Source organism: Cydia fagiglandana, chromosome 14, assembly GCF_963556715.1.
Source record: "Cydia fagiglandana chromosome 14, ilCydFagi1.1, whole genome shotgun sequence".
Lineage (NCBI taxonomy): Eukaryota > Metazoa > Arthropoda > Insecta > Lepidoptera > Tortricidae > Cydia > Cydia fagiglandana.
In genome coordinates, this window is record NC_085945.1 from 7,774,064 (window position 1) to 7,981,857 (window position 207,794).

General features: G+C 39.0%; 6 protein-coding genes across 7 annotated transcripts; 4 read left to right on the forward strand and 2 right to left on the reverse strand.

The window, feature by feature from the left end:
* The first annotated feature begins 310 nt into the window (after window positions 1–310).
* On the forward strand, window positions 311–142,595 carry LOC134670678 (uncharacterized). Its single transcript, XM_063528494.1, has 69 exons — window positions 311–440; window positions 53,830–53,914; window positions 63,682–63,772; window positions 65,583–65,712; window positions 67,636–67,778; window positions 68,502–68,629; window positions 70,253–70,432; window positions 71,272–71,432; window positions 72,731–73,021; window positions 73,225–73,477; window positions 73,749–73,931; window positions 74,018–74,250; window positions 74,545–74,758; window positions 75,147–75,323; window positions 75,586–75,818; window positions 76,076–76,221; window positions 76,590–76,720; window positions 79,619–79,807; window positions 80,327–80,541; window positions 81,012–81,247; window positions 81,547–81,677; window positions 82,087–82,275; window positions 82,809–83,548; window positions 83,678–83,927; window positions 84,163–84,345; window positions 84,523–84,782; window positions 85,172–85,340; window positions 85,683–85,849; window positions 86,235–86,478; window positions 87,112–87,246; window positions 88,026–88,237; window positions 89,739–89,875; window positions 90,305–90,435; window positions 90,805–91,020; window positions 91,650–91,854; window positions 92,223–92,363; window positions 92,777–92,916; window positions 93,508–93,735; window positions 99,315–99,559; window positions 99,842–100,066; window positions 100,920–101,040; window positions 102,060–102,250; window positions 102,490–102,628; window positions 102,911–103,109; window positions 104,075–104,276; window positions 104,777–104,974; window positions 105,676–105,837; window positions 106,660–106,771; window positions 107,529–107,767; window positions 108,734–108,897; window positions 109,351–109,495; window positions 110,655–110,798; window positions 111,537–111,642; window positions 112,496–112,638; window positions 113,531–113,734; window positions 115,679–115,859; window positions 116,969–117,081; window positions 117,728–117,875; window positions 118,636–118,743; window positions 121,553–121,704; window positions 122,894–123,036; window positions 124,387–124,544; window positions 124,836–124,977; window positions 125,835–125,932; window positions 126,964–127,112; window positions 129,764–129,946; window positions 139,975–140,138; window positions 140,368–140,477; window positions 140,687–142,595. Exons 2-69 carry the CDS (start codon window positions 53,852–53,854, stop codon window positions 140,798–140,800), a joined length of 12,177 nt encoding a protein of 4,058 aa, XP_063384564.1. The 5' UTR covers window positions 311–440; window positions 53,830–53,851; the 3' UTR covers window positions 140,801–142,595.
* On the forward strand, window positions 131,522–138,560 carry LOC134670638 (uncharacterized). Its single transcript, XM_063528447.1, has 5 exons — window positions 131,522–131,844; window positions 132,210–132,284; window positions 133,050–133,139; window positions 135,371–136,032; window positions 136,829–138,560. The coding sequence occupies exons 1-5, from the start codon at window positions 131,741–131,743 to the stop codon at window positions 138,544–138,546; spliced, it is 2,649 nt and encodes an 882-aa protein (XP_063384517.1). The 5' UTR covers window positions 131,522–131,740; the 3' UTR covers window positions 138,547–138,560.
* On the reverse strand, window positions 141,174–167,288 carry LOC134670637 (uncharacterized). Its single transcript, XM_063528446.1, has 16 exons — window positions 166,738–167,288; window positions 165,809–166,289; window positions 162,256–162,405; window positions 161,864–162,031; window positions 160,601–160,770; window positions 157,464–157,559; window positions 156,572–156,677; window positions 155,951–156,018; window positions 155,433–155,587; window positions 153,530–153,624; window positions 152,822–152,882; window positions 151,932–152,061; window positions 148,628–148,754; window positions 146,049–146,159; window positions 144,987–145,160; window positions 141,174–144,021 (listed from the first exon to the last, which is right to left on the reverse strand). The coding sequence occupies exons 1-16, from the start codon at window positions 167,200–167,202 to the stop codon at window positions 143,849–143,851; spliced, it is 2,730 nt and encodes a 909-aa protein (XP_063384516.1). The 5' UTR covers window positions 167,203–167,288; the 3' UTR covers window positions 141,174–143,848.
* Window positions 167,289–167,724: 436 nt separating this feature from the next.
* Window positions 167,725–171,053, forward strand: LOC134670693 (ubiquitin-fold modifier 1). 2 transcript variants are annotated; one of them, XM_063528505.1, is made up of 4 exons: window positions 167,725–167,828; window positions 167,901–167,957; window positions 169,575–169,705; window positions 170,448–171,053. In XM_063528505.1, coding segments are annotated over exons 1-4 (264 nt in total). In that variant the 5' UTR covers window positions 167,725–167,826; the 3' UTR covers window positions 170,522–171,053. The 2 variants fall into 2 exon arrangements, with proteins under 2 accessions (XP_063384575.1, XP_063384574.1); XM_063528504.1 differs by lacking the exons at window positions 169,575–169,705; window positions 170,448–171,053 and adding an exon at window positions 168,070–169,086 and having other exon boundaries at window positions 167,745–167,828.
* A 9-nt stretch (window positions 171,054–171,062) lies between these two features.
* Window positions 171,063–184,045, reverse strand: LOC134670694 (GDP-Man:Man(3)GlcNAc(2)-PP-Dol alpha-1,2-mannosyltransferase). Its single transcript, XM_063528506.1, has 10 exons — window positions 183,925–184,045; window positions 183,449–183,676; window positions 182,468–182,587; window positions 182,209–182,321; window positions 181,227–181,444; window positions 180,207–180,329; window positions 179,549–179,710; window positions 178,929–179,127; window positions 178,234–178,429; window positions 171,063–172,070 (listed from the first exon to the last, which is right to left on the reverse strand). Exons 1-10 carry the CDS (start codon window positions 183,942–183,944, stop codon window positions 171,989–171,991), a joined length of 1,461 nt encoding a protein of 486 aa, XP_063384576.1. The 5' UTR covers window positions 183,945–184,045; the 3' UTR covers window positions 171,063–171,988.
* Window positions 184,046–195,082: 11,037 nt separating this feature from the next.
* LOC134670695 (trans-1,2-dihydrobenzene-1,2-diol dehydrogenase-like) lies at window positions 195,083–203,600 on the forward strand. The gene is made up of 5 exons (XM_063528507.1): window positions 195,083–195,290; window positions 196,875–197,166; window positions 201,409–201,655; window positions 202,169–202,322; window positions 203,316–203,600. The coding sequence occupies exons 1-5, from the start codon at window positions 195,083–195,085 to the stop codon at window positions 203,429–203,431; spliced, it is 1,017 nt and encodes a 338-aa protein (XP_063384577.1). The 3' UTR covers window positions 203,432–203,600.
* Window positions 203,601–207,794: the final 4,194 nt, after the last annotated feature.

Consider the following 207,794-nt stretch of genomic DNA (forward strand, 5'->3'; position numbering starts at 1 on the left):
TTTAACCAAGTCTTATAAGTATAGGATGGTCAAGCAAATCTTGTCAGTAGAAAAAGGCGCGAAATTAAAATTTTCTATGGGACGATATCCTTTCGCGCCTACATTTTTCAAATTTGCCGCCTTTTTCTACTGACAAGATCTGCTTGACGCAGTATAGTTATAGCGAACTTAGCACCCAGCGCGTTTTTTAAAGGAAATATTCTTAATTAAGATTGTTTATTCATTTTATGCATCAATAAATAAATAGCCGTACGTAGTATCGTACAACTCAGTCTACTCGCATCAAGACCAACCTGTTTAGTTGCCTGGTGGCTTGCGCAAACAGCGCACGCGCACGTTCACCGCACGAGTTGCGCGCGAGTGTCAGTGGTTCTGTTTTCGAGTGCATCTTGTGCTAAATATTCTGTGAAAAAGGGGTGCTTTTGAGGAGTTCTATTAGTGTAAGTTTTTTTGGGTGTTTTGATCCGAATGTTGTTGATCGAACGATCAATTTAAGTCATTTTAAAGGTCGATTAGCGTTTGATAGTAATAATTAATTTAGTGAATATATTTTTTGTTATTTATTTAGTTCATTATTTTTTATAAACAAATCCGTTTCGACAACGTTCATACGTTATAGTTTATAATAGGTATTTCGTAGGTACCGAAGATGTTATTGAGTTCATTTTGTTGTTTTTGTTTATGTTGTGATGTTTTGTTTTTCCTCGATTGTCATTGATATGTCTTTATAATGAACTTATGGGTAATATAAGTATTTATAATGAACTAATATGGGTAATGTATACCTAATACACGTATATTTTTCTAAGACAAAATCAAAATGTTTAAGAGTATACCTTCTTTGAAAAAGTATTTTGAAGTTTTTAGTGTTTATTTGAGTTGAGTTTTAATTTCTTTACCTAATTGTCTTTTAATTGAAAGACAAATCGTTGTTTCAATTATCTTGTTTGACATCGAGATTTATTTAATGCTTAGTTAAATTAAGTTAATTTAGTTACATTGAAATGATAAATTTTATATTTGCTGTAAGGTGTATTCGGGTAATACCGAATGTCGGATAATTCCGAAATTCACATGAAAATCACCCTAAATTCCATCATAATAAAAGTGTCTTTTCGGAATTATCCGACAGTTTTTGACATTCAGAACTACCCGAGTAAACCTTACCTTTTCGTTTGCCTACTGTTGTTTCAAAATTATTTCGTTATTCAATTTCAAAATACCCATAAATAATTTTTTACCCTATATTATCGATGTAACACCTATTTCTTCGGTGGTTTTTAATAATTCTAAATTTGAAACCTGATCAAGTAATTAGCAGCGCCGTCTGTTGATTTAAAATTATACCTATCTAAGGTCACTGGACATCGCTCTCATATCACTAAGCAAAAAATAAAAATCGTAACGAAATCAGTCAGGCCGTTTTGCAGATAGATGGAAATTATCCTTACTCAATATGTAAGGTAGGTACTAACGCTATATAGTAGCTCTGTATGTCTGTTACCTCTTCAGACTTTAACCGCTGAACCGATTAAGATGAAATGTGGTATGGAAATAGGGGACCAGGGAAGGACATAAGATAGTTTATATCGGTCAAACAGAAAACTGTGTTCGCGTCTTTTCTGTAGACATAAACAAAAGTTAAGGCCTAGCTAGGCCAGCTTATGGGCATGTAGGTTTTCACGTGGATAAGGGTTAAATAAGAAAATTAACCTTTATAGCCCTTAACTTTTGTGTACCCAGCAAACATTTTTGGTCGATATTCCGAAAAAGGCACCTATTTTAGGTCGCACAATTTAGGAGACCAAAATGAGGCACGTCGAATCGACGTCGTGGGCACGTCGAGTCGACATAAATGGGGAAAAAACGCACGTGCCGGCGACGTATTTATTGACGGTAAATTAGTGATTACAACCATTAGGTCAACACTAGGTCATGTTTCCGACGTGGATTCGACGTCGCCACGACGTGCCGCGTAGTGAAAATGTACTAATTTGGTATTCTTTACCACCTTTAGACGTGATGGCGACATATTTTTATCCATATAATTACTTACTCTGCGAGGCAATATTTAGATGAGACGTGATGAAGAGAAAAAGAGACACAAACATTACGCTTATATATTCTTTTCACTCAGAAACAAAATGTCTAACAAGAAAACAACTTTAAGTTGTGCAATGATAATGGCGGCCACTAAGTCATGTAAAATAATTTAGGCCGATTACGCTGATGAAGAACGATGAAAACTAGTGCACAGAAAATTTTTTCGTGCAGTATGTTAGGTTTACATACAAAACTATCGATGGGCTTTTGAAATATTTAAGTTTTCAACATTTTATAAAATCAAAATGCATATATTTGCTTGTAATTGAGTGTTGCAATTGAATATTTGTGTGTGTGAGTGTATTGACTTGATCAAAAATATTGTTTTATTTTGAATATTAGCACAATGAAGTACCGTGCGATCGCACCATTCAAGATATAACAACTTAAATTATGCAATTTCATATTTAGCATCTCGTTATAATGAAAGAAAATGGCGGCACAACCTTATGGTATTGATAGTACTTTACAAGTGATTTTAACTATATGGTCGCAATTTGGTATCTATTTTAAGTAACATTTACCTAAAATTAGTAGCTAAATCGACATAAAATCGACGACCTAAAGGTCTCCGTATAAGAAATAATTACGTCGCAAATACACCTAAAATATCTTATTAGTACATTTGACCTATTGGTCAGACTTTGCAGTTAATTTTACCTAATATTTCGACTTATTTTCAACCATTAAGTCCCTGACTTCATGGTCCCCGTATAAGAAATAATTACGTCGCATATACACCTAAAATGCCTTATTAGTACATTTGACCTATTGGTCAGGGTTCGAAGTTAATATTACCTAATATTTCGACAGATTTTCAACCATTAAGTCCCTGACTTCATGGTCTCCGTATAAGAAATAATTACGTCGCATATACACCTAAAAGGCCTTATTAGTATATTTGACCTATTGGTCAGGGTACGAAGTTAATTTTACCTAGTAATACGACTTATTTTCAACCATTAAGTCCGTGACTTCATAGTCCCCGTATAAGTAATAATTACGTCGCAAATACACCTAAAATACCTTATTAGTAGATTTGACCTATTGGTCAGGGTTTAAGGTTAATTTTACCTAATATTTTGCCTTATTTTCAACCCCTAAGTCCCTGACTTCATGGTGTATTTATGAAGTGAAATTTACGTTTTATTATCCCTATATTTTGACTTGGAAGTAAAAGTGTACAATACGTAAAATAATTGGTGACTTAGGACGTCATTTTCACTTAAATTGGTAAAATCTTCTTCGAGCCTAGGAAAAAATACTTAAAATGTTTGCTGGGTATGTCTACAGAAAAGACGCGAACACAGTTTTCTGTTTGACCCATATCGATCATCATCATGTATGCGTGGAATGCATACAAAGTCGACATTAACGCGCACCAATTAGTTAATTTTTGTTTTATCCCTTTTTAGGGTTCCGTACCACAAGGGTTAAAATCGGGACCCTATTATTTCAGAGTCCGCTTTCCATCTGTCTGTCACCAGGCTGTATCTCATGAACCGTGATAGCTAGGCCGTTGAGATTTTCAGAGATGATGTTCTGTTGCCGCTATAACAAGAAATACTTAAAACAGAATGCCTATAATAAATATTTAAATGGAGCTCCCTTACTAAAAACGTGTTTTTTTACCGTTTTTACGTAATGGTACGGCTACGGAACCTTCGTGCGCGAGTCCAACTCGCACTTGGCCGGTTTTATTTACTTAAACACAACTCAAATGGACAGATTAAAACAAACGATTAATTGAGGCTTGTAGCGCGTTTAATGAATAAGTTACTGCTTTTAATTTATTATAGTTCGTTTTTTTGCATTAGAAAGAACTTGAAAGAGGGTAAGCGATCTTGACATGTCTTTTAATTGAAAAACACTTTTTATAAATCAGTAACTATTACTTACTTATTACTATTATAAAAAAAATTAAATGATCGTATTAGATCCATAATTGTTACATATTTGCCGTAAATTATTTTTAAAATGTGTTTTTCCATTAAAAGACACATCAAGATAGTTTTCCTTATTTCTAATGCTAAAAAAAACTATAGGGGCAAAAATCTAGTCAGTGCTAGAAAGATGACGAGTAAAAAGAGGTAAAAAGTCATATTGTACTTAGTTGGTGGTTTTGCGTCGTTGTTTACAACATGATAATTGAAAGATTAAATAGTTATAAGAAGTGATGGCACAACACGTTTTTTATTAAATAACTGCGTAATATAGGTAACCAATGCGAAACGACGCTTAACAACCGCGATTACAAATGCGGAAGATCTTAGAAGCTTTTACTATCCGCTTCGGCAATTACTTTGGATTCTAAGACTGCATTATGGTAACTTCGACGAAGAGGTAATTTTGACTAGACTCTAGAGGGAAGAGAATTTTGACTAGAGGGATATTGTCAAAGTAAATTATGTAGTCCGTGGCCGGTAACAAGTGCTACTTCGGCCTGCTAAGATACTTTCGCTCGAAACTTCTTTCAAGCTTACTTTCAAGAAGCATAAAACTTCTTTTGTACAAAACCTTACTAAGGCCCATACTCACCTACGGTTCTGAATGTTGGGTGCTGAGCAAAAAAGACGAGAATTCCTTGTTGGTATTTGAGCGTAAAATACTAAGACGCATTTTCGGAGCTGTGATGGAGGATGAGATATGGCGATCGCGTTATAACCACGAGCTAAGTATACCAAATGTACAATGAGCCTAACGTCATTAAGACCGTAAAGATCGGACGCCTGCGATGGGCAGGGCACGTGATACGAAAGGACGAGGCCAGAGTACCCAAGCGCCTTCTAGAAGGCCGACAGGAGGGTCGCAGAGGTAAAGGCAGGCCCAAGCTCAGATGGTTGGATGGCGTATACCAGGACATCAGGAACTTAGGAGTGAAAAGTTGGAGAAGGAAGGCCACAAACAGATCGGACTGGAGAGACTTGCTTGACTAGGCTAAGGCCCACCCGCGGCTGTACAGTCAGCATCAGATATACCTGAGCGGGTAAGGTGTCCAAGAAAACATATACACTTCAATCGTCACAAAAATAAGGACATCTAAGTTGTCATTTTAGCATAGGCTTTCAGTTCGTCACATATATCTTAACTTCTGAGTTTTTCTTTAACACATACACCCTTATTTAATCACAATGACAATAACGGTTAGAAACTCAGTGGTAACTAAGCACTCAAATTCAAGCTGCTGTCATTAATACCTACACGCACTGCCAATCACGTACGTCAGCAGCCAGGGTGCCACCAGTTGCTAAGCAGTTGTTATTTCAATGGTAACTAAGCATCAACATTTTATCTGTTTAACTTTAAAAAAAATACTGTAGCAGCTACGAATTGACACCTCCTTTCTTAAAGAAGTATTTTATCGTCAAGTGTCAAACTTAGACAATAAATAAGTAGGTTTTACGAGAATGATAGGTTTTTTATTTTAACTGTCATAGGCGGACGTTCTTCCAAATCGTAGAGCATATTATATGTTAATATATTAATTTAGCCCGCTTATTGTACTAAAATATACTATATAGTACTAAAATACGATGCTCCGAATCGATCAAAGAACGAAGGAGAAAATAATAGAATTGAAACTTAACACGTTCTCTGTCCCAATCTGACATGTAAACCTTATGGCTTTGTAATAGAGGCTAGCCGTTAAAACCATCACTGCCATGCATATACACCTACGTAATATGCTAACTGTTGACCATAGGAATGACGAATTTTGTTTTTACAACTTAGCAGAGAGGATAGAGTATACGGAGTTATATACAGTATGTATCATAACGAACGGCCAAGAAAGAGACCCATTAATGTTTAGGTCATAATGAGCAACTTTTACGATGGGACCAACCCCGAAACCCCGTAAAAAAAAATACTCTCCCATAGAAAATTTCAACATCAGACCAGCAAAATGTATGAAACTTCCAAGTATTTTTCCGCGTTTTCGGGGTTGGTCCCATAGTAAAAGTTGTTCAGTATGACCTAAACATTAATGGGTCTCTTTCTTGGCCTTTCGTTCTGATACATACTGTTTATCTTTGAACTTATTGTTAGTATAACCAGTATAACCTAGCAGTAAACATCAAATGGCATTCCGCACAGGAGTAATCTAAGGAACGCTTACTGCGGGTTCAAACCTACAACGTCCTGTTAGAAAGTCGTACATACTCTACATGTGACATATCTTCAAAAAACATATAAACGTATGCGAAATTAATATAAAACCACAAATTAAGTAATAATAGAAATGAAACCCAAAAAACAAAAGCTGTAATCTCTAGGTGCATCCGACTGAGATTTGAACCCGCGGTCTCTGCTTTGAAAAGCAAACGCCTTAGTAACAAGACCACAACGTGCCTTGACAATTGGCTCTAAATTCGGCTTCAGGTAGCTTTCGCTATGTGTCACTCATTCGTTTTGATGATTCTATTAAATAAAAGAAATAGTTTGCAGTAAGCTGACTGACAGGCCTCTGTCAATGGTTGAAGGGCAAAACGTGAGATAGATGTATGTGATGACAAGACTGTACTGCTTTCGATGATTGTCAAAACGCTTTACCTGAAATTAGCATAGCTATTATTCATTCAATATACGACCATACATGTATGCTTTAAACGTCTATTTTTCCATATTGTTCAGATATATTTGACACGTTGACCGCTTAGATACCAATGGTTTTTTGACAGCTAAGGTATCAATGATTTATTGTAAGTGTAGAAATTAATGAATAGCGACTGTTAAGATATTTGTGACATGTTGAGCGCTCACAAGTAAATGCTACCATGACAGTCAACAACTTTTTGATAGTTTAAACGTTTACCTCTCTTTGAGCACCTGGAGTGTATAGCGACTTCTGCTGCTGACTGTACCTAGTGCCTCAGATGATGATGAAATTATGTAGTCAGTAGCTGTCAGTAGGTACGTTTACTGTCAATTTCGACACAAATGATTAACACTTTTAGAACGGCATATGACTTTGATCCTTATTTCTTCACTTCTTCACTCACACTTCACTTAAAATATCATAAAGTGTAATAAGGTAAACAATCTTGATGTACGTGTCTTTTAATTGAAAAACACATTTTAAATAAAAATAAGTTACGGCAAATACCTATGTAACAATTATGAATCTAATACGATCATTTATATTCTACTGCTTTCATAAGTAATAGTTACTGATTTTTAAAAAGCATTTTTCAATAAAAAGACATGTCAAGATCGCTTACCTTCTTTCAAGTTCTTTCTAATGCTAAAAAAACGAACTATAGTCGAGGATAGTCCAAAGGTATGGTCAGTGCCGGATTTACCACTAGGCTGAGTAGGCTGAAGCCTAGGGCGGCAGATTTTATGGGGCGGCAAATTTGGGTAAAAAAAATATTTTATGTGCTGTTCAGATAGGGTAGACCAAAATTTATTTGTAAAATTTAAATAACAAGCATAATTTGTCGATTTTGCTGCCCTCTGTCATGTCAAGACCTTTTTGAAGTACGAAACCCTAAACATGTACCTACCATTTTCTCGAAAAAATTTCGCGCTCGCTACGCTCGGGTTTTCATTTCAGTACCTACATTATTTGTGACCCATCTATCTACATTGTAAAGGGATGGTCGACGATTCTTGTATCTTCGTGGTATTATGGGTTCCGATTTTTTCCTTTTGAAGTACGGAACCCTAAAAATTTACCTAGATACCTACTATTTTCTCGAAAAAATTTCGCGCTCGCTACGCTCGCGTTTTCGTTTAACTAACTACATTTTACTGTGACCCATCTGGCCCCTGTTTCACCAACGTGACAGGTGCGACGAATTGTAAAATCACTGTTGCTGACGTCACAGGCATCCATGGGCTACGGTTACCGCTTACCATCGGGCGGGCCGTATTCCTGTTTGCCACCATCATTGTATTATTAAAAAAAACTTTATGATATCGGAAAAAAACAGATATTTCTCTTGCTAAGTTTATGACAATTGTCACAAGAAACACTACAATTGTCACGAAATTCCGACATATAACTCATTACCTGTCAAGAATTACCTACAATTCTTCTAAATCTTTGACAATTGTCAGAAACTTCGCAGGAGAAATATCTGTTTTATTCCGATATAATAAAGTATTTTAAATAATACAATGATGGTGGCAAACAGGAATACGGCCCGCCCGATGGTAAGTGGTAATCGTAGCCCATGGATGCCTGTGACGTCAGCAACAGTGATTTTACAATTCGTCGCACCTGTCACCGATGTGAAATTGGGGCCTGACCATATCATTGAATGATAGCACAGAATCTAGTAGAACGCCAGCGGTAATGTCCACGCTATCGGAGCAGCTTCCGTCTCCTATACGGTTCATATGCGTCTACCGGATAAAAAGCTAGCGATCCATTTTTATAGCATAGTCTTTCGAGCAGACTCAATGCCAGACCCGACCGAACTCCTTAGCTATATCCAGCCTGACTGCCAATGTCTCACCTTGATTCTCAATAGCCAAAACCCAGCGGTACCCACCGGTCACCGATCAGATCAGGCAAATATAAAGAGGTTGTATCGTCATTGAGTGACAAAAACTGCCCATATAAATCTGTATCTAGAATGTGAAATTTGTGACGTCACCTTATATGCATTTTAATATGGCTATGGTGTGTTACAGTACTATAAAAAAACGCCTCTGATAGGAAAGTACTTTAAAAAACCTATAAGCGAGGCAGATAGGGGCGGCAAAATCGGCATAGCCTACGGGCGGCAAATGTTTAAATCCGGCACTGGGTATGGTACCATCTTTACGAGCGATGGAGCCATATCTTTGGTCCACCGATGTACAGTTGAGCGCAACTTGCACCATTCCACTAACCCGGGTTTACCGGTTAACCTTGGAGTTACCAAGGTTAAGGCCACTTGCACCATCCCGCTAACCCGGGGTTAACTGGTTAAACCGTTAACTCAGTGTCAAATTGTACTGGTAACCATGGTAACTCCAGGTTCAACCGGTTAACCCCGGGTTAGTGGGATGGTGCAAGTGGCACTTACCAGTACAATTTGACATTGGGTTAACGGTTTAACCCCTTATCCCGGGGTTAGTGGGATGGTGCAAGGAGTCTTGCTGTTTGTACCCACAACCAGGGCCGGATTAAGCATGTCGGGGCCCCTAGGCAGTGCGAGGCTCGGGGCCCCCTACAGTCAATTCTGCACACAGCATATTCAGTACAGTGAAATAAGTGAGCGTTTTTAATTTCAATCTTCAGGCGTCGGCCGAGCCGATCGAAATCGAACGATGTTTTTTCACTCTTATTTATTGCGTGGACATAAAGCTTTATTCTATCGGTTTTTGCCGATTCCGCGTCGCGTCAAGTGTGGGGAGAACTCTTTAGGCTTAAGGCCAATTCCCAGTGGAATACCAAAGATATGTGAGCTTCAGCGTCACTTTCCTATCTACCTCTAATGGCAAATTTTAAACGAGGCTAAAGGCTAAGCTCAACTAGAGCCGCAAAGTAGATTTTCTCAAAAGTTAATATTTTGCGAGGCTGAACAGCAATTGTTCGACTATAAGACTAAATCAACCAAGTTAAAATCAACGTAATAATAAAGAACCAAAAATAAACGCGAGCGCAGCGAGCGCGATATTTTTTGTTAACAATATCGCAAATTGTAAAAGTATGTTCTTAAAAGGCCGGGTCTTTACCTACCTGGGGGCCGATTTTTGAATTTGGATCGCTCGATTTCGTCACTCGAAAATCGTTCGAAAACGGCGACCTGCTAATTTTTGAAATACGAGCGATAGAAATTCGGTACCTAGTGGCATTGACCACCGGTTCTATTGGTAGAATTTAAATGCCTAGTATTGGAGTTATTATTTATTTATTTAAACTTTATTGCACAAAGTATATACAAAAATGTACAAATGGCGGACTTAATGCCAAATGGCATTCTCTACCAGTCAACCATAGGGCCAAACAGACATCTACAATTGGTGCAGAGAGAGAAATATACTTATTCAGTGAATAAAAAAAAAGCAAACTATACATATAAACTACATAAATATATAATATTATTGAACGAAATACACGAAATCGAGCGGTCGAAATTCAAAAATCGGCCCCTTGGGCCTAAAAGTCCGAAGTGCGAAGCGAGGCGAGCTTTCATGCGAAGTTAAAGCCGTGCTTCATCAGGCTTCGAGATAAATAGTTGAGCACAGAGACGAACCAATGTCCATTGTATTAAAAAGCGAGACCGCAGGCCGAGGTTCGCACAGCGAGGCCAAAGGCTAAGCTGAAGTAGAGGAGATGTGGAACACAAACAAATGGTAAATTGAGGTAAAAAGTGAGGCTGAAGGTCGAGCATTTCTATGAAAAACTGGGGACACGTTCGTCTTCTTTGTTTTAATCAATAGTCCTCGAGATTCTGTGTCGAAATAACCAAAAGATGTTCGTTGTTCAAAAAAAATGGACCATTTTTCCTGAGAACCCCTATTATTACAACTTTACAACAGGTACGCAGAATACGCCCCGCAAACTGTAACTGTAACGAACCTACTGCTTCAATTTTATTGCAGTATTTCATTTATTTAAAGAATGGATCGTACAAAAGCAATAATAAAGCATACTCATTATTATAAGAATAAAAAATTTACTCATGAATTTTGACCCTATGGAACAAAATTTTATTTGGTGTGCGCTGAGCCGCCGGGGACCCTTGCCGAGGCGCGGGGCCCCCTAGCCGAGGCGGGGCCCCTAGGCAGTTGCCTACTTTGACTTAGGGTTAATCCGGCCCTGCCCACAACACAAGCACAGTATAATAAAGAGTACTAGACACAAGCCTTATTGATCTTACTTTGGGACTAGGTCGATTTATGTAAGATTGGACTCCTTATAATATTTCAATTTCAATGTTTATTATTTATTTATTTATACTGCTTAGGCCCACTTGCACCATTCCACTGATCCGGGGTTAACCGGTTAAACCTGGAATTACCATGGTTACTAGTACAATTTGACATTAGGTTATCAGTTTAACCACTTAACCCCGGGTTAGTAGGTTGGTGCAAGTGGGCCTGACTCGATAGTGTCGTGATGATGCCGTGATGGAACTTTTATTTTTGTTAGCCTGGTTAAGTGTCCCACTGCTGGAACTACAAACCGTTTATTATGATGACATATATTATATATAATAATATGAATAATGTTAATAGTCACTAAGTCGTTATAATTAAGTACTAATTTTATTACTTACGTAGGAAGACTTAACGTGAATAGAATACAAATCTAGAAATACACGTTTTTACCGCAGTTATCAGTTACCGCACTGGTTATTAAGGTACCTATAAATAAACATTTACCTACAAATATGTAGTACTTATACCAAATTTTCAACACACCAGCGCGTAAAGGGTGTCTTATTTATTCTCCAAAAACTGAGGGGCTACCGCGAAAACCGAATTTCGCAAATTGCGGGGATTTTTCTCTGTCACTCTAATTACGCCGTCATTGGAGAAAGATCCCCGCAATTTGCGAACCTCGATTTTCTCGGTTATAGCCCTGATGCGAAAGTTGCGTTGTATCCACAAGGGTGGCAAAATTAAAGTAATCTGATCTGATGTTTTGAGTTGTTTCTGGTTGTTTTTGACTTGGCTGGTAGAATTTACTTTTGAGTGGTGATTTTGAATCATAAATTGTTTAGTAACGTACATTTGAATTTAATTTGTAATTTTTACAGTTAGTATTTTTCTAGAGCTTGTTGTTTGATGTTGTTTCACTCGGAAGGAACGTTTTATTGTTCAACCCTACTCGTGGCTTGACACAGTTGACACCCTCGCAACGCTTAAGATTCCATATTTCAAAACACTCGCTAGCTCTTGGTTTGATGTCTTAACCTGACGCTTGCTGGTAAGATCACGAGGATAAAGAACGACACCTTGTAGAACAAATAACTGTTCCTAATATTATACCTAGTTATGATTACCATTTATAAATAACTTTTGCTAAATTTGGAACCATGACTTCATATACAGACATATAAAATATTTTAAGCTTATACCTAAACAAAGTAGCTAATTATGCTGTGGTGAGAATTTTGTTTCAAACATAATAGTAATGTAATAATGACCTTTTTTGCGGTAGCCGTGCAAAAAAAGACCTTTTATGCATTAATGTATAAAATTGTTGATGAATGATGTTGACCGTGACCTGAAGCTATACGTAGGTAATTTGAGAATACATAGATACATGTATGTATAAACAATAATATAATATTTAATGGTACCCACAAATTATCAGCATGATATAAAGAGTTAGATGTAGACAAAGTGGCCATATATATATCCCAAATCCCAACACATAACGAAGAAAGCAGTGGAAGGCCGCTTCTCTATACAAACGTAGGCTCCATTTTCCTCTCTGGATATTGATAATAAAAAAAAAACAAAAAAAATCAAACGAAGAGACACAGGTAATTAATACGTGTATTAGTACTTGTCTTTTCGTCCGACATACCTCAGTCACGTTATAATAAAGAGTATAATAAAGAGTACTAATAAAGTGCCTCAAGACGATGTGTGTTACCAGTGATGACTTATTACGGCTCCGAAACGTGGTCTTTCACAATCGGCCTCATCTCAAAACTCAAAAGTCGCTCAACGAGCTATGGAGAGGGCTATGCTCGGAGTTTCTCTACGTGATCGAATCAGAAATGAGGAGATCCGTAGACGAAGTAATGTCACCGACATAGCCCACCGGATTAGCAAGCTGAAGTGGCAATGGGCAGGCCACATTGCACGCAGAGAAGATGGCCGATGGGGTCGAAATGTGCTCGAGTGGAGACCACGGACTAGCAAGCGCAGCGTAATAGGTCGTCCACCCACAAGGTGGACAGACAACCTTGTTAAGGTCGCCGGAAGACGCTGGATGCGGGTCGCTTCCAACCGGCACGTATGGAGGTCCAAGGGGGAGGCCTATGTTCAGCAGTGGACGTCTTATGGCTGAGATGATGATGATGAGATGATGATCAAATCATGTAATTTTCTATAATCTGTTTTCTTAGTTATTAGAGAATACTTTTAGATAAGTACAAGTGATCTGCTACTTTTGTTGCTGACTGTACCTACCTATTTATTTTTAGTAAACAAAAGGGCATCGACAACCTCTTTTACTTACTTATTTCAATTCTCCGAGAACTCACCATGCAGAGATTGAAGATGACGCGATTAGTAAGAATTTAACATTAGTAACATTACTAAGGTTTAAAAGGTTTTATTTCCTGCATGACTGACAGCGCATTCCACATTTTGTATTTATTTATTTTTAAACCTTTGTAGGAGAAATAATACTTTTAATTGTTTGTATTGAGGAATGAAAACTCCAAGTAAGCTATAGGTATAGGTCGTATAGGTACCGTCACTATTAGATTATTTGTGTAGGTACATGTATTTGTATATGTTACCGGCAATCCGTATAATTCGTTATTGTGTACCTACAATACCTAGGCAATGGATAAAATACCTAAATCTAAAACGTTTAGGTGATGTAATCTACGAGTATCTATGAAATATTATTCTTTTTATACTTTTTCTAGGTACCTATTCTATGCAATATCCACAACGCAACGGCAATGTGTAATGGCTCCTCTACACGATGGGCCCACGCCGGCCACTCCAAGGGACGCATCAATGCGTTAGAGGGAGCAAGTGATGTTGCTATCTCATTCTACCGCATGGCTGCGTCCCTTGGAGTGGCCGGCGTTGGCCCATCGTGTAGAGGAGCCATAAAATAAGTCGGTTTTGCCGACACACGTTTTCTGTAGCGTCGTTCCGGTGTAGGATAAGTAGGATTCGGCAGATTCTCACGGTACCGCCGAAATACCTACCGCATTCTTCGGCCAGAAGTCCACATTCGCGATGGTGCCGGCACCGCACACGAGCTGAACATGACATATTATTTTAATTTATTTACCAATAACAAACAAAATGATAATAAAAACAACATTAAAATTAAAACTAAAATTTAGCAGGCCTTAAATTAACTTATAGGTAAAAAATGCTCCCCATTATGGTGCCCAGGAGGCTGGCAGCGTTTCCTTTTTGGATGGCCAGGCTTATTCTCTGGCCGAGGTAGCTGCCAGCCCTCTGGTCACCTGTGGTCGATGAGATGAGACGCTGGGACATTTCCTTAAATAAGGTCACGGTCCCAGGGAACTTAATTTGTATTATTTATTGTATTGTATTGTATTATGTACCTATTGTATTATGCAGCATCTTCAGTGGTATATTAAATTGCAGCATAACATAAATGCAAGTAACAATTCTAGATCCTCTGTATTAAATGTAATAATTACTAGGCAAAATAATGGCCTGGGTAAAACCTCGAGTGGACAGAAACATGTGAAACGGAGTAAAACTAAAAACAAACATTACTTACGTATATAACCAGTTTACACAAGTGCATTGTAAATTGATCCTCTAATACGTAGGTAAATAGAGTTTATATTATAAAGGCATACGCATCGGTAATTCCAGTTGTATAAATGTTGGCGGTTTTGACACCCTTTTTGGGCTTTCATTAAGGCCAATAGAACAATTGGATTCAATAATTATTTTACCTGATTATCATTGAAAGAAAACAATTTGAGGAAACCGGACTAATCCCAGTAAAAGCCTAGTTTCCCCGCTGAACTTAGCAATTGTTTTCATTTCATAAAACCGGGCAAGTGCGAGTCGGACTCGCGCACGAAGGGTTCCGTACCATAATGCAAAAAAAAACGGAAAAAAAATGCAAAAAAAAAACGGTCACCCATCCAAGTACTGACCACGCCCGACGTTGCTTAACTTTGGTCAAAAATCACGTTTGTTGTATGGGAGCCCCACATAAATCTTAATTATTGTTATAGCGGCAACAGAAATACATCATCTGTGAAAATTTCAACTGTCTAGCTATCACGGTTCGTGAGATACAGCCTGGCGACAGACGGACGGACGGACGGACGGACGGACAGCGAAGTCTTAGTAATAGGGTCCCGTTTTACCCTTTGGGTACGGAACCCTAAAAACTAGCGTCTGATGCCAATTCTTGAGATAAGTGCGGCTAAGCGGACCCCGGTAGGTACGTATATGATGGTCGTCCTTGTCTACGTGACAGCGTGATAAAACGGTGTCCGTCACTTTCTATCCCGCGGTTAAAAAGTGACAGTTATTTTATCAAGTGGATAAAGGCATCCATAATACGCCGGCAGGTTCCCATCAGCCGTGGCAAAAAGCCGGGACAACGCTAGGAAGAAGATTATGATGAGGTTGATAAGCAAACCCCGTTATCAATGTCGCAGTTCGTTAAAAATAAGGTTTGGCTAAAATACGTAGGTACCTACTCCAAATTCGCCATGTTAGTAAATAGTACCCCGACTTTAATTGCCAATTATTCCAATAAGACCTGTTGTCCCTTTAGGTTAAAAAGTCAAAGAAAATGTCAGTCAAGTCTGACGCTTTTGCTAAAACCTGCCCGGCAGTTCAAAATCAGGTTGTCAAAAACAGTCCTCTATCGCTATCAGCAGAGATCGGCGGGGGTGAGCTATTTACCTTATAATTTGACATGTCTTACGTCATATTATAAGGGAAATACCCCCGTCGATCTCAGGCTATCAGATATATCGGAGCCTTAGAGCATTTAATAACTGGAGTCGCCATTAAGAACTTACCCTTCTGCCGAAAACCTTGCACAATTGTGCAAACTTTTGTATGGACTGACATGGCTATTTGTACGTTACGTAGAAATCATGTAGAAATGGCAATACATTTGGCGTCCCCTCCCCCGCAAAAATCGGCAGACTGTTTTGTACAGAAAATGACAGCCATGACGTCTCCAGTTACTAAATGCTCTAAGGTCGGAGCGGTCAAAAATATCTGAACACGTACTGTAGCGCCTTGACAATAAAGGCGTGTTCAGATGTATGTGAGCACCTTGGCCGCTCCGATATATCTGATGGCGACCGTACAAGTAGAAAAAGGCCCAAGACAAAGACCGCCTGGCAGTTAGAAAAATAATGAAATCCAGCAGCGTCTTTGATTAGCATTCAATCTAGGCTGAATGAACTGACGTAAGGAGTTGCGCAAGAGTTGCGATACGGCGCGGTTGCACATAGTAGAAGAGCCGGCCGCAAATTTTCTAACCGACTTGATACCACGATGAAATGCACAATGGTTTCCCATAAAAGTGATGCTAAGCCCGAATTCGATAGTCTGCCACGGCGGAACTTGCCGAAAGTACGAAAAAGAAGGCCACTTCCGGTGCGAAAAAAGGGGACTGATTTAACCCATCTGATACCGAAATAATAGTTATGGCAGCAGTTAGAAATTTACATGTAGACACATAAAAGCGAAGTCTGCCAGTATTTTTTTTGCCGGAAGTGCTTGGCAGACGCTCTCAAAGGTGGCCAGCGGGACCCCTAATTTAACCCATCTGATACCACCATGAAACCAATTCCAGTCGGTAGGTATGAACCCTCATGTCAGGAATATATAAGTCTGCCAAGGCTTTTCCTGCCGAAACACCTTGGCAGACGAGATTATGTAAGCAAGGTCGGCATCGGTTACCCTACACTAACCCATCTGATACCACCATGAAACCAATTCCAGTCGGTAGGTACGAACCCCCATTTTAGGAATATATAAGTCTGCCAAGGTTTTTCCTGCCGAAACACCTTGGCAGACGAGATTATAAACAAGATGACCATCGGTTACCGTACACTAACCCATCTGATACCGCCATGAAACCAATTCCAGTCGGTAGGTATGAACCCTCATTTCAGGAATATATAAGTCTGCCAAGGCTTTTCCTGCCGTAACACCATGGCAGACGAGATTATGTAAGCAAGGTCGGCATCGGTTACCCTACACTAACCCATCTGATACCACCATGAAACCAATTCCAGTTGGTAGGTATGAACCCCCATTTTAGAAATATATAAGTCTGCCAAGGTTTTTCCTGCCGAAACACCTTGGCAGACGAGATTATAAGCAAGATGACCATCGGTTACCGTACAGTAACCCATCTGATACCACCATGAAACCAATTCTAGTCGGTAGGTATGAACCCTCATTTCAGGAATTTATAAGTCTGCCAAGGCCTTTCCTGCCGAAACACCTTGACAGACGAGATTATGTAAGCAGCATCCACATACGAGGGATCCGTATTTTGGGATTATACAGATTACGGACATTATTAATAGCTGTAGGCTTATTTATTACTTTATGCTTATACATATTTGTATATTATTATGTTATTAATAAAATATATTTATAATTTATTAAACCTTAACTTAATACATTGGGAATTCATTACCTGCTTACGGCAGTAGTAGGGATAAGTGGGTGAGTTCTGGCTCACTGAGCCAGGCCAACAGTCCCTCCCCCTTTTTTCCCTTGTTGAGGCCCTGCAACCTTGCCTTGAACCCAAACTAATGTCATTGTAGCTCGAATCTAACCTAATCTATTTTTATTGCTTTTAGAATATTTCAATTATCTACTTTTGCAAAGTTAAAGGTTGAAATCTCTATTTCGCAAAATGGAATTTTAATGTGACTTTAATGTATGTGCAGTCTACTTAGTAATTGGGTTTAAAGATATAAAAACACACATTTTATTTCCTATCCTAAGTATCCTATCCTAAGTTTATTCAAATAATATTCTGAACATATAGTAATTAGACTGGTCATATTTTTCATAAAATCGATTTCGACTGGCAAAGCATATAACTTTTTGGCAACCGGGTTTTTTAACCTAATTAGACCCCGCTGAATCCGGTTGCTCGATCGAAATCTTGACCGGAAGTGAGATATTTGACATTAAAGGTCCCTTTTTTTCGTTTTTCGTAAATAACTCTTAAACGGTGGCACATAGCAAAAAATGCTCTATTACATAAGTATTCTGCATAAAATTGCCTACAAGAAAGATCCAGTACAATTTTTCGCTAGGATCAATATTCAAAGAGATTTTAACGCGGGAAATTTAATTATAATCACTTCTAAGGTCCCGTTTTTTAGGTTTTCGTAAATAACTCATAAACGGTGGCCAATATCAAAAAATGTTGTTAGACGTTAATAATCTACACAAAATTTTGAACAAAAAAGATTCAGTATACTTTTCGCAGGGATCAATATTTAAAAAGATAATAAAGAGGGAAAGTTAATTATAATAAATTCTAAGGTTCCTTGCTTTTATTTTTTCGTTAATAATTTGAAAAGTATGACTCATAGCAAAAAAAAATCTTATACATAAATAATAAACGTAAAATTTCCTACAAGAAACAAGCAGAACACTTTTCGCTAAGATAAATATTTAAAAAGACAAAGCAGCGGGTAAGTTAATTATAATCAAATTTTAAAGTCCCTTTTTAGTTTTTTGTAAATAACTCGTAAACGGTGTCCCATAGCGAAATAGGTTTTTAAGAATAAATTATCTACATAAAATTTCCTCCAAAAAACATCTAGAACACTTTTCTCTAGGATCAATATTTCAAGCGATATTGAAGGAAGAAAGTTAATTACAATCAGTTCACAGGTCACTTTTTTTTAGTTTTTCGTAAATAACTCGTAAACGGTGGCCCGTTGCAAAACAATATTCTACATAAATATTAAACATAAAATTGTCCACAAAAAAGGTTCTGTACACTTTTTCGCTACGATCAATATTTAAAGAGATATTAAAGGGGGTAAGTTAATTATAATCAATTTCCAGGTCCCTATTTTTAGGATTTCGCAAATGACTCGTAAAATAAGGCTCATAGCAAAATAAGTTCTTAATGTTCTTGTAAATAAATAATCGATATAAAATTTTATATGGAACACTTTTCTCTTTTTAGGGTTCCGTACCTCAAAATGAATAAAAACCGGCCAAGCGCGAGTCGGACTCGCGTTGCAAGGGTTCCGTACATTACCCAATTTTTAACAGTGTATTTTATATATGTTAAACGCGAGTGAATTGCCTTTAAAAAACCTGTAGGGATCGGTTCAAAAACTAAGTAATGTCCGACTCGCGCTTGACTGCATAATTCTAATAGGTTTTCCTGTCATCTATAGATTCTATTTTGTATATCTTTTCAAAATTTTAGACCCAGTAGTATCGGAGATAAAGCCCCCTTCCCCAAAATAAAACATTAAAATACAAAAAAATACCACCCCCCCCCCTTTATCTCCGAAACTACAGGGTCTAAATTTTGAAAATAAAATAAAATAGTTCTTTCCCTATATAGACGTAAACCTAAAAATAGGGGCCTGGAAATTGATTATAATTAACTTACCCCCTTTAATACCTCTTTAAATATTGATCGTAGCGAAAAAGTGTACAGAACCTTTTTTGTGGACAATTTTATGTTTAATATTTATGTAGAATATTGTTTTGCAACGGGCCACCGTTTACGATTTATTTACGAAAAACTAAAAAAAAAGTGACCTGTGAACTGATTGTAATTAACTTTCTTCCTTTAATATCGCTTGAAATATTGATCCTAGAGAAAAGCGTTCTTTATGTTTTTTGGAGGAAATTTTATGTAGATAATTTATTCTTAAAAACCTATTTCGCTATGGGACACCGTTTACGAGTTATTTACAAAAAACTAAAAAGGGACTTTAAAATTGATTATAATTAACTTACCCGCTGCTTTGTCTTTTTAAATATTGATCCTAGCGAAAAGTGTACTGCATTATTCTTGTAGGAAATTTTACGTTTATTATTTATGTATAAGAATTTTTTTTGCTATGAGTCATACTTTTCAAATTATTAACGAAAAAATAAAAACAAGGAACCTTAGAATTTAGTATAATTAACTTTCCCTCTTTATTATCTTTTTAAATATTGATCCCTGCAAAAAGTGTACTCAATCTTTTTTGTTCAAAATTTTGTGTAGATTATTAACGTCTAACAACGTTTTTTGATATTGGCCACCGTTTATGAGTTATTTACGAAAACCTAAAAAACGGGACCTTAGAAGTGATTATAATTAAATTTCCCGCGTTAAAATCTCTTTTAATATTGATCCTAGCGAAAAATAGTACTGAATCTTTCTTGTAGGCAATTTTATGCATATTACTTATGTAATAGAAAATTTTTTGCTATGCACCACCGTTTAAGAGTTATTTACGAAAAACGAAAAAAAACGGACTTTTAATGTCAAATATCTCACTTCCGGTCAAGATTTCGATCGAGCAACCGGATCGGATTCAGCGGGGTCTAATTAGGTTAAAAAACCCGGTTTCCAAAAAGTAATATGATTTGCCAGTCGCATCAAGAAGGAGAGCGATTTTGAATTTTTTTGTCTAGTCTAAATATCATTACTTATTCTGTGTACAGTGGAGAAAACGAATGAAATCATGCAATTTGATTTTGCTATTTTTAAATAAAGAGTAAGTAAACAGTATTTTCCACAGTTGTTGGTAATGATACCATCTCTTACAATTTCTCTTCATGAACATTTTATGATACCAAACCTTCCAGTTTTCGCCCGAATTAATCAAAAAATTCACCAACTCCATGTACACCAACCAAATAGAAAACGGGTCCGTGTCCGAATTCGCGATCTCGAGTCCGGGTCCGCGTCCGGGTCCAGGTTCAGGTAGAAGTCGAATTCAAAATCTTGCTTGTTTTGACAGTGGGGTAACTTGCTTAACAATCAATTAGAAAAAGACAAGTCGTCGAGGAGTTCCGTTCTGATCACCATCAGCAATACCACTTCATCAAATGCCACTGTTCTTAATGTAAATCCTTGTTTGCCTGATGAAAATACAAGAGTCACTATACAATGCCATTAAGATTTGTAGAGTTCCCTCGATTCCTTATGGATCCCATCATCAGAACTTGAGCTTCACGAAAATATGACTTAAAAATCTAACGTGCTTAACAAACATAACGAAGAGGACAAATCCCCAAACATGAGCTATGCGTCGTTGAAGAGTTCCATTCTGATCATCATCAGCAGTTTCACTTCATCAAATGTCACAATTCTGAATGTAAATGCTTGGTTTGTTTAAAATACACCAGTATCACTATATGTTAGGGTGGTTCAAAAAACATTTTTTTTCCTAAGGGGCACCCCCTTATTTTGTTACACTTATTATGTTGATAAATTGAGATTATAGTTGAGATAAATTAAGAAACTTGGTGTATAAGTTTCTTAATTTATCTCAACTATACTTCGTTTTTTTTTAGCATTAGAAATTAGGTAAACAATCTTGATGTGTCTTTTAATTGAAAAACACATTTTAAAAATAAGTTACGGCAAATATGTAACAATTATTAATCTAGTACGATCATTTATATTCGTCTGCTTTCATAAGTAACAGTTTTTGAATTTTGAAAAGCGTTTTTCAATTAAAAGACATGCTAAGATCGCTTACCTTCTTGCAAGTTCTTTCTAATGCTAAAAAAACGAACTATACATTATACAAAGTGGTGCTTAACCACGTTGAAATTTTGTATGTCGTATGAAACCCAACAAAAAGAGTAATTATGATTCAGAATTTTATTTAAAATATCTGGTTTCACACTATTTGCACATGTGATGTATAAGTTTTGAAGTAGAAAAACATTTTCTTTCAAAATAATATCTTTTAAATCACACTTTCAAATAATGTGAAAACTACTACTTACATAAAAATCAAAAAAATAGTAACTTATTTATTTTTTTGATTTCATACCATTTGAAAAATTTCAGTGTTTGAGCACCCCCTTGTAGTTAAGATTGTAAGATGCTTGGCGTATTTTGTCAACATAATAAGTGTAACAAAATGAGGGGGTGCCGCTTCTTCTAGCTAGAGTTTGAATTTTTCCCATACAAACGTGAACCACCCTTACAAGATTTGAAGAGTGCCCTCGATTCCTCATAAATCTCACCATCAGAACTGGGTTTTGACAAAGACGGAACCAATCTGTATGTATATACTTACAAGTTACAACTCAACTAAAAAAATAATTTTCAAAATCGATCCCAAAATGACGGAGATATCAAACATTAAAAAACCGAATTAATACCTCCTTTTTAGGGTTCCGTAGCCAAATGGCAAAAAACGGAACCCTTATAGATTTGTCATGTCTGTCTGTCTGTCCGTCCGTATGTCACAGCCACTTTTTCCCGAAACTATAAGAACTGTTGAAACTTGGTAAGTAGATGTATTCTGTGAACCGCATTAAGATTTCAACACAAAAATAGAAAAAAAAGACAATAAATTTTGGGGGTCCCCCATACTTAGAACTGAAACTTAAAATGTCTTTTTCATTAAACCCATACGTGTGGGGTATCTATGGATAGGTCTTCAAAAATGATACAATACAATACAATACTTTTTATTGCACGCCTCACATACACTTAGTTTACAATAAATGGACAATAACATAAAAAAAGACAATAGAGGTAACAACAGGCGGTCTTATCGCTTATGATATTGAGGTTTCTAATATCATTTATTTCTAAACTGAATAGTTTGCGCGAGAGACACTTCCAAAGTGGTAAAATGTGTGCACCCTCCCCCTTTAACTTCTAAAATAAATTTAACTTCGCACTGAATGATGACATCGTACGGGGCTTAAAGCCCCCGTAACGCAGTGAACGTGTTAAAGTCACATTAAAATTCCATTTTGCGAAATAGAGATTTCAACCTTTAACTTTGCAAAAGTAGATAATTGAAATATTCTAAAAGCAATAAAAATTGATTAGGTTAGATTCGAGCTACAATGACATTAGTTTGGGTTCAAGGCAAGGTTGCAGGGCCTCAACAAGGGAAAAAAGGGGGAGGGACTGTTGGCCTGGCTCAGTGAGCCAGAACTCACCCACTTATCCCTACTACTGCCGTAAGCAGGTAATGAATTCCCAATATTAAGTTTAGGTTTAATAAATTATAAATATATTTTATTAATAACATAATAATATACAAATATGTATAAGCATAAAGTAATAAATAAGCCTACAGCTATTAATAATGTCCGTAATCTGTATAATCCCAAAATACGGATCCCTCGTATGTGGATGCTGCTTACATAATCTCGTCTGTCAAGGTGTTTCGGCAGGAAAGGCCTTGGCAGACTTATAAATTCCTGAAATGAGGGTTCATACCTACCGACTAGAATTGGTTTCATGGTGGTATCAGATGGGTTACTGTACGGTAACCGATGGTCATCTTGCTTATAATCTCGTCTGCCAAGGTGTTTCGGCAGGAAAAACCTTGGCAGACTTATATATGTCTAAAATGGGGGTTCATACCTACCAACTGGAATTGGTTTCATGGTGGTATCAGATGGGTTAGTGTAGGGTAACCGATGCCGACCTTGCTTACATAATCTCGTCTGCCATGGTGTTACGGCAGGAAAAGCCTTGGCAGACTTATATATTCCTGAAATGAGGGTTCATACCTACCGACTGGAATTGGTTTCATGGCGGTATCAGATGGGTTAGTGTACGGTAACCGATGGTCATCTTGTTTATAATCTCGTCTGCCAAGGTGTTTCGGCAGGAAAAACCTTGGCAGACTTATATATTCCTAAAATGGGGGTTCGTACCTACCGACTGGAATTGGTTTCATGGTGGTATCAGATGGGTTAGTGTAGGGTAACCGATGCCGACCTTGCTTACATAATCTCGTCTGCCAAGGTGTTTCGGCAGGAAAAGCCTTGGCAGACTTATATATTCCTGACATGAGGGTTCATACCTACCGACTGGAATTGGTTTCATGGTGGTATCAGATGGGTTAAATTAGGGGTCCCGCTGGCCACCTTTGAGAGCGTCTGCCAAGCACTTCCGGCAAAAAAAATACTGGCAGACTTCGCTTTTATGTGTCTACATGTAAATTTCTAACTGCTGCCATAACTATTATTTCGGTATCAGATGGGTTAAATCAGCCCCCTTTTTTCGCACCGGAAGTGGCCTTCTTTTTCGTACTTTCGGCAAGTTCCGCCGTGGCAGACTATCGAATTCGGACTTAGCATCACTTTTATGGGAAACCATTGTGCATTTCATCGTGGTATCAAGTCGGTTAGAAAATTTGCGGCCGGCTCTTCTACTAACACTGCCGCTGAGACTCGCGCTGCACGCTGTGGTGTCTGCCGCATCCTTCACTCGAACCCGCCGGCAAAAAGCCGCTCCTATAGTCGCACCAATAAAAGTCTGCAGCGGATATGATAGCCCACGCAGTGTAAGTGTTATTTATACGTCATAATTTCATAGAAGTTTGACGTTTAAAATGACACTTGCACTGCGTGGGCTATCAAAATCGCTGCAGACTTTTTACGGTCTAACTCTATACGATTAGGAATGAGCAACTTGTCGAACATTCTCAAAGAATCCGAATATTTCTGGAAACTTTCATGAGAAAAGTGTCCACTTAGAAAGTTCCCGTTCAGATTAGGGATACTCAAAGTTCTTAACGTTGACTGTTTCCTTAAAAGTTTACGTCACTCATTGGGGTCTGGGGTCTATTTTAAATGTAAGAAGGGTTGGCAATAAATGAGCAGAGGAAAATACCGAGAACATTTCATGGGAACATGTGGGGCAGGCCAATAGGCCAAAAATTTTTTTGCGTCACAATAGTTATTTGTACAACAAGAGATCAAAGTTTGATATTTCTTCGAGTGCTTATTTTGAGTCCCGTGCAAGCGAAAGATTCTATAATAGATTCACGAGCGTAGCGAGTGAATCTAATTTAGAATCTTGAGCGTAGTAAGGGATTCAAAAGCGCACGAGATGTAAATAACTTTGATCTCGTGTAGTACACAAAATTTTTCACCCTAAGCAGTGAGAACATACCTAGAGGGACAGAGATAATAGAACCCAAGTATATCGAACTTGTATTAGACCCCGCATGTTGAAATGACATTTGACTATAAAGGTCACTTGAATGACATTTTGTCTCACTCAGTGAGCAAAATGCGATTTTGCTCACTCATTTTGTTTCACTCAGTGAGCAAAACGCGATTTTGCTCACTGAGTGAGACAAAATGACTCAGTGAGCAAAATCGCATTTTGCTCACTGTTTTTAAGAAGCAAAGTACCCTTGTTCGAGCTGCTGAGGTGAAAATATTTTTCCTAATGAGCCTGTATCATTGGTCGCATTTTTATCACTTGTCATGTCGTGCGTCACTTTCGCACTTACATACTTGTTAGAATGTGACAGGCATGATGGCAGATGATAAAAAACCGACCTTATCTTAGCCCTTAGGGCCCTACAGAACACGCTACCGAATATGCCCTTAAACGGCTTAAACGGATCCCCAATTCACCACTATTTTTGTTACGCCTTGTATAAGCTTATTTCCATACTTTTGGCCTGTACTACGTACTACGTGTATATATGTGTCGTCCTACGCTAAAGTTGGGTTGTGGGTAAAGGTACCTTATGGTGGCTCCAATATTAATGCGGCGCTATGCGAAGTAAGCGCCAGCCGCCATAAGGTACCTTTTGCCTTGGAACGTCACATGTGAACACAACAATTCGTTCCACGCGTCCCGTACGAGGAACAATCGCCTGAATGTAAACGACACTCGGAGGCCAAACAGTCGGTAAGTGGAAAAAACTGTTTGTTTGTATTATGAAGTACACTCGCGAACAAACTCGCTAATATTACATATTGTTGGGAGGTTAGCGACTTGATTGTGAGTATGGTTCTTGCCTTTTTTAGGGTTCCCCTCAAAAGGGAAAGACCCTTATAGGATCACTCGTCCGTCTGTGTATTGCTCAGCCTATTACTCTGAAACGACTGGACCAATTAGGTTGAAATTTGGTACAAAGGTAAAAAGAAAGGATAATTAGGGTTCCGTACCCAAAGGGTAAAACGGGACCCTATTACTAAGACTTCGCTGTCCGTCCGTCCGTCTGTCACCAGGCTGTATCTCACGAACCGTGATAGCTAGACAGTTGAAATTTTCACAGATGATGTATTTCTGTTGCCGCTATAACAACAAATACTAAAAACAGAATAAAATAAAGATTTAAATGGGGCTCCCATACAACAAACGTGATTTATGACCAAAGTTAAGCAACGTCGGGAGGGGTCAGTACTTGGATGGGTGACCGTTTTTTTTTTGTTTGTTTTTTTTTTTCTTTATGGTACGGAACCCTTCGTGCGCGAGTCAGACTCGCACTTGCCCGGTTTTTTTTTATGACAATATCGAAAACGCACCTCGCCTAGGGGGCAACATTTAGAAGGTCCTTTTACGTAAATATTTTTAAGTTTTTCGTGGTTTCACATTATTTTTAATATCTCATTTAATTTAGTTTGTAATATTTTAAGTTTTTATTTTCTTAACCGTAATTTATTTGTGTTAATAAATGATGACGACAATTTTTTAACTAAAATAAAAACTTTTTACAAAAAAAAGTAAACAGACTTCAAAAAGGATGAAATAAATATTATCCTTTTTTAAGTCTATGCGTTACTTACCAACTGATATGTTTGAAAGTCGGTGCCAGGTCCAAATTTTGAAGCATACCATGATTTTGGTGCGATTCGATAAGGATGTACGTTGGATTGCCCTACACGACGACAATAACCGTACTTACTGTAGGTACAGTCCACGTTAAAAAAAAAATTACACTTTTCGCCTTATTACAAAGGAATAAGGTGCAAAAGTGTAACTGTAAACATATCTTTGACGTCGACTGTACCTAAGAACACACCTCAGAACACACGATCAAAACTTCTTGGCGCAGTCCGTACAGTCACCTGCAATAATATGTTACTCTTTGAAGGCCGCAAAAATATGTGACACGCTCTTATAGCTCTACAATTAAGACTGTGTCAGATATTTTTGCGGACTTTGTTGTGTAACATATTATTGCAGGTGACTGTACCATGTTTGTCGGCACCTTAGTGTAAATCCAATGCATATTTTGAAGTCGGTTAAAAATACTCAAGAACACTGCTTTCTGTACACGATTGTACTTCGGGACTGCATAATATCTCGTGGAATTACGTACGATTACGAGAATGCTTCCTGCGGACAGGTTAATGCAACAGTGACACAAGATCATCTCTAATCATCGCAATTGTCTTTTGTTAATCTCTCCTCTTAAGAGGAGAGACAAGCGGTTCTCCATACGTTTGTATACAAAGTGCGAAATATTGTAAATTCGCATCGCAACGAGTGGCGATAAATTAAGAGGAAAGCGGAAGGCCGCTTCGTAATAGTCCCCATTCTCTGAATATTGACATTATGGAAAATATTTTTGTACTTACTTAATTTTTTTGAAGAAAATATTTTTATTTTTAGGTTCAGGTGATACATTAAATTTGTATTTTATAAAATTAGATATTTATTTACTTTACTTACCAATGCCCCAACGTTACATTTTTCTCGATTTTTTGATGATTATAAGATTTAGGGAGGAAATGGGGACTTACGTTTTTATGGAGAACCGGTCGTCCACTTTTGTCTTACCATTATCACTAATTATTGTGATAATCAATAATTGGCCTATCATTGCAATTATTGTAAACAATATCGGTAAGGTTCATTTCTTGAGACTGCAATTTAATGCAACCTGCAATTAAATGCTAAGAGTAATTAACAGTTGAATTGATTGGACAATTTAGCACATTCAAGTATGACTCATGCTAGACCGGTCCGGGCGGGCCGGGCCGGGCCAGAGCTTCCACTTTGGAAGGCCGGAGCTTTTTAATAAGGTTTACTTGGGTAATTCCGAATGTTGAAAACTGTCGGATAATTCCGAAAAGAGACTTATTACGATGGAATTAAGGGTGATTTTCATCTGAATTTTGGAATTATCCGACATTCGGTATTACCCGAATACACCTTAAATCGTTTTGACAGTTATAAAAAAGAAACTGATTAGACTAGTAGGAAAATAGCCTATTGTTAATCTTGCCTAGGCCTAAATAATAATTATTCTGTACCTATCCTAATTCAATCTATGCATATGCCAAATCGTTAGTCATGCGGAGCGCGTCTCCCACATATTAAAATTGCATATGCATGTTGAAATAATTTCAATTATTGATATGTTTTCCGAGCAAAGATCGGAAAACATACAAAAACTCAAAAATGCGCGTTTTCCCAGAGATAGCTAGATCGACTTTTCGCCCCCTAAAACACCCATACAGCAAATTTCATCGAAATCGTTAGAGCCGTTTCCGAGATCCCCGAAATGTATAAATAAATTAATATAATTACCAGAATTGCTCGTAGGTATAAGATTATTGTTTTTTACTGGCTTGCTACTCACCATTGCAGAAGGTTAAACGAATTCATTTTTATATTCTAGGTTATTACATTAAACCTAAAGAACTTACACAGTTTTAACCCTTATTCCCTTGTATTAAGGTTGAAAATAACGTAATGTTCTAGTTTGACTTCTGGGTATCATTCTGACGTTAGTCGATGAGATGCATCTTGGGTATTTCCATCCACCAACCGCAAAACCAGTATAACGTTATTCCCGAGACCTTTAACAACTGTCTACTATCAGAGATCACATTATTCTGGTTTCTCTGAAGCTGAGGGAAGGGAGCAGTTAGACCTTATCTTGGTAATTACAGGCATTGTCCGAGAACTGGTTTTCTGACGCAAGTGCGGTATTTTGATATGAAAATATACTTATGTGCAGTCGCCATCTGATATATCAGAGCCAGTACCGTGTTTACCATAAGGGCACACGGGGCCCGTGCCCAGGGCCCCCATCCTCAGGGGGCTCCGAAGGACAGACAGTAATCAGTATATTTGATGACCCATAATAATTTTCAATTCAATTTCAATTTATTTATTTAAAAACAAAATGCAACTTTACAGGACTAGCCTAAGTCATTACATTTCTTACACCTAAGTTCAAAATACAGAATAATAATAACATAAAAAATAACAATAATAAAAGTATGGAAAAATTACATAAGGTCATCATATCATAAAATTGGTATACATACATTAAATCCTTAGGTCAGTGACTCGCATAATTTCAAACACTCTCTCTCAATAACCGTCCAGCCGTCCGCAACACAAACAAATCGCAGGAGTGTTGCACAGCACCGAGCTTATTGAGCGTGTTCAACGCTCGGCAAACGGGCGAGTTGCGTCGCGAGACCGTGCATAATAAATAGAAGATCATAGTAGAAACATGTTAGTTTAATTCGCTTTCATTTTCTAAAAGGGCCCCAAATTCTTATGTGCCCAAGGGCCCCATTATGATGGGTGGGATGGGATGGGTTAAAGACGGCCCTGATATTCAGAGCGACGCCTATTGTCAAGGCGTTCGGGTGCGTGCTCAGATATTTTTAGCACCTTGGTCGATGGCGACTATACTCAGGGGTGATCGTGGCTAATATGATATTATAACCATACGTCGGACTATAGGGGGCAGTTTGAGGGCAAGGTAAGGTTTACAAAAAAATCTTAACTTACGAGTATTATAATGTACCTAGTATTTGTAACATAGCCGTGTTCATAGAACTTGACATGCCCAGTTAACTCATTTGTTTTGTTCCTTTCTCACAGCTGCAATTGTCTGAGTGACGGATAAAGCCAAACGAACTTTTTCGCCATTTTGACTTATGTGTAGTCCAAGTACGTTTATAAATAACGCAATTAGTTGCTATGATATTTGGAATTTCACATTATAAATACTAGGTACCTACCAAATCTAAGTACAAATAATCGAAAGTGAATTGATTGATTTGCGATCCTTACATATCATTCTGACATGCCACGAAAATGCCCGCTGGAGTCCGACGTATGATTATAACTATATGATAGTTCAGGGTTCAGCAAATGCGGCTCTTTCGATGTAAGATGGCGGTTCTTCAAGCCACCCAAAACAACATTTGCGACTTTTGCTTCCTAGAACTGGGGATTTCCACTGCGGTTGGCTCTTCTAAAAAGTTTGCCGACCCCTGTAACGGAATGTCCTATACGGACACATATTGGGCCAACATTAGGGCCGATACAGACGAACTGCAACCTGACTGCAATTTTTATGGGAACTGCACGCCGACTGCATGCCAAATGCAACGTCAGCGTTCAGTTTCCATACATGTTGCAGTCGGGTACCGGCACTTAGGTTGGGCTACGTTGGCCAAATATGTGTACTCATAATTATGAAGCATCGACAGAATCGTTGTCAAAGGTCAAAGTAAACAAACAGGTTCAAACCAATAGATTGCGGATAAAGTTACCTCATATTTGTTAACCGGTGTTATTCAATAAAAGTGGCCAATCCAGTACAGCGGGTCACCGGCGCACGTCACGCACGTCACCGTCATATGTTTAACACCTATGCCGTGTTTTTATGCCCGAGCTTCGAAAATAACATATTACCTATCATTATATTCATTATGTTACAGTGAGCCAGTTTTGTTCTAAAAATAATAGACCGGTCATGTAAATTAAGTTAATATTTGGGGCATTATCTATGAAATGGGACCTTATTGTAGATGGCGCTTACGCCGCACAGCGTCGCGCGGCACTGTAGATATTCCTAAACAATGTCGTAAACGCCATCAACAATAAGGTAGGTAAGGTAGGTAGGTCATAGATTACGTCACATTTAATATTTGGGAACAAAGTTTTTAACTTCTTAACTTCTTATTCTCATAAAGTTGATGTTTAAATCGCGGGTAGGTACTCGTACCTAAGCGTCATAAAGTTGATTTTTATGCTCTAGTGAGTCTAGTGCGTGAGTCTATTGCGACTTGCGACTCTTTTTGACTTTCCAGAGTTATTGAGATAAAAGGTAAAAATCCGCGCTACGGCTATTTCTTCCCCGACCCTCTTTTAAGTACCTACCTATGCCCCCTTTTGCACTAAAGTTGATTGGATAAGGTGGATGTCGTGCAAACTGCGAACTTTGATCATTTCGTGCACAAAATTACTTTTAGCACATAGCTTAGTCCGTGACACTATAAAAACCAGTTTATCTACTAGTTTGACGTATTCCCCATGCTTTATCATCTATCCTTTTTCTTCTCCTCAGACTAATAGAGACAGATTCACAAACGATAGACTCGACACTCTCGACAGTTCGAGATGGTGGCTTACCTTGGTTCAGTTATTTCTAGTTTGCTAATCAAGTAAATAAAAACAGTGGACCGTAAGTAAATAAAACCGGGCAAGTGCGAGTCGGACTCGCGCACGAAGGGTTCGGTACCATAAAGCAAAAAAAAACGGAAAAAAATGCAAAAAGAAAACGGTCACCCATCCAAGTACTGACCACGCCCGACGTTGCTTAACTTTGGTCAAAAATCACGTTTGCTGTATTGGAGCCCCACTTAAATCTTTATTTTATTCTGTTTTTAGTATTTGTTGTTATAGCGGCAACAGAAATACATCATCTGTGAAAATTTCAACTGTCTAGCTAAGCTATCACGGTTCTTGAGATACAGCCTGGTGACAGACAGACGGACGGACGGACGGACGGACGGACAGCGAAGTCTTAGTAATAGGGTCCCGTTTCACCCTTTGGGTACGGAACCCTAACAACGATATTTTACGTTATTTGGCACTACGTTAGCTACGCGTTCGACGCGGGTCGCTCGCTCGCTCGACGACAGTTCGGAACATGAAATTATTGTTTTATAACGTGACACTGTTTTTCGGGACGATATTCACTTCGTCGGGAATCGGGAACACATGCTAAAAATCGGGAGAATCCCGCCATCGGGCAACCCTAAGTGGAGGGGAAATATATTTGTGCGTTGCATTATTTTGTGCAGTGTAGATAAATTTGCATTGTGAACCATTTGTGATACCTACTTATAGGTGATTTTTTATTATTATTAATTAGGTATTTGTGATACAATTTTGATCCACAAAGTGTTGGTGTCCAGGCTTCTCAGCAAACATACAAAGTTACGGATATATAAAACCGTTATACGGCCTATCCTAATGTATGGCTGTGAGGCCTGGTCCCTAACACTAAAAGAAGAAGGTCAGCTCCTGGTAGCAGAGAGAAAAGTTTTTCGCAAGATCCTGGGACCTATTCAGAGAGATGACGGCACCTGGAGGATCCGGAAAAATGCCGAGATCGAGGAGTTAGTGGCCGAACCCAATATCATCGGCGAAACGAAAGCGCACAGACTTCGCTGGTTCGGTCACCTACTCAGAATGGGAGAGGATCGGGCTGTCAAGAAGGCGTTCTTGGGACGACCGACTGGTAGCCGTCCAGTGGGTCGGCCCAGGTATCGCTGGGAAGATAGTGTGGCGGCGGATCTGCTTCAGCTTCGCGTCAGTAACTGGCAGGAAGTTGCGCAGGATCGGGACAGGTGGCACGCTCTCGTTTCGGAGGCCAAGATTCTCTTTGGATCGCTGAGCCAAAATAGTTAGTTAGTTAGTTTAGTTATTTTGATTATAAATCGTAAAATGAGATTCTCCAGATCAAACACTCGAATGTAAACTGTATCTTAGTCTGTGACATAGACAAAAAAATACATGGAGTGCTATGGTCTGTAATGTATACTTTATGGGCATTAGTGCCTGATAATGATTTTTGATTTGTATAATGTATACATAGGTACTTACATAATTTCATACTGCACGCATATTAGCATAATTTGCATACAGTCATCTCCGTGACCGGATGGCAAACGTACACTCAGTCTGGTTATCGATGTGAAAAATTATGCCCAATTTGTCGTTGGGGACCTAAGCAACATTTAACCGACCAATGTTAGGCCTTCTGTCTTGGCATTAAGGTGTATGAATTATCAGTTAACGGTGTGGACTAGAGATGGGCTGGATATTCGGCATAATGGGCTAGTTTTCCAATATTTTTATTCGGCCGAAAAATCCGGTTAAAGTACAATTATTCAGCAAATCTTTTTATTATGTTTGTCTTAAAAGCTCCTCTAGAATTTTTCAAATACTCTCTTCCATCACGTTACGTTACGTTTTTAGGGTTCCGTACCCAAAGGGTAAAACGGGACCCTATTACTAAGACTTCGCTGTCCGTCCGTCCGTCCGTCCGTCCGTCTGTCCGTCTGTCTGTCACCAGGCTGTATCTCACGAACCGTGATAGATAGACAGTTGAAATTTTCACAGATGATGTATTTCTGTTGCCGCTATAACAACAAATACTAAAAACAGAATAAAATAAAGATTTAAGTGGGGCTCCCATACAGCAAACGTGATTTTTGACCAAAGTTAAGCAACGTCGGGCGTGGTCAGTACTTGGATGGGTGACCGTTTTCTTTTTGCATTTTTTTCCGTTTTTTTTTTTGCTTTATGGTACGGAACCCTTCGTGCGCGAGTCCGACTCGCACTTGCCCGGTTTTTCCGTTGTTATTAAAACACATGATGAGACATGTTAAATCCATAGGATGTTTTGATTATTTGGTGAGCATTGAAAATTTGTTTGAGTCCCGTGACTTTTGACCAGAGGCGGTAGTACGGTCGCATTTCATCGCTTGTCACCATGCCTGTCACGTTCTAACAAGTATGTAAGTGCGAAAGTGACGGGCATAGTGACAGGCGATAAAAATGGAACCATGCTGCGCATGCTGTTTGGTTCTAGAGAATTCCCTAATTCTAGTTCCCTAGTTATAGGGAGGCAATTGCATAGGAAGCTATTCTTCTTTTTAGTTGCTAAAGTATTTTGAATGGTTTATTAGAATGATTCAGATGAATCGGAAATTCGGTTCGGTAAAGATCTGATCTGACCGAACATTCGGCCGTGTATTCGTATTCGGCAAACTCCATATTCGGCGCATCTCTAGTGTGGACTATGAACGCACTGAACGCACGTATTTTGACCGCCATGGTCGTTGGGCATAGTAATCAAATGTTTAAGCAGATGAAAGGCTACATTATGTCTCATTGTTACTACTATGTCGTTGATGAGAAATAAGTCGCTGAAATAATTATACATAGTAACTTGGCTACATTTGAAAACGCAGAAGCATAGATCAAAGCGTTCCGTATTCAAAAAACCATCCAAGAGCATGTCAGGCCAGTCCAGGCCATGCTCAGTGTAGGGTTCCATAGTTACCCGTCAAAATAGATTTTTGCAAAAATTCGAAAACGGATTAACCGATCAGGTTCGCCAGGGATGCCAACTTAGTGGTTTTACCACTACATTAAGGGGAAAATAAACCAGCTAGGGGTTTTTTAGGGGCTAAATATTTTTAGTGGTTTTTTTAGGGTTTTTTTTTTAGAGTAGAAAGTTTTCTACCTACAAGATTTTCTTGACCATCTATGTACAACGTTCAAATGTATGATCAGTAAAATGTTGAACCGGTTGAAAATAATAATAATGTTCTAAATTTGGAAAATCTATAATAATTTCTTTTATTTTTTATTTAGTGGGTTTTCCAAAACAATAGTACAGTTTTAGGGGTTTTTAAGTTAAGCTCAGGGGTAAAAAAAAATTGGAGTTGGCAACCCTGAGGTTCGCTAAAGTTTTCCTTGAAAGTCTTCACTAAGCTTTACTTTCACGGTTAATTCCATATTTTTTGGACCCGTGGTTCAATAGTTAGAGGGGTGGCATAAAAAAGAACCAATTTAATTTTAATTAGCTTAATTATCATGTTAATCGTTAAATCATTGTGATGTAATTTAATCCTTTATGTTAATACAAAAGAGCTTCCTAATCGCACGAACTTGAACTCATAAAATACAAAGTAGGAAGACGAAATTTAAATAAATTCACACATTACTGCAATAATAGGTTTTACGTCCTTGGAACACGGTTTATTTACGTGTCATAGTGATGAGTTCGAACGTGACATCCGCAATTATAAAAATGTGGCGCTAAGCGATATAGCGGTAATCGAGGTCGTGCCACAGAATAAATAATAGTACTAGGTACAGAACACTCACTCTCTAATAAAACGCGGCTGTCACGATCAGCACAGATATGGCCGCTAGGTGGCGACAGCGCCACGCGCGCCTTATGGCAAACCCCAAAATTGGGGTCGAACGGATGTACTTTTAGCTACCTGTAGCAAAGCGACGGAATCGCGGAGTGAGACACGCCTGGTCGTGTATCGAGGGCATTAAATGTAGAACTATATGGCTATACAAACAGAGATAGTTGTTAAAATTGTATGAACTAATTCGATGACGGCTGTGCACACTTGTCGCAACCTCTCGCCGAAGGTCTCGGCAAAAATCCGACCCAATCGGAGAATGGCGAGGCAAGACGAGCAGGGAGCAGTAATGTATGTAAATACACACTCGTTCTCGGCCTGTCTTCTGGCAGCAAAGCAACTTTGAAGTCATCAACTTTGATTTTATAAAAAAAACTATATCATCCTTGACATAAAATTTTGATCTCTCTGGTACCTAATAAATAGAGTTTCAAGGTAGGCATAGGCATAATCTTACGTAAGAACTATCTCTAGAAAAAAAAAAGACATGCTTCACCCCCCTCTCTCCCTAAATCGTCTTACGTAATAAATGAATGGCGCCAAGTCATCTTATATCTGAGTTTGTGGTATTTGAACCAGCACTTATACTTATTTATAGAATACAATACATATAAGTATACCTATTAACTACCAAGTTGGCACTAATTAGAACAACAAAGTAAACATTTTTTTCGAACAACTACGTGTTTCCTTGGCAATTAAGTTATCTCAACGCCACAAAATACGTGTTATTATGCAGAATTAATACAAGGAATTTTATTTTTACGAGACTAAGGAGATAATTAGTCGGGAAATCTTGAATAACGATATTACAATAGCATCCTTGTTATCTTTAAGTAGGTAATTGTTAGAGATGCACCGGATATTCGGTTACTATCCGGTATCCGGCCTATACGGCCATAATTTTAATATCCGGCCGGATACCGGATAGTAACCTACTATCCGGCCGGATACCGGATAGTAACATTGCTTAATTTCGGAGTAAACAAATTGGATTTAAGAAACATTCTTGATCATAATCGTGTTTGTTTATTATATTTTATTTTTAACATTCCACTGACTTGCACGCGCACTCATTTTGAACCTAGAAATGTGTCCGCGCGAACGTGCACTAGGAAACAGGTCAAACCTGCAGAATGCGCACTTGTAAAATTGAAATGCAGGTATAGTTCCGATGGCCGAATATTCGGCCGATGGTTAGGCCGAATATCCGGTATCCGGTATCCGGCCAAACAACTATCCGTTGCATCTCTAGTTATTGTAAGCACCTTAACAAAGACCGTAATAATATGATGAATAAATTATTTTTGCGTCATTATAAGATTAATAATATTGAAGTCCCTCTTTAAAGTGTCATTCTATAGAACTTGCTATGTAAACAAAAGTCACTAGTAAATTCATATTTTTTTGACAGTTTCAATATGGCGGTTTGTTTACATAGTTAGCAAGTTCCATAGAATGACACTTTACTCCGTAACGGGTCACGTAGTAGGTACAGTCGCCATCAGATATATTGGAGCGGCCAAGGTGTTCACAAATATCTGAGCACGCCTCTATTGTAAAGGCGTTAGAGTGCGTGTTCAGATATTGTGAACACCTTGGCCGCTCCGATATATCTGATGGCGACTGTACCTATGGGTGGCCGTCGTTTTTGCATACATGTCTCATGACAAGCGTTGGAGTAAAAGGCTCTATTACATAGTAAGTAATTGAACAAAGCCTACCCAGATAACTCAATTCGGCCTCTCATTGTTTTGCCGCGAGTGTGTCGCGTGCGTTCACACATCGCGAGGAATGCGTTTGTATGGGGACAACGTTGCTGGGAAACTCTCACTTTTATTAGCAAAGGTTAGTCACACGATGCGGTGATGGAGGACAGATACAGTAGTTAGTAGGTACAGTCAACAACAGACCTATGAATACAGGCAAAGTGTCAAAAATATGTATACAGTACTTTATTGCCCGTACATTAAGGTCGTGTATACATATTTAGGACCCGGGTATGTCCTTAAACTACGTCCAAGACCACCGGTGGACGGGCAGCAGCGTCCCTCAAATTCGGTGTACTCGACTGCGATCGCCAACCCGCCTGCCAAGCGTGGCGATTATGGCATACACCCCCCATCATGCAGAATGGAGGTCCAAGGGGGGAGGCCTATGTTCAGCAGTGGACGTCGTATGGCTGAAATCAATACATATTTTTGGCACTTTGCCTGTATTCATAGCTCTGTTGTTGACTGTACCAATAGTACGCGCAGGAGGTCAGAGGATTAGCGCGAATATCAAAATGCGGAATTTCGTGTGTACGAGTATTTATTTACCATTTGCCTCCGCCGGGCACAGATGGGAATATGTGAATTCATATGAATAAGTCCCTCACTCACCAAGGTATACTTACCCTCCTATGTGGTGCACCATATATATATTTTTTTCAATTTGAACCTTTTTCTGTAAGTAAATCAGAACGACTTTGGTTTGTTTTAAAAAGCAATGAAACAAAAGAAATGCTACTTTATTTGATTCAGGAAAGGTTCGAATTAGGTTGCACGAATATGTACATTGTGTACTATCTCAGGAGGTTAAGTACTACTTAAGTCGGTCACCCCAGGTCTCAGGTTCAATTCCTGGCTCCGTTCGCTAGCCTACACCCTGTGGCGTAGCTAGGGGGCGGCGGCCGGGGCGGTCCGCCCCGGGTGTCACCCATTTAGGGGTGACACCCGAACGTGAACATCAGTAGTGCCACCTATAAAAATTCGTAAAAGGAAGCGATGGAGTAAATCCTGAGCTATTTAACAAAAATTACAATTACTCTTTTTAAATATATTTTACAATTTTGATTGAATTTTGGGGTGACACCCACAATTTCCGCACCGGGTGCCACCCATGCTGGCTACGCCACTGCCTACACCTTTAAATAAAATCATCCTTTGTCCATTCCAGTGTCATTTGCCGTGTATTTTGCATCCGCATAATAATTACCACCAACAATTAACTCCAAGTATTTCCAGAACGCCACGCGTCACAATTATATAGTTTAATCATTTATTTGTCTCGGCCGTCCTTCAAGAAATGTTACATTTAATGATCAGTTGCCTGTCTAATGGTCGTGTAATGACAGGGAGACCATCCGACTAAGTCTTTTGTCATTTCCTGTCAACACTGTCGCGATGTCGCATCGCGTGATAAAGCACGTCAATTACTGACTTGGATCTTGCATGAATCACTCAAACTGCATAGTTATGTAGCTACCATCGCTCTTACTGTTTTAGGCCCGATACGCACTAGAGTTTTAAAAGCAAAGACTGGAATCGAACCAGCGTCTTCACGCGATGAACGCCTTTTCCATTCTATCGCCCGGCCACGGCGACACCCGTCCCAAATTCTCTAGTAAGTATATGCAATCTTTGAAAGCAACCTTTGAGTCAATCAAACTTTTGCAATCTTTGAGTGACTCTTATAAAGTGCGAGAGTACGTACTGTGCACCTCCTATACGACTCCTTTACGGGATTAGGTTTAGGTAATCCATAAATTGTAAATACAGATGACAAATACAATGAAAGTATCAACGATGATCAACTCTGGCCAACGTGGGACCCGAACCCACATGGAATTGAGTAATTGCAACTGTGACAACGTCACTAGCGACATCTGCATTGATAGGTTTAGGTAGTTTATCATTCTCATGCACAGACAAAACATCCTCCAGGCTTAGCATAGTCGCGCTACCCCCTCTGCCACGCATACGGTAATTTTACTCCATGTTCGAGTCGAAAGTGTCTTTGTGTGACGTCCGTGTCTTTGAACGGACCAATCACGGCACGGGACTTCGCTCACCTCGTCCCGCGCACCCCCGCATTTTTGGCATCATCGGTTGCATGACAATTGCTCTAAACTCGGTCTAGAGGATTCCTAGTCTATGCTTATTGTGGGTCAAGTTAACCATCGAGTGAGAGCGCCACGAGTATACGGTGATATACTGTATTTCCATACGGTTGACCTTGTCGGCGATGGCGAGATAACTTGATGGACTCCTTTATGGAATAAATGACTTTTCTTTCTTTTTGAGAGCCTGGCCCTAAACAGAGACGAGTGGAAAAAGACGGAGAGGCCTTTGCCCAGCAGTGGGACACTGTGGGCTCTGAATATTAAATAAATAAAAAGTTTACAAGTATTATTAGAAGGCAAGGGGTCCTATAAATCAGCGGTCGGCAACATGCGGCCCGCGAACCTCCCTGGCTATTGACAAACGACAATGCATGTTCAAAGGCCTGTGCACACCGGCTTGCGTGTGCGTGACGTGCGCGTGTGCGTGCGCTAAAATGTTGGAGCCGCACACGCACACGTCACGCAAGCGGTGTGCCATCTCTCATAAGGATCTGTATACTACAACGTCGCACGCGCACGAACACGTCACACACACGCAGCCGGTATGCACAGGCCTTAAATCACAAATATTAACAAGGTGCGGCCCGCGTCAACTTCATTAACATACGTGGCCCTTGGCTGCTAAAAGGTTGCCAACCGCTACTGTAAAGTATTCACCTAATCTGTCAACCTGGTATGTTCCTTGTGTCCGTCATGTCATGTTATCCATTGTAGAAACCCCCATCGGCATCAAGGTGAAACATAATCGGCTGTTTCCAAACAATGCTTATCAAATTTCGGAAGCGGATATATGATTCACCGTATTTGAAACTGAATTGTAACAAATCGCGACACATTCATGTTCACGGCCATTCTCTGAAATGTCTGTGGTTGCGTCTAGTTGCTATGACTCTTTTCATACATTTTGTCTTCTTCGTGGTCGTGACCTCATGTCTGAGGGACGTGACTCCTGTGGGTTATTCTTCCTACCACTGCTTTCCAGGCCTCTCGATCTTCATACATACATACACTTTGTACATACTTTTTGTTTGTTTTTTGTTTTGTACTTTGTGCACTTTGTTTGTGTATGATACATTTTGTACCTATGGGTCGCGAAAATTAGGTAGACCGCAGACATTTTGAGAATGACCCTTCAATTCAAACCGTGTATTGTGAACATTTGGAGTATTTTTGATATTTCACTGATGATCAGATTACAATCGTATACCTTTAAACGAGCAATTATTGTATATTTATTTATTTATATATTTCGGGGATCTCAGAAACGGCTCTAACGATGAAATTTGCTATATGGGCGTTTTCGGGGGCGAAAAATCGATCTAGCTAGGTCTTATCTCTGGGAAAGCGCGCATTTTACTACGTCCAGGCCCGGGTATGTCCTTAAACCACGTCCAAGACCACCGGTGGACGGGCAGCAGCGTCCCTCAAATTCGGTGTAACTACTCGACTGCGATCGCCAACCCGCCTGCCAAGCGTGGCACATAGGTTGGAAATCGCGATTTAGGCCGCCAAAAGTCAACTTTCTAAAAGTCGGCTTATCGCAAAACTAATTAGTTCTCCAAAAACACCACACTATCACGGAATTAATCCCACCCCACCACCACCCTTATCAGTTACGTAGGTCATCTACCAGGTTCTCAAACCTCAGTCATCACAAACGTTGCACGCGCGATTCTTAGCACTGTTATCCGAAGCAAACATTTCTAAGCCAATATTTATTTTTGTGGAGTTTATTTGTCAGTGAAAGTGATGGATATCAAAAATTCAGGTAAATTTCTATTATTTTAAATTATTTTGAATTAGAAATATTTATTTTATGATATATATATAACCCACTAAACATGACCCTTTTCTTGATGAAAGTTTTGTTATTTTTTCATATTCAATTGTGAAAATACTATACTTCCGGGCACGTCCCAGTTATATTTTTTATGTCATTCTATAAATCAACTATATCTTTACCTTTTATGAAAAAATTGGAGGGCACTTTTGGGCACTTCGTAAAATATCGAGTTTCAAAAAAAAATTTCGGAAAAGGCAAATTATTACGTTATTGTGTTCATTAGCGTTAAAATGTATTTTCTGTTATTCTAGGTTCTAGGTTAAAAGTTGTGGCTTGAAAATACCTGTCTGATAAGTTATATGAACAGAATTTTCAGTCAATAACTGAAAAATTGGACTTTTTGGAAAATTATCTCCTTATGCGCTCAGGTGACGGAGATGAAGAAAAAAAGAACATGAAGCGTAAATTTTCACATTTTGAATCAGAATTTAAAAAGAGATGGATTAGATCACGTCGCATTGTGGAAAATTTTCTGATATCTAATGAATCTTGGTTGGAAGGAAGCTCCGCCGCTCCGCTCATACGCTCTGGAAACGGCAAAGCTTTATATAAATTTGTATGAGTGGCATCCGATGACACCGACAATGCACAAAATACTGATCCATGGCAGAATTACATATTATTGAAAACTTAATAGTTCCCTTAGGACATCTTTCGGAGGAAGCTGCAGAAGCCCGAAACAAACACTTTCGGCCATATCGTTTAAACTATGCCCGAAAGTTTTGCCTGGACATTTACCATAGGTTGGTTCTGACCTCCGATCCGCTTATCAGCAGTACCTACGAGAAAGATAACGAAACCTCGAGTTAAATTATTTCTGTCAGAAACTATGCAGCTATTGATTTCTGCTGAACCACATAAGGCGAGAGCGGAGAATGATCAATGCTATCCAAGCGATGCTGGATTTTTCTTTAAGATATGATGATGATTAAATGTGGCGAGGGTTTTATTTATTTATATTAATCTTTTTGGGTAAATGTATCAATCGTAATAATATTAGATAACAACCTTTGTATATTTCTATTAGTTTCTGTAATACATATGTTACTCTTATACCTAAATATAATATATATGTATATTTTATTATTTGTATGTTCAATGGAAGAAAATACATATTTATTTACTATATTATCTATCATTAATACTCGTTACCTATATTAAATAATCAAGCGAGGAGGATCAAAATCAACATTTTTTGGAAAAAAGGCCCAAAATTTAAAAATAATAATTGTAATTATCTAAAAATATGTTTTCTTAGTTCGAAATCGTATATAAAGCGCAAAAATGCAATAAAATATTTTTGGCGGCCTAAATCGTGATTTCCGACCTATGTGCGTGGTGATTATGGCATTCACCCCCCAAAAAAAGGGGAGGCCTATGTTCAGCAGTGAACGTCTTGTGGCTGAGATGATGATGATGATGATATGTTGTCTCCCAGATATTTTTATAAAATCGTTACTTTAATTTCACTTTCAACCCAAACAATATGTATTGTTTTCCCACAGCTCGGCGAACGCGTCAAATTTCGTTGACGCTAATCCATTCACTGTATTTACAAACTTACAAGTTCCGTTGATAGTATTAACTTTGTATGAGGATGTAGGAGGTTCCGAGTTTTTATAACTGCAATGTTAACTTGGTATTGTCGCGTCTCATGTACCTACAATGAACACATCAATATACTATCGGAAGTTCAATGAAACCTTAGACTGTGTTTCTAAGGATTACAAACATTGTAAGAATTTTAGCGAATTTGTATATCTAACAGATCGTTATATTTTGAGTTATTTCTTGTTCTTCTTCTTCCTCGCGTTATCCCGGCATTACGCCACGGCTCATGAGAGCCTGGGGTCCGCTTGACAACTAGTCCCATGATTTGACGTAGGCACTATAGTTTTTACGAAAGCGACTGCCATCTGACCTTCCAACCCAGAGGGTAAACTAGGCTTTATTGGGATTAGTCCAGTTTCCTCACGATGTTTAATTTCCTTCACCGAAAAGCGACTGGTAAATATCAAATGATATTTCGTACATAATATATTCCGAAAAACTCATTGGTACGAGCCGGGGTTTGAACCCGCGACCTCTAGATTGCAAGTCGCACGCTCTCACCGCTAGGCCACCAGCGCTTCTTTGAGTTATTTCTTGTTATCGTCAGCAATTTTTTTGTCACAATTTGCCTCACCTAAATATTGCCGCCTCAGGGCCGGCCCTACTAGGCCTTAGGGCAAATCCGCCACTGTAACCATGGTAACTCCAGGGGGCCGATATTTAAATTTCGGTCGTCCGATTTCGTCACTCGAAAATCGGTGGAAAACGACGAAATGCTAATTTTTGAAATACGAGCAAAAAAAATTGGGAATCTAGTGGTATTGACCACTCGTTTTCAATTCTATTAGTAGAATTTAAATGCCTAGTAGTGGAGATTTTTTTTTTTTAGTTAGCCTGTTGTGGTGTCCCTCTGATTTCCATGACTCGCATGACTCCCGTTGTAATGGCTTCTCCGGCCAGTAGAGATATTATTGAACGAAATACACGAAATCAAGGGGTCGAATTTCAATAAAAATCGGGCAAGTGCGAGTCGGACTCGCGCACGAAGGGTTCCGTACCATAAAGCAAAAAAAAACGGAACAAAATGCAAAAAGAAAACGGTCACCCATCCAAGTACTGACCACGCCCGACGTTGCTTAACTTTTAGCTCAATAGTGGGACCGGATTTTTGCACTAAAAGTTTTGATAATTCTAAAGTTGAAAAAGTGATACTTATCTGATATAGGACATATTTTTAAGCATATATGCTATATATGATGAAAAGTTAGAACGAGCGTTAGATATAAATTAGGTATTTATATATTTTTAGTAATGATTTTTTAATATTAAATTAAAGTGCAATGTTTAAGTTCCATTGTTTATAATATGTATGACGCTTTATAATGTAAAATTATTAGAAATTTTTTTAACGTGCTTCTTTGTCAAACTACAATTAGCTTATTATTTTGTCGATATTGAATTAAAGTTTAATAAATCCACAACAACATATCTAAATTTATAAGTTAATAGGCAAGCTAAAAAGCTAGAAGAATAAGATATATGCTTTAGAATTAATATACGTTTTTTGTCCTATAAGATCTAATATTGAATTAGAGTCTGTAAAAATAAGTCTATTACTATAAAATAATATACGCAGCCATATTATGGAAAGTAAGAAATTTCTGTGTGTAGCTTGCATTGTAATAGTAAAATCTAGTTAAAAAGGCGCGAAATTCATACATACGCCGCGCTGGTCCGTCAGTCGCCGGCGCGGCGCTCGAGAGCCTATCATAGCCTGCCTATACCTCGCCCCTCGCCCCACCTCCCGCTCAGTAACACTGTCTGTCTTTTCTTATCATTCATTTGTTTGTTTACCGTGCACATATATAAATTAGATGCGGACATTACGTGAAATTAAAATATCTTATTAAGTAAAAATACCTACAGCTGGTCAATCAGATCTTGTCAGTAGAAAGAGGCGGCAAATTTGAAAAATTTAGGTGCGAAGGGATATCGTTCCATAGAAAATTTGAATTTCGCGCCTTTTTTTAGTGACAAGATTTGCTTGACCAGCTATATTTCATTATCTTGACTAATATTGTAATAAAAATGTACAAGATATTCACAACTATTTTTTACTATACATAGTTTGTCAAAGGACTGTCTCATTTCAAACATAGACAGGGAGAATCATCATACTATCTTTGACTTACACTAGTACTAGCACCCAAAAGAAAAGGATGAATATAGTTTTTTGTTTTTATTTACTGACAAATTGGTTTGACCAACTATACCTATTTCTGGTTCCTATTGTCATGTCCTGTCCTATTCAACGTCAATATCATAATATGTATATTATAAACCAACTGATCAATATTACACGGTATACATCCTGAATATACAATAAGGTAAGTGGCCTCACTTACCTTATTGTATATTCCGTGTGGGCCGTATATGCCTATATACAGCCCACCTTAAATTAAAATGGTTTTTTTTTAATAAACAGGATATGAAGTATGAAAAACTCACTCAAATAGGTTTCTCATTTATTTAAGTTTCTTCATTATACCAAAATAGTTATAAAAATATCACGATACTCTTGGAAAATATACCTTTTATAAAAGTCCTATTATGGGCCTTATTGAACACTACCAGTGTATTACTTAATCCCGCAAAAAATAATCATTTTGACTGTAGGTAATAACAGATTTTATTGTTTTTAACTTAAGAGTTATACATATACAAATAACAATATTTGATACTTCATAACAGGAGGATTTATTTATAATAAGTGAAAATAATTATTTTGGGTCTTAATAACTAAAGATATAAAAATTGTCTAGTTTACGCGAAAATAGTAGGTAACTAAACATAAATCTTTATTAGTTACAGTAGTCTCATCTTTTAACATCTGGGGGCACGGCAGTGCCCCCGCCAAGACGAGAAAAGCGCAAGGGCACTATCTACCTTTTCTCGAAGCGCTTCGTCGTTTTTTGGAACCCTCATAACTTGGGGTTGGATTATACCAGTTAAACAAAGTTCTCGGACTTATTAAGCATATCAATTGCATAGCTCTTATACTTTAGATTTTATTCATATCTAAAAACTTCGATTTCGTCACTGACTCACTCACTTGATGATCATCAATACCGGGTACTTCCTGAAGTCCTCTAAGAAGCTGAAATTTGGTATGTAAGATAGTTTTAGTACACAAACAACAAATAAATTCAAAAAAAATTTATCCCTAAGGGGATGAAGATGGGGTTTAATTTTGTATGGGAAATCAATAATCGCTGAACCGATTTAGTTGAAATTTGGTATGTAGATAGGTATTGTTATGGGGAAGAATATAGAATAGATTTCAACCTCAAAGTTTACCCTTACGGGGTGAAGGCAGATTTCAACCCCAAAGTTTACCCTTACGGGGTGAAGGGTTATATGGGGAATCAGTACATTGTGTAACAGATGCCCCCAGATACTTATTTCAGGATTTTTAATAGTAAATCACCCCCAACCCTTTAAATTAGGGCAGTGTTTTTCAAAGTGTGGGTCGCGACCCCCAGGGGGGTCGCAGCACTTGTCCAGGGGGGTCGCGCGCGAAGCTCAGCGTTGAAAGAAACTTATGGAAAGCAGATTTCATTTTTTTTACTTAAAAATAATCCAATCTTTTAAAATTTAATGATCATTAATGTACATATCAATAAAACAAAACATTATTAGATAGGTAAACTGTATTTATTCAACAGTTAAATAAGTTAAGATCTGTTAGGCCAGTAAAATTAGATTTTTTCCAGCAGTTAATTCCCAGCAAGCTGGAAATCGTCTTAATACCTTCATTTGGTTCTAAATTAGTGTAATCCGAGTTTGCTCCATTCCAGGAGTCGTGGAAAAATTGCTGCCCTTTTTCAGTTTTTTGCTTGTAGTTCATAAACGGTACGTCCGACGGAAAATTTGCTCTAATCATGATAAAAATTTATATCTGAGGATCCGAAAAGTACCTTAATATGAATTAGTACCTAGTCAAACATTGTTAAAAGTGGCCGCCACTTTTAATTTGTTTTATTTTTGGTAAAATCGTGTTAAAATCCAATTATTTTTACCAGTGTCTGATCCACAACGACTTAGTAACATTAATTTTGACGGTGAGTTCCTTCTATTTGGAGTGGTTTTGTCAATCCAAGATAAAATGTATCTCCCAAGGCTTCCAAAATTTATCCACACCTGGGATGGAGCAAACTCAGATTATTCGCATTTACATAGGACCAAATGAAGATATTAAAATGATTTCCAGCTTGCTGGGAATTAATTCCATGCTTTTTTGGATCTCATGAAGCGTGATAGCTAGACAGATGATGTATTTCTGTTGCCGCTATAACAACAAAATACTAAAAACAGAATATATTTAATAATAGGCTCAACCTGGACCTATTGCACATCCAACAGTGGTCTGAGCAGTATGGCCTTTATGTGAACCCGTCTAAGTGCCAGGCCATCGTTATTGGCAGTTCTCGACAGGTCGCCAGACTGGACTTTGACACTATTGCACCAGTAAACTTTAACGGATCACCAATACAATTTAGTCACAGTGTTAAGGACCTAGGCATTATGCTCGACAGTTCGTTGGATTGGAAAGCGCAGGTTTCTGAGGTCAGCCGAAAAGTTATGGGTTCTCTTCATTCACTAAATAAGCTAAAGCACTTTTTGCCTATCAAGACTAAAATTCTCCTTATAAACACTCTAATTCTACCTATAATTGATTATGGTGATGTGTGTTATCCTGACCTAACTGAAGAACTTCTCAATAAGTTGGATCGCCTTCTCAATAACTGCATTCGTTTCATTTTTTGTCTGCGTAAATACGATCATGTCTCTGCATACCGCTCCCAGCTTGGCTGGCTTCCCATCCGTCAACGACGCAGTGTTCGCATGCTGTGCACTCTATACTCTGTCCTCAACGATCCACACTCTCCTGTATACCTCAGGTCCCTCTTTCAATACTACGGCGTTTCTCGCGACCGTCAGCTTCGCTCTTCTGGCAATATGTCCTTATCCATCCCTCCACATCGCACTGGCTTTATGTCAGATTCGTTCTGCGTGCAGGCAGCGCGCCTTTGGAACCGACTCCCCCTTAGTATTAAAAATGCCCCAAACAAGTTCGCTTTTAAGAAATCGTTACGTGCTTTCTTTGCTGGTAGAATGAAGGATTCCTAGTTTTAGTTATTTATAAGTTATATATTTTATTGTATATATTTAATGTTAGGTATATATATATATATATTTATATTTATATTTATATTATATGTATATTTATATTATATGTATCGTGTATATTTTGATGTACTTGCGTATGTATGTTAAAATTCTTTAAATTAGCGTTGCGTTCTTATATTAAATTTTGTTAGTAGTAGTAGCAGTTGCACCGCCCACAATCTCTCTGCTTTGCCTTAAGGTTGACTGGTAGAGAATGCTTTTGGCATTAAGTCCGCCTTTTGTACGATAAGTTTTCTTTTGTGCAATAAAGTTTAAATAAATAAATAAATAAATATTTAAGTAGCTCCCATAAAACAAATGTGATTTTTTTGCCAGTCCGACTCGCACTTGGCCGGCTTTTTTTTGTTTTGATATCGACCATTGATGGACTGTGCGGAAAGAGAAGAGCCGTAGAATGTATGGGATCCCATACATTTCACGACTGTTCTCTTTCCGCGCAGACTATATAGATAGAAAAACGTAGAAACGGGGCTAGGGGGTCGCGAAAAAAATTTTGTGGTCATAAAGGGCCGTGACACCAAAAAGTTTGAAAATCACTGAATTAGGGGATGGAAGATTGTCATAAACAACTTACAAAAAGAAGTGAAATCCCATCAAAAACATTTTGATGTACAATGTTGCCCAAACGAAACCATAAGGCTCGCACTGTCAAAAAGTTATCAGATCTCTTGCCAAGCTTCTAACTCTACAAGCCCTCTAACTTTACTAGCTCTACACCAAAAGTGTGTGGCTTGGCCGTTTCGTTTCTACAAGAACTATTGTATGTAAGTATAATACAAAAACCGCCCAAATGCGAGTCGCACTCGCGTTCCAAGGGTACATTGCACAATTTTTAACAATATATTTTTTTTAGAGAAAAGTGAGTAGTCTTTAAAAAACCCGTAGGTATCGGAAAACTAGGTACTTAAGTCCGACTCACGCTTGACTGCACATTTCTAATAGGTTTTCCTGTCATCTATAGGAAGAGAGCTAATATGTGTTTTTTTTTCATAATTTTAGACCCAGTAGTTTCGGAGATAAGGGGGGAGGGGGGAATGGTCATTTTTTGCGTATTTTCTTAAATAACTTCTAAACTATTTATTTTAAAATTACGAAAAAATATATCTGAGATTCTTACAATGAGCCCCTTCGTTTGATATATATATATATTTTAATTTATTGAACAATAAGCTAAATAAAGTACATTATTATTACAAGACCCATCGTGGGCAAAACCTTGAGGAGGTTTGTATGCCGATGGGGAGTTCGAGAAAATAACATGACAATATACATATCTATCTTATACTAATTAAAATTCTAACAAAATTCTCTTATATTAATTCATATTCTAATTCTGTTATATTAATTATAACAAGATATAGTTTTTTTTTCTTCTATTTATCATTCATCTCAAAAGTGACCCCTTTATTTGAATTTCTATTATTTACTTTACATGTATGTCCTTGGGCTAGATACTTACATGTGTATACCAAATTTCAACTTATTGGTGCAGTAGTTGCGGAGCAAATAGGCTGTGACAGACAGACAGCCAGACACACGAGTGATCCTAAGTATAAGGGTTCAGTATTTTTCCTTTTGAGGTACGGAACCCTAAAAATAATGAATTTAATAAATTTTTCACCTTATGCCCATGTGGCGGTAGCGAAACAGCCAAGCCACATATTTTGACTAAGGTGTAGAGTTAGTGAAGTTAGGGCTTGTAGAGTTTGAAGCTTGGCTCGACAAGAGATCTGACAACTTTTTGACAGTGCGAGTCTTATGGTTTCGTCTTAGCAACAAAATTTACATGAAAATGTGTTTGGTGGGATATTTTTTTACAGTAAAAATATTTATTCGTAACAGTAAGTATTATCTTTTAACATAATTTTTACAGTACATCTGGTGCTACATTACGACCGGTGCTATAATAAGCACGTTAAAACACTCCCTTTGACCGTGTTTTAAAATTCGTCACTCGTTGCAAAATATCTATTTTTCGCAATTCTATCGTAAAAGAAAAGAAAACTAACGAAGAGGTTTTACGCATACGAGGGCCGCACTGAAAGTTTTGCGTAACTTTTGAATAAAATCATTTATAACCATAATAATACATTTATTGCTTCTCAAAATGTTTCCCTTTACATTCTATGCACATATTCACTCGCTCAGACCATTTTTGGAAGCATGAGGCCCAATCACTTGACTGCATGTTTTCGACGTGGTGATGAAACGTAGTAACTGCCTTATCCGGGGTCTTAAATGTCAAACCCCAAATTAAATCCTTAATTTTGGGAAATAGATAGAAGTCACAGGGTGCAATGTCTGGATTATAATCCGTATAAGAGACATTTTCCACGTTTTCGTAATGAAAAAATGTTTTTGCCTTTATTGCGGTATCGGTGGACGCATTATTATGACGCAGGAGGATGCGGCTTCTCGGTCGTCTCTCGCGGTCTTTTTCAATGACTGCGGGCACACAAATGGTAGTGTACTACTCAGTATTTAACGTTCTTTTATTATTTAAAAGTACGGTACAAAAAAGTCGCGTTTAAAAAAAACAGACGATCAAAATGTTTGGCAACGCTTTTGGCTTGTTGAACTTCTATGGGCCTCCTGTCACCTTCGAAAGACCCATTGACTGGACTAATGCCTTTTTTCCGGATCGTAGCAGTAAATCCAGATTTCATCTCCTCTAACGATGTTATATACAGCATTTGAACTTTCTTGCTTGTACTTACGCAGCATTTCTCGGCACCAGTCAAAAAGTACTGGACTGAAGTTAATTCGTGAGGAATCCAAAGACAACAAGGCTTCCCGACTTTTAAATATTCTTGTAAAATCTTTTGTATTTGTCTCATACCTATCCCTAATTGTCCTCAAATTTCGTCATAGGTGATTCGTGGGTTTTCTTCAATGAGTCGTCTCACAGTAGCCACGTTTCCTTGAATGATCGCCGTGGACGGTCGACCTTCACGAAAATCATTATCTAGAATAATACTGTCTCTACTAAATTCACCATACCAACGCCTCACGATGCTCAGATGTGGTGCTTCAATCCCAAAAGCATTTTGAAGGCAAGCACTACACTCTTGCGGAGTAAGCGAACTTTTAAAATCATAACAAAATCATAGCTCTAAAAATATTTTCGCGTTAAAGCCACGTTCAACGCACTGACTTACTTTGACAAGCCATTAAAAACAAAAGACGATCGATTTGTCGCCAACATTTGTCACATTCCATAATCAAAAGCCTGTATTTTTTTTAAATATACAATTCATAATTTAAATGTTTACCAGTGGCCAGTAGTGCAAAACATTCAGTGTGGCCTATGTAGTAGGAGAGAGGAGGAGTTTGTTAAGAACTATAGACAATAGAAGAGGAAGGATGCTTGGGCACCTGATACGACACGACGAATTTATCAAAAATATCATAGAAGGGAAAGTTGAAGCAAACAGGAAGAGGGGAAGACCAAGGAGAGCGTACATGGATCAAATAAAGGAAAAGATCAAAGTCGTGTCGTATCGGGCTGTCAAAGAGAAGGCGGAGGACCGCCAAACATGGAAATTGCTCCACCGACAAGAGTCATACTCTTAAATATATGATGATGATCGTAAATACCTACCTATGTATTAACAAAAAAAAGTCACTTGTAATTAGTTACTGCCTTTAAAAAGTATAAGTGCCTCAATGTTATTAGACTTTTTGATTCTTTAAAACGTCTTTAGGTCAATAAAGCAAGTGAAAAATTATTAGAGTTAGACCAAGAAAAGTCTGCAGCAATTTTGACAGCCCACGCAGTGCAAGTGTTATTTATAAGTCATAATTTCATAGAAGTTTCTTCAAATCGACCTTATTAATGAGAGATTAAAAATATTGAAAATTATCTTAAAATATTTTAATCTAATATTTCATCTCATACGTTCAATAAGGCCCGGGACTAGACCTTTTTACCTGCACTGACAGTGGGCCTTCTTAGCAACAAGTACAAATTCAGAATAATTGGGAATAATAGGGAGCAACTGCTATTTTTGAATGCTGGGCCTTGTTACCCGCCGGGCCTCATATGCCTGCACCTCACCTACCTTATTTATTTGTTTTACGAAAAGTTGTTGATTAACCGCTCGTGCTAATATTGATACCCAAACAAGCGAAACATTTTTTTTTATTAAATAGGAGGCAAACGAGCAGACGGATCATCTGGTGGTTAGCGATTACCGCCGCCCATGGACACCCGCAACACCAGAAGGGTTGCAAGCGCGTTGCCGACCTTTAAGATGGGGGTCTTTGAAGGTTTGAAGGTCGTATTGGACAGTTCATTCCACAGTTTGGCTGTGCGAGGCAGGAAGCACATTCACAAATTCAAACATTCTAAAATTGAACCACGAGCGTAGTTAGTGGTTCGTAAAGTTGAACCTTGAGCGTAGTGAAGGTTTCAAGGGACGAAGGTTAAATAAAATTTTCACCACATCAGCTCGTAAAGGCCCTCTTGATTGTTCGTAACGGATAAGAAAAGTGGCATTTAATTTGATGCAAATTTTGAGTTGTTACCGTAGGTAAATTGGATCAGTTGGTTGGTAATATTGACTTTAAAATGATAAATATTGAATAACGTCAGTTTGAAATTGATTTTATGATAAAGTAAATATTATCGGAGATGATCGCTCTTAAAAAATATATGTCGCTAGTCATTTATAACCTAAAAGCGCCAAATTACGCAAAATTATATTGAAATGACACCTGTGTATTGAATTTGAAGAATACTTTAACAAGGGTAGTTATCTGTATGACAATGCACCTAAAATAATTTTCAAATGTATCTATTATTTCTATACTTAACACGATAACGAATTCTACGTAAACGAAACCGCGGGCAATCCCTAGTACATATAGAAATAAATAAGGGAAGGTAAGTTTCCATTAGTGTACTGTGTAAAATAACTATTTACCATTGATAATAATTTTATAAACGCTTTGCGTATTTTTAAGGGCACCGCGCTAACCGCTAGCCCGCGACCGTCGATCGCTGCCTCCTGCCACGGCGCACAGCGCGGCGCGCGCAAACGCCGTGCGTTTGAAATGTAACTTAATATAAGCTCGGAATGCATACTTACGTATCAGTATTTAGTGTCGCCGTGATTTTATATTTCTAATCTTTTGTGTGAGAAGTAAGATCTTTATTATGACCGTGTAATATTAACTCTACAAACTTTAATTCAATATTGGCTATACTGCTTAACGAGAAATCAATATCTAGACAAGCACATTGTCTACATTTCTAACTTTTTACATGTATACTAAGTTGATAGATAATATCGTAATTTTGCAATATCAGCTACTCTAATTCTGTATTTTCATAATAATTCCTGTTTTTACGTTCACCAGAAAGCAGCTGTTCCAGATTTCTAAAAACCGAATAGTGTGAATAAATTAAAGTGTTATTGAATATGTTAAAGTTTTTTGTAACTTTAATTTTATATTTACATAGTTATTTAGCAAAAATTGAAAATTTAAATATGGCCGAACGCTCCACCTAAAATTTTCTAACTTTTTACATGAATGTTATTTAACATGCTTACAATAACATATCAAAAAAGAAAAAACTTTAATGTTATCAAAACCCATTTTTGTTCCACCGCTGGTCTATTTGGTCAAAAATCACGTTTGCTGTATGGGAGCCCCACTTAAATCTTTATTTTATTCTGTTTTTAGTATTTGTTGTTATAGCGGCAACAGAAATACTTACATCATCTGTGAAAATTTCAACTGTCTAGCTATCACGGTTCGTGAGATACAGCCTGGTGACAGACGGACGGACGGACGGACGGACGGACGGACGGACAGCGCAGTCTTAGTAATAGGGTCCCGTTTTACCCTTTGGGTACGGAACCCTAAAAATCGGGGCGCAGGTTATACTCCATGGTGAATGGTGCAAGTCATGCGAGTGGCCCTAACTCAATAAGTACAGTCGGCTGAGAAAAATTAATTTTGCTCGGGGCAAAAGAAACAGTATCAGGACTCCCTAGTGCCCTAAGGGCCACTTGCACCATCCCACTAACTAGGGGTTAACCTGTTAAACCTGGACTTACCATGATTACCAATACAATTTCACACTGAGTTAACGGTTTAACCGGTTAACCCCGGGCACAGAATAAATAACAGAATAGTACTAGGTACAGAAGACTCACTCTCTAACAAAACGCGTCTGTCACGATCAGCACAGATATGGCCGCTAGGTGGCGACAGCGCCACGCGCGGCTAATGGCAAACCCCAAAATTGGGGTCGAACGGATGTACTTTTAGCTACCTGTAGCAAAGCGACGAAATCGCGGAGTGAGCCACGCCTGCCCCGGGTTAGTGGGATGGTGCAAGTGGCGCTAATTAACTTATATTTTTGTTGTTGCAGTGATGTCGGTCGCCGACACAAGATGGCGGCCCCGCAGCTGCGTCTGCTGCTGTGGAAGGACTACCTCGTGCGCAAGCGCAAACTGGTGAGTTTCGTCAGTGGGGAGACACTCCTGACTTCGGTCGAACTCGGCTCCGCTCGGCTCAGCATTGCTCCGAGCAATTTTTAGGGTTGGCACCACTTGACTTCCTTGTGCGTGCACGACCACAGATAAGATTAATCACTAGAATTTTGACAACCCTAAATAGCCGAAAGGGATAGTGCCATAAATTAGAAAGTGTAAGCATGATTCGACCCTGAATCGCTGTCAAACTTCGGGTTTGTATGAAGTGTCCTATACTATTATTTCTTCTGTGGTTTTGTTGTGTCATGAGGCCTAGAGGCCTCCCAACTTTGTCTGTCTATCGCTCTTCTATAATAGTGTGACAGTGACAGTTGCGTTTCGTTCGCTACTGAGCGTTAGCGGTTGGCATGTTGTCTACGGGCAAGACTCTGGACCGGACTTCATACAAAAAATACCGGTATTATTACGTTCTTTTACGGGTCAATCTAATAATACGAAGTCGTTACCTGAGGGCCTACCGCGAACCACGTTCGACGTGTTGTCTCCCTGTCACACTTACGTATAAATTTATAAGTGCGACAGAAAGGCAACGTCGAACGTGGTGTAGGCCCTCTGAATACATGATTCATTCCTAAGGAAAGAGCATCAAATTGTTAAAAGTATTGGGCTATTTTGGGATTAAAAAAGAAACCGGTTCCGAGCCCTGGTGTCACCTCCCGGCTTGCACTTGTGGTATTTCACTAATTCGTTAACTAATTACCTGTACGGGTACCATCAGTTTGGCATTAAATTAAGTTTGGTTATGTGTGTTTGTCACTTAAATAGTGACCAAGTATTTAAAACTAAACTTAAACTGCTGCTTATAGAAAAAGCATTCTACAGCATTGACGAATTTATAAATATTCGATGAGGTCATTGACTACTACACCATAATTAATTGTATTTAATGTTAATAATAATAACTACCTAATAATGTTAACAATAAGAAAAATGTTTTTGTTTAAAAAATTTTATGAAATAATTAATTTAATTAAAGAAAATATGTATGCTAGCATATATTTTTTGTAAATATGTATAAAATGTGACCTGTAAAATTTGCTTTTACCAATAAAGATCTGTACCTGTATTGACATAAACGCTATCGTGAACGTAATTTACTTTCTATACCTATACTTATCTCTTTCGCACTAATATGTCAGTACGAGCGAGACACATAGAAAGTAAATTACGTTCACGATAGCGTTTATGTCAATGCCAAACTGATGGTAGCCGTATTGTTACAGTTAATAATGGTCCATGATAGTGTCTATGACTATGAGCATGACTGTCGAAAAAGAAGATTATCTACCTCGAAACAGCTATATATTATCATGCTAAAGTTAGACCAATTTAACTCTATAATTCGGTGCAGAGTATCCTTGGACGGAGTCTAGTAGTCGAAGTGATTGTATGCACTAACCCTTTAACGGTCCAGATTATAAGAAATCCTCATTTCAAGTCTCATTGCCATCGTACACTCCAAACAATTCTGCTTAAGGAAAAAATACAAAAATCTCACGTTATAGGGTGGTCTTTTTAGGGTTCCGTACCCAAAGGGTAAAACGGGACCCTATTACTAAGACTTCGCTGTCCGTCCGTCCGTCCGTCCGTCCGTCCGTCTGTCACCAGGCTGTATCTCATGAACCGATTTCTGTTGCCGCTATAACAACAAATACTCAAAACAGAATAAAATAAAGATTTAAATGGGGCTCCCATACAACAAACGTGATTTTTGACCAAAGTTAAGCAACGTCGGGAGTGGTCAGTACTTGGATGGGTGACCGTTTTTTTTTTTGTTTTTTTTTCGTTTTTTTTGCATTATGGTACGAAACCCTTCCTGCGCGAGTCCGACTCGCACTTGCCCAGTTTTTTCCTTAGTATAATAATATTTTATTGTGCCTATAAAGGGTCAAAAGAAAATGAATTTTCAACAGCAACACATGTAATACCTTTTTCGTTCCCACACAAAATAATTTGGCCAAGTCCGAGATAGCTCGAGGCATTTAGTGTTCCGTACGGCTACCATCAGTTAGGCATTGACATAAACGATATCGTGAACGTAATTTACTTCCTATAGGTATATATATCTCTTTCGCACTAATATGTCAGTACGAGCGAGATGCATAGAAAGTAAATTACGTTCACGCCCACGGTAGCGTTTATGTCAATGCCAAACTGATGGTAGCCGTACCGCTCGCATCGTTACATTTTACAGAGGTTGTTTGCCTATTTTTAGGATACCGTATTCAACTACACACACAGAACAATAGTACAAAGTGTCTAAGTGCGAAGGCCGAAGGCCGAGCTTTAGCAAAATGTCATCGCTTTAGCACAGAGCAATAGTACAAGTGTCTAAATGTGAAGGCCAAAGGCCGACTTCCGTGTAGCCCGAAAGCCCGAAGCGTCCAGGATGTCAGTGCTTTAACACAGAACAATAGTACAAGTGTCTAAATGCGAAAGCCGAAGGCCGAGCTCCGCGTAGGGCCGAAGGCCCGAAGCGTCCAGGATGTTAGTACTTAAACACAGAACAATAGTATAAGTATCTAAATGCGAAGGCCGAAGGCCGAGCTCCGCGTAGGGCCGAAGGCCCGAAGAGTCCAGGCTGTCAGTTCTGTGTTTAACCACTGACATCTTGCAGGCTTCGGGCCTTCGGCCCTACGCGGAGCTTGGCCTCCGGCCTTCGCATTTAGACACTTGTATTAATTACCTGTGTTTAGAACTGACCTCCTGGATGCTTCGGGCTTTCGGGCCAATGCAACTTCAGCCTTTGGATCTTGCGACTTAGACACTTGTACTTAAAAATACTTGGAAAAGTTACGGGAGGCGCGCGTCTGTCGGACGCTTCGGATCTTCGAATCGCTCCTTCGGCCTTTGCATTTAGTTAGATTCTTGTACTATTGCTTAGTGTTTGAATACCGAAGTCGAGCATCTCGCGAATGCTTGATGTATTATAATAATTTAGAGTAAGGCCAAGCGCGCACCACGATTTTTGTCCTGCGATAATTTTGTCGCAGAAATGCAACGTATGTGTTTACTTATATATGTTAGTGCGCGCATATGCGACAAAAAAATCGCAGCGATTTTAAAATTGTGATTTGTCACATTTTTCCGCGATTGTTCGCGACGCGATTGTCGCAAAGTGAAATGCAGCATGCGGAGTTGTGGGGCCATACAACTCCGCGCGCACTATGATAATAAAATCGCACCCCGGCCGGATCTCAGTCGGCATTTCGCTCTCCAAACCCCAACATCTCGGCACCTGCATCTCCAATGGAGTCTCAAAATGAGACGCTAGATGTTGACCATTTAATTATGGAAATAGACGGGGATCACCTTTGTGTTATAAATGCTCAAAGTCATACAGCAATCGCATATTAAAGACACGTTTCATGACAAGCGACTGGTACGAAATCCATGTTGAGAATGAACAAATCGTCGACTTTTTCATCGCAGTGCGCGCAGTGAATTTTCTGCGATATATTACAGCGCGATTCTAAAATCGTGTCGCAAAAATTATATCGGGGTGCGCGCTTGGCCTATAATACCTTAAATGTATACTCCTTCAATTTGAATTTAGAACTCATTATTATTTTTTACTCGGAGTAATTAACAATGGAGCCGCCATTAACAAGCGTTCCCCTCTGTCGAAAATAGGCGGCCAATGGTCAACCACATGTCAACCGTATGTATGGACTGACGTTTATCTGACATGACGTACCTATACATTTGATGTGCCCCTCCCCCGCAAAAAACGGCAGACTATTTTGTACCGAAAATTTTAGACATGGCGTCTCCGTTGTTAATTACTCCGAGATTTTTTATTTGATTTTGTTTCTAGTTCTATGCCATATATATAGACTTTAATATTATTTAGAACTGCTAAAAAACAAGATCGGCTTACTTTAAATATTTCGTCAATTTTACCTTTGTTTCTAAAAACTGTGATATTTAACTGTCATATACTATTAATGTCTTCCAAAATTATTTTCTTGTAACAGGACTAGATATGAGCGCCGATAGGCATTTAGCCGGCGGCGGCGCGCCGGTCAAAATCGGTCGGCGGCGGCGGCGAATCGGCGGCGTGGCCTTGAAACACCTCTGATTAATGAAAAAGGAATCCAAACCAAAATTTTACCGTAAATACATGTTTTTGCTGTAAGGAAGTTATAAAATAAGTGCATTTTTCAATTTCAAGGATAATTTATTGAATAAAGGTACGAAAATGGTTTATACAGTACAAACGGTATCGCGCGGTATCGCGGTATCTTAATCTTGGCGAGACCCTGGCCGGAAGATCTTTGCGAGGTCCTTATCTTTTGTGCTAAGTAAAAAGTAGCAGATTGACTGTATCAGGGAAACGTCTTGTCGATAGTCCAAAGAGCCGAAGTGAGGATAATCAAGCTCCGTCAATAACCAATATCGACCCAACGAAACCGATTGATGTCAAAAAGTGAGGCCCAAGGTCGAGCTCTACCTAACACCGAAGACCTGATTCCGACGCCTTCCCATGCGAGGCCAGAGGCTGAGCTGCAGGTAAGCATACAGGCCGAATGCCTGGAGCGCCAATTGTGGCGCGCTTCTGTGCGAGGCCGAAGGTCAAGCTGCAAGAGAGCAGAGCTTGGAATTGAACTAGTGGTCCAGTGTAAGCAAGTCCGAAGACCGATAAAGACTGAGGCCATAGTATTAAAAACCTGGAGTTTTCCTGCAGGCGGAGTCGTGCCTGAAAGGCCGTGTTGCAGTGGAGCTAAGATCGGACAAAAACGAATGACCAAGTATTTTAAAAGAGCACCAAACGGGGCGGAAAACTTGCGAGGGTCAGGTAGCGGCTTACTTCTATGCGAGCGATGCGAGGCCATAGATTGAGCTGCAAGAGAGCAAAGCTTGAAATTTGAACAATGGCCAAGTTCCAATGAGAGCCGATTCCGTTTCCGACGCCCTTCCGTGCGTAGCCAACGGCCAGACCTTCGGACATAAAAACGCTGAAATCAACCCCCTTTTTACACCTTTTAAAGACATTCAACCATGATAGCAATGGTCAAATTCGCAGTAAATGATGGATGAGTTAACCAGGTGGCAAAATTGGCAATTTTGTTGCCCTAAGACTAGTAGCGCGGTTACTAGACAGAAAAGTTTGAATTTACCATTGATATTTTTGAATTATATAGACCTAAAATACATTTTGAATGTCTATAAACTATTCGGAGTGGCGCCGTTAAAGATCTAAACTAGATAAAAAATTATATTATCTGATTCTGAAAGTAGTAGTACCTAACAACTAACAAGGTCACGCCGATGCCACGCCGATAGCGCAGCGTCGGCGGCGGCGGCGCGTAAATTTTGTCGGCGGCGGCGGCGCGCCGGCGCGGCGCTCATATCTAAACAGGACTGAGGGGCTACCGCGAAAACCGAAATTCGCAATTTGCGGGGATCTTTCTCTTTTACTCCAATGAAGGCGTAATTAGAGTGACAGAGAAAAATGCTCGCAAATTGCGAACTTCTATTTTCGCGGTTATAGCCCTGAATCTTGTTGCTCACCGATCCGTTCAAAAATATACATAAGTACTGAATATAATTAATAGATATTATAATTATACAATTAATACAGAAATGTAATGGTAGGTACTTAATGAAAAGGAATATTGTGTATATTGTTTCGACGAATCAGATACTCTCAATAAAATCTATACATGAGGCCAAAGCTGTTCATAAATATTAAATGACTTTATTATCTCTATACGCCTTACTAACTCTATGTGTCCTATCGTGGAAAAAAAAAACACAACGACAGTCAAGAACGGAATTCTTAATTTGAATTTTTCAGTTTTTTGAGATGCCTATTCCATTGGTTGGAAAGCCCGTTCGAAATTGAAACTTATTTGCGATATAATAAGGTCGTATTTTGTAGATCTCTCTCATACTTATAGTAGGCTATTGAGATAAAATTAAATATCCCACAAAAATAAGCAAGCAGAATTAAACTTTGTGTCAAAGACATAAGTCATAAATTTCAATGCCAAAGTTTTAACTAAGGATGTTTCTCGCCTAATATGAATTGACCAGTGTAAGCATCAGTTAGCTAGCCCTAAGCAACCAAAGGTCAAGCTGCAGTTGAAAAACTAATAAAGATAAAGTTAAGCTGATAATTTTCCCGCCGTCTCCATGCTTCTTTAAGTTGGGTATTGACTGGTCAGCTGCCTGTTAGCTATAGTTTTCGCGAAAATCGCCAGGACAGAGGTGAAAATTTTTGTATGAAAACTTGCAACTTTAAATGCATTTTTTGACGAAACTATTGCAGTCTAAAATGAAGTCAAAATCAGTCCATCGACTCAATTTTTTGCAAGCTTTCTAATGGTACCCCACACTATTCTTACAAATGAAAAAAGTTTCAGCCTACCCCTCTCAACCCCCTAAATTTCCCCCTTTAATAAGAAATATGCAGTTTTGACTTATTTACAATATGAGTGGTGGTAATTGCTATAACTGTTCCAAATTTTAGGTATCTATGTCAAACGGTCTCTGAGAAAAACGTATTTAACTGATTTGCAAGACCGAAGTGATCCCATATAGTGTTCCGTAAACAAAGTTTTGTACGGAACACTAAACTTGCAACTTTAAATGCATTTTTTGACGAAACTATTGCAGTCTAAAATGAAGTCAAAATCAGTCCATCGACTCAATTTTTTGCAAGCTTTCTAATGGTACCCCACACTATTCTTACAAATGAAAAAAGTTTCAGCCTACCCCTCTCAACCCCCTAAATTTCCCCCTTTAATAAGAAATATGCAGTTTTGACTTATTTACAATATGAGTGGTGGTAATTGCTATAACTGTTCCAAATTTTAGGTATCTATGTCAAACGGTCTCTGAGAAAAACGTATTTAACTGATTTGCAAGACCGAAGTGATCCCATATAGTGTTCCGTAAACAAAGTTTTGTACGGAACACTAAAAAATATGTATATGAATATGTATGTAGAATTTAGACCATGCCAATGCAAAAAATATATATGTATCTACATGTGTATGTTACATAACAACAATAAACAATAACAATAACAATAAACGAATACCCTTGCCTAATATACTCAGGGTCAGGAACTTGACAGTTCACTGTCATGCTCACTGAAAAACAATTGCTGTCTGTTCTGTTTGTTTGTTTGAAATCGTCATGTTACAGTTGTAATCATGTCGGATTACACAGTTAGAGCATTACTTACAGCGTTAGTAAAATTCTACTTTATTCCGAGTACCTAGAGTTCATAGTTGTAATAGCATGACCATTTAAAGTTACTCGCTTAACGCGACATGAGGTCAGTGTGGCTAAATCAGTCTGCACTGCAAATTTACCAAATTTTACATGTTTCAATGTTCTCATTTACCATTTTACTGAATAGTTCAATAGGTATATTGTTGCATTTGTTGCATTTAAAACTAAGTATATATAGTATAGGTAATAATTGTAAGTTCGTCACAGAAACCCTCAGAACTGACCATAAAAAAAGAGTGGTGTAGTGTAGGTACTAAACTAACGTCGTTAAAAATGCAGACTCTGCAGGGAATTCCGTACACAAACAATCGTATTTTTAATGTCTCATAAGCGACAAAATAATTAAAATAATTGTGAAATCACCTGTAGATCAACCCGTTTCTATAGAAAATTTAAAATTGATTGTTCCGTACTATTCTCCACTTTAGTAGATTGAGCGTAAAGAAAATGGCGGAGCAGAGCGGTGTTTATTTCAATTTTGGAATTGGTTTGACTTAGGTACCTATATCGTCATGATACTCATGAATCTCATGATAATTGTCATGAATCTGCGTTTTCCCCTGGGGTAAGGAATTTTTTTATTTATATTTTTTTATTTTTGTATTCAAATAAGTTACACAGCATGACAGTATACACCAAGTCACTGCGGAACTACAAGTAAATTTAAATATGTATAAACAATATAACAAAAACATTGCGATACAAACATACTACATATAGGAATAGCAGGGTAAGGCATAATCGCCTTACCGATCTAGTTTACTCTGATAACTGATTATATAGTCAGGTTAATACGAATACCTAAGTGCGGCTGCGGGATAATTAAGTATGGCTGATACACTTATACCCATACCCTCATACCTATACCACACTTGTCCGAACTGACCTTGAATTAATGGATTAATTCCGTGACTGGGTTATATCCAGCTGACATTTTTAGGTTCAGATAGGTATAATTAGCTAGCATTCGTATTTATTTTTTGTATAAATAATTTAATAACCTCAGTCGTGAAGGTCTGAACGTCCATAGGTACATATACTTAAGGAAAATGCATTTGTTATTCGCAGAATTTAATTTATTCTGATGCAGTGTCTTATCGTTAATGATCTATGACGTACATTGCAGTAGGAAAGTATTGTTATCAGTTTTTTCTAAGTTTCCGTATATACGGGGTGTTTCTTCAACCTACATATATAGTCATATTCATTTATTGAAACTTTTTTGGACAAAAAAAAAAGATACCTTCAAACCTTCAAGAAAAGAGCGTACCTACTCCCATCTTAAATTCGACGGCGCACTTACAGCCCATCTGGTGTTGCAGGTGAGGTAATTGCTTACCAGCACACATTTCGCCTCCTCGTTTGCCTTCTATTATCATAAAAGAAGTTGAATAGGTTTATAGATCATACCGAGGAACTTTTATTATGGGTCACCCAAAATCTTTTTCGTGATTTTGGAGATGGTCTCATAGTAAAAGTGGCTCAATATTACCTAGATATTCACCTCGAAGTTGGCTAAGGGTAAAAAAACGATATTTATATTTACCTACATATATGCCTGTGGGCATTATGGCCGGCCGGACTTACAGTCTCGCATCTTCTCTGTCGTATCGCTCTTGACAGAGCGGTCGTGGTCACGTTGACGTGGACGTGGTTGTTGTGGTTGGAGTCTGATGGCTCTTCTACACGATGGGCCAACGCCGGCCACTCCAAGGGACGCAGCCATGCGGTAGAATGAGATAGCAATATCACTTGCTCCCTCTAACGCATAAATGCGTCCCTTGGAGGGGCCATGACGGTCACAAAAATAATCAGGCGGGCTGTCCACAAAATAAAAATAAAAATAAAAGAAGAACGAAATTACGCACACACTCGACAATCAAGTTGACCTTCACATATAAAGTTGTAGGTACCTCTCTATACCTACGTGTGATTCCCGGAAGCACTTCGCAAGACAAGTACCTATAAATAAATACCGAAACAACATGGCCTTTTACCTAAAGTCGAGAAGCTTATAAATAAACTGGAAATTTCATGTAGTAGTAACATTGATGTATATCTCTGGCCTTACGGGTAATAAGAATAGGGCCAGTACAGCGGTGTGACATTGCTGCAACGCGATTGGTTGATGAGTTCGCATTACGCGCACGATTGGTCGCACCTAGTTGCGTTACGCTGCACGATTGGCTTGAATTTGTGAGTGACACCGCTGAACTAGTACCGTTTTTAGTGCCCGTAAGGCCAGTCCTTAGATATAATACGTCAATGAGTAGTAATTAATTAATTTACATACGTAGGTACAACAAAAAATTGTGGAAAAAGTTGTTGACATACTTACGAATGTTTTATTTATAACTTTTTAGGAGGGCGATTCCCATTGAAAATAAGCTTGAAGTTTTGAGTCTTAGGCTACCTACTTACTATTGTGTGAACGCAATTATTATTTTCTAAAGGTTATTTTCTTAGTAAGATTTTTGTTTCAGATCACACTAGGCGGAGTGATATGGGCGACTACGGTAGTATTGAGCCTCTACATAGTCAGAACAAACGTCGACAACGTCGATTACAAAACATGTGAGTGTTCACAAAACAATGGAGAAAACTAGCGTCTCCCGAAGTCCCGAGCGTCGGCGCGGCGTCTAGACAACTCTATGGCTGCTGCTCGACGCAACTGCGTTGACATTTTCCAAAGCGCTGACTAGACGCCGACGCTAAATCGCTTTGATCTCGGACTGTCTAGAACACAAAATGACTAGTGTAATATTTTGCCTATATCTTTTTTAGTCTACATCGCAAACGATCTAGAACACAAAATGACCACATCTAGGTAGGTTAGGTTCGTTAGTTATCTTTTAATGGCCGAACGCCAAACCGCACAGAAATAGGAGCCCCGCGGTAGCGGGGCTTCGTCGACATCGCTAACGTAAAGATAAACCGACGAAATGTAGGTAAATAAAGGTCTAAATAATTGTAGTCATTTTGTGTTCCAGACCGTTTGCGATGTAGACTAAAAGGGATATAGGCAAAATATTACACTAGGTAGTCATTTTGTTTTCTAGACAGTCCGAGACCAACCCGCTAAATCCACCCTTATATCTTTAATAATATAAGGGTGGATTTAGCCCCGCTACCCTGCAGCCAGACCTGTAGACCTGCAGTTCGCAAATTTCATTAAAATATGTAGGTAGGTACTTGTACACTCAAGAAGATAAAATGCAACTTTGTTCGCTGATTTTAACGAATAAAGAGAGCGTTTCCTAGCCGTATCTCCCACAACCCACAATAAACGGTCAATAGCCGGCTTACATCACCAAAACAGAAAATATTTAATATATAATAAAAATAATACCAAACAATGTCCCCAGAGAAAATTAGTAGGTAATACACTATTCTAACGCCTTCGGAATCGAAATATTCCACGATAGATGTCCAGCAAGATACCTTGACTTCAATGTCATACTTAATTTAAGAACTGACCGGTTTTAAGGGCGTATCGCTCACTATACAGTTTGTATGAACTATCATTTTCTCACAACACAAGCCTTCTCGAGCTTACTGTGGGACTTGGTCAATCTGTGTAAGAATGTCCTATAATACAATACAATACAAATAGTATTTGTATTGTATTGCACACCTCAATAAAAGAAGACAATACAAATTAAAGCAAACAGAAATACAAGCAGAGGTAAACAACAGGCAGTCTTATCGCTAAAAAGCGATCTCTTCCAGACAACCTTTGGGTAGCGGAAATTGATAAATTTACATGTCAGTTTTTTTTTTTAGGAAATTATTTATTTACCAATAACAAATAAAGTGATTTATTATTTATCACAAACGGCTAAGATACCTACTATACATTTTCATAATAACACTGCATCTGCATTATGAAAATCGTTTCAGACTTATATTTTGGTCTAACTCGAGACATTTTTTTGGAAGTTAACACATGAATTTATTTAGAAATGTAAATGTAATAAAACAGAAAGAACATAAAAATTACCATTGGTCGTTTTTTTTACATTTCAGTGCCTTGTAATAGATATACCTAAACTAAAGAATAAAGACTTCCACTTTCACTTTCAAATATGATGGGATAATCAGACCAAAAAGGTGAACGCGAAGCGGCGGAGAATAGGGTAGAACTAGAGTGGCGCTCGCCTGTGTCAGAGACCAAGATCTTTTTTGGGTCACTGAGCCAGTGACGTATGTATGTGTAATCGGTATGTGTAATGTCATAATGTGTAGCCAGGCTAGCACCTGCTGAGTTGGGATCATTTCGTGACCGTGTTATTGTTTTACTTGTTGTTTTATTTGTTTTTTTTTTTGTCACGAATAAACGCTTTCTATTCTATTTTAATCGTATGACATTGTGATGTTGTGGCAGGTCAGTACGCGGCGCGCGCGCTGCCCAGCGCTGGGGTGCTGACCTTCCTGCAGTCCTTCATCTGCAGCGTTAACAACGAGTGTCAACCCATGGAACAGTATGAAGAAATACCCACATATGAGAACTCCACGTGAGTATGGACAGTTTTACAACATAAGGTGGTACTAGTGCTCGACATGCTAATGTTGTGTCAGGTCAGTACGCGGCGCGCGCGCTGACCAGCGCTGGGGTGCTGACCTTCCTGCAGTCCTTCATCTGCAGCGTGAACGAGTGTCTACCCATGGAACAGTATGAAGAAATACCCACATATGAGAACTCCACGTGAGTATGGATGGACAACTTTACAACATATTATAGTTCGTTTTTTTAGCATTAGAAAGAACTCCACAGAAGCAAGCGTGCAGTTTTTATCAAGCTCTTTAATTGTTAATAATTATTGAATTATCTAATGTAGCATGGTCAATACTTATAATTTACTTCAAATTATTACAGCCAAAAGTGTCGGATTTGGAACCACAAGCTTACTTCTGCGAAGTTCTTTCTAATGATAAAAAAACGGAGTATAGTTTCTGGTAGAATTGGGTTGGTATAGCGCGACATAAAATATTAGAAATAAAATAAAATGGAATTAAAAAACTCCACACTAAATTGTTGCCGTGTTATTGTGTTTAGCATTTTACGTTACGTTACAGTTACGTAGAAAGTGGCGCCCTCATTTATTCTCTACTATTTTATGTCACACTGTAGGTACTTAGAGTCAGACCAAGAAAAGTCTGTTTGCAGCGATTTTGATAGCCCACGCAGTGCAAACTGTTATTTATTCTTTTGATTGACAGAACTACGAGTTTTTCAAAGTACTTAGTCAGAGTCATGATTTGTTTGCCATAGTCAAGTACCTATCCACTTTAGTTTGCGAAAAGATGCGTTTCAACACGAGTTACAAATATTGTCTATGCAAATCACGATGTCATATTCCAGTGTATTCGTCAGCAAATAGCACTTGAGAAAACACATATTTGTTCGTACAACTATTCGTACTCAGGTACAACTAGCAATGCACCGAGGAGAAGTTTCTTAAGTTGCGAAACTTCTATGAAGAATATTCTCTGGAAATTTAATAAACAATCTAATCGTCTCAAGACCTTACGTAGACACATGCTATTTTAAATATTTCGCCTGCCCGCTTTACTGTTATGTGGCGTGTACACAAAACGTTAAAGTTCTCATGGGAACATTCTCACAGAGAACTTTCTAAGTTTCTTTCATGTAATTTCTCTGAAATTTTCGAGAACATTTCTGGAATTTAGGTTCAACTATTTGTACCTGAGCAAGTATGACGGTCATATTTGATGAAGGTACTACCATCATCGACACTTATACATACATATAATTGACCGTTCATATAAAGCCTTAGGTACTTATTGCAACATTTGTAACGACTAGATCTACTAATAGTACCTTAATTACTCAAGAATATTGCTTTTAATACATGTCGTAAAAACCCTTGCGCTATTATGTACATCCTGTACATCCCATAAAACATAAATGTGAAATGAGAGCCAAGATCAATATTAAGAACATGCGTCGTTGTTGACTTCGCTGTATAAGTACCTACACCACCGCCCACCAGAGTCCCTCAGGGACGACTCATATCGCCATGACTTTACTTCACCAGAAAATGGGTGCCAAGTTCTAGTTCGCTTGGGATGTAATTAAAGTTCAGGATTTGACTGAGCTAGTTTTTACGTACACCCTATATTATATTTGTCTATGTTACTTTTCTACAATTTTGTTCGTTTAATTTGTATGAAAAACAGGGAGTTAATAATTTTTTATATTTATATTTTTTATATTATAATTTTTTAAAGTTGTTGAACAAAAGTGTCACCGTTTGAGGAGTACAATCTATGTTTTAATTATTTGCTCATGTTACAGGCCACACCCGGTATAAAAACTAGCCAAGACAAATGTCGCGCCGTGTGCGACCTCCCTATGCTGCGCGTGAACGTCACATCAGAAATAAATATGTCTAATATTAAATACTTTGTTGCAGACTCACCAAGCTACAGCGTCAGTTCTCTCCGCTCCTATACAACGATTCGGTGCTAAACGTGGCCGCCACTGTCCCAGACGCGCTGAAACTGCTGGCCACCCTAGCCGACATCGTGGATGAACCCACCTTCGTCTCTATTACTAGTACGTTTAGGTTCACTTTCCTTTAGAATCGCCTGTAGAACGATTCGGTGCTAAATGTGGCCGCCACTGTCCCAGACGCGCTGAAACTGCTGGCAACCCTAGCCGACATCGTGGTTGAACCCACCTTCGTCTCTATTACTAGTACGTTTAGGTTCACTTTCCTTTAGACCGATCTACCAGCTGTAGTACGATTTATTATGTGGCCGCCTCTGTCCCTAATGCGTTGAAACTGGTGGCCACTAGTGGACACGGTAGATGAACCCACCTTCATCCCGATTTAAGGGTTCTTGACTACTAAACACCAATTTTTTTCGGCGAAAATAACGAAAAACTTATTTTCATGATTTGTCCTATGCCATCGGGCGCAGCATGTCTGGCCTATATATGACATTACAGACCGCGCGCTTTTATTAGCGGTGCAAGCGCCACATCTTTTCATTTTTGGCTTTTCTGGGCAGGTACAATGGATATCAGGTTTATTAGAAACATTTAAAATTCAAGAAAAGTAGAATCGTTTGACGTCTTGAAAAAAAAATCAAGCATGAAGTAAGTTAAACCAGACTGGTGCTCGACTGTGCTCGACGCGGTCCCTGTACATGTCATCTTAAAACTTAAGTCATTGTCAATAGAGGTGACAGCAAGGTGTCATCTATTGGGCATTAGCATGTCAAGACAAGACAAGGTCCACCGCTGTTCTAGTATATGTGAGTTTTTTGTTTTCAGAACATGGTCTGAGAGTCCGGGATCTATTCAACAGTCCCGCTAGAGTGAGGCGATATATAGCTTCAACATTCAACGTGAGTCAGGACGTCGCAGAAAGCATTATGGGATCGGAACTAAGCTTCCAAGGTGTAAGTTATTTTAAACAACTTCGTAATTATGGCCAAGGAGGGGACAGTGGCTAGGTAGAAAAAGGCCGGGTACAGTGGCTCACGCAACCTAATTTCAACACGAGAGAGGTGATATTTGGGCGACTGAGCCAGTGTTCGAGCTGAGTCACTGTTTCCGCCTTGACCCTAGGAGTATGTTTCACATTTCGGTGGAGCGTTTTGATTAAACCCACTTCAAAATTAAAGACAGACCCATAGCACAGTCTATCCAGTCGCTCGACGAGAGGGATGCCGGACGGGGGGATTCGCGCGCACCCGAGCTGCATACTCGTACATCGCTGTCATCACATTAATTGTTTGTTAGTAGCTCGGTACAACGTCAAAGGGCGTCGGACCACTGTTACTTTTTACACTAGTGTAGCCATAGAGTCTCCCGAGCGTCGGAGTCTGGTTAAAGGTAGACTTCCGAGCACAGCGGCTCCGGCGACACTAACGCAGCGACACTGACGCGGCGACGGAGCGACAGTATTACGTAGTATGGAAATGTATGAACTCACTTCCGAGCGCAGCGTCACTATCGCAGCGACAGTAGCGCCGCGTCAGTATCGCTCGGCGATAGCGGCCGTGGTACGTCTGCGCAAGCACTGTCGCGCAGTCGCTGCGATCGTACGTGGTTTTGAGGGTATGAGTGACATTCCATTTCCAACTGCAGCTGCAATACTGTTCATTTTACTATGGAAATTGACAATGACAGCGACGCGTTTCCATAGTAAAATGAACAGTATTGCAGCTGCAGTTGGAAATGGAATGTCACTTTATGTCAATATTTAAAATATCAAAAAAATTAATATTAAACCGACAAAAGCTCCTGAATTTGTCGTCGTTCTCGTTTAACTGCTTTTTTTTTTCAAGATGGTGTAAGTTCCTTCGTCTATTCTACTTTTGAAATTGAATTGGGTAGGCTTCGCTCCATACTGTGAAAGTCACGAAGTAAAAGATCGTGATCCTCCTATTTTTCCAAAAATATTTTCATAATTGATGGGTTTATCATAAGTATATCACGTCTGCACCGTATGGAATAACAGCTGCGACTGTCGCCAGAGTCGCGCCGCTCGGAAGTGAATCTGCGTCAGTTAACGCTGCGACACTGACGCAGCGGCTCTAACGCTGCGGCCGTTGCGTCAGAGCCGCTTTGCTCGGAAGTCCAGCTTAACTCTAAAAATGCCATCCTAACACTAGCGTCTTTTTTACGTCGGCGTCTAGTCGGCGCTATGGAGAATGGTGACGCTGTGCCCGCTGTGCAGTTGCTCCAATGTTGCGTCGAGCAGCAACTAATAAGTATAGGACCACCCTACACTAGCGTCTTCTTACCTAATACTAATAAATCAATTTCATTACATATCAAGCTTAATTAACTTAATGTACTTACATATGTTTGCAATAAGAAATCCACAACGCAGGCTTCGTCCGGTGCCTGCCTCTTCTGAGCTGACGCTGACGCTCAAAAGACGCTAGTCTTTCTAATAGGGAGAGGCTCTAGATTATGTTGAAATTTTTTTCAAACCAATTTGAATTTTGTGTGTGAAACGGCTTTGAGTGTTTTCATCATAATGTGCAATTTGCCAAAACTGTTTTCCTTTTCAGATAATGAAAGGCAATATAGACAGATGTAGTGCAACTTCTCTAGCGGAGACGCTGAAAATGGAAAATGCCGAACATTTGAGCGTTATAGTGGAGAAACTTTGTTCGCTAACAAATAGAGATATAAGGAAAATACTTTTAGATCTAATAGTAGAAGTCAATTTTGGGAAATATATAAATATGGTAAGTTGTGTGTGCTTTTTTCACGAAACATACTTGGCCCGATTTTTATTTTAGTTTTTTATAGATAAAATTTTGTAGGTAGGGTACATCGCCAATTACTAGCCACCCCCCAATTACTGGCCACTTAATTTGATTTCTATTTATAGGTGAACAAAGTTCATTTTAGTATATAAGGTACGAAAATCCAATTATTAGCCAGTTTTCAATTACTGGCCACCTATTCCAAAAATGAATTCTATTTACAGATAAATAAAACTCATTTTCAGTATAAGGAAAATGGCCAGTAACTGAAATTTATCCACAACCCACTCGTTCAATAACTGGCCGCCTCTTACAAAAATGAGTTCTATTCACCTATACACAGAATTCATTTTAGTATAGGTGGCCAGTAATTGAAAACTGGCTAATAATTGGCGATGTACCCTACCTACCTAAATTTAAACATTACTCACGCTAGACCGGGCCGTGTCCGGGCCGATGCGGCCGACATGTCATTTTCTATGACGGCTGATCGGTGATCACGTGGTGCTTTCTATAGAAAACGATTCGCCGGAAGTTTCGGCCCGGCCCCGGCCCGGTCTAGCGTGAGTCATCCTTTAATTTGACTAAGTACTACAACTAAATTAAGGTATGAATTATTTTATTAAAAACCTTTAGAATAAAACAGATTAAACATACAAATTATAAACTAAAATAAACCTAAGAATGAGTAAAACTAACTTAACAAATAAAATATTGCCCCCCACTCTGATTGTCTCCCGGACCAAATGTGCCATAAATACTGGCGGCATTACCCCGCTGAATGGCCAGTGATTGTAAATTAAGTGATTATTTAACAGATAGGCGACATGTATAAGAAGCTAAGCGGGGACGACCGGCTAACGCAACTGGGTTACATGTTGACTGCAGTATTACGGATGACAAATGTCAACAGCTTCCTGCCATCGGAGCTGACAGTCTTCTTCGGGAATGAGGAATTCAGCTACTTCAACTTGACATTGTAAGTAATTCTGAAAGGGAGTGCATTTTAGTACATTTAGGGCACAAATCACAGCTTACCTCTATCTCTCGTGTCGAATGCATGAAAATTCCTTCAAGTTTTATGTTGAACCACAGAATAAATAATAGTACTAGGTACAGAAGACTCACTCTCTAACAAAACGCGTCTGTTACGATCAGGACAGATATGGCCGCTAGGTGGCGACAGCGCCACGCGCGGCTTATGGCTAGCCACCAAAATTGGTGTGGAACGGATGTACTTTTAGCTACCTGTAGCAAAGCGACGAAATCGCGGAGTAAGCCACGCCTGGGGGCCGATTTTTGAATTTCGAGCGTTCGATTTCGTCACTCGAAAGTCGGTGGAAAACAGCGAAATGCTAAATTTTGAAATACCAGCGGTAGAAATTGGGAATCGAGTGGTATTGACCACTCGTTTTCAATTCTATTAGTAGAACTTAAATACCGGGTACTGAAGATATTATGGAACGAAATACACGAAATCGAGCGGTCGAAATTCAAAAATCGGCCCCTGGTTGGGCTTAATTTAAAAATTCTAGTGTTGCAGGTGTCCATGGGAAATAGTAGTTTTTTACCATCACGCGATTTGTGTATTCGTTTATTTCCTATATCATAAAAAAAACTGCTTTTAATAATATTCTAGGTTCTTTTATTCAATTAAAACCGGTTTTCTTTCCGATATTGATAGGTAATTTAATTGTTTATCCATAATACAGTACAATAGACAATATTCCGCCGTGGCACAATGGAGAAATAGCTAATAAACAATGATGAATAATTTCTGAATTACAAAATCAGGCGAACTATTAATAGTTTCTTAGCTATAAGATAATTATAGCATAGCGATCATTTATCACGTAAATGTTCGTTTTTAGATTCTAAGTAACCATTGTTCTGACAATTTTATCATCAGTCTGATTCACGGGTATTTAAAAGTACAAACATAGTTTGATAGTAGAAATAGATGGTTTTCTTTCAATCTAAAAAACCTATGAGTATAATCGGATACCTACTTAAAGGTAGAAAATCACTACAGCTTAAAAACAAAGTTCTCCGCCGCGTCTGTCTGTTTTTGTGTTTGTAGGTTTGTTCGCGATAAACTCAAAAACTACTGAACGGATTTTCATGTGGTTTTCAGCTATCAATACAGTGATTCTTGGGGAAGGTTTAAGTGTATAATTTGCTAACTCGTGCGAAGCGGGGGCGGGTCGCTAGTTAAATATAAAACCCATATTGTGTCAACACTGAGAATAATTTTAACAGCATTTATAATGATTTCAGTATTTCTAAGTTCATGGACCAATTTAAACCAACATTTGCGGACACACAAGCATACAAGACTGTAAGGGAACTCATCGACGCAGCTATAGTTGGTATCCAGTATTTGAACAAATTCGTGGCTTCCAAGGATTCCAACGGCACTGTAGAAGATATTTCAAGTTTATTACTGACGCATGTTGGCAACAAACTCGGTGGTAATAATGATTTTAAAGCAGTTTCTAAGGATGTCAATGAAGCTGTGCAGGATTTCGATGGGAATGGAAATGATTCGGGTTTCGATGTTTTTGATGTGTAAGTGAATTTTATTTTTTATGCTATAGATACATATTGTTATTGTTTTTACTTATATAACTCTAAATTAAGCAACCATTTTATATAAGTATGTAATATATATTTTGCTAATAAAATATCAGATGAATTTCTGCTATGATTACCTATAATTATTTCCAAAGTAATTAGCTACAAATATTTTAATTTATATTTTTATATTTTAGATTATCAAAACTCACAAATATAATATTTAAGTGGATTCCGGATGACCAAAAACAAGACGTTCTCTTCTATTCAACTTTGCTGACAAAACTAATTGAAGGAGCACACAAAGTCGTCTCCACCAACATGCATATAGAAGAGGTGGCCTACAATGCTTCCTTGCGGAACTCCGAGGGTTTTAAATTATTACTGGATATTCCAGCACCAATTGTAGTGAAGGGATTGGAAGCATTGGCTGATACGGAGAGGACTCAGGTAGGCCATTGTTATATGTGGCTGAAATCAGAAAATAGTGTGTTATAACGTAGTGCTACTTAATCAGATGTTTATTATAAGTCTCCTAAAAGGGAAATATAAATAATTATGAGTCTTAGTGACGTTAATAAAAGTATAATATAATGTGGAAGTTGGCTTAAATCATGAAATGTTAAATTAAATCCCGACATAGGTTCACATGTCTACCTTTGTACTAACTACGCATGCAGAGATAATCTTCTCTCTATATATGACTAAATTTTATCCACAGATCTTCACTTCTAAAATTAGTGTCCCTAGTCAGCTGTTTTGCGATAGACTAAAGCTGCAAAAATTCTTTGTGGTATCAAATGCGGACGCAGACATGCTGAAGGGTAAACTCTGTAGTGACGCTTGGAAAACCTATATTTCAGACCTAATACAATCTTTTGGTTTCTTTGACGTTAGGGATAATGTAAGTATAAGTTCTTTATAGTATGTGTTTGTTTTAAATAATTGGCTATACGCTTTTCTTACTTATAAAGGAAAAAAACATTTCAGATCAACAATATGGCATCGTTATTAATTCAGAAAACTGTAGGAAAAGACACAAGCAGTCAGCTTTACACAATAGATAGAGATTTTCAAGTTCTTAAGGATTTTTACAATACGTTGACTAGAATTAATGCTGAGGACAAAACTAAGGTTGATTGGAGGACACTGCTTGATGGTACTAAAAACGCAGACTTTTTGGAAACATTTCAGAATAAGACTAATTTGAGAAACCAGATATTGTAAGTTACATTTAAGAATATTGATCATTCCTTAATTTATTATTTACAACGCTTTTTAAAATAACACCTTTATAATACTCGTACTTATACCTATGATCCTACATTTTATGCATTGGTGTGTAAATGAAGACATAAGATTAATATTTTACTAGTTTTTACCAAAAAAAATTGGTAAACATTAAACAAATAGAAAAACTTTGTACTAAAGGCGAGTGCTTTATGTCGGTCATAAAATTAATCATGCTAGTTTCTAAGAAATAATTAAGTGAACTAAAACATAATATGTGTATTTAGAATAACCCTCCACGGTGCATTAGCAAAAGAGATAGTCAAGCAAAACACGATCTTGGATTTCAAGATAACTCCAGTTCTGATCGATGCGACAACTATGTTGATGGCTTTGAATACCCAGCTTGCGACCACACCGACAAACGTGACAGATGAGGTGAAGGAAATGTATCCTGACGTATTGAAGACTGTGCTATTGACTGCTTTGGATGAAGAAAAGGTAGGTTTGAAATTGTAAATGAACTTTAGTAAAACTGGGTTTAATCATTCAATTTTTATAAAAGAGAATGTAAGAGAATTTTTAACAAATTGAGTTGGTACAATTTTGTAAAATGTAGTATTGGTATCGGTAATGAGTTAATGACATTGACGATATCATAAGAAAAAGATGAATACCTACTGTTTCAACTATCGCAAGTAATAGGAACCACCAGTACCTACGATTAATTTAGCACATTTACATGAAGCTCTTTCGATTAGAGTTAATAGATGATGATCACACTATTAATCCGGAACTTATTATCGTTGATATCGGAAAATTATATTTTTCTTGAATGACTTGCTTGATCTCTACAAACATCGTGAAATATAAGAACCTTATTTTTCAGACATATAGATCTTTATCGACACATAGCGAAGACATTTTATGTCACGGAGTTGAAAAGGCATCTTCGTTTATATTAATTCCATCAGCAGCAGACAGCCTTCGTTTGATCTCCGCTTTATGTAAGATGTCTAGTGCAATTGAAAAAGGATTTCTAGGCAACTCATCAATTGGAAAAGCTGTAAGTTATTAAATTCCGGTATTGTATCCTCTAATTTTGTATGTGTATATTCTTTTTAGTATATTTTGTGTTCCTTGTCCAAGAGAGGATTCTATAAGAACTTAGGGTATAAGCAATTCTCCTGTTAAATAACTATATCTGATGCTAATCTGTATAATCTTACTACTAGATCAGTATGCGACTTCGTTTCATCAAATCATTCCAGTTCAACTACAAGATTGAATAACGTTATTAAGAATTGAGTCCATACATTTTGTTCCAGATAGAAAAGGTAAAGAACTCTAAACATAGCGCGCTAGACGAGGTAAAATGGACACAGCTCATAAACGGAGTCAAACAGTTGTATGCCACTCTAGACAGAGACTACACTTATCTATTTGAATTTAAAACCTTTGGGATGGATCAAGAGATGCAGAAAGAACTTCAAGCATTATTGGACGAAGCAAAGATTTTTTGGTTTGGAAAGGACAATATACAAAGAAGCTTGCATTTGAGGTATGTACAAAGGTCCAAATTAAGCAAAATCGCTCCATAATTATTATTCCTTGCACAAAGGTATTCAACCAAGTACCTTTTTGGCTATTATGCTTAATCTGTATTTTTTTATTAAACAATGATCATCATCATTAATTTTAAGAGCTTGGCGTATCTTCCAGCTTTCTCTATCTTATCTGACTTTTTGATACGACAAGATATACATATAAGGATTAATTCAAATCATTATAAATTACACTAGTTATAATTTGTTTCAGTCTTAAGTTTGGATTTCGCGTCTTAGACCTCCTGGATCGTGAAATCTTCAACCTCACCAGTGAGGGTTGGATGAAAGTGAAAGGCAGCTTCGGCATGCTTACTGGACCTCTGGCGGTGGCTGAAGACTTTATTAGACTCATTGCAGGTAAGGAACAATTAGGATAGCGCAAAGGTGTTGACTATTAGTACCATGACTACCCTGAGAGTGTCAGCTGCTGCGAGTGAAGCGGCAATATGTATATCGTTATCGGAACGGAAAGGTTGCACTTCGGTTTCATTTGACTAGTTTTGCGACTCGTGCCAAGTTCTTCAATTCATCTTTTAGCTTCAAAATGTCAGCTTTAAAGCTCTTACCTGCCGTATCTTCATTATGTACATCAACAATTTAACATGCATGCCCCCAACTTGTGTTCTCACAATCTTCGCCAGATCGTCGTTCATCGATCTGGTGGGGCATAATCTATCTCTAACTGTAATCTAATTGAACCATAAACAATTTCCACCTCTTTTCAGCTCTATCACGGAACGAATCTTATACCTCAGATTTACCTCCCACCACGGTGCAGGTTGTTCGCGGGCTGATACCTAATTTGCCTCATTTGATCGCCGATGCCTCTCGCATTCTTGCCAATGATAATACTGATGTGAGTATCTTTACTGTATTGTTTACTTGAGCAAATTACGTGTAACGAATTAGTCATCATCAGAGGACGTCCAAACAACAACAACAACAACACACACAACAACAACAACAACACAGATCAAATATCAAATATCAACATTTATTCAGCAAATAGGCCACAAGGGCACTTTTACACGTCAACATTGAATTTACATAAAAGCAAAAATAATAACATCAACAATTTTATAAATTAAAACTAACAATTCAATCTAACGTATTACAATTACTAAGAGATGTATATGGTCTCTTAATGTCGAATTACATACAAAATACAGATAAAAAAACACACACAAAAAATCTATAATATTTAGAGGTGTAAATGTCTCTAGGTGTCAGAACTATAAGATTATATAGTTTATCAAGTTATCCTTAGAGATGTATAGGGTCTCCAAGAGTCAATATCCTGTATAATTAATACATTCATTAAAAGAAAAGAAACATACGAGAACAGAATGAGGCGTCTCACTGTAATTAATTAATAAAAGTTACTAAGTATAATAGCTCGTGTTAGCTTAACAGACCAGTCTCCACAAACAGCACCCGTTCACGAGTATGACGCGTATCTCAGCCATCGCCTCCCTCAACCTTCATTCGGGAAAGTGGCGACCCGATCAACAACGCCACCGTAAGCAAAGACTTTTAAGCGAGCATGACATGTTCAAGCTACCGGCCTATATTAATATTAAAATAGTAATAACATGTAGCTGTAAGACACGGCATTTTGTGCTCATATGTTACATAAAAAGACAGTAATATAGCTTCACATAATTACTAGCCTAAGTTGACTTAGAGATGTAAAGGTCTCTAAGTGTCAGAAACATTAAAAATATAGGTAAGTATGTACAATCAAAAATAAAAATCAAATAAATAAATATGTACTTAGAGATGTATAAGGTCTCCAAGTGTCCAAAACTAAAATTAAATTAAACAATATAATCAAGCGAGAACATCATTGTCTCATGTGTCAATTCTACTGGACACTAGCATATTTAATTCAGTGTAAAAAAAAAACAATATTTATTTAATTCTTATTATACTAATGAAACCAATCAAGCTACCGGCTTAAAAGCATCTCTATCGTTTATAAAATCATTTACAGTGTAGTACGCCTTACATAACAAGGAGTGCTTAATGTGCGACTTAAATTTGTGAAGTGGTAAATTCACTACATCAGTGGGGACTTTGTTATAAAAACGTGTACAGTTCCCGACGAAAGACGTACTAACCTTACGGAGGCGGTGGGCGGGCACGGCAAGTTTATGTTTGTTTCTAGTGTTATAGTTATGGATATCACTGTTAACCTTGAATTCGTGGATGTTTTTCCGAACATACATAATATTCTCTAGTATGTATTGAGATGCAACGGTAAGAATGTTAACTTCTTTGAATTTCTCTCTTAGGGATACTCGAGCGCCCAGTCCATAGATGGAACGTACAGCTCGTTTTTGCAGCACAAATATTGTCTGAATATCTGCCGCTTTTCCCCACAACAGAATTCCATAAGACATAACACTATGGAAGTAACTATAGTATACCAGCCTGGCCGTCTCTACGTTTGTCAGCTGTTTGATTCTCCTCACTGCATAGGCTGCTGAACTAAGTTTTCCGGCTAGAGTGCCTATATGTGCATGCCATTGCAGTTTGGAGTCTAAAGTGACTCCCAGGAAAACAGTTCGGTCCTCAAATTCCAGCGTATCACCTTTTATTTTAATCTTGCCGTTATTTACCTGCTTGACGTTAGGTAGCGTAAACTTGATGCATTTGGTTTTCTTGGCGTTCAAAAGCAAATTGTTTGCCGTAAACCAGTTTACAATGGTAGATAGCGCGTCATTAATGCTCTCGAAGCTATTTTCCTTTCTGTCCACTTTAAATATAAGGGAAGTGTCATCTGCAAATAACACTATATCATGTCTATCTTGCACAACTTTTGGTAAGTCATTAATGTATACCAAAAACAGGAAGGGACCAAGAATTGAACCTTGAGGCACTCCGAGGGCTACCGGGGACCCCGCCGATTGAGTTCCATTAATAACTACTCGCTGAGTTCTATCCGAAAGGTACGATGAGACCAGGTCAAGGGCACTAGCTTTTATCCCATAGCGGCTTAATTTTCTCTTTAAATTTTCGTGATCAACGCAATCAAATGCCTTTGACAGATCACAGAAAATTCCAACAGCATCTTGAGCTTTTTCCCAAGCATCAAAGATGTGTTTTAGAAGTACCGCACCGGCGTCAGTAGTTGATCGACCTTTGGTGAAACCAAATTGATTGCTATCAAGCAGTTTGTTTCTGTTGAAATGTGACAATAGTTGATTCAGAATAAGTTTCTCGAACACTTTGCTTAATGCCGGTAGTATTGAAATCGGTCTAAAGTTCGTGGGATCTGTTCTCGTTCCTGATTTAAACAGAGGGATAATTTTGCTATGTTTCATAATATCTGGAAAAATTCCAGCATCAATGCATCTGTTGAAAATCTCAGCTAAGTATGGTGTAATTGACTCAATGATGGAATCTAATACTTTGACAGACAGGCCCCAAAGATCTTCTGTTTTCTTTAAATTTAAAGACCTAAAAGTCTTAAGAACTATATTCGATGAGACATACGAAAATTTGAAGATTTCTGTACATTCTGCCACATTTGTCTTCAAAATTTCTTCAGCGACGTCTGGCGATGAATTAAGGGATCTTGTTGTTTCTACCGGGATCAACACAACAACAACCACAAGGTGGACTGACGACCTGGTAAAGGTCGCGGGAGTCCGCTGGATGCGGGTGGCGCAAGACCGGTCATTGTGGCACTCTTTGGGGGAGGCCTATGTCCAGCAACAAATTAGTGTTTTATATAAATACCGTATTCCAGATAGGACCGATAATAGCAGCACTCAACGCGGATCCGCCATGGCCTTGCTCCAACAGCCTGACCAATCTGCTGGACCTCACGGACAGCTCGAAGGAAGCCGTGGAGGCGCTGGAGACAGTGCTGTGTTTGGATAGTAGCTTCCAGCTGGAGTGGATCGAGTATCTGAATGAGAAGCACTTGACGAATCTTGTAAGTTACTTGTTAAATGAAGGATGCTCTTATGTAAGATTTTTGCATCATCAACATCATCAATCGAAAGGAATCCATTTTGCTTTTTGGAATGTACTAAGGGACATACATTTCACGACTTTTCTCTTTCCGCACAGACTATAGATACATTACAACCTCAAAGATCTTTACAGCAACCGATCATGCGTTCATCCAACGATTGCCAAGTATCTCGACCAGATCTGTCTATTTTGTTAAGAGATTTCCTTTCTCCTTGTACGTGTTTAAATTCCCCTTCTCTCTACTTTCACTCTCTATATACTACTTTCCCCTATTCTCTACTATTTTCTACAACTGTTTTGACCCAGTGCCTATTGGCACTGACCCAAGGCACTGACGCGCCCCTCACCCTCTCTCATTATCTGGCAACTCATTGATAATTCTTTGATATTGTTTGATAAACTACTAGAGAACCTTTTTTTCCAAGCAAGTCTAAGTTCAGTTGCTGGTAATGTACACATATTCCTTCTTATCTTCCAGAGTATACAAACTTGGAATAACACAGCACCATCTCAGCATATATTTCTGGAGTTCTCCTCAACATTCGATTCTGTGATAAAAGACACAGCAGCCCTCAAGAAGGTTCTAGATGAAATAGCTGACGATTCTTCTGACATAACAGAAAGACCTGTAACGTTTGTTTCGGCTTGGAGATACGCACAGCAGACGTTGAGGGGAAAAGATGTTGTGATACGGTAAGTTGAGACCTAGGTATGTTTTTTTTTGTATATATTTTATGGGTAAATGTTTTCAATCATGGGTTGGTAAGGGTTGTGGAGGGTACAGTTTTTAGGGGACGTCAAAGCGCATGTGAAACCCTTGAATCCCTGATGTCCATATACAACGGTAACCACATATCTTAGACGACCTGTACGGCTCTTTGGTACCAACGTAATACTACGTAACCGACCACCATATTAACTAAAAACACACAAACATAAATAACTTGTTGATATTTTGTTAGTTTCGTACCTATATAAACTTCGTGTTGTGGTATTTAGATATTTAAATATTTAAATTAGTTTCGGATCCATCAAAATCAGTGATTGCAAGAATCTAGTTACCTAAGGAATTTGGAACCTAAATGTTACTTAAACTACAAAGTACATTATAGCGCTTATATGTTGTTATTTATTTACTAATCCTCTCATATCTGTTGGTCCAGGAATTTCTTCTCAAAATTGGACTTCGTCTTAGACTCAATTATTACACCAGCCGCCCATGACAACGTGTCTTTGAACAGCCTATGGGAAAACTACGTAAAATGTTCAGGAGCTACATTCATAGAGGATGACTGCTGGCTGCTCTTGAGAAGTGCTGTAAAGAACTCGCTCAGGTTCTTGTCTGTTCTGGTTAAAAACATGGCTGAAGATCTTCATACTTATTTCTATGAAATTAATGGTAAGAATAATAAAGGATGACTCACGTTAGACCGGGCCGTGTTCGACCCGGAGCTTCCGGCGCATCGTTTTGTATGGAAAGCATCAAGTGATCGCCTGTCATGTCATATAAAAGTAAGCGCCGGAAGCTCCGGCCCGGTCTAACGTGAGTCGTCCATTAGTGTCATATTTGTCCAACTTGCTGTCACATATTAGTCTTGATTATAAGAAATTATCTTAAAGGCAATTACCTATCTTGATCTCGCGGACTTCGTCGTATTTTGCAGAACATATTGAGCATAAATACCTACTTGGTTTCAGAGCCGGACGCTAACCTGCTTCAAATAATGGGCTTCACAAAGAAAACTGGTCTTTACATGCTGTATGATAAGATGACTGATTTCATCGGAGTATTGCTCAACTCTTACTGGGATTATGGTTTCATGAACCAAGTGAGTATATCCACGTATAAAAATGGCTAACAATTATCATTCTTAACTTTTCGATTTACACCATATTTAGCAGCTCTCTCAATCCTAATCCTATGGATAGTCACTCCAAATCCACTTTACCATATTAGTTATATTTTTGACCTTAAGATCAACTTCACTTACGCCATTCTCGTGCATGCTGAACTCTAGAATTTCTTCGATTTTGTCGGAGTACGTAAGCCATTACGGTCTTTCCCCTCCAACTTTTATATTCAACCTCTACAACCAACACTCTCCTTAATCAGTTCATCGCTGATCCATCCTCTTTACTTCCTCAGGCCCATTAGGTACTTCTAATTAAATCATCTCCAGACTCCCTTTTTTTTATATAGCTTGCAGTATTCATCTGAACCTCCTTCTTACCAAACAGATACGCAGAGCATCCCAATCTCAGTTCTGGGACTGCGACGCCCTGGTGTCGGCGTTAACCCCGCCTCCCGGCAGCGCCATTGACGCCGCTAGCATCCGCAGAGTCCAGCCGTACATCTGCCCGTCGCTGTTGTACTGGATCTCGCTGCCGAGGGGCGATAACACATTGCTCGATATCGTGGCGAAACCGGTGAGTGATATTTCAGACATATTTGCCTTCGTAGATACTTCCTTTCGTAGGTTTTTAGAAAGTTCTACTTATATAGTTGCGATAGCTCATTATTCATTAATTGCCATGTTGAAAGATGTTTTTAACAAAAAAAAAGATTGCGAGGTATGTACCGTTTATCTTAAAACAGTTAAAAAAGTACTACGCTAATCTACCGAGCCCAAACTCAAAAGGTTAATTTAATTTATTACAGTGTTTCCGGCCCCCCTTTTCTGTTTTTCATCAGTTCAGCTTGATATTAAACGTGCTATAAGTGGAAAAATTTTGAATCCTAACCGACTGTTGCATAAAGTTGTATAATTTTTATGATTCAGTTCTAAGCCTTTATTACCTACTACAAATGTTAAAATTTTAACTTACTTAATATTTAAATATCGGTGGTAAATGTTACGTTGTACCTTTAACCACACAAAATAAAAAACCTATTTTCCATATTAAACAGGTATTTGATTGTGTTACCTATGTTAATGACTATGATTCTTTTTTTGTTTTAGCAATACTACTTCTTCACTGTAAATTCCAGTAATTTGATAAGTAATTTCGAAGATGCTTTCGACAAAGTAAACAATTTGACAACTCTACTAAAAGATATCGCTAACAAAAATGTCGCTATTCTATCTGAAGAAGACTTTAAACTTAGCACAATGAAAAGCAAATTTGAGGCTAACTTTAATTCAATTTTAACGTATACTGTCAATAAAACAGATACATCATATAAATTATTCAATGAAATAAATACGAAACAATTTGCAGCTACTGCTTATTTAGTCAGAATAGTAGCTATCGTAAACAAACTTCACACTGCTATAGAAAGCCTAAAAGTTGATGACATTGCTACAGAGTTAACAGAAGATGACGTAAAAATATTAGAAAATGATTTAACTACCATACAGAAAATATTTAAAAGAAGGCCAACAGAGGCTGTCGCATTGCATTTTGATTTAATTACGAATGTTTTATGGCAAAATAATGATAACTACACGTTAATCAATGGTATAACAGAAATGTGTAATGACTTGAAAAATAATGATACAGAGAAAGATATTTTACTTGACATGCAGAGGACTAAAGTGTTGTTATGTGCTAAGAATTTCCGAGTGGTTTATGATGCAGTTGAAGATACTGTGAAAGAAGACTATGAAGTCACACGAGGTAGTTTATATAATTTCCTGGACGTGTTGCAACAAGATGTATTAGGTAATTTAACAGATATAGGGGAATTTCTTAAACAAAGGTATTGCGTTTTGTTATAACTTGGTTTGTTTCTTTTACATTCGATTTTCTTAATTTTTCCCATCATTTTTATAATGTTTTTGTCCAATAGATATTTGAACCTTATCCAGAATCCAATTTCTCGTTACAGAACTCAAATCATCAACTATTTGAAACACTCAATAAAATATTCCTACGACCTGGGAATCCCAGTATACCTCAAATACATACATTCTGCTCTTCAGCATCAAAATGTAATCCTTAGTTTCATCTCTGGCGGTAATTGGTGGAAAGACTTGAGGAATATCTACAATGGACAGTACGCTACAGGATTTTTTGACAAATTAGAAAACAGCTTTGATATCGTCGATGACGTGGTCACTAATCTTGATCAAATACATGTGAGTCTTCTTATCATGTTTAAATACACCATGTTAACACTTAAGTTAGTTTCGGCTTTACTTTTTCTCCTTAGTCTTAGATGAATCTATAGTTTTTTTACATTCATTTATTTAAATATTTTAGAAACCAAGTTTTTATTTTCCTTGGTAGTAAGTTTAATAAGTGGTGGATTGGTCAATCATTTAATAGCTTGGTCAATGTAACCAACTCTTCATTCACATTGTATCTTTTTAGTTCGTCCGCCTCCTTCGAGACATTAACGTAAACAACACAGATGCTCTCTGCCTCCCCAACATTACCCTGTCCGACTATATCCCTGACAAAACCGGAATAATTTCCGATCTAAAGAACCAGCTGTGCATGGAAGAGAAAACAGAATTGTTCAAGGAGCTACCACTGCTTGTAATAGCATCTCAGGTAATTAATTCAGAGACTTAAACATAATTATTATGATCATTGTCATCGACAATACCTTCATTATAATTATAATTACATGTACCACAATCAATGAATCTTGGTGATCAAGGCGTTCTTTTTTTAAACTGGTTATATAAAATCTTTATCAACGTTAATCTTGTATTTTCAATTTTTCAGGGTTACGACATGGATCTTAAACTGCCTAAAGAAATCAACTATACCTCCCTAAACGTAGACTTAGCGAACTTCGAATCCAAATTCAACTTAGTGAAAACCGGCCCCCAAACTCCGTTGAGACCCGATTGGGTAACGGAGGAGAAGCTAGCTCACGTGAGGGAGGTAGCAATGAGCTTGCTGTCTCAGGAGTCGGTAACGAAGATGTCTTTTGGATTCCTGACCAATATTGTTGATGCTGCTACACTATTCCTGAACACCAGGTTTGCGATATTTATTGTGATGATTTTTCTCTTATTACTAGTACATCAAATCTCTAAAACTTCCTTGTATTCTAGAGGAAATTAATTTACCTACCATTCATTCAAGTTAACGTTAACCTTTGTTGCGTCATCATTTAGCCGATTACTGAATAGAATCAGGCGTTACTTTGCGGAAATCCATATTAATCAAAACCAAAATATTAGGTACTTTGCTTATCCGCGAAAAGATAACTTGCTAGTCAATCAGTGCTAACCCGTAAGTAACAGGTTAGCACTGATTGACTAGCACGTTATCTTTTCGCGGATTAGCAAAGTAGTATTTTGGTTTTGATTTCGCCGATTTCTTAATTTATGGACTATATGTAGGTATGGGTGTTTTGTTGTTTTAGCAAATGTACCATCTGCTCTCCATTGACGACATGGTTCAAGCAATTAAATCTTCAGCTTTTCAAAAAACAGGAGTACGACAACTTACTGTGTCATTTGCACGAAATGAGCATGGACGATATATACCAGACTTTGAAGAACAACTTCCATTGGGACATGGCACTCAGAGAGGTAGGTTGAGAGTATTGTCAAGTACCTGGTCATCGGGACATCTTGATAATTTTATTTACAAACAATAATTTATGTCCCATGTGATCCGAGACATTTCTTACTTTACTGCCCTAAGTATGTAATACACTATTTAGATTTTGCTGTCAATAATTAGCTCAACTTTAATAAATAAATGCCCATTACCTAATACATATATACATTCTATTGTCGTTGAGAATGAAATAGTGACTTTTGCCTTTTAAGCTGGAGATAGAGATCTTTATTTTCATCTAAGTTGGTAGGTACATAAGCTATGTGTAGTAATTGTCTAAATTAACTATCTTGAATCTTCTCTGCATATAGCTGATGTCAACACGGAACTATACTAAATATGAGCTTAACAAGGCAGTAAATGAATTTCTGGAACACGTAGAGTTACACTTACTCGAAGATTTGTCCAACCATTCGCCTAAACTATCCGACTGCCTTGCGAGAAACGTCAGTCGTAACGCGTTTGGAAACGCCACCATGTAAGTAGTCAATAGTTATTAAATCTTTTACTTTTCTCCACGGTCTTCTCCCATCCTTTCGAGGCAGCCAAGAATTCGCGCGGGACCGGGCAAAATGGCGTGCTCTTGTGTCGGAGGCTAAGACTCATTTTGGGTCATCGCGCCAACCAAGTTAGTAAGTTCTTCTCTTCACAGTATTTGTTATTTCGTTTATTTTCCGTTTGTTTCATAGCCTCTATCAATTGGTTTGGTGACATTTTTTCTATCAACATGATATATGTAGGTAATTATCCTATTTGATCTTTCCAAACATAAATGCTGTCGTGTAATCCTTGTAACTTTTACGAGAGCACCGGAAACTGTATTTTTTTATGGAAATGGAAATTAATTTTTAACTAAAATTCAGGTTCGCACAAGTATTAGCACAAACCTTAAAACTGCTTCGAGCACAGCTGCCTCATATAAAAGAAATAGACGGAATCAGTGACACACCTTTCATGAAGAATCTGCTATCCGATGTGGCCCATAACCTGGACGTAATGGCGCCTTTGAAGATGTATTTGAACAAGGATAATGCGTTGGCCGAGAAGTTAAAGACGATTGAAGGGGGGCCAATAGACGTTGATGATATAGTAATTAATTTGCGGAGAGTAAGTAATTCTAACGGTTGTCCGAAAACTTTGCGCATGGTTATTTTTAAGAGCCAACAGGAGTGGTAATTTCTCCATACAAACGTACTCGACTGTTTCCTCCGTGGATTTTGATGCTAGAGCAATGATTTTTTCAACACAGATTAATATTGTCAATATCTGTGTTGGACCGTTTTGCTTTTTTTCATATTTTTGTTTTTTAAGGCGCTAGAGCCCTTCAAAATGGCCTAATTGACTATGCCGCAATGGGAGGCGTAGTATTCAAAACTGATATCAATTAGCCAAAAAAGGAAAACGGTCCGACACAGATAATTTCATAATCATTTAGATTTCCAAGTTTGGTTAGGATTGGTTAAGTTTTGGAGGAGGAAACAGTCGAGTACGAAACCTCCATTTTTGAAATTTTTACGCGGGATTTTTCGCTTTGTAAGGACAAAGACATCGCACTAGTTTTAGGAGCTGCTTCCGTTAGCGAGACGGTTATACTTACCTAAAATATTTAAAACTCAGCTCCTGTTTCGTCTTAATTAAGCTATAATTACGAAGTTAACTGATCGAGGAATAACGATAAAGTTTGATATTCTTTTCTGGATATGTATATCTCTGAAACTACAAAAAATAACTATATTCCAGATCAATCAATGCAAGGAATTCAGCGATTGTGTGAAAATACAAAACGGCAATGGCGGCGTCTATGAAAATATAAGTGGTAATGAAATCATCGAAGTTATTAATAATAACCTGAACAAAACTTTGGTCGAAAAGCAGGTGGGTGAATATAAATGGTCTTTATTATATGTACTTATTTTAGTAAATTATTAAAAATTGAAGAACTTGTCAAGGTAGTATTTTATCAAATTCTGGTTGAGTTTGGATTGGAGGTACAGTCGCCATCAGATATATCTGAGCGGCCAAGGCGCTCACAAATATCTGAACACGCCTCTATTGTCAAAGGGTTAAAGTAAGTGTTCAGATATTTTTGAGCACCTCGGCCGCTCTGTTATATCTGATGGCGACTGTACAGGCGGCTGCAGACGAAATTCTATGCTGCCTGTACATGTGCACAAATATAGTGTTCCTTGAGCCTTTATTGGATGAGAAGAGAGAAAGAACCCAATGTTACATGTTCCTTTACATATGATTCCTACAACCTCAAAACCATTCACGTAGAAATGGTATTTGCCTCCTTGATGCTCAATTCTGGTAAGGAAATTATTTAAAAGCAGGGTCAAACGTTGTTACCCTAGATAACGGTCTACATAAGGGACTGACTGGGCCACTTGCACTTAAGCGCTTAAACCGTTAACTTAGGGTCGGTTGCACCAAACCGTTCGTATCGTTAAAGAGTTCGCTAAATTTTTATGTATGGAAAGTTTCATAGTAAAGCATCGGGGCGCGCCGGCTGACGTTGATCAGTCTGTCAAATGTGGTTGGTGCAACTGGCCCTTAGTATCAAATTGTACCATGGTAACTCAAGTATTAACCGGTTAACCCGGGGTTAGTGGAATGGTGCAAGTGGCGCCTAGAATTATTTCTTGAACTTCCAGCTACCAACCTTACAGTCTGCCGAATTCTGGCGTCTCTCCTTCGTCACGTCCATAGTGGAACACGTGGAACAGCTGATAGGCCACTTGGCCCGTCTCCTCGGCGTTGCCAGTGGCATGGACGTCCAGGCCCTGGTGGAGGGGAGGCTGGCGGCCATGTTGGATTTCGTTATGAGGCTGCTCACTGATGAGATTCTGGATAGTGTCGTATACAGGTACATTTTGTCTATTTCGCTATCGATACATGACGAAAAACTTGTTTTGCAGTATTAGGTAAGATTATAATAAGCTCTTCTCTTCTGTGTCGTGGGTCATGACCATCAGGAGTGCAGTTTTTCACCACCGCTCTCCAAAGCCCCGTTTTGGGCTAACTTTATTGCCCCTATAATAAGCTGCCCTATTATTAATAAGCTACCTATACCCTTATTGTAAATTGTACAACGGACTTAATCACGTTTTTTAAGTTTTAAGATTTACCTCCGACGTTTCGAGGACGGCGTTGTCCCCGTGGTCTCGGGGGTTAAGTCCCGTTGTACAATTTAACAATGGGTAAAAATCGTGAAAGTTTAAATCCCCTACATTCGTATACCCTGTCTCTTGAATTATCAATCTCAGGGGATCCTATCTCATCGCATAATAATTGATTGTCATAATGTAATGTTACGCATAAATCTCTTTTCGTATATTTTTTCTCCAGCTGAAACAGAAAGTATTTTCGAAAATATTTTGCATAGGTAGGTTGTGTATAATAGGGTAGGTTAGGTTAGGTTTGTGTTATAATTTTTCAGAAATGTTAATATTTCCAGCACAATAACAATTATGCGAAGTGAGTTTTATGCGTAACATTACATTAGGACAATCAATTATTATGTCAACATCAACATCAACATCAACATTTATTCAGCAAATAGGCCACAAGGGCACTTTTACACGTCAACATTGAATTTACATAAAAGCAAAAATAATAACATCAACAATTTTATAAAATAAAACTAACAATTCAATCTAACGTATTACAATTACTAAGAGATGTATATGGTCTCTTAATGTCGAATTACATACAAAATACAGATAAAAAAACACACACAAAAAAAATCTATAATATTTAGAGGTGTAAATGTCTCTAGGTGTCAGAACTATAAGATTATATAGTTTATCAAGTTATCCTTAGAGATGTATAAGGTCTCCAAGAGTCAATATCCTGTATAATTAATACATTCATTAAAAGAAAAGAAACATACGAGAACAGAATGAGGCGTCTCACTGTAATTAATTAATAAAAGTTACTAAGTATAATAGCTCGTGTTAGCTTAACAGACCAGTCTCCACAAACAGCACCCGTTCACGAGTATGACGCGTATCTCAGCCATCGCCTCCCTCAACCTTCATTCGGGAAAGTGGCGACCCGATCAACAACGCCACCGTAAGCAAAGACTTTTAAGCGAGCATGACATGTTCAAGCTACCGGCCTATATTAATATTAAAATAGTAATAACATGTAGTATGCGACTCAATATGGATCCCAATTTCAGCCTAAAGTCTAAATACATGTGCAAGATAAAACAAGATAAACCTTTACTAACATTTAATAAAACATACACATAATAAAACATTTTGTGTCACCTATAAATAACTTTGTTGATTCAGTTGACTCTGTTTACGTCTGTTCGCGATGAATACATGGCTAAAGAAGTAATAAAATTTTTTTTTTTTCAGTTTAAAAAGTATAATAAAAGAGCTCCAGCCAATCTTGAAAGAGTCGTCTTTGGAAGCAGATGTAACATTTCTAACTAATGGGTTGAGAGTAATGCAAGACTTCAAAAACTATTTCTTAGAAAAAGAAGAACTTAGAGGTAAGAAACTTGGAAAAGATTTTCAATTTTGTGACCTCTTTAAAACCGGCCTAGTGCGAGTCGGACTCACGCACGAAGGGTTCCGTACCATTACGCAAAAAGCGGCAAAAAAATCACGTTTGTTGTATGGGAGCCCCACTTAATATTTATTATATTCTGTTTTTAGTATTTGTTGTTATAGCGGCAACAGAAATACATCATCTGTGAAAATTTCAACTGCCTAGCTATCACGGTTCGTGAGATACAGCCTGGTGACAGACAGAGAGACGAACGGACGGACGGAGTCTTAGTAATAGGGTTCCGTTTTTACCCTTTGGGTAGTACAGAATCCTAAAAATGAAAAAAGTTACCATCATGCAGAGTGCCATCTAGAGTAAGTTACATCAGTTATATGCTTTCTACAAACCGTCAATTTGAATATTTTTCTAGTGGAAGTGTCAGAATTGTTTTCTTCGCCGGAGCGGTTAGAGTCAGCTCTCAGTGCACTTGGCATAAACAACACCAACTTCTGGTCGATCGCAGCGCCCAGGGTCCACGCGGGATACATCAACCTTAAACCGGTATGTTTTTTAAATAGTTAAATCGAAAAAGATCAAAATATAGAGACGCCAATTTAAAGTCCGACCAGCAAAAAGGACCATCCAGCAAATGGTTGGAATAGTGCGGAAAAAACACGTGAAAAATCGTCAAAAATCGGGTATCGTCTTGGGTCGTCCCATTCGTTTTTCGTCAAGTTCTTAAATTAGTCCTATTTTGCTTTCGTCACTCATGCTACATTCGTCACAATCGTCAGTGGCTTTCAATGTAGAATGAGTGACGAAAGCAGAATAGGACAAATTTAAGAAAAACGAATGGGACGACCCAAGACGATACCAAAAATCGATGACGTAATTTATAGACAGCCCCTAAGTGCATTTGCAATATTACAGATCATAACCCCAAAACCCGACTACCAAATCGGCAGCTTCGTCTGCCAGACAGAGAACATGTCCCAAGCCATCATCCCAGCGAACGTGGACGTAGTGACTTTGGACGACGTGTACGGTGCTATTATAGAACAGTTCTGCAACATTGAAGACGAGCAGGCGAAGCAAATCGTGCCTGCGCTGATGGAAAACGTCAACTTTAGTTATATTTTGGATAAGGTGCGTAAAAACAATTTGAGGATTTTTTGTTCAGGCATCACTCCGGGCAATCCGTTAGCTCCCACTTTCATGACAATGATAACATAAAAACTGCTGAACTGCTGAACGTTAGATACCTGTTATCCCAAAGCATTTAACATTTTTCTGTCCCTGGGTTATAGCCGAACTGCCAGTCGGTAAGTTAATTAAATATCTGTAAAGTAAAGAACTACTAGGTATGTATTGTCGATAACTATTTTACAAGTTTTTTTATTAACTTGCAATGTGCGGGTTAAATCTTGCAAGTCGAATTTGACGCACTTCCGGGTTTCCGATGAAGATTAAAATGTGCGTACATAGTATGTAAGTCGGCTGACAATACAATATTATGGTACCATCGAGTTGATCTGATGATGGAGACAGGAGGTGGCCAAAGGAACTATGTGATAAAACAAAGCAACCTAATTGTGTTTGGGGTTTTTAGAATTGTCTCGATGAGTATTAGTTGCCTGTGGAAAGAAAAGTACAGTCAGCAATAAAAACTAGTACCAAAAAGGAATTTTTTGCCAAAAACTTATCCACAATGACAATTATTTAAGTCTTACAAATGTACGGTAGAATTTCTCATAAAAAGCCTAATTCCTTCGCAGATATTATCAATCCTCCTCGTCCAACTGTACTCGGCATCCAACCTGACCACCGACGAGGGGACCACAGTCCTGGAGAGCTACCCACAGATGGCGTCACTCCTGCCTATCATCCAGGACAATGTGGGGAACCTCAGCGAGGTGCTGGCGAACGAACCAATCTTCCAGAAGCTAGCTGATTTTACGTCTGTCGGCAATCTGTTCTCTTGTAAGTATGAAGGCGTGATTATATCACTACACCTTATAAAACAAAGTCCCCCGCCGTGTCTGTCTATTTTTAAGTTTGTATGTTTGTTCGCGATAAACTCAAAAACCACTGAACGGATTTTCATGCGGTTTTCACTTATCAAAACCCAGTCCTAACCTAGTCAAAGCTAGGGTCAGTATATTTTTGTATAAAGTAAGGATGCTAACGATTTCGTACATCGACCCGCCAGTTCCTATCTTTGTCGCACGCGCATAATTATGTCGCTGTCCCGCTCGCACAGTGTCATCGACCGCCGGCATCATGGGCGGGAAGAAGTGTCATCATATGGGATCAAGTTATGCTGTGAACTGATTTCGTTTTTGTTTCAGCATCGAGTTTCTTAGCGTCTGCCGGTAATATGCTATGCGGTACGCCTATGCAGGTGCCAGACAATCGCTTTTACAAAGCCATTGTTGAGACTACTGACTTCTCTAAGGAACCGGATCCAATGCAGTTGGAGGTGTTACCAAGTGAGCTAAGATCTTTATTATCAGCATGTGGCGTTGTAGTATACAGATCCTTATGAGAGACGGCACACCGCTTGCGTGATGTGTGCGTGTGCGGTTCTAACATTTTAGCGCACGCGCACGTCACGCACACGCAAGCCGGTGTGCACAGGCCTTTCTCATCATGTGAGTTTTTTTAGAGGGCACGCGAAAAGAAAACTATATAGTTCCGTTTGTTTAAATGGTTTAAATAGTCTAATTTAGAAAATTAACCCGTTTATCATTTGTCATCATGGCCATCTCTTTCTAATAAGTAGCTATGTAAGTAAAGTGCAAGAGTGACATACGATACGATAGATAGATCAGATTAATACTTGCAAACATTTTACCCGTACGCCTTTGACCTTCGTTTAATATAATGTATACTATGTTTACAGCCGATTTCTGCCGCACTATTTACAAGGAAATACTAAACATGTATGGCGGCAAAATTGTATGGAGTTATATAAAACCGATCATCATGGGAAAGATATTATACACTCCTGTGAATCCAGCGGTTGAGAAAATTATCAAACAGGTAAGACAAAAAAACATTTTTAGAGAGAAAAGTCTCCAACAAGGTTTTGATAGCACGTGCAGTGCATGTGTTATTTTAAACGTAAAACTTCTATGAAATTATGACTTATAAATAACACTTGCACTGCGTGTGCTATCAAAATTGTTGCAGACTTGTCAGCTTGGTTAACTCTAAGAGATTTAACCCTTTACTTATGGGTGACGAACGGAGACGTCAAAGCTAAACCTGGACACGATACTGACGTTATCTCTCTAATCCATTCTATATCACGTCAGGCGTGGCTCATTCCGCGATTTCGTCGCTTTGCTATAGGTAGCTAAAAGTAGATCCATTCGACCCCAATTTTGGGGTTTGCCATAAGCGGCGCGTGGCGCTGTCGCCATCTAGCGGCTATATCTGTGCTGATCGTGACAGACGCGTTTTGTTAGAGAGTGAGTCTTCTGTACCTAGTACTATTATTTATGTGATCTCGTGATCAATTGTTTGTTAGTTGAATTGCCAAACCTTTTTTTTAATAGGTAGTAGACCTATATCTAATCTAGCCATGTTTTTTTGACAACGCTTCTTTAGATTATTCCCTTAACATTTCAGGCAAACTCGACCTACTCTCACATGCAAAAACTAGTCGGTTTAGTCCACTCATTCGCCAACGCATTCTCGTCCATCGACAAGTTATCCCAGCACCGAGACGGCATCACAGTTCTAAGAAGGCTCATAGCATCACCGGCGTTCGGACAGCTGAGAAACAACCTTATAGGCGATGCCCCTGTACCTGATGTAGATGTAGATGGACTGTTTGACGAATTCGGAGATTTAAAGGTAAATGAATACATCATCAGCAGCTTAGTCCACTCATTTGCGAACGCATTCTGGTCTATTGATAAGCTATCCCAGCACCGAGACGGCATCACAGTTCTAAGAAGGCTCATAGCATCACCGGCGTTCGGACAGCTGAGAAACAACCTTATAGGCGACGCCCCTGTGCCTGATGTGGATGTAGATGGACTGTTTGACGAATTCGGAAATTTAAAGGTAAATTAATACATCGTCAGCAGCTTAGTCCACTCATTTGCGAACGCATTCTGGTCCATTGACAAGCTATCCCAGCACCGAGATAGCATCACAGTTCTAAGAAGGCTTATAGCATCACCAGCGTTCGGACAGCTGAGAAACAACCTTATAGGCGACGCCCCTGTACCTGATGTGGATGTAGATGGACTGTTTGACGAATTCGGAGATTTAAAGGTAAATTAATACATCATCAGCAGCTTAGTCCACTCATTTGCGAACGCATTCTGGTCTATTGATAAGCTATCCCAGCATCGAGACGGCATCACAGTTCTAAGAAGGCTCATAGCATCACCGGTGTTCGGACAGCTGAGGAACAACCTTATAGGCGACGCCGTTGTGCCTGATGTGGATGTAGATGGACTGTTTGACGAATTCGGAGATTTAAAGGTAAATTAATACATCATCAGCAGCCTAGTCCACTCATTTGCGAACGCATCCTGGTCTATTGACAAAAGTTATCCCAGCACCGAGATGGCATCACAGTTCTAAGAAGGCTTATAGCATCACCAGCGTTTGGACGGCTGAGAAACAACCTTATAGGCGACGCCGTTGTGCCTGATGTGGATGTAGATGGACTGTTTGACGAATTCGGAGATTTAAAGGTAAATAAAAACATAATCAGCAGCTTAGTCCACTCATTTGCGAACGCATCCTGGTCTATTGACAAAAGTTATCCCAGCACCGAGACGGCATCACAGTTCTAAGAAGGCTTATAGCGTCACCAGCGTTCGGACAGCTGAGAAACAACCTTATAGGCGACGCCGTTGTGCCTGATGTGGATGTAGATGGACTGTTTGACGAATTCGGAGATTTAAAGGTAAATTAATACATCATCAGCGGCCTAGTCCACTCATTTGCCAACGCACTCTGGTCCACCGACCAGCTATCACAGCACCGCGACGGCATCACAGTTCTAAGAAGGCTCATAGCATCACCGGTGTTCGGACAGCTGAGAAACAACCTTATAGGCGACGCCCCTGTGCCTGATGTGGATGTAGATGGACTGTTTGATGAATTCGGAGATTTAAAGGTAAATGAATACATCATCAGCAGCCTAGTCCACTCATTTGCGAACGCATTCTGGTCTATTGATAAGCTATCCCAGCACCGAAACGGCATCACAGTTCTAAGAAGGCTCATAGCATCACCAGCGTTTGGACAGCTGAGAAACAACCTTATAGGCGACGCCGTTGTGCCTGATGTGGATGTAGATGGACTGTTTGATGAATTCGGAGATTTAAAGGTAAATACATCATCAGCAGCTTAGTCCACTCATTTGCGAACGCATTCTGGTCTATTGGTAAGCTATCCCAGCATGGAGACGGCATCACAGTTCTAAGAAGGCTTATAGCGTCACCAGCATTCGGATAGCTGAGAAACAACCTTATAGGCGACGCCCCTGTACCTGATGTGGATGTAGCCATACTGTTTGACGAATTCGGAGATTTAAAGGTAAATTAAAACATAATCAGTAGCCTTTTTTGGCTTTTGTACGTTACCTATAGGTAAAGGTACCTACTGCTGGGCACAGGCCTCCTCTCTTTGTACTAAAAGGGTTGGGCTATTCAAAGAATATCCCTATACACACACATATAGATTAAAGGATGATTTACGTTAGACCGGGCCGTGGCTGGGCTGGAGCTTCCGGAGCTTCGTTTTCTATGGAAAGCATCACGTGATCGCCTGTCATGTCATAGAAAAGTAAGCGCCGGAATCTCCGGTCCGGACACGGTGTGTGATCTAACGTGTGTCATCCTTTGGATTTAAGTGTATAATTACGGATTACATTTCTTCGATAAGTTTTTTTTTTGTTGTGGTGTCCCACTGCTGGGCAAAGGCCTCTCCCCCTGATTTCCATGACTCCCGTTGTAGTGCCTTCTCCGGCCAGCCACTGATGAAGGCGTCCAAGTCATCCCGCCATCTCCGTCTGGGCCTGCCACGTCCGCGCTTCTTTTGCGGCATCCACTTGGTGGCTATACTATCCCACCTATCCGGATGCATGCGGCAGACGTGACCCGCCCAGTCCCACTTCAGCCTGGCGGTCTTCTCCCCCACGTCAGCTATGCGTGTTTTGGAGCGCAATGTGGTGTTTCGGATGCGATCCGTCCTTTTGACACCTAGAATACTGCGCTCCATTGCTCGCTGGCAAACCTTCAATTTGGACTTCTGACCCTCAGTGAGCGACCATGTTTGGGCACCGTAGGTTAAGACAGGCAGAATACACATGTCAACGAGTTTACGCTTCAGGGTCATTCCAGGTGATTTCAACAAATCGAGTGTGCCGTGTGATTTTTGATTTGAATAAAAAAAATTGAGGATATACTTCATGGTGGCAGAAGTGCTGAACCACCACCAGTTTTTTTTTTTATCTTTTAATTTCCAAGTTTTGCCCATTCGAAGTTATCAGTGGGGTTAAATTCCTGCTTGTACAAAATCAGACCTAACTTTTTTTCTATAAAAGGTAACGAAATAATTATTACTTTTTTTGATTAGGTAAGAAATGTGGGTATTATACTGTATGACAAAATTTATCTGAATTAACTACAAAAAAAATGGTGACCACCCAAAGTGTATACCTAATTGGTCAATTATTGCAATTTTAAATCGGTTCTTGTGCCAATCCTGGTGCATATCAAATATTACTTTTTTCTGAAATATAAAGTACTTGCCGTGTTCATCTTGTAAAATTAATATAATTGTGTTAGATCAATTACTTCTAATAGAAAAATATAAGTGAAAATTGAGAAATTCGAAAAATGCTCGTGTTTGACTCTAAAAAAATCCATGTGGAAGAGAAAATAAAAATTTGATTTTAGTCAGCAAATATAGCTGATATCTTCGTTAATTAGATTTAGAAAAAAAAGTTTTGTTATTTTGCCTATTTATTATAATATGATTTTTTAAACTGCTCGTCTCATACATTTTCGTTCTTGTTGTATTTATGCAGATTAAAATACATATGACCTTAAACTTATAAATATGAATGAATTCGATGGCAAAATATAAATAAAATCCAGACGATTGAAATTTACTTTATATATTTATAAAAAAAAAATCATTTGCAAACCTTTGCTACTTCAAAATTTCTGAAGTTGAATAACGTCGCACTTTTAATTCATTTTGAGAAATGGGAACGAAGCTATGATAAGAACGTGTATTTTTTATGGTCCTTATATTTTTAAATCACTCTGATAGATGTACCTCAGCTTCTTCGACATCTGATTTTGAGACGAAAAAGAACTTGATCCCATGAATTTGAACAGTCAACTATTAATAACACAAGCACTTACTACAAAGAGTTTGCACCACTTCATTATCTCCTAGATAAATACGATTTCCTATAGAACTTCGATAAGGATTATTGGGCCGTTTACTTATGTTCGTAATTTAGCCATTTAACATGCAAATAAAGCTTGTTAACAAGTCAGGAGGCGTCGGTTATTCACTACACGGCTAAATTAAGAAACATTCGCAAGTGATTCACAATCCTTGTCAGGTAACAGTGCATTGTCGAATTTCTACCCTCATTAAATTTACAAATGAAATTATTGCCATGTCAAAAAAAATATTTGAACATAAAAAACGTAAATAATATCCGTATGACCAATTACCGTCCCATTTTTATTAATTTATAACATAAAACATTTTGTAAGTATCGATAGTTGTAAAAAGTAGCATGTTAAAAAAATCATATTTCAAAAAATAGGCAAAATAACAAAACTTCTTTTTCTAAATCTAATTAACGAAATTATCAGGTATATTTTCTGACTACAATCAAATTTTTATTTTCTCTTCCACATGGATTTTTTTAGAGTCAAACACGAGCATTTTTCGAATTTCTCAATTTTCACTTACATTTTTCTATTAGAAGTAATTGATCTAACACAATTATATTTATTTTACAAGATGAACACGGCAAGTACATTATATTTCAGAAAAAAGTAATATTTGATATGCACCAGGGTTGGCACAAGAACCATTTTAAAATTGCAATAATTGACCAATTAGGTGTACACTTCGGGTGGTCACCATTTTTTTTGTAGTTAATTCAGATAAATTTTGTCATACAGTATAATATCCACATTTCTTACCTAATCAAAAAAAGTAATAATTATTTCGTTACCTTTTATAGAAAAAAAGTTAGGTCTGATTTTGTACAAGCAAGAATTTGACCCCACTGCTAACTTCGAATGGGCAAAACTTGGAAATTAAAAGATAAAAAAAATAAACTGGTGGTGGTTCAGCACTTCTGCTACCATGAAATATATCCTCAATTTTTTTTATGCAAATCATAAATCATGCGGCACACTTTTTAATTCAAATTTGTTGAAATCACATGGAATGACCCTTCAGTGACATAGGTAGGTCGCCCTTCATTAGCTCCTTCATGAACCAGTAGCTCTTCCAGGCATTTTGAACACGGCGCTTAACTTCCTTGTCTTGCCGGTCACTGAAAGAGACTAACTGGCCCAAGTATATATACTCGTTGACATATTGTATCGTCTACCTCGATCGTACGTTTCGTGCTATTAGTCATCACCTGAGTCTTTGCACGATTCATTTGAAGTCCAACTTGAAGGCTTGCGTTGCTCACATCTTGGAGCATTTGCTGAAGTTCTGTGGCAGAAGAGGCAAAGAGAACTATGTCGTCGGCAAAGCGAAGGTTTGACAACCTCCTGTTGCCGACGACTATACCATTCTCCTCCCAAGAGACCGCCAGGCTCCTGAAAACTTATTCGAGCGTGCTCGTAAAAAGTTTTGGAGATAACGGGTCCCCTTGCTTGACACCTCGCTGTACCCGAAACGTTGGTCCGGAAGACTGGAGTTTAATGTCTGCTGTGCTGTTCTTATATATGGTTTTGATAAGATTAATGTAGGTCTGTTCGATGTTTTGGTTGTGTAGTGCGGTTATTATGGAGGAGTGGGTGATGCTATCGAAAGCTTTAGTATAATCAACAAATGCCAAGTATAAAGGGAGTTTAAATTCAGATATGTTTAAGTATGTTGATATCTTTACGATGTTTACTGCACCAAAAAAAAAACATGTCCTGGATTTGGATAATTCACAAATAACACTTCTCGCGTACCTACAGTTTAGTTTGGTCAACAGTCGGAAGTCAGGGTCACTAAAGAACATTCAAGGTGAATCATAATTTCTTCTTCTTACTTTTTAGTGTATCGCACAAAACTTTGTTCGCGGTACACTTATGGGATCACTTCGGTCTTGCAAATCAGTTAAAATTTTCGTACTTACTATCATCCCGGGGAAACAGTTGCCTACTACTAGGTACTTTTATTCTACCTCTACCAACCAAAACATGTTTCAGAATGTAGGCAGCATCCTCCGCAAAGGGTCAGACTTACTCCATTGCATCAACATGGACCGCTTCCGACCCGTGCCCGACGAGAAGGAACTGACCCACGAGGCCGTCAGACTTACGAGAGTCAACGAGTTCTCCGCTGGCCTGGTGTTCTTGAATGTGGACGAGGAGGCCGGGAGGCCAGTCAATGTGGAGTACAAGATCCGTATGGATATAGAGAGCGTGCCGACTACTACGAGATTACGGAATCAGTAAGTCTTTCGTTCTCAATTTGAGCTTGTTTCAAGATTCTATTCACTGTATTGTGGCGATCAAAATCAAACGTCAGCGAAGTCACCGAAGCGCCATGTTTATCAATTATCTCTGCACTGACCAGCGGCAGTGAAACCCTGGTGTGGCTCATGCTTTATTATTCCTCCTACGTACGACCTACACGAAGGTCAAATCTTTAGCTCTAAAAGTCCTACTGAACTTGATACCATATCCTCTTGAAACTTTACTAAACAGATGAATAATTCCTCTTTTTGCACCAGATTCTGGACTCCCGGCCCCGAAGACAGTTTCCTCGAGAACATGCGCTACTTCCGCGGCTTCGTCCAGATCCAGGACCTGATCGACAGCTCCATCATCACACTGGCCGCCAATTCTTCTAGAAGCGTCCAGAACAAGGTTCAGAAGCGCGACGTTGCTTCTAGACCGGTCGAGAAGTGGGCGGTGTACACGCAGCAGACTCCGTATCCGTGTTATAGGAAGGACTAGTGAGTGCGAACTATTTTTTTTTTAATATTGTTAACTGTCGTATGTCACGACCGGTCTGGCCTAGTGAGTAGTGACCCTGCCTGCGAAGCCGATGGTCCCGGGTTCGAATCCCGGTAAGTGCATTTATTTGTGTGATGAACACAGATATTTGTTCCTGATTCATGGTTGTTTTCTATATATGTATATAAGTATATATTTATCTATATAAGTATGTTTATATCGTCGCCTAGTACCCATAGTACAAGTTATGCTTAGTTTGGGGCTAAGTCGATCTGTGTTTAAGATGTCCCCAATATAATAAATAAATATTTATGTAATTGACAGTTTGTCTGTATGAAATGTCTTTCTTTAAAATTATGTTAGACAGTTGTTAGGAGTAAATGATGATGGATTGAACCTTGAACCGTCTTAGTACTAAAAGAGACGGTCTTAATTTGTGAAATGAAGTGACTTTTGAAAATTGTATATTTATTCAATCTAAATGAAATAAAGAAATACAAACATAATAAAACTTATTACCTACTAAATAATTAACCTATAGGTAAAAAAAATGGCCTAAATCGCCGCCAACGGGCATGGTGCCGAGTCCAGAAGGCTGGCCGTATTTCCTCGCTGTATAGCTATAGTAATGCGCTGTGCGAAATACTGGCCAGCCCTCTGGTCGCCCGAAGTCTCTATTAGGCGCGTCGATAAATCTTTATATAGCCAAATGTTTTCTTTCATATTGAAGTGAAACTGATATATCGATATCGTATCGCTGTGACTTCTTATACGCATTGTTCGAATCGGGCCGCAACATTGGTGACAGGATATTGTAGGTAAGTGTCCTAAATAAATTTATTTTTCTCCTAGTTTCCAGTCGTCGCTGTACGAATCGCAAGCGCTGGTCGTGGCGTTTTTCTTCTCACTACTGTTCACTGTAGCGTCAGCCGTGCGGTTCATAGTCTCTGACAAAGAATCTGGGAACACTATGGTGAGTTCTACGTTTAATCAAAGAGAATAGATAGTATAGAGGGCTATTGCCAAAGTAAATTTTGTAGTCACGGTACATTTACTGCCCTCTATCGACACACGATTAAAACTTAAAATAAAATTGAAAATTTATAAATTAATCAAAATATGTTTACGGAGAAATGTTTTTTAATTTTTATTGTTCCATACTGATCCATGTTCTTTCACTGATATGTGTTAAAATTGTTAAATATCAAACGGTGTCGTCAACGTCATCTAGCCGAGAATAGGCCAAAGGTAATGGCGCCATCTATTCGAGAATGACTTTTTCTTGATTTCCGAGGCACGTTTTTTTCTTAGACTTTATTTATCTTATACGGAGTTATATATATATATATATATATATATATATATATAACTCCGTATAAGATAAATAAAGTCTAAGAAAAAAACGTGCCTCGGAAATCAAGAAAAAGTCATTCTCGAATAGATGGCGCCATTACCTTTGGCCTATTCTCGGCTAGATTTAATCTAATTTAATCTAAGACTACAGGTCGGTCGGACCAAACCGTTTGTCACCGTTAAAATGTTCGTTAAATTTTTAGGGTTCCGTACCCAAAGGATAAAAACGGGACCCTATTACTAAGACTCCACTGTCCGTCTGTCTGTCCATCATCAGGCTGTATCTCATGAACCGTGATAGCTAGTCAGTTGAAATTTTCACAGATGATGTATTTCTGTTGCTGCTGTAACATACACACAACACAACACACAACAACAAATACAAATACTAAGAACAGAATAAAATAAATATTTAAATACCATACAACAAACGTGATTTTTTTGACGTTTTTTGCATAATGGTACGGAACCCTTCGTGAGCGAGTCCGACTTGCACTTGCTTGGTTTTTTTATGGGAACACATTTACCTGCTGATTGACGGTGATCAATTCGTCCTTTGTAAATCATACAAGTGGCCTTTAGTTAGTAAAGCTATGATATCTACCGATTTATTTATATTTCAACCTTACAATTCCTTAGCTCATGTCCGTAATGGGCGTGAACCTGGCGTACCACACGCTGTCCTGGTTTCTGGCGTCACTAGTAGAGCTGGTCGTGACGGCGGCGTGCGTCACGCTCGCGCTCACGGCCAGCGGCGTGCTGCCGCGCACTGACGTCACGCTACTGTTCACGTTGCTCCTCATATACGGTTACTCCGTGCTTATGTTCTGGTGAGTTATATTTAGACATCACGTAAAGAAATTTAAGAAATGCATTTCTACTACGGGCATGTTTAAAAAGTTTGCTAATTACGAGTTATAATTTGGTGCTATGGAACTGTTTGCATAACTACTAAGAGCGTCATTTTTTACTGATAAAATCTCAAGGATGATGGTCTCCAAAATGCAAATTAGTGCTAACATGAATTGCTTATTTCGATTTCAAGACAAGCTTTTACTTATTGTTTCAGTTATGCGATGTCAAAGCTATTTTCCACAGCGAGCTCAGCGGCAGTGACAGCGGCTCTGGCTTACCTGGTCACTTTCATGCCCTACGTGCTCATACTGTCTCTGGAAGCACTATTGTCGCTCAGCGCTAGGCTGTGTGCTGTGAGTATCTATGTCACCGTAAAAGAATACAATAACATAACAATAGTGTATTTTCAAACAAATGTAGTTACACAGCGAGCACAGAAATTTCCGAAGCAACTTGCGTAAGATTATCCATAGGCGTACCCACGGTGGGGCAAGGTGGGGCAGTTGCTCCACCCTGGTCTGTGGTCTGACGAACCAAGCGGACAGCAATACCTTTTTCTGTCCTTCTCAGCAATCAGCAGAAAGTGTCCTGAACTTTTTCAGGACAATAAAAGTAATCGGTTGATTTGTTTCCAGTGCCTCTCGATGTCGACAGCGTTTTCCTACGCCCTACTCTTCATAGCGCGCTTAGAAGCCGTAGGCGTCGGTGCGCACTGGTCTGACCTCTGGTCTTCGCAGCCAGGCGACGGCATGAGCATTGGACTGGCTGCCATAATGATGCTTGTGGACGGGCTGATTTATCTGGCTATTGGATGGACGATTGACAGATATTTTGGTAAGTAGTTTTATAATTTACTTCCTATAGCGCATTTGGTGCTACAGACCACCAAATTTTCTAAAGACATACCATAGTCGCGCTACCCCCTCTGCCACGCATAGGGTAGTTTTATTCGATCTTAAAATAATGGTGGTCTGTGATCACATTGGTACCTATGACCTCTGCGCTCCCAACCAGGCAATGATGGTTGTGGAGGGACGGCTGGTATACTGTGACTTTCCATAACAGAAGGTTCCTTTTATGCTTCAAGTGCAATAATGTTATTCCCTCCTTCCTGTCCTTCCTGTTCCTGTGTTCTTGCTATTCCTTTCTGTCCTCATAAATGACCTCATTTATCTGATATTCTAACAGAAATTCTTATAGAAAGTCCTTATTACTCATGAAGCATAAGGACCCTTATCTGATGGAAAGCCACTTATAATCTAGGTGCTACTTGGTGGTCACTTCTTGGTGGTACTTGACTTGAGCGAAGGTCAAGGCTGTCAGCACCTCTGCTTTTTTGGCATCTATAACCCGAGGAGCCTCAAGAAGAACTCCCGTGTATTTAGGTACAGGGTAACTTAGTTAGTGTCCTTCAGGCAGACTTTTGGTCTTGCTAACCCTTCCAACCGCAACCTTGTACACTCATTTTAAGAATCCCCTAAGGAAATGTTTCTCGAGAAATTTATGAATTGTTTATCGAAGTTTTTTGAACTAAGGCTGAAGTTTTAAGCTTGTTATATCTTATACCTTTAAACGAGCAATTCTTGTATATATACTCGTACCTATTTATTTCTATATATATTTCGGGGATCTCGAAAACGGCTCTAACGATTTCGATGTATTTTGCTATATGGGGGTTTTGGGGGCGAAAAATCGATTTAGCTAAGGTTTTTTCTCTGGGAAAACGCGCATTTTTGAGTTTTTATTTGTTTTACGAGCTAGTCGGTCTCCCAGATATTATAAACCTTAACCAATTGCAGGTTTAAAAACCCTCAGCAGCAGCATCACCTACACGACAACGACCAGCGAGAAAGGTGGCGTGAGCATCGTCAACGTGACCAAGATATACGGCGAACGATCACGCCGACCCAAGCTGGCGCTCGATAATGTATCAATAGAGCTACACAAGGGTCAGGTCACTACGCTGCTGGGACATAATGGTGCTGGGAAGACTACGCTCACGTAAGTCAACTTTCGTTTCCATAGACTTTTTGGCATTGAATTAGATTATAATACTAATTATAAAACGCAATCATTCCATTGATTAACAGTAAATTTGTTGTGAGCTGTGGTGTGAGCTACGCCTTACCCTCACACGTGTATACCGCTCCCCTATATGAGCTGCCACTTATGTTATTTTAGGCAATATAGATCTATACTCCGAGCAAGTAGTATCATTTCAACGTCCCACCTCACATAGCGACCCTGCCAGTGCGGCCTTCCCACACTTCTAAAGAGTTTGACTTTTTTCAGAACATCACTCATGGGTCTTACAACTTTAGAACATTTAATGGTTATCCTTTCATTGGTGTATTCATTCGTATTGTTAGTATTGTTTTTATTTGCCACCGCTGGCTAAGGGAACCTATAATTTAAATTTATCATAGTGTAAATATCTAAGATAAAGAGAATGCAAAGAAACCAAAGTATAGAATAATACGTTACTTGTGTATTTTTTCCAGAAATATCTTAACAGGTATGCTAAAGCCGACCAGAGGGCACGTGACCATCCGATCCGAGCTGGCGGGCGGGACCCGGTTCGGCGTGTGTCCTCAACGGGACGTATTGTTCCCGTGCCTGTCCGCCCGAGAGCATATAACATTGTACGCGCAACTCAAGACAGGGAAACCGCTGCGGGATGTCCAGGATGAAATAAACAGGTATTATGTTTACATATGAATACGTACAAGCAGATGAATATACGGAGGGAAGTACGAGAAGAGGAAAACCGAGGAAAAGGTGGATGGACTGTGTGAGAGATGATATGAAACGAAGTGAATGATTAAATGACGGGCGACAGAGAAGTGTGAAAGAAAAAGATATTATGCTGCGCCGACGCCAAGTGAATGGGACGAGGGCAAGAGAATGATGAGATGTATACAAGCGAACTGACTTACTGGTGACGCGCGACGACCTGAAGTGAACTTTGGCCTCCACCATAGACCGCCATGTTTTTCAGTCCAAAACCGTTTCTGTCCAATTGACGGCGCCGAGTTTGCTAAGGTATTTTTGCACCTCTTCTCTCCAGCGGTACCTAGGACGTTCAGACGAACAGAAAACAATAAAAACACACCAAAGACATGACCAAACGTGACGAAATCTATGCTAGACGTAAATATGGATGCGGTCTTTAGATGTAAAAGGTTTTACATGCGTTTTTTGTTCTGTTAATCCATTTTCGCATTAAAAATACAAATAATTTAAATATTTAGTGCCATTACTCGTAATAAGTCTATGGTGCACTATATTTTGATTATATTTGGACATGTAATATTATCTTTCTACATGGCCTTTAGTGATATAGCTCCAAAAAATTCTCGATACCTTATGTATTATGTGTCACATTTTTTCGTTGCTACAGCATGCTCCAAGTGTTGTCTCTGGGCCCTCACGCCGACCATCCAGCGAGCAAGTTGTCTGGCGGCACGCGGCGGCGCGTGTGCGTGGCGTTGGCGTTCGTGGGGCAGCCGGACTTGGTGTCGCTGGACGAACCGGCGGCTGGCGTCGACCCTGCTGCGAGGAGGTAAGAGAGACCACCCAGCGAGCAAGTTGTCTGGCGGCACGCGGCGGCGCGTGTGCGTGACGTTGGCGTTCGTGGGGCAGCCGGACTTGGTGTCGCTCGACGAACCGGTGGCTGGCGTCGACCCTGCTGCGAGGAGGTAAGAGAGACCACCCAGCTAGCAAGTTGTCTGGCGGCACGCGGCGGCGCGTGTGCGTGGCGTTGGCTTTCGTGGGGCAGCCGGACTTGGTGTCGCTGGACGAACCGGCGGCTGGCGTCGACCCTGCTGCTAGAAGGTAAGACCATAAAGTAATTTTGTACTGTGCAAACCACAACATGGTTATGGTTTTGTACAAACCATATAAAAAGACCGTTTGAAGCCCTATGCTTCTGAGGTCAAAGATATGGTTGTATTCGGAAGAATCCATGAACCTTGGCGTGCACGTTGCGGTTACTGGTGGAACATATTTCGACCCTGCCTTTATCCTAACTCTTGTTCTCATGCCAAATATCACGATTTTTTTCCGGATGAGAACGATTGAAGTTAACCAAAACCAAAAGAGTTTTATTCATTCTTTTGATTCTTGGTTGCTTCAATATTTACTAGTTACTACCATTGCAAAAGTATCCAAAATTGAGAGTTTCTAAAATCGGTTTCCGATTCCTAAAAGTTAACAAATTGAGCTATCTATTATAGCTTCTGAATTACCCTCTCTACTCCATTTGCATTGGAAACCCTATAAATGTAATCCATTTGGATTACATTTATAGGGATTTATAGGGAAGCCTTATAAATGTAATTAATAACACCCTGTAGGTAAATGTGATAGTAATTGTTTGACGCAGGGATATCTGGTCAATGATCTTGAAGCTCAAAGAGGACAGGACAGTTCTGCTGACCACTCATCATCTGGACGAAGCCGAGTTCCTGAGCGACCAGGTCGTCATCATGCATAAGGTACACAAACAATCATTACATACAGAATAACTGACATACAGAAATAGTGCATGTTAGTATTTGTCATGCTGCTTCAGTCAACCTCAGTACTTTTTTTACCGAGACTGACTGAAATAGCAAGATGTTCGTATGTTTCTGTTTAAATACGAAGGAAAATAATTATGCACTACATCTGTACCTACCACCGGTATGTAAGTGACCGGTCGTTTACAGATGACACGGTGCTCACATGGAGTGTAAAATAGCGTAAAATAAAACTGAGAGTTAATACCTACACCGTGATGTTTCGTTCAGTACCTACTGCAAAGATGTATCCTACACTATTTTATACTATAATACCTACATGTCCATCCCTGGAACTCAACCATCGTGGGTACTTTTAATTTACAGCCCTTAAGTAGGTAGGTAGGTAGGTTAGGTAGGTAGGTAGGTAGGAAGACGCTGGATGCGGGTCGCTTCCAACCGGCACGTATGGAGATCCAAGGGGGAGACCTATGTTCAGCAGTGGACGTCTTATGGCTGAGATGATGATGATGATGATGATGAAGTAGGTACCTATAGGTCATAAGCATGGGCGCAATTGAAATAAGCATCACGCTCCCATATAGACAGGTAGTTATAGACAGTGCAATTTGTCTTGAATACTACCATCTAGCAGTTGAAGTGAGTGAGTGATGACCATGATTTGTGGGCTTACATAATACCTACAGACAGGCCTTTGACTCTCTGGCATCAATAACTGATTCCTCTTTACCAGGGTCAAATCCACACCATGGGCTCCCCAATCGAGATCAAACGCAGCCTCGGCAACGGTTACAAGCTGACCGTAACGTACCCCCACGACGAGGAATGGAGGGAGGAAGACTTGGAAGAGAAGACCAAGAGACTGCTGGCTACAGTGAGGGATGTGGTCAGGAACGCGCAGATTGTGGACGTAGACGGACTGGAGGTGGAGATTGTGCTGCCGTTCTTTGATGCGAATGGGTTGAATAACGAGTAAGTCTGTTTCTTTTTTCATTGCTCTTGCTCTGAAAGTGGGCCATTGTCCATCGTAACAAACCTCTACGATGAGGGATCGAGGGAGGAAGACTTGGAGGAGAAGACCAAGATACTGCTGGCTACAGTGAGGGATGTGGTCAGGAACGCGCAGATTGTGGATGTGGACGGACTTGAGGTGGAGATTGTGCTGCCGTTCTTTGATGCTAATGGGTTGAATAACGAGTAAGTTTGTTTCTTTTTTCATTTCTCTTGCTTTGAAAGTGGGCCATTGTCCACCGTAACAAACCTCTACGACGAGGGATGGAGGGAGGAAGACTTGGAAGAGAAGACCAAGAGACTGCTGGCTACAGTGAGGGATGTGGTCAGGAACGCGCAGATTATGGATGTGGACGGACTGGAGGTGGAGATTGTGCTGCCGTTCTTTGATGCTAATGGGCTGAATAACGAGTAAGTTTGTTGTTTTTATCATTTCTCTTGCTCTGAAAGTGGGCCATTGTCCACCGTAACAAACCACGACGAGGAATGGAGGGAGGAAGACATGGAGGAGAAGACCAAGAGACTGCTGGCTATAGTGAGGGATGTGGTCAGGAACGCGCAGATTGTGGATGTGGACGGACTGAAGGTGGAGATTGTGTTCTCGTTCTTTGATGCTAATGGGTTGAATAACGAGTAAGTTTGTTTCTTTTTTCATTTCTCTTGCTCTGAAAGTGGGCCATTGTCCACCGTAACAAACCTCTACGACGAGGGATGGAGGGGGGAAGACTTGGAGAAGACCAAGAGTCTCCTGGCTACAGTGAGGGATGTGGTCAGAACTGGAGGTGGAGATAAGAGGTGAGAGTTTTCTCAGGATGGATTCGAGGTTTCTAAACAGAAAAGATGTTTATTACCTATAAATAGTATTACTTAGCTACTGCAAGCATTTATTCTTTGACATTACCATATTATTATTATTTTTTGGTACAGCTTCCACAAAGTGTGCATTACGCTGGAATCCCGTCAGTCTGAGCTGGGTTTCTCAGCCTTCACTATGGACTGCAGTTCCCTGGAGCAGGTGTTCTTCAACATCACGTCGCAGGCCGACGCGCCGCAGACGGACTACGGGACCGCGTCGTCTTTCGATTCTGGAGGTATGTCTTATAGGGACCGTGCGCGTTGGAGGGTCTGCCATCTTGTTGCTCTAATCGGAAACATATGTGCTCATGTTCATTGCCAAAGCAAGTGCTACCATCTACCGTTCTCGTCGGTACGTTTCCTCGTGCATAGTAAGTTCTGCCATCTTGTGGGCTACATCGGAAGCATAAACGACACATTTGCGCCACGCGCCAAAGATCTGACGGCTCCTATGTTTGGAATTGAGTGGTTTTGACGACTCCTTTTCAATTATATTAGTAGAATTTAAATGCCACGTACTGGAGATATTATTGTATTAAATACACGAAATCGACCTGTCGAAATTCAAAATTCCGCCCCCTGGTTCGATTCCACTCCGGGGCACTGGAGGCCTTGGTCACTTTTTCTTTGTATAGGACATTTATTTCAGTTTGAAAACGTATTAGTTATTTTGGCAATGACATTTTCAGACAGTCCATCGAAGAGTGCGTCGAGCGCCAGCATCAAAACAGATCGGGCGCCGCTGGTGGACGGTTCGGGCGCGCTCACTGCGGGAGTCGCGCGTCAACTGCGAGCCATGTTGCGTGCGCGGTGGCTCCATTATACCAGGAACAGGTAACACGTCCGTCACATCACTTCTTCTTCTTCTTCCTGGCGTTATCCCGGCATTTTGCTACGGCTCATGGGAGCCTGGGTTCCGCTTGACACCTAATCCCATGATTTGACGTAGGCACTAGTTTTTACGAAAGCGACTGCCATCTGACTTTCCAACCCAGAGGGGAAACTAGGCCTTATCGGGATTAGTCCTGTTTCCTCACGATGTTTTCCTTCACCGAAAAGCGACTGGCAAATATCAAATGATATTTCGTACATAAGTTCCGAAAAACTCATTGGTACGAGCCGGGGTTTGAACCCGCGACCTCCGAATCGAAGTCGCACGCTCTTACCGCTAGGCCACCAGCGCTTGTCCGTCACATCACTGGTGAACGAATTAGGCCCCATAAACAAAATGCCATTGTAAATTTTGTGGTCATAGTAAATTTACTGCCATCTTTCGACACAAGATGAATACTTTAAGAACGCCATATGACTTTGACCAAAAAGAATAGATAGTATAGAGGGGTCCTGTCATAGTAAATTTTGTAGTCACAGTAAATTTACTGCCATCTATCGACACATGATTAAAACTCATAACGAAAACGTATAAAATTATTGAAAAAATATATATGGATAAATGATTTTATTATTTTTATATCATTTTGATCCATGTTCATTCACTGATATCTATATGTTCAAATTGTTAAATATCAAACTGTCGTCACGCCATCTAGCCGAGCATAGGCTAAAGGTGTGTGCGGCATCTATCCGAGAATGACTTTTTCTTAATTTCCGAGGCACGTTTTTTCCTTAGACTTTATTCATCTTATACGAAGTTACATATGGTCAAAAACATGTTATTTCACTGACATGTGTTAAAATTGTGATGGCTCATCTACACGATGGGCCAACGCCGGCCACTCCAGGGGACGCATTTATGCGTTAGAGGGAGCAAGTGATATTGCTGTCTCATTCTACCGCATGGCTGCGTCCCTTGGAGTGGCCGGCGTTGGCCCATCGTGTAGAGGAGCCATAAGAGCGTCGTTAATTAACTCTCAGGTGGCCGAGGTGGCCTATTTTAGTAGAAATTGTATGACCGCATTCACTGCTTGTAAGCGCCCCTCCGAAAATCTGTGGCTGGCCAAGATGATATAAAATGATATTTAATTTCCCACAGTTGGCTGTTGTTCCTCCTGCTGGTGCTGCCATCTCTGTTCGTGATCATCGCCATGGGTTTCTCCATGATCCGGCCGCCAGCGGACAACGAAATTCCTCTAAGGCTGCACCCTGACTTGTACCCTGATGCTACCCAGTTTCTAGTGTAAGCTTAACTGTTTTTCCTTAGGGTGGTATCCCATCTGTCCAATATATTGGTCCAATGTCATTGCGTCTCACTCTCTCATTAAACAAAATGTGAGACAAAATACACATTGGTTACAGTACCTAATTGAAGAATAGTTTACTATATGTCGACTAATAGTGGAATTTATAGAGTTGATGTTGAATCCGCATCTATAGTCCGTTTTTTTAGCATTAGAAAGAACTTCGCAGAAGTAAGCTTGTGGTTCCAAATCCGGCACTTTTAGCGGTAATAATTTGAAGTAAATTATATGTATTGACCATGCTACATTAGATAATTCAATAATTATTAACAATTAAAGAGCCTGATAAAAACTGCACGCTTGCTTCTGTGGAGTTCTTTCTAATGCTAAAAAAACGAACTATATGTACCGAGCCTAAAATTATTTTGGATTCGACAAATTTTCCGTAGAGTTCAGATCCGAATGGCGGACTCTAGTAGAGAAGGGTTAGTTTAAAATTTATTCTCTCAGGCACAGAATAAATAACAGTACGAGGTACAGAAGGTTCACTCTCTAACAAAACTCGTTTATGACCGCAAGATGGCGCAAGCGCGAGCAGGCGTCCGTTCCGTAGCGGTGCGCGGCAACTACTATGGCTAGACACCAAAATTGGTGTGGGCCGCATGTACTTGTAGCGTCGCGCAGAGTGAGCCACGCCTGTCTCAGACTGTAAATCAAAGACTAGATGTTTTTTTCAGACCGCGTCCCGCGATGTATTCAAAGGACATGGATCCATCGTTTGCACAACGAGTACTGGACGAGTTACGCTATCAGAAAGACAATACCAGGAATTGGACTGATCAGGTATGGAACTTCAAACTTAAAGCAATTTTGAAGTTCAAACTTAAACTTAAAGCAAAAACGGGACTTCAAACTTAAAGCAAGTTTGAAGCAACAGGAATTGGACTGATCAGGTTTGGAACTTCAAACTTGCTTTATTTGAAACTTTATTGCACAGGAAAAAATGTACAGTGATAAAAGGCGGACTTAATGCCACACGGCATTCTCTATGTGTCATTCTGCATTTTCTATAAAATAGTCATTCAAGTGGATATATTTTTATACAACTTGATCAATTAGCATCTAAAACTATAATTTTTGTCAATGGCAAACAATTATAAGGCCCGTCTGAGGGTAACAGGTTACTGTAGCCTATGGGTACCTTCAACTCTATAGGTGACACGTGCGCATTGCTGCCCCTGTAGAAATCAGTATACTTCTCTATTGAAAAACTCCATACCTACTGTAATCCCTCGAGAAAACTGTTCAATGCGCGATCATTTAGTCAAAACCTTCGGGCGACATACGTCATTTTTCAATCATTGAAAACGGTTGTTTTTATCACCTATAATTTAATTGACATTCGCCTACAATAACATGTTACACAACGAAGGCCGCAAAAATATTTTTGCGACCTTCGAAGAGAAACATATTATTGCAGGTGACCGGACATAATGGGATTGGCCGGTCGAAGTTTTTAGCAGATGGCGCCGTCATAGCTTGCCCTGTCAACCCCTAGAATTGTGTCAAATTTTTGTTTTTTTAATACCCTGGATGCCAGCTTTTTAAGCCAAATCTCATAGAAAAAGGGGCAAGCTATGATGGCGCCATCTATGTAAACCTTTGACAGTTGCCAACCCCTTTGAGTTGGTTCCAGGATTCACCCGAATGTAGATGCGAGGTACGCCAAGTGTGCAACATTACCGAGAGGCCGACTCTACCGGCCGTGATGCTCCTGCCTGACGCTGACACACTCAACCATTGGTTAATTGATTCACAAGAAATATATATTGAGAAACGGTGAGTGTAAAATAAAATAATCCAATATTTGATGGATAGGGAAACAGGAGTATCCTTTCTTACTTTATATTTTATACACTATCTAGCGACCCGCCCCAGCTTCGCACGGATGAAAAAAACCATCAAATGAACATTTAACATTATTTACAATAGTATGGTTTTAAAACCATACTGTTGTAAAATATGGAAGCGCTGGTGGCCTAGCGGTAAGAGCGTGCGACTTGCAATCTGGAGGTCGCGGGTTCAAACCCCGGCTCGTACCAATGAGTTTTTCGGAACTTATGTACGAAATATCATTTGATATTTGCTAGTCGCTTTTCGGTGAAGGAAAACATCGTGAGGAAACCGGACTAATCCCAATAAGGCCTAGTTTACCCTCTGGGTTGGAAGGTCAGATGACAGTCGCTTTCGTAAAACTAGTGCCTACGTCAAATCATGGGATTAGTTGTCAAGCGGACCCCAGGCTCCCATGAGCCGTGGCAGAATGCCGGGATAACGCGAGGAAGAAGACTGTTGTAAAATATGCTAAAACATGTACGCAGGGTTATCTTCTATTTAGTTCTTTCTAAATATATAATTATTCACAGCCCACTGCGTCCCACTGCTAGGCAAAGGCCTCCTCCCTCTTCTTCCACTCGTCTTTGTATATCTGGCCAGCCTCTCAAGAAGGAGTCCAAGTTATGAAGAGCCGCCGGCTCCCCGGTTAGACTCGTGGGCCCACGAAAACCAACCAAATATCTTCTTCTTCTACCTAGCGTTATCCCGGCCGCGGCCTTTGCCAGGGTCCGCTTTCCTACTTGCTTTCCTCCACTTTGCGCGATCCTGGGCGTCGTCTCGTGTGAGCCCGAGCGTGAAAACCAACCAAATATATAAACTATAATTGTTTTACCAGCTACGGTGGCTACTCGTCAGCCCTCAAGAACAACGTGAGCCACCTGGTGGCGTGGTACAACAACAAGGGCCACCACGCGCTGCCGAGCTTCGTGAACGGCCTCCACGCGGCCTCGCTGCGCGCCGTGGCGGGCCCGCGCGCTGGCCTCGTCGCCTACTCGCACCCGCTCAAGATATCGCACGAGCAGCTTAGCAAGTCCACTTTGTAAGTAGCGAGACTCTTGTGATTGCATAAAACTATGTCAAACCTTCATTTAAGCGCTACTTGCACCGTCCCACTAACCCGGGGTTAAGCGGTTAAACCGTTAACCAAGTGTCAAATTGTATTGGTAACCTTGGTAACTCTAGGTTTAACCGGTTAACCCTCAGTTAGTAGAATGGTGCAAGTGGCTCTAAGTGTTACAATATAATAGTAGTGATGGTCTACTTACTTCAAATCGGCATGTCTATCAATATGCCTACCACAATATGTAAAGATGTAGTGCATAATTATTTGCCATCGTATTTTCACGGAAACGTACGAACGTGTCTTGCTATTTCAGTCAGTCTCGGTACAAAAAGTACCAACGTTTACTGAAGTAGCATGACAAACACGAACATTTCCGTCAAAATATGATGAAAAACAATTTAGGTCAGTAAATGAATGCTCAAAAAACGTTGTAGAGGGAAATGCTAGGAACACAATTTTTGACTCCGTAACTTTGTTTAGACTAGTTAGGAGGTGAACATATCAAAAGTCCCCGGCTGTAGCCCCGGTGCTGCGGGGAGAGGGGGGTAAGAAGGTCGAATTTTTCGGTTTTTCATTGATATCTTGGAAACTTTGCATCTTAGCGACATGACAAACCGAAAGCTCATAAAATTAGTCACAAGTTTTATCTAGTCAAGTTTTTCGATATCTTGAATAGTTTTTGAGATACCCGCTCTTGAAAGTTTATTTAGAGATTTTAATTTTATCTTGATATCTACATCAGTGATGCTGTTAGGCCATGTTTGGTATCATTTTCGTATAAATCGGGGGTGCTGAATTCATTTATGGTATCACATTGACACTATTCCGAAGTAAAACCAAAATTAAAAAAAATATATTTTTAAAAATCCCTCTTCACGCTTAAACCACTGAACCAATTTCGTTGAAATTTTGTATAGAAATAGTTTCAGTCTCGACACAGGACATAGGATGGTTTTTATAACCAAAAGCATCTTTTGAGGATGTGAAAAGTGGGGTGGAAGTTTGTATGAGGAGTCAATAACCGCTGAACCGGTTTAGGTGAAATTTAGGATGGTATACATCTGTGATTTAGATGAAAATGATACCTAACATGACTTTAAACTTTACCTGAAGCAGTATTTACCTCAGGAATTCAGTTTCGTCGACGAAGTTGAATTCCCCCCATACTCCATTTCACAACTTTAAAGGATGATTATTGAGATAAAAAGTATCTTATGTCCTGTCTTGGGACTCGAAATATCTGTATACCAAATTACAATTAAATTGGTTGAGCGGTTTAAGCGTGAAGAGGAATTTAAAAAAAAGGTATTTGTTTAAAGTTTATGTTTTTTCTAAGGAATGGTGTCAATGTGATACCAAAAATGAATTCAGCACCCCCGATTTATACGAAAATGATACCAAACACGGCCTAGCAGCTTCACTAATGTAGATATCAAGATAAAATTGAAAGCCCTAAATAAACTTTCAAGAGCGAATATCTCAAAAACTATTCTAGATATCGAAAAACTTGACTGAATAAAACTTGTAACAAATTTTATCAGCTTTTGGTTTGTCTCAGTAGTCATGTCGCTAAGACGCAAAGTTTCCAAGATATAAGTGAAAAACCGAAAAATTAGACCTTCTTTCCCCCCTCTCCCCCCCAGCACCGGGGCTACGGCCGGGGACTTTTGATATGTTCACCTCCTAACTAGTCCAAACAAAGTTACGGATTCAAAAATTGTGTTCCTAGCATTTCCCTCTATAACTTCTTATTTCTTGGCCTAATTATGTACTACATCTGTATAATAATTTTAAAATTGAAATTGAATTTTTAGCAAATTTTGGACCAAAGTAGGCAGATTTCACGGTATTTTCTTTCTTTTTCATACTTTCTATTACCGTCACTTGGCAGACAGCTGTTTCAACTGTTTTTTTCTTTAGATTACAACACGTCGCCGACGCGGGCATATCCGGCATGCTGCTAGTGGCGTACAGCTTGGTGACAGCGGGCGCGGCCGTGTACCTCGTCAGCAACCGGAGCAGTCAGCAGAAACGGCTGCAGCTGCTGACTGGCGTCAGCCCCGCCGCGTACTGGGCGGCCGCGCTGTTGTGGGACATGGCTGTGAGTCAATGATTATTACAACACGTAGCCGACGCGGGCAGATCCGGCATGCTGCTAGTGGCGTACAGCTTGGTGACAGCAGGCGCGGCCGTGTACCTCGTCAGCAACCGGAGCAGTCAGCAGAAACGGCTGCAGCTGCTGACCGGCGTCAGCCCCGCGGCGTACTGGGCGGCCGCGCTGTTGTGGGACATGGCTGTGAGTCAATGATTATTACAACACGTAGCCGACGCGGGCATATCCGGCATGCTGCTAGTGGCGTACAGCTTGGTGACAGCGGGCGCGGCCGTGTACCTCGTCAGCAGCCGCAGCAGTCAGCAGAAACGGCTGCAGCTGCTGACCGGCGTCAGCCCCGCCGCGTACTGGGCGGCCGCGCTCACGTGGGACATGGCTGTGAGTCAATGATTATTATTTTCATATTAAAATACTTAAAAACACATTATAAAAAACCTAACCTATTTATATAAAAATACTTAAAAACACATTATAAAAAACCTAACCTAGGGTGCCGCCAGCAGCGGGGCAAGGCCTGAGCTACCGGTGGTCAGGGCTGCAGAGAGAGAAAGCGGCGGACTATCCGCGCCGTGTTGTTATTATTGTTGTTATTCAGAGCCCACTGAATCCCACTGCTGAGCAAAGGCCTCCCCCCTCTTCTTTCACACGTCTCTGTTTGGTGCTATATCTGGCCGGCCTCTCAAAAAGGAGTCCAAGTTATCCCGCCATCGCCGACGAGGCCTGCCGGCTCTCCGGTTAGACTCGTGGGGCTCCCACTCTGTGGTTAACTTGGCCCACAAGTCGTCCGACATTCGGCAGACATGACCAGCCCAGTCCCATTTTAAGTTAGCCGCTTTCCGAGCTAAGATATTATTCGAGTCTTAAGCGCAGCGTGGTGTTTCGGACTCGATCCCTTAATTTTACACCTAATATGCTACGCCCCATTGCTCTCATTCATTCCATTTCTTTGTTGATATACTAAAGAAAAATCTTTTTTTTTATTATTATGAATGGGCTTACTCATGGCCACAGACTAGCCGAGGCGTAGACGTGGCCTACGATGGAGCGAGCTCGCCCAGAAGGTATCTGTCATAAAATGTATGAAATATAATTTCCAGATCATGGTGGTGAACATAATAATATCAGTGTGCGTGCTCGAAGCGTTTGGATTCCCTGTGTTCGTGGCCCGGAGTAACCTGCCCGCCATCTGCTTACTACTGCTTCTATTTGGGTAAGTCTTTGGCAAAATCAAATTATCGCTTAAACCTTTAACCGCCAGAGTCTGATATATAAGACATTACATATCCAGCTCATTCCGCCACAGTCTGATAAGTAAGACAAAGATCTGATTTGGTTTTTACAGCACATTTATAACTCCCGTAACTGTGCCAACCTTACTCTGCGTGGTACAATTACTGTCGGTGGCGACACGAGCATGCTCGATCAAAAATTGCTGGTGGTTAAAAGGTTTAGCAATTTATTTATTTACATCTTCACAGTACATATGGTGCTATTTTACCGCACTAATGTGATAATTATTACATTACGTAACTATGTCGAATATTTAAAGGACCATATGTATTGCAAAACGTTGTACGATACTTGTGCGAATGGGTAATTCGTAACTCGTATCGATTTAGAACACTCCCTTCGGTCGTGTTTAATTTTATCGCCACTAATTGCGAATTTCCTACTTTACGCACTTGTATCGTAACTATTACAATACAAACTCACAATCCCTGAATAAACTCGGAAACATTAAGTGACTTTTGATTGTCATTATTTTTGCTTGTATGTAAATTCAATGTTGACGTGTCAAACTGCCCTTGTAGCCTATTTGCTGAATAAATGTTGATGTTTGATGTTTGACTTGTCAGGTACTCGTGCGGCAGCCTGGTCCACCTGCTTGAGAAGCTGTTCACGGATCCCAGCCTCGCGAACATGGTCATCTTCTGCGCCAACGTGTTCCTCGGCCTCTCCGGCATCACTATATTACTCATTATGGACATCATCTCTGAGTCACAGGTTTGTTACTTTGTCCTTTTGACAACCAACAGTTTTTAGGGTTCCATACCCAAAGGGTAAAAACGGGACCCTATTACTAAGACTCCACTGTCCGTATGTCTGTCTGTCTGTCCGTCTGTCACCAGGCTATATCTCATGAACCGTGATAGCTAGACAGTTGAAATTTTCACAGATAATGTAGGTATTTCTGTTGGCTCTATAACAATAAATACTAAAAAGTACGGAACCCTCAGTGGGCGAGTCCGACTAGCACTTATCCGGTTTTTACATAATACGCAATAGTAAACTGTATTAGAAAGTATTAAGGTTAATTTTATACTGTCCGGCATCACGATATTCATCATTATGGACATCATCTCTGAATCACAGGTTTGTTACTTTGTCCTTTTGACCACATACATATTTAACACGCAATAGTAAACTGTATTAGAAAGTATTAAGGTTAATTTTATACTGTCCGGCATCACGATATTCATCATTATGGATATCATCTCTGAATAGCAGGTTTGTCAGCATTGTTTATTAAAATAAATGAATAACCAACACCGTTTGATAATGCCAATTATAATAAGAAAGCAAATACCTTTTCTATTAGTCACTAAGCGCCACTTGCACCAACCCACTAACCCGGGGTTAACCGGTTAAACCTGGAGTTACCAAGGTTACTAGTACAATTTGACACTAGATTAACAGCTTAACCGGTTAACCCCGGGTTAGTGGGATGGTGCAAGTGGGCCTAAGTGGTGGTGCTTGTTGACAGGCGACGGACGACGCGCGGTGGGTGCTGCACAAGGTGTTCATGTTGTGCCCGCAGTTCATCCTGGCCGACGCTTTGCTCGAGATCGCGAAGAACACGGTGCAGGCACAGGTAAACTATACTAGTCAAACCGGCTCGACACTCATGCGCGAATCGCGCCGCAAAGCTGCGAACGCGAGTGTGGAGTTGAGTTCGCAGATATGCGCTCCATTCGCGCACGAGTGTGGAGCGGGCTTTAGTTTAAGTTTTGTGACATTTACAAAGACCTGCAAACAATACAGGCTGATTTTAGGGCTTTAACAAATCCACATTTTTCTGTACAGCTCTTATATTAAGCGCAATTTGAAATAACAATTAAAAAGCTCTTTAAACGAAATTATCTTATGGAGTAAAGTCTCTTTAAATGGATGGAAATATTTAGGTATCACTTAAAAAATATTTATGATCATCCGCTCTATCCCACCCGCAAAAAGCTGGACGTAAGTTTTGATTTTTTGATGTCTTGATCCTGTACAAAATTATTAATAACATCATCGATGCCCCTTCGTTAATACACTCTCTTTCTTTTAGAGTACCCCGGCGTTGTGAGCGAGCTTGTAGAAAAAAACCCCTCTTTCATATCCCCCGTAGTCGTACTTCATATGCAAAACATGGTTTCAACACTTACCTAATTTCAAACGATTATCTTTACAATGTATTTCATATTTCATATTTCATATTTATTTATTCATTAAATATATACAGCAAACTTTTCACTATATCAAATTATACATTTTAATAGAAACCAGCGTTTAAAGACATAGTGTGCAGTAACAGCCCAAAAAGACCGGGGCCTGTGCTAGGGCTAGTTACAATATATGTGACACAAGTTTAGAGAGCGATCGGATTTTGAATAAACAGTTTTCCTATACCTAATATAAAACTTACAAGTCAACGAAACGAAAAAAGCTTAACTAAACATGCATTACTGGCTAATTTTTGTAGGTACGTGTATAACGTACTAAGTACGTATATTGGGTTATATAATTAAGTAAGTATATATTTATATAGATAATATATATGTTATTTGTTATATAGTACACGTACATATATATATTATATGGAAGAATAGAGACATATGACACGGAGTTACGAAGCAATCTATTTATTGAGGAAAAAATTTTATGTAGAAGTTTTTAAATTCTGTTAAGGAAAAACTCAGGAGAAACACTTTGGTTTTTTTATTTAACCTAGTTATGTAATTTTGATTATTTTGAGTAGACACGCTTGAATGGCTCGACTGCAGTATATCCTGTAGGTCACCTGGTAGTTTGTCATAAAGCCTAGGTCCAATGTATGAGTAGTGCTTCCTAGCTGCAGCGCTGTTCCTAATCGGTATCCTATATTTACTTCTAGTGTTTCGAAGATTTGCTGGGTTAACATTTGGTACCATATCATCTATATGTCTGCCTATATATATTATTACTTGCCAGATGTATAGTTGCCTTGGTGTTAGCACATTACTTAACTTATAAATTGCTTCAGTAGAAAAACGCCTTGGTTTTCTTTTGATAATTTTTAGAATCAGTTTCTGTGCAATTTCAATATTTACTATATTCTTTGCGCTACAGGCACCCCAGGATACGATTCCATACAATAGTATAGTCTGGGTTAAGGCATGATACACAGTTTCAAGTGTTCTCTGGTCAATTATATTTCGAAGTTCTAGAAATATATACGCGGTTTGTCTAATTTTATTAGCAATATGCTTGCAGTGTAGATCCCATTTTAAGTTCTCATCAATTTCAACACCTAGGTATTTTGTTGAGTGTACCTGATCTATTGTAGTGCATGTACAGGCAACGTCGGGAGTGGGACGACATTTATGAATTTTCAAGCTGATATTTTGCTTAGGTTGTCCTGTCTTGGTTAGCGAGAAGCAAATGTAGTTAGTTTTTGAAATGTTTAGACTCAACAAATTTCTCTCATACCAATTTTGTGCTATTGTTAAGCCCTCTGATGCTCTAAGACCTACTTCATCCCAAGATTTACCCACAAAACTTATTACTGTGTCGTCAGCAAAGCAAATACATTGGCATGTGTCAGATTGTAGTATGGAACAGAAGTCGTTTAGGTAAATACTAAATAATATTGGGCCTAATACACTGCCTTGTGGCACGCCAAAGTCGATACTTTTGATTTCGCTGACAGTATTATCAATCTTTACAACTTGACTTCTATCAGACAAGTAACTTTCAAACCAGTGCAGCATCCTACCATCGATTCCATAGGCTTTTAGCTTTTTCAAGAGTATTTTATGCGAAATGGTATCAAATGCTTTTGCCAGATCCACAAAGATTGAAAGTACTTTACACTTTTTATCAGTATGGTCTACTACAAATTTTGTTAATTCAGCAACTGCATCACTGGTACTATGTCCTTTTCTAAAGCCGTGCTGATGCTTAAAGAGTATATTATTTTTATCTAGATAAGGGCATAACCTCGCCTTAACAATTTTTTCTAAAATTTTTGAGTATTCAACAGGCATTATAATTGTTATTACATCTACATAACTTCCAAATTTTCTGGCACTGTTCATTAATACACCGTTTAAGTATGTTTGATTTACATAGATAATTCATAATTCTTATGTACTTTCATATTTTAATGTTTAGGTTTACACAATTTAATTAAGGAAACTGTAAGTCTACAATATTACTAAATGCAATTGTATCCAATGTAGCAATACGAGACTGTTTGTTTCTAAATAAATAAAATAAATAAGTAGGAAACAGCTGTTAGCCGTAGACTGCCCATGATTATATACAAAATATACTGGATCATATGACTTGTTATATATTTTTATTGAAGTTTAATGCCAAATTGGTAAATCCAGCCAGTTTTGTAAGTCCGCCTGTGCTAATAATTGTGATCACTGCAGGTGTTGGAGCGGTTTGGCATGGACACGTACAAGGACCCGTTATCGAGCGAGCTGCTAGTGTATCACTACGTGGCGTCCGCGCTGGTCGGGACCCTCCTATTACTGCTCAACCTGGCCATCGAGTACGACTGCTTCGAGGGAATCTTGGACAGGTAACCTTACAACCTTTTATCCTATTTGAACAGCCTGTCTGATCGTCTGTCTGTTGTGAACTGATGTGATTTTGTCCTCTAGTTATCATGTCTAATTTTGAATTAAAATGTCCGTAGTTCCAAATATGTATGTCAGTCAGTCAGTCTCTCAGTTGGTCTATGTCAGGTCGCCACGGAGGTCGGAAGCCACGACACTTTGAGTTAAAATGTACACAGTTTGAATGGACGGGTCTGAAAGGGTTACAATAATAATAGGTGTTTCTTCTTCATCTTAACAGCTTTTTATTTCATTTGCTCGATAAAGCCCTTTCGATCAATGTCAACTTCGCTTATATCATAGCTTGGATGAGCTATGATGATGTTAAACCGGTATTTGCGCGATTAGCGAAAGCATCCAACTCACCGAGGGTAGATGGCGTAAAAATATTCAATTGCTTGAGCCCGGAAATTAAAGAGGCAACTTCTTATGAGATGTTTGTCAGTAATCTCAAAAAATATTTAATTGATAAGGCCTATTATAGTGTTAATGAATTTTATGGACATTGATTATATAATTAATTTAAGAATTTATTTTGAGGGTATTTTGTATCGTGTAATATTTTTCCTTTAAATTATTTGACGTGTGTGTAGTTTAGGGTTATTTAGTTTTAGATGTGTGTGTATGTTTTTATTTTTGTATTTTGTTGACATGTACGTTTTGCACCGTATTAAACGAATTGAATTGAAATGAGTAGGGTGACAAGACGGCTTTATACATGTTTTCGGACTCTTTCCTTTTTTACTAAATACGTCATCAATAACTACGAGTATTTTGTACGCCCGTAATCGTCCTGCGTGGCGTGGCCAGTGGCGTAGCTAGGCATGGCCGAAGTGGGCCCTCGCCCACGGCCCCGCAGAAGCCAACCCTTATCTTGGGAAAGTTGGGAATACATGTTGAAAGAAAAAAAACTCGCAGTTGTGACTTCGCCCACGGCTAGATTAGTTCACGGTACGCCACTGCTGCTAAACAATAAAATAGATAGTCCTATAGATGGCGCTTAATTTGTTTTACTCGGATGACGATGGTTCGTGTGAAATTTTCTGATGAGCCATCTTTACTTCTGAAGTCTTTGGTTTACAATAATATGTGACTGAATTATACTTTAATAAAATTTTAATTTGTTCAAAATAAATGGAATAATTGTTCCAGATTCCGTAGCAAAGCACTAGCAGTGGACAACAACGAAATGGAAGCGGCCGACGTAGTCGCGGAGAGGAGGCGCGTGGCCGAGGCCATACAGGCCGCGAGCGCGCGGGTCGTGCGGCTGCCCACCATCGGGAACATTAACGCCGGTAAGTTCTACCATTCCCTACGTGGGTAACTGTAAACTGTTTCACCAACTGTGACAATTGTCACCTATATTTCATTTTTTTAGCATTAGAAATAAGCTAAACAATCTTGATGTGTCTTTTAATTGATAAACACATTTTAAAAATAAGTTACGGCAAATATGTAACAAATATAAATCTAATAGGGTACATCGCCAATTACTAGCCACCCCCCAATTACTGGCCACTTAATTTGATTTCTATTTATAGGTGAACAAAGTTCATTTTAGTATATAAGGTACGAAAATCCAATTATTAGCCAGTTTTCAATTACTGGCCACCTATTCCAAAAATGAATTCTATTTACAGATAAATAAAACTCATTTTCAGTATAAGGAAAATGGCCAGTAACTGAAATTTATCCACAACCCACTCGTTCAATAACTGGCCGCCTCTTACAAAAATGAGTTCTATTCACCTATACACAGAATTCATTTTAGTATAGGTGGCCAGTAATTGAAAACTGGCTAATAATTGGCGATGTACCCTACGATAATTTATATTCTTCTACTTTCATAAGTAATATAGTTACTGATTTTTAAAAGCGTTTTTCAATTAAAAGACTTGTCAAAATCGCTTACCTTTTTTCAAGTTTATTCTAATGCTAAAAAAAACGAACTATAAAGCGGGATTTAAATTACGAAATTATTTGCATGCATGTTGAAATCAATTTCACGAAAGTAGTTTCGATATATTTTTAATTAATTTAATTTATTTATCGCAAAAAAGAACTTACAGGGTATTTACATGTTTATATTCCGCCAAACTGAGGACATTTTGTTATATGTGTTTTGGAATATGCGTTAGTAATTTCGTGAAATAATTAGCGTCGTGAAATTCGCAGTATCGCAGTGACCATGGCCCTATCAGCATCGAAGCTACACGTCCGCACAGCGCAGACACTTTCGCGACACTAAGTTTTCACGTCGCATTTACACTACAAAATTAGTTGCATTACCCTACTTTCACCCAAAAATCGAGCAGGGCACAAATTGATTTGCTTTCATGAAATTAATGCATGCATTACGAAAATATTAAATTACACGTAAGTAAAACTGTAGGTAAAATTAATGTCATGTAATTAATTTTACGCCACTAATTTCGTTATGTCTGATTTCGTTAGGGCTGATTTAGACCGCGCGCGAACTCGCATGCGATTTTAGTTACATTGCGGACTGTTGGTTACGTCCAATTCAACCGACCGATCAAAACCCGCAATGTAATGAAACTCGCATGCAAGTTCTCGCTTCGTGTAAATCGGGCTTAGCAATAACATATTACAACCGTATTTCTTATTTCTTTTATTCCTCGCAGGTTTTATAGACACGGAAGGCAAGAAGGACTCAGTGAAACGAATGGTGTCGACGACGGCGGACGTGGCGCAGTGCGTGACGCTGAGCAAACAGTACCACGCCCTTGGCGGACCGAGGGTCGCTGTCAGCCAACTTACCCTGGGCATTCCGCCGGGACAGGTATGGAACCCCCACATTGTCTAGTGGTTCTGTGATTTAATAAAGAAAATCCAAAAAACTGTATCGACCGAACTTCAAACTTATAATGTACCTACTGTTTGCTCACAAAATTATAAAATTATGCTTAATTAAATTGGCGACCTTCACATTGGATTCTCACACACCCCTCCAGTGAGCGAGTGGGATATCGCTATATACGTGTATAGCTGTGTATTGCTCACACCGGAGCGATGTACGACCGAGGGTTGCCACTGTCACAACTGTCATAATACTAGTCACCCTATCTTACAGTGTACGGCGCTATTAGGGGAGAACGGGGCGGGCAAGTCCACGACATTCGCGATGCTCACGGGGGAGGTGCGGCCCACCAGCGGCCAGATATATTTGAATGAGGTGACCGTCTCGCCGCGGCAGCTCTGCAGCGGGTTGATCAGTAAGCTCACATTATTTTATCTTCACACGCTTCATAGCTATAGTTCGTTTTTTTTAGCATTAGAAAGAACTTGCAAGAAGGTAAGCGATCTTGAAATGTCTTTTAATTGAAAAAGGCTTTTTAAAAACCAAAAACTATTACTTATGAAAGCAGAAGAATATAAATGATCGTTTTAGATTCATAATTATTACATATTTGCCGTAACTTATTTTTAAAATGTGTTTTTCAATTAAAAGACACATCAAGATAGGTCCCAGGTTCGAATCCTGGTAAGGGCACTTATATGTGTGTTTACCACAAATATTTGTTCCTGAGCTATGGACGTTTTCTATGTATATAAGTATTTATATTTATCGATGTCTAGTACCCACAACACAAGCCTTATCGAGCTTACCGTGGGACTAGATTGATCTGTGTAAAATTGTCCTATAATATTTATTTATTTTATTTATACTTATTCTTCAACGGCTACCTATAGAAGTACAGTCAATATCAAATATATTGTAATAGCTACAAAAGTGGTCAAATAGTCCGTTATATTTAGTATTGTGTGATGAACTATTTGGCCACTTTGGTCGCTACAATATATTTAACGCTGACTGTATGTAGACTAAAAAAGGATAAACAGAAGAAAATAGAGTTGGAAGTTTTTAAGTCGCGTATGGAAGCCAGCAGTGATTATTTTATAATGCTTGTTTTAGTATGTTATTTGCGGGTTAAATAGTACTGCTTTGTGTCGTCTCCTCTGGCTGTCACTGTCGACGTCGTGCCACAATAATCTCACAGATGGCGTTAGGGAGCTACAACGCAATTAGTTTGAAACCTACATCGCGCTTACGGAGTTTCAAATGTTGCAGGTTACTGTCCACAAAATGACGCCCTCGACCCGCTCCTGACGGTACGGGAGACGCTCAGCTTCTACTGTGAGCTGCGGAGCATAGAGAAAGAAGATGAGGTAATACCACAGAATAAATAATACTGCCGTACAGAAAGGAAACTTCCTACAAAACCGAAGTTTAACAGCGGTCAAATCATGCTGCTTTCTAATATATGGCACTATCCCTTTCGGCTATTTAGGGCTGTCAATATCAAGCCATTATCTTATCTGTGGTCACAAAGGGACGTCAAGTTGTGTCAACCGTAATAATTGCTCGGGGCAATGCTGAGCCGAGCGGAGCCGAGTTTGGCCGAAGTTCTTTTGGTTTTCCAACCGACCTGTCAGGCCGAAACGCCAGGAACAGAAAGTACCTAGCTTCTGCGAGAGATCTTTTATTCCATTTTTTAAGACAGTGAATTTTTACACTTAATTTGGCTACGGAAAGTCGTGAGTTGAAACCTCCTCGGCGCTCAACAGTATCAATTGATTTTGGTTAAGAAAAATATACAAAAAGAGCGTGCGTAATCTTAAGATTGTGTACAGTATTTTGCACACCGCCCAATTAAGTGTTTTTATTTACAATTTTCTGAGTAAACGCATTCTCTTTAAGGGCCTGTGTGTATAATCGTAGTAGCAAGCAATCTAATATGGAAAGTGGGTTTAAATTTAGACATAATGGGTCGAACTTCTTTAAACTTATAAATATATCAAATATTTAGTTACACAAACGGATCTAACGCGATACAATTTCATTTTTTTTAGCTTAAATTCCGACGTTTCAACTGAGTTTCACCACCTGTGGTCATGGAAAGACTCAGCTTATGTGTAATTAAATATATGCACAAAACGCGAGAGTTTAAAGTGTTATAAATATCAGTGTGAATTGTACCAGTATATTCGGGCGTTTTGTTTCATTTCCTCCTGGCAGGGTCGCCATGTACGGACGGCGTTAATCAAACAACAGCTCCGATGAAGATTATGATTTATTCTGATCTAATTGGTCAAGATACATGTTTTTATATGCAATGCTTACGTACTAATTATATACTACACCACAAATTTAAGTTGTCTATCGTACATGTACTTCTAATATGATATTGCATGTACAGGTTATAAAGCGGACAGTGGACATGTTCGACTTGTCCAAGTACGTCGAAGTGCGTACGGGCGCGCTCAGCGGCGGCAACAAGAGGAAGCTGTGTGCCGCCATCGCTTTCATGGGCAGGACCCCGCTGGTGTTACTGGACGAGCCTACCAGGTCAGTACTAGCTCTTTGTAGAAAATTTACAGTGTATACCTGGCCTTGTACGAATTTTTCTCATAAACATTTAGGTACGACCATACACGAAACGCTGCGTGCGAATTGGGTGCTAATGAATCAATTCTCTAGCGCAAGCAAAATTCGTACGTTAAATACAAAAATCGGACAAGTGCGAGTCGGACTCGCCCATTGAGGGTTCCGTACTTTTTAGTATTTGTTGTTATAGCGGCAACAGAAACATATAATTTGTGAAAATTTCAACTGTCTTGCTATCACGGTTCATGAGAAGCCTGATGACAGACAGACGGACAGTGGTGTCTTATAGTCCGTTTTTTTTAGCATTAGAAAGAACTTCGCAGAATTAAGCTTGTGGTTCCAAATCGGGCACTTTTAGCGGTAATAATTTGAAGTAAATTATATGTATTCACTATGCTACATTAGATAATTCAGTAATTATTAACAAATAACGAGCCTGATAAAAACTGCACGCTTGCTTCTGTGGAGTTCTTTCTAATGCTAAAAAAAACGAACTATAGTAATAGGGTTCCGTTTTTACCCTTTGGGTACGGCGGTCTAAAAAGGCATGTTACACTTTATTAACTTAAACTAATTATGTCAATATATTCCTATTCTTCCGAGACTTATTCCGCCGCGAGTATTTTACCTACTGCTAACAACGATAGCCTCCTAAGGCCCGGCCATACAAATGAAAAATCCAAAGTTTGCCACTGAAATTTGAACCTGCAGGGAATAGAGTCGAGTTTGTTTTGTTTGAAAATTGAACGAAACAAAACAACTGCAACTCTACGAGTATTCCTATTTTAATTATAGTTTGTAACAATACTAATTCTCACGACGCGTGGGCTTGAATACTTTCTCGCTCGCACAGTACTGCGTCACACCGGCCAGCCACCGAGGAGCACCGAGCGCGCACGACGATCGCCGACCGGGCGGTATAAAAGCCGCAGCCCGCGCCGCATCAGAGACTTAGCTAGCGACTGCCTTAGCGATAGGTACACCTCTGTCCTTTGGCTAGTCTCAAGTCTCGGTCGGGAGTTCGATAGCCACTTGCAGTCTTCTCCCTGACCTCCCTAGACTTAGCTAGTGGCAGCCTTAGCGATAGGTACACCTCTGTCCTTTGGCGAGTCATAATGAGTCTGGAGTTCGATAGCCCACCTGCAGTCTTCTCCAAGACTTACCTAGGTCCCTTGGCGATAGGTTCATAGACTGTCCCTTGGTTTTAACATTATTGTGAGCTGTCACGCTCAACAATGACAACTACCCACTCTTTTAAAGAAGAAGTTGCATCTACCCTACATAATTTTTCTAAACTACCCTACGTGTAAAATGGGACTGTACAAAATAAATAAGGAGGCAAACGACGAATCATCTAAAGAAGGTAGTAACAACACAACAAGAAGTCATAGTAGCAACAGAAAATCCACAGTAACACCAATACAGTTGATGTATGCTATTCAGACCAGCTTCACTCCAGGGGGAGGGTTCCGTCGAACACCCTCTCAGGCAGTAACTGTAAGGATAGTGCCAACTTGGCGAAAACTGAAGGAGACATCGTTCTACACAAGTCCTGGTACCTACTCTCTCTTCAGACATACGTGTGCCAGAGGGAGAGACTATAACAATACAGATCCTGGTACTCTCACGGGACGTTACCGAGCACCAGAGGGAGAGAATGTAACAATACTGATCCTGGTACTCTCACGGGACGTTACCGAGTACCAGAGGGGGAGAATGTAACAATACTAATTCTCACGACGCGTGGGCTTGAATACTTTCTCGCTCGCACAGTACTGCGTCACACCGGCCAGCCACCGAGGAGCACCGAGCGCGCACGACGATCGCCGACCGGGCGGTATAAAAGCCGCAGCCCGCGCCGCATCAGATTCTAGCTAGCGACTGCCTTAGCGATAGGTACACCTCTGTCCTTTGGCTAGTCTCAAGTCTCGGTCGGGAGTTCGATAGCCACTTGCAGTCTTCTCCCTGACCTCCCTAGGTTTAGCTAGTGCCTTGGCGATAGGTTCCCGACTGTCCCTTGGCAATTGCATCGGTAACAGGCGTGCTCAACCTTGCCGTCGGTTATTCGATTTTAAGTTAGTTAGGAAGTAACCAGTTTTGTATGAACCCATAAATGTATGCACCTATATGTATAAGTTTTCATAGTCAATAAAAGTATCGTTGACATTGGCGTTTGAGTGAAACTCCCATCTACCCTACAAGTTTAAATTTTATCGAAATGATTAAGTACAGTCATCAGCAATAGAATCTTACACAATTAGGGCCGCAAAAATATATGACGCGCTCTTATTGCGCTCCAAATAAGAACGTGTCACATATTTTTGTGGCCCTAGTTGTGTAAGATACTATTGCTGATGACTGTACATACTGTGCAAGATTGCACAACCTTTTTATATAAATTTACCTTTTTTTTACGTATTTTTGTCTATGTTTTTGATACCTTTTGTCTATTTATTTTTGGCAGATAACATTTTGTTTTACTCGCAAATCCAGGGCCTTATTTTACAGTCGTCCATAAAAAGTACTATAGGTGAGACCTCGGGCCTTAGGAGGACAGGATGAGGATATTATAATGTTGGAGTTCCTTCTTTCACTCGTAACGTTCTGCGCAGCGGCATGGACCCCCTGTCGCGCGGCTGCGTGGCGCGCGGGGTGCGCGCGGCGCGGGCGGCGCGGCGCGGCGCGCTGCTGTCCACGCACGCGCTGCGCGACGCGCGCCGCCTCTGCGCGAGGGTCGCGCTCATGCGCAGGGGCAGGCTATGCGCGCTAGGGACCGTCGATGATTGTCTGCGAAGGTGAGTCTAAACTATGCGGACTCTTAGCGCCCCTTGCGCCATTCCATTAACCCGAGGTTAACCGGTTCTATGGAGTTACCATGGTTCCCGATACAATTTGACACTGGGTTGACGGTTTAGCCCCTTAACCCCGGGTTAGTTAGATGGTGCGAGTGGCGCTTAGGCTCACAGTTTTTTCAGGCAATTTCCGTAGTGATCGGTTTAAGATGTCTTCCGACCCCATCTGGCGTTAGATGTATAGTTTGTTTTTTTTAGCATTTAATAAGGTAAACAATTTTGATGTGTCTTTTAATTGAAAAACACATAATAAGTTACCGTAAATATGTAACAATTATGAATCCAATACGTTCATTTATATTCTTCTGCTTTCATAAGTAATAGTTATTGATTTTTAAAAAGCGTTCTTCAATTAAAAGACATGTCAGGATCGCTTACCTTCTTTGAATCTTTCTAATGCTAAAAAAAACGAACTGTAACTGTAGTAAGAAGTGTAGGTAAACAAAACAATCTCTAATTCGTTTTTTTTAGCATTAGAAACAACTTGCAGAAGGTAAGCGATCTTGACATGTATTTTAATTGAAAAACGCTTTTTAAAAATCAAAAACTATAAATAATGAAATCAGAAGAATATCGTATTAGAGTCAAAATTGTTACATATTTGCCGTAACTTATTTTTAAAATGTGTTTTTCAATTAAAAGACACATCAAGATTGTTTACCTTATTTATAATGCTAAAAAATGAACAATTCGGATGAGAGTAGATTGCTAAAAGTTTCTAAATATCAAAAGGGTCTGGCTGAAGTGTAGTTATACCTTTCTTAGGTGCGTTTATTTGTCTCTTTAGTTTAGGGCATTAAGGTGAAGGGGTGGGCAAAACCGGAAAAAAGAGGTGTCTTTGTCGAAATAGTTTGGTCGTATTATGGCATATGGTGGTCTGGAAAGTGATTATTCCTGTCGAAAATACACTCTAGTATTGGATAATGTAATCGTTATGTGTATGTCTGTTATAATGAAGTCTAGAAAGTACATTTAAAAACTAGTTTTAATAAATACTTATATGCATTTTATTCCATCCGGACAGAGTTTTACGACAGCAATTTTTTTTAACTTACTTGTTAGACCTTTGTCTATTTTCTGAAAGTGCAGTTTTCTTCAAAATAGTTGTATTTTTGGTTGTAGACCCAAAACCACCTAGTGCCTACGAAATCGTCGTACTTAATCGTCGGACTACGATTGCTCTGTATATTGCGCAGGCGCTTTTATAGCGTAAAGATAAAAATATTACACGAATATATACCATGACATAGAATAGAGTATACCCTTTTAAAGAAAAATCTAATATAATGCGTAAATTATTCTAAAAAAAAATAAAAAACGATCTAAATTAATTTAGTAAATAACGTGGATTTGAACATACTTTGTTTTTAAAATTATTAGATAAAGGTTTTGTACCGTTTAGCAAAGAAAGAAAGCGACGTTGCAAGTTCGTGCATTGTTCGAAATCGCCACGAGCCACGAGCGCTTTGCGCTGCTGCCAGACTGGTTCGTTGTTTGTTGTTTGGACATTTAGAAAACTTGTCAATCTTGCTTGCCATTGTGTTGTTTATAGCGTTCCGCGACGATTCTGTTCTGTCTGAGTTAGCGTGTATTCCTTATCGTTTTATTCCTGTTACTTGTTATCATTCGTTGTTATTGTTTTGTTTGTTATTGAACTTAGTGTTTTGTGTGGTACAAGTCGTTTCGTACTAATAACGTACGTGTGCGTACGTACTTTATGTTTGAAAATCCCTTAGAATGGGAAACAAGAAAGGACGAAAACCTAGTGCATCAGTGAGGTTGAAGCGGAAACGTATAAGCAAATATGCTCTGGAATGTCGTAACAACAAAGCCGCTGCACAGTAAGTACCTACCTACCTACAATAACAAACTTACCTCTCGTGACATAGATCCGTGCGTGAGAGTATTGTTTTTATTTTTATTATAAAGGTTACTTTCAATGATCAGACAGGCCGAATACTAGGGGTTTAGTCTAGCAGACCAATAAAAGCTTGCAGCGATTTTGATAGCCCACGCAGTGCAACTAGTGCAAGTGCTATTTATAATTATATTTTCATAGAAGTTTGACGTTTACTGATCAATAACTAGGTACAATAGAATAATTTCCTTATTTTATTATTATTGCCTAACAAAATAAGACTAATGATCTCGTTAATTGGATGGAATCTTTATAGTATAGCTCAAGTACACTGTATTTTTCTTCTAGGCCACCTGATCCACATGACCAAATTGACAGTGAAGTGTGTCATTCTGTTCAAGAAACCACAAATCAACCTGAACCGTAAGTATTATTAAATTTGGATGAGTAATAATAATAATATTAAGTAGGTACTTATGTTTAATTTTACCTCACAGCCAGGTTAGCCTGCATTTATGCTAGCTGGAACCAAACTGGTGGTACATACCCGCACCCGCAGATATTCATACCTTACCCACATGTCAATATTTAACAAATTCCTTCCAGCATGGTTACCATTGGAACCATATTAGTAAGCCTCTGGTATCTATTTTGTCTGTTTGTCTGTCCATGTGAACGAAAGCAGTATGTCATGAACTATAATATGTTGGTATTTGAAGTTTTCAATGCGTTTTTCTGTCGTTACTTAAAAATGGTAATAAATTGCATTAGGTACCATAGTGTCTGTAGTCAATAAGTCGGGCAGCAGCTCAAAATTTCTGTAAAGCAGATACAGATGGACTGCAACCTAACTGCAATTTGTGTATGATTTGCACGCCAACTGTGATGTCAGCATGCAGTTTCCATACAAGTTGCAGTTGGGTGCAGTCCGTCTGTACCGGCCTTAAGCTGCTCATTTTAAGTAATACAAATAAATCATTTTGTGAAATAGGTCCTGTGTCTGGTGTCCATGTCCCAATATATATCTGTAATTTAATTGAGTTGACTTGTTTTAAGCCGGAAATTGTAAATAAGTCAAAATACAAACATGTTTTTCAAACAGGTTTGCCATACATGGAGTCGGTCACATAATGGAGCATGATGGTTACTTGTTTAATTACAGCTTATTTATATTTTTCATTGTTGCAGATCTTCTGCTCATGGAGATAATTTGAGTGAAGACACTGAAGGCAATGATTTTATTATAACACCTGAAAATATACCTACTGGCCCTGAACAGTAAGTAAAGATTTTATTTTATATTTATTACATGGGTTGAAAACATTGACATATATCTAAAGATGGGCCTTACGGGCGTTAATTCGTGAGTGACACTGCTGAACTAGCATCATTCTTAGTGTAGTGCCTGTAAGGATCTATATATTTCAATGGTTCAATAGCACTGTTCAATAGTTATTTGTTTTACAGGGGGGCAAAGTTGTTGTTTAACCGCTCATGCTAATATTGATGCCCGAGCAAGCGAAAGATTCCAAAATTGGAAAAATGGAACCTTGAGCGTTGCGAGGGTTTCAAAGCACGAGGGTTAAACAAAGTGTGAAACACAAAATTTTTCACCACATCAAACTGAAGCAATTATTAAACGTAAAATATCAAACAAAATCAAACCAAATCCAAATTAATGTTATTAAATGTTTATCATCCAAAATCATCATTTAAAAGTCAATTCTACCAGCAAACCGCTACCGCTTCCAGGACCAGAGGCGACACGACCTAGATCTGCCGAAACATAGATTAAGAAAATCTGCTCTCTACTTACACATACTTAGGACCTAAACTTTATAATAAGATCCCAAGGAGTATAAAAAAACGTTCACACCAACTTAGGATTTATATTAAAACTGAAGTCGTTTTTAATCCAAAAGGCCTATTATTCCGTTGCTGAATTCTTGGATGAATAGCTCGACGATAAATATTATTTTTAATTTTTTATGACATTCTGAGAATTTTATTGTTGTATTTTTATTCTTTAACCGACTTCCAAATCTCAAAGAAGGAAGTTATCAATTCGGTTGTATGTTTTTTTTTATGTTTGTTACTCCATATCTCCGTCATTACTGGACCGATTTTGAAAATTCTTTTTTTGACTGTATGTATATGCATACAGATTGGTCCCGTTTTTGTCAAAACCCAGTTCTGATGATGGGATCCATGAGGAATCGAGGGAACTCCTCAAATCTTAAAGGCATACATATTGTGATTTTTAGGTTTTTATCAACAAATAAAGGATATACATCCAAAAAAGTGACATTTGATGAAGTGGAACTGCTGATGATGATCAGAACGGAACTCTTCAACGACGCATAGCTCGCGTTTGGCGATTTGTCGTCTTCGTTATGTTTATTAAGCAAGTTAAGTTTTTGAGACACATTTTTGTCAAGCTCGAGTTCTGATGATGGTATCCATGAGGAATCGAGGGAACTCCTCAAATCTTAAAGGCATATATGCGTATAGAGATTTTTGTATTTACATCAGAAAATCAAGCATTTTAATTAAAAACTGTCGCATTTGATGAAGTGGAACTGCTGATGATGGCCAGAATAGAACTCTTCAACAAAGCAAGTTAAGTTTTTAAGCCACATTTTTGTCAAGCTCGAGTTCTGATGATGGGATCCATAAAGAATCAAGGGAACTCCTCAAATATTAAACGCATACGTATAGATTTTTTTGTATTTTTTATGAATATGAACAAACATAAGAAAACAACTCAAAATTTGCATTTGATTACAATGATTACTTTGCCTCACATGTGAATAAAATGCAACTTTGCTATCAGTTTTTGAAGTGCAAAGTAAGCCTTTCCGAGCTGGTGTGGTGAAAAATAAGTGAATAATTGTATCCCAACAATTGGCTATCGTTTTAACTCGCCGACAAAAGAATTGAGTTAATAGTTCGTTTTTTTTTTAGCATTAGAAATAAGGTAAACAATCTTGATGTGTTTTTTAATTGAAAAACACATTTTTAAAATAAGTTACGGCAAATATGTAACAATTATGAATCTAATACGATCATTAATATTCTTCTGCTTTCATAAGTAATAGTTACTGATTTTTAAAAAGCGTTTTTCAATTAAAAGACATATCAAGATCGCTTACCTTCTTGCAAGTTTTTTCTAATGCTAAAAAAACGAACTATATATTGGTGCCAAGTTCTGTGCTGTGTATAAAATCCTGTAATTAAGGAACTTGGCTTTGATTTTGTAGCCTAATGAAAAAAGGGAACCTATTTCTTACAAACTACTTAATACATTTTTCTTCCTCACTCTGTATAAGATAAGGTGGGTGAGAACCTTTAAGTTTTTGTGATCTCTAAGATGTGCTTATGACTCCCTTCTCCCAGTGAAGCGATATACATGTGAAACTGTATTTATGAAATATTTCTAAAAGTTTATTTTTAAAAGGTAGTTTTAATTAATTTGTTGTTATTTTATTAATAATTTTCTATAATTTCAGTGGCCACGAAACAAAATATGGCAGGAGGATTGTCAATGTGGCCCAGTTCTTTGACAAGTTACAAGAAATATCTGCACATGGCCCTCTCAATTGCGGATTACAATCAGTTCAGATCATATCAGAAACACGAACTGGTCTTATCTCACTTTACACATTAGAGTGCAAAATGTGCAATATGAGGTTTCATATTCACAATGACAATGCTGCTGATACATTGGACTTGAACATTAGCGCAGTGGCAGGCACAGTAGCAATTGGGTGTGGCTACACTCAACTCACTGATTTAACAGCTGCTATTGGCATACCTCCAATGTCAAAAAATATATTTTCTGCCAGAATGGCGGTTGTACACAAAAAGTGGGAAGAAGAATTGTATAAATCAATGACCCAGGCTGCTGAAGAAGAACGCGAATTAGCTATAAAAGAGGGAAGAGTCAATTCTGAAGGCATTGCTATCATAGATGTGATAGCTGATGGATGTTATTCCAAAAGGTCCTATAGAAAGAATTATTCTGCTTTATCAGGTGCAGCTGCTATTATTGGCAAAAGGACTAATAAAATATTGTATGTAGCAATAAAAAACAAGTATTGCTCAATTTGCTCTGTAGCACAGAGTAGAAACATAGATGCAAAGGAACACAATTGTTTCAAGAATTACTCAGGTAAATATAAAGCCCACGTGGGCAGCGTATGCAATGCATTATGGAATCTGGACTCTGAAAGTTGTGTTGTGTTGCGTATGACAAATATGTTTCTAAGCATATAAATATCAGGATTGAGATTTCATAATGCTTACCCTGTTAATGGTTACCCAGGGTCACTTTAAAAACATGATTTATAGTAGGAACCTATCTAAATATATAATAAATAATAAAAATAAAAATAAAATAAAGCCCCTTCTGTAATGGATAACTTACTAAGCTAAAAGTATAAAGTGTTGCCAAGGTGTGTTTGTGTACGTACTTAGACAAGGGCCAGAACAGAAAAACATCAATAAATAGTTCATTGACCCTATTTCTTTTTTTCGTTCCTACTGATATTATAGGTACCATGTTGTTTATCTAAAATTTTAAAATATGCTAATAGTATAAGGAAACCTACGGGTATCTATTGTTTCCCAAATAGTTTTAAGTCATAATGTATTGTTTGTCCGAATTTTCGTTAGTCATAATTGGTTTTTCTCAGAAACGCGTAACTTTTCAGGATTACCATAAAACAAACCTAACCTAACCTATCTATAGAATAACCTTAGGAAAATCCTGAAAAGTTAACGGTTTCAGTTTTATGACTAACGATAATATGAAAAATAATACATTATGACTTAAAACTTTATGGGAAACAAAGGGACCCCGGAAACCTACACATAATACGGTTACAATTATTCTCTAAATGTGTATCTATTTACTATTATGTAATCATCTAATTTTGTTTTACCTACATATTATGCATTTGTTTCAGGGCCCTCTACTGGAATGGAGTCAGAGATTTTAGTAGAAGGTTTCAAAAGGAGCATTGATATGCATAACCTCATATATGGAAGGTTGATATCGGATGGGGATGCTAATACTTATGCAAAAATATTGCAGACAAGACCATACAAGAACCACACAGTGGAAAAAATTGAATGCCGGAATCATTTACTGCGCAATATGTGTAATAAACTTGCTGCTCTGCAAACGGACACAAAGTATCTCCTGAAATTCAGGAGATATGTGATCAAAGACAGAATTAAGTCAATCAGAAGAGTCATCGTCAAAGCTATAAAAGAACATAAAGGTACAAATAATGTTGATCGTCTTTATCGAGACATTGTTACAGCACCCGATCATGCTTTTGGCATTCATACAAAATGCAAACCATACTTCTGCAGCCAAAATAATGAAGATCAAAAAATAGACCAGGACTTTTTCAGCAATAGTATTTGGCAGCAGATAAAATCAATTATCAGCCAATTTGCTGTCCATACGAGGAGTTTAATTTTTGATGTTGACAGCAACGCTGTTGAGAGATATCACAGCATTGTGGCAAAATTAGTAGGAGGAAAGCGGATTAATTTTACACAAAGATACCAATATCAAATGAGATGCAATGTAGCAGCGTTAACGTTTAATACGCAAAAACCTTTATCCGTGCTGCACAAAGCAATTGTAGGACGAAGCCCTCGTAACGAAATTGCGAGAAATGAAAAAAACAAAGCAAAAAGTCGTTTGCTAACAGCGAAATACCCGAGAAAGAAGAGGAGGTTATTTCAAAAAGAGGATACAAGAAATTATGGCCCGGATTGCTCAAAGCCTGATATCGACGATGACATGATGATTAAAGCCAAACAAGACTTTTTGAAAAATCTTGAAAAATCCAGCGCTGAACGAGAGAGAATATGTCGAGATACTATTCTACAAGCAGGCAGTAGCGAATGGCTTGAGTTGCGACGAAATATATTGACCGCATCTAATTTTGGCCGCGTAGTCAAGAGAAGGAAAAATATTAGCTGCCAAAATATTGTGAAAGATATTTTGTACAAAAAATCCATTGAACATGTGTCTTCTATAAAACACGGAAAAGACCATGAAGCAGACGCTTTGCAACAATTAGCGCATCAAGAAGGAGTCAAAATAGAGCCATGTGGACTGTACATTGACTCCGTAGTCCCATATTTTGGAGCAACGCCAGACGGATTGATTTCAGATCAAAAAATGATAGTCGAGATAAAATGCCCAAAATCGGCCTACAATATAGGATTAGAAAAGGCGATCGAAGAAAAAAAAATCCCGTTTTATAAAATGAATAAAGATGGTGTACCACAAATAAACAAAGAACACAATTGGTATTACCAAATTCAAGGCCAACTCCATGTTACTCAAATGCAAAAATGTCTGTTCGCAATTTGGTTAGGGGCAAACTTCCCGGTGAAAACCGAAACAATATTAAGGGACGACAAATTCTGGAAGGAAAAAATGGAAAGGCAGCTAACAGAATTTTATTTAGATTGTCTTCTGCCCGAAATTATTGACCCCAGGCACACACGGAAAATGCCGATTAGAGACCCCGCCTACATAACAGAAGCCATTAATGAGAAAGAGAGGAAGAAAACCTCTGCGCCACCAAGAAAAAGAAAACTAGCTGAAAACAGTGAAAACATACCACCGCCCCCCAGCCGTCGTAGTCGCAATAAATAAACGATAAAAACTGTTTTATTTGTATTATTCCAAATATAACATTATAGTGTTCAAAATTACACGAAGAAAACCGAGATCTTGGTTTTTATTTTAATTCTACTAGGTAATGCAAAAATTGCTTTTATGTCTATGTGTAATTCTGAACACTAGGAACTTTTTTATTTTATTAATTACCTTTCCATGGCCAGTGGTGAATTTGCAGTCTTGGCTGCCCTAGGCCTCAGGCTCTGAAGTAAATAGTCACGCTTTGGGATTGTTGAACCATTTAGACTCCTCACTAAATTGCTTATTCAATACGTACGCTATGGAATGTCCAATTTAGCTAGAGCCCTAAATGGATCAACAATCACGGAGCGTGACTGTACTAGCCACCTCTTTCTCAGCACCTACCAATCCTACCATATTATTATAAACTGGCCACCCTAGGCCCGGGCTTTAGGGCAAATCCGCCACTGTACATGCCTGATATAGGGGATAAATGGGGATATTATTATTCTCATCGGTCACTTATACCTACATAGGACCGAAAAAAATATGGGCTCTGAAGGGACTCTACCTTGAAACGTTGAGATAGCTTGCTCAAATTAAAGTTCGTTTTTTTTAGCATTAGAAAGAACTTGCAAGAAGGTAAGCGATCTTGACAAGTCTTTTAATTGACAAACGCTTTTTAAAAATCAGTAAATATTACTTATGAAAGCAGAAGAATATTAATGATCGTATTAGATTCGTAATTATTACATATTTGCCGTAACTTATTTTTAAAATGTGTTTTTCAATTAAAAGACGCATCAAGATTGTTTACCTTATTTCTAATGCTAAAAAAAACGAGGTATAGGTACAAGTAGAAAAAAACTGAATGCAGTTTTACTATAGATACATATAGCAAAATTAAAAGAATGTTTCCTTTTTACGTAAAATAAGCTAAGTATTATATTTATTTGGTATTATAAAGATTTAAAAGGTAGTTCCAGGGCCCATAGAATTTTTCTATTATGTATAGAGTTGACCTAGGGAAGTCTGCAACGATTTCGATAGCATGCAGAGCAAGTGTTATTTTATACGTCATAATTTATTTCATAAAAGTTTGACGTTTAAAATAACACTTGCACTGCGCGTCCTATAGAAATCGATGCAAACTTATCTTGGTCTAACTCAAGTTGTTAGATCAGCAGTTGATGTGGAACAGAAACTTTATTTCACTTGTCTTGTCATTTATTTATATTATTTTACCTGTATAAGCGCCATCTGTTCGTTAAGCCGCGCGACTGTTCAACGATAGTCGCAATAGCGCTATGGATCTTAACTCTTGAATAAATACAGAGATGGCGCGCAAATCAAAACCAATCGATACAGACATCCAAGGGCACTTGCTTTACTATACACCTCCGCCTCTGTCTAATAACTAAAACTTGGGGTAAATATACACAGATTCGGCGGTGGCTACGCGATATCATGTCGAGTGGGTCGCCGCGAGGACGCGACGCAGAGGAGTCCGCGCGAGGCCTGGCGCCGCGTGCTGGCGAGTGTGCCTCGCGCCGTGCCCCGGGACCTCAGCAGGGGCCGGATGCACTTCGTCATACCCGCTGTTATAGGTACGCACCTCGTACACCTACGGTATATTATCCAAAGAACTCACGCGACGCCTATTAAGGCGTTATCGAGTAGGTGTACAATATATTCCGTACGCCATCCAGACGACGGAGTATTAAAACGGCTACAAACGTGTTGCAGATTAAAGACGCAGAGATTTATTCGCAGAAGCAGTTGGGAAGAGCAACATCCAGGCAAATATACCATAACTAAACTCATTTTGATTTTCAGATGATAAGCAAGAGGCGACTCGTCTGAGCAGCATATTTAGACTCATGGCCGAGCTGCAGAGCGAATGCGACGTCGAAGATTACACCATCAACCAAAGCTCTCTTGAAGAGGTAGGGTTAAGTGTTAAAATTATATGCATATTTCGTGACAGATATTCGGCTCCAGTATTCTTAATTTTCGGAAGCAGAGTAGATAACTAACTTTTGGTTTTGTTTTGCCATTAACTCATTTCTTCACTTCCGCAAACAAATCCACCAATGTAGTACTACTAGATTTATTTGTGAGTGGTGACTGGTTCAATTATTATATTTCGTTGCAGATGTTCCTAAGTTTCTCAGACAATCCCCAGGATGAAGTGTTCTGGGAGCCCCTCCCCTCCCCGCGGCCGCCGCGCCGGGACAGCGGACAACTCGACAGTATTACGTCACTATAAATATTACATTTTAGGTTTTATTCTCTTCGTAAAGTTAATGTACACTGGCGTTCAAAAGTGCATGGATAGAGGCCAACCGTAATGCCTTGACGTTACGGTTGAAACGTGTCCATGCACTTTTGAACGCCAGTGTACCATCACGCTCCGCAATTGTTGAGCCATTTAAGCCTTTATAAGGCAGAGGGAATATATTTCCCATCTGATTTTGCACTTTATTTCAAAGTAATAGGGTTCAATTTTGCATAATTTCTGGCACCCTTATGCCTTATAAAGGGTTAAGGGCCTAGGTAAATTGGTTGTTCAATACTTCCGCTATGGAATGTCCAGTTTAGCTATTTTAGCTAGCGTCCGTTAAATACTTCTGCTGTGCGGATATGATGGTCGTTCTTGTCTACGTGACAGCGTGATAAAACGGTGTCCGTCACTTTCTCTCCCACGGTGTTAGAAAGTGACAGTTATTTTATCACGTGGATAAAGATGGATAAAGCTATCCATAATACGCCGGCTGATCACTGTATGAATGTGTAAGGGCCATCATATTATTATAACAAGATTTAGATACAGAGACGTCCTTTACATTATATTTAAACTGAAAATTGCTGGACAATTGTAATTATGTAAAGAGATTATTTGTTATCTTGCCTATTTGTTTGTGTTAATGTTACCAGTTTTTGACAGACATATGTTTAATTAAAATGCTATAGGTTACCTTTTTTAAGTTTACAACCTGTATTAGGTATAGGAATACACACAGGTTCGGGACATAGTTCAAAATGCAATTGACAAATAAAATAATCATTAGGTAATATTGTAGATATATGTAAGATAATTTGCAATGTAGGTATGATTTGTGATATGTAACTGTTGCTCATAAAATGACATTACCAAGTAATACGTAAATTATGTGCAATTATATATTTGAAGCGTATAGTAAAAACAAAATACGTAGTTATAATGGATAGGATATTTAATGATAATCTCCTAAAATGTTACCTATATGTTTCAGAATTAGAACTTATTGTTATATGAAGTGATTTTGACAAATAATTGAGTAATCGTAGTAACATAATGTGTCTGAACTTTTAAGTACTAAAAAACATTTCAAATTATATATTTTGCTGTTATTATCTTGAAATGTACAGAATTTAATTTTGATTTTCTTTATCGGCTCGATATTGCGTCGGCTGTCGTACATAATATTCTACAATCTATTTTGAATCTTTATTGAGTAACTAAGGATACTAAATTCAAAAACAATTGCTTCTGGGTCTCTGGAGGTATACCTAAATGTTACTTCATATTTTTCGATATAATTACTACTACTATAGTAGTATTACCATAATATACTAGTTATTTGTATAAAGTACTTCATTCCACAGAATTTAAAGATAAGTAGACAGACAAGCAGAAATAGGGTTAAGTGCAAGTGTACTTTAATAAGGTATTTTAACTGTACATAAGATGCGCGACTTAATATTAAGTATAAAGCAGTGGTTCTTAACCTTTTCAGTCCGGTCACCCCTATGACTAACTAGGGAACCTGATTTTACCCCTCCTCCCAATGGTAATAAAAAATAAAACGTGTACGTTTGTTGTATTGTTATATTAGGTTAGCTTATTACCCCCGTAAAATACCAGTTTTACCCCCACGGGGGTAATTACCCCCAGGTTAAGAACCACTGGTATAAAGTAACTATTTAGTTATTTTCCTATTGTGTCATGCTCTTTACTGTTCGAGCTGTGATATTTTAAAAGTGTTTAAGTAAATAAATATTTTATTAATGGTGTAAGGAAACTCGTGTTTTTAATTTGCGTCCATTTATTGAATATTAATATATTTATTATAATTATGTATACAATAACATCAATATAAATCACATTTAATAGTTATAGTTCGGAATTGTTTCATATAAATATGAGATCCAAATTAAATACTAGTATAGGTTTATTACAGATATTTGTAACAATTTTAGTTTTTTGTTATTTTATAGAAAATAGTAAAATTTAAGTAAGTTAAGATACAAATAGCCTAATTTTGTGCCAGATCTTGAAAAAGTCCTTAATTTATATAAATAATTTTCTTTTTAATTCACAACATAAAGAATACAAAAATAAGTAGATCGATACAGATCAATAAGTGATTTGTGCCATCACTAGGCCACTGCCAATCACAGTCGGTCGTATTCCAACAATGCTTATAAGATGTCACAGCAATTCGATACCGATCTGTCGATAGCGATCGCTGTCTTACAAGCATTGTTGGAACACGGCAAAATGTAAATTAAAATTCATTTCATTCACCATAATGGCAGCCGTTCACGGTAGCCTGTACGGCTAAGATATATTTTAATAATTTAAATATAGATTACATTGTAAAGCTTGAAATTCCTTTGACAATAGTACAGATAAATAAACGCAAATGTCACTATCGCACTAATATGGAAGAGTGATAGGGGGCTATTCATAAATTAAAAATTACGTCAAATTACGGGGGGGGGGGGTCTGGACGACGGATGGTGGTAGCATGACGTAGGAGAAACTGGGTCATTCGAAGCATGATTTTTTGATGATTTGAGGGGGAGGGGGTCAAAAATCGTTGACGTAATTTATGGACAGCCCCTAGAGGGCCTAGAGAGACATATAACTTTTCGCTGTCGAAGCGATAGCGATTGTAACCTTGGCTAGGCCAGCAGATCAGAAGTCATTCCAATACATTTTAAGTCGTCGGCATAGCTTTTTGTTAAACTTTATATTATAATTGAGTTATAAGAAGCAGGCAAGCGGTTTTTCTTGCACACGCTCTCTTTATTATACTATCTTTGTTACACTCGTTGTTGAACATAAGCTTATCTCCTTCTTTTTCGGTGTAAATACTGTTATAGCTTGCCTTTCCGCGACTAAAGAACAACTGTACAATTTGTACAATTTAAACGCCCATTACCTATCTGGAGTTATCATAAATATCATAATAGAGGCGTAATCACAATATTTCGTGTTTAGTGCTGAATGGGTGATTAATATCCAATTCTCCAATTGTTCACAAAATTTTCAATTGGCATCAAAAGAAGGGTTCCTAAGGCCGGCAGACTTCTTGAAATGCACCGCGACGAGGTCCAGTACTCGGAAAATCACGTCTTTGTTCACCTCCTTGTGGCCGAAACTCGATATGGAGAGCTTGACGGCGTCCGACAGGGCCTCTTCGCCGAATATGGACCCGAGAACTGGAACAAACAAATCAGATTAATAGAAAATCGGCCAAGTGCGAGTCGGACTCGCCCACCGAGGGTTCCGTACTTTTTAGTATTTGTTGTTATAGCGGCAACAGGAATACATCATCTGTGAAAATTTCAACTGTCTAGCTATCACGGTTCGTGAGATACAGCCTGGTGACAGACGGACGAACGGACGGACGGACAGCGGGGTCTTAGTAATAGGGTCCCGTTTTAGCCTTTGGGTACGGAACCCTAAAAATAAAGATATTATTGGCTATATATGAAGTTGTGTGGTGGGGGAAATACAAGCGTCACCAACTCCCACCCAAGTCCCATAGTAAGCTCAATAAGGCTTGTGTTGTGGGTACTACACGACGATATACATATTATACTATGTATATACATAGAAAACATCCACAACTCAGGAACAAATTGTGATGAACACACAAATAACGCCCTTACCAGGATTCGAACCCGGGACCACCTGCTTCGTAGGCAGGGTCACTACCGACTAGGCTAGAGGGCCGTTAATACATACGAGTACATATACAAATTATTTTAATCGAGTTACGCTATTTTAAACGCTCGACATGTTTCGAGTTTCGATCCGTTCCGAGGATCCTCAATCGGAGCTACGTCTGTAGCGAGTGCGCGACGGTTACTCGTTATAGACATTGTGTGTGCATGCGTGTGATTATTCGACTAAAATTACGTGAGTAACCCGTTTAAAATAACTTTATTTGACCGAGCGTCATCGAAGATCGCCGTTTCAGCTTGAACAAAAATGCTTTTGCACATTCTGATGTTCTCCTCTACAGGTCGCATTTCTGTTAGGTTGGTGTTCCATCTGTCCAGTATCTTGGTCCAATGAGTATTTGCGTCACACATGAGAGAGTGAGATGCAATGCACATTGGAAAAGTGGAATTATACCACCCTAATGCATAGGCATTTATTTGGTGTAGAAGCAACTCACCCGGTATTTTGGACATGACGACCTGACAGGTATAGTCGAGGTTGTAAGGCCTGAGGTGTGCCCGCGGGAGGTCATTGCCCTCGTCGGCCATTTTCCCAAACACCACGAACACTTGTTGTCTCAGCCACGACGCGAGCTCTTCTAACCACGCCTCGATCAGGGACTCTGCTACGTCTGGTGAAAAGTTTTTGAAATTAGAAACTTTAGACGAACATTTTTACCTGTGACAGCAGCTGTAAGTACCTATTAAATGTAGATATACTTATAGGCCCCGTGCATGAACTATAGGAGGCAGCATAGGAGCCGTAAATGTGTTTTATGCTTCTGATATAGCCCACAAGATGGCAGAATTATGCTATGCACAAAGAAACGTGCCGACGAGAACGGTAGATGGTAGAGGTACATGTGCACATATGTTTCCGATTCAGTCCACAAGATGGCAGACCCTCCAACGCCTCCAACCCTCGAATATTTTTCAGATGGGTAGGATGACTGGTGTCATGTCCATATAATTTATAACCTAAAAACGCCAAATGCCAGAAAATTTTATTGAAATGACAGCTGTCATTCTATCCATCGAATTTGGAAAATATTATACTAGAATATATACAGGCTGGGTCAAAAATAACTGCATGCGCGTTGCCAGGAAGGTTTTGGGATTAGACCTACTGAGCAACTTTTACTATGGGACCATCCCAAATATCGCGAGATAAAAAAATGGCTGTTACATACATTTTGGCTAGCCCTGTAGTAAAAATTCTTTTTCGCGATTTCGGAGTTAGTCCCATAGTAAAAGTCGATTAGTATAATCCCAAAACTTTCCTGGCAACGCGAATGCAGTTATTTTTAGCCACCATGCATAGAATAATAACCACTCAACCTAATTGTGTTTGGGTTTGTTAGAATTTCCTCGATGAGTATTAGTTGCCGTTAGCGATAAAAGCTTGAATTAGAAATGTTTTTTTTTGGCAAAAAGCTTATCGGTATCAAGGTCTGTATAACTTAATGCTCCAATGATGTTTCTCCATGTCAATGTATAGCTGTAATGATGTTAGTTCATACCGGCGAGCAGCAGCGTGGCGAGGCGGTGCGCCGCGTGGCTGCTGCCGAGCCCGGCCGCGCTCGCCAGCTGCGCCAGCGCCATGCCGCCGCCGTATACCACGCACCAATCCTCTAGCAAACAACATTTAAAAAAATAAAAATTTAGAAGAATATATAGGGACATTCTTACACAAATTGACTAAGTCCCACGGTAAGCTTAAGCTTGTGCTGTGGGTACTCAGACAACGATATATATAATATACAAATACTTAAATACATAGAAAACAACCATTACTCAGGAACACATATCTGTGCTCATCACTCATCACACAAATAAATGCCCTTACCGGGATTCGAACCCAGGACCATCGGCTTCGCAGGCAAGGTCACTACCCGCTAGGCCAGACCGGTCGTCGAACAGACATACCTATTTAAATAAATAATGGAAACTAGCGAATGTTAAGAAAGGGGGCCAGCTGCTTATTAATTTCTTTTAGTATATATCTTGTTTGTAAACAAATAAATAAATAATGACTCACTGTATATATCTTGTTTGTAAATAAATAAATAATGAAAAGCATACATCCATACTAATATTATAAAGGCGAAAGTGTGTCTATGTGTCTCTTACCTCTTCACGCTTAAGCCGCTGAAGATATGTAACTAGTTTACAAGATATATATAGTTTAAATCCCGGGTAAGGACATAGAATAATTTTTATGTCGGAAATAATTCTGTGGAATTGAAAGAGTTAATGAATTGCCTAATAATTGAAGTAAGCAATGCGCGAATTGAATGATTGCTATTTAGTACAGTCATTATAGATTTTGACCCGTGAATAATTAGTTCTTGGATTTTTTTTTCGTAGGTCCCTCGGGGGGGTCACTGGGAGTGTAAATTCAAAAAGTAGGCTGAATCAGGCTCCTGCGTATATTCGAAAAATGTTTTTTTTCCAAAAAAAACGGTTTTTCTTCAATAACTCGGCCATTCTTGATTTTACAGTAAAACCGTAAGGACAAAAATTGTAGGGAATTTGATTCTCTACAAGTTAGTCCAGTCATTATATCCAAAAAACCGACCCTTCCCGTGAATAATCAGTTCTTGGATTTTTTTTTCGTACGTCCCTCGGGGGAATCACTGGGAGTGTAAATTCAAAAAGTAGACTGAATCAGGGTCCTGTGTATATTCGAAAAACGGTTTTTCTTGAATAACTCGGTCATTTTTGATTTTACAGTAAAACCGTAAGGACAAAAATTTTAGAAAATTTGATTCTCTACAAGTTTGGTCCTCACAATTTTTCTTCTAGGATCGATAGTTTGGAAATAAAATTTGAAAAAAGCGACAAATTCAAATTATTTTCTACATCTCGTTTATTTTCAACTTTACGACATAAATGAAGAGGACTAAACTTGTAGAGAATCAAATTCTGAACAATTTTGGTTCCCACTTTCTTTCCCCCAAAATCAATATTTTAGAAATTAAACCTGAAAAACGCGACAAATTCAAAATATTATCATTATCTCCTATGTTCCACGCTTTACGGCATAAATGAAGGGAAACAAAGTTGTAGAGAATCAAATTCTGAAACAATTTTATCCTCACGGTTTTACTGTAAAATCAAAAATGACCGAGTTATTCAAGAAAAACCGGTTTTCGAATATACACAGGACCCTGATTCAGTCTACTTTTTGAATTTACACTCCCAGTGATTCCCCCGACGGACGTACGAAGAAAAATCCAAGAACTGATTATTCACGGGAAGGGACGGTTTTTTGGATATAATGACTGGACTAACTTGTAGAGAATCAAATTTCCTACAGTTTTGGTCCTTACGGTTTTACTGTAAAATCAAAAATGGCCGAGTTATTGAAGAAAAACCGTTTTTTTGGAAAAAAAACCATTTTTCGAATATACGCAGGAGCCTGATTCAGCCTACTTTTTGAATTTACACTACCAGTGACCCCCCCGAGGGACCTACGAAAAAAAAATCCAAGAACTAATTATTCACGGGTAGGGTCGGTTTTTTGGATATAATGACTGTACTAGCATTACCCAGACGCTGTATCTACTTTAGCTGCTGTCACTAATTCCACGCAGACGAAGTCGGGGGCAAGAGCTAGTATATTTATTAATAGTGTAGTCGTTCCAGTTAGTAGACATAGACATAGAACAATTTTATTCAACATCACATGAAATGACAGAGTTAACAAATAGTGTAACACATTTTACAGATAAATCTTAAATTTACACTTAAAAACTAAGAAATTGAGTTACACATCTAAGGGAGAAATATTCATGAGTGTTCAATAGGAGCTTGCCTCAGCATAATGTTGCAGTGTATTAACTACAACGCTGGTTTTCAGGCAGGAGTAGTAGACCCAGAACAAAATGGAAGGATGTAGTGCTAAAGGACATGAGTGAGTGCAAGTTATCCGAGGACGATGTCGTGGACAGGGCGAAGTGGAGAAGGTTACGCAGGAAAGCTGGCCCCACTACCATGTGGGATGGATAGCTATGAAGAGAGATAGAGGGAGAGAGAGAGAGAGAGAGAGAGAGAGAGAGAGAGAGAGAGAGAGAGAATAGTGCAGTAGTTCCGTTACCGAAGTCCTCGGGCACGATGTGTTGTCGGGTGTCGGGCGGCGCGAGCTGCTCCAGCGAGTCGAGCGCCGCGTCCACGTGCGAGTACGCGCGCCGCGACCCCACCAGCCGCGCCACCGCCCCGCCCACCTGCACGCGACACAACTATACGGTCACTCGCCACGAACTGGCCACCGGTTAGTAACTGGCCACTTGTTAGTAACTGGCCGCCTGTTAGTAACTGACCACCTGTTGGTAACTGGCCACCTGTTAGTAACTGGCCGCCTGTTACAAACTGGCCACCTATTAGTAACTGGCCACTTGTTAGTAACTGGCCACCTGTTAGTAACTGGCCACTTGTTAGTAACTGGCCACCTGTTAGTAACTGGCCACTTATAAGTAACTGGCCATCTGTTACAAACTGGCCACCTGTTAGTAACTGGCAACTTGTTAGTAACTGGCCACTTGTTAGTACTAGTCACTGCTAGTACCTGGCCACCCTACATAAAAAATGAATTCTATTCGCCTGTAAACAGAATTGATTTTAGTATAAGTTGACTAGTTATTGAAGAGTGACCAGTTATTGGAACCTTATACTAAAATGAATGCTGTTTATAGGTGAATACAATCCATTTTTAGTTAAGGGTGGCCAGTTATTGGCCGGGGGCCAGTTACTAGCGAAAAACCCTACTACTTTATTTTATTAAATATTTTGATACAGACGGCGCCCAGTAGGTCGACCCATGTAGGCCCTTTTGGCTGTGTTTTGGCGTCCTGTTGGTCGTCCTAAATACCGTTGGGCAGATAGAGTGGAGGCAGATCTCCGTGAGCTTGGCGTCGGCGAAAGCTGGCGGGATACCGCTCTGGACCGATCAAAGTGGCGTGTTCTTGTGCTGGAGGCCAAGACTCATTTTGGGTCACCGCGCCAACCAAGTAAGTAAGTATTTTGATACAGATGTAATGCATAATTATATTCCATGGTAAATTTAAAAGTGGATAATTACTGTCTTGGGTGAGACTTGAGATGAGGTCTTGGTGGCTCAGATGGCAGGCGTCGGAGTATCGATCCAGAGGCCGTGAGTTCAAGTCTCACCCAAGACAGTAATTTTTCCACTTTTAAATTTATTCTAAGTTTAATAGCATCGTTCGCAGACGTTTCTGCTTGTTAAAAATTAAAATATTCCATGGTATTTTCACGGAAACTTACGAACGTGTCTTGCTATTTCAGTCAGTCTCGGTACAAAAACTACTAAGGTTGACTGAAGTAGCATGACAAATACGAATGTTTCCGAATAAATACGATGGAAAACAATTATGCACTACATTTGTAGAACAGTATAGTAAACAAACCGATTACATACTAGGACACAAATTAAAATAAGTCATTATGTCGTCTTCAATTTCCGCGATAGTTACTGATGTAATCATTATGCCTATATTTCATACAAATAAGTCATTATAGACCGGGAGATAGTGACACATTTTACTGGGTCATTTGTACCAGTATGGCGGTTCGTCAGGGGTCTAAGCATGTAATGAAGGAAAGAAAAATGATGGTCATAGCGCTGGTACCGGCGGCCCAATCGCGTGGGCGTTAGTCGAACGTGTCGGGTAAAATACGAGTGTCGAACGATTTGTACCACAAAAATCCTCGTATTATTCGATAGTCCATAAAAAAGAAGTAGACGGTAGCGTAATGCCATACTTCTCCGGTGTGGCTTACAGCCCGCCATACTGAGGCGAACACGTTAATTAAAAAAAAACAATTCAATCATTTGTGCCAAGCTAATTTTTGCACAGGTGATCATCGTCGAGCAGCCATTCATGAACGTCACCATGCCATACTTTTCGGATGGTTCCAAATGGCCGCCATACCGCCGCAAAGGAGTTAATTTTTTTTTTATAGCTAAACGATTTGTACCAGTATTGCATTTAAATTTTTGGAAAGTATTTGATAAAATGTGACCGTTATTATAATTGCCATACTTATAGTAGGGGGAAAAAGTACTGCCATACTTGAAAAACTTATTTAACCGACACGTTTCAAAAATACGACTATGTATACGTAAAATAATTTTTTACAGCATGGCATCATCATATTCTGTTTGTTTGGATACAATTATACCTAAAAAAAAATATTTCAGTTTATAACTACGGGGCGGACGACTGTGAGACTTAAGCCAAGACTTAAAACAAAAAACAATTTTTTGACGATTTGTACCAGTATGGCATTTGGATTTTTGGAAATTGTATGATGCAATGTGACCATTATTATATTTGCCATACTTCTAATAGGGGGAAAAAGGGGCACCATACTTGAAATAAAAAAAAAAATATTGTACACATTTGCCACCTCCTACAGGTATGGCATTATGAGATTTCCATTTATGATCACACAGAAAGTCTTGAAAAAAAATTACAAGATGGTACAAATCGTTTAGCTATAAAAAAAAATCAACTCCTTTGCGGCGGTATGGCGGCCATTTGGAACCATCCGAAAAGTATGGCATGGTGATGTCCATGAATGGCTGCTCGACGATGATCACCTGTGCAAGAATTAGCTTGGCACAAATGATTGAATTGTTTTTTTTTTAATTAACGTGTTCGCCTCAGTATGGCGGGCTGTAAGCCACACCGGAGAAGTATGGCATTACGCTACCGTCTACTTCTTTTTTATGGACTATCGAATAATACGAGGATTTTTGTGGTACAAATCGTTCGACACTCGTATTTTACCCGACACGTTCCACTAACGCCCACGCGATTGGGCCGCCGGTACCAGCGCTATGACCATCATTTTTCTTTCCTTCATTACATGCTTAGACCCCTGACGAACCGCCATACTGGTACAAATGACCCAGTAAAATGTGTCACTATCTCCCGGTCTGCCTTATTAATGAATAACTTCACTCGAGTCGAGAGCACTCTGATCATCGTTTATTTTTTCGAATTGTCAAAATGATTTTACTACTATGGAATTTATATGAAACACTAGCATGTGACGTCACGATCAAATTACCTACTCTTTATAGTTTTACACAGGTTTTAAAATAGAAATTGTGTCTAACAATAACTGCTGTCTACGTTACTATATTAATCTTCTGGAGCTTTATTTCTTGCATGGTGTAAAATAATTTATTTTAAATACAGTCAAATACCCTATTGTACATTCGCCATCATATATATATGTGCGGCCAAGGTGCTCACAAATATATGAGCACGGCTCTATTGTCAGGGCGTTACAGTGCTTGTTCAGATATTGTGAACACCTTGGCCGCTCCGATATATCTGATAGCGACTGTACATAAATAAAGTCAGTGTGCTTACGCTGAGCTCGACAGAGGTGCAGACGTAGGTCCACTCCTGTAGAGGCTGCTGCGGGAGTATCTCGTCTCCTTCCGCGCCTACTGCAGTTTTTATGGAGTTGAACACGCCCGTCACCGTCCGTTGGAATAATCTGGAACAGAAATTCATTTTTAATGGCACGTATTTAACCGGTCAACTAATTAATCGAATTTGAGTAGTTTAAAAAAAATAGAAATGGGTACTAAAATCAATAGATTGTCACAGAGCCTTAAAATATATCAATATGAGACAACATTTTAATGCCGTTACAACTTTTGTTTATTTTTAAGCAGGTACCAAATATTTAGTTGGCAACTGAATTATTACATTGGAGACCATTTATGAAGCACATTTAAAAAAGAAAACGCCTATGTATTAAATAAAAAAATTAAATTCTTTTAAAGTATTTTGTTTGATGTAGTGACACGGTCAACCTAACACCGTGATAATTTAATAGTGTCATAATGATGTTGTCCCTATCACACAACTACCAGTGTAGGAGCACCAGTATAAATATTACCAAAGAGAATAGATAGTACAGAGGGCTATTGCCAAAGTAAATTTTGTAGTCACGGTACATTTACTGCCATCTATCGACACACGATTAAAACTTAAAATAAAATTGAAAATGTATAAATTAATCAAAATATGTTTACGGATAAATGATTTTTAATTTTTATTGTTCCATACTGACCCATGTTCTTTCACTGCGCTTTTTTTCAACGCCATCTAGCCGAGAATAGGCCAAAGGTATGGCGCCATCTATTCGAGAACGACTTTTTCTTGATTTCCGAGGCACGTTCTTTTCTTAGACTTTATTTATCTTATACAGAGTTATATATATCTCTGATATTACTAAGATAAGTACTCACTTGTCTAGTCTGTTGGAGGGCGTCGGTGACGAGCTCCTATCGGTCTGCATATCGTACTCGTCTGAAACAATACAATTGTCCCTATAAAAGTAACAAATTTTTAGTTTATTTATTACATCGATACAAGTTTCATGCTGTGGTAACATTTAATCAACAGAACTAGATAAAATCCCAAATGTAACAATTGTATTTTACATTCATAATATGTATGAACACAAAATAGAAATAAAAACATTTACAACATCTTAAAATAGGGTATTTGACATTTGTATGAATGGTATCAGTAGATCAGGTTTATTTAATTCGATTTACTGATAAATTTCAACATGTGTCAACAACTTTATTGTAGATTCTAAGGGTCAGGGTAATATTAATTCGCATAACGTAATACTCCTAATTCAAATTGGCATAACGTATGTTACGTATAATTTCTAAATAGCATAACTGAGTACACATAATGTTAATGCGCATGACGTTAATTGTCATAACGATTTATTATTTATTTAATCGTATGGCGATATCGTCACATAGGCAAAAATTGTATACACAGTATTTTTATTTATGGCAACATCCAAATTTTGCAACCACTGCACAACATCGGGCGTCAAGGATGACTTGGGATAAATATAATAAGCATAAAGTTACTTTGCATACTTATTAAATGGTATAAATATAAAAGGCAAATAGTAAGTAGTATGTATATGTTACCGGCTAGGGTGGCGGTGTCGACGGGCCGCGAGGAGTGGTGGCGCTGCGTGCGCCCGCGCGTCTCCTCCGCGCCCTCCCACACCACCTCGTCGCCGCTGCAACCAAACACTGTATTTAGGCCCACTTGCACCATTCCACTAACCCGGGGTTAACCGGTTAACCCTTAAGTTGCCATGGTTACCCATACAATTTGACACACGGTTAACGGTTTAACCGCTTAACCCCAGGTTAGTGGGATGGTGCAAGTGGGCCTTAGGGTCTCAACTCAACTCAATGGGGCAAGAAATTTAAATTATACATTACTACGGAGGCCGGGATGTAACGGGCTGCCGATCTAGTACATACCTATCCATACTAATATTGTGATAAGACTTCAATATAAGATTAAGTGCCAGTTGCACCAACCACATTTGACAGACTGATCAACGTCAGCCGGCGCGCCCCGGCGCTTTACTATGAAACTTTCCATACATAAAAATTTAGCGAACTCTTTAACGATACGAACAGTTTTTGCAACCGACCCTAAAACTAATTGCTATACCTACCCTGTCCGGGTTGATGTTCACATATGTGTACCTTGTATAGTTATAATGTGGTACATGATTGTAATGATTATGTAAATGATAACATGAATGAATTATTATAAATGCGAAAGTGTGTCTGTCTGTCTGTTACCTCTTCACGCTTAAACCACTGCACGGATTTAGTTTAAATTTGGCATAGAGATACTTTGAGTCCCGGGGAAGGACTGTTTTTTATGTCGGAAGTCATCCCTAAAGAGGGTGAAAAGGGGGATGGAAATGAGAAAATTTATGAATTGCCTGTTAATCGGTGTAAGCTATTTAGCATTTTATTCTCAAAATGATTTCCATTAGATTTTATCCAGACGCTATATTTACTCTAAGTTCTGGAACTAATTCCACGCGGACAAAGCTAGTAAACTATGGGTCGGTTGCACCAAACCGTCTGTCACCGTTAAAGCGTTCGCTAAATTATATTGCATGGAAAGTTTCATAGATCTCTGAAGCGTGACGTTGATCAGTTTGTTAACTGTGGTTGGTGCAACTCGTCCTATATCCCGGATATTACGAGTAAGCTAGTATCAACCGGTCCAGAGCGGTATCCCGCCAGCTTTCGCCGACGCCGAGCTCATGGAGATCGATTAAATCACGGTTGGGGGCCATTTTGGTACGTAAAAATAATAGAAATGTCTTGCATGCAGATGGTAGCCAAACACTTTGTCATAAAAGTCGAGATGGGTGTTGATATATAGGTTTTAGGGAGTGCCGATTTCGAAAATGATGACCATTTTGGAATCCAAAATGGCGGCCATGCACTATGCCATAAAAGTCGTCATGGGTGTCGTTTTATATCTGCCTCCACTCTACTCTATCTGCCCAACGGTATTTAGGGCGTGGCGTGCTCTTGTGTTGGAGGCCAAGACTCATTTTGGGTCACCGCGCCAACCAAGTAAGTAGTATCAACCAGTGCGCACCTCTGCCCGGAGCCGTTGTTCTCCGGGCTGCCCTGCCGCTGCAGCAGCGAGCGCAGCTTGGCGATGCTGGCGGACAGGTCGGCCGCCTCCTCGTACTCCGGCTCCGGAGAGTCCGTCGGCAAAGGGCCGTGGGATATTGGCTTCGGTCATCATCATCATCATCAAGCTACATTAGTCCACTGCTGGACATAGCCTTCGGTGGCTTGGCTTCGGTGCTGACGGCTAATTAAAAATCGATGTTCTTAGGGCCAGTTGCACCAAGTCGTCTGTCACCGATAAAGCGTTCGCTAAAGTATATTGTATGGGAAGTTTCATAGATAGGTGCGTGACGTTGATCAGTCTGTTAACTGTGGTTGGTGCAACTCACCCTATATCCCGGATATGAAGCTAGTATCAACCGGTGCGCACCTCTGTCCAGAGCCGTTGTTCTCCGGGCTGCCCTGCCGCTGCAGCAGCGAGCGCAGCTTGGCGATGCTGGCGGACAGGTCGGCCGCCTCCTCGTACTCCGGCTCCGGAGAGTCCGTCGGCAAAGGGGCGTGCGGTATTGGCTTCGGTGCTGACGGCTAATCAAACATTGATGAGCTTAGTTTCCAAATGTCTACGAACATTTTAATGATAAAGATAATTTATTTGTCAAACATGAGTAAAGTAATATAGAGATGTTCCTGTACAAAATTTTACGTGCCAGCTCCATATAAAAAAAGTATTTTGTTAAAAAAAATCGCTTCTGATACAAAAAACCCAAGCACAAAACAAAATTGACACAGTTGACGTTGTTTTATCACAGAGTTCCCATGGCCACCTCATGTCTCCATCATATTGCATTGGTTTATCTTAAGACCTCACACACGCACGCGCGCACGCACGCACGCACGCACACGCACGCGTATGTTAAATAATTAACTATATATGTAATAAATACGCACCACGCTGTCTTGCGACACCACACGATGTTGCTTTACCAACGAGGGAGCCACGGTTGCTCCATTGTCTTCTGCAACGTATAAATTAGCAAAAATGAATGTACGGATAACATTAGGATTGATATGTTGGCGAGTTACCACCATTACGTATAGTAAGCAAAACTATTAGCTTAGCACCCTGCTTACATATATGTATACAAATATATAGTTTTGCTGACTGTATATTATTATATTGGAATGAACAACAATAGTATGAAACAAGCCATCACAATTACGCATTTTTAAAAGAAAAAATCATGTTAATTTTGTGCCAAAATATTTAATTACGTCCAGTTTTTATGGTGTGTTTTAGAACTATGTTCGTGATTTTATTTTATCGAGCGGAAGTTCTTTATTCAGGTTTCCAATCAATGAAGTTACTAGAGAAAGGCCTCAAGATGGCTATTCACATTTTTCGGCAACCGTATTATCACTACACTCGTATGTTTGTGTGTTTGTATGTTCGCGATAAACTCAAAAACTACTGAACGTTTGTTAACCCGTGCGAAGCCGGGGCGGGGCGCTAGTGATCGCGAAAACTCTGCTGTCTGGATCTACTGCACCATAAAGGTTAAATGTACTGACCTCTTTGTATGACAGACGAAATGATAGGTTCCCTCTGGGCCAGCTTTCTGCTCTCTGTGGGCGAATTCCGCTCGCTCTTGTCCTTCAGATGTGATGGTGACTTGTCCTGGTGACATACGCAAACAGCATGGAACGGTGAATATTTGGGACTCAAATTTACAATTGTAATATCGCAATTACGGTCAGGTGGTGTAAAAGAAATATAGTTTATTTTGCTTGGTGCAAGCGAAACCGTATGATGAAAGTCCTTCCGTACGTATTTCACTAACTTTATTTATGCATTAATTTTATTATATTAACATTTAATTGGATGGTGTTTAGCAAAAATGTCAACTTTAAGCGTCAATTTTTTGAGTTGACATCTTATTGATAAATGAATGTGGGTTGACACATTATTGCTTATCAGCACCCAATTAGGTTTTAATATTTTTCTGTATCTCTGTATATTTTACCTACCTATACATGGGTTTGGCTTGTCCCATAGTTTCTCTTATACCACCTAAACTTTGGGCGTTCGCTAGCGTAAGCGGATGCACAGAGCGGGCGCACGCACGCGGGTGCCATTGTAGGTAAAATCCGTCGCACGCGTCCGCGCCAATTAGCAACCCTCATACTATTTTTCGTTAACCCGCTCCGTGCAACCGCGCCAGCTAGCGGACGCGGGGACGCCTCTATTGGTAATGAATGAATGAAAATCTTTATTTCAGGCAACTAGTGGCCCATACATAAATACCTTAAAACTAGCATACATATTATAAAAATATATTTTAAAACTAAACACTACAAATCACATTATGGCTGCGATGCATTACGCAACCCCGCAGTGTCAGGGAGCCGGCCGCGGAACCGCCGAAACTTGACACCCTTCGGCCAAAACTCCTCCTCGCCTTACCTGCGAATCGTCACTCAGGCCTGTGAACCGCAGCCCTTTCTTCAGCCCCGCGATCCCGAAGTCCAGCAGCCCCTCCATCATGCCCGCGGCCTCGTCCTGCGACACCAAACCTTATCACCCAACACATACGACTCATTTCACATTGACACCGACAGCGGACTTATTCATGCGCCCGAATGTGCTTGTATTCGCAGTGTTACTCGAAAAGTTATCCTTATCACCCAACACATACGACTCATTTCACATTGACACCGACAGCGGACTTATTCATGCGCCCAAATGTGTCTGTATTCGCAGTGTTACTAGAAAAGTTATCCTTATCACCCAACACTTAAGATTAATTTTGCATTACCAACAGCACAAAACACCACAACCAATCTAAAGGACCCTTAGCACAAGGAATTTCGTACATTAAAGAATAAGAATAAAGATCATTTATTTCAGTTAATAATGATCTTTATTCTTTCTTTATTCTAACATTGACCCGCCTATTCCTATCTCTATCGCACGCGCGTAAATATATTGTTGTCCCGCCCATGATGACGGCGTTCAATGACACTGTGAGAGCGGTATAGCAATATATATATGCGCGTGCGATAGTGCCAGGATCAGGTGACTCAATGTACGAAGTTCCACGTGCGAAGCGTCCTTCCTTTACTGTTAATTTTAATAGGTAATAACTCTGACAATCATTATTCACACATATTCATTGCCCACTACATAGTAATTAGTTTCTTTGTGATTTATTAGGAGTGGCCAATTACAATGCAGTGGCCAATAATTATAGCAGTGACCCTATACATTCATAGGTACATATAACTTGTGTATCGAGGACGTGCAACTACAATCTATCTCTCCATGCAAAATTATGCCAGTCGGACATAAGACATTCAAGGGACATTCAACAATTAGGGGTCAACCATTAATTACGTCACACGAATTTCTAGGTTTTTTGACCCCTCCCCCCTCCTTGACACACTTGGTCACATTTGGCAAACCCCTCCCCCCTAGTGTGACGTCACATTTTTTCTACGAAATCGCCAAATCGAATTAAGTAAGTACCTAAGTATTATTAATATTTTATCAAAATATTTTTGACGATATAAATATTAGTAATTTTATAACCTAAAACTGCTTAGAAAAGATAATTAAACGAATAAAAACGATTATCCTTTTAAGAACTTGTTATTTAAATGTACAGCGGATAAAATAATTAAAAAAAAATTCGGTTACTGATGAAGTTAAAGTGACGTCACAAAGTTTGTGTCTCCCCCCTCCCCCATGTCACAATATGTCACATTTTCTTGACCCCCTCCCTCCCCTTAAACGTGTGATGTAATTAATGGATGACCCCTTAGGGAAATACCGAGTGACCTGTAGCGAGCTTTAGATACCCCATCCACTGTATTTATCTCATTAACAGGCGTGTTATAGTTGCGCTAATCGCTCTTGACAAGACATGATAGCATGTCATATCATGCTCGATAAGTGGTTACGCCTGTTGCTGTTTCAAGGGAAAACTAAACTAATACTTAGTCGTAGAAAGTCAAAATCGCATCATTATTAAATCAATTTCATATTAGTATTAGACCCCAGGCTCCCATGAGCCGTGGCAAAATGCCGGGATAACGCGAGAAATATACTAGAGATATTTAATTAAAAAAAAATATTGTATTACATATTTTTCCATTTATGTGACTTTCCATTGGTCAATCTATTAGTTCAGTAGTCTGTGGTAATAGTATACACCAAAAAGCCATTGTGAAAGTAGTGCATTCAAATATATAATTATACTAAGTAACGCTATAGCTCTCAATACCTATGTATCTAAATACTTACCGTCATTCGGTGTGAATAGGGATGGTGGGGATGAATAGGGGTAAAACCTGGAATGAGATTAATTGATAATTTCTTAAAAACTACCTACACTGTTATGCGATTGAAAATATTAGTAGATTTTGAATGATACATGGTGTTGGTAGTTTTATCAAATTATCAGGTAATCCCTTACCAGGTTTAATCCCTATTCACCCCCGCCATCCATATTCACCCCGGTTGACGGTACAGACAGACGGACAGTTATTTAGATACCGATATGCACTTGCACGCTCACAGTAACTTTTCGGATTTAGCTTTAGGAAAGAAAAAGAGAGATCGGCCAATCGGATTTCTTATTTTAGAATCCGCCAAATCCTAAACCAGAGCAAGTGACGCCGCAACAGAAGACTGCGTCACGAAAATGATTTTTTAGTTTTAAGATTTTTATTATTGTATATATATATATATATATCATCATCATCATCATTTCAACCTATTTACGTCCCACTGCTGAGCACAGGCCTTCTCTCATGTGCGAGAGGGCTTGGGCTATAGTCCCCACGCTAACCCAATGCGGATTGGGGACTTCACATACACCTATGAATTTCTTCGCAGATGTATGCAGGTTTCCTCACGACGTTTTCCTTCACCGAAAAGCTAGTGGTAAATATCAAATGATATTTCGTACATAAGTTGCGAAAAACTCATTGGTACGAGCCAGGATTTGAACCCGCGTCCTCCGGATTGAAAGTCAGACGTCATATCCACTCGGCCACCACTGCTTGTATATATATATATATATATATGTTAGTTTGTAACTATGTATGGGCCTTAGTTGCCTGAAAATAAATGCCTTGATTGATTGATTGATTACACCCCTCTTATTGCGTCGCGTCGTGGGTTAAAAATTCTCAAGAGCTTCCATACAAAAGATAAATGTATATAGTCTATTTAGACTTCGAAGGTCAAAGCAACACGACTCCGCTGGCTTGGTCACCTGGAGAGGATGGGGGAGGATCGTGCTGTGAGAAGAGCGTATGTGGAGCACCCGGGCGGAAAACGTCCGTCTGGGCGTCCCAGATACCGCTGGAGTGACGAAGCCCAAAAAGACCTGTCCGCCCTCGGAATACCCAACTGGCGTGAAGTGGCGCAGAATAGGGCAGAATGGCGCTCTCTTGTGTCAGAGGCCAAGATCCTCTTTGGGTCACTGAGCCAGTGATGTATGTATGTATGTAGACTTCGAAGGTACATCTTGTATAAAATAAATCCGATCAACCGATCTCAAGCATAGAGAAGCGACAGAACGTGCGTGGACTAACATTGGGCCGGACATCTAGTGAGGGCATGGGGACCTGTAGGCCTCCTATCTTGGTCTTGGCCGAGTGCTGCAACTCCTTCAGCAGTTCCACGGGCTTCGGGCTGTGCTCTTTTTTAACTGGGCTGTCTTTTGGTGGGCTATCTCGATCCAGGTCTAGTGTTTCTTCTTCGCCTGAAAATAAGTTAGTTTTAGACATTGACGTATATCTCGTGACGGGCCTTACGGGCAATAAAAATCTAGTACCATTTTCATAGCCAGTCAATGCCAGCCAATCGTGCAGTCTAACGCAACTAGTTGCGACCAATCGGGCGCGTGATGCGAATTCGTCAACCAATCGCGTTGTAGCGGTGTCATACCACTGTACTAGCCCCATTCATGCCCTATTCTTATTGCCCGTAAGGCTAGTCCTGAGATATACGACGGCAAAATACGACCAGACAGAGCTATGCAACGATATCACGCTCGCACTGTGAAAACCAGGAACCGTTACCGGTATAGCTAAAAATCAAAATATCTCATAGCTTTCACATTATTTTTTTGGATATTATAGGATAGTATTTAGGTAAAGATAATTATTGATCAGATTAGCTAAATTAAGTGCATAAACAACAAAGATACCGAAATTGAATATGAATACCGGTTAATTTGTATGAAAAATTTACCGGTATTCGGTCCTTGGTGAAAACAACATCTGTGTGATAGTTGAACCGGCTAAAGTTACTAAAAAATGGAGTTTATAGAAGAATTTGAGTGAGTTTTACAAGACTGCACTCAAAAGCCTTAGTCTTTTATTTACGAGCTGTATGAACGCGACCGCTTGTATCAGTGGCTCCCACGATTACGACCAGTAGGTACTTGTATAAATATTGACTAAAACATACTATACTATTATAATACAAAATGATGTAATATACATACAACTAGTTTGTGCCAAATCGTAGCATTTAGCAACGTAGCAAGTAAAATTGGACCTATGTTGACGACCAGTCTGGCCTAGTGGGTAGTGACCCTGCCTGTGAACCCGATGGTCCTAGGTTCGAATCCCGGTAAGGGCATTTATATGTGTGATGAACACAAATATTTGTTCCTGAGTCATGGGTGTTTTCTATCTATATAAATATGTATATCGTCGCCTAGCACCCATATCACAAGCTTTGCTTAGTTTTGGGTTAGGTTGATCTGTGTAAGATGTCCCCCCATATTTATTTATTTATGTGTGACCTTGCGCGCTTTATAAACGCTTCGTAATGCGGTATTATCTTACCAAACCAAAGAGGCAGGTCCTTGCTAGTGGTGTCGGGGGGACTGTGGTCCACCGGCTCGGGGTCTGGCCACAGGCGGCCTACCACGCCGCCGTCCAAGCTCGCCAGCAGGTCCTGGCCCATGCTGATGCATTGGAGGTCCATGTCCGTGTCCCAGGTTTTTACGCTGCCTGTTGAACAAAATGAATTGTAAGCTTCAAGTGGAAAGGCAAAAGTGATATTTAAACTCGCTACTTTTTTATTGTATAAACGCTGTATAAATATTTCGTACGTAAGTGTGACAGGGAGGGAACACGTCGAACGTGGTTCGCGGTAGGCCCTCAGCATAGGACGAACGCCATGTCTTGTTACGGCGTACTAGATGTCCATGTGAATAATATATGTAGAGGTTTACCTTCCACAATACGGTCATAGATCTTGACCTCGCGCTGGCGGCCGCGGCGCTGGCGCAGTACCGGCGCGTCTGCTGCGGGCAGCATCGCAGCACCTTCTATCACTGCTTCTGTGTCTTGCACGAATGGTGTGCTGAGGTCTTCAGTAATATCTATGCACATGTGAATATAGAGATCAGTAAATAATTGACCTGTTGTAAACTGAAATAAATGTCATATACTAAGAAAAAGTAACCAAGGCCTCCAGTGCCCCAGGCTGAAATCGAACCAGCGTCCTGCCAGGCCTATGGAACTCTCCGCGCGAGCTCGAATTTATACCTACGAATCTGCTCCCGTTCACGGTAGAAAAGCAAGCCAGTTGGTTGCCACGCGCGCTCACGTACGCACGTCATCACCGCGCGCCGCACTGTCAATTTTTCGATAGTTACAAGCTACGTAGTAGGTACCTATAGTCCGTTTTTTTTAGCATTAGAAAGAACTTAGCAGAAGTAAGCTTGTGGTTCCAAATCCGGCACTTTTAGCGGTAATAATTTGAAGTAAAAAATATGTATTGACCATGCTTCATTAGATAATTCAATAATTATTAACAATTAAAGAGCCTGATAAAAACTGCACGCTTGCTTCTGTGGAGTTCTTTCTAATGCCAAAAAAAAACGAACTATACCTATTAATTTCTTTAATTAAACATGTAATGTTTATTATATATGATAAATATATAGTTTTAGATATCTATCTATTTGAAATAGGTAGCAAATTTTTAATTTATTTTGGTAAATGTTTATTTTAACGACAGTAAGTTAACTTATTTACACCGGAAAGTGCCTACTCATTTTTGCTCTGGTTAACTTATAATTAATTACCTGTATTCATGGTGTTTCTATTATTTATCTTTATTGTGTAACATTAATCTCTATCTGGTTTTAAATTACACGAAGTTTTAAAACTAATTCTTGGTGGGATTATTGCGCGGTTTATAAAACGACGTAAGCAGTGGTTACTGCAGGGACATATGACCTTTTAAAATGACTATTTCGCAAACACTAACGCATAATCGGAATATTAGGTATAATTTAAGATTTAGCTTTCCTTTTATTTCACTCCGCTGTTTAAGTATCTAGGTATTTATTTATCATTTCTAAGCGTCAGCAACCCTAGCGCCGTGCCGGTGCGCGCGGTGCGGGGAGCGGCGCCTTGAAGGTCACTCCATTGTATTTTTGTGTAGGTATCAAAATGGTAGGTATTTGCGTTTTGTTTGAGAAATAAGTATCTGTTCGTAAGAACTATTATATAATCTGTGGTCCTGCGTCGATTCCAGCCTGGGGCACTGGAGGCCTTGGTCACTTTTTCTTAGTATATGACATTTATTTCAGTTTATAATTTATATAGTAGTGTTTCTACTTGATAAAAACAAATTAAAATATTTTCTGAAAATAATTTAATTTGTTCAAATACTTCATAGAATTGACCTGTTGCATTCAAAGCGCCATACTAGTGCTGTAGTATAGCTTTACATATTGAATAATTTAAGTCAGAAGCTAAAATTAGTGTAGTTTTATGATATCCAGCAGCGCCATCTACAGTGTTGATTTAAATATGGAACTGTGGTGTTCCAAATATGTTTTTGATATGAATCGCTGTCATGTCGTTCTGTCTCACAATAAATAGTCTTCGGTTAACATGCACGTATTTTATTAATAATAGGTTATGGGCCCAGCACGCTTCTTTAATACATTCAGAAATGCTAATATATTCCGATTCACAACTGCTCAATGACACGCTATTCTGCTTTTTACTGCACCATGAAACTACACTGCCAGAAAAAGTGAAACAAAATCCTGAATAGGACCTCCTATCAAGAACATTACTGCCCCAGTCAGCGTCAACAAACCCGGTAAGCTTTGAATCAGACTCACTACTATACCTGAGGCAATAGTGTTTTGTAGTGTATAAATATGTAAATGCAAGAATGTAGTTATGTAAATTTTAACACATGAAAGATTCTTTACACTATTTTCTTTTACAATTATAGGTAACAGGGTCCCCAGTCAGGCCTATGGAACTCTCCGCGCGAGCTCGGATTTATACCTACGAATCTGCTCCCGTTCACGGTAGATAGGCAAGCCAGTTGGTTGCCACACGCGCTCACGTACGCACGTCACCGCGCGCCGCACTGTCAATTTTTACGATAGTTACAAGCTACGTAGTAGGTGCCTACCTTCTATTGAATTTCTTTAACTAAACATGTAGTGTTTATTATGTAAATAAATAAATAAATAATAATTATTTTAACGACAGTAAGTTAACTTACTTAACTTTACACCGGAAAGTGCCTACTCATTTTTGCTCTGGTTAACTTATAATTAATTACCTGTATTGATGGGGTTTCTATTATTTTTCTTTATAGTATAACATTAATCTCTATCTGGTTTTAAATTACACGAAGTTTTTAAACTAATTCTTGCTGGGATTATTGCGCGGCTTATAAAACGGCGTAAACACTGCGGTTACTGCAGGGACATATGACCTTTTAAAAAGACTATTTCGCAAACACTAACGCATAATTGGAATTGGAATATTAGGGTATAATTTAAGATTTAGCTTTCCTTTTATTTCACTCCGCTGTTTACGTAGGTATTTATTTATCATTTCTAAGCGTCAGCAACCCTAGGGTTGTGCCGGTGCGCGCGGTGCGGGGAGCGGCGCGTTGAAGGTCACTCCATTGTATTTTTGTGTAGGTATCAAAACGGTAGGTATTTGCGTTTTGTTTGAGAGATAAGTATCTGTTCGTAAGAACTATTATATAATCTGTGCCCCAGTGACAGATGTATTATTTCAAAATTTGATAAATACTAAAAATGTACTCTTATCTGCAGTGAAAGTTAATGATACCAATAAATTTAATTAGCCTCACAATTATATTAGGCTTATTAGAAGCTAATCGTAATTTACATTTGACCTAGTTCATAAGGTAATGAGAATAAGATTATGTTCATTAACAGTTTTAAAAATTCTATTACTATTTCTAGGAAAAAATGTGCTGGAGGAGTATGGAAGGCTTTAGTTGGAGAGACAGGATAACGAATGAGGAGATGCTAGAGCGAATGAAAGGAGAGCTATCCTGAAAACTATTGCAAATAGACGCGGAAAAAGGATTGGACATTTAATATGACACAACCTCTTCTTTGTGTCCAAGTGGGCAGCAATGGAGGAGGCCTTTACCCACTAGGGATTCATTAGTAAAACACATATTATAAGTCATAGTTTTACTTTTTAAATTTTTTTATGTAAACACTTTACAATGAATAAAGGGCTTTTTATTTTTATTTTATTTTATTTTATAACCTCTTCTTTAAAACTATCCCAGGATAAGACGTAAGCTTTTTTTAACAAGTGTAAGAAAAAATAGGGGTCAAGTTGAATCAAAAAGTCACAGAGCTGGCGCAAGATAGGAATTTAGGTGGAAAGCTGGAAGATACTCCACTGACAAGAGAATATCTCTTAAGTTAATAATGATGAGAAAAAATTATATATCGTTATAAATAAAATCAAACTTACCTCTTTGTAATATAGGTGCTGCACTATTAGTCGCAATTGTAGACAATACTGATTCAATCGTCGTCTCACTTTCCTTCTCCACTACCTCCGGCTCTTCTACTTTCTCAACCACTTCTTCAATCTCTGCTTTATCTATGATATTCAACAACTTATCATTGATCCAAACAGGATCTGCCAACGTACCATCAATAAATGTATCAAGCTTTTTTGACAAGATACGGACTAGTAATTCAGAATGTGGCGTGTCCCAAAGCTCCCACGGGACAAGATCTTTTAATATAATCCTTAGAATATTGGTGCAGTGTTCACCCGACTCCAGTTTCTTTTCAAATATCGGGTGAGTTTCCTTGTAAAGGGACTCTATAGAGCTTGTCGGTGATTTTTCATGTCTTTTCAGAGTTTTTCTGTACTCTCTTAAGTGGCTGGTTAATATTGAGCAGGTGTCTATAAATACGTCTTTGGTTTCAATTTTGTTGCAGATCTAAAAGTAAAGAAGTTTTAAACGGAGAGTGTAATCAATTTATCACTTAATATTTTAACTTCAAGACCACAGCTAGGCTTCATACTTTTAATGGACTGGATTGTCTGGATTTAGGCACTTTTTCCATGCTGAATTGCCAGACAGCCATAGTTTGGTGACCACTGTACAACTTTATGGTGTGGGATCTTCAAAGACTCAAATGGGGTGTCCCATAGTAATAAGCATTTTTAATTATTGTTACCAGACAAACTGTTTAAATGATTTACCATTTTTTTTTGATATCTTGTAAACTCAGTATTTTAATTTACAATTTTGCAACTATTGCTAAATAGAATCTCATTAAATTTTCGCAACATTATACCTCTACTTAGTCTAGTAAAGTTATTGGATAGGTACATATTACAACGCAATGTCAATACTATTAATGTTAGTAATATTTAGGACATACCTTGAAAGTTTTTTCAATCATTTGATCCAGCAAATGCTTGCAGGCAAACGGAAATCCAATTTCTTGTGAAATATACGGCTCATACCATGACGACACCAATTTCTTCTGCAGCACAGTCGAAATCACACTCAGCTCGTTCGTGTCATATTCCTTTCCTTCTTCAAAATCAGGAGATCTAACCCTCTTCTTGACTTGCGGTAAAAACCGTTTTAGAAATATAAACTGGGGATAATCCTTGAATAAACCTTCTAAGTCATATTTGATAGGCTTATTCATATGCAATAACCACTGGATAAACTTAAAACTAAACGATATTGAGAGGATAAATACTAAAATAATGTATAAGGGAAACCATATTCCGGTAATTGGGGATATGTTCGTCACGCAGTTGAGAAATATGCAAATAACACATACGCCACACGAAAAAAGAGTTACGCATTCTAACAAATTTCTTTTTAACAACATTTTAATTTAATATACACCGAAATTTGTAATAAGTAGAACGCAGAATAACTGGTTTGTTTATTGATTTTTGCGAAATCCTCGTACGTCAGAGGAATGTCAAGCATGTGTCAAATCTGTCAAACGCAACAGCTGACATTAACGGAGCTATTCGAGGTCAGTTTAAATTAGTTACGGCACTAAATTATTTTTTTTAAATTGAGGATTATATACTTGGTCAACCAGATCTTGTCAGTAGAAAAAGGCGGCAAATTTGAAAATTGTAGGCGCGAAGGGATATCATCTCATAGAAAATTTGAATTTCGCGCCTTTTTCTACTGACAAGATTTGCTTGACCGTCTATATATAATATATGATGCATTTCATAATAAATATTATAATCAGATGTTTCACATATCTAACTTTCTAGACAGGATCAGTAACGAAAGGTTTTATTTATACTTCAATAACAGCAACGCATCAAATTTTGTCAAACAGCTTTCTAAAAAAAAGTTGATCCGTTGACGTATGACGTTTTCTGTAAACGTCACTTGTCTTGCTTGTTTCACTGGTCTACCTCGAATCGAATCGTGTTTCCTAGATTCCTTGGACTCTTTTTAAATAAATTACATCAAAGCTTCTTTCAAGATGTATGTATATCAATCTATTCTTAACTTAGCTTACTTGTATAGGTCTGTCATTGACATTTTATTTGTTTTCAGGTCGAAAGTGACTTTTAAGATTACGCTGACTTCGGATCCGAAATTACCTTTTAAAGTGTAAGTTTTTACTCTAATTTTCAGAAGAGTTATGTCCTTGCTCATTTGCGAAGTAACTTCACGCAGTCAGTGCCTGGATTTACCTCAAAATAGTATCAATTTGTGTTAACAGATGCTGACGCTGCAGTGCTGAAGTTACTTCGCAAAGCTATGGACGTGGTCGCTAAGCAATTCATCGGCCTTTTCCAAGATTTTCTCCAACTCTGCCAACTCCACGACTGGCCTAACAATGACACATCTGAAATGGAAATTAAAAACGCATTCCTTGTAGCCCATCACATAGAAAAATGTCTAGATAAGTTTCAAAGAAGAAATATGATCTGTGACGTCTTGTCCATATTGAATAATGAACATGACATGTCAGCCATGGTGCTCAAAAACTGTTTTGCAGATCCACCAAAATACATATTGAAGAAAATTATAACTTCCAATACAAAAATAACACAAATGGATTTAGGTTTCAGAATATTTCTTCAAAATTTCTCAGAGGATAGGTTGGAGAAATGCTTGTCTGAGCTCATGTTAGAAGCCGCTTCTAAGGAGACACTTCTTAGAAACTTAACTGTAGAAATGTCTAGAGACAAAATAATGCAGTTCAAAAGTAATATTCTATTGAATGAACTTAACAACTGCGAAGACCCAAAGGAACCTATAATTACTATGCTAGATACTTGCTCTCAAGATACAGTTGATTTACTAGTCTTAAGTTTAATAAATAAGGAACTGAAGTATCATAGTGCTGTTAACAATATTATTAACACACTAATAACAATAATGTCAAAACGAAATCACAATTACAAGCAATTCTGGAAATGTTTGATCAAGGTGGATGAGAAACAATTTGTACAATTATGTTTAGATCATTCTGATTTGTGTAAAATGATTGTTAAAGCTCTGTTGGACTGTGGGAAATTGTTGAAAGAGAATATGTCATCAGAATTCTTTTACATAGATCTGACATATTCTGAGCTAGTGGGTGTAGTGCAGAGGTTGTGCAAAGATCAGTGTTTAAGATTAGAGTTTGAAGCAATAGTTAGGAGCAGTTCTGATGATTGGACGTTTTGGGAGAGTATGTTGCCATCATGATAAATTTTTCGTCTATTTTTTTAATACACATTTTTATAACACATACTTTTATTATTTATGCCTAACCTTATCCTCACTATATTATTCAGATAAGTCTATTTTACTTCACATTTAAATTAATTGCTATTTTTAGTGCGACATGAAATAGTAGAAATTAAATAAAATGGAACTAAATAATTTCCTAAATTGTTGCCATGTTTAAGCATTTTACGTCAAAAATGTGACAGTTACGTAGGAAGTGGTTGTCCTTCAATAATTTTCTACAATTTCTTGTCAAGTGCATGATGATAATGATCTCTATTTGCCTCTCTTCTACCTATCATATTTGCACATTTAAACTTAAGACTTGATGATGATGATGATGATCCTTCCGGCCGATTTCCACCAAGGCGACCACTTCGACTCCTAGACTTAAGAGCAATGCAGGATGTAAGTCTTTGGACGCGAAATGTTGTATTAATTTTGTAATAGAAAATGTAGCTCAACTGTATGCTCTTCTCCACTGTAGACTTGAAAATTGATTTTTTGCAGGTTGAGCGTACCGGAGGCGACGCCATTCACAGCCGTACTGAAGTTCGCGGCCGAAGAGTTCCGCGTGGAGCCGGCCACCAGCGCCATCATCACCGACGACGGCATCGGCATCAACCCCCAGCAGACCGCCGGTATGCATCCTTCCAGCTTCTAGCCCATTCATGATTGTAACCAGATCTTAGGGTGGTGGTAACTAATGGAAATAACCCAAAAGTACCGAGCTTGACTGAAGCACAGTATAATAAAGAGTACTGACGTACAGTATGGTATGGTGGTACTAACATACAAATGTTTACAAAACCTATCAGATCACACTGAAATCAACACAATATGTATATGAACAAAAAATCATGTTTTCAACTTACGCAGGTAATATTTTGGTGGCCTGAATTTCCTTACAAAAATTTTGTTACTTCGTTTATACTGATTCAAAATAGGAAACTTATTGTATAAATCGACTTTAGGTACCCACCTTACAGCATAATACGATTCTTATTTCTTCCAAATTCGCGCAATGAGTTTTGAGTCATTGATGTCATCGAACTTGACAACAAAATGGCGGGAACCCTAGCAAGTCCACAGAATAAATAATAGTACTAGGTACAGAAGACTCACTCTCTAACAAAACGCGTCTGTCACGATCAGCACAGATATGGCCGCTAAGTGGCGACAGCGCCACACGCGGCTTATGGCAAGCCCCAAAATTGGGGTCGAACGGATGGAGTTTTAGCTACCTGCAGATAAGCGACGAAATCACGGAGTGGGCCACGCAAAATGTAGGGGCGAAGGGATATCGTCTCACAGAAAATTCGAATATCGCGCCTTTTTCTACTGACAAGATTTGCTTGACCATGATGAATTTTTTTTTTACAGGTAACGTATTCCTGAAGCACGGCTCTGAGCTGCGACTGATCCCTCGGGATCGGGTGGGCCACATATCCACATAGACATTCCGCCATGAGGGTATTTCCCACCCGCTTCATACAACTGATTTACACTTTCTCTGTATCGTCATATGTAACTGATCATTTGTAAACCTTACTGCAACGAAATAAGGTATATGCATGATCAGTTCAATGTACTATTAGTAGCAGTTTGGCAGCTGTGTGAGTATAGCAGGTATCGTCTTGGGTCGTCCCATTCGTTTTTCGTCAAGTTCTTAAAATAGTCCTATTCTGCTTTCGTCACTCATTCTACATTTGTCACCATCGTCGGTGGCTTTCAGTGTAGAATGAGCGACGAAAGCAGAATAGGACTAATTTAAGAACTTGACGAAAAACGAATGGGACGACCCAAGACGATACCGTATAGCAGTACACAGTACATAAAGTGTAATCTCTTATTTATTATAAATAATTCAGTTGTATGAAACAAAAGGTAAATACCCCATTTAATTTTAAGCTTGATTTTTATATAAACAAATATTTTACCATTACCGCTTAATATATAATTGATGTTTTCAATAAAACTAAAAAATAATTTGGCATGTTTTATTTCAAAACTTAATTACACTTAAAATTAGTGGAACATTTCATAAAATAGAAGTACATATGTGACGTTCCACGGCAAAAGGTACCTTATGGCGGCTGGCGCTTACGTCGCATAGCGCCGCCATAATATTGGAGCGGCGTTAATAATAGCGTAATCGCCAACCGCCATAAGGTACCTTTATCCGTGGGACGTCACATATTACTATTTGATGCTTAGCAGTAAAAATAGTGGATTTTCTGTATTTATCTCTTTAAACTTAACAAACGTCAGGCAAACCATAAACTACGTAAGTTTATATCTACTTACTAAAAACTCTCATTTGACTGGATTAGTATTTAAGAACTACCTATAATTACTACAAATACATACATACAGTCAGCAGCAGAAGTTGCTAAACGGGCGAGGTGTTCAAAATTACCTTGAGATGCTCTTATTCTCTTAACAATAAAGTCGCGTCAAGATCATTTTGAACACTTCGTCCGCTTAGCAACTTCTGCTGACTGTACAATGTGTAACAAAAATTGTGGCGCGGCTACAGCCTAATATCAACCTTCGTGCATTACGATAACGTTCACGCGCCGCGCACGATAGACGTGGCGTTCAAGTTCCCCCCTTATTCATAATACTTTACGGGCCTGATTTAGTTAAATTATGCTTTATCCCTTTCTTACAAATACATAAGTCAAAACGATCCATAGCTAATTCAGGCCAGTACCGCGTTTATGAATAACGCCATAAGTATCAGTCCTTTTATGCGGGCTGTACACACTTGTCGAGACAGGCCGAGAACGAGTGTGTACATACTCCTCATCTCGCTCTTCCTCGTTTCGTCCCGCGCTTCTCCGATTGGATCGAAGCGCTGCCGAGACTCGGCGTCTAGGTCTCTTCGAGTGTGTACAGGAGGCATTATACTAATAATTCTATCAGTCGAGCTTCATGAGAGGTTCTGCCACCCGAAGGAAGGTCTTCTCGAACTCCAAAGTGGAGAAACGATCCACAGATGCCCTGTAAAATAATAAAAGTTAGAAAATATTTCTCTCCTACTAAAATACAGTTTTTCCTTAGATAGATTTTAAACATACTTTGTTTCGTATACTAAAGACAATCTTGGGACTTAAAGGTTTATATTTCTATGAAGCAGCTAATTTCAGCTACGCAAGTACCGTATGTATGAACCCGAATTTTCTAATGATTGTTATACTAAACACTTAAAAATTCCAAATATATACGAAGTCCCAGTTAATTTCCTTCGGTTAGCAGAAGTTCTAAGGTCCTGTTTTCTAAGGGGACCTTGCATTTTGGAGACAAAGCAAACCGCTTGGAACAGGTGTTTCTGGGGGTGATCTGAGCCGATTAAGCCCGGTTGCCAAGAGGTTCCACCCAGCAGGTGGGCAGGGGAGGGGGGGCAAATGTGGCTCCGGCGCGCCTCACTCTAAGCTATATATCTGCATACATCTAGCAAGTATATCAAGTTTGGTGTCTTTTTCGTGTAATTCGAGGATGAAAAATTCATTTCTGTGACTAAATTTTCACTCTTCCATACAAAAAAATCGAGAAATTAAAAATTCCAAAAAAATCTTTTCACTTCTTTTTTCGAAAATCTTCTACAAAATTAAAACTATGAGGATTTGCTCTAGAAAAAGAATACCTGTGAATAGCCCAGTTATCCTACTATATAGAATAGTAAACTTGTTAAACATTTTTTTTTCATAACTCTGATAAAAAAAATGTTTTGTGTCGCGCGGCGTACCTGCATTGTAAGAGCGGTATGCAGCGTTTAGGATTTTTAAGTATGTTTCGATGGTTTCTGATAAGTTGTTATTCTTCTGGTTGTAGAAAATTACTTCTGGACGTGATATATATACAAATATAAATTAAACGTATAAATATAGATGTTGGGAAAACTTTCGCCAATAGAGTTATTATAAATGTGATAAAATTAACAAAGCAGATGTTTGATTAAAATGCGGGTTAAAATACGAGTAAGATATATATTGTTCGCAATTGCCACTACATGCCCATGGGTCCGTGCATTTTAGTTTTTTCTTAACGCAGTTGCACCTCCCTGTCCATTTTGTTTTGCAGCGGCAACGAATAAGCTCTAAACAAGCAGCAGCCGCCGCAGGTAGGCTTGTACATATGGGCTCCCAATAACCATTTTGTTTGGACCAGCTCCAGTCAGCAGGACATGGAAGCTGTTGCTGAGGGGCTATAATCTGTCCCCAAACATAGCCTCCTTGGTAAACTGCACGGAGAAATATGTTTACGTGGGTAGGGCATCTTCCATTGGATGCAGATTCTCTAACTGAAGATTTTTTTTTGTAAAAAGTACTTTTCGGCACTCTTTTGCACTCGTACTTGTACCTGATGTACTCGTAAAATCAGTAACAAAATACTATGCATTTTGTTAAAATAACGTCTAGGGGCCAATTCACACCTCGTAATTCAAATCTGTCCATACTTACTATTGTAAGACTCTTACTTGCCATACAAGACATCCACACAATTTTTATCAATATTGGCAATGCCTGCTCAATATTGCCTTGTTTGCCGTATTTAAACCCCTCCGTTACGGCAGGATATGCGCTCCAAGCTTGAAATACGCTTTTTTCCCTGTCCATACAAAAAAGAAACAGTGTCGCAACCTGAAAAGGTGTGGAAGAATGACAAGACTTCTGACCTTTCTGGTCCTGTAAAATAAATTATATATCTATGCGTTACAAATAAAATCATATATTTAAAGAAAGTTTGCAGCACTTGACCAATTGCCCTGGTGAGCTGTCTCGTATACTGCGGTGACATATTTATTTTATTTACAATTAATGGAGGATTGGCACAGGAAAGAATCACCTGTTCCTCTCGTGCCATGCTATTGCATTTTCTTAAGCTAACGTTTGTAGTTCTTCCATTAATTGTAAATAAAATAAATAAATATGTCACCGCAATAAGAGACAGGTCAACTGGGCTAATGGTCACGTGCTGCAAACTTTCTTTAAATATATGATTTTATTTGTAACTCATAGATATATGATTTATTTTACAGGACCAGAAAGGATAGTAGTCTTGCCATTCTTCCACGCCTTTTCAGGTTACAACACAGTTTCTTTTGTGTGTGGAAAGGGAAAAAAAGCGTATTTCAAGCTTAAAGCGCATATCCTGCTGTAACGGAGGGCCTTCTTCTTCGTTACACTCTTGATAGAGTGGTCGTGGCCATTATGAAAACTTTTGAGCGACTCATTTAACGACACGTCGCCATTCCTCCCGTAGAGCTGCTTTCCGTAAGCATTCGCTTACTGTGACCGACACACTGATTTGGTTTGGTCAGTACATCTCATTAGAGATCTTCCCCTAGCCCTGTCACCTCCTACTCTTTCTTGCACAACTAGACGTTCTGTAGAGGTTCCGTCTCGACGAGACACGTGTCGAAAGAAGTTGAGTACCGAGTTTTGCCCGTAGAAAGCAACCGCTCTTTAATGCCAAGCTCCTCAATAATTGATGCTCAGTCCATGATATGCCCAGCATTCGTCTCCAGCACCACATCTCTAGTGCATTCACTTTCTGTTTTTCGGATGCCCTTAGTGTCCATGTGAGACATACAGCATACAGAAAAGTGGGAAATATGAGGGATCTGACAATCCTGGTTTTAGTGGTCCTTGTAATGTTCCGGAGGGATTTAAATACGGTAAACAAAACAACATTGAGCAGCCAATTTTGGAAAAAAATGTTATTGTCTTGTATGACAAGTAAGAGTCTTACAATATTAAATCTGAACAGATTTGAATTACGAGATGTGAATTGGTCCTTAGACATTATTTTGATACTATGCATTGTGTTACAGTGTTCGGATCAGGTACAAGTACAAGTGTAAAAGAGTGCCGAAAAGTACTTTTTACAAAAAATAATCTTCAGTTAGAGAATCTGCCTCCAATGGAAGATGCGCTACCTACGTAAACATATTCTCCGTGCAGTTTACCAAGGAGGCTATGTTTGGGGACAGATTATAGCCCCTCAGCAACAGCTTCCATGTCCTGCTGACTGGAGCTGGTCCAAACAAAATGGTTATTGGGAGCCCATATGTACAAGCCTACCTGCGGCGGCTGCTGCTTGTTTAGAGCTTATTCGTTGCCGCTGCAAAACAAAATGGACAGGGAGGTGCAACTGCGTTAAGAAAAAACTAAAATGCACGGACCCATGGGCATGTAGTGGCAATTGCGAACAATATATATCTTACTCGTATTTTAACCCGCATTTTAATCAAACATCTGCTTTGTTAATTTTATCACATTTATAATAACTCTATTGGCGAAAGTTTTCCCAACATCTATATTTATACGTTTAATTTATATTTGTATATATATCACGTCCAGAAGTAATTTTCTACAACCAGAAGAATAACAACTTATCAGAAACCATCGAAACATACTTAAAAATCCTAAACGCTGCATACCGCTCTTACAATGCAGGTACGCCGCGCGACACAAAACATTTTTTTTATCAGAGTTATGAAAAAAAAATGTTTAACAAGTTTACTATTCTATATAGTAAGATAACTGGGCTATTCACAGGTATTTTTTTTCTAGAGCAAATCCTCATAGTTTTAATTTTGTAGAGGATTTTCGAAAAAAAAAGTGAAAAGATTTTTTTGGAATTTTTAATTTCTCGATTTTTTTGTATGGAAGAGTGAAAATTTAGTCACAGAAATGAATTTTTCATCCTCGAATTACACGAAAAAGACACCAAACTTGATATACTTGCTAGATGTATGCAGATATATAGCTTAGAGTGAGGCGCGCCGGAGCCACATTTGCCCCCCCTCCCCTGCCCACCTGCTGGGTGGAACCTCTTGGCAACCGGGCTTAATCGGCTCAGATCATCCCCAGGAACACCTGTTCCAAGCGGTTTGCTTTGTCTCCAAAATGCAAGGTGGTGGACCTTAGAACCCCAGCTAGGTACAAGTTATGTATGTTCGAGTGAACACTTCGTGTGAATATGCTAACCTAGCTGCGTCTATGATTCGCTGTCTCTCCTCAGGCGCTAGAGCTATGACTTCAAGAATGGCGCGAGCGTACTCGTCGGCCTCAGAGCAGAGGAAGCCGGTTCGACTACTCTCACTTGTTTTTATTATATCTCATACGATAGAGACAGCATGCTGCCATATGTCCTGCCTCTCAAAAGCCAAAGCCACAGTATGTAATACTAACCTAGCTGCGTCTATGATTCGCTGCCTCTCCTCAGGCGCTAGAGCAATGACTTCAAGAATGGCACGAGCGTACTCGTCGGCCTCAGAGCAGAGGAAGCTAGTTCGACTAGTTTCAGTTGTTTCTATCAAACTATATCTTATATGAGAGACAATTAGACAACATGAAATTTGATGCATAATAAGCAGTTTGGTTTTACACGGGGTCGCTCAACAACCGATGCTGGTGTTGAGCTAATTAAGCATATTTTCGATGCCTGGGAGGAGTCACGAGATGCTTTAGGTGTCTTCTGTGATTTATCTAAGGCCTTCGACTGTGTTTGTCATGAAACATTAATCAGGAAACTTCATTATTACGGCGTTAGAGGATCGGCACTGAATTTACTTAAGTCCTACTTAAATGGTAGAATACAAAGGGTCGATGTGAATGGACAGCGATCACCTGGGTCATTGGTCTCTATGGGTGTACCACAGGGGTCAATATTGGGGCCTTTCCTGTTCCTTATCTACATAAATGACTTGCCATTCCTTGTTAAGACCCACCATGATATAGTATTGTTTGCAGACGACACCTCACTTATTTTCAAAGTCAAACGACAGCAACAAGCTTACAATGATGTAAACAATGCTATTTCAAAAGTAGTAAATTGGTTCAATGTTAATAATTTAATGTTAAATGAGAAAAAAACTAAATGTATTAAGTTTGTCACTAGTAGTAACGTAAGGCATGTGCAAGCAAGTGTCATTGTGAAGGATGAGGAATTGGAATTAGTTGATAGTACAGTTTTTCTTGGTATAACTTTAGATTCTAAACTCCAGTGGGGTCCCCATATTGCTACTCTTTCGAATAGACTGAGCTCTGCAGCTTTTGCAGTGAGCAAAATCCGTCAGTTAACTGATGTGAAAACAGCTCGATTAGTATATTTTAGTTACTTCCATAGCATTATGGCATATGGTATTTTACTGTGGGGCGGTGCTTCAGAGATAAATACCATTTTTGTTCTGCAGAAGAGGGCTATTCGAGCAATATACAAAATGAATCATAGAGACTCACTTAGAGATAAATTTAAGGAAATTGACATAATGACAGTGCACTGTCAATACATTTATGAGAATATTCTGTATGTACATAAAAATATTGTAAATTTTAGGAAAAATTGTGAAATCCATAATATTAATACTAGAAATAAACATAAGTTCGCAGTGCCCTTCACTCGGCTCCATAAAATTAAAAAATCATTCATGGGTAATTGTGTAAGATTTTATAATAAACTTCCAAACCATATTACTGAATTATCTATTAATAAATTTAAGAATTATGTAAAGCGTAAACTTATTTCCAAAGCTTATTATACCACACAGGACTACATGAATGATAATACAACCTGGGATTAATTGTTATTCGAAATGATTATTTATTTATTAGGTATATTTGATTATTGATGAGGAAATTGATATTCCGATGTAATACTATCTACTTGTTTGTTACTTATGCTTTTTTTGACATTTAGATTTTATTCTAGAAATTCTAGACTAGTATTTTTTTATACAATTTTTTTTTAATGTTTGAAGATCCTTTTGTGAAATTCTTAGTGTTAAATTTGACATGTATAATAATCCAATTTTATTATGGAATAATATTAACATCAATAAATTGCTCTGATAATTAGATTAAGATTAATTACGATTCATAAGAGCTTGTTGCTAGGCCTACATGAATAAAGTATATTTTGATTTTGATTTTTTGATTTGACATGCTGCCATATATCCTGCCTATCAAAAGCCAAAGCCACAGTGTATAAGGGCCCCCCCACATCTAGCGTCTTTCGAGGGTCGGCATCTACAACTCTATGGCCGCTGCTCGACGCAACGTCGACGCAACTGCGCAGCGACGCCATTTTCCATAGCGCTGACCAGACGCCGACTCTCGAATGACGCTAGATGTGGGGGGGGGGGGGGGGTAATACTAACCTAGCTGCGTCTATGATTCGCTGTCTCTCCTCAGGCGCTAGAGCTATGACTTCAAGAATGGCGCGAGCGTACTCGTCGGCCTCAGAGCAGAGGAAGCCGGTTCGACTAGTCTCCGTAGTCTCCACGATGTCGGCGAGGGGGCCGCCTGAGCGGTGCGCGATGGTGATGAGGCCTGCTGCCATCAGTTCTACTACGCCTGGAAAGAGATATGATACAGTCGGTTCAGCCAGTAGTTTTAGAAAAAAAATAGTGCTTTTTAGGGCTCCGTACCCAAAGGGTAAAAACGGGACCCTATTACTAAGACTTCGCTGTCCGTCTGTCTGTCTGTCACCAGGATGTATCTCATGAACTGTGATAGCTACGCAGTTGAAATTTTCACAGATAATGTATTTCTGTTGCCGCTTTAACAACAAATACTAAAAACAGAATATAACAAACATAAATATTTCTGTGGGGCTCCCATACAACAACCGTGATTTTTTGCCGTTTTTTGCGTAATGGTACGAAACCCTTCGTGCGCGAGTTCGACTCGTACTTGGCCGGTTTTTTAGATCATAATACATGTAGCCAAAAAATATGAATAGCCTTTCTCTAGTATTCGAAACCTGATTTAACAATTTATACTCGATAGAAAAAAAATCACGAACATAGGTCTTAAACGCAACATAAAAATTTTTTAACCATTTTAAACTCACTGATTCCAAAGTGCTCGTTCCACATAGCATGCAGCCCTATGCTGCACGTCTGGTACAGCTGCAGCAGCTGCGCGTAGGGAGCGTTCACGACGAACTGCACGCTATTTTCGAGGGACAGGTGCTTGGCCAAATCTTTCAGGTTTTGGACTCGTTCCTCGTCCTCTGCGTTTCGACACGCGCCGGCGAATACCAGTTTGATCTGGAATTAAAAAGATTAAGACGATTAAAGACTTATTCCGTTGCCCAGTAAAAAAATGATGTCGCTCATTATGCTATTCCGCACACCCTGCTGGCTCCACAGAAAAGCGCCATTTACCACGCTAGCCGAGTGGAGAATATTTTGGCTTCACACCTCAGCTCACAACACGGAACCATCCATAAGGCCACAAATTCGAATCTACAGAAAATTATTAATAACTAAGTATTGCCTTGTTATAAAGCAACATCGACAAACTCCAAATGAGAATGCATCGGGATGACAGATGCTATGAAAAGTCACGTGACTAACACCTTTCTATTGGCGTTTTCTATCAACGATAGTCATCTTGGCTAGGCCCCCTGAAATGTGTCACGGATAGTATCCGGATCGGATCCGTATCTATTGAATAATCAAGTATTACCTTGTTCCAAAGCACTTCGTTCTTGACCAGCAGGTTCCTCAACTCGTACATAGCTTGTAGCATGAGAGGATGATCCTTCTCAGGTCTGAACTGCGCCACGGATAGTATCCGGATCGGATCCGTGTCTTTGACTAGAGATCGTAGCTGCTTCAGCTCTGTTACCTGTACAGTCGAAACAAATTAACAAACAAATAAGTTTTGGTACCTATACCTAATCCAGAGCTGACCCACCCACCAATTCAAAACTCCTCTGCGCCCATATTTCTCCCAACAAATTCAAAACTGGTCTGAGCCCATATTTCGTTTCTTTAACTCAAAAATCTAGCGTACTTGAAAATATTTTGGCATAAACATGTCAACATGCTAGAAGAAAAATATTAAGAGCGAGGCCACACTGACGTTTTGCGAGCGAGTTGAAAGCGAGGCGAATTCGCTTTTTTTTTCAACTGCTACTGACGAAATTTATTTGCTAGAGTTGCTAGACTATATAATTCAAATTCCGTCAGTATACCGTCGCAAGGCGACAAGGGGGGGGGGGGGGGAGGGTAAAGTAATAGTACTGTTCCATTCTAATTTGAACTTTGTGTTGACAAAATAAAATTTAATTTTGCTTGGCAAGGTTTGACGTATGGGCGGCTGGAGGTTATAAAACCCTTACTTCACAGGGCGGATAGACCCGGTGCGTGTTGCAGGGCGAGTTCCACAAGTCGTTGATGTGGTCCTCCGTCCACGTTCCGTTCACCATCACCACGTCAGCGCAGCGCCCCACGATTCCATACAGCTGGAAAGAAAATATTCACATTAAAAATAAAAATAAATATTATAGGACATTTTTACACAAATTGACTAAGCCCCACAGTAAGCTCAAAAAAGCTTGTGTTGTGGGTACTCCGACAACGATATATATAATATATAAATACTTAAATACATAGAAAACAACCATGACTCAGAAACAAATATCTGTATCATCATACAAATAAATGCCCTTACCAGGATTCGAACCCGGGACCATCGGCTTCATAGGCAGGGTCACTACCAACTAGGCCAGACCGGTCGTCAACATTACAATTATACTTATAAAATGAAACTGAAATCGTCACAATTTTTTTCTAGCTTGGCAAATTTTTGTTCACGATATTCATTCTTGTAAAAAAAATGTACCTACGAAGTATCATTTGATATTTATCAGCCGATTTTCGGTGAAGGGAAACATCGTGAGGAAACCGAACTAATCCCAATACCCTCCCAATATTCCAATATCCTCGTTTACCCTCTGTGTTGAAAGTTGAAAGGTCAGATGGCAGTCGTTTTCGTTAAAACAAGTGCCTACACCAATTCTTGGAATTAGTTTCCAAGCGGACCCCAGGCTCCCATGAGCCGTGGCAAAATGCCGGGATAACGTGAGGAAGAAGAACATAGATAGGTTAGACGAATGTATTTTTCTTATTTACTCGTAATGCATGTTAATTATAAGATGTAATAATGTTTTGAAAAGATGTGTCCCGCCGAGTTTGTTGTTGGTCCCATATTGGGATACCCTCCTCCAATTAAGGGGCGATTTAAACCTTCTGGAGGCAGAGGTGTTGAGTTGGAGCTGGTGTAGCTTTATTTGACGTTCATAAGCGCATTGTAACATGTCTACTTGAATAAACTATTTTTTATCTTTATCTTTACTGACCCAACCAAAAGCTTTGTAGTACAAGAGCTTGCACCAAGTGAAGACAGGGTTCCTGGCTATGATCCCCCTGTTGTTGTAGGAGACGATTCTCTGCTGCACGCGGCGCATCATGCTCTTGGTAATGACAGGGTAGTGGGTGTATGTGCCCACCGGACACTGCGCTAGGTACCGGAAGATTGGGTAGGTGAAGGCATATCCTGTCGTGTCTATGAAGATATCTGTAAAAAAAGACATTAAATATATTTGTTTGTGTATGTTTTATTTTATCATAACTGAAATGCCTAACAAGTAAACTATGTCAAATATCTAATGAAATGATTTATTGTATCAGTTTATTAGATATTTCCTTCACGGAAATCCATGTTAATTAAAACAAATGGATTTAGATTTTGTATCAAGGCAAAGCAATATTACGGTTCGGTCACTTGAACATTGAACACGAATCCGCGCGCCGCAGCGGTGTGAAAACTGGACACTGGACATCACTATTATAATATTCATGACGCTGTTTCGAACACAGAGCCAGTCCGTGCCAGTGTGACCGAAGCCTTATAGTTTTAATTTAAAGAACTTCTTAAATAAAAGTTTCTTTATTGCACATAGAAAAAGAAAAGTTACATAGGTATATTAATCATCATCATACATACATCATCATCATCATCAGTAGGTATTAATAGTAATGCGCATAGCAGTGTGTATTAAGAAATTGCAGAGGTCCCCGCACTAGGCCGGGCCTGTATCGCCAAATCTTGGAACAAAACTTAAATCTCGATTGAAGAATTTGTTGTCAAACCAAAGTTGAATAAATCAGATTTTTAGAAGCACAGAAAAGTTCTATCATTTCACTATGTTCCAAATAAACTTGAAGATTACTTACTAAACTTGGTTTAATTTTTTTACTTAATTTAATATCAACTTATGTATGCTGTTTTTTCATTAGCATATAATTGTTTACCCACATCAGAATAATCAGAAGTCTAACCTGGATTGAACTTCATGAAGGCCTCCAACCCCATAACCATAGAGCCCAGACTCTGCATCAGCAGTGTGAAGTAAGGGTATGAGCTTGCCTCTATCGCCCGTTTTGACACCAACCTTTGGACAGAAAGAAATTTTTAACTCAAACTGCGCAACAGTGGAAATCTAGCGTGCCGCATGACTGATGCTAAGCAGTCGCCAAAGTAACTCTAGTAGAGTTACATGTGGGTTGATGACCCTTCAAAATAATATCACTTAATTACCTTATGAAGTTAAGTTTGCTGGCATCAACTTTTATATTAAATGTATTCTGCACTTTGTTGGCAATGGTCTGAGGTTCTGCTGTGTCCACAGTGTAAATATATATATTGGTGTCTGGATATCTGTAACAAATATGCTCTTATGTGCACATTTTCACAGCTAAAAGATTTGTTGTAGTATTAAAGTGCTAATATTACAACTGAAACAAAAGTATATGAAATAATTTCATTGAAATTACATATTATGTATATGCAGTAAAAATTATGTCACATACTGTTTCTGTCAAAATTGTTAAATTTAACTTTTCTTGTCTTTTTAATATTTTCAAGTGGGTGGGGTGGGGTGGGATTGGAGTTTAGGAAAATTGCCTTTTATAAATAGTATAATAGTTACAGCCACGAATGCAAGTGTCGTAACCAGGATGCTGCTTAAAACATCTGACACAGATGATAAAGGCCTGTTATTATTAACTATGATTTGCATTGGCAAAAGTTTGGACAGTATTTGTTGGTTGTTGCTTAGGGTGGTATTCCATTTGTCAGATTTCTTTATTGAATGTCATTGCGTCTCACTCTCCTATTAAGCAAAATGTGAAACACAATACACATCAGATAACAAAATTGGACAGGTGGAAAACTGTCTTTATCCACTTTATTGCATCCCAACGGCAGAAATGTACAACCAACAAATGTACAATAAGTTACCCTTAATCATAGTCTTAGTTATAGTTATTAGTTGCTAATCGTTGTATTCGTCATGTGTTTGTCTGTGATGTTCATAACAATTATTTGTTTTTAGGTTTCCCCAACTACATCCTCCCAAAAATGCAAAATTATTATACCGAACATTCTCCTCACGTGTGAAAGTCAACACCGACATTGGCAAATTCACCCTGTGCAAAATTGCAGGGAGTAAGCAAAAAAAAAAAAATAAGTTACCCTTTTTTTACTTGTTAACTGCACAAGATAATTGCATGATTTTACCTAGTCAAAATTGCCTTAATAGCCACCCATAGCACCCGTTCTCCGCCGCCCCCGGCATTACAATACGGGTGGAAGAATGCCAAGTTAGGCCCATCTCGCAGCCTCCGCTGTTTCTTTCGCTCGTAGATCCGCATGTACCATGACGCGAATATAAAGGCGCCAGGGACGATCACGAAGGCTCCGAACAGTAGCAACGTGAGGAAGAATAGCGGGAGTACTACCAGTAAACTACAAAAATAGAAAAACAATCATAAACACTTCAAAGCTAGACTGAAAAAGGTGTAGTTACATTATTGATCATAATAGGTCAGGTGAATATTTCTTAATATGTTGGAACTGTTCGTTTTCATAAACATAAGAAATAGCCGTAGAAAATCACGTGAATTTTCATTTGTACACAAAAGCCGACATTATGTTTTTAACAAAGATGCTTTACTTAGTTACTATTTTAGTTGGTACATAATACAACGACTTACATAAAGGCTTCGAAGAGCATTTTAATCTATTAAATAAATATGACTGTGAGTTTTTAATTTACTAAATAAATAATATCTGTAAATGCGACGGCCAATCCACAAATGCCGTGTGTAATTTGCTGTCCTGTCCTGTCAAAATGCTGTCATATCTGTCATGTCGAAAAGCGTTCGGATTCTACAAAATAGTGACATTTAAATGGAAATTTACTTTTTCAAACAAATATTTTATTTTACTTTCAGTTTCAGAGCAGCATGCATCGTCGCGATGTGGTGCGGTAATCTGTTACGGCTTTAACCGCTATTAACAAGCAAATATTGTCAGTAGAAAAAGGCGCGAAATTCAAATTTTCTATGGGAAATTTTATTAATCATTCGCGCCTACATTTTTTAAATTTGCCGCCTTTTTCTATTGACAAGATTTGCTTGACCATATACTTACTTTAAAGATCTCGTAACTTGTGTTTTGCTTTAGGTACATTGCGAGTAGAATTATTTTGTATGGTTCATACCTATATATATATTCATTGTATTTCTTAGCAAAATTTACATTAATATACTTGTTGGGAACTATAATGCTAACCGCCGTATAAATAGAGATACCTAGAGATAGAGATCTTTATTTGCATACCAGGTACACAAACAAACATACATGGGCCCTGAAAAGGGTGTAGCAAAACAGGTTTATCACAAGTTCATTTATTAAGTTACCTACACATCACGTATATGACTTAATACTTAAATTATAAATTTTCTATATCACAAGTATTCGCCCGTATTGGATTTACACACTGTATATATAAATGTACCTGTAGGTAGGTATGTAATGTATAATTCTGAATATATCATTTTCGTCGCTGCGCTTTGTGAGAAAAAGAACCAAACATATTTAAGAGTATTTTCGTTCTGATTTTTCAGAATGCGCTAAAATCCGCATGCAAATCCGTTCAGTAGTTTTTGAGTTTATCGCGAACATACAGATTACAGACAGATAGATGCGGCTGGGAATTTGTTTTACAAAGTGTAGGATAGGTTGTTGTAGGCTGTTTAATATTATAAAAGCTATGCTTGTGAAAGCTATATGCTATATTTGTTGTCTTTTCTTAGGATTAGGTTGCCGAGAGGACCACAGGCTTCACGGAATGCTATAACTAGTTCTGTGGCAGGCTTGCTATTATACGGTGTTATTACCTACGTGTGGCCAGGCGTGTCTCACTCCGCGATTTCGTCGCTTTGTTACAGGTAGCTAAAAGTACATCCGTTCGGCCCCAATTTTGGGGTTTGCCATAAGCCGCGCGTGGCGCTCTCGCCACCTAGCGGCCATATCTGTGCTGATCGTAAGATACGCGTTTTGTTAGAGAGTGAGTCTTCTGTACCTAGTTCTATTATTTATTCTGTGGTGTGGCAAAATGCCGGGTCAATGCTATCAGGAAGATAATATCATTGATAGGTAGCTAGTATTAGGTAATTCACTGATAATGTTGATAACTGTATGTAAGGGGTCATCCATTAATTACGTCACACCAATTTCTAGGTTTTTTGACCCCTCCCCCCCTTGTCACACTTGGCCACATTTGGCAAACCCCTCCCCCCCTAGTGTGACGTCACATTTTTTCTACGAAATCGCCAAATCGAATTAAGTAAGTACCTAAGTATTATTAATATTTTATCAAAATATTTTGACGATATAAATATTAGTAATCTTATAACCCAAAACTGCTTAGGAAAGAAAATTCAACGATTAAAAACTATTTTCGTTTTAAAAACTTGTTATTTAAATGTACAGCGAACTAAATAATTTAAATAAATTTTCGGTTACTGATGAAGTTAAAGTGTCTCCCCCCTCCCCCATGTCACAATATGTCACATTTTCTTGACCCCCTCCCTCCCCCTAAACGTGTGACGTTATTAATGGATGACCCCTAAGGGAACAATTAAGTCTCGGGTAGCGCAGGTGTAAAAGGGTGTAAGTCCCACGTAACACTTATGCCCTTTTACACCTAAGATGCGCGAGACTTGTACCCTTTTTCACTAGGGCCACAGGCTGCGTTTTAAATATTTTATCAACAAAAAAAACCGGGCAAGTGCGAGTCGGACTCACGCACGAAGGGTTCCGTACCATAAAGCAAAAAAAAGAAAACGGAAAAAAATGCAAAAAGAAAACGGTCACCCATCCAAGTACTGACCACGCCCGACGTCGCTTAACTTTGGTCAAAAATCGCGTTTGCTGTATGGGAGCCCCACTTAAATCTTTATTTTATTCTGTTTTTAGTATTTGTTGTTATAGCGGCAACAGAAATAAATCATCTGTGAAAATTTCAACTATCTAGCTATCACGGTTCGTGAGATACAGCCTGGTGACAGACGGACGAACGGACGGACGGACGGACAGCGAAGTTTTAGCAATAGGGTTTTACCCTTTGGGTACGGAACCCTAAAAATAATAATTTATCAAACACGTACACGCACCATGGATAGCAATATTTTATTTATTTATTTAGCCATAGTGATAATTACTAATAGGTAGGTACTTATGGCATAGATAGTTTATCAATCACTTTGGCTTTTATTAGTATTACGTAAATGACTTGATAGCGTAAACAGATGGCTAATAATTCTTACTAAGATTATATAAATTACCAGAGATGTGAAAAATACTTTATAAAAAGTATTTAGAATAGAATAGAATAGAATAGAATAGAATGTTTTTATTCGTGACAAAACTTAATAGATAAAACAACAGGTAATACTACAAAATACAAATACTTCCTTGATTTACATACTATTTCAAATGCAAAATACAAAATAGTTTTTGAATTTGTATTTAAATACAAAATACGAAATAGGTATTTTCAAAATACTTTTTAAAAATACAAATGCTTTTCGATAAAAGGTACTCTGAGTAGTGAATAGGTACCTAGTCTGAATTAAAAAGTATTACTCGGAATTTCCGACTTGAAAAGACTCTCTTTATTCTTTGAAATCAATCCTCTATCTAAAGTGAAATTTTCTAGTTGTTTGCTCATATTAACCGGTAGGATGTAGGTATGGATGATGGTTTTTAACGGCCAACTTTTAAAGCATTAATTTGTAATGTTTTACAGCTAGTATAATGCCTCTCGTTAGTGTGATGAAAACGTCTCGTTTGTGTTTCACCAGGGCAGAAAAGTTTGTTCTCCTCTCGTGCCTTGAAACCCTCGCAACACTCAAGATTTTTTAACCACTCGCTACGCTTGTGGTCATGTGCGACGTTACTAAACAGATTCAACAGTTCCATGTTAAAAGAATGAGAGAGTTGCCAGGATTGTAACATCAGAAGAGATTGTAACTCCTACCTACCTACATTACCTACCTACTATAAAGTATTTTGTATTTTGAAAATAGAAAATAGGTCCCAAAAACTATTTCAAATAAAATACAAAATAGTTTTCTTCAAAAAGTATTTAAATACAAAATACAAAATAAGTATTTTGCATTTTGTATTTGCATTTTAAATACAAGTATTTCAAATAAGTCACATCTCTGTAAATTACTACTGAAAAGTTAATAAAAATTGATGTACCTACCTAATTAAGTACCTAATATTAGGTATAGTTCGTTTTTTTAGCATTAGAAAGAACTTGCAAGAAGGTAAGCAATCTTGACATGTCTTTTAAATGAAAAACGCTTTTTAAAAATCAAAAACTATTACTTATGAAAGCAGAAGAATATAAATGATTGTATTAGATTCATAATTGTTACATATTTGCCGTAACTTTTTGTTTTTCAATTAAAAGACACATCCAGATTGTTTACCTTATTTCTAATGCTAAAAAAAACGAACTATAGCTACTTTTGTTTCTTATTTTGGATTTCACGGGCCTATAAATCTCGGTCTTTTGATAAGCTTGCGTGGGGATATACATAGATCTAACACGTAGAGGCCCTTTGGAGAACTTTAATGTCATGTAAGTACTACTCATTATTATGATATCATGGGCTAATGCGCCCGTACAACGCCAACATTTTTCACCGTTAAGACGAAACGGGAGCTGAGCTAAAAGTCAATTTTGAGATTTCAAGCTGAATATACCCGTCGCTCTGACGGGGCGTAACCGCGGCGTGAGAGACTGTATTTGTATGTGTAATGCACGTACACAGACGCGTGCGGTGCGCCCGTACCAAGGGCCCAACCTTTTCTGTTCTCTTTCACGACGCAGCAACTAGTATCATTTCTCTCACCTCGCTCTTTTAAAATGCCGTTTGTCAAAAAAGGACAACCATACTGTTGACAAGGCGGACTTCAAATCAAGTGTTGCCTTTCTTGATGCGCCCACCCTGTGTATGTGTGCGTAAAAGCGTATATGTGTGCTCTTTTAGGGATGTGAAAAGTCGATTTTAATCATGTTATATATCGATAAACGCTACACAGCGGAACGAAATAGCGATTAATTGAAGCTTCAATATCTTCGTTAAACATAAACATTATTGAAATGCTAATGGATAATGAATATATTATAATATAATAATATAATTCAATTATTGCGGAACACCTATTTTAGGAGGTATTTATGTATTTTAATGAAATATGTGAACTTTCCCTTGGTTTCCTGCTGGGGCGTGACTATAAAATTGTGATCTGATAACCACAATAAAGAATAAAAGCGTTTTTGGTCATTTTAGGTATCGTTAAGCCTTTGAAGTAAAATTAAAATTGCAAGAAATGTCGATAGTTTATCGATATGACTTTATCGACATGGCTACAGCAACGTGGGCCTCATTGTTAATCGTACACTAAACAAAAGTGGCAACAGTGACAGCTCGCTGAGACACCGTCTATATATATTATGTCTATGGCCCGTACTCGCGCTGGCGCGCACCTCACTGATTGCAATTTGCATTGCCACTTTTTGTTACTGCTACTACTAAGTAGGGTAATTCGCCAGTAACTGGCCACTTTTAATAACTGGCCGCCCTAAACTAAAAACGAATCCTATTCACCTATAAACAGAATTCATTTTAGTATAAGGTTTCAATAACTTCAATAACTGGCCACTTTATACTAAAATTAATTATATTTATAGGTGAATATAATTCATTTTTGGTTCGGGGTGGCCACTGACGAATTACCCTATTGCGATTGAACTTTTTTACTTACCCGGCTTACGTTTACGGAACTTGATATCGAATAGGGTAATTCGCCAGTAACTGGCCGCCCTAAACTAAAAATGAATTCTATTCACCTCTATACAGAATTCATTTTAGTAGGTATAAGGTTTCAATAACTGGCCACCTTATACTAAAATGAATTCTATTTATAGGTGAATAGAATTCATTTTTGGTTTGGCTTAGCCAGTTACTAATAGTGGCCTGTTACTGGCGAATTACCCTATTTATGTACTTAGTGGTTAATACTAGTATCAAGTAAGTATTTTTTTTTCAATAATGCTCAGAAACGAAGTATAGACATGACAAATATAAATATTAACGTCTTTGTAAGGCAGGATTGGACATTCTATAGAGTAAGAGTAAGTGTATGAAACAACGAATTCAGCTAGGACTAGGGAATGCTATCTAGATCTCGCAATTTCGAGATCTCGCTAGATCTCGCACGTATTTTCGAAATTTAACCTAGTTGACAGGAAATCTCGATATATGCAATCTCGGTCGAGATCTCGATTAATATATTCGAGATCTCGAACAAGACTGAAAGTGAAATACTTTGTTTTAAGTAATATATAAGATTCATGTTGTTCAGGCAGTCCTATTATGTGTCCGGCTTTAGCTCTATTATTGTTACGCAGTTTCTAAGTAAAGGTAAATAGTGGTTTAACATCGATAGCATTTCATAGAAGTAAAGTAAAAATTAAAATTGATTTTATGTTAAATATTTAATTTGTTGTTGTTATTTTCAAAATATAACATGAGGTACCTTAAATAAGTAGTATGTCGGCGGCATATTGTAAAATCGTAATCCTTGGCGTATCATGAAACGCCACCATTTCCTGATCTAATATTAACCCAGGCATATCACGATCTTCCTTATGAAAGAGACGGCAGATCCATCAGAGCAATGCATTCTTTGATATTCCTAGCTTCATAGCGGGCGCATTGTAAAATAATTGATCGAGAAATCATATACATATTTTCAATGATTTTGTAAATGACTACAGTTATGACTACGATTATTAGAAACCAATTATAGTATGTTTATATTCTTTCTAATGGTATGCATCACCAATTGATCAGTAAAATAGAACCCGAGAAATAATGATCAGTTGAGGTCGGTCGCCCGCCATTTACGTGACGGAACAAAATTCATCATTACTTTGTTATATGTATAATATCATACATCAATAAAACTTATGTTTTTGGAAAGCTAATGAAATTTTTCGTATATTTTATAATAACATTAATTGCGGTAAAGTTATAATTTATTGAGTTAGACGCATGTTTTGTCAGTACTTATGCCATCCATGCACGGTAAAAAATCATATATTTTAAATATTTTGTAAATGACTACAGTCATGACTACGGTTATTATAAAACAATAATTGCACGTTTAATACTCTTTCAAACGACATCTCACACGAACCGATCGGTCCCATAGGACTAAAGACGTGAACAAATATCAATGCTGGTCGGCCGCCCACTTTTTCCTTCCTTTTTTTCGACACGTCCCCCCCCCCCTCCATAAAATAAAAACCGGTTTATTCATATTCTGGAGACCACGAGGAACACGTCCATACCAGTTTTAGGTATTTAGAAGAGATGTCAACGAAAATCGTGAAGGAGACGACTTTTGTTTAATTTTCCTATAGACTATAGGAATATCAGAATATCACACCTTGAGGTTTGCGCAAAATGGCTGGTGTTCGCTAGGCAGATCATGAAATGTCGGCGTTTCATTATATTCCTAGGAATATCTCGATACGCCCGATTTTACGATGTCTATATCTATGGAATTCTTAGAGATTATTGATTAAAATAACACATTTTTAGTTACTTTGTCAAATTTGATCTCGTAGAGATATTAATCTCGATCCCGAAAATCTGACTGTCGAAATCTCGAAACACCCAATCTCGATTCGGATTTTTCGTGCGAGATCTCGAATCGCCAATCTTGGTGCGAGATTGCATTCCCTAGCTAGGACCTTAAATTGCTCGACAATTACGGAGCGATATATTTTTGGTTTTGATTTCTAATTTGAAATATTAGAATCAAAAAGTTCAAAATAGATTGTACCTATGTAACTACAAAAATGTGTTCCCTCTCAACGCAAAACCCCTTATGTCTTAGGAGGATCTAGATATTTTCACACAAGGCGGTTTATCGATAACTTCTTACATCACTAGATTATCGACATTAAATGTCGACTATTGCCCATCACTTTTCTGGCTGTGTACGTATTTAGAAACTTGACTCCGCCCCTAAAATTAGTGCGATAGGGACAACTGCAGCTGAGGCGAAAAATCCTGCGTAAAAATGACAAAAATCGAGGTTTCGTACTCCTCTTTTTCCTCCTCCAAAACTTAACCAATCGTAACCAAATTTAGAAATCTAAATGATTATGAATTTATCTGTGTCGGACCGTTTTGCTTTTTTGGCTAATTGATATCAGTTTTGAATACCACGCCTCTCATTGCGGCATAGTCAATTAGGCCATTTTGGCCATTTTTGAAGGGCTCTAGCGCCTTAAAAAACAAAAATATCACAAAAAGCAAAACGGTCCGACACAGATATTGACAATATTATTCTGTGTTGAAAAAATCATTGCTCTAGCTTCAAAAACCACGGAGGAAAACGAGGACTACGTTTGTATGGAGAAATGACCACACCTGTTGGCTCTTAATCATGATTTTGTTTTGTTTTTATTATATTTAAACAGGGTTATTTTGATATATAGGTACAAATAGGTGTATGACCTGCTTATTCTGAGGCCAATAATGGAATATGGAATTATCTATATTGCTGTCCCTCCCATGTCCCGGCGGTCACTGCCGCATTCGCATTTTGCTTGTTGTTTACAAGTCAAGTTGTGAAAAAAATTCATCAGGTATATACTTAATTGTGAGGAAACCTGCATACATCTGCGAAGAAGTTCAAAGGTGTATGTGAAGTCCCCAATCCGCATTGGGCTAGCGTGGGGACTATAGCCCAAAGCCCTCTCGCGCTCGAGAGGAGGCCTGCGCCCAGCAGTGGGACGTATATAGGCTGAATTATTATTCTTCTTTATTTATCTTTCTTCTTAGGCTAGGTCATTTATAATATGATTCATATGAATATAAAAGTAAAATATAAAAACACTTACAAAACAATAAAAAATACATATAAACACATTATAAAAAACCTAACCTGGGGTGCCGCCGGCAGCGGGGCAGGGCCCAAGCTGCCGGTGGTCAGGGCCGCAGAGTGAGGAACCGACGTACTATACGCGCCGTGTCCAAAATTACCGCCTTCTGCATCTGACCCTTGATCCAGCCACCTAGCGAGAGTCGAATTATTATTATTATTATATACTTAATTATTATTTGATGCATTTTATTCAGAACTTGACTTGTAAACAACACCGGGTTCCTGTCAAAGCAAAATAGTAAGTGCCTATATCCAATAACCACACACGATAAGTACTCAACGATAACGGAGTTACATAACAACGATCATAAGTTCATAACAATTTGCTGTCACAGACAAGTGTATTCAATAGACATCGCATCAAGGACAAGGAGAATTTTGATTTTAGAAAGTATAGGTATACGATCAAATTGCCATACGACTTTTTATTTAAAGAAAAATAGCGTTTTACGCGCATACTATACTGATTTATTAATACTTACCTGTTGGTACTCAAAGTCACGTTATATAAGAAAAACACAATTTCCCAAAATTTTCATGTTTTCAGTACCTTACCTACTACCCATTTCGTTTTACCACTACTTACAATCGCTCAAAACTTTGAGTCATATAAAATTATACACTAAATTTACCTAATCTGAAAAAATAAGAAAGGGAACAGTTTTTTGTACGCCCCAGAAGGTCTACCGCGAACACCGAAGTTCGCAAATTGCGGGCATCTTTCTCTGTCATCCTAATTACCTACGCCTTTATTGGAGTATAAGAGAAATATGCCCGCAATTTGCGAACTTCGGTGTTCGCGGTAGGCCCTCAACAATCGGCAGCGCCTAGTGATCTATTCATAAATATGTCTGCTATTGTTATCATATCATACGAATCCCCTCCAACTCGACAGTACCGTGTTATATTATTGAATACCAACAACATACGTTTAGTATATCGCCGGTCTTCAAGCAGCAAACGTAAGTTTTACACACTTTTATTGAACTTTTACATTATACATTATACGTATACCGGCCGAACTTATACATTATACCGGTTGGGCCCTGTAACGGGAGCTATGAGCAATTAATTAATTAAACTGTAACGGCAACTAATTAATTAAACATCCGCAGTATCTCGCGGCAAGATAGACTACCGGTCTTTTTCAAACTATGTTAATAAAAGAGGGACGGGTATTTTATCTCGCCGCGAGATACTGTCGCGCTAATCATGTGCTAGCCCGGCTGTAGGCTGACGCCTCGATGGAAAAACACAAGGGTAAAGGCACCAGTGCTCAGCCATGCATCAGTGGTCATTTCTTGTTTATTTTAGGCTGTGATTAGCAAAGTTGTTCACGTCAAAATAGCTAGCTATTAGGTATAGATTGATAAACTATTAGTTGAAAAATAGTTTAATCATTAAAATAATTGTCTAGGCTGAATCACAACCGCGGTACTTCTAATCTAAAAAAAAAAAAAAATATAAATCCATATAAAAGTACCATTTTTAAGGCGGCTGACTATTGGGAACTACCTTTTTGTACAAAATCCCATATAGTCAGCCGCCTTTGACTGACTAATATCCGAGAAAATTGGTATGTATGTGTACATGGTACATACAACAAGTTCCTTTCAGTATATTTAATGAAATATTACCAAATGCAAATTATTCTTTATAATTCTTGAACAGTAAAAAGTTTAATATGCTAATTAAGGAGACGAATGCATGAGTTGTGCGGTGGTGTTACGGTAACCTTGGGATTATACCTACCATATAGTCGATCAACCAGTCTAACCAGTCTCCCAGTCAGGCTTCAGTTTTAAGTGGTAGGTCTACACTCTACAGCATAGAGTAATTATATTACTCTATGCTCTACAGCAGCGGTCGGCAACAGACGGCCTGCGAACTTCTCATTTGTGGCCCGCGAGCCTCCCTGGCTATTTAGTAAGTACCTATGTAATATTGACAAAGTCTGCTAAATCACAAATATTACCAAAATGCGGCCCGCGTCAAATTCGTTAACTACTAGGTAGCTCTTGGCTGCTAAAAGGTTGTCGACGGCTGCTCTACAGTAAGGTGTAGTGTAGGGTAACTATACCTACCTAATAGTAGGAAAGTATTCAAGAGCCTGTAGCATTGTTCATAGCAGATATATTATTAGACAATACTGCAACTTGATTTTTTATATATTTAGAAACTCGATTTTAGGTTATGTTCTTGACATTAAAGTAGGTATCTAAATGGTATCTGATCAACAACATTTACTTGGTAAAATTACAAGTGTGAGTTGTTATACTCCTACACAGTATCAAGTTTATGCGATAAGTTGATTCATCGTTTAGGTTAAAGTGCCGTGATAAAAGTAAGTAGGTACTTACTTACCTACTTAGTTATAATTCCCAAAGTCTTTGTAGAACTAAAAGCCAACCTTAGTCAAGTTAATTCAATATACATCCGTATAAGGTTACTAAACGCCAGTTGGGTATCACTTTCGAGTAAATCAATGATGTAGACTTCTATTCTGGAACTTAGCCGCTCCAATATATCACAATGGCGACTGTACAGTATGTCGGCGGCTGATCGTAAGATCAGGCATATCGTGAAACGTGAAAATGTTTGACTCGTTCCCTGAGTCAAGGGAGCCCCGCTACGCGGGGCTCCTATTTCTGGGCTGCACCTGAAGCAACCTAACGAACCTATCTTACCTATATATTTGGTTTAATGTGACTATCCTCAAAATAGGTACACAGGAACATTACGATCTGCCTGATCTTACGATCGGCCGCCGACATGTACAACATGTCCATACCTACAACTATTAAATAAAATGTATTTCTTTTCCAGATGACTATCCGCTGGGGCATCGTAAGCGCGGGCAAGATCGCCAATGACTTCGTCAACGCCGTGAACAGCTACCCCGAAAAGGGTGACCAGGCCTTCGTGGCGGTCGCCGCCAGGGACCGGAACCGCGCCGAGGCGTTCGCGAAGACACACAGCATCCCCAAGGTGTTCGACACTTACCAGGCTATGGCGGAGAGTGAGGGGGTTATCGGTACGTGTGAACTCAGTGACTGGTGCATTTTTAGCGCTTATCACACTGCCATGATATAAATATGTACCTACTTAGATTAAGTTATCTAATGGCTTATCATGAGCATTATGCATAGCTATTCCTATCCTCAAGTATAGATGCATAATTATTTTCCATAATTTCCATCGTATTCCATGGAAACGTCCGTATGTGCTATTTAAACGTGCTATTTCAGTCAGTCTCGGTACAAAAAGTACTGTTTGTGATATGCTGTGATCTCATTTAATTTTAGAAGGATAAACTATTGTAGCAGTTTGATATTTCTTTAAAGGTAGCTATAAGATTGCTGCGCCCTTGCAAGGTCCATATTATGTAACACCATGTAATATGTTCACAATAAATGCATTTGACTTTTGAGGTTGACTGAAGTAGCGTGACAAATACGAACGTTCCCGAGAAAATACGATGGACAACAATTATGCACTATAGTTCGTTTTTTTTAGCATTAGAAAGAACTTCGCAGAAGTAAGCTTGTGGTTCCAAATCCGGCACTTTTAGCGGTAATAATTAGAAGTCAATTATATGTATTGACCATGCTACATTAGATAATTCAATAATTATTAACAATTAAAGAGCCTGATAAAAACTGTACGCTTACTTCTGTGGAGTTCTTTCTAATGCTAAAAAAAACGAACTATACATCTGTTACTGAAGCTGAGCACCTACCGCGAAAAATGTAATCGAAATTTGCTCATGTGAAGTGCACTGCAGTAGTTCTGGTAAGCACCATCTAACTTTGCGAATAATGGCCGCAGAACTAACCACGTGCGCCTCCGCAAACATTGTTGACGCGCTGCAGATTCGAGGGAGCCCCATCAGCACCCTCAACGCATAGTCACAGAATAAGTAATAGTATTATCATACAGAACGGCCACGCACTGCCCCGCCCCGACTAGCATTACCTCGCCCCGTGCTCGCCCCGCGACTGGCCGCGACATGAATCTGGCGAACTTCTGGCGTCCTCTCAGTATAGCGACTTACCCACACATACACAATGACGCGTTTACAGTAGAGATGCACCGGATATCCGGTTACTATCCGGTATCCGGCCTATCCGGCCATCATTTTACTATCCGGCCGGATACCGGATAGTGACCTGCTATCCGGCCGGATACCGGATAGTAACATTGCTTGATTTCGGAGTAAACAATTGGATTTAAGAAACAGACACGATCATAATCGTACTTGTTTATTATTTTAAAACAATTTAATCATACCACTGACTTGCACGCACACTCATTTCGAACCTAGAAATGAGTCCGCACGAACGTTTACTAGGAAACAGGTCAAACCTGCAGAATGCGCATCTGAAAAACCGAAATGTAGGCATAGTTCCGCCGGCCGAATATCCGGCGGCCGGATACCGGATATTCGGCCAGTGTCCAGGCCGGATATCCGGTATCCGGTATCCGGCCAAACAACTATCCGTTGCATCTCTAGTTTACAGACGTGCCGCGCACACATATAAACGCAAATGATTTTTGATGTATGGCGTGTCCGCCCTGTAGTTAAGACTCGCTTTGTAACGACAACCTTTAATTACAGATGTCGCCTACATCGGCGCCCTCCACCCCGACCACTACCCCCTCGCCAAGCTCTTCCTCGAAAACGGCAAGCACGTCCTATGCGAGAAGCCCCTCTGCCTCAACCTGAAGCAGACCCAGTCCCTCATCAACATCGCCAAGAAGAACAAGCGGTTCCTCATGGAAGCCGTGTGGTCGAGGTTCGCGCCCGCGTACTTGGCCCTGGAGAAGGAGATTGCGTCTGGAAAGTTGGGGGAGGTGAAGAGAGTGGAGGCGAACTTTGGCATATCGTGTTTGGATGTTATCAGACTGACGTAAGATTTGACACTTTGTACCTTTTTGAGTCTGTTCGGAAAGAGAAACGACTCTTCTCTTTCCGCACAAACTAACATAGTTTCCGACACAGACATATTAATTAAATTGCAGTAGGTTCATCCAGCAAAGTATTTAAAAACTAGTAGCTTTTTTAGGTCATAAATATCACAATACTGTTGTCTAAAAATATGAATAGCACTCTTGAGGCCATGAAGCCTTTCTTTCTCTTCTGAACCCTTTTGTTTTGCTACAACGCACACACAGGAACCTCTTTTATTGATGCTTTTTTTAGGAGTTAGTATTGCTCTTTAGCAGAAGTTCTAAGGTCCTGTTTTCTAAGGGGACCTTGCATTTTGGAGACAAAGCAAACCGCTTGGAACAGGTGTTTCTGGGGGTGATCTGAGCCGATTAAGCCCGGTTGCCAAGAGGTTCCACCCAGCAGGTGGGCAGGGGAGGGGGGGCAAATGTGGCTCCGGCGCGCCTCACTCTAAGCTATATATCTGCATACATCTAGCAAGTATATCAAGTTTGGTGTCTTTTTCGTGTAATTCGAGGATGAAAAATTCATTTCTGTGACTAAATTTTCACTCTTCCATACAAAAAAATCGAGAAATTAAAAATTCCAAAAAAATCTTTTCACTTCTTTTTTCGAAAATCTTCTACAAAATTAAAACTATGAGGATTTGCTCTAGAAAAAGAATACCTGTGAATAGCCCAGTTATCCTACTATATAGAATAGTAAACTTGTTAAACATTTTTTTTTCATAACTCTGATAAAAAAAATGTTTTGTGTCGCGCGGCGTACCTGCATTGTAAGAGCGGTATGCAGCGTTTAGGATTTTTAAGTATGTTTCGATGGTTTCTGATAAGTTGTTATTCTTCTGGTTGTAGAAAATTACTTCTGGACGTGATATATATACAAATATAAATTAAACGTATAAATATAGATGTTGGGAAAACTTTCGCCAATAGAGTTATTATAAATGTGATAAAATTAACAAAGCAGATGTTTGATTAAAATGCGGGTTAAAATACGAGTAAGATATATATTGTTCGCAATTGCCACTACATGCCCATGGGTCCGTGCATTTTAGTTTTTTCTTAACGCAGTTGCACCTCCCTGTCCATTTTGTTTTGCAGCGGCAACGAATAAGCTCTAAACAAGCAGCAGCCGCCGCAGGTAGGCTTGTACATATGGGCTCCCAATAACCATTTTGTTTGGACCAGCTCCAGTCAGCAGGACATGGAAGCTGTTGCTGAGGGGCTATAATCTGTCCCCAAACATAGCCTCCTTGGTAAACTGCACGGAGAAATATGTTTACGTGGGTAGGGCATCTTCCATTGGATGCAGATTCTCTAACTGAAGATTTTTTTTTGTAAAAAGTACTTTTCGGCACTCTTTTGCACTCGTACTTGTACCTGATGTACTCGTAAAATCAGTAACAAAATACTATGCATTTTGTTAAAATAACGTCTAGGGGCCAATTCACACCTCGTAATTCAAATCTGTCCATACTTACTATTGTAAGACTCTTACTTGCCATACAAGACATCCACACAATTTTTATCAATATTGGCAATGCCTGCTCAATATTGCCTTGTTTGCCGTATTTAAACCCCTCCGTTACGGCAGGATATGCGCTCCAAGCTTGAAATACGCTTTTTTCCCTGTCCATACAAAAAAGAAACAGTGTCGCAACCTGAAAAGGTGTGGAAGAATGACAAGACTTCTGACCTTTCTGGTCCTGTAAAATAAATTATATATCTATGCGTTACAAATAAAATCATATATTTAAAGAAAGTTTGCAGCACTTGACCAATTGCCCTGGTGAGCTGTCTCGTATACTGCGGTGACATATTTATTTTATTTACAATTAATGGAGGATTGGCACAGGAAAGAATCACCTGTTCCTCTCGTGCCATGCTATTGCATTTTCTTAAGCTAACGTTTGTAGTTCTTCCATTAATTGTAAATAAAATAAATAAATATGTCACCGCAATAAGAGACAGGTCAACTGGGCTAATGGTCACGTGCTGCAAACTTTCTTTAAATATATGATTTTATTTGTAACTCATAGATATATGATTTATTTTACAGGACCAGAAAGGATAGTAGTCTTGCCATTCTTCCACGCCTTTTCAGGTTACAACACAGTTTCTTTTGTGTGTGGAAAGGGAAAAAAAGCGTATTTCAAGCTTAAAGCGCATATCCTGCTGTAACGGAGGGCCTTCTTCTTCGTTACACTCTTGATAGAGTGGTCGTGGCCATTATGAAAACTTTTGAGCGACTCATTTAACGACACGTCGCCATTCCTCCCGTAGAGCTGCTTTCCGTAAGCATTCGCTTACTGTGACCGACACACTGATTTGGTTTGGTCAGTACATCTCATTAGAGATCTTCCCCTAGCCCTGTCACCTCCTACTCTTTCTTGCACAACTAGACGTTCTGTAGAGGTTCCGTCTCGACGAGACACGTGTCGAAAGAAGTTGAGTACCGAGTTTTGCCCGTAGAAAGCAACCGCTCTTTAATGCCAAGCTCCTCAATAATTGATGCTCAGTCCATGATATGCCCAGCATTCGTCTCCAGCACCACATCTCTAGTGCATTCACTTTCTGTTTTTCGGATGCCCTTAGTGTCCATGTGAGACATACAGCATACAGAAAAGTGGGAAATATGAGGGATCTGACAATCCTGGTTTTAGTGGTCCTTGTAATGTTCCGGAGGGATTTAAATACGGTAAACAAAACAACATTGAGCAGCCAATTTTGGAAAAAAATTTTATTGTCTTGTATGACAAGTAAGAGTCTTACAATATTAAATCTGAACAGATTTGAATTACGAGATGTGAATTGGTCCTTAGACATTATTTTGATACTATGCATTGTGTTACAGTGTTCGGATCAGGTACAAGTACAAGTGTAAAAGAGTGCCGAAAAGTACTTTTTACAAAAAATAATCTTCAGTTAGAGAATCTGCCTCCAATGGAAGATGCGCTACCTACGTAAACATATTCTCCGTGCAGTTTACCAAGGAGGCTATGTTTGGGGACAGATTATAGCCCCTCAGCAACAGCTTCCATGTCCTGCTGACTGGAGCTGGTCCAAACAAAATGGTTATTGGGAGCCCATATGTACAAGCCTACCTGCGGCGGCTGCTGCTTGTTTAGAGCTTATTCGTTGCCGCTGCAAAACAAAATGGACAGGGAGGTGCAACTGCGTTAAGAAAAAACTAAAATGCACGGACCCATGGGCATGTAGTGGCAATTGCGAACAATATATATCTTACTCGTATTTTAACCCGCATTTTAATCAAACATCTGCTTTGTTAATTTTATCACATTTATAATAACTCTATTGGCGAAAGTTTTCCCAACATCTATATTTATACGTTTAATTTATATTTGTATATATATCACGTCCAGAAGTAATTTTCTACAACCAGAAGAATAACAACTTATCAGAAACCATCGAAACATACTTAAAAATCCTAAACGCTGCATACCGCTCTTACAATGCAGGTACGCCGCGCGACACAAAACATTTTTTTTATCAGAGTTATGAAAAAAAAATGTTTAACAAGTTTACTATTCTATATAGTAAGATAACTGGGCTATTCACAGGTATTTTTTTTCTAGAGCAAATCCTCATAGTTTTAATTTTGTAGAGGATTTTCGAAAAAAAAAGTGAAAAGATTTTTTTGGAATTTTTAATTTCTCGATTTTTTTGTATGGAAGAGTGAAAATTTAGTCACAGAAATGAATTTTTCATCCTCGAATTACACGAAAAAGACACCAAACTTGATATACTTGCTAGATGTATGCAGATATATAGCTTAGAGTGAGGCGCGCCGGAGCCACATTTGCCCCCCCTCCCCTGCCCACCTGCTGGGTGGAACCTCTTGGCAACCGGGCTTAATCGGCTCAGATCATCCCCAGGAACACCTGTTCCAAGCGGTTTGCTTTGTCTCCAAAATGCAAGGTGGTGGACCTTAGAACCCCAGCTACTTGTTGTTTTTATCTATAGGAATCACAACTTATCGCTAAGTAACCAGCAGTATGGTACTCTACTTATCCTCTAGCCGCCCAGAGATCTATAAAAAGGTCTCCTGTTCCATTCTAATTTAAACCTTTGTTTTGACAAATCAAAAATTACATTTTTCTTGGCAAGTTTTGACGTCGGGCGGCTAGAGGATAAACGTTCAGGGTATAAATAACATCAGATACTCCATACCTGATTTACAGCAAAAAAGACATGGGCGGCAGTGCGGTAATGGACGTCGGAGTGTACGTACTCCAATTCGCGCAACTGATATTCAAGGACGAGCCGACCAAGGTCACAGTGGTCGGAGAGACGAACGCAGAGGGCGTGGACACTTGCGAGACTATCATCCTGGAGTACTCGGGCGGGCGGCGCGCCGTGCTCAACGCGGACGCGACCGTCAAGATGTGGAACAAGGGTACCGTCACCGGCACCAAGGGACGCCTTACGGTCAGTACACTTTCTAAGTACACTAAGCAAACGACACTTTCTAAGTACACTAAGCAAACGACACTTACAGTCAGTACACTCTTTCTAAATACACTAAGCAAACAACACTTACAGTCAGTACACTAAAGCAAACGACTCTTACGGTCAGTACACTTTCTAAGTTCACTAACCAAACGACATTTACAGTCAGTACACTTTCTAAGTACACTAAGCAAACGACACTTACGGTCAGTACACTAAAGCAAACGACTCTTACGGTCAGTACACTTTCTAAGTACACTAAGCGAACGACACTTACAGTCAGTACACTAATCAAACGACACTTACGGTCAGTACACTAATAAAACGACAATTACGGTCACAACACTTTGTAAGCACACTATAAGCAAACGACACTTAATACAGTCAGTACACTTTCTAAGTACACTAAGCAAACGACAAGATAGGGACAGATATACAGGTTTTTCGTGGTATAAAATAATAAATATATTTATTGACACCGTTTGTCCACAGGTCGAAGATCCCTTCCACTTCCCCACCACCCTGATCCATTCTGACGGCACAGTGGAGGAGTTCAAACTGCACGACCTCAAGCTGTTCTCCAACTTCATCAACAGCGCGGGTCTCGTCTACGAGTCGCTAGAGGTCGCTCGGTGCATTAGAGAAGGTGAGCTATATATCCTAGTTATCCGCCTCTTTTCCACTTCGCCAGGCGTGGCTCACTACGCGATTTCGTCGCGTCGCTACTAGTACATTCGGCCCCCATCAATTTTGGTGTCTAGGAGTAGTAGTTGCTGCGCATCACTACGGAACGGACGCCTGCTCGCGCTTACGCCACCTAGCGGTCATATCTGACGTAATAGACGCGTTTTGTTAGAGAGTGAACCTTCTGTACTTAGTACTATTTACTTATTCTGTGCCCTTACAAGGATTTGAACTTGGTAGGGGAGACCGAAGTGAGTTGTGACAGAGGAGAGTTGTGACATCGTCGATTTTTTGATAAGATAAGATAAAGATAAAAAACCGGGCAAGTGCGAGTCGGACTCGCGCACGAAGGGTTTCGTACCATAATGCAAAAAAAAAAAACAAAAAAAAAAGCAAAAAAACAACGGTCACCCATCCAAGTACTGACCACTCCCGACGTTGCTTAACTTTGGTCAAAAATCACGTTTGTTGTATGGGAGCCCCATTTAAATCTTTATTTCATTCTGTTTTTAGTATGTGTTGTTATAGCGGCAACAGAAATACATCATCTGTGAAAATTTCAACTGTCTAGCTATCACGGTTCGTGAGATACAGCCTGGTGACAGACGGACGGACAGACGGACGGACGGACGGACGGACGGATGGACGGACGGACAGCGAAGTCTTAGTAATAGGGTCCCGTTTTACCCTTTGGGTACGGAACCCTAAAAAGATTAGCTCGTAACTTGAACTAACAAACGCGCGCTAGTGCGACCTAGTTTCTAGTTAATAGATTCCAAAAAATCGACGATATCACAACTCTCCTCTGTCACAACTCACCTCGGTCTCCCCTACCATCGGCTTCATAGGCAGGGTGGACACTAGGCCATGCAGGTCGTCAAACACGTCAAACGTGAAGTAGGTTACAAATGATTTACAATTGCAATGAAGGTTACAAATGATTTGCATGTTCCAGGTTTGTTGGAGTCTCCGCGCATGAGCCACAGAGAGAGTCTCATCCTGGCCAAGCTCGAAGACACCGTTCGGAAACAGCTCGGAGTGCACTACGACATCGATGACCAGGAGTTCTAAGTTACAACCGATGTTATATAAAGCCTGACCAGGGCTATAACCGCGAAAATCGAAGTTCACAAATTGCGGGGATTTTTCTCTGTCATTCTAATTACGCCTTCGTTGGAGTAAAAGAGAAAGGTCTGCGGCAGGCAATTTGCGAATTTCGGTTTTCGCGGTAGCCGCTCAGTAACATCCCATATAACCATTCCAGTCGCAGAATCATCAAAGTGGTAACTAAATGTCAGATGTGTCGTAACAGAGTCCACACAATGTGTCTAGAATTGTTTCGAAACAAAGTGTCGTCGCCGTGTGTACACTTTTCCGTAACAAGGTGTCGACACATTTGTGTGCACTTTGCGTGCGGTTTGCGACTAAATCTGACAGCAAATTTGTGACAGCAAATGTCAATATAAAATACCTCTTGAAAACCAAGGTTTGTCAAACTACTATTAGTGTCTCGTGTGCTCGTAAGTAAGTAATTCTAGTAAGTCATCATTGGCGATGCAAATGATAATAATCGACCAAAACCATATAAACACCCAACACCCGTCAACCTTTTACAGAAAAGTTCAATGCTCAAAAAAGTTGTAGAAGGAAATGCTCGGAACACAATTTTTGACTCCGTAACTTGGTTTGGGCAAGTTAGGAGGTGAACATATCAAAAGTCCCCGGCCGTAGCCCTTGAGCGGGGGGAAGAGAGGGGGCTTTGAATGTCCCATTTTCCGGTTTTTCGATTATATCTCGGAAACTATGCATCTTAGCGACATGGCCACTTATACAAAATGAAAGTTAATTTAATTTGTTACAAGTTTATTCAGTCAATTTTTTCGATATGTTGAATAGTTCTTGAGATATCCGCTCTTGAAAGTTTATTTAGGGCTCTCAATTTTATCTTGATATATCTACATCAGTGAAGGTGCTAGGCCGTGCATGGTATCGTTTTCATATAAATCTGGGTTGCTGAATCCATTTAAGGTATCACATTGAAACCATTCCACAAAATTAAAAAAATCTTTTTAGGGTTCCGTACCTCAAAAGCAAAAAACGGAATCCCTATAGGATCACTCGTGCGTCTGTATGTCTGTCTGTCTGAATACACAAAATAGTTCTTTACCTATAGATGACAGGAAAACCTATTAGAAATGTGCAGTCAAGCGCGAGTCGGACTTAATGTAGGGAACCCTTAATACGCGAGTCCGACTCGCACTTGGTCGGTTTTTTTTAAAACTCCTCTTGACGCTTAACCGCTGAACCGATTTCGTTGAAATTTGGTGTAGAAATAGTTTGCATCCCGGAACAGGACATAGGATAGATCTTATAACCAAAATCATCTTTTGAAGGTGTGAAAAGTGGCGTGGAAATTTGTACGGGAAATCAATAACCGCTGAACCGATTTATATTAAATTTGGGATGGTCTACATCTTTAATTTAGTTAAAAATGATAAAAAAAACATGACTTCAAACCTAAACTTAAATAGTATTAACTTCAAGAAGTCAATTCTGAATTCCCCCCTACACCTCATTTCACACCTTTGAAGGATGATTTTTGAGATAACTTATTATGTCCTGTCTCGGGACTCAAAATATATGTGTACTAAATTTAAATTAAAACTGTTCAGCAGTTTAAGCGTGAAGAGGAGTTTAAAAGAAAGTAAGTTGATATGTTTTTACTTTGGAATGGTGTCAATGTGATACCATAACTAAATTTGGTACTGCGAATTTATACGAAAACTATACCAAACATGGCCTCGTAGCTTTACTGTTGTAGAAGTCAAAATAAAATTAGGAGCCCTAAATTCTTATTACTTGACCAAACTTGTGTAGAAGGAAAAGGAAAAATAAAAATCTTCGGCAGGAATATAAGACACAAATATATTTTTTTTTGCGTTACTATTTCAATTATCAAATATAAAACATACCTTGATTATATTATTCTAGTGAGATCCTCACAGATAAACAAAAACATTTACTTAAAAAATTACAAGGTCGAAATGTCACGGAACTTGTGAGAGTAATACGTGAAAAATAAAAACTTTTATGACAAAAAAATCTGGACACAATTTAAGCGCATCCAATTGCGTCGAGGAATCATCTGTATTTTTGCTTGTTTCATTACCTCCTCGCTTCTTTTTTTGTCCTTTGTATTCTGTAGCAATTTGTTAGATCTGAAAATAAAGATAACTTGCGTCGTCACGGATGTCGATTTATAGGTTTTAGGGAGTGCAGAATTCGAAAACGATGATCATTTTATAATCCAAGATGGCCGCTACGTATTTTGTCATATATCATATTTCAAAAATGATGACCAGTTTGGAATCCAAGATGTGTGCCGTGCACTTTGTCATAAAAGTCGTCATGGATATCGTTTTATAGGTTTTAGGGAGTGCAGAATTCGAAAATGATGACCATTTTGGATTCCAAGATGTCTGCCGTGCACTTTGTCATATAAGCCGTCATAGATGTTGATTTATAGGTGTTAGGAAGAGCAGATTTCGAAAATGATGACCATGACCAACAAAACGACATCCGTGTCGACTTTTAACATAGTGCATGGCCGCCATCTTCGATTCCCAAATAGTTATTATTTTCGAAATCTGCGCTCCCTAAAACCTATAAAACGACAGCCATGACGACTTTAATGACATACTGCATGGCCGCCATTTTGGATTCCAAAATGGTCATCATTTTCGAAATCAGGGCCCCCTAAAACCTATAAAACGACACCCATGACAACTTTTATGACATAGTGCGTGGCCGCCATTTTGGATTCCAAAATGGCCATCATTTTCGAAATCTGCGTCCCCTAAAACCTACAAAACGACATCCATGACGACTTTTATAACATAGTGCATGGCCGCCATCTTGGAATCCAAATTGGTCATCGTTTTCGAAATCTGCGCCCCTTAAAACCTATAAAACGACACGCATGACGACTTTTATGACATAGTGCATGGCCACCATTTTGGAATCCAAAATGGTCATCATTTTCTAAATCTGCGCCCCCCAAAACCTATAAAACGACACCCATGACGACTTTTATTACATAGTGCATGGCCGCCATTTTGGATTTCAAAATGGTCATCATTTTCTAAATCGGGGCCCCCTAAAACCTATAAAACGACATCCATGACGACTTTTATGACATAGTGCATGGCCGCCATTTTGGATTCCGAAATGGTCATCATTTTCAAAATTGGGGCCCCCTAAAACGTATAAAACGACATCCATGACGACTTTTATGACACAGTGCATGGCCGCCATTTTGGATTCCAAAATGGTCATCATTTTCGAAATCGGCACTCCCTAAAACCTATAAATAGACACCCGTCTCGACTTTTATGACAAAGTGTTTGGCTACCATCTGCATGCAAGACATTTCTATTATTTTTACGTACAAAAATGGCCTCCTGTCAACTTCCAACCGAGATTTAATCGATAATTTATTCGATTAATGTTCAGATTAATTCAATTTCAATCTATGTTAGGTCGACTAAACTAATCGTGATTAAAATTTGAGGATTAACTTTTTTTATTCCATTAATTAGTCGAATAAACAGTTAATCTATTAAGTCCCATCTCTGACCACGTCATTTTTACACTTTGAGAATATCTGAAAACAAATGAACACAAGGAGCCATTTTGCAAATCCAGTAACTTTGTTATTACTTTTGACAGCGCGTGTCATGTGTCTACACAGAGTCGACACAAAGTCGAAACATTTGCGACTACTTTGTGACTGCAATATTTCTCAGCCTTAAACCATATTTATACATCATAATTAACAAGTTTCGTAGTATGTAAAGCGTTATTTCTGTTATTTAAGTATAGTATACGCATCGAAGTACTAAAAATGCATCAAATAATATAGTTATGAACACAGGCACTGAGAAGTAAACAATTTCATTTCCGGCTAAACTAAAACAATGTGGTGGCGCGTTGATTATATTACACTTAGTTTATCAAATCACTCGAGCAGTTTAATTCCCCATTATAATTTAAGTCCTATTGTAATATAAATGCAAACAATATATAATTACGTCTTGTAATCCGTTTTAGAGATGGCGTATTAATGTCACTTATTTTTATTTAACTATTTTTCCATCTGACAGTTTCCATTTGACAGGAACAAAATGAACGAATGAACGAATGATTTTGGCATAAAGTAGTCGCAAACCCGAAACAATGTGTGCACACGGCGACCACACTTTATGTCACTTTGTGTCATGTGTCGACCCTTCCCCATTTCTGGTAACTGTGTCGACACGGCGACGACTCTGCGACTGGAATTGTGACCGAAACAGACGGTGTCGACACAAGATGTGTCTACACCGCGTCGTAACGGCGACTGGAAATGGTTGTATGGGATATGAACACGCGCCAT

Bases quoted from the DNA above. Each gene is read 5' to 3' on its own strand.
- LOC134670678 (XM_063528494.1), top strand. From the start codon at position 53,852: ATGGCGGCCCCGCAGCTGCGTCTGCTGCTGTGGAAGGACTACCTCGTG. The intron at 73,932-74,017 runs GTAAGTATAAGT...AAAACATTTCAG, and splicing joins TCTTTGACGTTAGGGATAAT to ATCAACAATATGGCATCGTT. The intron at 117,876-118,635 runs GTTTGTTACTTT...GCTTGTTGACAG, and splicing joins ACATCATCTCTGAGTCACAG to GCGACGGACGACGCGCGGTG.
- LOC134670638 (XM_063528447.1), top strand. From the start codon at position 131,741: ATGGGAAACAAGAAAGGACGAAAACCTAGTGCATCAGTGAGGTTGAAG. The intron at 132,285-133,049 runs GTAAGTATTATT...TCATTGTTGCAG, and splicing joins ACCACAAATCAACCTGAACC to ATCTTCTGCTCATGGAGATA. The intron at 133,140-135,370 runs GTAAGTAAAGAT...CTATAATTTCAG, and splicing joins ATACCTACTGGCCCTGAACA to TGGCCACGAAACAAAATATG.
- LOC134670637 (XM_063528446.1), bottom strand. From the start codon at position 167,202: ATGTTGTTAAAAAGAAATTTGTTAGAATGCGTAACTCTTTTTTCGTGT. The intron at 153,625-155,432 runs GTGCGCACCGGT...GTTTGGTTGCAG, and splicing joins AACAACGGCTCTGGACAGAG to CGGCGACGAGGTGGTGTGGG. The intron at 145,161-146,048 runs GTATGAACTAAC...ACTTTTCACCAG, and splicing joins CGCCACGCTGCTGCTCGCCG to ACGTAGCAGAGTCCCTGATC.
- LOC134670693 (XM_063528504.1), top strand. From the start codon at position 168,108: ATGGACGTGGTCGCTAAGCAATTCATCGGCCTTTTCCAAGATTTTCTC.
- LOC134670694 (XM_063528506.1), bottom strand. From the start codon at position 183,944: ATGCTCTTCGAAGCCTTTAT. The intron at 183,677-183,924 runs GTAAGTCGTTGT...CTATTTTTGTAG, and splicing joins ATGCTCTTCGAAGCCTTTAT to TTTACTGGTAGTACTCCCGC. The intron at 180,330-181,226 runs GTCAGTAAAGAT...TTTTCTTTCCAG, and splicing joins ACTACAAAGCTTTTGGTTGG to CTGTATGGAATCGTGGGGCG.
- LOC134670695 (XM_063528507.1), top strand. From the start codon at position 195,083: ATGACTATCCGCTGGGGCATCGTAAGCGCGGGCAAGATCGCCAATGAC. The intron at 195,291-196,874 runs GTACGTGTGAAC...CTTTAATTACAG, and splicing joins GGAGAGTGAGGGGGTTATCG to ATGTCGCCTACATCGGCGCC. The intron at 197,167-201,408 runs GTAAGATTTGAC...CCTGATTTACAG, and splicing joins TTGGATGTTATCAGACTGAC to CAAAAAAGACATGGGCGGCA.